Source organism: Rattus norvegicus, chromosome 18 (genome assembly GCF_021556685.1).
Source record: "Rattus norvegicus strain SHRSP/BbbUtx chromosome 18, alternate assembly SHRSP_T2T, whole genome shotgun sequence".
In the NCBI taxonomy this organism is placed as follows: domain Eukaryota; kingdom Metazoa; phylum Chordata; class Mammalia; order Rodentia; family Muridae; genus Rattus; species Rattus norvegicus.
In genome coordinates this window covers 35,648,036-35,936,393 of record NC_141551.1, presented here as the reverse complement: position 1 = coordinate 35,936,393, position 288,358 = coordinate 35,648,036, and the positions used below count along the sequence as shown (strand labels likewise).

The window sequence follows — 288,358 nt, the reverse complement described above, 5'->3', positions numbered from 1 at the left end:
GAACATTTTAAATTTATCTATTATAAATGTTTAGAAGTTTCTTTTTGTTCTATTCCTTATTCTCTAGACTCCTTTTCCTTTCTTTACATTTCTAGCTCTGTCTCTACCTCTATATTTTTATCATTTTAAAAATTAGCATGAAATTATAGGTTTTATTATGACACCTGCATATCATATACTTTGCTCATTCACCTTCTAATAATGACTGTTGTTTTTTCTTTTTCTACTGTATCTTTTCTCCTGCCAAATAGCACTCATCTGTGTTCCTTACACACATGCACATGCATACCACGTGTGCATACACACCATATGCTTCAAACCCTTCAGAACTGCAATTCAAATGTCACTTCATTAACTGGACATTATACCAGGATTGATACTTGACAGATCTGTTGACTTCTGAAAAACACGACCAAGCAAAACCTTGCTCTTGCCAAAAGTAAAGGGTCAAGGTCTCATTGAAGATGAAATTCCTGTGGTGATGGGCCTAAGACAGGTAAAAGTCATTAAATCAGAATTCTTTTAAGTAAGCATGAAAGGGGTGAAAATTAAAGAATATGGTGGGTCTGTGAGATAGTACAGAGACTGGAATAAAAGCCTAGGAAAGGAGAAAAACACATATACCTTTCAACCATGCAGAAATTTCCCATGTACACAGTCCTATGGCATATGTGTCATGTATGGCATATGACAGCAAACATGAAAACTTCAATTTTCTGATCTGACCCAGATATTCAGCCCCTCCAGCTTACTCAAGGACAGCTAATGATAACTACAGCCAAGTAAAACAATTCAAGCACCTGTTTGAGGCTGCTGCTCTATCACACATGGTAGAATTCTGAGAAAAACACACCACTTAAAGAAGTAAGTGGGGGTACAGTCATCACAGGAGAAAAGTGTGAGGGAATGGGTACTGATGCCTTTTTGGTACCTTCTCCTTTCAGCATAAGATGGCAATGTAAATAGAGCTTCTTGAGAGTCGGTTTAAAATGCCCAGCATGAAGAAGCCCAGCAAAGCATGAGGGCAAGTTATCTTCAAAGGAAATATTAGCATTGTACTACTGGAATTGGTGAACTACATCTCACATATTCACTCTTCCCTGATCTTGCTTTTACCTCTATCCTTACTACATTTGCCTCGATAGGATTCTATTGCAAAAGAATGAAACATGTCTCTACCGACTATTTCTCTACAAACTAATATGGCTATTCAGAGTCTCTGACTAGGAAAGAGATTTATCAAGTCATGATTTTGGAAAACTGTTTAGACTTTTCCATAGGCTTCAAACATCAGAAATTATTTATCTTTCATAAAATTTTCTCTTTTTCTCTTTTTTTTTGTAACTGATTTAATGGAATGAGTTATTTCGCATAGAAATTGGAGCATAAACAACTGGTTTGTAGCTTTTCTCATTGTCAGTATAAGAACTATAGCTAATATAAAAATACCCTAAAGATTAATCAATAAAAATATTGAGAAAATTATACTTTCTTGATTTCTTCTTACAATTCACATGTAAGTACTGTTATGATATTTCATATTCTGTATGAAACTCTTTAATCTAATAATTTCATTTATCTTGTATATATCATCAAAACACTAATTTTTAAGTTTCAGTAAAGTTAAAATTATCTTTAACAGTTGATCTGATTAAATATTCCCACTGGTACAACAGTGGCACAAATGTTATGGCAGTAACCATTTACTTTTTGGTTGGCTATAAAGAAGACTTCATGAGAATCATGACTGTCACTACTAATAGGACTAAGAAACTATGATTAGAAAAGTCACATGTCGGGGCTGGGGATTTAGCTCAGTGGTAGAGCGCTTACCTAGGAAGCGCAAGGCCCTGGGTTCGGTCCCCAGCTCCGAAAAAAAGAACCAAAAAAAAAAAAAAAAGAAAAGTCACATATCCTAGTGGGATAACCTGATATTATTATACTAAATGGACACAGTATGAAAACAACTCCTGAAGTATTATTATTATACTACAAGTTGCTACAACCTTCAACAGGTGAGCTTATTTTTTCAGTGAATGGCAATTAATAGAGACCCTACCAGGTCACTTTGCTGAGAATAAAGATTGTACAGTGCTTAGCCCTAAATGAAATATACACACCCACCTTTCCTGACAATGATCAGAGTCTTCACAGAATAAGGGAGGGTTGTAAGAGCCAGAAGTGATGAGGGACTTCATGGAAACATTGTTTACCAGACACAACAAGACAGTCAAATATATGAATTCAGTGATTGTGACAGCACGACTGACACATACAAGCTCAAACCAGAAAAAAGAAAAATCCAAGCATGGAGCAGATAGGCAAAAGTGTAATGCATTTTTCAGTGATATTGTTGAGATTTCTACCAAGGATTCTAAATTCTAATAAAGAAACAGGAATAAATTGGTCTAGTTTAAAGAGCTTTTATAAAATACTCCCTTTGAATATCTCTAAGGGAGACATAAGCAGAGACAGGGAATAGAGTGGGGCTTTCTTAATATACAGTTAGTACTTGATTCTTTAAGAGACTAGGAATCTCTATCAGGTGGCAAACAAGGCTAAGGGATAGTTCTCACCATGGCAGTATCCACTCTTCAGTGAGGACAGTTCTGGGAGCGACTTAGTCACTTTTCATCACCATGACAGAATACCTGAGAAAAAGGAGGAAACATTTATTCTGACTCACATTTGGAGAGAATTGAGACCATGATTGGCTGGTTCCACTGCAGAGGAAAAATTAAACAGAAGGGATTTGTAGTAAAAGAGGCTGTTTACCTAATAATGACCAGGAAGCCCACAGACAGAGAAAGGAACAGATTGGAAGATAATTATACTCTTCAGAGTTACCCACCCAGCAAGCTGCCTCCTCCAATCAAGCCCCGCCCTCTATAGTATCTACTAGTCCCAATAGTCCATTCAATTATGAACTCATCAATGGATTTTTCCATTGATTATGCCAGTAACCTCTGATCACTTTCCAAATGCCCAACTTCTGAATCTTGCATTTGGGATCAAACCCTACAACATATGCATTTTATATATGAAGCATGACAGGCAATTTTGAACTGGCCTAAAAGGAATGAACTTAGCAAAACTAACTTAGCAAAGCACATAACTAATATAACCCTGAAAGCCCTTTATTGCCCTTGTGGAGCTTTTCTCAAAACCTAGAATTCCTCAGGAGAAACAGTGGTATTCTTTTTTTTTTTTTTTTGGAGCTGGGGACCGAACCCAGGGCCTTGGGCTTGCTAGGCAAGCACTCTACCACTGAGCTAAATCCCCAACCCCCAACAGTGGTATTCTTAACACCAACAAAGTTTCCATGTTATTTTTCTATTCATCTTCTCAAATGAAAAGAAGTTTATGGATCACTTCTTTTTCCTTCCCACAAATGGAGGACAGATAGTTAGGCAAAGAGGGAGAGAGAGAGAGAGAGAGAGAGAGAGAGAGAGAGAGAGAGAGAGAGAGAGAGAGAGAGAGAGAGAGAAAGGGGGGATATTTGTTTAAATTTACTCTCATTTTGCATTCACAAAAAGAGGCCAATTAGGCTCACTCTAAGATAACCACCGTTAGGTAGGCAAAGTTCACTAGGGTCAACCATGCACCATGAAATGGTAGAGATTACTTTACATGTGAGATTTACAGATTCGAGGGCACCAAGATAAGACAAAATATATAAATATGGAGAACAGCACAGCACACACAAATCAAGTACTATGATTCCTGTGCTTAGATCACAGGCTAAGTTCCAGCTTAACCTAGGTACCCACACAACTAAGTTTCTAAATCCCGTCTTTACCTATTTGGCCATCTGCTTTCTCTTTTTCTCTGGGTGGGCATATCTCTTGCTCAAGCAGAGGAAAAGGCGGTTATAAATACTTACAGCTGTCTTTCCAGATCATCTACATTCTTTTCACATTTTGATTATTTATTCACTTCACATCCTGATCACTCTACCCCTCCCTCCTCTCCTCCACATCCCCCAATTCCATTTTTCCCTGGGAGGCTACCCAGGGGTACCAATTCACTCTGGCACTTCAAGTCACAGCAGAATTAGTGCATCTTTTCGTTCTGAGGCCCCAGAAAGCAGCCCAGCTAGGGGAAAGGGAACCAAAGGCAGTCAGCAGAGTCAGAGACAGCCCCACTCCAATTGCTAGAACCTTCATGAAGACCATACTGATCATCTGCTACATATGTCTAAGGGCCTAAGTCCAGCCCATCCAAGCAGTTAGGCAGATAACTCGGTCTTTGAACCCCCATGGGACCATGTTAGTCTACTCTATATGTCTTCTTGTGGAAGATAACCTAAATTTTAGTAGATATGACCTCCTTGATGCACATAGATAATTTTATTAGTGTTTCAAGAAAATTGAACTGACCCAGTACCTAAATACTTCCATAGAAATTGGTCGAGTAGGCCCCAGATCCCCAAACAATACAAGCTTTAATCAGGTTTCTTCATTGCTTACCAGAACTAGAGGCTCTATTGATGAAAACAGCATGTAGAGTATTATTTAACTAAATTGACAAGGAATCCAATTGCTTTCTAAATATCTGTGTTTATATGCATTGTCAAAACCTACCCCAATAAAGGCATTTTTCTATGTAGTGTTGTAATATAAGATAAATTAGAAAGAATGCTGGAACTAAGCTATAAAATTCTATCCTGTTGTCTAGATTTCAAAGTGGCAAAAGTGTCATTCAGGTTGCTGGGAGACATTCATGTTGTTACTCAGCTATGACTCTTGTGGACCACAGAACTAACCTTCCAGATGATATTGTCTACTTAAATATTTCATGACACTTATGGAGGTAACTATCTATGACCATTGGATTTGAGTCTTGCTCTACAGGAAGAATCTCATTCCTATTAATGTAAGCCCAGTTAACAGCCCATTCCTAAGTAGGTCCTAGGCCCAAGTAGACAACTTAGTGTTTTAACTAAGTTACATGGCATCAAACTGCATTATTAACACTTATGTTTGTTTTCACAGATGAAAGCTATTCATGGTCCTAATAAGAAAAACTTATTTTTGTATTGAATCATGGTAAATGTAGAAACTGGTGGCTCTTCAAGAAGTGAGAATAACAGATGGTTTAGGTCTTAGCACCAAACAACACAATTAAAGTCTTGTTGACATCCTCTAAAGTGTGAAGAACTTTATGGAAAATAGGGCAGGATGTATGAGGCATAAAACAGGGTGAATTATTATGAAATGCCTTCCAATGTATTTAATAAAATTCCTACAAATCTGACAACATTAGTTACCTGCAAGGGGACTGCTGAAGATTGTTGGAGAACAGCACAGCACACACAAATCAAGTACTATGATTCCTTGTGCTTAGATCACCTGCTAAGTTTTGGGTGGGGAAGAGCTTATCGAACCCTATCTCTTACTCCTGAGCTACTGTCGCTTATAGTTGAAACTTGATAGATTCTTGGACATAAGGAATCATTGTCATCAGTAATGTACCACCCACGGGGCTCCACAGGATATATCCACATTGATGGTCATACAGACAGCCCTGAGTAAACTCAGCATATCATCACAGAACGAAACATGAATGTGTGTGTGTGTGTGTGTGTGTGTGTGTGTGTGAGAGAGAGAGAGAGAGAGAGAGAGAGAGAGAGAGAGATTCATAGGCTTGTAGAGTAAATAGGAAAGTGAAAGAAAGTCAAATAGGAGGGTGGTCTGTATCCTTTATGTGCATGTGTGACATTGTCAAAGAAAAAGGTAACTAATAAAAAATTGGAAGTTGAAGAAAATAGAAAACTGGACAGGAGTCGCCCCTAAGACAGAGTCGTGGTGTTGTGTGCTTTTTTATCACAGATGTTAGGAAAGGGCAGTTGATCAACCATATTTCCTTTCTTCAAACATCAGTCCGGTGAGCTTCACCGTCCATGTTATTATGTCTCTGTGTGTAGAAAATGAGGAAGGCAGTTTGTTACAACAGGACCGACTTGTTTAGGTGACCTTGTTGTTTTCCTGCTAATATTAGCTCACAATGAATGTAGTCTCTAGTTTTTGCAAAGTGTGAGATTTATGCAATTATTAACTAAATGCAGTGAGGACAACAAAGATTTACTTCTTATTAGTAATACTAAGTCCCGGGCCTGTGTGATGACTATACATAAGAATTGGAGATTTTTATAACGATTTTTAAAGAAAAGATTGCATAAAATTACATATTTTATTAGTTCTTGCTAATTTCATACAGGAATATAATGTATATAGACCATATCCACTACCACTTTCTACTTTCTTTCTTCAAATTCTCCCAGTACCCTCTTTCTTTCTTTCTTTTTTCAAGTCTTCCTTTCTTGTTGTCTATGTCTGTCCTTTCTTATTTGATAACTTATTGAGTGTAATTAATGATGCCTATGGGCACATAGGAATAGCGTCCCATTTAATGGAGTATAGGGAACTGTCGTGCTTCACATCTATGAAGAAAAGCAGCCCTCCACACCCTAACAGTGCCTTCACCTGACAAAAGCTTCTCAGTTAGAAGTAGGTTCTAGTGAGTACCTTCCTTTTCTATGCTGGTATGTCAACTGACTTGATCTTGTACAGGCCTTGTGTCAACAAGCACAGTTGCTGAGATTTCAGGAGTGCAATGGCTTTATCATATCCAAAAATCTCATTTTAGAACCATCTCTTCAAACATTGGCTCTTACTGGGAGTATATAATGCTCCCTTAGAATTATTGGGGAATGGAATGTGTTAAAGATGCCTCACATAGAACAAAATACTCCAGAGTCCTTCATTCTCAGAACTTTTGCCATTTTAGGTCTCTGTATGAACCACCACCCACTGGATAAAGAAGCTTCTGTGATGAAGAGCATGGCACTATGCTATGGGTACAAGAATAAATATATAGCAGGAACTCTGATACTGTTTCTTTAGAAAAATAGTAGTAGGGTTTTGTTCAACATTTCCCTCCCTGTGCTCTTTAATGATGTCATATAATTAGCATCTTGCAGCAAGCCTGTCCTCAGGTTTCACTTGTTCCTACCATGTCTGCTTACCTTAGATTAGCTTTAGTGTTAGTCACTGAGAATTTTTTCCTGAAATTCTTAATTGCAGGGAACTCTTTTTCCTATTTACAGAAACACATTTCCAATGTTCTCATCTTTAAGGTATTTTCCTTGCAATGTGAACTAACAAAAAAATCACAGCAGTGTCAATGCAGTGAGATTTCTGAGTAAATAAGAAAAGTGAACCTATTTTTAAAATTCTCTTACATAAGCATAAGTCATACAGAATAGTTGAACTTTGCGTGACAATTATTACTACACTATGATTGCTAAAATACATTCTAGCTATTCAAAACTTCAGATGAGTTCACTTGTGTGAGATCCACAACCCAAGAATTGCACAAGAAGGTAGATTTCTCATTTTCTACATTTTCTAGATCTTGCTTTCAGTTTCTTGGAACTGGATACCTTTTCTATTTGTGCCGCTGCAGGAAAATACCACAGGCTGAATAACTTCCTCACAAACAATGGAAATCTGTTTCTCTTGGTTCTGGAGACTTGGAAATCCAAGGTTCCTGTATAAACATGTTTAATATGTATTGTTTTCCCCTTCTCTACTTTCAAGGTGCTGTCCTACTACCTTGCATGGAGATAGAAGGAGAAGAACATAGGCAGCCCTCCCTGTGCTCTTTAAGCCCTATAAAAGTCACCAGGCTCATTCATGAAAGAAGATGCATAACCCTGTACCTGATAGATGCTTCTTATTACTGATTATGTCTATTACTATATGATTAGCGAGAGGTTAGTTTAAAACCTGGAATTCAGGCAAGCACTTGATTACTCACTAACTTTTAGTAAATTTTATTATGTTCAATAACTTGTTTATTTTATTCAGAAATTTGTTTATGGATTTATTGGATAGCTTTGTTGTCTTTGAGAGGTGAAAAAGTAATAGAAGTAACTGCTGGACTATCTGGGCCTGCATATTGCAGAGACTTGAAGAAGGAAGATAAATAATCACACCTAATACTTACAAAACATCAACATATTTACAAGTAGTTCAACCTCTATGCTGAGAAAAGGATAACGGATGTCTGTAAAACAATCACTGTTTTTAATGTTATAAATTGATACAGATTGTTTTCTTTAATACAATCAGAAAGATCGGCACAAATTCTTAGAGAAATAGAAGCCTAACTTAGGCACAGAATAAAATTAGTCCACTGATTAATATGGTTTACAGCATATGAGAAGATTCAAGGAAAGAGAAGACTAGTGTGGTAGAGGTCAGTGTAAAGAAGAAAGAGTATGGAGGGCTTTAAAATTGTAATGAGTTGAATGAGTTATGAATTTCTAGTTTCAAAACATGCATGTCATGTGTCTCAGTTTAAGTTTCTATTACTATGAAGAGACATCATGACCACAGCAACTCTTATAAAGAAAAACATTTAATGACAACTATCTTACAGTTTCATAGGGTTAGTCCATTATCATCATGGCAGGAAATATGGCAGTGTGCAGGCAGATACCGTGCTGTAGAAGGAGCTGAGGGTTCCATGTTCTGATTCTCAGGGGAAGAAGATTGTAACACTGGACATAGCTTGGCCAACCATTTCAGCACATGAGCCTATGGGGAACTTTCTATTCAAACCAGCACACATGAAATGGCATTTTCTAAGAGAGGAAGACCTGAAGTCAGTATATCCCCAATATTTTACTAAACTCAGTTTCAGAAGGGAGGAGGATGGGGAGGGGAACACCCCCAAAAAAGGGGAGGGGGGATGTTTGCCCGGAAACCGGGAAAGGGAATAACACTCGAAATGTATATAAGAAATAAGTTAATTAAAAAAAAATCAGTTTCAGAGATTTACTTTGCCACCAGACAGACCTATAGAAGGACATGTGTGCTTTACCACAGAGGTGACAAAAGCTTCTAGTTTCACATATAACTTGGTTTCTAGTAAAGGCTGCAGGGTAGGAAATGATCAATACAGACAACTGGTTATAGATACTCAGCTGAATCTTAAATGTATATCTATAACTTTTGTGTTGTTTACTCCCTAGAGTATAATATGCTCTCCCTCAAATAATAAGAAAATAAATAAGTATAACAGTTGTTCTTTGGGAAACACTAGGAAAACATTCAGAAAAAGCCACAAACATGAGTGCTTCTCTGACCCCACATCTAGTTCTCCAATGAGTTTTGATTTCTTACATAGGTTTTGAACTCCAAAGGGAATATCGGTACAGTGCTCAGAAATATCAAAGGGGTCAATAAAATAATACTTTGCTTTCTTTGCTTAGCCTTGTCTACATCAAATCTATGCTACAAAACAGAGACAAAAATAGAAAAGAAAGTATCTAAAACAAAATAAAACCTTCTGCTTTACCTGGCAATGACATCGTCTATGTTGAGACTTAAAACCAAAGACCAACAGCAATCATGTGCATTCACCACGTTCTTCTTAACTTGATTTGATGGCCATACTAGACTGTGACTTAGAGGAACTGGCAAGTTGGTGAAACTCTCCGAGGGACAACAGAACAGACATCACTTATGCTTGAGGATGCAAAGAAAGGAGAAGAAGAACTATTTGTAAGTATCATTTCTTTAACTGGCCCACAAAGATCTTTCTGAGAGAGCTCTGTGAGCAAGCAAAGGCTGCATATTACCATTCTTTCTTGGGATCCTTTAGTCCCTGTGTGAGTCTTTTCCTGCAAATTGGAGGACGTGGAAACACTGAAAAGTGAGAATGACTTTTTGCTTTGTTCTCCCCTATTACACAGTGGTTCGATGATTTGAGCTAGGATGACATGATTCAAAGAATGCACTGAAGTTTAGTGCACATAACATTTACATTCAGTTCCTCAGGCTCCAGCTAAACCCTTCCTGTGATTCTGAGAATTAAAGCACTTCATGTGTTCTCTGTCACTGGACAGACTAGGCATTATTTCTACGATGTTAAATATCAACCACCCCAAAGAAAATTACAGAATCAGATAATCTTTCAATTTCTTGTTTCATTTACAAAATTTATTTGCTGTGGCTGCCATACCAGAGAGATAAGTTCCAAAGAAAAATTTATTAAACAGAAATGGTTTTGTTTTGTTTTGATTTATATGTCATAATAGTGTTGTGACCAGATCCTGCTCTGACAGAATAATTTATTGCCCTAAAATTCAACTACAGGGCATGGGAAGATGCTGCTCTTGCAGAAGACACAAAGTCAGCTCCAGGGTAGCAGATACCATTTTCTAGTCTCAGTGGACCAAAGAGGATTGGTACATGTTCAGAATAACACAGATGTAAATAACAATAAATCTAACAATGTTTTTGCTTAAATAAAACAATAGAAATTTTATACATGCCTAAGGTTGCAAAGAATTCTTCACATGAAAATTTCTTATTCTAGGGACTGACTCATGAATGTTCTTCCCAAGGAGCTGTGATAGTCTTAAAGGGGGTTTCAAGAGACAATGCTTTATGTTTTATACTCTGCAATCCACTGTCATTAAACTTGATGCTGAAATGGCAAGTTCAGAAATGGCAAGAAATAAGGGCATCATCTGAAGCAATTTGCTCTGTTCTTTATTTCTAGAATTGAATTATGCTAGGACTTAAGAACATTGGGGGACAGGGAGATGAAATAAAGAGACACATTTGAAGTTGCAATATGCAATTGTAGTTTTTCTTAATTCTGCTCCCTTAAACTGGACCTGTTGAAGCTTACCTCTATTTTGTGAGTTCAACAGGAAACAAACAGTGTAGCTTTTACTGCCTGTACCATGATGTTCTTACAGAAGACAGACACTATAAAAAGTAAAACTCATTCTGTAAGGTCAGTGACAGAGTGATCTGGTTAGGCTGTTAGGAAAGGATGGCATCCCTGTAATAGAGGCATCTGGCCTCAAATAAAGTCTTCAGGTGATAATTAAATGGTATCTAATACCTGTCCTTACAAAAGCCAATATTTGTATGTTATAGTAGATCCCAGAAATGTTGACTTGAAAAACTTTCTGAGTATTTTCTTGAAATTCTTAACTGTAATAATAATACAAGTAATGTATTTTCTATGAAATGGAATGGGATCCTAGAAATTTGGGACACATACAAATCAGAGTCCTGCTTGTCTTGGAAATAACATGAAGCTTGTTCTGTAAAGGTGAGTGTCATGCTGGAATAGACGCTAAGAAAGTTCCTGTAATACTGTCAAGGGCTGAGGGAAAGCAAGGCTACATTCCTCGGCTCCAATTCCAGTTAATGCTCTGGGTGGAGATGCAAGGCTGGAGAGAAGGCATCCCCACTACTGCTCTGCAGATATCAACATCCCATGCTAATAAGGAACATTAAGGGGGACTCATTCCTTGCCATTTGCCTTTGTCTGAATTCATATATATTCTATTGTTTATGGAAGGTCAAAGGAGAACTAATACAAATTTCAAAAGTCACATAAAGTTCTGTCTGTAAGGCTGATCCTTGAAATTAGATATTAGAGTGTTAAGATTCCTGCAGTGGTGACTCAATGAAAAGACATTATCCCCACACCCGCGGATCCCAGCACGCAGCAGCTCTCTGCTCCCAGACCCGGTGAGAGAGAGACCCAACCACCTGGTCAGGTGGACACTCCTGAGGCTGCAGAGCGGAAGAGACCACCAACACTGCTCACCCCTGCCCACATCCCTGGCCCAAGAGGAAACTGTATAAGGCCTCTGGGCTCCCGTGGGGGAGGGCCCAGGAGTGGCAGGACCCCTGCCAGAGACACCGCCGGACCCTGAAGGAAACAGCCCGGATAAACAGTTCTCTGCACCCAAATCCCGTGGGAGGGAGAGCTAAACCTTCAGAGAGGCAGACAAGCCTGGGAAACCAGAAGAGACTGCTCTCTGCACACACATCTCGGACGCCAGAGGAAAAAGCCAAAGACCATCTGGAACCCTGGTGCACTGAAGCTCCCGGAAGGGGCGGCACAGGTCTTCCTGGTTGCTCTCGCTGCAGAGAGCCCCTGGGCAGCACCCCACGAGCGAACCTGAGCCTCGGGACCACAGGTAAGACCAAATTTTCTGCTGCAAGAAAGCTGCCTGGTGAACTCAAGACACAGGCCCACAGGAACAGCTGAAGACCTGTAGAGAGGAAAAACTACACGCCCGAAAGCAGAACACTCTGTCCCCATAACTGACTGAAAGAGAGGAAAACAGGTCTACAGCACTCCTGACACACAGGCTTATAGGTCAGTCTAGCCACTGTCAGAAATAGCAGAACAAAGTAACACTAGAGATAATCTGATGGCGAGGGGCAAGCGCAGGAACCCAAGCAACAGAAACCAAGACTACATGCCATCATCGGAGCCCAATTCTCCCACCAAAACAAACATGGAATATCCAAACACACCAGAAAAGCAAGATCTAGTTTCAAAATCATATTTGATCATGATGCTGGAGGACTTCAAGAAAGACATGAACACACTTAGGGAAACACAGGAAAACATTAATAAACAAGTAGAAGCCTACAGAGAGGAATCGCAAAAATCCCTGAAAGAATTCCAGGAAAACACAATCAAACAGTTGAAGGAATTAAAAATGGAAATAGAAGCAATCAAGAAAGAACACATGGAAACAACCCTGGATATAGAAAACCAAAAGAAGAGACAAGGAGCTGTAGATACAAGCTTCACCAACAGAATACAAGAGATGGAAGAGAGAATCTCAGGAGCAGAAGATTCCATAGAAATCATTGACTCAACTGTCAAAGATAATGTAAAGCGGAAAAAGCTACTGGTCCAAAACATACAGGAAATCCAGGACTCAATGAGAAGATCAAACCTAAGGATAATAGGTATAGAAGAGAGTGAAGACTACCAGCTCAAAGAACCAGTAAATATCTTCAACAAAATCATAGAAGAAAACTTCCCTAACCTAAAAAAAGAGATACCCATAGACATACAAGAAGCCTACAGAACTCCAAACAGATTGGACCAGAAAAGAAACACCACCCGTCACATAATAGTCAAAACACCAAACACACAAAATAAAGAAAGAATATTAAAAGCAGTAAGGGAAAAAGGTCAAGTAACATATAAAGGGAGACCTATCAGAATCACACCAGACTTCTCGCCAGAAACTATGAAGGTCAGAAGATCCTGGACTGATGTTATACAGACCCTAAGAGAACACAAATGCCAGCCCAGGTTACTGTATCCAGCAAAACTCTCAATTAACATTGATGGAGAAACCAAGATATTCCATGACAAAACCAAATTTACACAATATCTTTCTACAAATCCAGCACTACAAAGGATAATAAATGGTAAAGCCCAACATAAGGAGGCAAGCTATACCCTAGAAGAAGCAAGAAACTAATCGTCTTGGCAACAAAACAAAGAGAATGAAAGCACACAAACATAACCTCACATCCAAATATGAATATAACGGGAAGCAATAATCACTATTCCTTAATATCTCTCAATATCAATGGCCTCAACTCCCCAATAAATAGACATAGATTAACAAACTGGATACGCAATGAGGACCCTGCATTCTGCTGCCTACAGGAAACACACCTCAGAGACAAAGACAGACACTACCTCAGAGTGAAAGGCTGGAAAACAACTTTCCAAGCAAATGGTCAGAAGAAGCAAGCTGGAGTAGCCATTCTAATATCAAATAAAATCAATTTTCAATTAAAAGTCATCAAAAAAGATAAGGAAGGACACTTCATATTCATCAAAGGAAAAATCCACCAAGATGAACTCTCAATCCTAAATATCTATGCCCCAAATACAAGGGCACCTACATACGTAAAAGAAACCTTACTAAAGCTCAAAACACACATTGCACCTCACACAATAATAGTAGGAGATTTCAACACCCCACTCTCATCAATGGACAGATCATGGAAACAGAAATTAAACAGTGATGTCGACAGACTAAGAGAAGTCATGAGCCAAATGGACTTAACGGATATTTATAGAACATTCTATCCTAAAGCAAAAGGATATACCTTCTTCTCAGCTCCTCATGGTACTTTCTCCAAAATTGACCATATAATTGGTCAAAAAACGGGCCTCAACAGGTACAGAAAGATAGAAATAATCCCATGCGTGCTATCGGACCACCACGGCCTAAAACTGGTCTTCAATAACAATAAGGGAAGAATGCCCACATATACGTGGAAATTGAACAATGCTCTACTCAATGATAACCTGGTCAAGGAAGAAATAAAGAAAGAAATTAAAAACTTTTTAGAATTTAATGAAAATGAAGATACAACATACTCAAACTTATGGGACACAATGAAAGCTGTGCTAAGAGGAAAACTCATAGCGCTGAGTGCCTGCAGAAAGAAACAGGAAAGAGCATATGTCAGCAGCTTGACAGCACACCTAAAAGCTCTAGAACAAAAAGAAGCAAATACACCGAGGAGGAGTAGAAGGCAGGAAATAATCAAACTCAGAGCTGAAATCAACCAAGTAGAAACAAAAAGGACCATAGAAAGAATCAACAGAACCAAAAGTTGGTTCTTTGAGAAAATCAACAAGATAGATAAACCCTTAGCCAGACTAACGAGAGGACACAGAGAGTGTGTCCAAATTAACAAAATCAGAAATGAAAAGGGAGACATAACTACAGATTCGGAGGAAATTCAAAAAATCATCAGATCTTACTATAAAAACCTATATTCAATAAAATTTGAAAATCTTCAGGAAATGGACAATTTCCTAGACAGATACCACGTATCGAAGTTAAATCAGGAACAGATAAACCAGTTAAACAACCCCATAACTCCTAAGGAAATAGAAGCAGTCATTAAAGGTCTCCCAACCAAAAAGAGCCCAGGTCCAGACGGATTTAGTGCAGAATTCTATCAAACCTTCATAGAAGACCTCATACCAATATTATCCAAACTATTCCACAAAATTGAAACAAATGGAGCCCTACCGAATTCCTTCTACGAAGCCACAATTACTCTTATACCTAAACCACACAAAGACACAACAAAGAAAGAGAACTTCAGACCAATTTCCCTTATGAATATCGACGCAAAAATACTCAATAAAATTCTGGCAAACTGAATCCAAGAGCACATCAAAACAATCATCCACCATGATCAAGTAGGCTTCATCCCAGGCATGCAGGGATGGTTTAATATACGGAAAACCATCTACGTGATCCATTATATAAACAAACTGAAAGAACAAAACCACATGATCATTTCATTAGATGCTGAGAAAGCATTTGACAAAATTCAACACCCCTTCATGATAAAAGTCCTGGAAAGAATAGGAATTCAAGGCCCAGACCTAAACATAGTAAAAGCCATATACAGCAAACCAGTTGCTAACATTAAACTAAATGGAGAGAAACTTGAAGCAATCCCACTAAAATCAGGGACTAGACAAGGCTGCCCACTCTCTCCCTACTTATTCAATATAGTTCTTGATGTTCTAGCCAGAGCAATCAGACAACAAAAGGAGATCAAAGGGATACAGATCGGAAAACAAGAGGTCAAAATATCACTATTTGCAGATGACATGATAGTATATTTAAGTGATCCCAAAAGTTCCACCAGAGAACTACTAAAGCTGATAAACAACTTCAGCAAAGTGGCTGGGTATAAAATTAACTCAAATAAATCAGTTGCCTTCCTCTATACAAAAGAGAAACAAGCCGAGAAAGAAATTAGGGAAACGACACCCTTCATAATAGACCCAAATAATATAAAGTACCTCGGTGTGACTTTAACCAAGCAAGTAAAAGATCTGTACAATAAGAACTTCAAGACACTGAGGAAAGAAATTGAAGAAGACCTCAGAAGATGGAAAGATGTCCCATGCTCATGGATTGGCAGGATTAATATAGTAAAAATGGCCATTTTACCAAAAGCAATCTACAGATTCAATGCAATCCCCATCAAAATACCAATCCAATTCTTCAAAGAGTTAGACAGAACAATTTGCAAATTCATCTGGAATAACAAAAAACCCAGGATAGCTAAAGCTATCCTCAACAATAAAAGGACTTCAGGGGGAATCACTATCCCTGAACTCAAGCAGTATTACAGAGCAATAGTGATAAAAACTGCATGGTATTGGTACAGAGACAGACAGATAGACCAATGGAATAGAATTGAAGACCCAGAAATGAACCCACACACCTATGGTCACTTGATTTTTGACAAAGGAGCCAAAACCATCCAATGGAAAAAAGATAGCATTTTCAGCAAATGGTGCTGGTTCAACTGGAGGTCAACATGTGGAAGAATGCAGATCGATCCATGCTTATCACCCTGTACAAAGCTTAAGTCCAAGTGGATCAAGGACCTCCACATCAAACCAGACACACTCAAACTAATAGAAGAAAAACTAGGGAAGCATCTGGAACACATGGGCACTGGAAAAAATTTCCTGAACAAAACACCAATGGCTTATGCTCTAAGATCAAGAATCGACAAATGGGATCTCATAAAACTGCAAAGCTTCTGTAAGGCAAAGGACACTGTGGTTAGGACAAAACGGCAACCAACAGATTGGGAAAAGATCTTTACCAATCCTACAACAGATAGAGGCCTTATATCCAAAATATACAAAGAACTCAAGAAGTTAGACCGCAGGGAAACAAATAACCCTATTAAAAAATGGGGTTCACAGCTGAACAAAGAATTCACAGCTGAGGAATGCCGAATGGCTGAGAAACACCTAAAGAAATGTTCAACATCTTTAGTCATAAGGGAAATGCAAATCAAAACAACCCTGAGATTTCACCTCACACCAGTGAGAATGGCTAAGATCAAAAACTCAGGTGACAACAGATGCTGGCGAGGATGTGGAGAAAGAGGAACACTCCTCCATTGTTGGTGGGGTTGCAGACTGGTAAAACCATTCTGGAAATCAGTCTGGAGGTTCCTCAGAAAATTGGACATTGAACTGCCTGAGGATCCAGCTATACCTCTCTTGGGCATATACACGAAAGATGCCTCAACATATAAAAGAGACACGTGCTCCACTATTTTCATCGCAGCCTTATTTATAATAGCCAGAAAATGGAAAGAACCCAGATGCCCTTCAACAGAGGAATGGATACAGAAAATGTGGTACATCTACACAATGGAATATTACTCAGCTATCAAAAACAACGAGTTTATGAAATTCGTAGGCAAATGGTTGGAACTGGAAAATATCATCCTGAGTGAGCTAACCCAATCACAGAAAGACATACATGGTATGCACTCATTGATAAGTGGCTATTAGCCCAAATGCTTGAATTACCCTAGATCCCTAGAACAAACGAAACTCAAGACGGATGATCAAAATGTGAATGCTTCACTCCTTCTTTAAATGAGGAAAAAGAATACCCTTGGCAGGGAAGGGAGAGGCAAAGATTAAAACAGAGACTGAAGGAACACCCATTCAGAGCCTGCCCCACATGTGGCCCATACATATACAGCCACCCAATTAGACAAGATGGATGAAGCAAAGAAGTGCAGACCGACAGGAGCCGGATGTAGATCGCTCCTGAGAGACACAGCCAGAATACAGCAAATATAGAGGCGAATGCCAGCAGCAAACCACTGAACTGAGAATAGGTCCCCTATTGAAGGAATCAGAGAAAGAACTGGAAGAGCTTGAAGGGGCTCGAGACCCCAAAAGTACAACAATGCCAAGCAACCAGAGCTTCCAGGGACTAAGCCACTACCTAAAGACTATACATGGACTGACCCTGGACTCTGACCCCATAGGTAGCAATGAATATCCTAGTAAGAGCACCAGTGGAAGGGGAAGCCCTGGGTCCTGCTAAGACTGAACCCACAGTGAACTAGTCTATGGGGGGAGGGCGGCAATAGGGGGAGGGTTGGGAGGGGAACACCCATAAGGAAGGGGAGGGGGGAGGGGGATGTTTGCCCGGAAACCGGGAAAGGGAATAACACTCGAAATGTATATAAGAAATACTCAAGTTAATAAAAAAAAATCAAAAAAAAAAACAGTACAAACATCACCCAGTAAGACAGAGTGACACAACAAATAGAATAGGCCACAGACATAAGAATGGGGGCAAGATTTGACTGACAATAAGATGCACAGCTGTGTGGATTCCCACAATATGTGGTGGAAGTTATAGAAGCAAGGAGGAGGTAAGAGCTAATACTGAAGAGCTAATACTGGGTAGGGGCATTATGCACAGACAGCCACACCAGACAGCAGAGAGTTATGATGACCTTTGGGCATGGACTGCTATTTCAAACAGTAGCTGACCCTCAGAGGAATATTAGAGGTAGAGCCTGCAGTACTGTGTACCTGTTTCCAGGTAAAATATGACCACTCAACCCTACTACTACTACTTAGCCCTCTCCTTAATATTGTAAAATCCTCTCCTGAGGAAAGAAAGTTAACTTAAATTAAACAAGCACAAAAATAATAGACATGCTACAGGGCATGAGAGAAACGCTACAAGGCCTCAACGCTATGCACGGAACTATAGGCAACCAAAGAATGCTGAGTGGGAGAAAAAGCCTTCCCCAAGGAAGAGCACATCAACTGTCCATTTAACACCAGAAGAAGAGGAAGAGAAGGAGGAAGAGGAGGAAGATGAAGAGGAGGAGGAAGAGAAGGAGGAAGAGGAGGAAGAGGAAGAGGAGGAAGAGAGGGAGGAAGAGAGGAGGAGAAGAGAAACACTGCTAAATGAAGAAAAAATGTAATTAAATCATGCAAGAAATGTATTTGTGTTATAATCACAGTATGACAAACTCTGACCTGATTAGGCAATGGATGATCTCTGACCTGTTCATGGGGGACAGGCCTGGGACTCCTGAACCTGTTTCCTGACTTACTGCTACAACACCATACAGAAAGCAAGAATATAATTTCCTTTCTATGAAACCAAAAGAGAGACAAACAAACACAATTCTACCTCCTACAGAGAAAATAACAGGAAGTGACAATCACTATTCCTTAATATCTCTCAATATCAACGGACTCAATTTCCCAAAAAAAGACATAGACCAACAGAATGGATACATGAAGAGGACCCAGCATTTTGCTGCATGCAGGAAACACACCTCAGAGACAAAGACAGACACTACTACCTCAGAGTAAATAGCTGGAAAACAACTTTCTAAGCAAATGGACCGAAGAAAAAAGTTGGAGTTGCCAGTCTAATATCAAATAAAATTGACTTTCAACAAAAGTCATTAAAAAAGATAAGGAAGGACACTGCATATTCATCAAAGGAAAATCCACCAAGATGAACTCTCAATCCTAAATATCTAGGCTCCAAATGCAAGGACACTTACATTCATAAAATAAACATTACTAAAACTCAAATCACACATTACACCTCATACAGTAATAGTAGAAGATTTCAACACCCCACTCTCAACAATGGACAGATCATGGGAATAGAAATTAAGCAGAGACATAGAGAAACTAATAGAGGTTATGAATCAAAAGGATTTAACAGATATTTATAGAACATTCCATCATAAAACAAAAGGATATACCTTCTTCTCAGCACCTCATAGTAACTCCACAAAAACTGATCATATAATCTGTCACAAAGCAGGCCTCAACAGACACAGAAAGATAGAAATAATCCCATGCATCCAATCAGATAACCACAGAATAAGGCTGGTCTTCAATAACAACAATAATGACAGAAAGCCCACATGTACATGGAAGTTGAACAATTTTTACTCAATGACAACTTGGTCAAGGAAGAAATAAAGAAATTAAAGACTTCTTAAAATTTAATGAAAATGGAGATACAACATGTTCAAACTTATGGGACACAATGAAAGCAGTGATAATAGGAAAACTCATAGTTCTGAGTGCCTGCAAAAAGAAACAAGAGACAGCATTCATCATTAGCTTGACAGCACACCTAAAAGCTCTAGAATAAGAAGAAATAAATACAACCAAGAGTAGAAGAAGGCAGGAAATAAACTCAGAGATGAACTCAACCAAGTAGAATCAAAAAGAACTATACAACGAATCAACAAAACCAGGAGCTGGTTCTTTGAGTAAATCAACAGAATAGATAAAACCTTAGCCAGACTAACCAGAGGTATCTAAATTAACAAAACAAGAAAGGAAACGGGAGACATAACAACAGAATCTCAGGAAATTTAAAAAAATCATCAGATCCTACTACAAAAGCATATATTAAACAAAACTGGAAATCTGGAGGAAATGGAAAAGTTTCTAGCCAGATACGATGTATCAAAGTTAAATCAGGAACAAATAAACTATCTAAACAACCCCATAACTCCTAAAGAAATAGAAGCAGTTATTAAAAGTCTCCTAACCAAAAAGAACCCAGGACCAGATGGGTTTAGTGCAGAATTTTATCAGACCTTCATAGAAGATGTCATACAAATAGCATCCAAATTATTCGACAAAATAGAAACAGATTGAGCACTACCAAATTCCTTTTATGAAGACACAATTACTCTTACACCTAAACTACACAAACACCCAACAAACAAAGAGAATTTCAGACCAATTTCCTTTATGAATATCGACGCAAAAATACTCAATAAAGTTTTTGCAAACACAAACCAAGAACACATCAAAACAATCATCCATCATGATAAGGTAGGCTTCATCCCAGGGATGCAGGTATTGTTTAATATATGGAAATCCATCAACATAATACACTATACAAACAAACTCAATATAAAAACCACATGATCATTTCATTAGATGCTGAGAAAGCATGTGACAAAATTCAACACCTCTTCATGATAAAAAGTCCTGGAAAGATCAGGAATTCAAGGCCCATACATAAACATAGTAAAAGTAATATACAGCAAACTAGTAGCTAACATCAAACTAAATGGAGAGAATCTTGAAGCGATCCCACTAAAATGAGGTACTAGACAAGACTGCCCACTTTCTCCCTACATATTCAATATAGTACTCGAAGTCCTAGTTAGAGCAATCAGACAGTGAAAGTAGGTCAAAGTGATTCAAATTGGAAGGAAAGAAGTCAGACTATGACTATTTGCAGATGATATGATAGTATACTTAAGTATACTTATATTTTGTGGTCACAGAAGTTCCACCAGAGAACTACTCAACCTGATAAACAACTTCAGCCAATTGTCTGGGTATAAAATTAACTCAAACAAATCATTAGCCTTCCTCTACTTAAAGGATAAACAGGCTGAGAAAGAAATTAGGGAAATGACACCCTTCACCATAGTCCCAAATAATATAAAGTATCTTGGTATGACTTTAACCAAGCAAGTGAAAGATCTGTAAGACAAGAACTTTAAGTCTCTGAAGAAAGAAATTGAAGATCTCAGAAAATGGAAAGATCTTCCATGCTCATGGATTGGCAGGATTAATACAGTAAAAATGGCCATTTTGCCAGGAGCACTTTACAGATTCAATACAATCCCCATCAAAATTCCAACTCAATTCTTTATAGAGATAGAAATAGCAATTTGCAAATTCATTTTGAATAACAAAAAACCTAGGATAGCAAAAACTATACTACCTGTATAGTATTGGTACAGAGACAGGCAGGTAGATCAGAGGAACAGGATTGAAGACCCAGAAAGGAACCCACACACCTATGCTCACTTGATCTTTGACAAAGGAGCTAAAACCATCCAATGGAAGAAAGATATTATTTTCAACAAATGGTGCTGGTTCAACTGGGGTCAGCATGTAGAAGAATACAAATCGATCCATTCTTATCATCCTTTACAAAGCTTAAGTCCAAGTGGATCAAGGACCTCCACATCAAACCAGATATACTCAAACTAATAGAAAAAAAGTGGGGAAGATTCTTGAACTCATGGGCACTGGAGAAAATTTCCATAACAGAACACCAATGGCTTATGCTCTAAGATCAAGAATCGACTAACGGGACCTCATAAAACTGCAAAGCTTCTGTAAGGAAAGAGACACTGTCATTAGGACAAAATGACAACCAACAGATTGGGAAAAGATCTTTACCAATCCTACAACTGATAGAGGGCTTATATCCAAAATGTACAAAGAATCCAGATGTTAGATTCCAGAGAGCGAAATAACCCTATTAAAAAATGGAGTACAGAGCTAAACAAAAAATTCTCTGTTGAGGAATATCGAATGGCGAGAAGCGCCTAAAGAAATGTTCAACATCCTTAGTCATCAGGGAAATGCGAATCAAAACAACCCTGAAATTTCACCTCACACCAGTCAGAATAGCTAAGATCAAAAACTAAGGTGACAGCAGATGCTGGTAAGGATGTGGAGAAAGAGGAACACTCCTCCATTGTTGGTGGGACTGCAGACTGGGACAAACTCTCTGAAAATCAGTCTGGAGGTTCTTCAGAAAATTGGACATTCCACTACCTGAGGACACAGCAATACCTCTCCTGGAAATATAGTCAAAAGATGCTCCAACATACAACAAAGAATCATGCTCCACTATGTTCATAGTGGCCTTATATATAATGGCCAGAAGCTGGAAAGAAACCAGATGCCCTTCAACAGAGGAATGGATTCAAAAATATGGTACATCTACACAATCGAGTTCTACTCAGCTATCAAAAACAATGACTTCGTGAAGTTCATAGGCATTTGAATGAACTAGAAAATATCATCCTGAATGAGGTAACCCAAAAACAGAAAAACACACATGGTATGTACTCACTGATAAGTGGATATTAGTCCAAAAGCTTGAATTACCCAAGATGCAATCCACAGACCACAGGAAGCTCAAGAAGAAGGATGACCATAATGCGGATGCTTCCCCTTCTTCTTAAAAGTGGGAACAAAAACATCCATAGGAGGGTATATGTAGGCAAAGTGTAGAGCAGACACTGAAGGAACAGCTATTCAGAGCCCGCCCCACATGTGATGTGGCCTACATATATATCCACCAAAACTTGATAAGATTGATGAAGCTAAGAAGTGCATGCTGAAAGGAACTAGATATAGATCTCTCCTGAGAGACACAACCAGAGCATGTCAAATATAGAGGTAAATGGTAGCAGCAAGCTACTGAACTGTGAATGGGATTCCCTTTGGGGAAATTAGAAGAAGAATTGAAAGAGCTGAAGGGGCTTGCAACCCCATAATAAAAACAATGCCAACCAACGAGAGCTTGCAGGGACTAAACCACTACCCAAAAACTATACATGGACTGACCCTGGGCTCCAATTGCATATGTAGCATTGAATAGCCTTGTTGGGGCACCAGTGGAAGAGGAAGCCCTTGGTCCTGCCAAGGTTGGACCCCCAGTGCAAGGGAATGTTTGGGGGCTGTAAAGGGGGGTTAACTGGGGGAACAGAAGTATGGGGGAGGGGTGGGAATGGGGGATTATGGACAGGAAACCGGGAAAGCAAATAACATTTGAAATGTAAATATAAAATATCCAATATAAAGTGGAAATTTTTTTTAAAAAAGTATTTGTGTTGTAATCACAGTAAGACAAACTCTGACTTGATTAGGCAATGAATGATCTCTGACCTACTCATGGGGACAGGCCACTTGATTTCTGAACCTCTTCCTTGGCTTCCTGCTACAACCTCAGGTCCAGCATTTTTGTAAATGTCCCCAAGATGTTGTTATAAGGATCCAAGAGTCAATATAGCAGCTGCGGCCTGTGCACAAAACATTACTGCCTCTCTATGCAGACCTCATCTTTCTAGATTTGTTTCATAGAGGTCTGCTTGTCTCCTGTCACCCATAGAAAGGCTAATCTGCATGGTATAGCAGTTGACTAGTTTAAGTCAGCCACCAAAGTTTCTTGCTACAGGAAGAGATATTTAGCCATCTCTCTCAAGGTAAAGATAAACTAGTAAGACTTCATTCTGCTCTTTTATAAAAAAAACTTTGCTTTTATGTGTAACTATTTTAGAAAGGTGGGAACAATTCCCTCTGAGAAGGATTATTTGGTCTTCAATGCGTTGAGTATCATCAGCCTTTTAATTTTTCTCACAGAGCACAGCATGCTTGATACCACCATTGTGACTGGTTAAGAACAAACTCCAGGTTTAGCACCTTAGTCAGCCTAGGGGTAAATTTTTCACCTTTTCTTCTCTTGTCCTTAACTTATAGTTATCTCTTTATCTGATACTTATAGTTTTGAAGTATGACATTGCAAGAAATGAAGGCATGGATGAAGCACTAGCCCAATTTGTCTTTGGGCATGCTATGATCCATATGATATCAAATCACTTTTCTTTGGCTTTAGTATCAGATACTCTGTGGGCAATGTTCATTAGTAAGAAGAAAATAGGTTAGTATTTACTCCATCTGCTGATGAAAGTGAAGAAGATCTGTCTTTTGTGAACAACAAAAGGCAACCATTGATTTAATTCAATTAAGGTCACCAAGTTCAAACTTCTATGCAGCCACCAAGTGATATTTCAAAACCAAAGCTACACTTGTCCTCTTCTGTATCGGGCACTGCAAAATAACTTGATTCTCTAATGTTACTTTTGGACAGTTCTGAGACCTAGTTAACTAATATCTTTGATCTATTTGTCCAATAGTGTTCATTTTATCAATTTTGAAAAGGATACATCAACAAGTAATAAGAAGTGATCTGTCATCTATTTCTATCTATCTATCTATCTATCTATATCTATCTATCTATCTATCTATCTATCTATCTATCATCTGTCTATCATCAACCTATATAATTTATTAAATATTGAGAATCTTATTAAAAGGAGAAATAGAGGAAAAGGGAGAATTTTTAACTTGAAGTAAAAGAAGTTGAAAAGAGTTAAGATGCCAGAAGCTGCTTTTTCTGAGGTTTAACTCCCATCACTAGGTTTGGCCCTGTGTTTCATTATTTCTTATTGAAACTCAAATCCACCAGTTCAGAACAATAATTTCTAACATTGCAGTTAAAGCTTTTAGCCTATGAGAAATAACTCTGGCCAAGAGTATATTCATCAATTAAGTCCTAGGACAGTGTTTCTCAACCTATAGATCGTGACCATCTGGAAACACTTATGTCAGATGGTTTTAGGAACCCCCAACCATAAATTGATAATTGTGTTTTCTGTTAGTCATGACCCAGAGCTTGAGAACTGCAGCTCTAGAAGGAGACAATGGGGCAGAGGGCACATAACTTTCTTTCTTCTGAAGGATTTGTTGTCCTTGGTGATAAAAGTTAAAGAGTACTCACTCATACCTCAAACACTTTTGGGATATACCTATCTAACATGTAAGTGCGGCTAAGCTCCAGCGTCCCAATTTCATACTTCAGATCATATAATAATAAAAAATAAATTCTAGATGTAAATATTTAAAGAAAACTGGTTTATAATTAATTATAAGACACAGAGACTGAAATCTGCAAGTGCCATGAGAACATTTTCTGCTCTATTCCTACAACACAACTTGTATTTTTGAGGACTATAAGTAATCAACTCTCAAGGGATACCCCCTAGGGGATAATTTTGGAATTGTTAAATAGACGGTATAAGGGAAAAATTTCACAAACTTGGGGGACTTTATAGAATTGCTGTGCTTCCAAGAGTCTCACAAGGTCGTCAGAATCTGAAGAGAGGCAACAGTTCAGTCTCACTTGCCAGCCATGTGTGCAAATTTTGTTGTTGTTTGTTTGTTTACTGTTACATTCATTTATTTATCTGTGCATATATGCATGAGTACATGTGCCACAGCATGAAAGTGCAAATCAGAGGACAACTTTTGGGTAGGGGGAGATGGTTTTCTCTGCAATGTCAGTTCCAGAGATTGACCATCGGTTGTTAGACTTAGTGGCAATCTCTGGGAGACTGAGAGATTTATTAATTTGTGCCCCATAACTATACCAAATACCTGACTAAAGCAGCTTAGGGAAGAAAGGATTTATTCTGACATACACTTCCAGAGAAGTGGTGTCCATCATAAAGAAGACATGTCAGTGTCAGAGTAGGCATGGCAACAGGAGCAGGATGTTGGCTGATCAAATTTCATCTGCGTACAGGAAGCAAAGAAGGAGATCCGGAAGTGGAGTATAAACCTTCAAAACCTGCCTCCAACAAGATTCTATCTTCTTAATGTCACAGAATCCTCCCAAACAGCAGTACCAGGTGGGACTTAGTATTCAAACACATGACTCTGTAGGAGTAATAACAGACAATATGGCTGGCAGGCCTCATAGCTACAGGATAAAAGTAAGGACAAAGGAGAAAGAAGCCACATTAGTTATGGTGGAGAGTTAGAATTTGGAATATTGAGAAACCCCAAGGAGAGGAAGGCTCTCTCTTCTTTGCAACCAATTTTCATGGACCTTGGAATTTTCAGAATTAAAAGTCTGGTGTTCCAGAGCCTCAAGAAGTCTTCTCAGCCACTTGATTCTAACTGTGGCAGCATAAGCTCAGGGCTTGTGTTTGTTGCTGCTGAATTCTGAAAAGCACAAGGCCCAGAGAAATGAGCACAGGAATCTTGTAAGTCAAATGCTTGTATCCCTCCAACTTCCACACTTTGCTGAAAGTCATCACTTTGAGACTTTATCTTATTATGTGAGGCAGAGAAACTAAAGCTTACCACTGTATCCTTCTAAAGGAACACACTGACCAGCCACAATCTTTGATAACTTCCGTACCCTCAACAGGGAGAACCAACCTACCCACAAACCTTTGTCCCCAAATTTGTCCTGTCTACAAGACATGTAAGGACAATGGATGGAGAGAATATTCACCAATGGATATATGGGAATGGCCAACCAATAACTGGCCCAACTTGGTCCCTCAAGTTTCTTCATTCATAAAGATCAATCCCCTCACATCTCTCAGATCCCCTCATGACTCAGGCCTTTCCGGCTTCCTTCACATCATTACCCACTTTTCTCTTTCTCACTTTTGTCCAGGTGGACTGTCATGTTGGATATATGTCAAACATATCAGCTTCTTCTTCCATTGTATCCTGTCTCTGAACATTCTCTCTGAGTGGAGTGGACATTCATAGCTATCCCCATAGTTCAGTTCCTCATTTCCTTCTGTTTGGATGCCCCCTTACTCACCTATGCCTTTTCTTACTGCTTTGTCATGAGTATCCCCACCTTCTGTTATAATGCCTCTCTACTTCACTCCGTACATTGCCATCTGGATATTTTAGAGCCTTTTAGTATCATCTATTGTCTGTCTCCTCAACTAAAAAGCTCCATGAAACATAGGCTTCCATGTTATCTGAATCTACTGATATATCCCAAGACATGACTAATGTTTAACAGTTCTGAAGACTTGGAGAAGGTCTAAGAATTTACCCAACTGATTAGCTAAAACTTTAGCCAGCCACCATTTAGGGATGTGGACGGAAGCCAGACACCAAGTTCAGACTAGTGATTTAATTATCTTGTAACAATGGCAAACATGTCAATATTTGTATCAAACACAAAAGATGATGTAGGGAAGACTATATTACTTCTAAACAGAAATTCCTTGTAATATTAGAAAAGAATATCAGACGTGTTTTTAAGTCACTAGTAGTTTCAAGAGGACAGTAACCCTACTGAGTGTTGCTGGGAAATATTTGTCTTTATTGTTCTGGACAGAAAAACAAAACAAATGAAAATTAAAAAAAAAAACAACTTAACCCATTGTGACAAAGAGTGACATTACTTCATTTGTCAAGACTGTTATACAAACACCCTGGAAAAGATAGTGTGAAACAAAGTCATGGGATCTTTCTACTGTCAAGACAGGCAGAAACATGAGAGAAAATAGAAAATTGCCACCAGGCTTGGTACATACTCGGTGCACGTTGGTTAGTAAAGGATCAATCCTTGGGAGTAATTATTACCATTATTTTAATATTTCAATGCATAAATTCAGGCAATAGGAAAGTGGGCCATTTTCTAGAGGCATGCAGCTAATCTGTTTAGTACACAGCCCCAGAACACAGGAGACAGAACTGGACTTATCTTTTTCTCCACCCTGGCACCAGCCTATCAGCACTTAAGTAATACACAGCAGATAAAGAGAGAAATGGTGGAGAGGACAAAAACAGGAATGTAAGAATAGAAGAAAGGGAAGAATATAAAGCATGTTCGAGTTCCGCATGTCTCTTCATCCATTCAGAACTACAGAGGAGACAAACAAGACCTTTGACTTCACCAACAGATAAGAAAACCAAAGCTCAGGAAGGGAGGAGGCTTTCCCAAAACCTGAGAGGATGTTGGGAATCAGTTAACTTGCTTTTCCTGGCAGAATTTAGGTCCAATCTTAACTGCCCTTTTTCCTACCTAGGTAACATTTTCCCCAGCCTGGAGGCCAACAAAGTCAATCAATAACCAGAGATACCTATTATAGGGCACAGTGGGTATTACCATCTGCCTATATGACCACTCCTCAGTTTCTGAAGAGAAGCACCCTGCACAGTTCTTCTGAGTTTTGGACCTAGGTCTACAACCATGAAGGTAGCAATTATCTTTCTTCTCAGTGCTTTGGCCCTGCTCAATTTAGCAGGTAGGTGGATTTGCATATTCTTCAAAAATAAGTAAAACAGTTTGACCTGTGCCTTTTTAACTCTTTTGAACTCTTTAACTTGTTGTAAATTTCTATAGTCTAGCTAACTGATGCCAATTGAGTTGCATAACAGAAATGGTTCTAGTGAAAAACACAAGGGTAAGGGGAATAGTTATTGTGAATACAAACAAGAAAATAAGTTCCTCTAAGATGTCCCCAGAGAGAGTTATGGCTTGCTCTAAGACAAGACTGCTGCTACATTACAGATTTAGTGGCAAAGGAAGGTTTTCTATCTAAAATACAACTTTAACTATAGAAATGGCCACTGAACTCTGTAAATACATTGTGGACTTACAAAATTTAAATTCTTATAAACTTGCAAAAATAGATAGCAATGACAGACACTTAGTTTGCAGAAAAGTCATATTTCGAGTGTTTAAATGTTCATATTTGATCTGTAAAATGTTTAGAGAGAAACACCCTGTTTGACCAGAGAAAGGTTCTCTAAACTTGCCATGAGAATATTGGGAGATGGTTCTGAATCAGAGGTCAGTTTGCTTTTTGTAACTGGCATTACTTAACAGTTTCACCTCTGTCACTCACTAGACAGAGACTTTGACAAGTGCTTCACTAAGAAGTGGAAGACCCCTGCTTATTGTATCAGATAAATATGGATGCAAGGGCCCCTTTTTCCTACCTCATACCTAATAGTTAATACAACTAGACCTTTAATGAGCACCTGCTCATCAATTTTTAGCCTCATTTATATCCTAGATCCAAGGGGATCCCAAAAGCTACTTCTTCTTTGATGAGCACCAGAGATCTTTCTCTTCCCTGAGAGATCACTGACTGAAAATTAAGTTTTAAAAACGTGTCTATTTTAGATGCTATCAGATTAGATTTCCTTCCCCTGGAAAACTCATGAACATTCACAGTTACCATCTACTTAAAAATATTTTTTGAGATTATAATGTAATTATATAATTTCTCCTTACCATTCTTTCTACCAACCTCCCCATATACCTTCTCGCTCTCATTCAAATTTAGTATTCTTTAATTGTTGTTCATATGTGTACATGTATCGTGTGAATTGATGTTTGCAAGACTTGTTTTCTGAAGAATGATCTGAATCTTTTCTGAACTATGTAAATGCATGAAATACAAGTTTAAAATATTGTCAGTTGGGGTAATACACCTGTGGGAAAAAGATCCTTGAGAACTTGTGTTAAGTTGTCAGAAAAGTCCTATTTTTAACATTGTTTACAAAAGAGACTTAATTACACCAGAAGACCTGATGGTTATTTCCCAAACTGCCACCAGTATCCTGAGGTACAGATATTTATAATTAACTGATTGTGAGATGAAAATTCTATTGGGTACAGAGAGATCATTGATGGGCATGCAAAAGGTATCTGAATTGTTAGTAATGTCTACACATTTCAAATTCTGAGTAGATTACTTTCTTTTTAATTGGATATTTTTATTTATATTTTAAATGTTATTCCCTTTCCTGGTTTCCTGTCCATAATCTCCGTATCCCATACCCTGTCCACCTTCTTCTATGAAGGCATTCCCCATCCCTAATAATCCCCCCTTCCTGCCTCCCTGCCCTGACCTTCCCCTACACTGGGTGGTCAGCTTTGGCAGGACCAAGGGTTTCTCCTCCCAATCATGTCCAACAAGTCCATCTCTGCTACATATGCAGCTGGAGCCATGGGTCGGTCCATGTGTACTTTAGGTACCCACTTAGGGTAGTGGTTTAGTCCCTCAGAGCTCTGGTTGGTTCATATTGTTGTTCTTATGGGGTTGCAAGCCCCTGCAGCTCCTTCAATCCTTTCTCTTAACTCCTCCAGTGGGGACTCTGTTCTCAGTTCAATGGTTTGCTGCTAGCATTTGCCTCTGCATTTGTCATGCTCTGGTTGAGCCTCTGAGGAGACAGCTATATCTGGCTCCTGTCAGCATGCACTTCTTGGCTTCATCAATATTGTCTAGGTTTGATGGGTATATAAATATGGGCTGGATCTCCAGGTGGGGCAGGCTCTGAATGGTCATTCCTTCAACTCTCTACTCCTAACTTTGTCTTTATATCTCCTACTATGAATGTTTCCCCTCTTTTAGAAAGGAATGAAGCATTTCTATTCACACGGAAATAAATCAAATTTCCAGAAATCCAAATTGAAATATTCAGTAATGGTCAAATTGTTATTTAATTCTTTTCAAGATCTTAGCAGGCAGACAGTGAAGAAAACTCATCTGATGTCCTTGAAAGTCCATATAAATAAAAGAGTTTGGAAGTGGACAGTGCAAGTAGAGGCATCATATGAAAACTATATTCTTTGACATCTAACTACCGGTCTGGTTTCTATATTTGGGATCCAGGTTGATTTTTGATTTATGTTTTCTAGGTAACACTACAGCTAAGGTGATTGGGAAAAAGGTAAAGAGAATTTTATAATTTATTAGAATCTCACTGGGAGAGGTTGGAAGATGATTTCTTTGTGTAGTCCTTCTCCTTGACCTCACTCTGTAGACAAGGCTGACATCAAACTCTCAGAAGTCTGCCTGCCTTTGCCTTTGCCTCTGCCTCTGCCTCTTCCTTTTCTGGGATTAAAGTCACACACCACTGCGACCAAGATACTTTAAAATTTCTTACTTCTTTAATTTCCTATACAAACTGAAATTATCTGATCCAGTAAAAGTACAGCCAGAATCTGAGTATGCATGGCTGTGCACATTTGCAATCTAAAGTACTTGGGAGTCTGGGTGATGAACTAGGGTTGAGGTCAGTTTGAACTGCACAGTAAGAACTTTACAGCAGAAAAGGGGCAGGGGCAGTGGAGTGTGCGGCATACACGTTAGAAGTAGCTCAACTCAGGATTTGGGGTTCAATTGTAGGGAAACTTGCCTGCTAAATACAGGGCTCATAGTACTTCACCAGTCTGCATGGTGCTGTGTTGAAAGACCAGCTCACTGATACCCTCTGTAATTGCCTACTTCCTGGTGTAAAGGAGATTTTTTATACATATTCTAGGATTGGCAGGTGGGACAAACAGTTTAAATGGAAGCTCTTATGTTCATTCCAAGTAGCCCTTAGCTCTGACTTGACCATGTTGGTTTTCATTGCTTCTAATTTTCAAAGTAGACTAGATGAGGAAATGGCCCTCATCTAACTGGTGCTGAACCTCAAGTTTATAGTGAATAAATAATTAAATCTGGCACCATTAGAAGACAAATCAAGTTCTCCAATTACTGATCCATGAAGAATAAAAGTTAGCAAAGCAGGGATGATGTCCTGGTAATGCCCAGGAACTGAGAACCAGGGTCCAAGGATCACTAGATATGTGACTTTAAGTCAATTCATCTCTTAGTGAATCTTCCCTTGAAGAAGAATATAATAACTTTACAAGGCTTTTTAAGGATAAATCAATAAATGGATAACTGAAAGTTTTGATTAAAGCATGTGACTTTTCCAATAGAACGATACCAAAAAATAAGACAGAGACCTATAAGAGGTGTTTAGTGAGAATTAGATTTTACTGGAAAACATAAATCAAGAACTCCAAGTACGGATCTATCGAGGATGACAATCTTGTCAGCAGCTGGCATTTTCTTCCTCCACTTATCCAACCTCCCCAGAGCATCATGCCTTAAGTGGGGAAATGATAATTTTTCCTATCTGGCAGATGAATCAACTGAAATCAAGGAAGGAACTAGTAGACCCATGATGTCATAAGACTAGGAAAGGGCAGTAACTTAACTCTAACTCAGCTTTTCTAATTTCATGGCAGAGTTATTTCTGTTGTGGTTGTTGTTTTTTAATACCCAGTGTCATTATCCTAAATATTTTATTTTAAAACCAAATGTTGAGAAATGATAGAAAATGACTCCTTAATTCTATGTTTAGGCTAATTGCCCTAATACACTTGTTGGATGCCCCAGGGATTATGATCCTGTGTGTGGTACTGACGGAAAAACTTACGCCAATGAATGCATTCTATGCTTTGAAAACAGGTAAAGATAAAGTTTACTTTTAACATTCGAATTTCACGTATGTTATCGTCTTATAGGCTAGGTCACTGAATGTAACTTTCTTTGACAAATTTAGTCTGATAATATAATTTAAAATTACATGATTTATAAGAGCGTGTTTTTTAAGCCATACATTGATATTTTAGATTTTCAAAAAGCCTATACATGTACAAAATGCCTTTAACCTGAAACAAAACAAACAAAACAATAGAGATCAGTTCTTGACAATAGCAGAAATTGCATTTTCTAATGCAACCCAAAATTAGTAAGTATGGTTTACAAAGTTTTAGGCAACAAGATTTTATTACATTTCCATTCATGGTTTATGAGAGCTAGTCTCAATAAAGTTAAATTTTCTGAATTATTTAATGTTGGAGAACAGGAATCAGACTCAGAGTGCTGGATCAAACAGATGCATCACGATTTTTCTCTGACAGCGTGACTGAGTAGTTGCTGTATGCCAGGCATTATGCTAGGCCTTCCCTGTTTCCTGTGTGGCTGTTACAAAATACAAACAAACAAAAACAAACAAATGAACAAACAAAACACTCATGAGCACAAGTAATCCCTTCTTGTGAATTGTGGCAATTGCCAACAAACAGAGTGTTACATTACCAAAGCAAAGGTTTATCTAAGTGAGAGGGCCAAGGAAGGCTTAATGAAAAGAATGTCATTTAAACCAGGCTACGAATTTTAATCAAAAAACAGAGATCCCAAAAGTGAAAGAAAACACTTAGATTTTCTAGAATTGACTCCATGTTAAAGACTTCAGCTTAGGGTCTATACATTTCAGTATTCCTCAGCATAAATATCTCATTTGTAATGCAAACTCTCCTCAAGGATGACTCTAAATGATTTCAGAAGTCTCTGAGTTTGTCCAGGATTGTAGATATTTTAAACTGCGAACAGTAGGTATTCGACTGTATGATGACTGTGTATCCAGTGTCTAAAAGGTATTGGACACGATAGGACAAGCATGTTTCTTTCACACTCCAGGCTCAGGCAAAAGAAACATGAACTCCAAACCAGTTTGTTCAGTCACCTGACCACCTGGCCCAATGGTTCAGGGAGTTGGGAGGAGCAGGTAAACATTTTGGAAACAGCACAGTTGAAACCATTTGTTAATTTTCTCATGACACATGTTGTTGACATTAAGGTCAAGCATCATTATTTCCATTCACAGGGAACAGGAGGGCCCCACAACACCCTGGGGACTTGTGAAATGTTCAAGTGTGAGGTCTAAAGTCCAAAGGCCTCTATTTGAGTGAAGCATTTGGAAAACACAAGCAAAATGCTGAACACGCATTCCTCTGACCGTTGAACCTATTTTTGCAGTTCACACTTTGCATTCTTTCAAATTTCTGTAGATGTAAGAAGCACATTCAACTGTCTGCACATGCAACATTTACACTGTGTTGTAAAGTAACACTTGGGTCTAGAGATGAGTTTGGCTTTCTCAAACATAAGAGGCATTCTAAGGTTTCTATTGTGTTTTTGTTTCTATTGCTCATTAAAAGTCCAACTGGGAGCCCACCCCTGATACTACCTGGAGGCCCAAGATGCAGAGGTTAAATAGTCCAGAGACCTGAGATAGAGTCAAAAACAATTGGGAAAAAAGTCAATAAAATGATTCCTAGTATTACTCTGCTGTAGTTGCAAACAGGAGGCTAGCATACTTGCCATCAGATATGCTGACACAAACCCACAGCCAAACATTAGGTAGAACTTGGGGAAAGGGGTTAAAAAGGATTGTCAGAGCCAAGAGGTCAAGGACACCATAAAAAAAAACCCCACAGAATCAACTAAGCTGGGCAGCAGATAGGGGCTGGCAGAGACTGAACAGCTCCATCCAGGAGCCTGTGTGGGACTGACCTAGGCCGTCTGCATATGTTACAGCTATGTAGTGTGGTCTTCTTGTGCGAGTCCTAACAATAAGAGAGTAGGGGCTGTTGTTGACTCTCTTGTTAGCTTCTGGGATACTTTTCTTCATACTGGGTTGCTTCATCCAGCCTCAATACAAGAAAGGTGCCTACTCCTATGCAATGTGGTATCCGGTGTTTGGTTGGTGATCCATGAAAGGCATGCCTTTCTTTTCCTTTCTTTATCTTTTTAATTAATTTAATTTAATTTAAAAATTTTTTATTCACTTTGCATCCTGCTCATTGTACCTTCCCAGTCACCCCTCCTACTATCCTTCTCCTAGACCCTTCTCCTCTGAGAAGGTATCCCCAGACTCAAGGTGACTAAGCACTCCCATTGAGGCCACACAAGGCAACTCATCTATAAGAGCATATCCGAACTACAGGGAACAAAAAGCTTTTGGGATAGTTCTGCTCCAGTTGTTTGGGACTCACAGGAAGACCATGCTGCATATCTGCTACATCTGTGCTGGGAGGCCTAAATTCAGCGTATGTACGTTCTTTGGTTGGTAGTTCAAACTATGAAAGCCCCAAAGGTCCTGGTTAGTTGACTCTGTTGGTCTTCCTGTAGAATTCCTATCCACTGCTGGCCTGCAATCCTTCATCTTATTCTTCCATAAGAGTCTCCAAGATCTACCCACTCTCTGGGTGTGAGTGTCTGTTTCTGTCTGAGTCATCTGGATGGAATCTCTCAGAGGACAACTTGCTTCTGTCAGAGAGCTAACAGAGTATCATTAATTGTATTAGATATTGTTGCTTGCCCATGAGATGGGTGTCAAGTTGGGCTGTTATTGGTTGTCCATTCTCTCAGTCTTTGCTCTCTCCCTCATGACTGCATTTTTGTAGGATAAATTTTGGTTGAATATTTTGTAGGTGGGTTGGTGTTTCTATCACTTCACTGGGGTTCCTAACTGCCTACCTGAAGAAGGTGGGCTCTTCAGGCTCCATATATAGTGAGTCACAGCTACGGTCATACCCATTGATTCTTTGTCATCTCCCTTATTCCTGGTCGTTATCTCCTCTTGGAGATTCCACCTCCATAGCTCACTACAGATTTCCTTTCATTTTCATGGGCAGCTAGCCATCTCTCCTGTCCTTCTGTACACCTGATCCTGAACCCCCCTATGCCTCCCCATTCCCTCTCCCTCCTACTTCCCCCCCTCCACCAGCCTTTTATTTCTATTTTATTTCCCCTTCTAAGTGAGATGCAGGCTTCTCCATTGTGCCTCCCTTCTTGTTTAACTTCTTTGGGTCTGTGGAGTGTAACATAGTATCTGTATATAATGGCTAATATTCACTTCTGAATTGAAATGAAAAAGGAAGAGGAGTTGACATGACCAGAGAAGAGTGTCTTGGAGGAGAGGAAGGGAAACCACAGTCAGTCAGGATCTATATCTAATAATATTTTTTAAAGTTGTCCATACAAAGAACAAAAATGGTCTTAGTTGTGTTCATACATTTGTGCACACACACTTAACAATTTTTAACAAAGAAAAAGAAGCTATCAATTTGAAAGTGAATAGGCGATGAAGAGTTAAGAAGGAGGGAACTTGGAGCATGTGAAGAAAGAAAAGGGAGAAGTGGTGTGACTACATTTTAATTAAAATGCTAATTTTTATAAATTGTACAAAAATAACCTATGTTATAACTATTAATAGATCCAGGATAAGACTTTAAGTATTAGGGTTTGTGATACTCTGAAAACACCAAACAGGACTTTCTTATGATGGGCCCCATAATTATCAGGAGTTTCCCAGTTTATTAAGTCGGGACATTATATGCCTTCTGTGCTATATAATGAGAAACTTTCAATAACTCTTTTCTACAGAAAAGCAACTACTGACAGAAATTTCTGTGTTGCTGAGAAATGTTGACTGTCAGTATGGGCTGATGCACAACTAGTGGTCATTGACTCTTAAACAAAGATAGTACACAGAGACACTGAAGTTTAAATATTGTTAAATTTTTAAGATTCAACAAATAAATGTGGCTACTGGGAAGAGTGTACCAAAGTGAACAGCACAGCTGTGGATAACAGGCTTAAGTACACGAAGTGGAAATTGGCACTATCATAAGTTAACCTTGATGTTAAAATAAAGGATCAATGGATCCAAAAAGAAGTATCTGTGAACATAGATGAGTACTACATCTTCTTCAGCAATAAGGGAATAGAAATGTGTTGCTTGCCAGTATGGTCAAGGAAACAATTACTAGAGAGAATTCTAGAATAAGTCTCAGAATTAAGGAACAGTTTCAGAATTGAAAGGAATTTCAGGTTTTGTGAGAGAGGTTTTGTCAAGGTAACTTGGGAATGGAAGAGAAAATTTGGTCTAAAGAAGAAGACCTTGGTACTGCATGCTGTTATGGGAATCAAGATTGCCTGAGAGAATCAAGCCCCCTTCTTCTAAGCTGAAATGTTAAACAGCTGGAAAGTCCTGCCATCTGGTCAATAGTGAGCAGCATCAGTAGTAAAGGAAGCAGAGGTGGATTTGAGATTCATTTCAAGGGTTCCCAGTAACACTCCACTAGTTCTGTAAACAATAATGACCTATACCTTTTCTACTCTGTTCTATTCCATGTGGGCATAATAAAAAGCAATAGATAATCAATGAATAAATGAATGAATAAATGGATTAAAAAAAGAGAGAGCAGAGTAAATTATAAGCCACTCTCTTTTTTCTCCATCTTTATTAAATTGGGTATTTCTTATTTACGTTTCAATTGTTATTCCCTTCCATGTTTCCAAGCCAACATCCCCCAACCCCTCCTCCTCCCCTTCTAGATGGGTGTTCCCTTCCCCAGCCTCCCCTCATTACCGCCCTCCCCGCAACAATCACATTCACTGGGGTTCAGTCTTGGAGGGACCAAGGTAAGCCACTCTTTTAAAGAAAGGCAGTAATATTTTTAAGCTGCATTGCTATTCTCACATAGTCATTTATTTGTTATGATGAACTTCAAGCTGACTCTTAATTTATTTTCCTTCAATCTCTTCTGCAGGAAATTTGGAACATCTATCCGCATTCAGAGGAGAGGGCTTTGCTGAATGTCCTGATTTCGAAATCTTTTAGGGCTACCATAATGTTTAGCAAGAAGGTTTGCTGAATAAATGCATCTGAACATATTTTGTTCTTCCCAAAGCTTTTGCTCAAAGGCATATATAAATATATTGAGAACAGGGATCTGAGAAGAAAACCAGAGTAGAGCAAGCTTTACCACTTAGTTCTTCATGCTCATACTATCAAACATTGCAGATGATGACAACACACAGTTGAGCATGAACATGTGTAATGAATAGAGTTTGGGTTAGGATGAAGAAGGTAGCCTATGCTGTGCACAAGAAAGAAGTAGACTGACTAGGATCTTTCTTAGGGGAGTTTACCAAAGGAAATGGGTATGACTGCCTTGTATATCCTACAGTGGTTCACTTGTGAGACACCACAACTCTGCAGAGTTACTCTTGTTCTGTGAGGAAACTTAGAAGAGTCGAATCGTTTGACTAATTGTCCAACATACATGATGCCAGGGTGTTCTTTTAGATCAAGCTGACCTCTTCCTTTATCCACAATGAGCACTCCTTCTTTTAACCACAATCTTCTCTTGTGGATCATGCCTTGACTTTCTTCAATGGGAATCCTAGATAATATCCCCTACTGTAAGATTTTCATGTCTATATTCAGTGATAGAATATAGAAGTGATATAATAGGATATAACCAAGTAAATTAGAAACAAGGAAATATTCTCAAAAGGGAAAGTATCAACTACTTTTAAAAAAATGAATCATTTTAAGATCCTGAGTTTCTAAAGAAAATTTTAGTCTAAGATGGAAAGATAGTAAAGAGCTAACACAGGTGAGTCTGGGCAAGGAACCCTAGTACAGTGGCGTTGGGTCAGCACCTTTGCCAGAAATAACCAAGCTATTCAGAAATACACTAGGAAAGCTGAGTTGCGTAGTAACCCACTTCTGGTCATATTTCAGTATTCATGCCTTGAAACTGAACTCTTGCTCCTAGAGGATGCTATAATCTAACAACCCGAGCAACTTAAACAGCCTGACAGCTCTCACCAAACACCTTGCTATCTCAAGTTATGGATGCAAGATGGCTCCCAGTGTCTGATCTGTGATGCTAGAGGACACTGGAAGGGCACCAACACTTAACGAATTCTGTGAGAGTAAATTTATTTTAATAACTGAATGCTGGAAGACACACACACAGACACAAAACACACACACACACGCACACACACACACAGAGAAAGAGAGAGAGAGAGAGAGAGAGAGAGAGAGAGAGAGAGAGAGAGAGAGAGAGTGTGTGTGTGTTTTGGGGTTTTGTTGTTGTTGTTGTTGTTGATTTGGAATTATATCAAGATATAAGACATAATCTCAAATGTATCTTTAGTGGTTCTGCTCCCTGGACCCATCAGAAGACGGGAATGAGGATTCTGTGCATGTGGTACTTACATTTCAAACGAAGTATCTAATAAACTGGAAACTGCTTAAAAGAATGAGACTATCAGCACTGATAAGAATATAAAGCTTCAAGCTATGAAGAGTGATTCAAAGAAGGAAAAGAATTCCCTCAGAACTGGGAGGACCTTTTAAAAAATTCTGAGTCCCCGTTTCTAAAGTTTCACCTTCCTAACTTCATGTATTTTTTAATAGCTCAAGGAGTCCAATTACTGCTGCTCATATACTCATGAGTGTGACACCATGCACTGTTACTGCCAATATATGAAAGGCCATACCCCTAAAGAAAATTGACTTCCTCCCCAGAAACCATCAGCTGTCAATAACTCCTTGTTTAGGGTTGGGTACTTCTGTGACCCTCCCACATTCATGCTGGAATGTTGAGTGGCTTCATTTTTATAAGGCAAAAGATCTTTCCACTCTCTTCTGAGAGAGAATAAATCAGTTTTGCTCAGTGGAGTGATTCTGAGTATACTAATCACGATCCCAGGACAGGCCCCATTCTCACAAGCAGTTAGCTAACACAAATAGAACTCCATATTTTATAGCAGTTTTCATCTTTTGTTCTTGGTTTTAGTTCTTATTTTCAAGACAGAGAAAAACACATGAAGTTGGAAGGGTAGAAGTGGGGGGGGCGTGGGTCTGGGAGGAGTTGGGGGATAGAGAAAAATATAATAAAAATATATGAAATTGTCGAAAATGAATAAATATTTTAAAAAACTTTCTACCCACCTTTTCATTTTTCTGAACCTGGAAGAGAGAGATGTGATATTTATGCCCCAGTTACAGCAAAGAACTACACAAAAGCTTGTTTCTGTATTTGGTTAGGAGTCTCTATATCAACTTGACAAAAATGCTCCCCTGTTAAGGAGTGAGAAGGGCACGAATTATGAATATAGATATGTGTTTTTAGGAAGCAATATTATACTAGGCTGTTCAGCATAATAATGCAAGTAAGTTTGCTCCTAGGGCCTAAATTCCCTCAAGTATGGCTGTTTGAATAGAAGTACCATACCATGGATAAGTTGTACCATACCATGGATAAGTTTCCTTCTGTGGAACAGGATCAAATTTAGTCATAAAGTGGTTGATTACCTCTGTAGCCTTCATGCTCCCATTGCTCCCTGGTCTATCTTGCCAGAGCAGTCATTGTGAGTTACTTGCAGCACTCTGAGCTGAGCAAGATGTTGCCTTTGCTTCACAGCATTTGCAAGAAACTTTCTGGTCTCTGAATGCTGGAGAGTGTGAAGGAAACTTCTAGGTCAGTTTACTCTTGATTTCTATGTGCTTAAAGTATTTGGTATTTTTCTGTATAGAATCTTACAACCTAGTTATGCTGGGCAACCAAGAAAAACCTCAAGAGCCTGAATTATTTGGATAATTTGTTGTATTTCCCTAACCAACAACTTTTTAGTTTAGTAACTTGTGCCTTCAGGAGAAACATTATTCCCCATGTATGGTAACTAAATGTAAGCAATATATAAAGTTTGTGAAGTAGTGGGTTTCTCTGTGACTTTTCAAATATCCTCAGCTGTCAGAAGCTATGCTGTAACCTATGGGAACAGCTCAGGAGACTTTTGCAAATGGAGCACCTTAGGCAAGACCCTTTGGAGATTCCTGCCTACCTGTAAGGACCTTTGGAGGAGATGTTACAGAGCCCTGCTTTGATCCCAGGGTAGTACCTGATCTTAAAGCCTTCCTAGCTTTTGCTTCTTCGAATGGCAATGTTTAGTTTTCTTTGTCAGTTGTGATTTCAGCTGAGTTTCCTAGGAACAAAAGCCCTTTATATGAGTCTTTGATAATTTTTCTAATGATTCTACAAGGAAATTAAGCCTCTTTGCAGTCTACCACAGAAACAGGTTCCTCTGGTTGCCATGGGTGGACTCTGCAGTGATCCTGGAGTAGCAGGAGGAACTCACTAAGGTTAATGACCCCTGCTATTTAACTGTTTTAAAAAAGAGATAATTGTATTCCAAGATCTTAGGGGATGGTTTCTTAGAAGATGACATTTAGAACCCATAGACCATATAAGGAACAAATAAAGGGCATAAAAGGTCCGGCTTCCCTCCAATGCCAGAAAATCAACAAAGGATTTCAAATCTTCCAGTCCCTTTGGAGATAAAAGTATAAGTAGATACTGCCAGGAAGAATAGCATCTTAGTCCCCAAGAGTTAAGATGTAGACATTAACTATTATCATTCTGAGGATGATGAAGAAGAGGACCACAGTGCTGTTCCCATGAAAGTTACATATAGGCCATAGAAATTAAACCTGTATCTGAAAAATATCATTCTAGATAGGGTAGCATATTCTCTGCTGACTTCGAAAATATAAAAGCAACATACTGTTAAAGACCAACCCCAAAGCTTCAATAACTTTCATGTCCTTAAAAGCATGTCTACTGCTGGCCTGGGCACACTATGTATAGGAGGTACCTGACTAGATATAATCATTTGACTTTCAGTATAGAATTCATGCTTAGATATGAAGTAAAGGTTAATTGATGCTTAGATACAAAATAAAGGTCAATTAATGACAACAAGGGAGTGGGGAGGAGGAAAAGAAACTAAAATGGGTAAATGTTGGTGATTCATATGATGAAAGAGAAACTGTTGGTGTTTGAATGCTTTGGAGCTTATATGAATAAAGAGGGCTCCAGCTCTTAGGGTCATCTGTTTGAGAGACAAGCAATGTTAAGACTCCTCATTTTCGCTAACTCTACTCATCCGTCCTGTGGTCCACACCTTGTTGAGCTGTACTCTGGCTCTCAGCAGTGGTTATTCTTCCCCCTACTTCATTATCTTCTCATTTCTCTATCTGTCTGGCTGTTCTCCATTAATGCTGTTTCCCTCTTCCTAACACCTGTGTTATACTCTGTCTCCTCCCTTAATGTCTCTCTTTTCCATCCCCACTGCCTATGGCACCTTTCTACAAGCCCTCCAATATAAATGCACAAATCTAAAGATTCATTCATTGCTAGGAAGCCAAATGCTGAATATTTTCTCTCATATGTAGATTCAACCACCAGATCCTTGTCTTTTTAATCAGTTTTTTACAACAAACTATGGCTGAGTCCTGGAAATTTTTGAGTTGCTGTCTTAAACTTCACTTAGATTCACTTCATCTTAGATTCCAGGGACAGTAAGTCTTATCAACAGATTACCCTGACACCCACCCTGACAGAAACCCACCTGCACACCCAATGCACGGGTCATTATTTTATGTTAGAAACTGAGACTGCCTTTGAGAAACCATGATCATTCTTGAGAACCAAATTGCTCAGTCAAGACATGACAATAGCAATTCTTTCTGTGAAACGATTTAGGATGTCAGGGTTGAGGCACTGTTATATACTACTGTAAATGGTCAGGAAAATAGCATTTAAAATTTTTCGTAATCCGCAAAGAAAAGATATCTAGTTCATATAATATTAGTTTTATAAAATTTACTATTTAAAAACTTGGAAATGAAAAATGCATTATACATCAAAATTAGTCAGCCCTAAAGATTATACATACAAGTGATTTGCTATATAATTAGAATAGGCGTTCTAAGCTGTAGAGCTTCACAAGGGGTTCATACTTTCACTATTAGGGATATCTTTATGCACTCACTGGTCATCAAATTCAAACACTCCTTGACACAGTTAGAGCTAGGAAAACAAATTAGGTTTAGCATATGTGCGTCTATTATTTGCATGTAGTAGTCCTTTCTCATATTTGGCCTTTCTTGTTCTCTTTTTATGTACCTTACCGTGCCTATGTATGTATTTGTTTACATATATCCATATATTTACTCTCTAGGTTCTATAGATGAAGTAGAAAATGTGTTTTTAATGTTTCTGAAATTGTTTAACATCACTTGATATTATACTACCTAAGCCCATCTGTTTTCCTACTAGTTTTGTAACTTCTTTCTATTTTAGAGATTAATAGTATTAATATATTATTCATATATAATAAATAGTATTTCATTATTATTCATATATTGAAGCAGAACTTAGCTAATTCAATTATGTGCTATAGATAAATAAGCAGCAATAAATACAGAGTAAAAATCCCTCTGTGATAGGGTGTGTAGTTCTCAGTATCTATGCCTAGTGATGAAATCACTGGGACACATGGTCTTAAGGTTTCTATTGCTATGATGAAACACCAAGACTAAAAGTAAGTTGGGGAGGAAAGGGCTTTTGGCTTATACTTTCATGTCACTGGTCATCATCACAGGAAGTCAGGATAGGAACTTAAGCAGGATCCTGGAGGCAGTAGCTGATGCAGAGGTTAAGGAGAGGTACTGGTCACTGGCTTGCTCCGCGTGACTTATTCAGTCTGGTTTCTTATTAAATCAAGAACCACCAGCCCATGGACAGCACTACCCACATGGGCTGGACCCATTGATCACTACTTAAGAAAATGTTCCTCAGGCATGCCTACCACTATTACAGAGGCATTTTTTTTAACTTGGGAGGCATTTTTATTCTACTGAGGTAGAAAATAAAATAAGCAAAATAAGCAAAATGGGTGAATGCTTACAGATATAAAATCCTTAATTTATTTTGGATTGCAACATAGTTCTGCAATCATATGTGTGTTCTCTCTGTGGCTACTATGGAGAAGGGCACCTGAAAGACACCTATATACTTCTAAGAACCGTAAAGAGCCAAGGTCCCAATTCCACAAAGACAACTGAATTCTTAATGATATTGAGTGTCTCTGAGGACAGGTACATAGGAACCAGTACACATTTAATAAGGTTGAGAAGAAAGCCAGAAAAACAGAGGATGAAAAAGGAGTGTTGACAAGTAGTTCAGAGAAATACAACAAATGCCATTAATAAGAGATTCAAAAAAGACATGCACATTATAAAAAACATTGGTAACTTTCAGGGCAACTTGAAGAGAAAAAGACACACATTTTCTTGGTGTTTTCTGTGACCAACATTCTCTGCCCAGAACCCTTGTCTTCTTTTTTTTTTTTTACCTTTTTTTTTAAATTAACTTGAATATTTCTTCTTAACATTTTGAATGTTATTCCCTTTCCCGGTTTCCAGCAAACATCCCCCTAATCCCTCCCCTTCCCCTTCTTTATCGGTGTTCCCCTCCCCATCCTCCCCCCATTGCCGCCCTCCCCCCAACAATCATGTTCACTGGGGGTACAGTCTTAGCAGGACCAAGGGATTCCCCTTCCACTGGTGATCTTACTAGGATGTTCATTGCTACCTATTAGCTCAGAGTGCAGGGTCAGTCCATGTATAGTCTTTAGGTAGTGGCTTAGTCCCTGGAAGCTCTGGTTGCTTGGCATTGTTGTTCATAAGGGCCCCTTCAAGCTCTTCCAGTTCTTTCTCTGATTCCTTCAACGGGGTTCCTATTCTCAGTTCAGTGGTTTGCTGCTGGCATTCACCTCTGTATTTGCTGTATTCTGGCTGTGTCTCTCAGGAGAGATCTACATCCGGCTCCTGTCAGCCTGCACTTCTTTGCTTCATCCATCTTGTCTAATTGGATGGCTGTATATGTATGGGCCACATGTGGGGCAGGCTCTGAATGGGTGTTTCTTCTGTGTCTGTTTTAATCTTTGCCTCTCTATTCCCTGACAAGGGCATTCTTGTTCCCCTTTTAAAGAAGGAGTGAAGCATTCACATTTTGATCATCCGTCTTGAGTTTCATTTGTTCTATGCATCTAGGATAATTCAAGCATTTGGGCTAATAGCCACTTATTAATGAGTGCATACCATGTGTGTTTATCTGAGATTGGGTTAGCTCACTCGGGATGATATTTTCCAGTTCCAAACATTTGTCTATGAATTTCATAAAGGCATTGTTTTTGGTAGCTGAGTAATATTCCATTGTGTAGATGTACCACATTTTCTGTATCCTTTCCTCTGTTGAAGGGCATCTGGGTTCTTTCCAGCTCTGGCTATTATAAATAAGGCTGCTATGAACATAGTGGAGCACGTGTCTTTTTTATATGTTGGGACATCTTTAGGGTATATGCCCAAGAGAGGTATACCTGGATCCTCAGGTAGTTCAATGTCCAATTTTCTGAGGAACCTCCAGACTGATTTCCAGAATGGTTTTACCAGTCTGCAATCCCACCAACAATGGAGGAGTGTTCCAGAGGCATTTTCTTAATTGAGGATACCTCTTCTCATATGATTTTAATGTATGTCAGGTTGGCATAAAGCTATCTGGCACAGATAGTTCTATTTTTAATTTTTGAGAAATCTCCAAAATGATTTTCATAGAGACTATATTAATTTACATCCCAAACAACACTGAACGACGGTTCCATTCTCTCCATATCCTCTCTAAGGTTTGTTGAAAGATTTGTTGATAATAAAGTCCTCTGACTGGGAGGTATGTCAAACTAGTTTGAATTTGCATTTCTAGATGACCAAGAGTATTAGATTTTTAAAAAACAGTTGTTAGCCATTTGTACTTCTTCAATAAAAACTGCCTATTCAAAGTTTAGAACAGAGGTTGAAGGAACGGCCATTCAGAGTCTGCCCCACATGTGACCCATACATATACAGCCACCAAACTAGATAAGATGGATGAAGCAAAGAAGTGCAGGCCGACAGTAACTGGATGTAGATCTCTCCTGAGAGACACAGCCAGAATACAGCAAATACATAGGTGAATGCCAGCAGCAAACCACTGAACTGAGAATAGGACCCCCGTTGAAGGAATCAGAGAAAGGACTGAAAGAGCTTGAAGGGGTTGAGACCCCATATGAACAACAATGCCAAGCAACCAGAGCTTCCAGGGACTAAACCACTACCCAAAGACTATACATGTACTGACCCTGGCCTCCAGCCGCATAGGTAGTAATGAATAACCTAGTAAGGGCATCAGTGGAAGAGGAAGTCCTTGGTCCTGCCAAGACTGAACACCCAGTGAAAGGGATTGTTGAGGGGAGGGCGGTAATAGGGGGAGGATGGGGAGGGGAACACTCATATAGAAGGGAGGGGTAAGGGTTAGGGAAATGTTGCCCACCTCTGCCCACATCCCTGGCCCAAGAGGAAACTGTATACGGCCTCTGGGAACCTGAATATACAGGCACTTAAGCGACAGGTCCCCTGAGTTCCAGAGACCGCCAAAACCTAAAGGGACTGGATCAACAGATCTCTGCACCCAAATCCCGTGGGAGGGAGAGCTAAACCTTCAGAGGTGCAGACACTCCTGGGAAGCCAAAAGAGACTACACTATGCTCACATTTCTGACTCCAGAGGAAAACACCTAACAACATCTGGGATCCGGGTGCACGGGGTCTCCCAGAATAGGCAGTACAGGCCCTCCTGGTTACTGCCCTCACAGAGAGCTCAAAAGCAGCCCCACACAAGCAACTTGGGACCACAGGTAAGACCAACTTTTCTGCTTGAAGAGACCTGCCAGGTGGATTCAGTACACAGGCCCACAGGAACACCTGAAGACCAGTAGAAAGGAAAGACTACAGGACTGAAAGCAGAACACTCTGTTCCTGTAATTGGCTGAAAGAAAACAGGAAAACAGGTCTGCAGCACTCCTGACACACAGGCCTATAGGACGGTCTAGCCACTGTCAGAAATACCAGAACAAGGTAACATCAGAGACAACCTGATGGCGAGAGGCAAGCACAGGGACCCAAGGAACAGAAACCAAGACTACATGGCATCATCAGAGCCCAATTCTCCCACCAAAGAAAACACTGATTATTCACAGAAACCATAAAAGCAAGATCTAGATTTAAAATCATATTTGATCATGATGCTAGAGGACTTCAAGAAAGACATGAAGAACTCCCTTAGAGAAACGCAGGAAAACATAAATAGACAAGTAGAAGCCTTTAGAGAGGAATCACAAAAATCCCTGAAAGAATTCCAGGAAAACACGATCAAACAGTTGAAGGAATTAAAAATGGAAATAGAAGCAATAAAGAAAGGACACAGGGAAACAACTCTGGATATAGAAAACCAAAGGAAGAGACAGGAGCCGTGGATACAAGCATCACCAAAAGAATACAAGAGGTAGAAAAGAGAATCTCTGGAGCAGAAGATTCCATAGAAATCATCGACTCAACTGTCAAAGATAATGTAAAATGGAAAAAGCTACTGGTCCAAAACATACAGGAAATCCAGGACTCAATGAGAAGATCAAACCTAAGGATGATAGGTATAGAAGAGAGTGAAGACTCCCAGCTCAAAGGACCAGTAAGTATCTTCAACAAAATAATAGAAGAAAACTTCACTAACCTAAAGACAGAGATACCCAAAAGCATACAAGAAGCCTACAGAACTCCAAATAGATTGGACCAGAAAAGAAACTCCTCCCGTCACATAATAGTCAAAACACCAAATGCACAAAACAAAGAAAGAATATTAAAAGCAGTAAGGGAAAAAGGTCAAGTATCATATAAAGGCAGACCTATCAGAATCACATCAGACTTCTCACCAGAGACTATGAAAGCCAGAAGATCCTGGACAGATGTCATACAGACCCTAAGAGAACACAAATGCCAGCCCAGGTTACTGTATCCAGCAAAACTCTCAATTAACATAGATGGAGAAACCAAGATATTCCAGGACAAAACCAAGTTTACACAATATCTTTCTACAAATCCACCGCTACAAAGGATAATACATGGTAAAGCCCAACATAAGGAGGCAAGCTACACACTAGAAAAAGCAAGAAACTAATTGTCTTGGCAGCAAAACAAAGAGAAGAAAAGCACACAAACATAATCTCACATCCAAATAAGAATATAACAGGAAGCAACAATCACTGTTCCTTAATATCTCTCAACATTAATACACTCAACTACCCAATTAAAAAAAACGTAGATTAACAAACTGTATACCAAATGAGGACCCTGCATTCTGCTGTCTATAGGAAACACACCACAGAGACAAAGGCAGACACTACCTCAGAGTGAAAGGCTGGAAAACATCTTTCCAAGCATATGGTCTGAAGAAGCAAGCTGGAGTAGCCATTCTAATATTGAATAAAATTGATTTTCAACTAAAACTCATCAAAAAAGATAAGGAAGGACACTTCATATTCATCAAAGGAAAAATCCACCAAGATGAACTCTCAATGCTAAATATCTATGCTCCAAATACAAGGGCACCGAAATACATAAAAGAAACTTTACTAAAGCTCAAAGCACACATTGCACCTCACACAATAATAGTAGGAGATTTCAACACTCCACTCTCATCAATGGACATATCATGGAAACAGAAATTAAACAGAGCCATAGACAGACTAAGAGATGTCATAAACCAAATGGACTTAGCAGATATTTATAGAATATTCTATCCTAAAGCAAAAGGATAGACATTATTCTCACCGCCTCATGGTACTTTCTCCAAAATTAACCATAGAATTGGTCAAAAACAGGCCTCAACAGATACAGATAGATAGAAATAAACACATGCGTCCTATCAGACCACCAGGGGCTAAAGCTGGTCTTCAATAACAATAAAGGAATAATGCCCACATATACATGGAAGTTGAACAAGCTCTACTCAATGAAAACCTGGCCAAGAAAGAAATAAAGAAGAAATTAAAGACTTTTTAGAATTTAATGAAAGTGAAGGTACAACATACCGAAACTTATGAGACATAATGAAAGCTGTGCTAAGAGGAAAACTCATAGCTCTGAGTGCCTGCAGAAAGAAACAGGAGAGAGCATATGTCAGCAGCTTGACAGCACACCTAAAAGCTCTAGAATAAAAAGAAGCAAATACAGCCAGGAGGAGTAGAAGACAGGAAATAATCAAACTCAGAACTGAAATCAGCCAAGGAGAAACAAAAAGGAACATAGAAAGAATCAACAGAACCAAAAGTTGGTTCTTTGAGAAAATCAACAAGATAGATAAACCCTTAGCCAGACTAATGAGAGGACACAGAGAGTGTTTCCAAATTAACAAATCAGAAATGAAAAGGGAGACATAACTACAGAATCAGAGAAAATTCAAAAAACATCAGCTCCTACTACAAAAGTCTATATTCAACAAAACTTGAAAATCTGCAGGAAATGGACAATTTCCAAGACAGATACCAGGTACTGAAGTTAAATAAGAACAGATAAACAATTTAAACAACATCATTACTACTAACAAAATAGAAGCAGTCATTAAATATATCCCAACCAAAAAGAGCCAAGGTTCATTTGGGATTACTGCAGAATTCTATCAGATCTTCATAGAAGACCTCATACCAATACTATCCACACTATTCCACAAATTTGAAACAGATGGAGCACTACAGAATTCATTCTATGAAGCCACAATTACTCTTATACCTAAACCACACAAAGACCCAACAAAGAAAGAGAACTTCAGACCAATTTCCCTTATGAAAATCGACGCAAAAATACTCAATAAAATTCTGGCAAACAGAATCCAAGAGCACTCAAAAGCAAGAGTGATAAAAACTGCATGTTATTGGTACAGAAACAGACAGATAGACCAATGGAACAGAATTGAAGACCCAAAAATGAACCCACACACCTATGGGCACTTGATTTCTGACAAAGGAGCCAAAACCATCAAATGGAAAAAAAATAGCATTTTCAGCAAATGGTGCTGGTTCAACTGGAGGTCAACATGTAGAAGAATGCAGATCGATCAATGCTTATCACCATGTACAAAGCATAAGTCCTAGTGGATCAAGGACCTCCACATCAAACCAGATACACTCAAACTAATAGAAGAAAAAATAGGGAAGCATCTGGAACACATGGGCACTGGAAAATATTTCCTGAACAAAACAACAATGGTTTATGCTCTAAGATCAAGAATCGACAAATGGGATCTCATAAAACTGCAAAGCTTCTGTAAGGCAAAGGACACTGTGGCTAGGACAAAATGGCAACCAACAGATTGGGAAAAGATCTTTACCAATCCTCCAACAGGTAGAGGCCTTATATCCAAAATATACAAAGAACTCAAGATGTTAGACTACAGGGAGACAAATAACCCTATTAAAAATGGGGTTCAGAGCTAAACGAAGAATCCACAGCTGAGGAATGCCGAATGGTTGAGAAACACCTAAAGAAATGTTCAACATCTTTAGTCATACGGGAAATGCAAATCAAAACAACCCTGAGATTTCACCTCACACCAGTGAGAATGGCTAAGATCAAAAACTCAGGCGACAGCAGATGCTGGCGAGGATGTGTAGAAAGAGGAAAACTCCTCCATTGTTGGTGGGATTTCAGACTGGTACAACCATTCTGGAAATCAGTCTGGAAGTTCCTTAGAAAATTGGACCTTGAACTGCCTGAGGATCCAGGTATACCTCTCTTGGGCATATACCCTAAAGATGCCCCAACATATAAAAAAAGACATGTGCTCCACTATGTTCATAGCAGCCTTATTTATAATAGCCAGAGCTGGAAAGAACCCAGATGCCCTTCAACAGAGGAATGGATACAGAAAATGTGGTACATCTACACAATGGAATATTACTCACCTATCAAGAACAATGACTGTATGAAATTCGTAGGCAAATGGTTGGAACTGGAAAATATCACCCTGAGTGAGGTAACCCAATCACAGAAAAACACACATGGTATGCACTCATTAATAAGTGGCTATTAGCCCAAATGCTTGAATTACCCTAGATGCCTAGAACAAATGAAACTCAAGAGAGATGATCAAAATGTGAATGCTTCACTCCTTCTTTAAAAGGGGAACAAGAATACACTTGGCAGGGAATAGAGAGGCAAAGATTAAAACAGACACAGAAGGAACACCCATTCAGAGCCTGCCCCACATGTGGCCCATACATATACAGCCACCCAATTAGACAAGATGAATGAAGCAAAGAAGTGCAGGCTGACAGGAGCCGGATGTAGATCTCTCCTGAGAGACACAGCCAGAATACTGCAAATACAGAGGCGAATGCCAGCAGCAAACCACTGAACTGAGAATAGGAACCCCGTTGAAGGAATCAGAGAAAGAACTGGAAGAGCTTGAAGGGGCTCGAGACCCCATATGTACAACAATGCCAAGCAACCAGAGCTTCCAGGGACTAAGCCACTACCTAAAGACTGTACATGGACTGAACCTGGACTCTGACCTCATAGGTAGCAATGAATATCCTAGTAAGAGCACCAGTGGAAGAGGAAGCCCTGGGTCCTGCTAAGATTGAACCCCCAGTGAACTAGATTGTTGGGGCGAGAGCGGCAATGGGGGGAGGATGGGGAGGGGAACACCCATAAAAAAGGGGAGGGGGAGGGATTAGGGGGATGTTTGCTCAGAAACCTGGAAATAGAATAACACTCGAAATGTAAATAAGAAATACTCAAGTTAATAAAAAAAATCATCCACCATGACCAAGTAGGCTTCATCCCAGGCATGCAGATATGGTTTAATATATGGAAAACGATCAACATAATCCATTATATAAACAAACTGCAAGAACAAAACCACATGATCATTTAATTAGATGCTGAGAAAGCATTTGACAAAATTCAACACCCCTTCATGATAAAAGTCCTGGAAAGAATAGGAATTCAAGGCCCATACCTAAGCATAGTAAAAGCCATATACAGCAAACCAGTCGCTAACATTAAACTAAATGGAGAGAAACTTGAAACAGTCCCACTAAAGTCAGTGACTAGACAAGACTGCCCACTCTCTCCCTACTTATTCAATATAGTTCCTGAAGTTCTAGCCAGAGCAATCAGACAACAAAAGGAGATCAAGAGGATACAGATTGGAAAAGAAGAAGTCAAAACATCACTATTTGCAGATGATATGATAGTATATTTAAGTGATCCCAAAAGTTCCACCAGAGAACTACTAAAGCTGATAAACAACTTCAGCAAAGTGGCTGGGTATAAAATTAACTCAAATAAATCAGTAGCCTTCCTCCACACAAAAGAGAAACAAGCCGAGAAAGAAATTACGGAAATGACACCCTTCATAATAGTCCCAAAGAATATAAAGTACCTCGGTGTGACTTTAACCAAGCAAGTAAATATCTGTACAATAAGAACTTCAAGACTCTGAAGAAAGAAATTGAAGAAGACCTCAGAAGATGGAAAGATCTCCCATGCTCATGGATTGGCAGGATTAATATAGTAAAAATGACCATTTTACCAGAAGCGATCTACAGATTCAATGCAATTCCCATCAAAATACCAATCCATTTCTTCAAAGAGTTAGACAGAACAATTTGCAAATTCATCTGGAATAACAAAAAACCCAGGATAGCTAAAACTATCCTCAAAAATAAAGGGACTTCTGGGGGAATCACTATCCTTGAACTCAAGCAGTATTACAGAGCAATAATGAAAAAACTGCATGGTATTGGTACAGAGACAGACAGATAGAAGAGTGGAATAGAATTGAAGACCCAGTAATGATCCCACACACCTATGGGCACTTGATTTTTGACAAAGGAGCCAAAACCATCCAATGGAAAAAAGCATTTTCAGCAAATGGTGCTGGTTCAACTGGAGGTCAACATGTAGAGAATGCAGATCGATCCATGCTTATCACCCTGTACAAAGCTTAAGTCCAAGTGGATCAAGGACCTCCACATCAAACCAGACACACTCAAACTAATAGAAGAAAAACTAGGGAAGAATCTCGAACACATGTGCACTGGAGAAAATTCCCTGAACAAAACACCAATGGTTTATGCTCTAAGATCAAGAATCGACAAATGGGATCTCATAAAACTGCAAAGCTTCTGTAAGGCAAAGGACACTGTGGCTAGGACAAAATGGCAACCAACAGATTGGGAAAAGATCTTTACCAATCCTACAACAGATAGAGGCCTTATATCCAAAATATACAAAGAACTCAAGAAGTTAGACCGCAGGGAGACAAATAACCCTATTAAAAATGGGGTTCAGAGCTAAACGAAGAATCCACAGCTGAGGAATGCCGAATGGTTGAGAAACACCTAAAGAAATGTTCAACATCTTTAGTCATAAGGGAAATGCAAATCAAAAAAACCCTGAGATTTCACCTCACACTAGTGAGAATGTCTAAGATCAAAAACTCAGGTGACAGCAAATGCTGGCGAGGATGTGGAGAAAGAGGAACACTCCTCCATTGTTGGTGGGATTACAGACTGATACAACCATTCTGGAGATCAGTCTGTAAGTTCCTTAGAAAATTGGACATTGAACTACCTGAGGACCCAGCTATACCTCTCTTGGGCATGCCCTAATATATAACAAAGACATGTGCTTCACTATGTTTATAGCAGCCTTATTTATAATAGCCAGAAGCTGGAAAGAACCCAGATGCCCTGCAACAGAGGAATGGATACAGAAAATGTGGTACATCTACACAATGGAATATTACTCAGCTATCAAAAACAATGCCTTTATGAAATTCACAGGCAAATGGATGGTACTGGAAAATATCATCCTGAGTGAGATAACCCAATCACAGAAAAACAAACTTTGTATGCACTCATTGATAAGTAGCTATTAGCCGAAATGCTTGAATTACCCTAGGTGTACAGAACACATGAAACTCAAGAAGAATGACTGAAATGCAAATGCTTCACTCCTTCTTTAAAAGGGGAACAAGAATACCCCTGGCAGGGAATAGGGAGGCAAAGTGTAGAACAGAGGTAGAAGGAACACCCATTCAGAGCCTGACCCACATGTGACCCATATATATATACAGTCACCAAACTAGATAAGATGGATGAAGCAAAGAAGTGCAGACCGACAGGAACCGGATGTAGATCTCTCCTGAGAGACACAGCCAGAATACAGCAAATACAGAGGCGAATGCCAGCAGCAAACCACTGAACTGAGAATAGGACCCCCGTTGAAGGAATCAGAGAAAGGACTGGAAGAGCTTAAAGGGGCTCGAGACCCCATATGTACAACAATGCCAAGCAACCAGAGCTTCCAGGGACTAAGCCACTACCCAAAGACTGTACATGGACTGACCCTGGGCTCCAACCTCATAGGTAGCAATGAATAGTCTAGTAAGAGCACCAGTGGAAGGGGAAGCCCTTGGTCCTGCCAAGACTGAATACCTAGTGAACGTGATTCTTGGGGGGAGGGTGGTAATGGGGGAAGGATGGGGAGGGGAACACCCATTTAGAAGGGGAGGGGGAAGGCTAGGGGGGTGTTGGCCCGGAAACAGAGTAGGGGAATAATAATCGAAATGTAAATAAGAAATACTCAAATTAATAAAGATAAAAAATCTAAAAAAGAAGAAATGTAAATAAGAAATACCCAATTTAATAAAGATGGAGGGAAAAATGCGATGGAAAAAAAGATTTAAAAATAAATTATTTTGTAAACCCTCCCCCCAAAAATATCCTGCCTATTCATTTCATTTGTCAATTTTTTATGTTTTAAGGACCCACACTCAAGTTAATGACAGGTTCTTCACTTTGTGGCAGAAAAGGATTTCAAGGTGACCCAACACTAGGCAGTCTACTAATGGAGAAGAGAAGCAGTAGGAAGAAGTAAGGCACACCTCATGGCATGAGTGTAGACTTCTCACAGGGGGAGTCATGCTTCATTGTCTGTACAATATTTACCCTGAGAATCTCAGAGATTTTGTTTTAGATATTGTCTTCAATGAGTGGCTTAGGAAGTAAAGTGAGATTACAGAGAAGTGCCCAGAAGCTAGGCTATCTTCACTGGACACAAAGATAAGAGTGTATTCCCAGAACATATTCTACTCAGGATTGAGGCCATACCTAAGGCCAAATATGGTCTTGCCTTAATCTTGGCTTATCACTATTTCAACATAAAAACAATGTTTCCCTGCATGGATATCCTTCACATTAATGGTTATATGTGTGGAAATTTTTTACCTCAGCTCATTAGAGGTTTCTGTCAAATGCAGCAATGAGCAGCCCCCTCTCTTTCTCATGTTCTCATAGTGTTCTCTGTCTTTTCATCCTGCCTATAACCACACAGACCCCCAAGCAGAACATTGATTTTTCTATAGAAAGCTGGATACAGTAGACTTACTACTGTAATATAATTCTCATAGTATATCATGTGACATACTATGAGACATACTAAGAGAATACCTGTGAAGCATTCTTTTGTGATTATTTAGAATTTGAAACAGAAAGCGAAAATTCTCAGTTTTGCTGGAAGGTTTTTGCAGAACAGTATGAGGAACACTAGACCTCTGACATCATCCCCTGTACTTATCACATTCTCTCTTTGCCACATAAACTCAACCACACTAAAAGCACTCAAGAGTAATGATCCCAAATCATGGTGGGGACTGGGCACAAGCTGCTGCTGAGCCAGGTGCTATGAGGTCAACTCTTCACTCACACATTAATCCACTCAACCATCACATGCCCAGCATCTACTGGAAGCCAAATGCTAGTTACTGTTTTAGTCATGGGATTCAGTGTTCTTCGAGTCACAGAGGCATGTCAACCCTTTTGGAACTCATATTCAAACAGAAGAGGGGAATTCATTATTGAAACAAAGTAAATACAAGTATAGTTTCAAGCAATGTTGACTACAGAAGAAAGACATGTGGGGATGCAATACAAGTGATGGTAGAGCACAGAAAAGGGTCACTGGGTAGAGAAACATAGACAAAGGTTATTGTAGCCACTTCCATCAAAGAGGCAGGACTTATTCCTTACTGTTAGCTTTGTGACAGAGTTTTACCAAACAAAAGTCACTGAGGTGACAGATAATTCAGTTTCAAAGACAGCCTCAAGGTATGTGTAGTTTCTATTCTCCCCCACTTCAAAACTGAGCGGGCCTGATTGATGGAGTAGTACCATGGGTAAAACTGAGCTTTTCTAATAGATTCTTTCTGAAAACTCACAGACTTGTGAGTAAGGACCTTTAAAAGCAACCTTATAGTAACTTTCCAACTGATCACAGGCACTGAGAGGATGCAGCATCCAGGCCATCCCTGCAGAGAAAAAAAAGCAAGACATGCTACAGACGTAGGAGTGTTATGCATGAAGCCAAATGAATACAAGGAAAGACAACACTGAGACAGAAAGTGAGGCAAAAGAGTGAAGGAGGCTCACCTTATAGACCTTGGTATACCCTGGTCTCAATTTTGGATTTCATCCTCAACAAAACAAAAAGCTCATTAAAGATTCTAGGAGTACATTATATGAAACTTCTATAAATATGTATGAGCTTGAAGGACAGGTTACATAAAAGGTAAATAAGACCAGTTAAATGGCAGTTAGGTCATTCTAAACTACAGACAGAATATAAGGACTGTTTATGGTATTGACTTTGGGGATGAGGAAAGGTATGGTGAACATTATGACAGAGAAGTTACTAGAGACAATCTATTTTGAATGTAAAAGCTATAGGATTTACTGATGATTTGGATACACTTAGTGCCTGAGGAAGGAATGAGAATTATCAAGAAATCATTTAGATTTGAGCCAAAGCCATAAGGAAGAGTCGCAGAGAAATACATTGAGAGTAGAAAAGAGGCAAAAAGATTACATTTTGATGATGTTTCATTATTAGGTATGGAGATGCAGAGGGAGTAATTCACGATCTGATAGGATGCAGGGTAAACTACAGGGAAAAGTGGGTTTGGAATTGTTTTGCATGTTAGTGGTATAGAAAACCATGCATGACCATAACTGTACTGTGTATGGATAAAGTCTACATCACATAGAGATGATGTGGAAGGAATCACCTGTTAATTGCACAGAAAATAACAACAGTATGAAGTCATAAAAATCATGTGACAGAATATCAGGTTTTAAAAAGCCTGAGTCCACAGTCAGGCTTAATGTTACCAAGAAGTTTAATAATGGGATGGAGGAAGGTATGGTGGATATTGTGACAAAGAAGTTACTAGAGACAAAATAAAGACCAATTTCAGAGAAATAATGATCAAACTAGAAGACCACTGAGCAATGAATGAGAAAAGAAAAATGGAGTGAGGGTACCTATTTGAAGAAATGTTGTTGATAAGAAAGAGAAAATTGGGGATATATATATGGAGTAAAATGAAGTCAACAAGGGATCAGTGGTGGTTTCAAATCATGTCTGAGCCTAATATACCTACTGTAGTACCCTAACAATGATATCTTGTGCAATCAATACAAAAAATGGAGTCTTCCATCCCATGTTGGACATTGCTAACACTTTATTTAGTATCTTTTTATTTGTTGACTCCAAAGATCAATCATCCCTAGACTAGAATTCTGGCTAATAGACATTCAGAGATCTTTCCCTCTTGTCAAAAAGGTTTCATATAATACATATTATACTAATGTTAGACAGTTTCACTGAGTTATAAGAGCAACTGAAAAACATGACTGTGTGCCTGAAGAGTGAGGATGGAGAACTCATCCACACACAGGACAAGGGCAGGCACATCTGGGAAATTTTTGGGTAACTCAGAGAAGACATACAATGAAGTGAATGGGTAAAATCTTCCAACAGCCTTAGCCTGTAAAAGTTTAAACAATAGACAGAGTTTGAATGAAGATACTTTGCATTAATGGAAAGTATGGAGATGATATCATAAAATTATTAAAGGAAAATCATAGTGACAGCCCCACCACACACCAATAATAAAGACAGTTGTCACTACTCTTGATTGCCCATCAGAACTAAATGGTAAGTTGCTACTGTTGAAAATATTACATTGAACATGGAGAAATTAAATTGAGACCTACGTTTTCTCACTACTTTCAGATTACATAGTTTTGCTCTGGGGAATGGGAAATTGCCAACAGTCCTACTTCATTATGAACTGTTTTTGCTACATTGTTATTATGAGGAGCAAAATGTTCCCAGTAGTAAGATGGTGCAACCAATTGCTTTCTGCTTCTAAACACTTTGTTGCTTTGTATGTTGTATTAGAAATAATCTGAAAATGCATTAATTCAGCATTACAGCCATATTTAGAGCATTTTTCTTTAGGTCCATAGTGAAGAAAAAGAGGAACTTGTAACTTTCAGTAACTTCCAGTAGCTTATTTGTTTGAACTGCTGTTCTGAAAAGTTGGCTCAATTTATTCAGGGGCTATTTCCTGGCCAATGACCGTCAATGTTCTTGTCATCTCATAAGGTGCTTGGAAAGAACATCATTGTAGACTTTGTTAGAAGGTAAATCCAGGGAAAATGCAGATTGAAACTTTCTAGGATGTGGATGAACTTTAAGGATATTATGTTCTATGTTATTACTCAGGCAAAAATACATACTGTAGAAAATGTTTTGAGTAACAATATAAATGAAAGATGTTCTTTGAATATCAAAATTGTCTTTGCCATGGAACTTTGAAGATTATCCAATGAGATAAAATTAAAAATACCCATAAAAAATAAAGAAAAAAGTTATGAATTGGTTCAAGTAACATTGTTTGCTAGGTCTGCCATGGCTCTTATCACCAAGGAATATCTCACATACAGTGCCAATAGTGATATATTGTGTCACCATCATACCTGATGGACCTGGTTTGCCTTGACCTCTACCATACCAGAAAGGTGAGAAACAATCGCTCTGGGGAGTGGTGTTAACATTCCTGTATGCAACAGCTTCTTGTGGGGCATTAGGAACACTGAGTTTGGTGAAATAATATTCAAGATCATGCAGTTGGTGGCTTAGTTTCCTGTTGTTGCTATTGAAAGTACTACGTGCTTAAAAGACATAGAAACAGCATAAAATGTATTCCCTTAAAGTTCTAGGGATGAGAAAATACTAAATTGATTTCAATTTATTGAAGTTGAAGTAGTCAAAATATCCTCAAGATTAGATTCTCTGGACAGTCTGGGGAGAGAATTTATTCTCTATTCTCTGTTTCTGTTTTGTGTTTTGTTTTGTTTTTGTCTACCTCCTTTTTTAGTATCTTGATCATCTTTCATCTCTGTCTTTTAAGAACATTCATGATTACATCACTGAAAGGCCCAAAGCATTCAAGATTCCATCCTCATCCTAGGAATTTTCAACTACTTGAACCATATGAAATCTCCTTCTTCACACAGTTTATTTAAATGCTTAGAGATTAGGAGTAGACATGTTGGGTCATTAATACTTTGGTTCTTGCAACTATTGATCAATAATTTACTCAACAGAAACTAAAGCATATCAGTGACCATACATACATAAAATTCACTTGTCATCCCATAACATAGAAGCTCTCATGCCTATGAATGAAATAAGATGAATTAACTGCTGAAAACCAGAACCTCTTTCTAGCTGAAACCTTCCTCCAAAGATATGCTGTTGTGCTCCTGAGTGTGTCTGTCATATGCTTCAAACCAGTCACTAAAATATGTTGCTGTTTCTGTTCTTGCTAGGATCCACCCACTGCATCACCAAAGAATGAGCTTTGTTGATTATCTAACAGCTGCCAGTCCTACTAGATTCTTTTGTTAATAAGTTTATGGTCTTCTGTTTTGGTTAATTTTGGTTCTCTGTGAAGTTTGTATGAATAGAAACCAGCAAGCTTTATTTCACAGGTTCCCTTGACAGTATATATTAAAATTACATAAGATGAAAAGAAGAAGAACATCATTTTAGTATCAGTTGTCTGTAGTAAACTAAGACATGGCAGCAGCACCAGCAGCAGTATGACCTAGGTCCATGCCCAGTTGCAGTATTGCATATCCCATTGAAGAAAAAAATCCTCTTTCTATTCCTCCTCCTCTTCCTCCTCCTCCTTCTCATCATCATCACCACCACCATCAGCAGCAGCAGCAGTAGGAAGAAGAGAAGAAGAAGGAGGAGAAAGAGGAGAAGGAGGAGGAGAAAGAGTAGGAAGAGGAGGAGAAAGAGGAGAAGGAAGAGGAGAAAAGGAGGAGGAGGGGGAGAAAGAGGAGAAAGAGGAGAAGGAGGAGGAGAAGGAAGAAAGGAAGAGGAGGAGAGGAGAAGGAAGAAAGGAAGAGGAGGAGAGGAGAAGGAAGAAAGGAAGAGGAGGAGAGGAGGAGGAGGAGAGGAGGAGGAGGACATCACATTCTCCTGCATCCCTGTACAAATGCAAGGATGCAGTATCAGCACCTTCATCGGACAGCTGCAATAGCACCTAAGATTCAGTCCTGATTCAATAGGAGATTCTCGTTCTAAGACCCAGACTTCTTTTCTTCTCACATTCTGCGTTTATTGTAACTGATTCTCTGCACGAAACCCTTTTGCTCAAAGTAACAAGAGTGAGTTTTGGGATTGACACCAACTAACCTAGATACGAACATCAGTTTTACAAAACACAAAAAAAATTTCTGAAACTGGGAGCTCATTCTGTTATTTCCTATCTGAGATTTGACCTGTTATTTGGGAAAGTAGGCTGACCACTACATCCAGAGGGAGTACAGCATAAAATGCAACAATGATGTGATCTTACACAAGTTAAATTATTTTTCAGAGCAGGACTTCCTAGAAACAAGATAAAAATAAGGTTAATGGAAGAATAAATGCAATTACATGAACAGTAATACAAAAATTATTTGGTTCTGTAAAACAGTGAATGATTTAAGAATATAAAATCAATAGAACATTTGAATTTATCTGACTATTATAAATGTTTAGAAGTTTCTCTTTGTTCTATTCCTCATTCACTAGCCTCCTTTTCCTTTTTGCCATTTCTATCTCTGTCTCCACATCTATATTATTTATCATTTAAAAAAGTAGCATCAAATTATAGGTTTTATTATAATACCTGCCTATCATATACTTTGCTCATTCACCTTCTAATAATGACTGTGGTTCTTTCTTTTTCTATTGTATCTTTTCTCCTCTCAAATATCACTCATCTGGGTTCCTCACATACACACATGCACACCATGTATGCATACACACCATATGTTTCAAATCCTTCAGAACTGGAATTCAAATGTCACTTAATTAACTGGATTTATACTTGACAGATCTGGTGACTTCTGCAGAACATGACCAAGCAAAACCTTGCTCTTGCCAAAAGTAAAGGGTCAAGGTCTCACATGAAGATGAAACTCCTCTGTTGTTGGGCCTAAGACAGGTAAAAGCCATTGAATCAGAATTCTTTTAAGAAAGCATGAAAATTAAAGAATATGGTGGATCTGTAAAGATAGTACAGGGACTGGAATGAAAGCCTAGGAAAGGAGGAAAACACATATTATACCTTTCAACCATGCAGAAATTTCCCATGTCCACAGTCCTATGGCATATGTGACATATATAATAAAGATTCTGCATATGACAACAAACATGAAAACTTCAATTTTCTGAATCTAACACAGATATTCAGCCCCTCCAGTCTCCTCGAGGACAGCTAATGATAAATGTAGCCAAGTAAAATAATCCAAGCGCCTGATTGAGGATGCTACTCTATCACAAAGGATAGAATTCTAAGAAATATCCACCACTTAAGGAAGTAGGCGAGGGCACAGTAATCACAGGAGAAAGGTGTAAGGGAATGGGGACTGATGCCTTTTGGTACCTTCTCCTTCCAGCATAAGATGGCAATGTAAATAGAGCTTCTTGAGAGTCAGTTTAAAATGCCCAGCATGAAGAAGACCAGCAAAGCATGAGGGCAAGTTATATTCAAAGGAAAGATTAGCATTGTACTATTGGAATTGGTGAATTACATTGCATATATTCACTCTTCTCTGATCTTGCTTTTAACTCTCTACCTTTACTACATTTGCCTCAATTGGGTTCTATTGCAAAAGAATGAAACATGTCTCTATGGCCTGTGTCTCTAAAAACTAATGTGGCTATTCTGAGTCTTTTACTAGGAAAGATAGATTTACCAAGTCATGATTTTGGAAAACTATTTAGACTTTTCCTTAGGCTTCAAACATCAGAAATTATTTATCTCTTATAAAATTTTCTTTTGGGGGGGGAACTGATTTAATCGAATGACATTATTTCACATAGAAATCAGAGCATACACAACTCTTTTGTATCTTTTCTCATTGTTAGTATAGGCACTATGGCCAATATGAAAATACACTAAAGATTAATCAATAAAAGCACTGAGACAATTATACTTTCATGATTTCTTCTCACTATCAACATGTAAGTGTTGTTATAATACTCTATAATATCTATCAAATTATCCAATCTAATAATTTCATTTATCTTGTATATATCACCAAAATATTAATTGTTAAGTTGCATTAAAGTTAAAATTCTCTTTAGCAGTTGATCTGATTGGATATTCCCAAAGGTACAACAGTACAACAGTGTCACAAATGTTGTGGCAGTAACTATCCACTTTTTGGTTGGCTACAAGGAAGACTTCATGAGAATCATGACTGTCTTATTCCTAATAAGAATAAGAAACTATGATTAGATAAATCACAAGTCCTAGTGGGATAATCCAATATTATTCTAATAAATGGACACAGTATCAAAACAACTCCTGAAGTATTACTATTATAAAACAAGTAACTACAACCTTCAACAGGTAAGTTTAGTTTTTCAATGAATGGCAATTAACAGAGACCCCACCAGGTCAATTTGCTGAGAATAAAGAATTTACTGTGCTTAACCCTAAACAAGATATACATACCCACCCTTCCTGATAAAGATCAGAGATCTTCACAGAAGAAGGAAGGGTTGTAAGAGCCAATGGTGACTTCAAGGTAGCAGTGTTTACCAGATACAACAAGACAGTCAAATATATGGATTCAATAGTTGTGACAGCAAGACTAACACTTACAAGTTCAACCCAGAAAAAAAGAAAAATCCAAGCATGGAGTAGGTAGGCAAAAATGTAATGTATTATATTTTAAAATTTCAGTGATATTTTTGAGATTTTTACCAAAGATGCTAAATTTTAATAAAGAAATAGGAATAAATTGGTCTAGTTTAAGGAGCTTTTATAGAACACTCCCTTTGAGTATCTCTAAGGGAGACAGAAGCAGAGACTGGGAAAAGAGTGGGGCATTCTTAATATCCAGTTACCACTTGATTCCTTAAGAGTCTAGGAACCTCTCTCGGTTACGAGCAAGGCTAAGGGATAGTTCTCACCATGGCAGAATCCACTTTTCAATGAGGACAGTTCTGAGAGTGACTTAGTCACTTTTGATCACCATGACAGAATACTGGAGAAGAAGGAGGAAAGATTTATTCTGACTCACATTTGGAGAGATTCAAGACCATGATTGGCTGGTTGCATTGCAGCAGAAAATCAAACAGAAGGAATTTGTGGTAAAAGAGGCTGTTTATCTAATAGTGACCAGGAAGGCCACAGACAGAGAAAGGAAGAGATTGGAAGAAAATTATTCTCTTCAAAAGTACCCACCCAGCAACCTGCCTCCTCCAATCAAGCCCTGCCCTCTATAATAAAAACTAGTCCCACAGTCCATTCAATTATGAACTCATCAATGGATTTTTCCATTGATTATGCCAGTAACCCCATGATCCAATCACTTTCCAAATGTCCAAATTCTGAATCTTGCCTTTAGGATCAAATCCTTCAAAATATTCATTTTATATATGAAGCATGACAGGCAATTTTGAACTGACCTAAAAGGAGTGAACTTACCAAAACGCATTACTAATATGACCCTAAGAGCCCTTATTACCCTGGTGGAGCTTTTCTCAGAACCCAGAATTCCTCAGGAGAAACAGTGGTGTTCTTGACACCAACCAAATTTCCAGGTCATTTTCTATTCATCTTTTCAAATGAAAAGAAGTGTGTGGATCACTTGTTTTTCCTTCCCACAAATGGAGGACAGATAGTTAGGCATAGAGAGAAACACCTCTTTTTTATTTCTACCTTTTGGACATCTTCAAATCATCAGATATTTGACTTCTTTAGAAAAAGGTAAGATATATAGAGGGATATGTTCTTAAATTTACTCTCATTTTGCATTCTCAAAAAAAGGCCAATTAGGCACACTCTAAGATAACCACCTTTAGGTAGGCAAGGTTCACTAGGATCAACCATGCACCATGAAGTGGTAGAGAATACTTTACATGTGAGATTTACAGATTCAAGGGCATCAAGACAGACAACGTATATAAATAAGGAGAACAGCACAGTACACACAAATCAAGTACTATGATTCCTGTGCTTAGATCACAGGCTAAGTTCCAGGTTAAACTAGATAACGACACAACTAAGTTTCTAAATCCCATCTTTACCTATTTGGCCATCTGCTTTCTCTTTTTCTCTGGATGGGCATATCTCTTGTTCAAGCAGAGGAAAAGGCAGTTATAAATACAGCTGTCTCTCCATATCACCCACATTCTTTCTACTTCTTTGTCTGTTTATTCACTTCACATCCTGAGTACTCTAACCCTCCCTCCTCTCCTCCATGTCCACCAATTCTTTTCTCCCTGAGAGGCTCCTCATGGGTACCAATTCACCCTGGCATTTCAAGTCACAGTAGGACTAGTGCAGCTTTTCCTTCTTGGCTCCAGAAGGCAGCCCAGCTAGGGGAAAGGGATCCAAAGGTGGTCAGCAGAGTCAGAGACAGCCCCACTCCAATTGCTAGGATCTTCATGAAGACCATACTGATCATCTGCTGCAGGTCTTAAGGCTGCAGCCCCTGCATGCCCTTTGGCAGACAATTCAGTCTCTGAATCCCCACGGGCCCATGTTAATTGACTATGTAGTTTTTCTTGTGGAAGATAACCTAAATTTTAGTAGATATGACCTCCTTGATGCACATAGATAATTTTTATTAGTGTTTCAAGAAAACTGAACAGACCCAGTTGTTAAATACTTCCATAGGAATTGATCAGGTAGGCCCCAGACTCCCAAACAATAAAAGCTTTAATCAGTTTTCTTCATTGCCCACCACAAATATAGGATCCATTTATGAAAACAGCATGTAGAGTAAATTGACAAGGAATTCAATTGCTTTCTAAATATCTGTGTTTATATGCATTGTCAAAACCTACCCCCCATAAAGCCTTTTTCTGTGTAGTGTTGTAATATAAGATAAATAGAAAGAGTGCTGGAACTAAGCTATAAAATTCTATCTTGCTGTCTAGATTTCAAAGTGGCAAAAGGTGTAATTCAGGTTGCTAGGGGACATTCATGTTGTTACCCAGCTATGACTCTTGTGGACCACAGAACTAACCTTCCAGATGTTATTGTCTACTTCTTAAATAATTTCATGACTCTTATGGAGGTAACCATCTATTGCCATTGGATTTGAGTCTTGCTTTACAAGAAGAATCTCATTCCTATTAATGTAAGCCCAGTTAACAGCCCATTCCTAAGGAGGTCCTAGGCCCAAGTAGACAACTTATTGATGTTGTTTTAACTAAGTAACATGGCATCAAACTGCATTATGAACATGTATGTTTGTATTCATAGAAGAAAGCTATTCTTGGTCCCAATCAGAAAAACTTCTTTTTGTAGTGAATTCTGGTAAATGTAGAAACTCGTGGCTCATCAAGAAGTGAGAATAACTGATGGTTGAGGTCTTAGCACCTAGCAACACACTTAAAGCCTTATTTATACCCTCTAATCTTGAGGAAATTTATTGAAGAGAAGGCAGGATGTATGAAGCGTAAAATAGGGTGAATTATTATAAAATGCCTTCCAATGTATTTAATAACATCCCTACAACTATGACAACACTAGTTACCTGCAATGGAACTGCTGAAGATTGACCCTGTGGACAGTTTTGAGTGGAGAAGAGCTTATCAAACCCTACCTCTTACTCCTGAGCTACTGTCTCTTATAGATGAGTCTTGATAGATTCTTGGACATAGGGAATTATTTTTTTTATTAACTTGAGTATTTCTTATATACATTTCAAGTGTTTTTCCCTTTCCTGGTTTCCGGGCAAACATCGCCCTCCCCCCTCCCCTTCCTTATGGGTGTTCCCCTCCCAACCCTCCCCCCATTGCCGCCCTCCCCCCAACAGTCTAGTTCACTGGGGGTTCAGTCTTAGCAGGACCCAGGGCTTCCCCTTCCACTGGTGCTCTTACTAGGATATTCCTTGCTACCTATGGGGTCAGAGTCCAGGGTCAGTCCATGTATAGTCTTTAGGGAGTGGCTTAGTCCCTGGAAGCTCTGGTTGCTTGGCATTGTTGTACATATGGGGACTCGAGCCCCTTCAAGCTCTTCCAGTTCTTTCTCTGATTCCTTCAACGGGGGTCCTATTCTCAGTTCAGTGGTTTGCTGCTGGCATTCGCCTCTGTATTTGCTGTATTCTGGCTGTGTCTCTCAGGAGCAATCTACATCCGGCTCCTGTCAGTCTGCACTTCTTTGCTTCATCCATCTTGTCTAATTGGGTGGCTCTATATGTATGGGCCACATGTGGGGCAGGCTCTGAATGGGTGTTCCTTCAGTCTCTGTTTTAATCTTAGCCTCTCCCTTCCCTGCCAAGGGTATTCTTTTTCCTCATTTAAAGAAGGAGTGAAGCATTCACATTTTGATCATCCGTCTTGAGTTTCGTTTGTTCTAGGGATCTAGGGTAATTCAAGCATTTGGGCTAATAGCCACTTATCAATGAGTGCATACCATGTATGTCTTTCTGTGATTGGGTTAGCTCACTCAGGATGATATTTTCCAGTTCCAACCATTTGCCTACGAATTTCATAAACTCGTTGTTTTTGATAGCTGAGTAATATTCCATTGTGTAGATGTACCACATTTTCTGTATCCATTCCTCTGTTGAAGGGCATCTGGGTTCTTTCCAGTTTCTGGCTATTATAAATAAGGCTGCGATGAACATAGTGGAGCACGTGTCTCTTTTATATGTTGAGGCATCTTTTGGGTATATGCCCAAGAGAGGTATAGCTGGATCCTCAGGCAGTTCAATGTCCAATTTTCTGAGGAACCTCCAGACTGATTTCCAAAATGGTTTTACCAGTCTGCAATCTCACCAACAATGGAGGAGTGTTCCTCTTTCTCCACATCCTCGCCAGCATCTGCTGTCACCTGAGTTTTTGATCTTAGCCATTCTCACTGGTGTGAGGTGAAATCTCAGGGTTGTTTTGATTTGCATTTCCCTTATGACTAAAGATGTTGAACATTTCTCTAGGTGTTTCTCTGCCATTGGGCATTCCTCAGCTGTGAATTCTTTGTTTAGCTCTGAACCCCATTTTTTAATAGGGTTATTTGTTTCCCTGTGGTCTAACTTCTTGAGTTCTTTGTATATTTTGGATATAAGGCCTCTATCTGTTGTAGGATTGGTAAAGATCTTTTCCCAATCTGTTGGTTGCCGTTTTGTCCTAACCACAGTGTCCTTTGCCTTACAGAAGCTTTGCAGTTTTATGAGATCCCATTTGTCTATTCTTGATCTTAGAGCATAAGCCATTGGTGTTCTGTTCAGGAAATTTTTTCCAGTGCCCATGTGTTCCAGATGCTTCCCTAGTTTTTCTTCTATTAGTTTGAGTGTGTCTGGTTTGATGTGAAGGTCCTTGATACACTTGGACTTAAGCTTTGTACACGGTGATAAGGATGGATCGATCTGCATTCTTCTACATGTTGCCCTCCACTTGAACCAGCACCATTTGCTGAAAATGCTCTCTTTTTTCCGTTGGATGGTTTTGGCTCCTTTGTCAGAAATCAAGTGCCCATAGGTGTGTGGGTTCATTTCTGGGTCTTCAATTCTATTCCATTGGTCTATCTTTCTGTCTCTGTACCAATACCATGCAGTTTTTATCACTATTGCTCTGTAATAATGCTTGAGTTCAGGGACAGTGATTCCCCCTGAAGTCCTTTTATTGTTGAGGATAGCTTTAGCTATCCTGGGTTTTTTGTTATTCCAGATGAATTTGCAAATTGTTCTGTCTAACTCTTTGAAGAATTGGATTGGTATTTTGATGGGGATTGCATTGAATCTGTAGATTGCTTTTGGTAAAATGGCCATTTTTACTATATTAATCCTGCCAATCCATGAGCATGGGAGATCTTTCCATCTTCTGAGGTCTTCTTCAATTTCTTTCCTCAGTGTCTTGAAGTTCTTATTGTACAGATCTTTTACTTGCTTGGTTAAAGTCACACCGAGGTACTTTATATTATTTGGGTCTATTATGGAGGGTGTCGTTTCCCTAATTTCTTTCTCGGCTTGTTTCTCTTTTGTATAGAGGAAGGCAACTGATTTATTTGAGTTAATTTTATACCCAGCCACTTTGCTGAAGTTGTTTATCAGCTTTAGTAGTTCTCTGGTGGAACTTTTGGGATCACTTAAATATACTATCATGTCATCAGCAAATAGTGATATTTTGACCTCTTCTTTTCCGATCTGTATCCCCTTGATCTCCTTTTGTTGTCTGATTGCTCTGGCTAGAACTTCAAGAACTATATTGAATAAGTAGGGAGAGAGTGGGCAGCCTTGTCTAGTCCCTGATTTTAGTGGGATTGCTTCAAGTTTCTCTCCATTTAGTTTAATGTTAGCAACTGGTTTGCTGTATATGGCTTTTACTATGTTTAGGTCTGGTCCTTGAATTCCTATTCTTTCCAGGACTTTTATCATGAAGGGGTGTTGAATTTTGTCAAATGCTTTCTCAGCATCTAATGAAGTGATCATGTGGTTCTGTTCTTTCAGTTTGTTTATATAATGGATCACGTAGATGGTTTTCCATATATTAAACCATCCCTGCATGCCTGGGATGAAGCCTACTTGATCATGGTGGATGATTGTTTTGATGTGCTCTTGAATTCGGTTTGCCAGAATTTTATTGAGTATTTTTGCGTTGATATCCATAAGGGAAATTGGTCTGAAGTTCTCTTTCTTTGTTGTGTCTTTGTGTGGTTTAGGTATAAGAGTAATTGTGGCTTCGTAGAAGGAATTCGGAAGTGATCCATCTCTTTCAATTTGTGGAATAGTTTGGATAATATTGGTATGAGGTCTTCTATGAAGGTTTGAAAGAATTCTGCACTAAACCCGTCTGGACCAGGGCTCTTTTTGGTTGGGAGACCTTTAATGACTGCTTCTATTTCCTTAGGAGTTATGGGGTTGTTTAACTGGTTTATCTGTTCCTGATTTAACTTCGATACCTGGTATCTGTCTAGGAAATTGTCCATTTCCTGAAGATTTTCAAGTTTCGTTGAATATAGGTTTTTATAGTAAGATCTGATGATTTTTTGAATTTCCTCTGAATCAGTAGTTATGTCTCCCTTTTCTTTTCTGATTTTGTTAATTTGGACACACTCTCTGTGTCCTCTCGTTAGTCTGGCTAAGGGTTTATCTATCTTGTTGATTTTCTCAAAGAACCAACTTTTGGTTCTGTTGATTCTTTCTATGGTCCTTTTTGTTTCTACTTGCTTGATTTCAGCTCTGAGTTTGATTATTTCCTGCCTTCTACTCCTCCTGGGTGTATTTGCTTCTTTTTGTTCTAGAGCTTTTAGGTGTGCTGTCAAGCTGCTGACATATGCTCTTTCCTGTTTCTTTCTGCAGGCACTCAGCGCTATGAGTTTTCCTCTTAGCACAGCTTTCATTGTGTCCCATAAGGTTGGGTATGTTGTACCTTCATTTTCATTAAATTCTAAAAAGTTTTTAATTTCTTTATTTCTTCCTTGACCAGGTTATCATTGAGGAGAACATTGTTCAATTTCCACGTATATGTGGGCATTCTTCCCTTATTGTTATTGAAGACCAGTTTTAGGCCGTGGTGGTCCGATAGCACGCATGGGAATATTTCTATCTTTCTGTACCTGTTGAGGCCCGTTTTTTGACCAATTATATGGTCAATTTTGAAGAAAGTACCATGAGGAGCTGAGAAGAAGGTATATCCTTTTGCTTTAGGATAGAATGTTCTATAAATATCCGTTAAGTCCATTTGGCTCATGACTTCTCTTAGTCTGTCGACATCACTGTTTAATTTCTGTTTCCATGATCTGTCCATTGATGAGAATGGGGTGTTGAAATCTCCCCCTATCATTGTGTGAGGTGCAATGTGTGTTTTGAGCTTTAGTAAGGTTTCTTTTACGTATGTAGGTGCCCTTGTACTTGGGGCATAGATATTTAGGATTGAGAGTTCATCTTGGTGGATTTTTCCTTTGATGAATATGAAGTGTCCTTCCTTATCTTCTTTGATGACTTTTAGTTGAAAATTGATTTTATTTGATATTAGAATGGCTACTCCAGCTTGCTTCTTCTGACCATTTGCTTGGAAAGTTGTTTTCCAGCCTTTCACTCTGAGGTAGTGTCTGTCTTTGTCTCTGAGGTGTGTTTCCTGTAGGCAGCAGAATGCAGGGTCCTTGTTGCGTATCCAGTTTGTTAATCTATGTCTTTTTATTGGGGAGGTGAGGCCATTGATATTGAGAGATATTAAGGAATAGTGATTATTGCTTCCCGTTATATTCATATTTGGATGTGAGGTTATGTTTGTGTGCTTTTCTTCTCTTTCTTTTGTTGCCAAGACGATTAGTTTCTTGCTTCTTCTAGGGTATAGCTTGCCTCCTTATGTTGGGCTTTACCATTTATTATCCTGTGTAGTGCTACATTTGTAGAAAGATATTGTGTAAATTTGGTTTTGTCATGGAATATCTTGGTTTCTCCATCAATGTTATTTGAGAGTTTTGCTGGATACAGTAACCTGGGCTGGCATTTGTGTTCTCTTAGGGTCTGTATGACATCAGTCCAGGATCTTCTGGCCTTCATAGTTTCTGGCGAGAAGTCTGGTGTGATTCTGATAGGTCTCCCTTTATATGTTACTTGACCTTTTTCCCTTACTGCTTTTAATATTCTTTCTTTATTTTGTGTGTTTAGTGTTTTGACAATTATGTGACGGGAGGTGTTTCTTTTCTGGTCCAATCTATTTGGAGTTCTGTAGGCTTCTTGTATGCCTATGGGTATCTCTTTTTTTAGGTTAGGGAAGTTTTCTTCTATGATTTTGTTGAAGATATTTACTGGTCCTTTGAGCTGGGAGTCTTCACTCTCTTCTATACCTATTATCCTTAGGTTTGGTCTTCTCATTGAGTCCTGGATTTCCTGTATGTTTTGGACCAGTAGCTTTTTCCGCTTTACATTATCTTTGACAGTTGAGTCAATGATTTCCAGGGAATCTTCTGCTCCTGAGATTCTCTCTTCCATCTCTTGTATTCTGTTGGTGAAGCTTGTATCTACAGCTCCTTGTCTCTTCTTTTGGTTTTCTATATCCAGGGTTGTTTCCATGTGTTCTTTCTTGATTGCTTCTATTTCCATTTTTAATTCCTTCAACTGTTTTATTGTGTTTTCCTGGAATTCTTTCAGGGATTTTTTGTGTCTCCTCTCTATGGGCTTCTTCTTGTTTATTTATGTTTTCCTGGAATTCTTTCAGGTATTTTTGTGTCTCCTCTCTATGGGCTTCTACTTGTTTATTTATGTTTTCCTGGAATTCTTTCAGGGATTTTTGTGTCTCCTCTCTATGGGCTTCTACTTGTTTATTTATGTTTTCCTGGAATTCTTTCAGGGATTTTTGTGTCTCCTCTCTATGGGCTTCTACTTGTTTATTTATGTTTTCCTGGAATTCTTTCAGGCATTTTTGCGATTCCTCTCTGTAGGCTTCTACTTGTTCTCTAAGGGAGTTCTTCACGTCTTTCTTGAAGTCCTCCAGCATCATGATCAAAAATGATTTTGGAACTAGATCTTGCTTTTCTGGTGTGTTTGGATATTCCATGTTTGTTTTGATGGGAGAATTGGGCTCCGATGGTGCCATGTAGTCTTGGTTTCTGTTGCTTGGGTTCCTGAGCTTGCCTCTCGCCATCAGATTATCTCTAGTGTTACTTTGTTCTGCTATTTCTGACAGTGGCTAGACTGTCCTATAAGCCTGTGTGTCAGGAGTGCTGTAGACCTGTTTTCCTCTCTTTCAGTCAGTTATGGGGACAGAGTGTTCTGCTTTCGGGCGTGTAGTTTTTCCTCTCTACAGGTCTTCATCTGTTCCTGTGGGCCTGTGACTTGAGTTCACCAGGCATCTTTCTTGCAACAGAAAATTTGGTCTTACCTGTGGTCCCGAGGCTCAAGTTCGCTAGTGGGGTGCTGCCCACGGGCTCTCTGCAGCGGCAGCAACCAGGAAGACCTGTGCCGCCGTTTCCGGGAGCTTCAGTGCACCAGGGTTCCAGATGGTCTTTGGCTTTTTCCTCTGGCGTCCGAGATGTATGTGCAGAGAGCAGTCTCTTCTGGTTTCCCAGGCTTGTCTGCCTCTCTGAAGGTTTAGCTCTCCCTCCCACGGGATTTGGGTGCAGAGAACTGTTTATCCGGTCTGTTTCCTTCAGGTTCCGGTGGTGTCTCAGGCAGGGGGCCTGCCACTCCTGGGCCCTCCCCCACGGGAGCCCAGAGGCCTTATACAGTTTCCTCTTGGGCCAGGGATGTGGGCAGGGGTGAGCAGTGTTGGTGGTCTCTTCCGCTCTGCAGCCTCAGGAGTGCCCACCTGACCAGGCGGTGAGGTTTCTCTCTCTCACGGGGTCTGGGAGCAGAGAGCTGCTGCGGGCCGGGATCCGCAGGTCGACATAGGGAATTATTGTCATAAGTAATGTACCTACTTTTGAGCCCACTGAACTCCACAGGATAGCTCCATATTGATGGTCCTACAGACAGCCCTGAGTAAACTCAGCATATCATTACAGAACAAAATATGAATGTGTGAGAGAGATTCATAGGTTTGGAGAGTTAATATTGAACTGAAAGCTGGTCAGATAGGAGGGTGATCTGTATCCTTTATATGCATGTGTGACATTGTGGAAGAAAAAGGTAACTAATAAAAAATGGGAAGTTGAAAAATAGAAAACTGGACAGGAGTCACCTCTAAGACAGAGTTGTGGTGTTGTGTGCTTCTTTACTCACAGTTGTTAGGAAAGGGCAGTTTATCGACTAGTTTTCATTTCTATAAACATCAGTCCAGTGAACTTTACATTCCATGTTATTATGTCTTTGTGTGTAGAAAATGAGGAAGACAGTCAGTTACAACAGGGCAGACTCATTTAGGTGACCTTGTTTACTGCTAATATTAGCTCACAATGAATGTAATCTCCTAGTTTTTGAAAAGGGTGAGATTTATGCAACTGTTAACTAAATGCAGTGAAGAAAATTTACTTTGGCACACAAAAATTTACTTTTTATTAGTAATACTAATTTCCAGGCCTGTTTGATGACTATACATAAAAATTGGAGGTTTTGATATAGTTTTTTATTGAAAAATTTTGCATAAAATTTACATATTTTCTTAGTTATTGCTAATTTCATACAGGAATATAACGTATATAGACCATATCCACTACCACTCTTTCTTCCTTCAAATTTTCCCAGTACCCCCTTGTTCTCTTTCTTTTTTCAAGTCTTCCTTTCTGGTTCTCTATGTCTGTCCTTTCTTATTTGATAACTTATTGAGTGTAATTAATGATGCCTATGGGCACATAGGAATAGCGTGCCATCTAATGGAGTATAGGGAACTGTCGTGCTTCACATCTATGAAGAAAAGCAGCGCTCCACACCCTAACGGTGCCTTCACCTGACAAAAACTTCTCAGTTAGAAGTAGGTTCTAGGAGCGAACCTGAGCCTCGGGACCACAGGTAAGACCAAATTTTCTGCTGCAAGAAAGCTGCCTGGTGAGCTTGGGACACACGGAAGCAGAATTTCTCTAGGACCAGGCACGTTCTGTGTTTACCGGAAGTCCCACACCCGAGGATCCCAGCCCGCAGCAGCTCTCTGCTCCCAGACCCGGTGAGAGAGAGACCCAACCTCCTGGTCAGGTGGGCACTCCTGAGGCTGCAGAGCGGAAGAGACCACCAACACTGCTCACACCTGCCCACATCCCTGGCCCAAGAGGAAACTGTATAAGGCCTCTGGGCTCCCGTGGGGGAGGGCCAAGGAGCAGCAGGACACCTGCCAGAGACACCGCCGGACCCTGAAGGGAACAGACCGGATAAACAGTTCTCTGCACCCAAATCCCGTGGGAGGGAGAGCTAAACCTTCAGAGAGGCAGACAAGCCTGGGAAACCAGAAGAGACTGCTCTCTGCACACACATCTCGGACGCCAGAGGAAAAAGCCAAAGACCATCTGGAACCCTGGTGCACTGAAGCTCCCGGAAGGGGCGGCACAGGTCTTCCTAGTTGCTGCCGCTGCACAGAGCCCCTGGGCAGCACCCCACGAGCGAACCTGAGCCTCGGGACCACAGGTAAGACCAAATTTTCAGCTGCAAGAAAGCTGCCTGGTGAGCTTGGGACACACGGAAGCAGAATTTCTCTAGGACGAGGCACATTCTGTGTTTACCGGAAGTCCCACACCCGAGGATCCCGGCCCGCAGCAGCTCTCTGCTCCCAGACCCGGTGAGAGAGAGACCCAACCGCCTGGTCAGGTGGGCACTCCTGAGGCTGCAGAGCAGAAGAGACCACCAACACTGCTCACCCCTGCCCACATCTCTGGCCCAAGAGGAAACTGTATAAGGCCTCTGGGCTCCCGTGGGGGAGGGCCCAGGAGCGGAAGGACCCCTGCCAGAGACACCGCCGGACCCTGAAGGAAACAGACCGGATAAAGAGTTCTCTGCACCCAAATCCCGTGGGAGGGAGAGATAACCTTCAGAGAGGCAGACAAGCCTGGGAAACCAGAAGAGACTGCTCCCTGCACACACATCTCGGACGACAGAGGAAAAAGCCAAAGACCATCTGGAACCCTGGTGCACTGAAGCTCCCGGAAGGGGCGGCACAGGTCTTCCTGGTTGCTGCCGCTGCAGAGAGCCCCTGGGCAGCACCCCATGAGCGAACCTGAGCCTCGGGACCACAGGTAAGACCAAATTTTCTGCTGCAAGAAAGCTGCCTGGTGAACTCAAGTCACAGGCCCACAGGAACAGATGAAGACCTGTAGAGAGGAAAAACTACACGCCCGAAAGCAGAACACTCTGTCCCCATAACTGACTGAAAGAGAGGAAAACAGGTCTACAGCACTCCTGACACACAGGCTTATAGGACAGTCTAGCCACTGTCAGAAATAGCAGAACAAAGTAACACTAGAGATAATCTGATGGCGAGAGGCAAGCGCAGGAACCCAAGCAACAGAAACCAAGACTACATGCCATCATCGGAGCCCAATTCTCCCACCAAAACAAACATGGAATATCCAAACACACCAGAAAAGCAAGATCTAGTTTCAAAATCATATTTGATCATGATGCTGGAGGACTTCAAGAAAGACATGAACACACATAGGGAAGCACAGGAAAACATTAATAAACAAGTAAAAGCCTACAGAGAGGAATCGCAAAAATCCCTGAAAGAATTCCAGGAAAACACATTCAAACAGTTGAAGGAATTAAAAATGGAAATAGAAGCAATCAAGAAAGAACACATGGAAACAACCCTGGATATAGAAAACCAAAAGAAGAGACAAGGAGCTGTAGATACAAGCTTCACCAAGAGAATACAAGAGATGGAAGAGAGAATCTCAGGAGCAGAAGATTCCATAGAAATCATTGACTCAACTGTCAAAGATAATGTAAAGTGGAAAAAGGTACTGGTCCAAAACATACAGGAAATCCAGGACTCAATGAGAAGACCAAACCTAAGGATAATAGGTATAGAAGAGAGTGAAGACTCCCAGCTCAAAGGACCAGTAAATATCTTCAACAAAATCATAGAAGAAAACTTCCCTAACCTAAAAAAAGAGATACCCATAGACATACAAGAAGCCTACAGAACTCCAAACAGATTGGACCAGAAAAGAAACACCTCCCGTCACATAATTGTCAAAACACCAAACGCACAAAATAAAGAAAGAATATTAAAAGCAGTAAGGGAAAAAGGTCAAGTAACATATAAAGGGAGACCTATCAGAATCACACCAGACTTCTCGCCAGAAACTATGAAGGCCAGAAGATCCTGGACTGATGTTATACAGACCCTAAGAGAACACAAATGCCAGCCCAGGTTACTGTATCCAGCAAAACTCTCAATTAACATTGATGGAGAAACCAAGATATTCCATGACAAAACCAAATTTACACAATATCTTTCTACAAATCCAGCACTACAAAGGATAATAAATGGTAAAGCCCAACATAAGGAGGCAAGCTATACCCTAGAAGAAGCAAGAAACTAATCGTCTTGGCAACAAAACAAAGAGAATGAAAGCACACAAACATAACCTCACATCCAAATATGAATATAACGGGAAGCAATAATCACTATTCCTTAATATCTCTCAATATCAATGGCCTCAACTCCCCAATAAAAAGACATAGATTAACAAACTAGATACGCAACGAGGAACCTGCATTCTGCTGCCTACAGGAAACACACCTCAGAGACAAAGACAGACACTACCTCAGAGTGAAAGGCTGGAAAACAAATTTCCAAGCAAATGGTCAGAAGAAGCAAGCTGGAGTAGCCATTCTAATATCAAATAAAATCAATTTCCAACTAAAAGTCATCAAAAAAGATAAGGAAGGACACTTCATATTCATCAAAGGAAAAATCAACCAAGATGAACTCTCAATCCTAAATATCTATGCCCCAAATACAAGGGCACCTACATACGTAAAAGAAACCTTACTAACGCTCAAAACACACATTGCACCTCACACAATAATAGTGGGAGATTTCAAAACCCCACTCTCATCAATGGACAGATCATGGAAACAGAAATTAAACAGTGATGTAGACAGACTAAGAGAAGTCATGAGCCAAATGGACTTAACGAATATTTATAGAACATTCTATCCTAAAGCAAAAGGATATACCTTCTTCTCAGCTCCTCATGGTACTTTCCCCAAAATTGACCATATAATTGGTCAAAAAACGGGCCTCAACAGGTACAGAAAGATAGAAATAATCCCATGCGTGCTATCGGACCACCACGGCCTAAAACTGGTCTTCAATAACAATAAGGGAAGAATGCCCACATATACGTGGAAATTGAACAATGCTCTACTCAATGATAACCTGGTCAAGGAAGAAATAAAGAAAGAAATTAAAAACTTTTTAGAATTTAATGAATATGAAGGTACAACATACTCAAACTTATGGGACACAATGAAAGCTGTGCTAAGAGGAAAACTCATAGCGCTGAGTGCCTGCAGAAAGAAACAGGAAAGAGCATATGTCAGCAGCTTGACAGCACACCTAAAAGCTCTAGAACAAAAAGAAGCAAATACACCCAGGAGGAGTAGAAGGCAGGAAATAATCAAACTCAGAGCTGAAATCAAGCAAGTAGAAACAAAAAGGACCATAGAAAGAATCAACAGAACCAAAAGTTGGTTCTTTGAGAAAATCAACAAGATAGATAAACCCTTAGCCAGACTAACGAGAGGACACAGAGAGTGTGTCCAAATTAACAAAATCAGAAATGAAAAGGGAGACATAACTACAGATTCGGAGGAAATTCAAAAAATCATCAGATCTTACTATAAAAACCTATATTCAACAAAATTTGAAAATCTTCAGGAAATGGACAATTTCCTAGACAGATACCAGGTATCGAGGTTAAATCAGGAACAGATAAACCAGTTAAACAACCCCATAACTCCTAAGGAAATAGAAGCAGTCATTAAAGGTCTCCCAACCAAAAAGAGCCCAGGTCCAGATGGGTTTAGTGCAGAATTCTATCAAACCTTCATAGAAGACCTCATACCAATATTATCCAAACTATTCCACAAAATTGAAACAGATGGAGCCCTACCGAATTCCTTCTACGAAGCCACAATTACTCTTATACCTAAACCACACAAAGACACAACAAAGAAAGAGAACTTCAGACCAATTTCCCTTATGAATATCGACACAAAAATACTCAATAAAATTCTGGCAAACCGAATTCAAGAGCACATCAAAACAATCATCCACCATGATCAAGTAGGCTTCATCCCAGGCATGCAGGGATGGTTTAATATACGGAAAACCATCAACGTGATCCATCATATAAACAAACTGAAAGAACAGAACCACATGATCATTTCATTAGATGCTGAGAAAGCATTTGACAAAATTCAACACCCCTTCATGATAAAAGTTCTGGAAAGAATAGGAATTCAAGACCCATACCTAAACATAGTAAAAGCCATATACAGCAAACCAGTTGCTAACATTAAACTAAATGGAGAGAAACTTGAAGCAATCCCACTAAAATCAGGTACTAGACAAGGCTGCCCACTCTCTCCCTACTTATTCAATATAGTTCTTGAAGTTCTAGCCAGAGCAATCAGACAACAAAAGGAGATCAAAGGGATACAGATCGGAAAAGAAGAGGTCAAAATATCACTATTTGCTGATGACATGATAGTATATTTAAGTGATCCCAAAAGTTCCACCAGAGAACTACTAAAGCTGATAAACAACTTCAGCAAAGTGGCTGGGTATAAAATTAACTCAAATAAATCAGTTGCCTTCCTCTATACAAAAGAGAAACAAGCCGAGAAAGAAATTAGGGAAATGACACCCTTCATAATAGACCCAAATAATATAAAGTACCTTGGTGTGACTCTAACAAAGCAAGTAAAAGATCTGTACAATAAGAACTTCAAGACACTGAAGAAGGAAATTGAAGAAGACCTCAGAAAATGGAAAGATCTCCCATTCTCATGGATTGGCAGGATTAATATAGTAAAAATGGCCATTTTACCAAAAGCAATCTACAGATTCAATGCAATCCCCATCAAAATACCAATCCAATTCTTCAAAGAGTTAGACAGAACAATTTGCAAATTCATCTGGAATAACAAAAAACCCAGGATAGCTAAAGCTATCCTCAACAATAAAAGGACTTCAGGGGGAATCACTATCCCTGAACTCAAGCAGTATTACAGAGCAATAGTGATAAAAACTGCATGGTATTGGTACAGAGACAGACAGATAGACGAATGGAATAGAATTGAAGACCCAGAAATGAACCCACACACCTATGGTCACTTGATTTTTGCCAAATGTGCCAAAACCATCAAATGGAAAAAAGATAGCATTTTCAGCAAATGGTGCTGGTTCAACTGGAGGTCAACATGTAGAAGAATGCAGATCGATCCATGCTTATCACCCTGTACAAAGCTTAAGTCCAAGTGGATCAAGGACCTCCACATCAAACCAGACACACTCAATCTAATAGAAGAAAAACTAGGGAAGCATCTGGAACACATGGGCACTGGAAAAAATTGCCTGAACAAAACACCAATGGCTTATGCTCTAAGATCAAGAATCGACAAATGGGATCTCATAAAACTGCAAAGCTTCTGTAAGGCAAAGGACACTGTGGTTAGGACAAAACGGCAACCAACAGATTGGGAAAAGATCTTTACCAATCCTCCAACACATAGAGGCCTTATATCCAAAATATACAAAGAACTCAAGAAGTTAGACCGCAGGGAAACAAATAACCCTATTAAAAAATGGGGTTCAGAGCTAAACAAAGAATTCACAGCTGAGGAATGCCGAATGGATGAGAAACACCTAGAGAAATGTTCAACATCTTTAGTCATAAGGGAAATGCAAATCAAAACAACCCTGAGATTTCACCTCACACCAGTGCGATTGGCTAAGATCAAAAACTCAGGTGACAGCAGATGCTGGCGAGGATGTGGAGAAAGAGGAACACTCCTACATTGTTGGTGAGATTGCAGACTGGTAAAACCATTCTGGAAATCAGTCTGGAGGTTCCTCAGAAAATTGGACATTGAACTGCCTGAGGATCCAGCTATACCTCTCTTGGGCATATACCCAAAAGATGCCTCAACATATAAAAGAGACACGTGCTCCACTATGTTCATCGCAGCCTTATTTATAATAGCCAGAAACTGGAAAGAACCCAGATGCCCTTCAACAGAGGAATGGATACAGAAAATGTGGTACATCTACACAATGGAATATTACTCAGCTATCAAAAACAACGAGTTTATGAAATTCGTAGGCAAATGGTTGGAACTGGAAAATATCATCCTGAGTGAGCTAACCCAATCACAGAAAGACATACATGGTATGCACTCATTGATAAGTGGCTATTAGCCCAAATGCTTGAATTACCCTAGATCCCTAGAACAAAGGAAACTCAAAACGGATGATCAAAATGTGAATGCTTCACTCCTTCTTTAAATGAGGAAAAAGAATACCCTTGGCAGGGAAGGGAGAGGCAAAGATTAAAACAGAGACTGAAGGAACACCCATTCAGAGCCTGCCCCACATGTGGCCCATACATATACAGCCACCCAATTAGACAAGATGGATGAAGCAAAGAAGTGCAGACCGACAGGAGCCGGATGTAGATCGCTCCTGAGAGACACAGCCAGAATACAGCAAATATAGAGGCGAATGCCAGCAGCAAACCACTGAACTGAGAATAGGTCCCCTATTGAAGGAATCAGAGAAAGAACTGGAAGAGCTTGAAGGGGCTCGAGACCCCAAAAGTACAACAATGCCAAGCAGCCAGAGCTTCCAGGGACTAAGCCACTACCTAAAGACTATACATGGACTGACCCTGGACTCTGACCCCATAGGTAGCAATGAATATCCTAGTAAGAGCACCAGTGGAAGGGGAAGCCCTGGGTCCTGCTAAGACTGAACCCCCAGTGAACTAGTCTATGGGGGGAGGGCGGCAATGGGGGGAGGGTTGGGAGGGGAACACCCATAAGGAAGGGGAGGGGGGAGGGGGATGTTTGCCCGGAAACCGGGAAAGGGAATAACACTCGTAATGTATATAAGAAATACTCAAGTTAATAGAAAAAAAAAAAGAATATGTACTTATGGTGGGTGGTTGGGTGTGGGGAAGGGAATAACATTTGAAATATAAATAAAAAATATCCAATAAAAAGTTATAAAATAAAAAAAAAACTGTACATGGAGGTATGGGTATGTTAAATGTCAGCCCTACTGGTAATACACGTGATTACTGTCTTTTATAGCTAAGAGTTTATTGCATAGCTGTGGCAAGGAAGGCTGTGAACTCAGTCTCTTGGCATCTCTGGGACAAAGAAGACAGATCTGATGGTCTGCTAACTAATAAATCACTCTAGCTTCTACCTTAAAAAAAAAAAAAAGAAGTAGGTTCTAGTGAGTACCTTCCTTTTCTATGCTGGGATGTCAACTGACTTGATCTTGTACAGGCCTTGTGTCAACAAGCACAGTTGCTGAGATTTCAGGAGTGCAATGGCTTTATCATATCCAGAAATCTCATTTTAGAACCGTCTCTTCAAACATTGGCTCTTACTGGGAGTATATAATGCTCCCTTAGAATTGTTGGGGAATGGAATGTGTTACAGATGCCTCACATAGAACAAAATACTCCAGAGCCCTTCATTCTCAGAACTTTTGCACTTTAGGTCTCTGTATGAACCACCACCCACTGGATAAAGAAGCTTCTGTGATGAAGAGCATGGTACTATTCTATGGGTATAAGAATAAATATATAGCAGGAACTCTGACACTGTCTTTTTATAAAAATAGTAGTAGGGTGCTTTGTACAATATTTCATGAGTGACGTCATATAATTAGCATCTTGCAGCAAGCCTGTCCTCAGGTTTAACTTGTTCCAACCATGCCTGCTTATCTTAGATTTGCTTCAGTGTTAGTCACTGAGAATTTTCTACTGAAATTCTTAATTTCAGGAAACTCTTTTTTCTACTTAAAGAAACACATTTTCAATGTTCTCATACTTAAGATATTTTCCTTGCAATGTGGACTAAAAAAAAAATCACATCAGTGTCAATGCAGTGAGATTTCTGAGTGGATAAGAAAAGCAAAGTGAACCAATTTTTAAATTTCTCTTACATAAGCATAAGTCATACAGAATATTTGAGTTTTACATGACAATTATTATTACACTAAGATTGCTAAAATACAGCATAGCCATTCAAAACTTCAGCTGAATTCACTTGTGTGAGATCCACAACCCAAGAATTACATAAAAAGGGAGATTTCTCATTTCCTACCTTTTCTAGATCTTGCTTTCAGTTTCTTGGAACTAAGTGTCTTTTCTATTTGTGCTGCTGCAGGAAAATACCACAGGTTGAATAACTTCCTCACAAACAATGGAAATCTGTTTCTCTTGGCTCTGGAGACTTGGAAATCCAAGGTTAATGTATAATCATGCTTAATACGTGATGTGAGCCCCTTCCGTACTTCCAAGATGATGTCTTGCTACCTTGCATAAACAATGGTATTTGGTAGGAGATAGAAGGAGAAAAACATAGGGGTCCTCCCTGTTCTCTTAAGCCTTATAAAGGTCACCAGTTCCATTCATGAAAGAAGATGCATAGCCCTGTATCTGATAGAATGATGCCTCTTACTACTAATTATGCCTATTAATGTATGACTAACGGTGGTTTAATTTAAGCACCTGGATTTTCTGTTTCACTGACCCCACATCTAGTTCTCCAATGAGTTTTGATTTCTTACGTAGGTTTTGAACTCCAAAGGGAATATCGGTACAGTGCTCAGAAATTTCAAAGGGGCCAATAAAATAATACTTTGTTTTCTTTGCTTAGCCTTGTCTATATCAAATCTATGCCACAAAACAGAGACAAAAATAGAAAAGAAAGTATCTAAAACAAAATAATACCTTCTCCTCTACCTGACAATGACATCACCTATGTTGAGACTTAAAACCAAAGACCAACAGCAATCATGTGCATTCACCACGTTCTTCTTAACTTGATTTGATGGCCATACTAGACTGTGACTTAGAGGAACTGGCAAGTTGGTGAAACTCTCCGAGGGACAACAGAGCAGACATCACTTATGCTTGAGGATGCAGAGAAAGGAGAAGAAGAACTATTTGTAAGTATCATTTCTTTAACTGGCCCACAAAGATCTTTCTGAGAGAGCTCTGTGAGCAAGCAAAGGCTGCATATTACCATTCTTTCTTGGGATCCTTTAGTCCCTGTGTGAGTCTTTTCCCACCAATTGGAGGACATGGAAACGCTGAAAAGTGAGAATGACTTTTTGCTTTATTCTCCCCTATTACACAGTGGTTCGATGACTTGAGCTAGGATGACATGATTCAAAGAATGCACTGAAGTTTAGTGCACATAACATTTACATTCACTTCCTCGGGCTCCAGCTAAACCCTTCCTGTGATTCTGAGAATTAAAGCACTTCATGTGTTCCCTCTCACTGGAAAGACTAGGCATTATTTATATGTTAGATATCAACCACCCCCAAAAAAAGTTACAGAATCAGATAATCTTTTAATTTCTTGTTTCATATACAAAACTGATTTGCTATGGCTGCAATACCAAAGAGATGGATACGAAAGAAAAAAATATTAAACAAAAATGGTTTTGTTTTGATTTATATGTCATAATAGTGTTGTGACTGGATGCTGCTCTGACAGAATAATTTATTGCCATAAGATTCAACTACTGTGCCTAGGAAGATGATTCAGCAATTAAGAATAGTTGCTGTTCTTGTGGAAGACCCAACTTCAACTCCAGAGGAGTACATGCCCTCTTCTTCTTTTTTTTTTTTTTTTGAGTTTTCTTTTTTTTCTTTTTCTTTTTTTTAAATTTTTTTTTATTTATTTAATACTTAATAATAATTCTTTGGTTTCCGGGCAAACATCCCCCTCCCCCTCCCCTTCCTTATGGGTGTTCCCCTCCCAACCCTCCCCCCATTGCCGCCCTCCCCCCAACAGTCTAGTTCACTGGGGGTTCAGTCTTAGCAGGACCCAGGGCTTCCCCTTCCACTGGTGCTCTTACTAGGATATTCCTTGCTACCTATGAGGTCAGAGTCCAGGGTCAGTCCATGTATAGTCTTTAGGTAGTGGCTTAGTCCCTGGAAGCTCTGGTTGCTTGGCATTGTTGTACATATGGGGTCTCGAGCCCCTTCAAGCTCTTCCAGTTCTTTCTCTGATTCCTTCAACGGGGGTCCTATTCTCAGTTCAGTGGTTTGCTGCTGGCATTCGCCTCTGTATTTGCTGTATTCTGGCTGTGTCTCTCAGGAGCGATCTACATCCGGCTCCTGTCGGTCTGCACTTCTTTGCTTCATCCATCTTGTCTAATTGGGTGGCTGTATATGTATGGGCCACATGTGGGGCAGGCTCTGAATGGGAGTTCCTTCAGTCCCTGTTTTAATCTTTGCCTCTCTCTTCCCTGACAAGGGTATTCTTGTTCCCATTTCAGAGAATGAGTGAAGCATTCCATTTTGATCATCCGTCTTGAGATTCATTTGTTCTAGGCATTTAGGGTAATTCAAACATTTGGGCTAATAGCCACTTATCAGTGAGTGCATACCATGTATGTCTTTCTGTGATTTGGTTAGCTCACTCAGGGTGATATTTTCCAGTTCCAACCATTTGCCTACGAATTTCATAAACTCGTTGTTTTTGATAGCTGAGTAATATTCCATTGTGTAGATGTACCACGTTTTCTGTATCCATTCCTCTGTTGAAGGGCATCTGGGTTCTTTCCAGCTTCTGGCTATTATAAATAAGGCTGCGATGAACATAGTGGAGCACGTGTCTTTTTTATATGTTGGGGCATCTTTTGGGTATATGCCCAAGAGAGGTATAGCTGGATCCTCAGGTAGTTCAATGTCCAATTTTCTGAGGAACCTCCAGACTGATTTCCAGAATGGTTTTACCAGTCTGCAACCCCACCAACAATGGAGGAGTGTTCCTCTTTCTCAAAATCCTCGCCAGCATCTGCTGTCACTTGAGTTTTTGATCTTAGCCATTCTCACTGGTGTGAGGTGAAATCTCAGGGTTGTTTTGATTTGCATTTCCCTTATGACTAAAGATGTTGAACATTTCTCTAGGTGTTTCTCAGCCATTCGGCATTCCACAGCTGTGAATTCTTTGTTTAGCTCTGAACCCCATTTTTTAATAGGCTTATTTGTTTCCCTGCGGTCTAACTTCTTGAGTTCTTTGTATATTTTGGATACAAGGCCTCTATCTGTTGGAGGATAGGTAAAGATCTTTTCCCAATCTGTTGGTGGCCGATTTGTCCTAACCACAGTGTCCTTTGCCTTACAGAAGCTTTGCAGTTTTATGAGATCCCATTTGTCGATTCTTGATCTTAGAGCATAATCCATTGGTGTTTTGTTCAGGAAATTTTTTCCAGTGCCCATGTGTTCCAGATGCTTCCCTAGTTTTTCTTCTATTAGTTTGAGTGTATCAGGTTTGATGTGGAGGTCCTTGATCCACTTGGACTTAAGCTTTGTACAGGGTGATAAGCATGGATCAATCTGCATTCTTCTACATGTTGACCTCCAGTTGAACCAGCACCATTTGCTGAAAATGCTATCTTTTTTCCATTGGATTTTTTTGGCTCCTTTGTAAAAAATCCAGTGCCCATAGGTGTGTGGGTTCATTTCTGGGTCTTCAATTCTATTCCATTGGTCTATCTGTCTGTCTCTGTACCAATACCATGCAGTTTTTATCACTATTGCTCTGTAATACTGCTTGAGTTCAGGGATAGTGATTCCCCCTGAAGTCCTTTTATTGTTGAGGATAGCTTTAGCTATCCTGGGTTTTTTGTTATTCCAGATGAATTTGCAAATTGTTCTGTCTAACTCTTTGAAGAATTGGATTGGTATTTTGATGGGGATTGCATTGAATCTGTAGATCGCTTTTGGTAAAATGGCCATTTTTACTATATTAATCCTGCCAATCCATGAGCATGGGAGATCTTTCCATCTTCTGAGGTCTTCTTCAATTTCTTTCTTCAGTGTCTTGAAGTTCTTATTGTACAGATCTATTACTTGCTTGGTTAAAGTCACACCGAGATACTTTACATTATTTGGGTCTATTATGAAAGGTGTCGTTTCCCTAATTTCTTTCTGGGCTTCTTTCTCTTTTGTGTAGAGGAAGGCTACTGATTTATTTGAGTTAATTTTATACCCAGCCACTTTGCTGAAGTTGTTTATCAGCTTTAGTAGTTCTCTGGTGGAACTTTTGGGATCACTTAAATAAACTATCATATCATCTGCAAATAGTGATATTTTGACTTCTTCTTTTCCGATCTGTATCCCCTTGACCTCCTTTTGTTGTCTGATTGCTCTGGCTAGAACGTCAAGAACTATATTGAGTAAGTAGGGAGAGAGTGGGCAGCCTTGTCTAGTCCCTGATTTTAGTGGGATTGCTTCAAGTTTCTCTCCATTTAGGTTAATGTTAGCAACTGGTTTGCTGTATATGGCTTTTACTATGTTTAGGTATGGGCCTTGAATTCCTATTCTTTCCAGGACTTTTATCATGAAGGGGTGTTGAATTTTGTCAAATGCTTTCTCAGCATCTAATGAAATGATCATGTGGTTTTGTTCTTTCAGTTTGTTTATATTATGGATCACGTAGATGGGTTTCCGTATATTAAACCATCCCTGCATGCCTGGGATGAAGCCTACTTGATCATGCTGGATGATTGTTTTGATGTGCTCTTGGATTCAGTTTGCCAGAATTTTATTGAGTATTTTTGCGTCGATATTCATAAGGGAAATTGGTCTGAAGTTCTCTTTCTTTGTTGTTTCTTTGTGTGTTTTAGGTATAAGAGTAATTGTGGCTTCATAGAAGGAATTCGGGAGTGATCCATCTGTTTCAATTTTGTGGAATACTTTGGATAATATTGGTATGAGGTCTTCTATGAAGGTTTGATAGAATTCTGCACTAAACCCATCTGGACCTGGGCTCTTTTTGGCTGGGAGACCTTTAATGACTGCTTCTATTTCCTTAGGAGTTATGGCATTGTATAACTGGTTTATCTGTTCCTGATTTAACTTCGGTACCTGATATTTGTCTAGGAAATTGTCCATTTCCTGTAGATTTTCAAGTTTTGTTGAATATAGGCTTTTATAGTAAGATCTGATGATTTTTTTAATTTCCTCTGCATCTGTAGTTATGTCTCCCTTTTCATTTCTGAATTTGTTAATTTGGACACACTCTCTGTGTCCTCTCGTTAGTCTGGCTAAGGGTTTATCTATCTTGTTGATTTTCTCAAAGAACCAACTTTTGGTTCTGTTGATTCTTTCTATGGTCCTTTTTGTGTCTACTTGTTTGATTTCAGCTCTAAGTTTGATTATTTCCTGCCTTCTACTCCTCCTGGGTGTATTTGCTTCTTTTGCTCTAGAGCTTTTAGGTGTGCTGTCAAGCTGCTGACATATGCTCTTTCCTGTTTCTTTCTGCAGGCACTCAGCGCTATGAGTTTTCCTCTTAGCACAGCTTTCATTGTGTCCCATAAATTTGGGTATGTTGTACCTTCATTTTCATTAAATTCTAAAAAGTTTTTAATTTCCTTCTTTATTTCTTCCTTGACTAGGTTATCATTGAGTAGACCATTGTTCAATTTCCACGTATATGAGGGCATTCTTCCCTTATTGTTATTGAAGACCAGTTTTAGGCCGTGGTGGTCCGATAGCACGCATGGGATTATTTCTATCTTTCTGTACCTGTTGAGGCCCGTTTTTTGACCAACTATATGGTCAATTTTGGAGAAAGTACCATGAGAAGCTGAGAAGAAGGTATATCCTTTTGCTTTAGGATAGAATGTTCTATAAATATCTGTTAAGTCCATTTGGCTCATGACTTCTCTTAGTCTGTCTACGTCTCTGTGTAATTTCTGTTTCCATGATCTGTCCATTGATGAGAGTGGGGTGTTGAAATCTCCCACTATTATTGTGTGAGGTGCAATGTGTGTTTAGAGCTTTAGTAAGGTTTCTTTTACATATGTAGGTGCCCTTGTATTTGGGGCATAGATATTTAGGATTGAGAGTTCATCTTGGTGGATTTTTCCTTTGATGAATATGAAGTGTCCTTCCTTATCTTTTTTGATGACTTTTAGTTGGAAATTGATTTTATTTGATATTAGAATGGCTACTCCAGCTTGCTTCTTCTGACCATTTGCTTGGAAAGTTGTTTTCCAGCCTTTCACTCTGAGGTAGTGTCTGTGTTTGTCTCTGAGGTGTGTTTCCTGTAGGCAGCAGAATGCAGGGTCCTTGATGCTTATCCAGTTTGTTAATCTATGTCTTTTTATTGGGGAGTTGAGGACATTGATGTTGAGAGATATTAAGGAATAGTGATTATTGCTTCCTGTTATATTCATATTTCGGTGTGAGGTTATGTTTTTGTGCTTTCCTTCTCTTTGTTTTGTTGCCAAGATGATTAGTTTCTTGCTTCTTCTAGGGTATAGCTTGTCTCCTTATGTTGGGCTTTACCATTTATTATCCTTTGTAGTGCTGGATTTGTAGAAAGATATTGTGTAAATTTGTTTTTGTCATGGAATATCTTGGTTTCTCCATCTATGTTAATTGAGAGTTTTGCAGGATACAGTAACCTGGGCTGGCACTTGTGTTCTCTTAGGGTCTGTATGACATCTGTCCAGGATCTTCTGGCCTTCATAGTTTCTGGCGAGAAGTCTGGTGTGATTCTGATAGGTCTGCCTTTATATGTTACTTGACCTTTTTCCCTTACTGCTTTTAATATTCTTTCTTTATTTTGTGCGTTTGGTGTTTGACAATTATGTGACGGGAGGTGTTTCTTTTCTGGTCCAATCTATTTGGAGTTCTGTAGGCTTCTTGAATGCCTGTGGGTATCTCTTTTTTTTTAGGTTAGGGAAGTTTTCTTCTATGATTTTGTTGAAGATATTTACTGGTCCTTTGAGCTGGGAGTCTTCACTCTCTTCTATACCTATTATCCTTAGGTTTGATCTTCTCATTGAGTCCTGGATTTCCTGTATGTTTTGGACCAGTAGCTTTTTCCGCTTTACATTATCTTTGACAGTTGAGTCAATGATTTCTAGGGAATCTTCTGCTCCTGAGATTCTCTCTTCCATCTCTTGTATTCTGTTGGTGAAGCTTCTATCTACAGCTCCTTGTCTCTTATTTGATTTTTATATCCAGGGTTGTTTCCATGTGTTCTTTCTTGATTGCTTCTATTTCCATTTTTAATTCCTTCAACTGTTTGATTGTGTTTTCCTGGAATTCTTTCAGGAATTTTTGTGTCTCCTCTCTATGGGTTACTACTTGTTTATTTATGTTTTCCTGGAATTCTTTCAGGCATTTTTGCGATTCCTCTCTGTAGGCTTCTACTTGTTCTCTAAGGGAGTTCTTCACGTCTTTCTTGAAGTCCTCCAGCATCATGATCAAATATGATTTTGAAACTAGATCTTGCTTTTCTGGTGTGTTTGGATATTCCATGTTTATTTTGGTGGGAGAATTGGTCTCCGATGATGCCATGTAGTCTTGGTTTCTGTTGCTTGGGTTCCTGAGCTTGCGTCTCGCCATCAGATTATCTCTAGTGTTACTTTGTTCTGCTATTTCTGACAGTGGCTCGACTGTCCTATAAGCCTGTGTGTCAGGAGTGCTGTAGACCTGTTTTCCTGTTTTCTTTCAGCCAGTTATGGGGACAGAGTGTTCTGCTTTCGGGCGTGTAGTTTTTCCTCTCTACAGGTCTTCAGCTGTTCCTGTGGGCCTGTGTCTTGAGTTCACCAGGCAGGCCACTTGCAGGGTAAAAGTTGGTCCTACCTGAGGTTCCGAAGCTCAAGTGTGCTCGTGGGGTACTGCCTAAGTCCTCTCCGCGGCGGCAGCAACCAAGATCTGCGCCGCTCTTTCCGGGAGCCTCCATGCACCAGGTTTCCAGATGGCGTTTGGTGCTTTCCTCTGGCGTCTGGACGTGTGCAGAGTGCAGTCTCTTCTGGTTTCCCAGGCATGTCTGCCTCTCTGTAGGTTTAGCTCTCCCTCCCATGGGACCTGGGTGCTGAGAACTGTCTCTCTGGTCTGTTTCCTTCAGGTTCTGGCGGTGTCTCAGGCGCAGGGGTCCTGCCCCTCCTGGGCCCTCCCCTACGGGAACCCAGAGGCCTTATACAGTTTCCTCTTGGGCCAGGGATGTGGGCAGGGGTGGGCAGTGTTGGTGGTCTCCTCCACTCTGCAGCCTCAGGAGTGCCCACCTGACCAGGCGGTGAGGTCTCTCTCCCACGGGGTTTGGGAGCAGAGAGCTGCTGCGGGCCAAGATCCGCGGGTGTGGGACTTCTGGTAAACACAGGAAGTGCCCGGTCCTAGAGGAATTTTGCCTCTGTGTGTCCTGAGTTCACCAGGCAGGTTTCTTGCAGGGGAAAAGTTGGTCCTACCTGAGGTTCCGAGGCTCAAGTGTGCTCGTGGGGTACTGCCTAAGTCCTCTCCGCGGCGGCAGCAACCGAGAAGATCTGCGCCGCTCTTTCCGGGAGCCTCCGTGCACCAGGGTTCCAGATGTACATGCCCTCTTCTAGTCTTAGTGGACCACGTAGGATTGGTATGCGTTCAGAAAAAGACAAACAGAAATAAAAATAAACCTACAATATTTTTGTTTAAATTGAGCAATAGAAAATTTATACACACACACACACACACACACACACACACACATATACATATATATATATATATATATATATATATATATATATATATGCGCCTAAGGTTGTAATGAATTCTTCACAGAAGAATCTCTTATTCTAGGGACTTACTCACGAAAGTTCTTCCCAAGGAACTGTGATAGTCTTAAAAGGGGTTTCAAGAGATAATGCTCTCTTATGTTTCATACTCTGCAATCCACTGTCATTAAACATGAGTGCTGAAATGGCAAGTTCACAAATGGCAAGAAATAAGGGCATCATCTGAAGGAAATTACTCTGTCCTTTTTTTCTAGGTATCCAATTTTGCCAGAGCTTGAGAAAATTGGGAGGGGGGGTGTGAAATAAAGAAACACATTGGAAGTTGCAATATGCAATTGCAGTTTTCTTAATTCTGCTTCTTTAAACTGGACTTGTTGAAGCTCACCTCTATTTCATTAGTTTAACAGAAAACACACAGTGCATCTGTTATTTCCTGTTACTGAAGACACACACTATAAAAGGTAAAACTCATTCTGTAAGTGACAGAGTGATCTGGTTATCCTGTTAGGAAAGAATGGCATGTGTAATAGAAACATCTGGCAACTAATAAAGTCTTCAGGTGACAATAAATGGTATCTAATACCTGTCCTCATGGAAGCCCATATTTATATGTTATAGTAGATCCCAGAAATGTTGACTTGAAACACTTTCTGAGTATTCTATAGAAATTTTTAACTGCAATAGTAAGACAGGCAGTCTAATCTTTATGAAATGAAATGGGATCCTTGAAATTTTGGACACATACAAATCAGAGTCCTGCTTGTCTTGGAAATAACATGAAGCTCATTCTGTAAAGTTGTGTATCATACTGGAATAGACACTAAGAAAGTTCCTGTAAGACTAGGAAATCTAAGAAAAAGCAAGGCTACATCCCGTGGCTCCAACTCCAGTTAATGCTCTGACCTAAGAAGCAAGGGTAGAGAGAAAAGCATCCCCACTGCTTCTCTGCAGATAACAACCTCCCATGTGCTACTAAAGAATATTAACAGGGACTCATTCCTTGCCATTTGCCTTTGTCTCAATTCATATATTCTATTGTTTATAGAAGCTCAAAGGGGAACTAATACAAATTTCAAAAGGCACATAAAGCTCTGTCTCTAAGGCTAGTCCTTAAAATTAGATATTAGAGTATTAAGATTCCTTCAGGGGTGACTCAGTGAAAAGACTTCATCTCCTCTTTCCTAGGGATGACACACAAAATATTAAACAATTTAAAGAAAGATAGAATCTTGAAAAGATGGGTGTTTGACATAAAGGATTCTTTTACTGTTCTTTGTTCTTGCCTCAATTTTGCAATCTTTGGCAGAAGGACAAAAATGTTACTAAGCTGAGAAACAGGTAAAAGAGTTAGGATCAAGCTCCATCCTACTAAATATTGCCATGGCAATGTATTCACAAACCCACCCCAGACACAGTACCATTAAAGGACAGGAAGATTATATATGTGTTTAAACTTATTAAATCATCTTGGAATAGTAGCAAAAGTTGTCTCATATCAGAGAGGATGAGAACCCCATAGTTTTTCTGTTATTAAGTACCTACAAGCAAGGAAGTTCCATGGTGGCTGTCTTACCCAGGAGATTGACCACATGACAGTTGCTAAGTTCTTGAGGCTTACAACCTCATCAGTCACAATCTGTCACTGAAAGCACAGAGAGTTCCCAGACAGCTGCTTGTCTGGTCCTCGGTCGGCACTAAAATCCTGGAAACCAGGGTTCCAATAACAATGGCAACAACAGAATGAACTGTCATCCAGAGAGAAAGCCAGGTAAGCCAAAGGTCAATAACCTTCTTTCTGCCATTCCCTTTCTACGTCTGGGCAGCTACCAAGTGATGCCACCCACCTCCAAGTGTGTCTTCCCTCAGCAGTTAAAGCAATTGGAATAATTGGTCAAGTGAAGCTCAGTTGATTTTACTCTGTATAAAGTTGACATTAAAACCAACTGTCACTGATATCAAATGGAAGAATATGTGAGAGACAAAGGCAAAGAAGAAGATAATTTAGCTGAAGTTTAAGAAATAAAAGAAAACGCAGGGCTTGTATGTACAGTTACCTAGATGGGTGATGTGAGAGAGTCACAAGTTGACTAGGTTGGAAGACAGCAAAATCTCAGAGAGTAAGTAGAAGACTGGGGGTTCAGCTAATGTTAGAACTCTTTTTTTAAATCATGTATGAGAGGCCCTAATTTCAATCTCCAGTGTAGGAGAAGAAAGGGAAAGAGGAAGAAGAGGAGGGTAAGAGAAGTAGGAGGATGTCAGGAGAAGAGATAGTCACAAAAGATATTAGTCTTCTAAGAAGGAGGTTCATTTTTTTCCATCTCATAACTGCTCCTAAAATCCTCCATATAGTGTCTTATTTAAATTGATCTGAAGGGCTGAGATTCAAAAATAAAAGTGAAATTTAATCCTCTTTTTGGTTCAAGCCATCAACAAAGACAATCCCTATATAATTTATGTAAAATGTAAAGTTTTTGGCAGAATACAATTTAAGTTAAAGAAGCCATAATTAGGCATAGCATATTATTTTTTCCTAAGCCTGATGTCCTAAGGACAGTACTGGATCATGAAGCTGTCCATCCAGAGAAAAGCCATAAAACAAATCCTTCACTTTCCTTGTACATTACTACATAAAATCAGATGCAGACCACTCGCCTGAAAATCGTATGAAACTGCCACATTGTATGAGGTAAATCACTTGGCTCCCTTGACATCATCATGAAATAATATCTTAGGGAACAAATTCCCACTATTAAGGAAAACTCCATACATTTTAATTTATATCTCTGATTCCTGTTCGTGAAAGTCCCAGGCAAGAGTCTAGTAAATGAGCTCAACACCAGTTTTGGCTACATATCTAGTTCCAGAGCAGCCTGAACTTGATAGTGGGATTCTGTCTTAAATAACAGTACAAACAGCACCCAGTAAGACGGAGTGACACAACAAATAGAATAGGCCACAGACACAAGAATAGGGGCCAGATTTGACTGACAATAAGATGCACAGCTGTGTGGAGTCCCACAATATGTGGTGGAAGTTGTAGAAGCAAGGAGGAGGTAAGAGCTAATACTGGGTAGGGGCATTATGCACAGACAGCCACACCAGACAGCAGCAAATTTATGATGACCATCTGGTATGGACTGCTATTGCAGGCAGTAGCTGACTCCCAGAGGAATATTAGAGGTAGAACCTGCAGTACTGTACACCTGTTTCCAGGGAAAATATGACCACTCAACCCTACTACTACTACTTAGCCCTCTCCTTAATATTGTAAAAGCCTCTCCTGAGGAAAGAAAGCTAACTTAAATTAAACAAGCACAAAGGTAATAGACATGCTAGAGGGCATGAGAGAAAGTCTGCAAGGCCTCAGCTCTATGCAGAGAATTATAGGCAACCAAAGAATGCTGAGTGTAAGAAAAAGGAAGGAAGGAGGAAGGAAGGAAGAACACACCAACTGATTGTTTAACACCAGAAGAAGAGGAAGAGAAGGAGGAAGAGGAGGAGGAGGAAGAGGAGGAAGAGAGGAGGAGAGAAAAGCTGCTAAATGAAGAAAAAATGTAATTAAATCACAGAAGAAAAGTATTTATTTTGCAATCACAGTATGATAAACTTTGACTTGATTAGGCAATGAATGATCTCTGACCTGCTCATGGGGACAGGCCACATGATTCCTGAACATCTTCTCTGACTTCATGTTGCAACTTCTGGTCCAGTATATTTGTAAATGTCATTATAAGAGGCAAATAATCAGTATAGCAGCTGCTGGCCTTGCACAAAATATTACTGCCTCTGCCATGCAGACCCAGTCTTTCTAGATATACTTCATAGAGGTCTGCTTGCCTCCTGCCTCCTGCATGGCATAACAGTTGAATAGTTTATATCAGCCACCAAAGGTTCTTGTTACAGGAAGAAATAGTTAGCCATTTCTCTCAAGGTAAAGTAAACTAGTCTTCTTCCTTTTGCCCCTTTAGAATACATAAGAACTTTGCTTTTATGTGTAACTCTTTTAGAGAAGTGGAAACAATTCCCTCTGAGAAGAATCATTTGGGCTCCAATGTGTTGAGTATCATCAAGCTTTTAATTTTCTCACAGAGCACAGTATGATTAACACCACCATTGTGGTTAAAAACAAACTGCAGGTTTAGCACCCTAGTTGGCTAAGGGGAAATGGTCCATCTTTCTTCTCTTGTCCTTAACTTTTAGTTATCTCTTTTTCTGAAATCTATAGCTTTGAAGTTTGAAGACATTGCAAGAAACGAAGGTATGAATGAAGCACTAAGCCCAAATTTGTCTTTGGGCATGCTGTGATCCACAAGGTATCAGATCACCTTTCTTTGGTTTTAGTATCAGATACACTGTAGGCAGTGTTCATTAGTAAGAAGAAAATAGGTTAGTATTTACTCCATCTGCTGATGAAAGTGAAGAAGATCTGGCTTTTGTGAACAGCAAAAGGCAACAATTGATTTAATTTAATCAAGGCCACCAGTTCAGACTTCTATGAGCCATCAAGTGAGATTTCAAAACCAAAGCTACACTTGTCCTCTTCTGTACAGGGCACTGCAAAATAACTTGATTCTCTAATGTTATTTTTGGACAGTTGTAACACCTAGTTAATTAATATCTTTGATATATTTGTTTTATATTTGTCCAATAGTGTTGATTTTTATCAGTTTTGAAAAGCACTAAGGATTGATCTGTCATCTATATCTATCTGTCTATCTATCTATCTATCTATCTATCTATCTATGTATCTATCTATCATCTATCATCTCTATATCTAATTTATCAAATATTGAGAATCTTAGTAAAAGGAAAAATAGAGGAAAAGGGAGAATTTTTAACTTGGAGTAAAAGAAGTTGAAAAGAGTTAAGATACCAGAAGCTGCTTTTTCTGAGGTTTAACTCCCATCACTAGGTTTGTCCCTGTGTTTCATTATTTCTAATTGAAACCCAAATCTACCAATTCAGAACAACTATTTCTAAAATTGCAGCTAAGCGTTTTATCCTATAAGAAGTAACTCTGGTCAAGGGTATATTCATCAACTAGGTTCAAGGACAGTGGTTCTCAACCTGTAGATCGTGGCCATCTGGAAACACTTCAAGTGGTTTTAAGAACCCGCAAATACAAACTGATATTAGTGTTTTCTGATGGTTATGACCCAGAGCTTGAGAACTGCAGCTCTAGAAGAAGGCAATGGGGCAGAGGACAGATAGGTTTTTCTTCTGAAGGATTTGTTGTCCTTGATGGTAAAAGTTAAAGGAGTATACATTCAAACCTCAAACACTTTGGGGGTATACCTATCTAACATGTAAGTGCCGCTAAGCTCCAGCTTCACAATTTCATACTTCAGATCAAATAATAATAATAAATAAATTCTACATGTGTATATTTAAAGAAAACTGGCTTATAAATATGATACAGAGCCCGAAATCTGCAAGTGTCATGCTCTGAAAACACTTTCTGCTCTATTCCTACAGCACAGCTTGATCTTTGGAGAATATAAGCACTCAACTTTCAAGGGATATCCCCCTAAGGGATAATTTTGGAATTGTTAAGTAGATGGTATAAGGGAAAAAGATTTCAAAAAATTGGGGGACTTAAGAGAATGGCTGTGCCTCCAAGAGTCTCACAAGGTCGTCAGAATCTGAACAGAGACTAATATATTGAGGCTGGAGTTCCAGGTGACAGCAGATGCTGGCGAGGATGTGGAGAAAGAGGAACACTCCTCCATTGTTGGTGGGGTTGCAGACTGGTACAACCATTCTGGAAATCAGTCTGGAGGTTCCTCAGAAAATTGGACATTGAACTGCCTGAGGATCCAGCTATACCTCTCTTGGGCATATACCCAAAAGATGCCCCAACATATAAAAAAGACACGTGCTCCACTATGTTCATAGCAGCCTTATTTATAATAGCCAGAAGCTGGAAAGAACCCAGATGCTCTTCAACAGAGGAATGGATACAGAAAATGTGGCACATCTACACAATGGAATATTACTCAGCTATCAAAAACAATGACTTTATGAAATTCGTAGGCAAATGGTTAGAACTGGAAAATATCATCCTGAGTGAGCTAACCCAATCACAGAAAAACACACATGGTATGCACTCATTGATAAATGGCTATTAGCCCAAATGCTTGAATTACCCTAGATGCCTAGAACAAATGAAACTCAAGACAGATGATCAAAATGTGACTGCTTCACTCCTTCTTTAAAAGGGGAACAAGAATACCCTTGGCAGGGAATAGAGAGGCAAAGATTAAAACAGACACAGAAGGAACACCCATTCAGAGCCTGCCCCACATGTGGCCCATGCATATACAGTCATCCAATTAGACAAGATGGATGAAGCAAAGAAGTGCAGGCTGACAGGAGCCGGATGTAGATCTCTCCCGAGAGACACAGCCAGAATACACCAAACACAGAGGCGTATGCCAGCAGCAAACCACTGAACTGAGAATAGGACCCCCATTGAAGGAATCAGAGAAAGAACAGGAAGAGCTTGAAGGGGCTCGAGACCCCATAGGTACAACAATGGCAAGCAACCAGAGCTTCCAGGGACTAAGCCACTACCTAAAGACTAAACATGGACTGACCCTGGACTCTGACCTCATAGGTAGCAATAAATATCCTAGTAAGAGCACCAGTGGAAGGGGAAGCCCTAGGTCCTGCTAAGAGGCTGGAGTTCATAGTCTCACTTGCAAGCTATGTGCTCAGATCTTGTTGTTGTTCTTTGTTTACTGTTACATTTATTTATTTATCTGTGCATATATGCCATGAGTATATATGCCACAGCATGAAAGTGCAAGTCAGAAGAAAGCTTGTGGGGTTGGTTATCTCTACAATGCCAGTTCCAGAGGTTGACCATGGGTTGTGAGGCTTATTGGCAATCATGGAGCAACTGAGAGATATAATTTATGCCTCATAACTGTGCCACATACCTGACTAAAGCACCTTAAGGGAGAAAGGGTTTATTCTGGATTACACTTCCAGAGAGGCAGTGTCAATCATAAAGAAGACATGGGTCAGAGTAGTCATGGCAAGAGGAGCAGGAAGTTGACTGATCAAATTTCATCTCCATACAGGAAGAGGGGGAATAGGAAGAAGAGTATACAACTTTGATGCCTACCTCCAGCAAGATTTCACCTTCTTAATGTGCGAGAATCCTCCCAAACAGCAGTACCAGGTGGGACTAAGTATTCAAACACATGAGTCTGCAGGAGAAATAACAGACAATATGGATACAAGGCCTCATAGCTACTGAAAAAGAGTAAGGAACACAGAAAAGGAAACCACATTAATTACAGTGGAGAGTTAGAATTTGGAATGTTGAGAGACCCAAGAAGAGGAAGGCATTCTCTACTTTTTTTTTTAATCTTCATTACCTTGGGTAATTCTTACTTACATTTCGATTGTTATTCCCTTTCCCGATTTTTCGGACAACATCCCCCCTCCCCCTCACCTCTATGATTGTTCCCCTCCCCATCTTCCTCCCATTACCGCCCTGCCCCCAACAATCACATTCATTGGGGGTTCAGTCTTGGCAGGACCAAGGGCTTCCCCTTCCACTGGTGCTCTTACTAGGCTATTCATTGCTACCTATGAGGTTGGAGCCCAGGATCAGTCCATGGTCTTTGGGTAGTGGCTTAGGCCCTGGAAGCTCTGGTTGGTTGACATTGTTGTTCATATGGGGTCTCAAGCCCCTTCAGGCTCTTTCAGTCCTATCTCTAATTCCTTCAACGGGGTCCCGTTCTCAGTTCAGTGGTTTAATGATGGCATTCACCTATGTATTTGCTGTATTCTGGCTGTGTCTCTCAGGACAGATCTATGTCCGGTTCCTGTCGGTCTGCACTTCTTTGCTTCATCCATCTTATCTAGTTTGGTGGCTGTACATGTATGGGAAACAGGTGAGGCAGGCAATGAATGGGTGTTCCTTCTGCCTCTGTTCTAAACTTGGCCTCCCTATTCCCTGCCAAGGGTATTCTTGTTGCCCATTTAAAGAAGGAGTGAAGCATTCACATTTTGCTCATCTTTCTTGAGTTTCATGTGCTCTGTGCATCTAGGGCAATTCAAGCATTTGGGCTAATAGCCACGTATCAATGAATGCATACCATGTGTGTTTTTCTGTGATTGGGTTACCTCACTCAGGATGATATTTTCCAGTTCCATCCATTTGCCTATGAATTTCATAAAGTCATTGATTTTGATAGCTGAGTAATATTCCATTGTGTAGATGTACCACATTTTCTGTATCCATTCCTTTGTTGAAGGGCATCTGGGTTCTTTCCAGGTTCTGGCTATTATAAATAAGGCTGGTATGAACATAGTGGAGCACATGTCTTTTTTATATGTTGGGGCATCTTTTGGGTATATGCCCAAGAGAGGTATAGCTGGATCCTCAGGCAGTTCAATGTCCAATTTTCTGAGGAACCTCCAGACTGATTTCCAGAATGGTTGTACCAGTCTGCAATCCCACCAGCAATGGAGGAGTGTTTCTCTTTCTCCACATCCTCGCCAGCATTTGCTGTCACCTGAGTTTTTGATCTTAGCCATTCTCACTGGTGTGAGGTAAAATCTCAGGGTTGTTTTGATTTGCATTTTCCTTATGACTAAAGATGTTGAACATTTCTTTAGGTGTTTCTCAGCCATTCAGCATTCCTCAACTGTGAATTCCTTCTATAGCTCTGAAACTCATTTTTGATAGGGTTATTTGTCTTGCTGCAGTCGAAATTCTTGATTCTTTGAATATTTTGGATATAAGCCCTCTATCTGTTGTGGGATTGGTACAGATCTTTTCCCAATCTGTTGGCTGCCGTTTTGTCCTAACCGGAGTGTCCTTTTCTTTACAGAAGCTTTCCAGTTTTATGAGATCCCATTTCTCGATTCTTGATCTCAGAGCATAAGCCACTGGTGTTTTGTTCAGGAAATTTTCTCCAGTGCCCATGTGTTCGAGATTCTTCCCTACTTTTTCTTCTATTAGTTGAGTGTATCTGGTTTGATGTGTAGGTCCTTGATCCACTTGGACTTAAGCTATGTACAGGGTGATAAGCATGGATCGATCTGCATTCTTCTACATGCTAACCTCCGGTTTAACCAGCACCATTTGCTGAAAATGCTATCTTTTTTTCCATTGGATGGTTTTGGCTCCTTTGTCAAAAATCAAGTGACCATAGGTGTGTGGGTTTATTTCTGGGTCTTCAATTCTATTCCACTGGTCTATCTGTCTGTCTCTGTACCAATACCATGCAGTTTTTTTATCACTATTGCTCTGTAATACTGCTTGAGTTCAGGGATAGTGATCCCCCAGAAGTCCTTTTATTGTAGAGGATAGTTTTAGCTATCCTGGGTTTTTTGTCATTCCAGATGAATTTGCAAATTGTTCTGTCTAACTCTCTGAAGAATTGGATTGGTATTTTGATGGGGATTGCATTGAATCTGTAGATCGCTTATGGTAAAATGGCCATTTTTACTATATTAATCCTGCTAATCCATGAGCGTGGGAGATCTTTCCATCTTCTGAAATCTTCAGTTTCTTTCTTCAGAGGCTTGAAGTTCTTATCATACAGATCTTTCACTTGTTTGTTTAAAGTCACACCGAGGTATTTTATATTGTTTGGGACTATTGTTTGGGACTATTATAATGGGTGTTGTTTCCCTAATTTCTTTCTCAGCTTGTTTCTCTTTGTGTTGAGGAAGTTTACTGATTTATTTGAGTTATTTTTATACCCAGCCAGCCACTTTACTGAAGGTGTTTATCAGGTTTAGTAGTTCTCTGGTGCAACTTTTGGGATCTCTTAAATATGCTATCATATCATCTGCAAAGAGTGATATTTTGACTTCTTCTTTTCTAATCTGTATCCCTTTGATCTCCTTTTGTTGTCTGATTGCTATGGCTAGAACTTAAAGAACTGTACTGAATAAGTAGGGAGAGAGTGGGAAGCTTTGTCTAGTCATATTTTAGTGAGATTGCTTCATGTTTCTCTCTATTAAGTTCATAGCTACTAGTTTGCTGTATATGGCTTTTACTATGTTTAGGTATGGGCCTTGAATTCCTATTATTTCCAGGACTTTTATCATGAAGGGGTGTTGAATTTTGTCAAATGCTTTTTCAATATCTAATGAAATGATCATGTGGTTTTTATCTTTCAGTATGTTTATATAGTGGATTAGGTTGATCGTTTTCCATATATTAAGCCATCCCTGCATGCCTAGGATGAAGCCTACTTGATCATGATGGATAAATGTTTTGATGTGCTCTTGGATTTGGTTTGCAAGAATTTGATTAAGTATTTTTGCATCAATATTCATAAGGAAAATTGGTCTGAAGTTCTCTTTCTTTGTTGGGTCTTTGTGTGGTTTCGGTATAAGAGTAATTGTGGCTTCATAGAAGGAATTTGGTAGTGATACATCTGTTTCAATTTTGTGGAATAATTTGGATAGTATTGGTATGAGGTCTTCTATGAAGGTCTGATAGAATTCTGCACTGAACCTATCTGGACCTTGGCTCTCTTTGGTTGGGAGACCTTTAATTACTGCTTCTATTTCTTTAGGAGGTATGAGATTGTTTAAATGGTTTATCTTTTATTGATTTAACTTTGGTACCTGGTATCTGTCTAGGAAATTGTGCATTTCCTGTAGATTTTGAAGTTTTGTTGACTATAGGCTTTTGTAGTAGGACCTGATGTTTTTTTTTTTTTAAATTCCTCTGATTCTGTAGTTATGTCTCCCTTTTCATTTCTGATGAATTAATTTGGACACACTCTCTGTGTCCTCTCGTTAGTCTGGCTAAGGGTTTATCTATCTTGCTGATTTTCTCAAAGAACCAGCTTTTGGTTCTGTTGATTCTTTGCATAGTCCTTTTTGTTTCTACTTGGTTGATTTCAGCTCTGAATTTGATTATTTCTTGCCTTCTACTCCTCCTGGGTGTATTTGCTTCTTTTTGTTCCAAAGCTTTTAGGTGTGCTGTCAAGCTGTTGATATATGTTTTCTCTGGTTTCTTTCTTCAGGCTCTCAAAGCTATGAGTTTTCCTATTAGCACAGCTTTCATTATTTCCCATAAGTTTGGGTATGTTTACCTTCATTTTCCTTCAAATTCCTAGATGTCTTTAATTTCTTTCTTTATTTCCTCCTTGACCAGGTGATCATTGAGTAGAGCATTGTTCAACTTCCATGTACATGTGGGTGTTCTTCCCTTATTATTATTGAACACCAGCTTTAACCCATGGTGGTCTGATAGGACGCATGGTATTATTTCTATCTTATGTATCTATTGAGGCCTGTTTTATGACCAATTCTATGGGCAATTTTGGAGAAAGTACCATGAGGTGGTGAGAAGAAGGTATATCCTTTTGTTTTAAGATAGAATGTTCTATAAATATCTGTTAAGTCCATTTGCTTCATGACTTCTCTCAATCTGTCTTTGTCCCTGTCTAATTTCAGTTTCCATTATCTGTCCATTGATGAGAGTCGGGTGTTGAAATCTCCTACTATTATTGTGTGAGGTGCAATGTGTGCTTTGAGCTTTAGTAAGGATTCTTTTATGTATGTAGGTGCCCTTGCATTTGGAGCATAAATATTTAGAATTGAGAGTTCATCTTGGTGGATATTTCCTTTGATGTATATGAAGTGTCCTTCCTTATCTTTTCTGATGACTTTTAGTTGAAAATTGATTTTATTTGATATTAGAATGGCGACTCCAGCTTACTTCTTCAGTCCATTTGCTTATAAAGTTGTTTTCCAGCCTTTTGCTCTGAGGTAGTGTCTGTGTTTGCTTATGAGCTGTGTTTCCTGTAGGTAGCAGAATGGAGGGTCCTCATCTGCTTTACATTATCTTTGACAGTTGAGTCGATGATTTCTATGGAATCTTCTGCTCCTGAGATTCTCTCTTCAATCTCTTGTATTCTGTTGGTGATGCGTGTATCTATGGCTCCTTGTCTCTTCCTTTGGTTTTCTATATCCAGGGTTGTCTCCCTTTGTGCTTTCTTGATTGCTTCTATTTCCATTTTTAATTCCTTCCCCTGTTTAATTGTGTTTTCCTGGAATTCTTTCCGGGATTTTTCTGATTCCTCTCTATAGGCTTCTACTTGTTTATTTATGTTTTCCTGTGTTTCTCTAAGGGAGTTCTTTATGTTTCTCTTGACCTCCATCATCATGATCAAATGTGATTTAAAATCAAGATCTTGCTTTTCTGATGTGTTTGGATATTCCATGTTTGTTTTGGTGGGAGAATTGGGCTCTGATGATGCCATGTAGTCTTGGTTTCTGTTCCTTGGGTTCCTGTGCTTGCCACTCGCCATCAGGTTGTAGTCTCTTCTGGCTTCCCAGGCATGTCTGCCTCTCTGAATATTTATCTCTCCCTCCAATGGTATTTGTGTAGGGAGCTGTTGACCGGGTCTCTTCAGATTCGAGCAGTGTCTGGACCTGCAAGGGACCTGCCACTTGAGTGCCACTATCTTCCTGTTCCCAGAGGCCCTATACAGTTTTCTCTTGGGTCAGGGATGTGGGCAAGTTTGGGCAGTATTGTTGGTCTCTCCCACTCTGCAGTCTCAGGAGTGCCCACCTGTCTGGGAGGTGAGCTCTCTCTCCCATGGGGTTTGGGAGATGGCACTCTCTTCTTTTCAACCAATTTTTCATGGACGTTGGAATTTTCACAATAAAACATCTGGTGTTACAGGTATTCTTCTCAGCCACATGGTTCTCAGTGTAGTAGCATAAGCCAGTTCTTGTGTTCCTTACTGCTAAATTCTGAAAAGCAAAAGGCCTGGAGAAGTGAGCAGAGGAACCTTGTAAGTCAAGTGTTTGAAACCCTCCAACTTCCACACATTGCTAAAAGTCATCACTCTGAGACTTTTCTTACTATGTAAGGCAGAGAAACTAAAGCTTTCCACTGTATCCTAAAGGAAGTCCCTGGCCAGCCACCTCCTTATCCTCAACCTGGAGAATTAATCCATGAGTAGTTTCTCACAGTTCCAGGTATAACATATTTGGGAAACGATTCAGTTTTCTTTATCTGCACATATACCCCACTGACCATTACCATGAAGATGCAGCCATGTGACTCAGCACTAATTAATTTTCTATGAGGCCTTCAGCCATATCAAAACTGCATGCAGGACTACATGGTGCTGAATATTTATCCCTGTCCACCTTCCCATCCACCTCTCATTACTAGTTTTGTTGTTGTTGTATTTTCTTTCTTTGTATTTTTATTTTTTTTCTTAGTCAAGCATTGTGCATTTTTTTTATTATTAACTTGAGTATTTCTTATATACATTTAGAGTGTTATTCCCTTTCCCGGTTTCCCGGCAAACATCCCCCTTCCCACCCTCCCCCATTGCCGCCCTCCCCCCCAGCAGTCTAGTTCATTGAGGGTTCAGTCTTAGCAGGACCCAGGGCTTCCCCTTCCACTGGTGCTCTTACTAGGATATTCATTGCTACCTATGAGGTCAGAGTCCAGGGTCAGTCCATGTATAGTCTTTAGGTAGTGGCTTAGTCCCTGGAAGCTCTGGTTGCTTGGCATTGTTGTACCTATGGGGTCTCAAGCCCCTTCAAGCTCTTCCAGTTCTTTCTCTGATTCCTTCAACGAGGGTCCTATTCTCAGTTCAGTGGTTTGCTGCTGGCATTCGCCTCTGTATTTGCAGTATTCTGGCTGTGTCTCCCAGGAGCGATTTACAACTGGCTCCTATCGGTCTGCACTTCTTTGCTTCATCCATCTTGTCTAATTGGGTGGCTGTATATGTATGGGCCACATGTGGGGCAGGCTCTGAATGGGTGTTCCTTTAGTCTCTGTTTTAATCTTTGCCTCTCTATTCCCTGCCAAGGGTATTCTTGTTCCCCTTTTAAAGAAGGAGTGAAGCATTCACATTTTGATCATCCATCTTGAGTTTCATTTGTTCTAGGCGTCTCGGGTAATTCAAGCATTTGGGCTAATACCCACTTATCAATGAGTGCATACCATGTATGTCTTTCTGTGATTGGGTTACCTCACTCAGGATGATATTTGCCAGTTCCAACCATTTGCCTATGAATTTCATAAAGTCATTGTTTTTGATACCTGAGTAATATTCAGTGTAGATGTACCACATTTTCTTTATCCATTCCTCTGTTGAAGGGCATCTGGGTTCTTTCCAGCTTCTGGCTATTATAAATAAGGCTGCTATGAACATAGTGGAGCATGTGTCTTTTACATATGTTGGGGCATCTTTTGGGTATATGCCCGAGAGAGGTATAGCTGGATCCTCAGGCAGTTCAATGTCCAATTTTCTGAGGAACATCCAGACTGATTTCCAGAATGGTTTTACCAGCCTGCAATCCCACCAGCAATGGAGGAGTGTTCCTCTTTCTCCACATCCTTGCCAGCATTTGCTGTCACCTGAGTTTTTGATCTTAGCCATTCTCACTGGTGTGAGGTGAAATCTCAGGGTTGTTTTGATTTGCATTTCCCTTATGACTAAAGATGTTGAACATTTCTTTAGGTGTTTCTCAACTAAACGGCATTCCTCAGCTGTGAATTGTTTGTTTAGCTCTGAACCCCATTTTTTAATAGGGTTATTTGTCTCCCTGCGGTCTAACTTCTTGAGTTCTTTGTATATTTTGGATATAAGGCCTCTATCTGTTGTAGGATTTGTAAAGATCTTTTCCCAATCTGTTGGCTGCCGTTTTGTCCTAACCACAGTGTCCTTTGCCTTACTGAAGCTTTGCAGTTTTATGAGATCCCATTTGTCGATTCTTGATCTTAGAGCATAAGCCATTGGTGTTTTGTTCAGGAAATTTTTTCCAGTGCTCATGTGTTCCAGATGCTTCCCTAGTTTTTCTTCTATTAGTTTGAGTGTGTCTGGTTTGATGTAGAGGTCCTTGATCCACTTGGACTTAAGCTTTGTACAGGGTGATAAGAATGGATTGATCTGCATTCTTCTACATGCTGACCTCCAGTTAAATCAGCACCATTTGCTGAAAATGCTATCTTTTTTCCGTTGGATGGTTTGGGCTCCTTTGTCAAAAATCAAGTGACCATAGGTGTGTTGGTTCATTTCTGGGTCTTCAATTCTATTTCCCTGGTCTATCTGTCTGTCTCTGTACCAATAACATGCAATTTTTATCACTATTGCTCTGTAATACTGCTTGAGTTCAGGGATAGTGATTCCCCCTGAAGTCCTTTTATTGTTGAGGATAGTTTTAGCTATCCTGGGTTTTTTGTTATTCCAGATGAATTTGCAAATTGTTCTGTCTAACACTCTGAAGAATTGGATTGGTATTTTGATGGGCATTGCGTTGAATCTGTAGATCGCTTTTGGTAAAATGGCCATTTTTACTATATTAATCCTGCCAATCCATGAGCATGGGAGATCTTTCCATCTTCTGAGGTCTTCTTCAATTTCTTTCTTCAGGATCTTGAAGTTCTTATCATACAGATATTTCACTTGCTTGGTTAAAGTCACACCGAGGTACTTTATATTATTTGGGTCTATTATGAAGGGTGTCGTTTCCCTAATTTCTTTCTCGGCTTGTTTCTCTTTTGTGTAGAGGAAGGCTACTGATTTATTTGAGTTAATTTTATACCCAGCCACTTTGCTGAAGTTTTTTATCAGCTTTAGTAGTTCTCTGGTGGAACTTTTGGGATCACTTAAATATACTATCATATCATCTGCAAATAGTGATATTTTGACTTCTTCTTTTCCGATCTGTATCCCCTTGACCTCCTTTTGTTGTCTGATTGCTCTGGCTAGAACTTCAAGAACTATATTGAATAAGTAGGGAGAGAGTGGGCAGCCTTGTCTAGTCCCTGATTTTAGTGGGATTGCTTCAAGTTTCTCTCCATTTAGTTTAATGTTAGCAACTGGTTTACTGTATATGGCTTTTACTATGTTTAGGTATGGGCCTTGAATTCCTATTCTTTCCAGGACTTTTATCATAAAGGGGTGTTGAATTTTGTCAAATGCTTTCTCAGCATCTAATGAAATGATCACGTGGTTTTGTTCTTTCAGTTTGTTTATATAATGGATCACGTTGATGGTTTTCCGTATATTAAACCATCCCTGCATGCCTGGGTTGAAGCCTACTTGATCATGGTGGATTGTTTTGATGTGCTCTTGGATTCGGTTTGCCAGAATTTTGTTGAGTATTTTTGCGTCGATATTCATAAGTGAAATTGGTCTGAAGTTCTCTTTCTTTGTTGGGTCTTTGTGTGGTTTAGGTATAAGAGTAATTATGGCTTCATAGAAGGAATTCTGTAGTGCTCTATCTGTTTCAATTTTGTGGAATAGTTTGGATAATATTGGTATGAGGTCTTCTATGAAGGTCTGATAGAATTCTGCACTAAACCAGTCTGGACCTGGGCTCTTTTTGGTTGGGAGACCTTTAATGACTGCTTCTATTTCCTTAGGAGTTATGGCATTGTATAACTGGTTTATGTGTTCCTGATTTAACTTCGATACCTGGTATCTGTCTAGGAAATTGTCCATTTCCTGCAGATTTTCAAGTTTTGTTGAATATAGGCTTTTATAGTAAGATCTGATGATTTTTTTGAATTTCCTCTGAATCTGTAGTTATGTCTCCCTTTTCATTTATGATTTTGTTAATTTGGACACACTCTCTGGGTCCTCTCGTTAATCTGGCTAAGGGTTTATCTATCTTGTTGATTTTCTCAAAGAACCAACTTTTGGTTCTTTTGATTCTTTCTATGGTCCTTTTTGTTTCTACTTGGTTGATTTCAGCTCTGAGTTTGATTATTTCCTGCCTTCTACTCCTCCTGGGTGTATTTGCTTCTTTTTGTTCTAGAGCTTTTAGGTGGGCTGTCAAGCTGCTGACATATGCTCTTTCCTGTTTCTTTCTGCAGGCACTCAGCGCTATGAGTTTTCCTCTTAGCATCCTTTCATTGTGTCCCATAAGTTTGGGTATGTTGTACCTTCACTTTCATTAAATTCTAAAAGGTTTTTAATTTCTTTCTTTATTTCTTCCTTGACCAGGTTATCATTGAGTAGAGCATTGTTCAATTTCCACGTATATGTGGGCATTCTTCCCTTATTTTTATTGAAGACCACTTTTAGGCCGTGGTGGTCCGATAGCACGCATGGGATTATTTCTATCTTTCTGTACCTGTTGAGGCCCGTTTTTGACCAATTATATGGTCAATTTTGGAGAAAGTACCATGAGGAGCTGAGAAGAAGGTATATCCTTTTGCTTTAGGATAGAATGTTCTATAAATATTCGTTAAGTCCATTTGGCTCATGACTTCTCTTAGCCTGTCAACGTCTCTGTTTAATTTCTGTTTCCATGATCTGTCCATTGATGAGAGTGGGGTGTTGAAATCTCCTACTATTATTGTGTGAGGTGCAATGTGTGTTTTGAGCTTTAGTAAGGTTTCTTTTACGTATGTAGGTGCCCTTGTATTTGGGGCATAGATATTTAGGATTGAGTGTTCATCTTGGTGGATTTTTCCTTTGATGAATATGAAGTGTCCTTTCTTATCTTTTTTGATGACTTTTAGTTGGAAATTGATTTTATTTGATATTAGAATGGCTACTCCAGCTTGCTTCTTCAGACCTTTTGCTTGGAAAGTTGTTTTCCAGCCTTTCACTCTGACGTAGTGTCTGTCTTTGTCTCTGAGGTGTGTTTCCTGTAGGCAGCAGAATGCAGGGTCCTCGTTGCGTATGCAGTTTGTTAATGTATGTCTTTTTATTGGGGAGTTGAGTCCATTGATGTTGAGAGATACTAAGGAATAGTGATTATTGCTTCCTGTTATATTCATATTTGGATATGAGGTTATGTTTGTGTGCTTTTCTTCTCTTTGTTTTGTTGCCAAGACAATTAGTTTCTTGCTTCTTCTAGGGTATAGCTTTCCTCCTTATGTTGGGCTTTACCATTTATTATCCTTTGTAGCGCTGGATTTGTAGAAAGATATTGTGTAAATTTGGTTTTGTCATGGAATATCTTGGTTTCTCTATCTATGTTAATTGAGAGTTTTGCAGGATATAATAACCTGGGCTGGCATTTGTGTTCTCTTAGGGTCTGTATGACATCAGTCCAGGATCTTCTGGCCTTCATAGTTACTGGCGAAAAGTCTGGTGTGATTCTGATAGGTCTGCCTTTATATGTTACTTGACCTTTTTCCCTTACTGCTTTTAATATTCTTTCTTTATTTTGTGCGTTTGGTGTTTTGACTATTATGTGACGGTAGGTGTTTCTTTTCTGGTCCAATCTATTTGGAGTTCTGTAGGCTTCTTGTATGCCTATGGGTATCTCTTTTTTTAGGTTAGGGAAGTTTTCTTCTATGATTTTGTTGAAGATATTTACTGGTCCTTTGAGCTGGGAGTCTTCACTCTCTTCTATACCTATTATCCTTAGGTTTGATCTTCTCATTGAGTCCTGGATTTCCTGTATGTTTTGGACCAGTAGCTTTTTCTGCTTTACATTATCTTTGACAGTTGAGTCAATGATTTCTATGGAATCTTCTGCTCCTGAGATTCTCTCTTCCATCTCTTGTATTCTGTTCATTAAGCTTGTATCTATAGCTCCTTGTCTCTTCTTTTGGTTTTCTATATCCAGGGTTGTTTCCATGTGTTCTTTCTTGATTGCTTCTATTTCCATTTTTAATTCCTTCAACTGTTTTATTGTGTTTTCCTGGAATTCTCTCAGGGATTTTTGCGATTCCTCTCTGTAGGCTTCTACTTTTTATTAATGTTTTCCTGTGTTTCTCTAAGGGAGTTCTTTACGTCTTTCTTAAAGTCCTCCAGCATCATGATCAAATATGATTTTGAAACTAGATCTTGCTTTTCTGGTGTGTTTGGATATTCCATGTTTGTTTTGATGGGAGAATTGCGCTCTGATGGTGCCATGTAGTCTTGGTTTCTGTTGCTTGGGTTCATGCGCTTGCCTCTTGCCATCAGATTATCTCTAGTGTTACTTTGTTCTGCTATTTCTGACAGTGGCTAGACTGTCCTATAAGCCTGTGTGTCAGGAGTGCTGTAGACCTGTTCTCCTGTTTTCTTTCAGCCTGTTATGGGGACAGAGTGTTCTGCTTTCGGGCGTGTATTTTTTCCTATCTACAGGTCTTCAGCTGTTCCTGTGGGCCTGTGTCTTGAGTTCACCATGCAGGTCACTTGCAGCAGAAAAGTTGGTCTTACCTGTGGTCCCGAGGCTCAAGTTTGCTCGCAGGGTGCTGCCCACGAGCTCTCTGTGGCGGCAGCAACCAGGAAGATCTGCGTCGCCCTTTCTGGGAGCTTCAGTGCACCAGGGTTCCAGATGGCGTTTGGTGTTTTCCTCTGGAATCAGTATTGTGTGCAGAGTGCAGTCTCCTCTGGTTTCCCAGGCGTGTCTGCCTCTCTGAAGGTTTAGCTCTCCCTCCCACGGGGTTTGGGTGCAGAGAACTGTTTATCCGGTCTGTTCCTTCAGGTTCCGACGGTGTCTCAGGCGCAGGAGTCCTGCCGCTCCGGGGCCCTCCCCCGCGGGACTGTATTTTTATTTTTTAATCACTATTTCTTACATACACTGAACTTTCAATTATTTATCTCATATCTTGGTTTATTTTCGTAGTTCAGAGTTCATCTTTCAATCCAAATCTCTTTTTGTCAATTGTTATATGACAAATATGAGCCAGATTTCATTTTTCAGGTCATCCATATATGCCACAGTGTCATTACCACTTTCTCTGTTCTCAGTCCTTATTCAACCTCTTTCATTCATTGCATCATGGAACATAGAAAAAGTTTCTGCCATGTTATATGCCATTTTCCTCTTATTCCCACCCCTAGACTCCAAACTCCACAAGGGCAGGAAGTATACTTACTTTGCCCCCTATGGGGTGTTTGTCATTACATATTGAGGGTCCTGTTTTTATTCCATGTATTGAAAAATGACCATGTAAATTTTTAGGCAATAAAAATTCTATGGAAAGTTTTATACCTCCTATAGATAATTGTTGACTTTATGGTTGCAAATGTTAGAAAAGGCTATTGAGACATAATGGTTCCTATGCCCTTTACATCTGTGCTGGCTTTATTTCAACTTGGCACAGACTAGAGCCATTTGGAAAAACAGAACCTCGGTTGAGAAGGTCCTCAACCTCAGTTAAAACTGTGGGGACAAAGCTGGCCTGTGGGTAGCCTGTGGGGTTTTCTTGATTAATTATTGATGTAGGTGGCATCATTCTATTAGGCATCATGCCACCCTTAGGCCCATGATTTTGGACTGTATAAGAATGAAGAATGACCAGGCCATGGTTAACAGTCCTATAAGCATGCATTACTCCGTAGTGAATGTATCAGTTCTTGCCTTGAATTCCCACACTGACTTCCCTAAATGATAGACTGCAAGGTATAAGATGATGTACAAGTTGCTTTTGGCCATAGTTTTTTTAACATAGCCATAGAAACCCCAACTAAGAGTCCTTGATTTGCTGGTGCTAGAAACTCATTTCATATATAATTGACTCTTTTTTAGTTGCCCAAAATATGAAAATAAGACCTGCTTCTTGTTTCCACACCAGAGCAAAAATTTTATTGTGAAATGCACTTTAAATCTATAATGTAACAGCTATTACTGTCAGGACCTCAGGTCTCTTTTTCTACTGTAGGAAAACTAATCATGTAAGAAAACTAATCTTTGGATTGCTTTTCTTCTTTTTTATCCTAACAACTTCACAGCTCCTTAGATATTGACAAATCTTTATCTCCCAAATAAATTGACAGAAAAAAACAGAGAAAAGAAATTTTATGTGTGTTGAGAGTATCAGGAAACAATATCTTTAAACAAAATTCAAATGGTGCAATGTGTGTACCAAGCATATGTTGCAAACAAGCATGACTAAAGACTAAATTAAGATTGTGAAGCAAATGATGTTCTATCCTGCAGGATCTACACACACACACACACACACACACACACACACACACACATACTCTGCTCCACCCAACCCACAATCCCTCCAATAATATATTCCCTACTCTCCCAATGGAGATTATATCCTTTTCTTATCAGTTAGTGGAGGTCCCTTCTCTAAACATCATTTTTAACTTACTTATATAATTATCATTAGACTTTAAGCTTCATGGAATATTCATATTATGATTTGTGGGTAGATCTCTGGGAATTAGTGCCAATACACAGTAGCATCTGGCAGTTTCAGCTGTTAAATCAGTGCATCAGTAAGCCAATGAGGATCATTCCTGATCTCAGTGCTAACAGTAAAATGGGAGTGAATAATCAAGAAAGAAAATGTACCACTCACTTTCATGAATATATTCCTTAAGATGTCACAGATGATGGCTTAAACTGATGTCAGAGTTTGTATATATATATATATGTGTCTCCCTCTAGTTTGTACACATGTGTGTACCTCTCTGTGAAGGTAGGGATCTCTTATTGAGCCTGGGAGCTGCAATTACAGCTAAACTGGCAGCCAGTATATTCCCATGATCTGGCTATCTCTGTCCTCAGTTCTGGGCTAACATGTGAGTTCTTCCACAATCAGCTTTTATATAGATACTGAAATCTGAACTCAGTTCTCATGGTTGTTCAGCCCACTGAACTGTCTCTAGCTACACTGTTATTTATATACTTGTTTGTTTATTCTGTGTATTCTGAGGTATGGTTGTGTTGTGGGGTGTGTGTATGAAGGGGACTCTGTGTGTGTGTGTGTGTGTGTGTGTGTGTGTGTGTGTGTCCTTATGATTCACATAAGGAGACCAGAGTACAACTTGCATATGTAGGAGTTGGTTCTCTCCTTTCACCATGGTCCTAGAGATCAAACTCACTTCATGAGACTTGACGGCTGTGGTGAATTGAATGAAAATTGCTCCCATAGGCTCATTGGGAGCAGTACTAATAAAGGTATGGCTTTGTTGGAATAGGTGTGACCTTGTTGGACGAAGTGTGTCACAGGGAGTGGGCTTTGAGATTTCAGATACTCAAGGCAGCCTCCATCAGGGTCCCTCTCTCTCCCTTGCTGCCTTCAGATCTGGATGTAGAGCTCTCAGCCACTTTAGCACCATATTTTCCCATATGCCAACATGCTTTTGGCCCTGACCAAGATGGACTAAACCTCTGAACTTCAACTGAGTCTCAAATAAATGCCTTCCTTTATAAGAGTTGCTGTGGTCATAGTGTCTCTCCACAGTGATAGAAGCCATAAGACAATGGCAAGCACCATCTCATCAATTGGTGCTGTTTTGAAACAGTCTCACTCCATACATCAGGGTGGCATTAAATTTTCAATGATCCTCTTGTCTTTCCCTCTCATGTGCTAGGATTATAAGCAAAGGCCACCATGCCTGACTTGATGTCCATGGAAATGTTAACCTTTGTGTCAAAGACACCTGAAGTTGTTGAAGCTCTTAGAGGTTAAACAGACAGGCAAGGGAAATAGACTTCTTGAGAAAAGGGAGAATGCAAAGTGTGTCCTTCAGCTTCACATTACAATAAAGAAATACCTCAGGCATTTAATGAAGAAAAGGAAGTTTCAGGTCTTCTCTGGGGAGTTCTCCTAGAGTCAAGCCTACTTGCACCAATACTACATTCTCAGGCCTGGCTCTGATATGGAGCTCATCAATAGCTTTGCCTAATCAGCTCCCCAGACTTCACATTCCAGCACTGTCCTCACCCTCCCAAGTCTGGCTCTGTTCATGAAGCTTCAACACTCAATGTCCCAGAGAAGTGTAGTCCTCACACCTCAGTAAAGGTTCTTTTTTTATGTTTCAATTCTCTCTCTCTCTCTCTCTCTCTCTCTCTCTCTCTCTCTCTCTCTGTCAGTTTTCTCTCCCTCTTTACCTTCTAGTACCACACCTCATCCACTGATCCTCCATTTCTCTCCAGGAGACAGGCCTCCCATGGATATTCATTAGCCATAGTATATCTTAGTAAGGCTAAATGAGCCAATCCAGTATGGAGAAATGGTCCCAAAGGCAGGCAACAGAGTCAGGGACAGCCTCTGTTCCTACTGTTAGGAGTCCCATGAGAAGAACACATTACAAAACTGTGACATATGTGCAGAGGAGCCTAGGTCAGCCCCATTAGTCAAATTTATTGCACAGTGACCAATGCCAACTTATTGGTCTATAGTTGTAGAAGCCAGAACACCAGGATGTCTGCTACAAGATGTTGTCTTCTATATAGTTCAGGGAAGCTTTACCTATGAATTCCCAGTGATCTGGTCATCTCAGAAGACCTGAATAGTAACAGCATCAGCTGAAATGCTAATGCAGGTGTGTTAATCTCATGAGGCTCCTCCCCTAGATAAAGAGCTGTGGGCAATTGATGACTACAAGAGAGGAAGATTCAGTCTTCTGGTTCCATGACAGGTTATCCAGTCTAAGGGGTCAGCACTAAATGCATATGCATCCAAGCAACACTAATGAGTTCATCAGACTGCACACATGCACATATTTTATATGTGTATATGTACAAAACATATATGTATACATATATTACATATATGTATGTAACAATACTAATTAAAGAAAAAGTGTTTATAAATTTGAAAGAGAGTGAGAACAAAGGAAGAGCTGCAGTGGGAAAAAGAGAGAGGCAGAAATATGTAAATACAGTAGTCATGAATAACGTGGTCAAAAAATTTTACTTTAAGAAATGGAAACATTTAAAGGCAAAAGTAAACTACATTGCACATAATTAAAAGTACATGGTACCTGATATGTGCTGTTACAGAATATACTATAGTCAGTAAATTAAACTATATTATAATTTGTAATTTATTATAACACACTATGCTATTATTATTGTAACACATTGATATTATATGTTATAGCACGTTAAAATAAAGGTATGAATAACATAAGGAGTGGAATTTAAATTTTTCTTTTTTTGATTAAAAGTGTTATGTGTAGTTCTACAGTGTCATTACTTCATTTCCTTTTGTCTATTGCTGTTTGGTATTTGTTGTTGGTATTTCTTCACAGCTAGGTTGGATAGAACTAGTAATTCTGCAGTCTGATTTTTTGCTGAGTTTGCTGGCTCTGGGGCCATTCTCTTTAACTTTATAAAATTTAATCATGTCCTGTTGAAGTCAGAAACAAATTTTATTAAAAAAACCCTAACAGATATAAGGTGAAGCAAATAATAAATAATTTTCTAAGTGTTTAAAGCAAATACTAACAAGTAGTGATAATGTTGTATAGACATAGCAAACAGGAGGATGGGTCATAGGAGGAGCTGGGGAGAAGGTAGAGTGTCATAAAGTGGTTACATTTGGAAGTTGTTCGAACATCAGAGTCACTCAGGTCAGCTCTCACATATGTAGTGAGGTGCTCTGTCCATGGTAGGGTTCTGCCATTCCTGAAGTCCTGGCTTTATAGCCCACAGCCTCTTTCTCTCCTTCTTTGGGACCACCACTGAGGGGACAGAAGAAAACCAAAGACAGAGAGGACAAAGAGAAACAAAATGTGTACACCCATTCCCTCCTGTGGTAACATACTCATGTGTTGAGGTTGAAAGTGTGAGCAGATCAGGTGTGGCTGCTGAGACTTTGGTGGGACATAAGGGTACAATCTGCCCAAATCAAAAGACAGGCTCTTTTTTGGAGGGGTCTCAGATATCAAATGCTAAGAATGAGCTGTGCCCTTCCCTTGACCACATGGTCATTTTTAACATTCAGTGTTGTCAGAACATGCTTGTGGCACCAAGGTTCTAACCAGAAAAAAAAAATCCTCATATATATAATGCCTGTGAATAAATAGCAATAATTATAGACAATATTTAATGCACAGGTACTATGCATTGGACTTTGTGCTAATGTTTTACATATATCAATGAATGTACTTGGTTCCCACAATGACTCGAGAGTTTATAGTATGTCCATTATGTAAATGAAGAGACATTGATTCAGAAAAGTTAAATTTGCCTTAAATAATCGCTTTAGGAAATGTCAGAAATGGAATCTGAAGTGCTAGCATCAACAAGATCTGTGTTGATTCACTTGAATCTGTAAGTAGCTGTAGGAGTTAAGGATAAAGATTGACTTTGTTCTCCAGAGGAAAGGCAAGAAGGGGGACACAGGGAACAAATTGAAGTATTAGAAAACTCTAGTTTTTAATTATCATGTCATTTATTTTATTTGCGTGTCAATTTTCAAAATTAGCTGTATTCTCTAAGATTTACAATGTTTTCAATTTTCAAATTTAGAAAACATGAAACTTTTTAGAATACTCGCCATTTGGCCACTACGGCCACTACCATCACCAGCCATGACAACTATCATGCATTTAGTATTTTCTCTTCTACCTGGAATTGTTATATCCTTCCCTTAAAGCTTTTAGGTTAAGTGATGTCTACAGTGTACCTCTCTACAACTCTCGCTAATAATAGTAAATACTTACTGTGTGCTTACTACATGCCAAGGGCTTTTAGTGCATTATCTCAATCAATCTTTACAACTACTGCCCGAGACAAATTCTAATGCCATCTATAATTTATGACTAGAAACAGAACTCCACACTGCACATTCTCTAGATTTTCTCCTACCTACATCCCTGAATGACAGCTGGCTCTGGAACTCCAAAAGGGCATCCATGAAAACAGCACGCATGGAATTGCTTGTGAATAATTCTCGTTCCAGGAGTCTGAAGCCGGATAGGTTTGGAACTGTCCACTGTCTAGTGCTGCTAAGAACCGTAGTTGTTCATAGGCATTTCCGGTTTGTTTTGTTCCAACTTCTTTTTCCTCAGAGGTGTGGTCAATATCGCCAGGTGCTTTTCAGGAGACAACTTGCAAAATTGGTGGAATCAAATCATCTTAGAACGTAAAGGAACGTAGCAGGCACCAAGTATATTGCAAAGTCCAGCAGGTTTTGCTTTGTTTGTTTGTTTTAAATTAAATGTGGCACTGAGCAAGAGATGGTATCAAGGATGTACAACTTTGGAGTCAAAACAATCTCACACATAATTATTTTTAGTTTATTTCTTCCAAGTGCAATATATTTTATCTAAAATCTATAAACAGTACAAATAAATGTCAAATATATTTCAACCTATAACTTAGATGCAACTTTAACTGTTCTTTCCTGGTGCCTTTTCACCTTCGGCGCCGCTCAAAGCCACCTAGAGCTTAGATTAGGAGAGACCAAGAGCATCTCAGAGACAGGGACTTAGTTTTACTCCAACCCCTGCAGCTTGCTTAGCTCCTCTCCCCTCCCCCTTAGCTTGCCACTTGCAATTGGCTATTGCCATGACAACCAGCAGCTGCCAGGCCGGCTGCTTCTACCGCAGCAGGGGTGGGGCTGTGGGGGTGGGGAGGGAAGGAGGAGCCTGAGGAGGTGTCTGCTGCAAGTTCCTGGCTGATTCTGAGCTCACACCATCCTCCAAGAGGGAGGAGGCTCAAGTGATGCTGCTGCTGTTGCCGCCTCTACTGCTGGTACTCTAGTGGAGCTGGGAAGGGTGGTTCCTATCGCACCATCGCCAACCGGAGAGGGAGGGGGAAAAAAATCCTGGTAGCCGCTGCTGATGTTGGGTTCAGAGGCTGCATCCGACCCGGTCACAAGAAAAATGGATTCAGTGTGCGGCTCTCCCTCTTTTCAGCATCTTCTCCTGCTCTCAACATGGTGAGTAGGAGGCAGAGGGGCTACCTTCTTGATCTAGCTGGCTGTTAAATGACTTTTGTATATATCTGTGGCCTAGACTTAAACAATGACTCGCGTCTCTCAGACTAGGAGGGGGGATGGGGGTGTGGAAACAGCGATGAGGATGGAGAGAGAGGAAGGTTGTCTGTCGGCAGAGAAGTGAGAAGGAATCCGCTAGTCTTTTGAGGGGAAAAGAAATGATGTTTTGATTTTTATCACAAACTAGCTAGAAATACTAACTGAACCGCCGGATTCCTTTCCTCTCAAGCTTAGCAACAAAATCAGAGGGGTGGAAAGGAGCAAGCAAGAAGAGGATATAGTTGAAAGCAATCGTTTCATTTGCAGGTCTCGCAAACAGGGTTGGGCCTTCCCTGAATAACACATTTGGTGTCTCAACCTTGTTGGCCTAATTATAAGGTGGTTTTACTTATTTGCTCTAGTCTTAACGTGGTCCCAGAATTAGGCATTCTGTTTCACACTTTAACATATTCTTGTTGAAAAGCCATTTCCGAGATCCAGAGTTGATTTTTCAGGATATATATTTAATTATGAACATACATATCTCCATGTATACACATCATATGTGCACATGCTATTTTGCAGGTGTGTTGCATTTACGGAACCTATTTCTATGCCCAGCGTGCTTGATTTACTATCATTTTTATGAGTTATTGATGCCTTTGCATTCTTGGAAGTAATTGCATGTTTTAGGAAACAGACTTCTGGTTTGTATTATTATTCATTGGCTTCATTTGGATTAATGTGAAATTTATTCTTGTTATTGTCCCTTAGGTTCATTGTAGCCAATTAGGACAGATGCCTATCGCTTCTCTATTAAAGAACTAGATGCCAATTCATAGCCTGGCTGTTTTTAATTGGGTTTGTGGGCCTACGTTAAGGGCCCCAAATTTACAATGATGGGAAAGGGAGGTGGCTTGGAGTATTTTCTAGCATATTGCATCGTCTCAAATAAATGTTGAAACAGATAGGTTTTCTTGAAATTCTAGTCTATCTCTTCCATATCTGTATGGTGTGCTCCAACCAGTACAGCTGGAGTGGCAGGTGAGAGGCATTCATTTTACTTAATTGTATAGATATTTGTTCTTCATTCCTTCAGTGTCCATCACCATTTTATAGCCCTCTCAGAATGTTCTGTTCTTGGGTAGCTTCTCTAAGTGATTAAGTAGGAAGCAGGATGGTTTTTTAAAAAAAGAAAAAAAAAGTGTTCTCAAGGACCCCAGACTGAATTAGTCTGCTCATACAATGCAATGAGCGAGAGCAAGCAAAGGAAGGCAAGCAAGCAAGCTTGGCAGGAGGATGTGGCTTGTAGCTGAAACAGGCTTGTAGTTTATAAATGCTTACTGGTATCTGTTTGACCTTTTACTATGCTAAGGCTTTAAGGCAGCTCAAGAGACTAAAGATGCCTGAGATTGGAATGTATAAGGTTCCATTACCACCTAGGATAATGGATTTCATTGAACTAAAGCCAGAAAAATCCTTTCAGGTAAAAATGTATTAGCAATATTACAAGCATCAAATACGTGAACTGTGTCTACCAACCTTCCCACCATCACTGCTATCGAGGATGTATTTTAAGTCTAAAATTATAGATTATTTTCATATTAATCTTTCATTTTATATTACATATTTATAAAATTTACCTCATTGGATCTTAGTTCTGTTTTCTGAGATTTATTTGGTTTACAGATGCTTAAGCGACTTAATTTAATATGCTCATGTATTATGTCTATTCACAAGTCTAAATTCTTGCCACCATGTGCCTAATTATAACAACTCTATAAATTAGGTCAAGGAAGTAGGTACTGGACTTGTATGTCACTGCAAAATGGATGTATACCGTAGTATACAGATTTCAGAGTGTATTACTAAATGGAACTTCATATTTCCTAAAACAAAAGTTCAAATATTTCTACAGTAAACTTACAAAAATGAAATATGCAATACAAAGCTGGACCTGTTCATAAATGGAAAGCAGGTACCCTTGCCCTTTGATTTACTTGCTGTCTGCTGAATTTGGATGTGGTTTTATGGGCAAAGTTGTTACAGATTGAAGTGAGGCTCATCACAATAGGTCATGGTTAGGAAACTCAGTGTTGGTAGTCCCATCCAATTATAGGTCCAGATGCTGTAGAATGACAAATGAACCAGAACTATGTAATCTGGAGGAGAGGAAATTGAGATATAAGTGCCACTTTCTTCACATAAGATTCTGCTTTCAAGTAGGACACTGGCAATTGCTACTTTGTGGAACCTGGAATGTGATCAATGGGCTTCAGCTTCACAGAAAGAATTAAGGTTGAATATACAAAGCATAGAAAGTCTTACAAGTAAGTGGTGTGGGTAGTCATGCACACCATTAAAGGCTACTAGGTTATGATCTGGATATGCTCTTGTCTGGGATGGACTATGTGTCTTCCTAAAGCACGGCTAACTTACTGGGGTCAGCTATCCTTTGAAGGGTTCAGATTAACTGTTAGCATTGGATACTTTGATATTTGTGCATATAGACTCCATTTTGTAATGTGCTTCTAATGATCAAATCTGGGTACTCTTGAAGAAGGTGATTGATGATATATCTGGAAAATTTATTTATGGAGTCTTAACAGGATGCAGGGATTTGCTTGATTTGCTTATCAGCAACTTCACAGAGGGTAATGTCAAATAGTTTGCACTAAAATGACTCTCCATTGTGTGGCTGATTTTGAAAAAAGTAGTATTTTGTAGAATGATTCAAGAGCTACCAAGTTGGTGTCTGAAAGAAACTATATGAAGACTATATACAATTTATCATTTCAAGATGTGTTTAAAGAAAGTAGGGAGGAAAAGTTTATTGACTTTTGCTCAAACTATGTCTTGAAAATACCACTTTTGTAAGGATATTAAATACTTCCTGATACATGGGCTCTATTAAGCCTTCTTATAATTGCATACATATTGAGCTGACTGCTTCATGATGTGATCTTCCCAGTTTCTTCCAATGACCTAAGGATGTTCTCTAATTTTGATTTCACACGGTGAGTCTCCTTCTGAAAGTTTATAGTAAAGTTTAAATAGTAAAATCTTCTTCCTGTGCTTCTCATTGAAGCCTGAAATGTTTAATGCTTCTTTTTAATTCTCTAAGTAAGAGCTTAAAATGAACCAAATTTATATTGGAACTTTCTATATTAATTGGCATTGAAATAAACTAAACTTACACTTGGCTTCAGGCAGAGAGGTCAGTTAACATACCCATTTACATATGCATCTATTATTCCATTAATTAAAATGTATTTTCAAACAGAGCAAATTAACCAAGTTACTAACAACTATTTGTAGAGCTCTTATCTGATTAGCAGAATTTGCATATACTAGCAACATAAAATTTCCTTGGAGGATATAAGACACACACATGTGAAGCTGTTAACAATGGAATGCTACAGTTACTATTCTAATTACCAATACACTTTATGTAAACATAATATGAGTATACTTCCCCAAATCACTTTAATTTTAAATTCCAACGCTCTATCAGGTCAGGAATGCTCTTTTTAAATTGTTGTTGTGATTAGTTTTAATAAGCGAAAACTGATTTGGAGAAGCTGTTTGTCCATGTTTGTGTTTAGTAAACCATCAAAAGAGGGGTGATATCCCAAGTCTTATGAGCACAAGTCTTTTGTGTTTGAAAACACAAATTAACTTGAAGATTTGACTTACAATATAGAATATACTAAACATGTGTTATATAGTTCATTTTTTTGGAATTTAGATTTGAATATTCCAGGCACTCTAATTGGCTTTTGATGACACTGATTTTTGTAATAGTTTTTTTTATAACAAATATATTAAGTGTGTATAAGGGATTTTTTAAAAAGATAACCTTGATATATTTAAGAGGAAAATCTGAAGCAAAGAGACATTTGCCAGGAAAAAGTCAGATTTTCATTAGGCTAACATGCACTTATTTTATGACAAAGTCTTGTTTTGGTTTCTAATGACATAGAAATTGGGAAGTAAATTTTCTTTGCACTCAGGACTAAATAAAGATTCTCAAGGGTCCTGGATCTTAAAGCAGTTGTACCATTTTGCCTGTGCATCTTTGTATCTAATTGTTCTTAAAAATGTTATAAAACAAGTTATTCTAAGTTTGATAATTCAGTTATTTTCTTAGACAAACACTTTTATACATTTCAAAAATATCAAACATCAAAAATTGCTTTAAAACTTTCTAATATGTATATATGATATATAGTATATAACTTTTTATTTAATCACATAAACATACATGCTCATATATATGCCTATATTTGTGAGATGGGGTTATATATATGTAGACATATATTCATATATATATACACACATATACATATTTTTTTGTGAAATAGATCTTGCTGTTTAGTCCATGTTAGCCTAGAACAACCCAGGCTAACTTTGAATTTGCTCTCCTGAAGGCAGGGTTGAGTGCAGGTAATTGGAGGAGTAATGAAAGAAAATGAGACTGATTGTTTCCCAATTTTCTTATGGATATTTTGTTTTTGATGGTGGATGAGTGCATAAAATAGGTTTGATACTGAAAGTGTAAAATTTAATGTAAATTTATGTGGGAAGGTCTATTTTCTTGAAGTTTTTTGAGATTTATAGACTTCAAGGCTGCATATGTGTGTGTGATGGGTTTTTTCCAGGAATTTTTTTGTACGATAAAGTTTATCATTTTTAAAATAAGAAATTGGTATTATCATGGCTCAATACTCTAGGATTTAGTATTACAGAAATCTGTCAAATGACTGACTATCCTGTTACTATTTTGCTGTTACTATTACTAATAATATAGCATATATTTTATGTGAGAGTTGGTAATTCAGCTTAAGCCAAGTAGCAAGTTGTTCCTCTTAAACATCCTCTCTGGGAAAAATACTCTTTGTAATGAATTAGCTGTAATAAAGCCACGATCACCGCAATGAAGATATTCCACTTAAGGCACATTTTATTAACACAATTTACTTTGTCTTTCAATAACTTTGTTCACTTTAAAATTGTATATTCTTATTGTCAAGGGCAAAATTCAGGAACATATAAAAGAAAAATGAAATATAAACTTCCTCTTAAGAAATAACTGCTGTTAGCATATGAAGACATTCACTGTCCATTTCCCATATTCACATAGGCATGCACTCACACATACATTTTCACAAATGGCCCATATTTCATTCATTTTATATAAGTGGTCATATTTTCACATCAATAAGTCTCTGTTAAATTTTCAATTTGTGTATAGGGTTTGAAAATTGAATTTGTTTTGTTTTGTCCTTTCCTACTTAGGAAACATTACACTTTGGTTTTAAATATTTCTTATGGGGGTGGGTCCTGCTTGATTTACAGCAGCTGTAAAGCAAGATTTATTCTAGAAAATACTAGCTCTGTGTCCTACCTGTCACTGGATCTTACAGTGAGTGTTGAATTAACCTTGGCCATTTCTTGTCTGCTGACAATGAATGAATACTAAACCCAAGCCAGTGAAATAAATCCCCATCTGAATCACTAGGAGATTCACAGAGTACAGGCATCAGCAACAATTAAAGAACCAAACCTAGAAGAAATCTCTCTGAGAGACAAGCTAATTTCTTCAGTGTGTTAGCACTGCATTCTGCATTTAACCTCTACGACCAGTTCAAATGTTTTACAGAGGTATATCCAAGCAATGTGCATCAGCTGTTACAGACTTTCCAAAATAAACCAAGACCCATATTCATTATTTGACTTTCACTTTGTTCATTGAACATATATAAGTTTTCCAATGAAACCCTGGTTATCTGACTCCCATCCTTCTTAAAAATGAGTTGTTGAATTCTCCAACAGTTAGAGTCTAAATCTCAATTGGCAATTTCTTTGTACATTTTCAATCTGAACTGTATTTAGAGGTTTCCCGGGTATACCTTGTACAGTTGTATAGAACAACTACTGTAATTTTGGAAATAGTTGTTGTCCATCCACGAGCACATAAGCTTTCAGAGCCCAAAGGACTAAAATGTCATTTTAGGTACTCTTTATCACATATGTGTCCAATAATGACTTGTTGACTGTTGACTGGCACACTGAGAAGCTGACAGACTGATGGACAGACAGTTCTTAGACCTGTGTTTCAGAAGAAATTTCCACTATATTAGAATCTTCAGAGTCTCATCTTGTTAATGTGACCTATAGTGCTGGGGTTGTAACCCAGTGGAAAGCACTTGCTTAGCATGCAACAGGCCTTGAATTCATTCTCTAGCACTCCAAATAAATAATCTTTGAGAACAAAATAGATAGTATACATATGGAATAGTCTCAGGTTACTGTTAAGATTTTGAAAGAGAAAATCAAACTGTTAATGCTACAAAGCACAACATTTAGCTATCCGCCATGAAAGATTGTCCATTCACTGTGTACTGGGACATAACAAAGGCTGTCAACACTTCTGTGGCTCCTTGTACTGCCCTTTGAAAACTGACTTTCCAGTTGAATGTGACAATATTAAGGCTATGCCTTAGAAATTATAGAATTTTCTATAATTGATTCAAATAAGCTAGTAATTTAATTATTATTAGCATGGACTGGTGTGATACATATTCACATCTCTACCACTATTTAGAAAGCCACTCAACTAAATTCACTAATTATAAACAAATTATTCTTTCATATCTATGTTCAAAAAGCAAGTCAAGACGAAAATGTATGTTACAACATAAATAAATAAAGGCAGTATTCTGTTTCCATGAATGTTTTGAAGTGAAATATAACGGGAATGACCTGAATTGATGGTTATATGTGGTAGACATGGAAGCAGACCAGCCAGCTCTTGGAACCCATCTATATTGGAGGAAACTTGTCAGTACAACAAAACGTAAGGAAAAAGAAAGGGTCTTTATTGCGTCTTTAGCATGTAAGTCTCATAGTGTTTACTGTCATTCTTGGAAACCTGGAATTGAATTGTAGTTAAGATATAAACACAGTTAAGATATAAACAAGAACAACAACAACAAAACAAAAAAAAAATCTAAAGAAGTTTAGCTGACACTATCTGGTCAGAAAACAATTCATTGCTGTTATTTTCAAGAACAACATTTTGCTGAGAGAACTGTGTCTAAAAAAAGCCTGTAAACCTGTGCTTTAGGGAAAAAGGTGGTATTTTCATCGTGCCTTCTGCTTCAAACTGGAAATATTCCCCCTGGAAACTACTTCTCAGCATAACCACATTACAAATGTAAATCCAGCAAATATTCCTCACCTACAGTTCCCATGAAACATGCCCATGCAGCATTTCATAGAGAGAAACACCTTCCAAAACAACAACAAACCCATAAACTTGTATTCTGTGGTAATCACGGATCCATACTCATGACCCTAGAGTGAGTGTTAAGGTCAAAGGTAACCATATTATCCAAAGCAAAAAAATATTAGGATTTCTATGATAGCATACTGATTGAAACATTGGAACTTTAAAAATGAGTGTGACTTTGCAAAATCTAGGCTATGTCGTCATTCTAGCAGTGAGTCCTTTCATAACAAACTGATCAAGAAGTGTGTGTGTGTGTGTGTGTGTGTGTGTGTGTGTGTGTGTGTGTGTGTGTGTTGGAGTGTATTTGAGCCCAGTGTCTTATACATGGTAGACTAATACCTAACAACTGGACTACATCAATACTTGGACCTTGACAGTTACTTTTTATATAATGATAACAAACGAGGGATTTATTAAAAGTCTGTGCAGATAGTTCTCATGAGAATTCAGAGTTTTAGGACTTAATTAACATGCACTGACAAGAAAGGGCTAGAATTAGGATATTTTAAAATATATATATATAGAGAGAGGTTAGGGATTTAGCTCAGTGGTAGAGCACTTGCCTAGCAGGCGCAAGGCCCTGGGTTCAGTCCCCAGCTCTGAAAAAAATATATTTAGATATATAGATATAGATATAGATATAGATATAGTATCATAGCCTAGATTTTGAAAAGCCACACTCATTTTTAAAGTTTCAATATTTCAATCAATATATATACATATATATATATATATATATATATATATATATATGAATGATATACTTCAAACTTCAATACTTACAATGTTCCGAGATAATTCAATTTATGAAAAGAGTTACTCTGCAGTCTCTGGGTGAGAGCTGTCTGATCTAGTGACCCTCTAATAAAGGCAAAACCCACACAACTCTATTGGCTTCTGTATCATTTAGCATAATTTAAATGATAATAAATAAACCATGATGTGGATTTTGTATGCTAGAGAATACATGTGTATCAGCTGTATTGGAAGAGACTTGGTTTATTTCTTTTTTTCAGTACGTCGTGTGTTGGATGACATTCCACTATTGAACACTACCTTAAACCCTGGCCTCCTCTTATTTTGAAAGAATTTCTTTTAACATGATCACATCTAAATAACATCTAGAATTTCCAGTGTTTTGATCCACATGCCCAAACTCTAGAAATAATTTAAAAGGGAACCCTAGATTTTATGAATGAGTTAGTAAGGAAACTTTGCCCCTGGTTTAAATTCTGTAGTAGTGATTTGCCACTCACTGACTTTTTAGTTAGATCCTTTCCACTTTATGTCTGTGGGTAAAATGCTACACTCAGAAATGAGGGGGGAAAGAGCATCACCATGCAGCAGAGGGAACTGATCCTTTGTGACTTTCAAGGGTTTATCCTGATTAAGTTTGAAAGAGCCCATTGTCCAAAGTCAGGTTAGAAAATACCTGGTTCCTTATGATGTACCTGTGTTGTTAACTAAGAATACACTGTCTCCCTTCTGTGGATGGTGGCATGTACTTTTTTATTTGGTATTTATAGAGTAGAAAGCCAAGCCTACATGACTTAGCCAGAGACCTGGAAAGGTAGAAAGGCATTGTGTGTCTCCAGCTGCTAGTCACTTCCTTCTTGAAATTTCACCACCATATGTACAGTTTGAAAACATTAGCTAGCTCTATTTTGTATAATTCTTTGCTTTGAAACATCGTTCTTTGACTGTATAGCCACATGTAATCGAAACAGAATCAATCCATTCTCAATTTATGTGGTGCCATTGCAGAGCACATTCTTAATGTGCTTACATGCCGTGTGACTAAAGAAAGGACATTTTCATGTCACTGGTGAGAGCAGAAAGTGCATTGCTGAGGACATGGGCTTCTTACAAAGATTTCCTCTCTCCTGAACTCTCTGAAGATTGTTTTAGACTCAGTATTGACTCAGCTCCTCTCTTAAGAAAAAGAAAAAGATCCATAGTTGAGATTCTTAATAATCCAAGTAAATCACTTCATTCCAATAGAGATGGGGGTAGAGAGGGTCGCCTTACTAACAAATATAGCTGGCATACTCCAAATATAATAAATTTAACAGAAAAATTACTTTTTCTCTTAGCATACTCAAATTGGGAGAACAAAATTGTTGAGTACTTCTTTTTTTGACTTTGTGCAAAATGTGCGTTTTCACACTGTCTTAATGTTTAATGTAAAATAAATAAAAATTTAATAATAAATTTTAATTATTATTTAATAATAATAATAAAATAAATAATAAAATTTTATTAATTTATTTCTACTATTAATCACTATATACTGATCAGGTCTAGAGAACAAATTACCTGTGACCTATAAAAGTGGAAATTCAGTTGAGCTATTTAAATATATGTTGTATCAAAGTAAAAATGCCTATGATATTTAGGAAATCATGTCAAATGATACTTTTAATCTTAAAACTCAGTAGAAAAATCAATATGTAAAATTTAACCCCAATTTTGTAAAGAATAATTTGTAAACCTCCCTGTGACCCTCTAAGGCTTAGTTGAAATCCAATTTTAGGGCATTTTTTTACATGTATTATTCATTATATGCATCTCTCTACCTCTCTCTGTGTGTATGTGTGAACATCCAAATCTTTTGTTTTATGCAATTAATATGTCTTTAATCTGGAAAACTAGAAATGGACTATAGGTACAGAGTGAGGAGAAATGTTTTGGAAAGAGGGACAGGAAAATAATACTGCAATGGAAATAGAGACAGGGTAAATAGAGAGTAAGAGTGATGGCAGTGGAGAAATGAGGCATCAGGGAAGGCTTAGCCAAAGTGCAATGTGCATGCGGAAGTTACTTGGAAGTCTGTGATCTGGAGAGCTGAGAAAAACATGGAAGAGGATTTGATAGAACATAGTGTGACCTCAAAGAGCAAGGGTGAATACTGGCTAGGTGAGGACGGGGAGATGAGGAGGGGTAAAGGAAGGGCACGGGATGGGTAGGCCAAACCAAGGATGCATGAAGAAGTCACACAGGGTTCTGTTAGTTTGTAAACTAATTACATAATACATAGGTGACTGGACAGAAGTATCCCACATTAGTGAACCATATGGCTCCCAGAAGACATTAGTTTTATTTAATGAAAATCTCAGTAACAGGCATGGCTTACCACCCTATGCGTCACTGGGCAGGGAGCCCAGAGGTATCCAAAACAGTGCAGGCTGTTATATGGTAAGACCCTGTAGCCAAAGATACCACAAATCTCTGCTTAAAAACACAGAGAAGTCAACCTTCGATTGTCCACAAAAGCCTTCCTTTTGTTTAGATTATAGTGCTGGAAGGTAATGTGTAGCTGAAGAAGGGTAAAAGGCATCAGTGGTCTTATCCAGGGCTATATCTCTTGTGCTATAATATCCACCTGCGAGGCAAGGTGTGCCCACTGGTGCAATAATGGCATGACCTTATGGGGTTAACCAATCACCTTTGAATTAGATTTAAGGCTTCTTTCACAGCAGGGAATTTATTCCTAGTACTATAAACCTTGTCAAAAGACCATGGCTAGGCAAGCCATATGCCCTCACAGAGAACCTATTGATGTTAGTTTTTTTCCCCAGATGGTGATATTTTTCAAATTGTCTTCTAAATATCTGTGTTTATATCCCTGTATTGGTGCTATTCCCAGTTTTGATCAGAGAATATTACAGGTACTGGTTAATGCAGATGTACTACTGTTTAAAGCACTGTAAATAAGTGATTGTGAGTTTTCAGACATAGATAGGACATTTACACCAACCCACCATTACACAGCTCAGGAAGCATGCAGAATTCAAGAGTCAGGGCAGAGAGAGTGTTGTGAGGTAGGCAATGTTTTTCATTCCGTATTCTCCTCGTAAATGTGTTCAATTATGAACAAGATAAGTAGTTGGATATTTCTAACTAAAATAGAATTTTAAGATATTCTTTCAACCAAATTCAAATGTGTGTTCTCTAGATTTCTGCTCCTGATAAATAAAAAAATTGAATCTAAAAATGATCCTCGCACCTAACAATGCGTTCTAAGTTAGGCATACTTGTGGAGGAGTTCAGGAATGAATGGGGAACCTACAAAGATGACTCAGACTCCAACTCAGAGTACAACACTCAGTAAGCCTTTAGGCACCAAAAGCGACCTGTTGCCTTTATCAGAACACAGGCACATCTGTGCATCAGTTATGGAGAAGGAAGACATATCAAGGAAACATGGTAAGGAGAGATTACCCAGATCTGTGTAATAAGACAAATGAGTTTGTGAAGATTTGGTTTACTAACCTAAATGGAGATCAGGATTGTAAACAACCTGGCCTTAATATTAAAACAGGATGGTACAGCCATGCAGAGTCAAGTCACAAATGCCCATTATTCAGGAAACAATGCAGAATGTGACATTTAAAATTGAGCGGAATGACACCACACAGGGCCCTTGGCAGCATTAGGGGTTTGCCATGTTTTGAATTCCAGCATACGTGAAGCACTGTCACATGGTTGTGCAGAGAAACAGGCTGTAAGATTGAAGTGAGATCAACTGTCACATCCTACAAGAAAAATTATGAATTACTCTCTTCATTTCTTTCCCCCTAGAGCCCTCCCTCACTTGCATATGAATCTAGTGAGAACACATGAACAGTAAATATTAGAAAGCACATTAAATACATCGATTCCAGTCACAGTCAAGGGACTCTTTCATTATTATTTGTTTTCTTCATTTAACACAGAAAGCATAACCCCTGAAAGTAAGGAAAAATGGAATCCCAGAGGGGATAAGGTCACTGAGTATTTAATAAGAGTATTGATCCTGACTCTTGCTTCTACCCTGCTGGTTTTTCTTCTTTGAGTTATGATTGTCAGATTCCCAATCTCAGTTTTAAGTAGTGTGTACCTTTATTCTTTTCTGTTTTTCTCCAAATATCCTTGAAGCAGAAGTGTGTAAAAACCATTTTTAAATTCCTTAAATTCCCTATTTCTGTTTAACTAAAAAGAAAGTGTTGGGTTAGGGTATCTATATGGCTCTTCTAACTATAAGTTTATGTTTGTAGCTTTGTAACTGTCTAGCACAATTTTTGACTCTCCATTGTCTTAAATAGATCATTCTCATGATAATTAAGTAGTGCTGAATTATCTTTCAAAGTGTGTGTGTTGCGGGTAGGGAGAGGGACAGAGACAGAAACCCGGAGACAGCACAGAGTCGGGAGAGAGTGAGAAAAGGAGAGTTAGAGACAGACAGAAGGGGGAGGGCGGAAAAAAGAGGGAGGGAAAGGGAAGTGGATAAAGGAGAAGAGAAGGACAGGGAGGATGGCAGAGAAAGACAAAACGAGACAGAAAGGGCAGAAAGAGACTTAGAGAGTCTCTTGCCATCCAGTTTAGCAAACACAATATTAAACACTCCAAAATTGCAGGTGCCAGGCTGCAATTAATCAATGCAATACTGTTTAACATATGTACCACATCCTCCTCGCACAAGGTAGATGACACATTGACAGAAACACTGATGCTGTAGCAAGTTTACATCAAGAGTTTACAGGAGAGACTATTTAAGGATTCTTTCCACTCAACCTTGTGAACCTGTCTTAAGTGCAGCCTCAAAGGAAAGCTCTTTCTCTGCCCTGCAGACTGCGTGTGCTAGCACAAAGAGTCACTGTCTAACTTTCCCTTTTTAGAGTCCAGGTGGGAAGCCAGCTTAGCCATATGTGAGATATTTTAATCAAAGTGTGAGCGTCTGTCTGCCTGCATGAAGACATCAAAGAATATGTTTATCTCCTTCCTCCTGTCACCTTTCTGGACATGCATTGAGGACATTCAGAAGTAGAGTATGTCTTAAAACCACAGCCCCTGACTAGACAAGGACCCTGTCCTCATGGGTGTAGTTGAGGTACCGGCGTTCTGTTCAGGCTGTGACATTCTCAAGATGGAGCATGTGGAATACTGCAAGGGCACAACTGGGCTTCCTTGGTCCTAGGAAGCTAACTGGGTGACACGAGCAGGCAGCCTGTCCATTCTGGTTTCTTCTGTTCATTTTAATTTTTTCCAATTGTGAAAAGACAGAAATAAAAAAAATCATTTCTTTTTGAAAAATTCATTCTGAAAACAAAGATTTTAAAAAATATATGCACGAAGGATTTCCTAATTCTTTGCTTTCAAACATAGAGGCAGATTTGCCTGTGGATCGAAAACAACCCCATTTTCTATAGTAGTTTACCCCATTGTTTTCCAGTTATTTCCAGTGAGCATGATTATTTAAGAGGCCCACTTTATTCTCCCATTAGCCTACACTCTCCTCAAAGGAACTGAGATGGGAGGAGCAGGAAAAATAAAGAGGCGAAACTCTACTCCTAGGGACCTTATCAGAGCCTGAAGATGGTTCAAATCTACATTAATTTACTCCTTCTATCTGTGGGGCTGGTACATAGTGAGGCAGTGACACTCAGAGGTGTGTGCTGTGAATGTTCTAAAGACTATTGCTCTGCTTAGAATGCCTTGAGTACAGATGTAGATTAGAAAACACTGTGCTCACTTTAAATGCACTTGTCTGTGCAAATGGAGAATACACTCGCAGGAAAAAAAATCATACTCTGTTGATAGAAACACAGTTGAATTTTGGTTTTTGAGGTTATTTTTCATTATGGCCCACGCTTCTTAAATTGTGCGCAGTGTACATATATTACATGGTTAGTAAGGAAAAGAACAGGCCAGGAAGAACGTTAAGGGGTAACTTTAATTGAGTGTGGGGCAAGTGAACCCTGCCACCAGACAGGAGACCGGTAAGTTTGAAGCAGGTTCAAAACCTCTGGGAATTCTCATAATTGAGAATGACAGGCCTTAGATCAAGCTCTTGGTCAGGGAGGGTCTACCTGTCCTGGAACCCATAACCATGACACCCCACTGACAGGACCATGATAACCAGTCATATAGCATAAAACCCTAGAGTTCTCCACACGAATGAGGTACCTAGATAGACTCCTAGTGTTTAGCCAATGAGCTTTCCTTCCTGGGCATCCCTTCCTGCAAAAGGTATTTAATCCCTGCTTAACACTTCCTGAAAAATGTATTTAATCTCTGGTTCACCTTGAGTAGTACATATGCATTCACATCCACCAAGAATAAAACAGTTTGGACAAGCAAGGACTGGCTCCTTCATCAAGGATTCCTGCAGTGGGGGTGGAGGTGGGGCTTTATCATAAAGGTCTGCACCTAAATCTACTGGAGAAGACCTTCCATACTATAAGGACTTACTCAGAACCAAACCAGATCCTGCTCCTACCATCACCCTGGGATCAGCTGTCCCCTTCCAACCTGGTGCATAGGAGAAGCCTGGGGTTTGTGAATACCTCCAGTTCCTCTGTCCCCAGAAGCTTGCAGGTACACAAGAGGCTGGGAATCACTATTCTCAAAACCTCAGGGTCCCTAATGGGTTCACAGGAGATTGAGAACCTCAACATCTGTTTCAGATCCCAGGAGAACACCCCTATCGTGGACAACACTTTTGCCTTCTCTGAGTGACATGTCTTTGGCACTTCAGCATCCTGGTGGCAAGGCACATACTTGGCCCAGCAACTGAGCATTCTAGAAAGGTCCCCATGGATACTGGGAGATCAATGTCATCCCTGTCTCCAACATTAAGTTGAATGTTACTTTTATTATGTTTGTTCCTCAGACTTTAAAATTAGGTGTGAATTAAAATGATGATCATTCATTCACTCATGTACAAGCTAAATGAGGTCCAGATGCAGCAAGACCCTCTTCAAATTAAAAGTGTGAAACTTCTAAAGGAAAAGCTACAATGTGAGGCCAAGGGGACAACAGAGATTATGTCACTGAGATCAATAGAAAAGAGCAGACATTCCTAATGCTACTCCTGTGAGTCATCATGGAGTTTAATATCGGGGTCATTTTTTGAAAAAGGTGACTAATTGGTTTATATTAATGTATCTTCTTCTTAATTTCCAAAATGAATTCTGATAAGCCATGTCAGCCATTGTCATCTCTTGATAAGTATTCAGTGCATGCTCACACTGTACTCTTTCTTAGTCACTCTATTTTCTGATGCTTCTATTATGAGCATAAATTGCTTTCTTCAAGAAAGATCTATTTGAATATCTACTTAAAATGTATCTATGTGCAAAGAAAAGAGGCTCTGGATAGCCTCACTTCATTCTTTGGACCACTCAGCATCAAGAGGGACCATTTTTGTGTATCTACTCTGTCATCCTACCTTCCACCTGCTCAGTTCGACTTGGTCTCACCTTCACTAGCTTCTTCTAAGTCACTCATTCCAGATATCTAGTATCTGTGATCACACAATTAGATGACTGTCTCCTTGGCAGAGTGGTCCAGCTCAATCAGATGTCCTCAAATTTGAATTCCTGTGGTATTCAAAGCCTCGCTGTTTGGTGCTCTATTTGTCTCATCTGTATTGAGAGGCACTTAAGAATTGGCATTTCTCCTCCTGCTTCCCGAAGTGGAGTGAAGCCCTTCTGAGGAGGGAACCTTCTGTGCCACACATTCTGCTGTTCAATTATGTATTTTTCATTCAAGTTGTCTGGAACTCAGAGAGCCGTGATACATTCCTTACAACACACAGCTGCTTACAACTGGACATCTCTGCTCCATGTTTTTTCTTACATGGTATCTGGTGGCTTGATTTTATCTAATTACCCTTTTCATGTTCTTGTTTCATTTCATTTAATTGTGGTGACAACTCAATGGTATTAAGCATTAAACCCATCCAAATCTTCTCTTTTGAGTGCCCTTTCCTGTTTAGGCTAAGAGTTCTTTCTTTTCTTGTTATTTTATTGTTTTTTTTTTGGTTCTTTTTTTCGGAGCTGGGGATCGAACCCAGGGCCTTGCACTTCCTAGGCAAGCGCTCTACCACTGAGCTAAATCCCCAACCCCTATTTTATTGTTTTTTGATTTTTCTAATTTACCAAAATCTATATTAAATATGAAAGGGTCTAATATATTAATCTCAGCCTGTCCCAGGAACCATGTTGATCTTTCTCTATTCCTAAAGGAAGAATCTCCTTTTTCTCTCTTTCAATTTGAGATTTCCATCTGATTTGAAATTAAAATATGCACCCAGTTGTGGATACTGGATTCCAGCAGAAAGGTGCAGTGGAGCAAGTAATGATGCTGTATTTAATTTCCTACAGTGCCTTTAGGCTCTGCAGAAACCTAATATTAGCAGGATACAGCAGAAGGGACTGGTTGCCAGGGAAGGGAGGGATGCTGAGAAGGAAAAGACCCCCACACAACTGTCAGCTTGCAAGACAAAAGCCTCCTGGCCCCCCCAAATTAACCTTGGAACGAATTGGATTTCACTTTCAGCTGGATTTAACTGGATTTTAGATAATGCAGTACTGTAGTGTGAACAGCTGAAAGAGAATGACTCGGTGCAGATAGTGACGATGTGAAGGGAGGAGAGTGTTGTCCATGTTATTCACCTGTACCCTTCCTCTCAGAGTTCCTGTTTGCTCTACAGATTCACCTGGAACTCAGGAGCAAACAAACCAGCTCGTATAGCCCCTCTTGTTTACAGTTAAAAAGTAATACTCACAACTAAGAAGAAAGTTCAGTTTAAAGAACACTTCTCCCTCTCTCTGTCTCTGTCTTGGTTTCTTCTGTCGGTCTGTCTCTCTTAAATGCACACACAAACACACAAATACACACATGCCTTTAAATAGCTATGTCTTCTTTTTCACATGCTACTTACTAGCAGTTTATATCTTCAGACTGGCTGTGGGAATGAACTTGATTGTAGATTTCAAAAGGCTTATAGTGACTCACTTCTTTGGCCTAGGAATTACCTGTTACATAATTGCACCCCGAGAAAACAGCTGCCTGAGAACCATTGATGATTGCCCTCCTTGTGATCTATACTATCAGAAAGCTGTGAAGATATTGAGGCTCTTATGCCCAGTGTGACATTTTATTTAGAGACAGAGTCTTTTGAGTAATACTTAAGCCTCCCTGAGGGTATAAAGTACTCATCAAATATGACAGGTGTCATTTTAGGAAGTGACTCCAGGGATGAGCACACATAGAAGAAGCCCTTAGGGAACTCAGTGAGAAGGACATCTGAAAGTCTAGAATATAGACCCCAGGAGAAATCTCCCATCATTTTCATTTTACATTTAAATTGGTATATTAGCATTAACAAATGAACACATAATTCAGCTGTAGAAAGAAACAGCATGGATTAGAATACAGTTTCACGATGGCATTATAGGATGCAAGGATCTATAATAGTTAAAGTTTGCTAGATTGCTAAAGGAGATGTGTGCTCTATTGTCCTGCACAATAGAGGTGGTATAGTCCATCAAGAAAAGGACCTGGATACTGGGGAAACAGAGAACTTACTCAAAATCCAGAAAGTGAACATGTTTGGCATCCAAGTTCAGTGCTCAAAGAGTGGAGGTGCTGTTGAGTCCCCATTAAAGAGCCAAAGAAACAGCCGGAAGGAGCAGCAATAGAACAGTTAATGCATCTGAGTGGAGATCACTGCCTGTCCCAGTGGTGCTGTCACACTTCCCTCTCATCTGTGCACTATTGGAGAGCCCTCCCTCTCTCTAGCCCCACATGTCAGTTCTCTCTGTAAACACCCCCAAATACAGAGTAGTGTGACACTCATCTCAGGCATTCTTAATGGAGTCAAGTTATACCTGAGTCCAACTATCACAGACTCCCCCTGAACTGCTCATTGATATGGGAATTATTCTTAGTAGGATTCAGATGCAAAAGGACGAAACTCAAAAGCACTATTTCTATAAGACTCTCTGTGCTTGCATGTACAACACCAACAATTGTATTCACTAAACCTTAAACCTTGATCTGATTTTATCATTGCCACCATTTCTTCTTCCCTCCCCCCTCCCTCCCTGTGTGTGTGTGTGTGTGCGTGCGCGCGCGGGTGCGTATATTTAGTATGAATGTGTATGTGCATGTGCATGTATATGCGTGTTTGCCTATGTGGACTGCCGCGGAGGCCAAAAATTGATGTTTTCACATCCTTCACCAATGCCAGTTGCCTCTCTGCCTTTGTTTGTTCATTTTTGTTTCTGAGGCAGGGTTTCTAATTGAACGTGAAATGCCTCATTTCAGCTAAACTGGCTGGCCAGCAACAGCTGCATTCACCTCCCAGCAGAGGTTACAGACAGGCACCACAATTCTCACATGTGGCCTTCGTGTGGGTGCTGGAATCCAGACTCAGGTCTTCATGCTTGCCCAACAAATTTGTGTCTTCCTTCTTTTTTGCAAGTTTGCAAAGTTTTTTCCTCACTCCAATGTACATGAGTTATTTTGGGAGTTATCCATATGATACGCATATTTTAATCTCATGCTTTGGAATAGAATAACATTTATCCAGATTATGACCTTTTAAAAGTCAGTAGCTACTAGAATTTTAAACATCCTTGCCTATAATGCCACTTAAAAACTGTCTTCGTTATCCTTATAACTTAATCTATTTTTATTCTCACAGTAGGAAAGTTCCCTTTTCACATGGAACATATAACCGTTTTACTGTTTCTAAAACTTCTCTTCTTAAACACTTAACATTTTCATTATCTTAATTGTGTGTGTGTGTGTGTGTGTGTGTGTGTGTGTGTGTGTGTGTGTGTGCGCGCGCGCGCGCGCGCGCGCATGTCTGGGGTACGTATGTGAGTTCGTGTGCCTGTAGAAGCCAGAACAGGAGCTGGAGTTTTGGAATGTTGTTAAGTCTTCTGCCATGGCTGTTAGAAAAAGAACTAGGGTGCCCCATAAGCACTGTGAGTCTCTTCAGCACTGCATCATCCCTCCCTGCCCCCACTGCTCAGAATGTTCAATTTCAGAGAAAAATTCCACATTTAAATATTTGAGAGTCATTGAACTACTGTGACTCTGAGAGAAAGCTGTTTAACTTTCCTTAAGTTGTGCTCCACTCAGCTTAAGCACAGAGGCACACTTTTCCTGTTAAGTCTGTACTTAAGGTGAAGCTAAGCAACAGTGCAGAAGTCAAAGGCAAAGACTCCAGCATCAGATTTCTATTTTAGCCTCCACATCTGTTGTCTGTGTGACCAAACATGTGGCCTAACCTCTGTATCCCAGATTCCTTGAGAATCAAATGGCAATAATGATGGTACCCACACAAAGTCATCTTGTGCACTCTTGAGTGTGTTAATATTTATACAACTATCATAAAAGTATTGACATATAGTAAATCGGCATGAGTGTTTATTAAGTATATAAGGAGTTAATACTTGCCACCAGGAGTACCACATCGTCACTACCCTTTGTCCAGAGTTTTTGTACGCCAATAACTGTATATTTGCCAGTTCTTCTCTTGTTACATTAGTGGAAAAGCTGTGATTTATATGATTATCTGAAAATTTATAATTTCAAAAATATTATAAAAAGCAGCCCAGTACTGACTATTAAAAGAAGGAATATTTACTCTTTTGTAGCTTACTCCCTTAAAAGGCTATTATACCTGAAGTATATATATACTTTGTAGATATGCCTCATATTTTCACTGTAGGAACATCCTTAAAGCTCTTCAAGTCAGCAAAGAGCCTGTGGGTTCTGCCTATGTACTCTTATCTCAAGGGCTTCTCCTCTGAAATTGTATTCTCATTTCCCTGAATCACCCACTTTCCCCCCTCTCATCTGGATTATTCATATCACCCAGCAAATATGTACTTGTACCTTATTTGTTTATTAACATTCCCACTATGGCCTAGGACCTGGGTTCAGTATTTGGTACTGGAAAGTAGCCCTTCTCAAACCAACAGCATTATCCAAACCAACATACACACACACACACACACACACACACACACACACACACACACACACACAGAGGGAGGGAGGGAGGGAGGGAGAGAGAGAGAGAGAGAGAGAGAGAGAGAGAGAGAGAGAGAGAGAGAGAGATGAAGGAAGGGAGGGAGGGAGGGAGGAAGGGAGGGAGGGAGGGAGGGAGAGAGAGAAAGGTGGAGAGAAAAAGAGAGAGAGAGATGGAGAGAGAGGGAGAGAAGGAGAGGGGGGAAGGATACTGTAAAACATAAACCAGGTCCCAATTTCTCTCCTAAATCATGTATCAAGTATAAAATTCTTGTCAAAATTTATGAAGCCCTAATAACTTACTTCATACATCTCTCCATTGTTATTAAAACTTTATCTTCAGTTCTTGTTTTTGCAAAGAATTTAGCTAAGGTTAAGTGAAGCAAAGTGATGAGAGAGAAGAAAAGAAAAGGGAGGAGATTGTTTTTGGAGTGAGCAGACCTGACATGAAAGGAGTAGTAGTAGCCTATGGAGTTCTGTCATAGATTTTAAGGACGTGGTTATAAATATTTGTAAGATGAGTAGAATAACCATGAGGGTAACATTACCCTTTTACCCTGTTAAACCGTGGAATGAGTCTCCCTTTTAGGGTATTTTCCCCCATGATCCTATTGGAAGCTAAAATGGAGAGGGGTGAAAGCCACAACACAAATGATAATGTAATGAAATTGGGGCTGTTTGAGGACACAGAACTTCATTGGTTCTGTGTGGGAGAGAGCCTTGGCATCTTATCTTTCTACTCTGATGGAACAAGTCTAGATGAAACTTCAAGGAGGCTTAACCTACCAGGAGCCATGGTGGGGCGTCCTCCTTTCCTCACATCTAACTTCTGGCTGCACAGTTCTTGTGTGCTCACATCAAATTCCTGTCTCTACCATCATTGTGTGCTTCTTTGTCTCTTCTTCAGACACTTTCCCTACGCTTTCTTGGTGTCTTCTCCTCTCACCTTTCACGGTGCTTCTGTCATTTAAAGCATGGCATAGATATCCTCTCGTTTAGAACTCCCCTCAGTGCATACAGTCTGGAGAAGCCACTGCTACCCTTTCTACTTCACACCATCTGATGCTTCTCAAACTCTCTACCACAGTGCCCTCTTCTCCCTGAACCTTAGAACCTTAGAAGGGTAAGCACACAATTGTGTGGTGAATGCACTACCTAGGTTAGAGTCACTGTAAACTACTCCTCATGTGACTGTGTACTCCACAAAATTCACTTCCAACACAACACTGTAATGGATGGGGATCTACTCTATGAGACATTCTGGAAATTTCCTTCTTTCTCTCTTCTTTTCTCTCTTACTTCCATTCTCCCCACCCCCATTGTATCTTCCTTCCTTTGTCCTTTATCACTGTTAAATCATAATGAGGGGCCTGAGAGATGCCTCAGTGGTTAAGACTGACTGCTCTTCCAGAGGTCCTGAGTTCCAATCCAAGCAACCACATGGTGGCTCATAACTATCTGTAATGGGATCTAATACCCTCTTCTGGTATGTCTGAAGACAGCTACAGTGTACTTATACATAATAATTAAATCATTTAAAAATCATTTTGAAAAGAACACCATATCTATTCATTAAAAACAAAGTAATTCTTGTTAATTATCTTCCTGGGTTAATTTACTAGTAATAAATCAGATCTAACAGTTATAAGATTCTCTGTAACCCTTAAAATGTATTACTTCTCTCTTTATCTTTAGAAATCTTTATCACTGAAAATATAAGGAAGATGTAAAGAGACAGAGAGAAATTTCCAAGAACAGTAGAGCAGACCATGTACTTTTCAGAAAGTCAGAAAGGATCAGTGTCTCTTGACATGTGGGTCAGTGGTAGAGTTGTTTATCATAGCAACCTAGTATGCTAAGGCTGGAGATGTAGCTTGGTGATATAGTACTCGCTTTTATAGAGCTCTAAGTTTGACCCTCAGCACCCTAAAAAAGAACACTAAAGATATAAGTGAAATACACATTCCATAGATCACAGACGGGACCTTTGTTCTTTCATGGTTTTAGTTTTGCATGCACATATAGACTTTTGCTATGTTCTAATGAGGTTATTATTATACAAAATTCTAACATTTTTAGACTCACTACATTGAACACTTTGTGATTGTTCTAGTTTGCTTTCTATTGTGGAAAAACACTGGCCCAAACCAATTTGGCTTATATTTCCCCATCATTAAAGGATCAGGGATCAAGGCAGAAGCCAGGAACCAATGCAGAGATCATGGAGGAGCACTGCTTACTGGTTTGTTCCCCAGGGCTTGATCAGCCTGCTGTTTTATACAGCTTAAGACCACCTGCCCAGGAGTGGTACTACCCACAGCAAGCTGTTCTCTTACATTTCTATCTATCAAGAAAACGCCATACCAACATGCCAATCTGATGGGAGCAATTTCTCCATTCATATTCCCTCTTCCCAGATGACTCTAGCTTGTGTCAAGCTGACAGCCCAAACTAACCAGGAGTTAACATGTTTGGAAGCTGTTGTTCATTCAGAGGTCTGGTACTTCATTGCAACCTGGAACCTGTTTTGACATACGGCACATACTAAAGGTTATTTAAGTTACCCAGAATATTTTTCTTTGCTCCATCTCATATTAAATTTGTACTTTCAAAGAAGTTATTTTTACCTCTCTTTAAATTAGATTTCATTTGCATTTTAGCAATTACTCACCGAGAATGCATTGCAGATAGAAATTAGTTAAATTGTTTAATTGCTACACCGCCATGAACTTTTCTAAAATGGTTTAGATAAAGTTGTAAAATTGGCAACCAGTGGGTGACATTCTGATAATTCTAACACTTCTTTGTAGCAGCATTGTAGTCAGAGGGAGTAAGTATCAGAGACCTTTATTCTTTCTGAAACCTATTGGTTAATATACCTATTTTACCTAACTACTATGGTGAATAATTTTAATAAGTAAACCTGTTTTCTTTTAAGTTAGAAAGCACATGATATAGTTTTTGTTTGCATTTTAAAATTTCCAGGTCATATTTTCGACTGCTAAACAAATTGAATTGTATTTTTACTTGATATATTTGAAAAAACAACATAAAAACTTTGGATTAAAGTGAATCCCAAAATTTTCAAAGTCCTAATATATCTTTATTAAACATAATTATAATACATTAATGCATTTGTAGATTAATGCTGAACCTCAGATATAAGTCTGTTGCCACCACAGGATTCTTAGGAACACTCCTCCATTGTTGGTGGGATTGCAGACTGGTAAAACCATTCTGGAAATCAGTCTGGAGGTTCCTCAGAAAATTGGACATTGAACTACCTGAGGATCCAGCTATACCTCTCTTGGGCATATACCCAAAAGATGCCCCAACATATAAAAAAGACACGTGCTCCACTATGTTCATCGCAGCCTTATTTATAATAGCCAGAAGCTGGAAAGAACCCAGATGCCCTTCAACAGAGGAATGGATACAGAAAATGTGGTACATCTACACAATGGAATATTAATCAGCTACCAAAAACAATGCCTTAATGAAATTCATAGGCAAATGGTTGGAACTGGAAAATATCATCCTGAGTGAGCTAACCCAATCACAGAAAAACACACATGGTATGCACTCATTGATAAGTGGCTATTAGCCCAAATGCTTGAATTATCCTAGATGCACAGAATACATGAAACTCAAGAAGGATGACCAAAATGCGAATGCTTCACTCCTTCTTTAAATGGGGAAGAAGAATACCCTTGGCAGGAAATAGGGAGGCAAAGTTTAGAGCAGAGGCAGAAGGAACACCCATTCAGAGCCTGTCCCACATGTGGCCCATACATATACAGCCACCCAATTAGACAAGATGAATGAAGCAAAGAAGTGCAGGCCGACAGGAGCCGGATGTAGATTTCTCCTGAGAGACACAGCCAGAATACAGCAAATACAGAGGCAAATGCCAGCAGCAAAACACTGAACTGAGAATAGGAACCCCGTTGAAGGAATCAGAGAAAGAACTGGAAGAGCTTGAAGCAGCTTGAGACACCATATGAAAAACAATGGCAAGCAACCAGAGCTTCCAGGGACTAAGCCACTACCTAAAGACTATACATGGACTGACCCTGGACTCTGACCTCATAGGTAGCAATGAATATCCTAGTAAGATCACCAGTGGAAGGGGAAGCCCTTGGTCCTGCTAAGACTGAACCCCCAGTGAACGTGATTGTTGGGGGGAGGGCATCAATGGGGGGAGGGTGGGGAGGGGAACACCCATAAAGAAGGGGAGGGGGAGGGATTAGGGGGATGTTAGCCCGGAAACCGGGAAAGGGAATAACACACGAAATGTAAATAAGAAATACTTAAGTTAATAAAAAAAGTAATTAAAAATTGCTATCAACATAAATTAACATGTTTAATTCTTACCGTGGGCCTGGCATATTTACTATCCCAATTATTATCTCTCTTGGATTCTACAGTTTCTCTGAAGGCAGGGATTCTAGATATTATTGTCGTCGGTCACTTCAGAGATGAGCAGCCAGGGTCGGAGGAGCTCACAGTTAGGTTTATGCTAAGGCTCAGAGTCCATGAGATTTAGTCTAGATACTATCCCTGACTGAGCTGATTCAAACAGGCCCCTTCTTTTGAGAAGAGCGAGAGTTTGCCAAGGTTTCCTCTAGACTTGTGTGTAACCATCTGTACAGACTTCAGTCATTTGGGTGGTGAGGTGCTCTCCTAATGCCACACAGTCTTTCTAGCTTCCTGTGGTGATGAGAGGAACTTCCGTTTGTGAGGATCTCCCCCCTCCTCACCCCAGTATACCTCACTGAAGAAAAGGTCCATAGAGAGTTACCACTCTTTGACACAGGTTCCTCTCTGGTTCCTGGATTCTGCATTTATAAGTGATAGATTAGTTTCTTTCAGTCAATAAGCATTCATCTGTAGGAACTCTCTTTGTTCAGAATACCCAGTCTCCTTTAAATAGACAATGTCAATTGTGTGGAAGGGGGGGAAAGGACAAAGAAAGCTTCAAAGCATTTATTGAGCACCTATTGAACAATGTTATGGAATCTAGTGGCTTCTGGGACACTAGAAGTGCAGTGCTCTATCCATTTGTTTCCTGGCCTGCCTTCCCCAACCTCCTCTCTTCATGTCCGTTGTTTTGTTTACTGTTGCTCACCTGTATTAACAGATGGTCAATCCAGAGACAATGGCTGCACTTGGGGAGATGAAGCCCAAGCTATTTATATTCAGTCATATGTGTGGACAAGTATGTTCAGCCCTGTTTGGACACCAGACAATAGGACACCAAATAATAGTTGTTTGCTCTCTACTTCTCCTCCCAGTTGCCTTTGTGTTTACCTGTCTCCACCTCTTCCATTGAGATGAGTTCCCACAGACATCTGTCTCATGGAGATGTATTTAATCTCCTTCATAACACTATTTGAAATCCTGAAACAAAGATTAAATGCAATGTATCATGTTGAATAGATTATTTTCTGTTAAATATTTATGGATAGGGCATTTTATAAATGAAGCCCCCTTTAAAAATGTTCAGAAGATGAGTATGCAGAGAACTTAATCCATTTGGTCAGGATGCCCTGATCTCCATGTGCACCGGGGTAAAGCCAGGGCAGGAGCTTCCCTAGGAGTTTTCTTAGGTTTTACTAATTCGAATGATTTTTTCTTTAATTGGCAACATGAGTGAAATATGTCTTTTATATAATTTTTTCTCCCTGAAAGCTCAGTCATTGCGATATATAAAAATAATCTGGAAAAATGGTGTATTTTGAAAAGTAATCATTTCTAACTAGTAGAGCTGAATTTAATTCACAGCCATCATCAAATGGTAATTTCAGTCAATAGTCTTGATATAAAACTCAGTGAAACTCATATTGGTCTCTTCTCTTCACACTGATAAACTCACTGTTGATCAGACTTCCACATGGATGTCTGTGTAAGCCTTCATGGAAGCCCATATAGAAGGGGAGGGGAGGGGTTAGGGGGATTTTGGCCCGGAAACTGGGAAGGGGAATAACAATTGAAATGTAAATAAGGAATACTCAAATTAATAAAGATTTTTAAAAAAGTATCCCATATGCCTTTTGTTGGCACACAGAATGTGAACACAGTCATTAAGGTAAATGATCTCTGTTTTCATTGTGAGTTCAATTTTCTCATGCTCTCATATTAGTCAATACCTTAATTGGGTAGACGCACAAGTTGTGAACATAATCATTCCTTCGTGCCTAGTTTCAGTCAAAGAAGAACAATGCTGTAGAGGCATTGTGAAGAGGACCCAATGCCAGGTTAAATGTTATTGACAATGTTCATGCCTACTGTAACTGTGACTGAAGTCAATGTTCTATTGTAGGATTTCATCTCCACACTTTTCCTGAGTGTTGACATTTTTCCGTTTATACGTTTTATGAATCTCCATATTCAATCCATGTCTCCACATCTCCAATTATTTTTTCTTTATTTTCCCACCTGAACATAGGTGGGCCTTTCACGTTGTAAATTTGCAAAACTCAATGTCATTAAACTTATAATCCTATAATTCCCAGTGTCACTGATGATACCCTACCTGTTTTATGCATTGTTTTGGCTTGTTCTTGAGAGGTTTTACTTTGTAAGCCTAGTTGGCCCAAAACTTCTTATGCAGACCAGACTGGCCTTGAACTTCAAGTGATCCTTTTGCCTCTACTTTTCAAGAATTGGGATTACTTATCCTTTTGGATTGTTGTGAGAATGTGTTATATGTCTTGTGATCAACTTTGTAGCTATTAGCTTCTTTCAACTAGAATGTACTTCTTCATACACCTAGATGTCAAAAGGAAGGCCAGGAGTCAATTATTAGGTGGAAGAAAAAGGTGGGACTTCTGGGTCCCAGGAGAAAAAGGCAGACACAAGAAGGAGAGTTTTTTGGGTTCTCTCTCTGTGTGTATGTGTTTGTTTTTGTTTTGTTTTGTTTGTTTGTTTGTTTGTTTGTTTGTTTGTTTGTTTGCCATGCTTTGGAATAGAAAGCAGCAGTCATGTAAGACCTCGGGGCAGCTAGGGCCTGCAGCTACAGCTACAGGCAGGGGACAAGAAGGTTGGTGTGGGCGGGGGGGTGGTGGTGGTGGTTGATACAGCTGATAAGTTTAGGTCAGAAAGAGAAATTGAGATAATAATTGATGAGGGCATGCATTTCCAGGCAGGAAATTCTGTGTCCAGCAGTTGTGTCTAGCCAGCAAAATCTAAAATAATGAAGCTGTTTATCCAAAGATTGGACTTGTGGAGCAGTAAGGCCAGTAAAGAGAAAGGCCAGGTTGGGGCTGGGGGCAGCCAATCCTGGAGCTAAGCAGGGAGGTACTGGTAGTGTAGTCATAGCTCCTGGGCTAAGATAGTAGCATGCTTATACAACTACATGCAGCACCTAGAGCTCAGAGCAACTCTAGTCAGCCTTAATGCAGGAACAATCTTCTCAGTGTGTCTTTTTTAGGCCTAGACTTCTTCTAGCTCTGCGTCTGTTAACTCAATATTAATTCCTGACTCATCCTGCAACATTTCTGTTATAGCATGCTTCTCCATTTATTTACTTATGAATTATCTCTCTCAATGGACAGCTAGTGCTGATGGGTGGGGATAATGGTTCATTCATTTTGTATGCTGGAACACAGCATGGAATGTGGAGTATAATTGGCACTGAGTTATTGTTCCCCTAACTGGATTGTGAGAAATTTTACGTGCTCAATTTCTCCCTTCATTACACTATTGGGGTTGTTGTGTTGAAAACTGAGTCAATGATCCAGTGGCAGTGTTTTCTGATCTTCAATTTTTATGAAACCAGATATTTAATTTAACCTGAAGTCATCAATATGATTGCCAGCCTCCAAATAAAATAAATAAATAAATAAATAAATAAATAAATAAATAAATAAATAAATAAATAAACTCAATGGCAAGAATTCAACTGTATAAAGCCAAAATGGGCCAGCAAGAGAGGAGCATCACAAGCCTGGTGACCTGAGCTCAAACCCCAGAGCCCACCACATAAGGGAAGAAAGAGAGAAAAGCAGTCACAATGTTGTCCTCTGACCACTACACATGCTGGAGCAAGTGTGCTTACATGTCCGTTACATGTGCTCGCATACGCACACATGCTCACTCACACACACAGTTTAAATTTTTTAAAATAGAACGATAACAAAGATAGGAGAGACACTTAATGATCTTAGTTCCCAGATGTTTAGCAGCACGATGACTTCAGTGGGTGGTATCCTTGTGTTAGGAGAACCACAGGCAGCTGTAAACCTCTCAGACAACACAATTTGATGCTTCACTGTAGCCATTAGGGAGGATCTTTAGCCTCAAAGAATGGCTACAGTGTTCTTAACACAACAGGCAAGTGCTTGTCATTCTTGGCTGTTGTGAGAAGCATCCTCAGCAAAAGATACATTTGGCTGAGCTTACAGGACAGTGACATATACCAGATGCACCTTTTCTTTTTATTGGATATTTTATGTATTTACATTTCAAATGTTATCTCCTTTCCAAGTTCCCCTTCCCACCCACCCTTCCCCTGCTGCACCATGTTTTTTTTACCAAGGCTGATTCGCTTTTCTCCCACTAGAAAGGTATTTGCTAAGTTAGTACTCATGCATACACAGACATACAAAGATACTCACAGGCATACAGACAAACAGATCTAAACATACAGACACACACACAGTGTGGAAGAAGAATGCTAGGGTCAGATATTTAATACTTGTTCTAGAACACTGCTTTTTTTTAATTAAGAAACTTCACAGTTAACAAACTATATTTAAATGTTCTCTTGGAAAAATCAAGGCTGGCCCTTCTGTGTGGCACCACATTCACAAAGAGCAATGCTCAATGGCCATAAGGGAGCAATTACCCATGCAAGGAAGGCTATACCACTTCCCTTCGTCGGTGGCTCATCCCCTTCACTATTTATACCTCCCGATTTGACCTTGCAGAGTCAGCATTTGCTTCCTTCCTCTAAACCCAAGTTTCTAAATCTGTCCATTATCATATGTGACTGCGATTAGCAAGCAGGACTTTTATAGTATGACTAACATAATTTAATAACTTACTGTCTGATGCAGTAAGTTTTCTGTAAGTGTTTACCATTGTTTTGGCTCAAAATCAACATGTATCTGCTATGTGCCATTGATTAGGCTTTTGATTTAGGCTTTTGAGGACAAGCATGACCGCAACTTCAGACAGGTTTAAGATTATCATATATAAAAATGCTACCTGTAAAGTCCATGGTTGTGTGGATTTTCTGTTGTGAAGTTATAAGGTTAATGAACTCTCTGGGTTGCTTTGGGGATCGCTGTGTGGGAGTGGAGTGACAGAAACAGAGTTTTCAGGTGTCCTGAAATGAGTGTTTTTCCAGAGCTCCTCGTGCTCATCCTTCCTACAGCCCCGCTCCTCCCCCCCAGACCTCCCCACCTCAGCAGATGGCTTTGCTATCTGCTCAGTTGTTCTAGCTCAAAATACTTTGATTCCATTCTCTCTTCGCCTCTATCCCCAACCAATTCATTAGCAGATTCCATCAGCCCTTCTTGCAAAGTGTGCTAGATTTGTCCACCCCTCCCCCAATCTGTGCCACCACCAACTAGAGTGGGTCAAGCCATTGGCACCTTTTCATTGGATAATTAACTGCACAGCCTACTGACTGCTTCCACTCAGCAGACATGCTCTGTGAAGGGCAAGAATGTAAATATTTTAGATTTATGGCTTTCTGTATCGCACCACTGGAATATCCCCTTGGGTGCCCAGAGCAATTATAGGCAGTTCTTAAAGGACCAGGCACGGCTATGTCCCACTATTTATTTATAAAAACAAGTTGCAGGCAGGGTTCACAATTACAAGCTTTTTGAAACTAGAATTCAGTCCTAAGTCCCAGTAGTGGCTTCCCCAGCACTGTGGATGAACCCTGACCCTTCCTGACCTTCTCCTCTTGGGACCCTTTTTGCCCCAACCCTTTTTTCAATCCTTCATCTTGAGGTTTAGACCAAAACAAGCCAATTCCCCATCCAAGGCCTCTATAGAAATTGCTCAGTGTTTCCCTTCACATGTTAGCATAGCCAGTCCCTTTCCTGCATGTGTGTCTCCTGAGAGGAATTCCCCACCACAACCTGGTCTCCCTCCCAGTCACAATTTAAAGTCACATGTCCTCCTTTTTTTATATCTTTTTCTGTGTCTACCTTCATCAGAGATGTCCTCATTGTATACTGGCTGATTTCGTGCCGTGAACTGTGTGGAGATCTGAGGGTAAGCTGAGGGCAAATTCAGAGGCAACTTTTACTGCTTAACTGCCAGGGCCTCCCCCAGCACCAGATACAGATCGTGTCTGCACAAGCCATTTGGGAAAGGAGCTGAGATCAGCTCTGTTAGTGAAACCAGAGCACTGGGTCGAGCTCACAGGCTTCAAAGGGTCCACAGAACCTCAGCTACCACACCAGACAATGCTTTCTCCTGCTCCCTTTAACCAAAAACTGCTAAGGGTGACTTACCTAAGGACACTCAATAGGAAAAGCCACTGAGCCACAAATAATTTGAATTTCAGAAGAAAAAGGGGTAATGTCTACTTAACAAAGACCCTGTTTTACTGCTGAGTACATTGCTGGTTATGTGGCTTTTTTTCCTCCCTCCGATGGCTCTTGTCCAAGTCTGATGCCTAGCGGCAGGTACTTAAGAAAGGTATTGCTAATAAAGAGAAACTCTAACAGGAAGGCCATTGGTTTTCTTTTTGTCTACAGTATTAAATCACAAAGACCCAGTGGCATCTTCTGTACTTTAAAAGAAGTGGAAGATCTTTCTTGGTTTTTCACTAGAAAATAAACATTTATTGTAGGAGGGTAGAGAGTAGTCTGCTCAATGTCAGGGTGCTGGATTGCTCAGCCTGCAGTAATGCACCTGCAGATTGAGTGACCGTAGCAACAGACATGTTTTCTGAACATTGTGAGAGACAGCAAAGGCCATACTGTCATGATAGAGGACTGCCTGCTGCAGATGGCGGCCTTCTCATTGGGCCCTTGTTTGGCCTCATCTTTATGGACTAGGGGAGGGATCTCTGAAGTGATTGCCTCTGGTCGTAAGAATAGCTTTTTATCAGATGTCAGCACCAAACACTGTGTTCACTTCAAGAGCAGTATGGCTGGTTGATTCTGAAGCCAAATCTGAGAGGCATGGCTGAAGAGCACAGTACAAGTTACTTCAAATACTCCACTGTAATGTAGTAGGAGATTCATGAAGCTTTATAGTTAATCAGAACATTTTTAAACGCATCTGTGGAACTGTAAAGCAGGCAGGTTATATAGAAAGCGAGGGATCTTGCAGTAGGCCTTAGGTGCTTTCTGATACACTGTTGACTTTTGCTTGGTGGAAACTAGCTGTCTATTAGTTCATTTAAAAACAATTTGCCGAATAGTCACAAGGATGGATGTTAGCTTAAACAATGAGGTAGGTTAAAGATATCCCAAGATAATTTTTCTCTAGACTTCCAACATTTCAGCTCTCCACAAACAATCACTTATGTTACAGTCAACTGACCTTTAGAATCCTTAATTCAACTGTGGTGTTTTTCAGGGAAAACCAGTTCACAAGATTAGAGTCTCATGATTGTGAACTCTATGCAACCTTAATTTTTTTCTCTTTTAAAATGGATTCTTTTTAAGTTAGCATACAAGATAACTTATGGGTTTTGTTGTAGCCTTGGTTACTTTCTTGAAGGATTTGTCTCTAAGTCCAGTCACATTGCAGGTTGGGTTAGAGCTTCCCATATGAATCTGGTGGGAGCGTAATCCAGTCTGTTAAGTGAGAAACCTCCAAATGCTACAGCTTCATGTATTATGGGTTTCTTTATTGATGGAGTTCTCTCTCTCTCTCTCTCTCTCTCTCTCTCTCTCTCTCTCTCTCTCTCTCTGTGTGTGTGTGTGTGTGTGTGTGTGTGTGTGTGTGTATGAGAGAGACACAGAGAGAGAGAGACAGAGAGGCAGAGAGACAGAAAGAAAGTGACAGAAAGAGAGAGACACACAGAGAAAGACAGATAAACAGTGTGTGTGCATGAGAAAGACAGAGAGACACACAGAGAAAGAGAGAGGCAGAGAAAGAAAGAGAGACAGAGGCAGAGACAGACAGACAGACAGACAGACTTAGCAAGGTGAGTATCATAATAGTGTTAGTCTTTCTCAAGTAATCCTTGTGCTACCTTTGTAGCTTTGTTTTTGTTTCTTTCTTATTGACTCTCCTTTTTCACCAATTCTAAACTCACAACTTTTTCTCAGAGATAAAAAATTCTACAAAAATGATTGCTAAATCTGAAATCCAGTTTCCTACTGAGGTGAGAATAGAGGATTGTCTTCACTGGGAGATCTTTGCCTTTCTCACACTTCTTAACAACACAAAGGCATCCATTGAGGATTGGGTCCCTTGGGGTAAGAATGAAGCTGTTTACCACAAAGTGGCTGCACTCCCACTAACTTCTCAGAAACTTGCCTTTTCAGGGCGTTTGATAATCCCTCATCATTGTTTATGTGTATTTTATAATACTGGTCCTGCACCTTGAGGAAGGTCTTAGATGTAGGTAAAAAGAATTACTGGAAAGATTTAAAAAGTTTTTAATGATGTGACCTAAAGTGAATGCTTTTATTTACAAGCTCAACATTATCTAGTCATTAATATGGATGTATCACAATCTTAAATGGTATTCATTAATATTTACATTGTATTAGCAATCTTTCTGTAGAAAATTTCATCTCCAATCTAGAAAAAGTTCCAATCCCAATAACAATTTTATGAAAGAGGCATTTTTTAAGTTGTGTGTGTGTGTGTGTGTGTGTGTGTGTGTGTGTGTGTGTTTATGTGAATGTATAGCACATATGTTCAGTGCCTTCAGAGGCCTGAAGAAGGACATCAGATTTCCTGGAACTGAGTTACAGATAGCTGTGAACCACCCTATATGAGTACTGGGACTTGAATTAGAGTAGCAAGTGCTAATTTCTGAGCCATCTCTCCCACTCAAGGAGTATCATTATCTTGTATTTATAGGTGGAGAAGCCGAGAAATGTAATGGTAGCAAAATAAACAAAAGATTATCAGTAAGCTTTATTCATGACACAACTTAGGTCCAACTCCCTTTAATTAATGCAAAAGTTTCGTTTATTACTTATCCAGAGAAAAAGTAAGCTTAAAACTATTGTCTTAGTTAAGTGTGACTAGAGATACCAAGCATTGCCTCAGAACCATTTGATTTCTTTTTTAAAATTTATTTATTTATTTATTTATTTATTTATTTATTTATTTATTTATTTATTTTTACACTCCAGATTTTATTCCCCTCTAGTAAATGATGGTGGTGGTCCTTGCTTGCTAAAGCAGCTATGAGTTGTGCAATAACCCATGATTAGTGTTGAATGCAATACACAGCATACAATAAAAACTCAGTAAATGTTAGCGACTATGTTTCTTGCTCCCATTGCTTAACTCTGAAGAAATTTAGTGGTTCTAAAACAAAGATGAGAGGGAGAGAGAAAAAGAGAGAGAGAGAGAGAGAGAGAGAGAGAGAGAGAGAGAGAGAGAGAGAGAGAGAGAGAGGGCGCTTCAGAGTTCACAACTTTATCTACTGATGTTGCATAGCAACACTATAATTGTGAACACATTGCCAATCTTTCTTAGCCTCAGTGGTCCTGTCTCTTGTGTGGGAACACTGATGTCTGCCTCATGGAAATCTGTGAGGTGTGACAGTACCAGTGCTTATGGTACAGTCACACTACACTGGGAATTCTTCCAAGTTTCTTGTGGAATTGTTTCAGGTAACCCTCATAGCAACTTTATCAAGCATTAGTCCTGTTATCATGCTACATAAGTCACATGTAAGCACCAGCTTTTACAGTTTGATTTTAGCCATCTTATCTCCATTTACAGGAGAATAGAAGAGCCCAGAACATAAATATCTTTGTGCATACAGATAATATGTGATGCAGCCAGGATCTGAATGCTGGCATCCTGCAGTCTGTACATTATACTGTGCTTTCTCACTTTCTAACTAAATCTATGAAATCTACAGCAGAGTGCTCTGGAAGTGCCAGCATTCAGTAAATGGTCCCCATTAGTGCTATCAACAAGAAAGTATGAGGAAACAGTTCTTAAGATGAGGTAAATTATAGCTGCATCTTGGGAAAAAATACTTAAGAGCAAGCACATAGTTACAGAAACCTAAATAAAAAGAGTATTTTCGCATGTAAGTGTTAAAGATAGGGCACAAGTATATGCATAAAAGAGACAGGATAGCAGAGGGCATCTATGGAAAACAGTGAGGTTATTAAGTGTGTTTGCCACACATCCAGAAGAGACAGTATGGGCAATAGGCTTGGGAAAGATTGGCTGGCACTTAATTTTGACTCATTTAAATCAAATATGAGAAGTCTGGTGAGAAGTTTGTTTTGACTTGAAGAGGTAGTTCTCACAAAATCAGTGTCATGGCATCTGAATCTGGAATGAGGGACATGAAGTCTGACAAAGGGGAGGCTAGTCAAAATCTACTATTGATTATGGAATAGATGATGAATTCCCAGATTGCCAGATCCAAATTACTGACATCATTTTTACCATATTCTTTTGTCTGTTTATGTGCATGTGTATATGTGTTGTTGTAAAAATATAAAAAATAAAACTGTCTTTTATCCCCTCACTAGATCTGGCACTGCGGTGCCCCAAAATATCTGCTGGATATCTTAATTTTCAGTCAACAAAGCCTCTCACCCGCTTTGCTCCATCCCATATCACACTGCTGAAGGCCTCTCTCTGAGCCTGGCAGAAATCTCTCTACTTATCTAGTTCCCAAGGCAGGTTTCCATGCCAGAAACACACATCGCAATTCTGTGGCAGCCCCTCTGCTGCTACACACTCTCCCAAACTCAATTCTCCACATGAAAAACCACACAACACAATAACTTTTGACCCAATTGATAAGATATAATTGCCCACTTAAACATACAAAGCCCAATACCATCCATCCCTTAACATTTGTAACAACCTGTAAAAGTGCAGCATGGAATCTTAACGTACCCTGCCATATTGTCCTGCCACAGCTTCTTTCCCCCCTGTCTTTTCCTCCTCTCTATTTCAGTCTCCTCCTCTTCCTTCAAACTTTTTTCCCGCCCATCCTTCCTTCTCATCCAATGACAGACCTCCTTCTATCCTGTACCTGCCCCCCACCTGTATTTTACAAATTTAATGGGGAGAAGGTTCTGGTGAAGTCACCTGAGTCCTGAGTACGTGACTAGGTAGCTCTCCTTGGGTCAGTGGAATTAGCACCAAAATACAGGTGACTCCAGGGCAAACAACAATATGTGTTTGTGTATCAGCACACCACACATTTAGGTTTAAATATTTGGAACTATAGTAGTTATGTTATTTAATCTGTTTAATTTGCCCTCAGAAAAGAAACTGCATATGGCTCCTTGCAATGATGTCTTAAATATTTTATCTCGTGGGAATGTTTATATGTGTTCCACTGACAGCTTTCACTGTGGTGAGAATGGAGGGCAGCCTGTGTCCCTTTGCTTTCCACTGGTCAGCTGTTCCCTGATTCTAGTATGGCATATCATAGCACAATAGAACTTTTAGCATCTCTGTGGGGCACAAAGTACATGCATGGTGGCATACATGCAATCAGGAGGTGTTCATATGTATGCAGAATCTTCTTCTTGTCCTCTGAATTCATACTGCTCAGCCTTCAATGGAGCCTCATGGTGGGTCACTTTTTCTTCATGAGATACTGGTTCTGTTGAAGATTGTGAGGAGAGTGATTCCATCTCTTGCTTTGATGTATTCAGTGAGAGTACATGCTTACTTGCTGATATTTTTACCATATTCCTGTATGTGTTTATGTGCATATGCATATCTGTGTTTGTGTGTAAGCACACCACACATTTAGGTTTGAATATTAGGAACTATAGCAATCATTATACAAATTACAATAAAGCAAACAGCTGGAATACCAGGTCATCCATCATAAAAAAATAATATTTAACAGTAATTGTCAATCAATTTCTATGGGTATTTTTAGTGTGCTAACCATTTTCAGAGAAATTAAATTGGGTTCCAGATGTTTTTGAATGCATATGTGAATGTGGGTTTGGCCTGTGTGTAGAGGTACTTATGTATGTACACACAAGAAATATGCTTGGAGGTCATTTTTTGGAAGCTATTAATTGTGATTTTTTTTTAAGGCGAGGTCTCTCACTGACCTGAAATTCACACATTTGATTAAGCTGACTAACTAGTGGGCCTCAGGTCTCATCTGTCTTTACTTTCCCAGCACTGGGATTACCAGCACTCAGCACATGCCAGCTCTTCACATGGATTCGGGTGATTAACTTCAGGTCTTCATGTTTCTGAAGCAATCACTGTACCAACTGATCTCCTTAACCCCAGCCATGTGTTTTTATACCAATGAACAAAAGAAAGCACATGAGTAAATGTAGAGGTATTCATTTTGCAATTGATGTTCTAACAAGTGTAGGGTTTCATTCTATAGTAATAGAACTCATGTTTCCTAAGTGATTTACATGGTTAATTCTACATGTAAAAATAAATTGTATGTTTTATATCTCTTGCTTATAGCCTCATAGTGCTTGTGCATATTCCCATATTTCTACATAAAAACTATTTCATTTGATACATGAAACCCCAAATTCCTAGAAGAGTAATTGATTCCAATAAATTGTCCAGTTGATAAATTGGAGTCTATTGTGTTAACTCCATTCCTGCTCTCCATGGGTACAACTCGTCACCATGAATGTTCCATATTTTGTCAATGCTAGAGATCAATCTCAGGGCACCACAAATCCTGAGCAAATGCTCTGTCAATGAGCCATATAGATCAGGAGATATATATGTATATATGATACAAACACATATATGTATGTATCACCACCACCACCACCACCACCACCACCACAAGGTTGTTCTTGGGAAAGGACTAAATGTGAAAATGTCCTTGAAGCTTGCTCAAGTTCTGCTATACCACAGTAACATAGGGCCTTTTTACTACTCTACTTCTTTTAAACTATATTTTCTTTGATATATTCTCATATTGGATCATCTATATTCAGTACTTTAAAATTTGATATCAGGTCTTTAATATTCAACTCTCCAAAACTTTTTCTATCTTGAATACAGCTAATAATAACAAAATGATACTAATTTTAAAATGTACACTTACGTTAGCTTGTGTTTTAGTCATTTTTCTCTCACTGTAACAAAACACTATGACCAAGGCAACTTATAGAAGAAAGATTTACTTGAGGTTTATGGTTCCAGGAGCTAAGAGTTCATCATCATCATGGTGGGGAGGAATGGTAGCAGTCAGTTTTGGAGACTGTAGCTGAGAGTTGAGATCTCACATCTCAAAACACAAACAGAAAGCAGACCCAGAAGGGAAAATCTAAACAGTACATGTTAAACCTCTTAAAGTACACCACCAGGGATACACTTCCTCCTGCATGGCCATACCCCTAAGCCTTCCTAAACTGAGGACCAAGCATTCAAATGTCCAAAGATATGTAGAATATTCATCATTTAATCCACCACGGCATATAAAATTACACACACACACACACACACACACACACACACACATGAAACTATTTTTTACAAAACCCATTCTATTTGTTATAGTGTGTATAAATATATTAATCCTCACCAAAATTTCATGCAAATTTTTAAGGGTGAAAATGAAGAACATTTTAAGGCTCAATAAGAGAGTTTATGGGAATGTCTGAATGAGTAAAAGTACAAAGGGAAATTCATCAAAAGCAGACATTAAACTTAATGACCACAGTTTAAAGTAATATGACCCTGTAGCTGTTGTGTTTTTCTCTAAAGGATGTAACCAGTGAAATCACTTCCTTAAAACTCCTGGCAAGGAAAAGTGCAAGATCAGAGAATGTCTATTATTATTTTCAGGTTCAAAAGCAGATATCAGAAATACAATCACTAAAAATTAAAAGAGAAATTACTAAAGCCCATAAAAACAAACAAATATCAACAAAACCAAAGTTGACACCACCTTTACTATTGCAGCCTTTCAGGAATGCCACAAAAGAATGGCTGTCCTGTCCTTTGTGGTACATCCCAAATTTATAAGGTGGTCTCAGCAGGTGCAGATCAGGCCATGGGCCATTATCCTGATGACTTAGAGATGAGAAAGACTTTTCTCCTCTTGGCATTCTCTATGAATAAAGCAAGAAAATCCAACAGAACTTGAAAATGTGGAATCATGAGACACGTCTTGAGGGGCTAAGGGTCTGGTTTACTGACTAAGACAATAATCAATTACTCCAGTTTCAGGGCATCTGACACCCTCTTCTGATTTCTATGGACATGAGACACATACATGGTGCTTATATATATATATATGCAATCAATATCAACACGTGTAAAAATTAAAAGAAATGAATATGTCTTAAGTTTTCAAATCTTTTTTTTCTTTTCTTTTTTTTCGGAGCTGGGGACCGAACCCAAGGCCTTGCGCTTGCTAGGCAAGTGCTCTACCACTGAGCTAAATCCCCAAGCCCGTTTTCAAATCTTTTAAAAGTAGTTTTATCTTTCTTTTCTATAGGAGTTGACTTTTGCTTATGGCTTCCTTCTCTGGTCAGTGTTCATAAATTTAACTTTTCTCCATGGCTTCCTTATGTCTGTTCTGTCTAAACATGTTTATATTTAGGAAGTGGCTCACAAAGGGGCTGAGAACCTCTTTCCCATTGAAAACCTCAATTTGAGCTGATGCTATGTCCTCATAAGGATCGAGACACAATCACTTAGGTGCTGTGACATGGTCTAAAGACACCAGCCCTTCTGAATCTTTAAATATTGACACCAGTGTAAAGCCCTACAGCCTCCAGTGAACTATAATTAGTTTCGCATAATAAATGCAATGACTTGTGTGGTAAGGAATGCACCCTGTTGCCGCTCTGCAGATTTTATATAAAATCTCTAAATACATTTAGATATAATTGTTCAGGCTCCTTTTCAATTTTAACACGACTAGAGTTTCCAAAATGAAAATGTTTCAGAATTCCCTTTGAGCACCTATACATTTATTAACATCAAAATCTAGTGAATAAATTTTAGAATATGGGCATATTCTTAATGTGCTCATATGAAGTTAGAAGCTGGGGGTCCTTTATAGATACAGGGTTCCTGCCATCAAGACATCTGACCTGACATGTCAGAGAAGACACTTTTTCTCTTTTCTGGTATGTACAATTTTATATTAAAAAAAATTCACTAGCCATCCTAGGTTCTCTTTAGCCAGCACTTAGAGACAGACCAATTTACTGCATTAGTTCACCTATTGCTTCATACACGACAAAGATCTGCCTCTTCTCCCTTACCAGTAGGTGTACAAGTGCCTATGACCACCCCTCATATTTATTTTTTATAACTTGGGTTTGAGGGAGCCAGCTCAGCTCCTCAGGTTTTCAAGAAAAACTCTTTATTAATTGAAATATCTCCCCACCCCATGCTAAATCTATAAATCAATCACAGTGACTGGGATTGGGATAGAATTCAGTAGTGGAGTCCTTGACCAACACAGCATACTTCAGGCCCTGGGGTTAGGCCCAGCACTGTGAAAGCAAAACAGAAAGTAACATCAACAACTGTAGAGTAATGCCACATGTTCCAATCAGGCAGTGTCTTTAGCCATCATTTTGTAGAATAATTGAGAGATAATAAGAATAATGATAAAAATTAATCTGCCTTTATGTCTCATTCTAGTATTGTACAGAAGATCAAAAAGGTGCCAGGGCCAAAAATTCTTTTTGAGATCAAACTCTTATGCCTGCCTGCATTTGATTGTGAAGAACACATAGATTTGATTCAAATAGATAATTTCTCCCATGATGACCTATTGAAGTCCCAGTATTAATTGCCATCAGTGCATTTCACATTCTTTGTTAAGTTACCCCCTTTCACATGCAAGTCACTGTCTGTAAAATGGATAGCATTAGGTTCCTTTAGTATGCGTGAGAGTGTTGAAGAACATCAGCTTGCCTCAGATTACATTACCCTGCTCTGAGTCTATCACAGCTCCACAGGCCTTCTAGACAACCTGGCTATGCATGTTTCCTTATCTAAGCCAACAGCCTGTAGGCCTGTTTCCTGCAGTGTCAGTACAAGAATTCACACAAATGCCATATGCAGGACTAGCATGGTATCGCTTGTGTTTGGCACACAAGGACTATGATTGATCACTCTCCTTACTTGAAAGGTTTCTCAAAGGAGAAAGCTAAATATCACAAGATAAGCTAGGAAATTGTCTGTGAAATTCTTGAGAATGGATGAAAGTTTAGTCCTATTTCAACTTCACAATGCTGTGGGTCAAGTCTTCAAACACTGACTGTATGCCGAGCACTGTACCAGTCATTTTTCTAAGCCACTGAAGCACACTGTCAATGATAATTTGTTTCTGACACTCAAATGGTATAGGAACAATATGCAACTGGGTGAATTAGCAAGGGAACACATCAGGAGTGATTTAACTCATGACTTTTGTAAAGGAACAATGAACTTGGCAGCATGGGGTGATTTTTGCTGAAGGTCTGGCCCAGTCTCTAACAGAAGTCTCCAATTTGAGGGTCAGCATCCTGGGAGAGTCTCAGCCACAGGGCAGATAAGCCAGCATCTCCCCAGATATTCAGAACACAGCATTGCTCCTAGTCTCTGCTTCTATACTGGCCAGTGGGTGTCACGGGGTTCTAGGACTATGTCTGGTTATCTTGAGTGAGTGCTGTCACTGAGTTCTGGTTATCAGGTACAGTCTTGTGTGTAGTGGGGTTCTTTACTGAGCTATTCTAATATGCCTGACAGGCATTTTATAATGTGCTCATTATACATAGGGTGGGCTTCGAGGATTTAAAAGCCCATTCAAGGCCCAGCCTCTTTTTTCTCTCTTTACTGTAAATAAGACATTGTTTTTTTATCAGCAGCATCAACCCTCTGCATCATCTGACTGGAGAGATGTTTGCTCTGCTTCCAATACAACATCATGTTCTCTTTTATACTGGTCCTCAGAGTCCCCACCACCACCACTCCCTTAACACAGACTATAAATCAGACTCTGTGTTCACACTCATTAGAAACAGAAGGCAGTTTATTAGCAGTTTGTTATGATCTCAATGCAGTTAGTACATCTTACCCTCAAATCAATATCCGTTGTTCTCCTTGGAATGCAGTTGGTTTTGCCAATAAACTCCACACAAAGTTGCTGAGACAGCAGTAGTAGGTAGAGGAGAGGAAAGTTTGTCAAGAATACACACAGCCACACTAGATAGACCCCAGCAAGTACTTACTCCTTATATATTCAGACATTTATATAATATATATCTAAGAACAAGAAACGAGTCCACGATCCGAGTTATAATGAGGGGAAGAACACAGGATGGTTTGAAGGGAAGATAAGGAAGTAGTGTACTTATATTTTAGTTTAAAATTTTTAATACAAGTAGAAAAAAGACCAGTTGGCCCAGGTGGTTCATGCCTGTAATCCTAACACTTTGCAGTAAGAGATGCAAGGATCACAACTTTAAAGTCATCTTCAACTACAGAGTAAATTTGAGGTTATCTTGAGCTACCTGAGTCATTGTCTCCCTCCCCCAAACACAAAAAAGCAAATAAAATGTAGGGAACACAGGGGAAATGGCAGCATCAGAGGATAACCATTAGAAAAGGTGATAAAGACGTAACGTAGTTCCAGTAGACAGGAAGTCTTCTTTAGCCATTTCCTCCCTGACAAGACACAGCCCAGCATGCACTAAAGCTGCCCACTTTAGGTTCCCTATGTCTGAGCTAATTGCTCTCCTATCTAAAGTGAGTGATATTAGCAGGAATTCCAAAACCCTATTGAATGCTCATTTACTCAATAAACATTACTTGGTAACAGTCATCTCCTGGTTATTGTGCTCATTAATGGGAATGAAGTAATTGATACCATCTCTCTACATGAACCTCAGAGTCCAAAAAATTCTTAAACAGCCTCACCTAATCCATGGTTTAATTACAAGCTCCTTTGCACAGCCAACTCTTCCAAATTTAAACTGTTAGCTCTTGATCTTATACAATTCCTTGAGTGAAGCATGAGTGTAGAAGAATGGTAATAGGGTGTAGTAAAATCAAGTGGCAAGTCAGTGGCAGATGTGGCATTCTTCTAAAGGGAAACCTTAGAGAACAAGGGGCCTTTCAAACCTCATCCTATTGAAAAGTGCCTCCTGCTGGCATTGGATAGAGGTAGACCTTGGTCTCTAGACTCAGACTCTGGGGGTAACAGCACTTTTCTCACTGGATTTTTTTGTGAGGATTAATGATAAGTTTGATCCGTAGCATACAACAAACGTTCAATATGCAATGTCACTGCCATTACTAGTGTGTCATCTTCCATTATTGACAGAACACAATAAGCACTGTACTTTCTCCTACCACTGAGGTAAGTAGGAATCAATAGCTATATGGGTTTAACACAGTTTTTTTTACAAGAGATAGAGCCATCTCTATTTTCTGCATTTATAATTAGTACCTGTGAGTAGCCCCAAACCATAGAGAACTAAAGATTAACCCAGTAAGATGCGGAGGGAGGGAAATTGTGCAAAATGAAGGCACATAGCATTTTTATAGTTGTTTTTATATTTATGGGAATTAATAGAGTCACATGATCTGATCTGTTAGCTGTCATTGAGTCAGAGATTTATGCATACCCTTAAATGTGCTAAGAATCATTTGTTAAACATATGCTAGAAATCTAAAGTGGAAAAAATTTGAACGTTCACTAAATTAGCCACACCTCATCGATGGAAACTGAAGAACAGAGGAGAGATTATCCAAATAATGAGAATTTAAATTTGGACTTCTCATCAATACTTAGTTTTTAGAACATGTACAATCCACTTCCCTCAAAGATTTTCATAGCGGTTTTTCTATTTATGTGCATAATGCACAGATCCTAGTTGAAATGCTGAGTTGTTTGTTTCTCAGAAGCTCAGATGCACACATGGCACACCGTTTGAATAGTAAATACCCAGAAAAAGGCTGCATCGCTGGGAATATGCACACCAACGTGTTATTAAGAATGCTTTTCGTGGAACCAAGAACAGCTTATTTCAAAGCCATCTTCCACCCCAGATGGCTTGAAATAAAATAGCATTGATATCTAGGTGACCTATTTCTCAAAACTATTGTTGTGATTATCTCGTGTGCTTGGTGGGTAGTAGTGGTAATCTAGATAAAGGGAAGATGAGGTGTGACCCAGCTCACCAGGCTTCAAACCTTAAAGTCTTCCTGGCTGAACAGAACCATAAACTTAACTGCCTGTTGTTTCAGAAAGTACCACTTCCCCAGCTTCTGGATAATCTCCTCTATTCTAAAGGCTCTAGAAGAGGAGACAGGATGGTTCTGAAATCTCTTGAGTTCAAGAAGAAGTTGTGATTCTAGCCAGTGCAAAGGGAACCAGAATACCATGATTATTGTAAATAAAAGATTTATCTCATAGTTCTAAAGGACTTCTTCAATCTTCAATGGTTTATTTTCCTAAAAAAGCAAAGCTTTTGATGGCAAAAGACATCTTTGTGATCTCATTAGCTTCCCCACAACTAATGGTCCCGGGAAGCAAGTGGTTGGTATGTTTCTATGCCCCATTACTTAGGATCACACAGTACTTGCGACAGTAAAAGAACAGGACACTGCAGAATAAGTAATAGAGGGCGAGGCCAACTATCTTGTATCCTCAAGGCTTAATTCAGTGTCTTACAAATATCAATAAAAGAATAATATAATTAGCTTCATACATTTGTGGCTCTATTATCTTGCTATGTGTTTGACTTAAAGTAATACTTCAGTTAAATATCAGATTGAGGGAAATTCTTTATAGTAAAAGGTATCTTCTGGATATTGAGTTAAATTTGATTGATGTCTCTTTGGCTACTGAAATGCTTTTGACTGGGTACTAAGGAATATCTTGGTCATTCTAACATAGTATCTTCCAGATATCTCAAATATCTTTCCTTTGGGGAATCAGGTTATTCATTATATTTGGGTTTGTGTGGGTTTGTTTTCCTTGGAATAATGAAGAAACAGCTAAAGGTAAGCAGGTGGACAAGACAGTATTTTTAAAGCTATGTAGTGTTCCTTCTTGCATGTCACTTGGTGGTTTCTATAGACTGCATAATGAATGAGACAGAAGGCAGAGCAGTAATTGCTAAAAATAACTGTCAAAGACATAAAAATATAGGAGACAATTATCCTATGAATATTAAGAAGTACCAGCTTTTCACTGCTTAACCAATGATTTACCTGTTTTAAAGTTTCCTGTAGTAAGATGAGTGAAGTGTCTTAAGAGCTGATAGTGTTTGCCGCCATGCCTGATGGTCTGGATTCAGCTGTAGGACCGCCATAGTGGAAAAGGGAAAACAATGACGATTTGTCTTTTGACCTGGCCATATGCACCTTGATACGAGGGAGCACATGCACACACTCATGCATGCATATAAATGGATAAATAGCTATGCAAGTGTATTGTTTTAAATAGCCTATAATTAAACATACAACAATAAGAGAAAGGGTCGTTGAAAGTTAGCCAGCCTTCTACCATAATATTACCCGAAACTGATATTAATAACCCAAAGAGAAAACCATCACAGAATAAGCCGCCTAGAATTTATTGGGCTATTCACCTATTCAATTAGAATAATTTTTTAGCTATACAAATGTTTCTTATTTTACAAAGACTATTTTACATATCTATATATTAATTTGAAAAGCTTCCAGTTAACACTTGTGGGAGGCTATTGATTTGTAGAATTGAATTCTATTTTTTTTAAAGCCTGTTTCACAGACAGATTAAGTGCAGGAATTTCAAACTATTTTTTTCTTAAAAATATGTACAAGCTAGACAATAGAGGTTAAAATCACACTATTATATCAGTTTAGGATTTTCTGGAAGATGCTGGAATGCTAAATGCATAGCATTACATATATATGGAACTTGGTTCTCTATGGATGAATATGCAGCGGGGTGTATTTTTCTTCTCTCTCTCATCTAATAATGATATTCACACTGCAAGTGGCTTAGAAAGACCAGGCTAAGGGGCTATAAAAGTAGTGACTGTTTGCTTAAATTGTCAGCAGCTTTTTAAGTGGAAATAAATATGAACCATGCACAGTTACATCTTTTCTTTCCAAAATTCAAAGATGTCATGAAGAACATAAGTGTCTTTCACCCCTCTCCAAATGCTTCTCTAATACCATGAAACAATCTTGATTTTGGGTGTGGGTCAAGTTCTCTTAAATAACAAAATGAAACAGAGCTGCAGAGGGAATGAAGAAAAAAAGGTACAAATCAGAATAAACCACAGCTTTCTCTCTTTCTGTACATTTGAGGGTGTGTGTGTGTGTGTGTGTGTGTGTGTGTGTGTGTGTGTGTGAGAGTGTGTCTCTCTGTGTGTATGTGTAGTAGAAAAGAAATCGGAAACACATCAGGCTAATAGTCATGGAATTTAAAGGAGAACCTACTATTGCCACATTAGCAAAGTACCATAATTCTTAATAGCATTATATTTGCTTTATACCCACACATAAGTTTAGCTTTTATCCCCCCCATCAAAAATGCTTCTCTTCGTAGTAGATGGAAACCACAGAAAACCATAACTGATGAAAATATCTAGAAGTAATTATCAAGGGATACCTATCCCCAGTGGATACAACTGTAGCTCAACTCATGATTTATTTCCACAGTGGTTCTACCAGCTTGGAATCCCACCAACAATGGAGGAGTGTTTCCTTTTTCTCCACATCCTCACCAGCATCTGTTGTCACCTAAATTTTTGATCTTAGCCATTCTGACTGGTGTGAGGTAAAATCTCAGGGTTGCTTTGATTTATATTTCCCTGATGACTAAGGATGTTGAAATGTTCTTTAAATGCTTCTCAGCCATGCAAGATTACTCAGTTAAGAGTTCTGTGTAGATGTGGAGAAAGAGGAACACTCCTCCATTGTTGGTGGGACTGCAGACTGGTACAACAATTCTGGAAATCAGTCTGGAGGTTCCTCAGAAAATTGGACATTGAACTGCCTGATGATCCAGCTATACCTCTCTTGGGCATATACCCAAAAGATGCCCCAACATATAACAAAGACACATACTCCACTATGTTCATCGCAGCCTTATTTATAATAGCGAGAAGCTGGAAAGAACCCAGATGCCCTTCAACATAGGAATGGATACAGAAAATGTGGTACATCTACACAATGGAATACTACTCAGTTATCAAAAACAATGACTTTATGAAATTCATAGGCAAATGGATGGAACTGGAAACTGTCATCCTGAGTGAGCTAACCCAAACACAGAAAAACATACATCGTATGCACTCATTGATAAGTGGCTATTAGCCCAAATGCTTGAATTGCCCTAGATGCACAGAACACATGAAACTTAAGAGGGATGATCAAAATGTGAATGCTTCACTCCTTCTTTAAAAGGGGAACAAGAATACCCTTGGCAGGGAAGAGAGAGGCAAAGATTAAAACAGAGACTGAAGGAAAACCCATTCAGAGTCTGCCCCACATGTGGCCCATACATATACAGCCACCCAATTAGACAAGATGGATGAAGCAAAGAAGTGCAGACCGACAGGAGCCGGATGTAGATCGCTCCTGAGAGACACAGCCAGAATACAGCAAATACAGAGGCGAATGCCAGCAGCAGACCACTGAACTGAGAATAGGTCCCCCGTTGAAGGAATCAGAGAAAGAACTGGAAGATCTTGAAGGGGCTCGAGACCCCATATGAACAACAATGCCAAGCAACCAGAGCTCCCAGGGACTAAGCCACTACCCAAAGACTATATATGGACTGACCCTGGACTCTAACCTCATAGGTAGCAATGAATAGCCTAGTAAGAGCACCAGTGGAAGGGGAAACCCTTGGTCCTGCTAAGGCTGACCCCCCCCAGTGAATGTGATTGTTTCGGGGAGGGCGGTAATGGGGGGAGGATGGGGAGGGGAACAGCCATATAGAAGGGGAGGGGTAGGGATTAGGGGGATGTTGGCCCAGAAACCGGGAAAGGGAATAACATTCAAAATGTAAATAAGAAATACTCAAGTTAATAAAGAAAAAATTGGAAAAAAAAACCACCAAATGCACACACAAAAAAAAGAACAAACAAACAAACCAACAAACAAACAAACAACCAAAAAAAACAGGCAGGAGGAACACCCATTCAGAGCCTGCCCCACATGTGGCCCATACATATACAGCCACCCAATTAGACAAGATGGATGAAGCAAAGAAGTGCAGGCTGACAGGAACCGGATGTAGATCTCTCCTGAGAGACACAGCCAGAATACAGCAAATACATAGGCAAATGCCAGCAGCAAACCACTGAACTGAGAACGGGACCCCCGTTGAAGGAATCAGAGAAAGAACTGGAAGAGATTGAAGGGGCTCAAGACCCCATATGAACAACAAGGCCAACCAACCAGAGCTTCCAGGGACTAAGTCACTACCCAAAGACTATACATGGACTGACCCTGGGCTCCAACCTCATAGGTAGCAATGAATATCCTAGTAAGAGCACCAGTGGAAAGGGAAGCCCTTGGTCCTCCCAAGACTGAACCCCCAGTGAATGTGATTGTTGGGGGGAGGGTGGTAATGTGGGAGGATGGGGAGGGGAACACCTATATAGAAGGGGAGAAGGAGGGGTTAGGGGGATGTTGGCCCGGAAACCGGGAAAGGGAATAACAATCGAAATGTAAATAAGAAATACTTAAGTTAATAAAGATAAAAAAAATTCTACCAGAAAGCAGGAGATTATATACAGAGACAGGGATTTTAAGAGAATTCTCCTGGTAAACACGTAATAGAAAAGATGCTAACATCGGCCAGTTTTAACTACCACTTTGTTGAAATGTCTATTAAATCAGGATATATAGGGCAAAGAAAATAGAAACTAGAACAAAGATTGGTGACATAGATTGTATCACGATCTCATGGAGACCCTGAACAATCCCCAGAACTCCAGCTACAGAGCAGTTAGGTATTTTAGCATCAGTGGCTTTCTAATGCCAGCCTTAACCCATTAGGAAAAAATGGGAAAATTGTTACACTGCATATAGCAAATACAATTGTTAAGATTATATGTAAAATATCCATGATTTATAAACATAACATAGGTGATTTGTTTATTTTTAAAAGATTATTTTTTTCTCTCAAGTGTATGAGTGTTTGTCTGTATGTATGTATGTACACCACACATGTACAGTGCCCATGGAGGCCAGAAGAGGGCACTGAGTGCCCTAGAACTGGAATTAAGTGGGTTGTGAATTACCATGTGGGTTCTGGAACCAAACTCCCACCACGTGCAAGAGCAGCCAGAACTCTTGACCACTGAGCCATCTCTGCAGACTCCAAGTATATTTAAATTTTAAGGAAATGTATACACTCCTCATAAAGAAACTGTGGCTACATACATATAAGGTGCATACATTTGCACCTTGAAAAACACCTGCTGTGCTAACAGTCTTCTCCAGACACACTCTGCAAATGTACCATGTATTTCAGTAAAAATTCCAGTTGGGGTTTTTAGTTATTAAAACTGTAAAAATTTTAAGAATCATACAAAGAAATAGGTGTACATGCACTGTGGTATGTACACACACAAACACACACACACTCAGAGACACACACACTCACAGACACACACACTCACACATACTCTCATATACACACACACTCATACACACTCATACACACTCACTCACACTCATACACACACTCACACACTCACAGACACACACACACTCACACACACTCCCATATACACACACACTCATACACACACTCACATACACTCATACACATACACACTCACACACACACTCACAGACACACACACATATACACACTCACACACACTCTCATATACACACACACTTGCACACACACACTCATACACACTCATATGCACACACTCGTAGACACACACACTCATACACACACACTCATACACACAAACTCACACACACACACTCACACACACACACAATTAACTACCCCTCTATCTCCTATCCCTTTCTTACCCCCTCCATTTCTCCCTTTAGACCTTTTTCTTCCATCTCACAATCACAACATGAGTATTTAAAGTAGAAAACCCACAATCATTAGGAAGGATAAATGCATGTCGTGTGAATCTAGGCTAGATAAACATACTATGTTCTTTTCCACATATAAAAACAAAACAAGCAAAAAAGTTAACTTGAAAGCAGAATCTTAATTACTAGGCCTGGGCAGAGTGCAGTGTAGCTGAACATGATTGGTGCATCAGGTATCCACACGTGGAAACGTCACACAGAATTCCATTAGTGTGCGTAATTAACATGCGTTGTAAAACATTTCATGTGATTAAAAATACAGATCACCTGAAGATGAGAAAAATTCAAATTAGGTGAAAGTATCTCAGATCAGTATGGAAATAATCATCAAATAACTCTACAGCTTTTTAGAGCAGAGGTAGTCTGTGTCAAACTACTGATGGGTAGAACCTTGAAGACCTTCGGAACCATAAAATAAAATTATTTGTGCACATTTACTTACTCTGGAGCCAAGTAAGGTTTTTCTAAGCATGATGCAAAAGAGAGAAACAACTTTTTTCAAAAAAAGGTTGAATGGTCATAATTATATAACAACTCTATTTACATTGATTGTTAAGGAGGAAATTTAAAATGGAACTGAAAACACCCAAGACTATTAGCATAGTATGAAAGTTACAGGAAGGATCCTTAATCTAGGATGTGTTCCTTTAAAGGAAGATTTTAAAGTCAGCCACGTAACCTAGGAAAATATAAAAAACAATACATTTATAAAAAGATATTTTTAATACAAAGTGCATTTTACATGGTGTTTTGCCTGAATGTGTGCCTGTGAACCACACATGTGCAGTCCCTGTGGAGGGCAGAAGAAGGTATTGGAAGTGCTGGAAATGGAGTTGGCTGACCAGTGGGTGCTGGGAACTGAACCTGGGTCTTCTGCTGGAGCAGCTAGTGCTCTTAATAGCTGAACTATCTCTCCAGTCCCCAAACACCATTTTGAACATTTACAGTTGGGAAAAAAAAGATGTAGACCATGTTAAGAGAGTAGCAACACTCCTGCGTGTTGTATATAACGTCTCCTTCCAGGTGCTGCTAAGTTGTTTAAATAGTCTGAAGACTGATTTAGTTGTACAAAGCGTAGCCTGAAGGTATTCAACATTCCGAACAGACTTTCCTTAGAGGAATTCACCCTGATAGATAGTAACATATGCATGCAAGTTTAGTGAAAATATTGACAAAGTACAGATGTAGCAGAGAACCAAAATCACCATTCAGTGTAAGGATAAGAAATTATTTGAATGGTCATATTTTCCAAATATTCAAGATAATTTTGTAGAAGAATGTTTATCCCACAAAATATTTCTTATGCTATTTTGTATCATGGTTCATCTTCCTTGTCACCTTGTATGGATTTGGAGTCACCTAGGAGGCACACCTCTGGGTATGTCTGTGAGAGTGTTTTCCAGAGAGGTTTAATTGAAGTGGGGCGACCCCGACTCAATGAGGATGGGTTACCCCATACACTGGGATACCAGCCTGATAAAAAAAATTGGAAAAAAGAGAAAATGAGCTGAGTCGAGAGTACCAGAGTTCAATTCTTTCTGTTTTTTGATTATGGACAAAATGTGGCCAGCCCCCTATGCTCCCGGTGTCTGTCATGCTTTCCCTACTGTGACGGAGTGTTCCAAAGAAACCCTTTCTTCCTTAAGGGCTCCTGTCACATCAGTGACACAGTTTTGATCACATTAGTGAGAACAGTAACTAATGTATATTATATTAAATCAAAAAATTAAAAAATACCTACTGGATGAAAAAAAAGAGGTCTGTTTAGCTCTTTTTTTTTTTTTTTTTGAGCTGAGGACCGAACCCAGGGCCCTGTGCATGCTAGGCAAGCGCTCTACCACTGAGCTAAATCCCCAACCCCTAGCTCTGTTTTTAATAGGGTTATTTGGTTCCCAGAAGTCTAATTTCTTAAGTTCTTAATATTTTGGATATTAGCCCTCTATTGGATGTAGGGTTGGTAAAGATCTTTTCCAAAACTGTGGGTTGCCATTTTGTCCTTTGCCTTACAGAAGCTTTTCAATTTTATGAGGTCCCATTTGTCAATCTTAGGGCATGCGTCATTGGTGTTCTGTTCAGGAAAATTTCCCCTGTGCCCATATGTTTGAGGCTCTTCCCTACTTTCTTTTCTATTAGGGTCTGTGTATCCAAAAGATGCTTGCTCCACCATGTTCATAGCAGCCTTAGTTAGCTATAATAGCCAGAAGTTAGAAACAATCCAGATGTCCCTCAACAGAGGAATGGATACAGAAAATGTGGTACATTTACATAATGGAGTACCACTCAGCCATCAAAAATAATGACTTCATGAAATCCGCAGGCAAATGGATAGAACTAGAAAATATCCTGAGTAAAGTGACACAGTCACAAAAGAAAACACATGATATGTACTCATTGGTAAGTGGATATTAGAAAAAAAGCTCAGAATACCCATGACACAACTTACAGACCATATGAAGGTCAAGAAGAAGGAAGACCAAAGTGTGGATGCCTCAGTCCTACTTAGAAGGGGGATCAAGATAAATACTGGAGGAAGAGGGCGGGATGGACTTATGAAGAAGAGAAAAGTGGGAGAGGAAAAGAGGGGAGGCAGGATAAGGTGTGGGAGGAGATGGGAGAAATGTACAGAGGGTCAGGAAATTGAACAGAGGTGTGTAGCAATGGATGATGGTAAACTGGGGGTAGCCAACAGAAAGTCCCAGATTCCAGGAAAGCAAGAGGCTCCCAGGACCCAACCGGGATGACACTAGCTGAAATGTCCAATAAAGGGGAGAGAGAACCTGTAGAGATCATATTCAGAGGTTGGGCAAGGCCCTCAGTTGAGGGATGGGGCCACCCACCCTTCTCAAAATTTTAACTCAGAATTGCTCCTGTCTAAAGGAAATACAGGCACAAAGAGTGGAGCAGAGACTGAAAGAAAGGCCATCCAGAGACTTCCTCACCTGGGGATCTATCCCATATGCAGCCACCAAACCAGAAGTGCTTGCTGACAGGAGCCTCATATAGATGTCTCCTGAGAGTCTCAACAAGAGTCCTACTGATACAGATGGGGATGCTTGCAGCTAACCATCAGACTGAGCAGGGGGACCACAAGGGAGGAGTTAGAGAAGGGACTGAAGGAGCTGAAAGGGTTTGCAACCCCATAGGAAGAACAAAGTCAACCAACCAGACCCCCAGAGTTCCCAGGGACCAAACAACCAACCAAAGAATACACATGAAGGGACCCATGGCTCCAGCTGCATATGTAGCAGAGGATGGCCTTGTCTGTCATCAAGGGGGGGAGGGTGTTGGTCCTGTGAATGCTTGATGTCCTATTGTAAGGGAATGCTAGGGTGGAGGGGTGGGAGTGGACAGATGGTTAGGACAGCACTCTCATGGAGGAGGTAGGGGAGGAGGGGTGCGATGGGAGGGGAATTCAGGGAGGAAACCAGGAAGGGGGAAATATTTGAAATGTAAATAAACAAAATAATCAATAAAAAATAGAAAAGAAATACATTTTCAAATAATTAATCTGTATTTGCAATATGCTGAGGTGCTTGCCATATTTTCCTGTTTCTTATTCTTTCTTACTACAACTTTCTTGTGTCTGAAACACATAAACCCTACCTCCTTTGTGCCTGAAGTACCCAATCCCTGCCTCCCTTGTGCATGAAGCACCCAATCCCTGTCTCCTCTTGTCTTTGGTTCACACTCATTTCTTTTCTCCCTCCTGTGCAAGGGCTAAGTCTCGAAGTCTCATTGAATCACACTCTTAGCTATTCCTCTCACCCTAGAAGGCGGTCCTCAGTTAAGTACAGGTTTCTAATTTGGCAGTTACTTCTTTTTAGCTCACTGGAAAGACTCAGCCCATGCCTCCACTCTGACTCTGCATTTGATTAATTGCTGACTAACCCCTTTAGTGTCTCCTGGCAGCAAGTAAGATTCCATTGCCTCCTTGTCTTTGAGTCTTGCTGGTGCATAGCAGACTTCTTCACTTTGTGAATTGATCTCTTTCATCAACAAATAATTTACAACAAATTTAGCCATAATCCTCACATGCATTGTCCTGACCCCATTTTCTTTTAGGCCCTTCTTGTCTGTCCCCAGAAAGAATGTGCTGACCTTCATCCTGTGTCCTTTTGTTTTCTCTCGCATCCTTTCCCATTCTTGGTCTCTCCATGTTTCAGACATATCTTTTTCTTTACTTATCTTTCTCCTATAAATGTCTAGTAGACTCATTCCTTGACATTTTTACATTTGGTGACTACTTGTATAAATTTCATAATTTTAATGTTTTTGCCCTTTTCTTCTATATCCTCAGTTTTTTTTTTCCAAATGGCTTTTTAAATGTTGTTTTCTGCCTCGTCAGATTGGAAATCTGAGGGAGAACCATGTGACTGGCTAATTTCTAAACTCTTCATGGGCCTTGTATGTTCTTGATTCTGCTGAGTTTTACTTTTGCTGTCTCTTCCCTGTGCTGGTTTCATTTTACTATATGCTGAAAGTGATATTTAGACAACAGCTGGAATATTTTGAGCTATGTCATCCATACTCACTCACTTTTTGCTTCTTCTTGGCCAGTGAATTAGAACAATCTGGAAAGTTTGTCTAAATTTAGGATCTGAGGTTTTCCCCAAGTTTACCAAAGGTTTATTTTCAGGCTACTGACTCACTTTCTGTGGTGAGTTGAATGAGAGTGGTCCTCATAGGCTCATATATTTGAGTGCTTAGTCACTTGGAGTGGAGAAGGATTACAAGGACTAGGAGATATGACTATGTTGGAGTAAGTGTGACCTGGTTGGATGAGGTGTGTCACTAGTATAGGAGTGAATTAGATAAACCACTTTGACTCCTGAGACATCAAGTGTGGGCTCTACCCACCCAAGAGCCCTCTGGATTCGATAATGAAACACATATATTTACTAGCTAATTTTGATATGCCTTGACTAGCTCAATGGTTGGACATGTCTAAACCTCTCCACATCTGGTACACACTCCCCTCTGGGATTTCTTAGTTAACATCTTTTAAAATCTCTTTTATCTCTGCTACCCTAGACACAATCATGGAAGTGGCCCTTATGGCCTCTCTCCCATGTTGGTCAGCCTTTAAGTTTCATCTTTCTGTTTCCTCAGCATGGTTATTCTCTTCTCCCTCCCCACTCTCTCAGCTCCCCCACCCAGTCAATCTAAAAGTCCCAAGTCCCTCTCCTTGCACAGCCATTGTCTACATGGCAATTCTTTATTACCAATCTAAGCCAGCTGAAGTCAGGAACCTGAGGTTTGGAAGGGTGACTTTGGGAGTTGAATTAAGACAAGGCATTAGGATCAATTCCCAGTGTTGGGGGTGGGCTTTCAGATTTCAAAAACCCATACTAGGCCCAATGTCTCTCTGTCTGCCTGGAGATCAGCATGTCAGATTCTCATCTACATTTTTTTAACCCTGTGTCTGCCTGCCTGCCACTATGCTCCCCATTGTGCTAACAATGAAGTAACCCTCTAACACTGCAAGCAAGCCAACCACTAATTAAATGCTATTTTTCTAAGAATTGCTTTGATCTTGATGTCTCTTCATAGATATACAACAGTAACTAAGACAATTTCCTTTGCCCTTGCTTTGGGATGTGGCATCCCAATCCTAAACCAAGATGGCTCATCTGGAGACCAGCTCTTCCTCTGTCATCCCCATTCATCTATCAAAAATTCAGGTCAGCATTTTATTTGCCTCTCCTGAATCAACAAATACCACCAATGTACCTTCTGAAGGTGTTGTGTTCTTGGATAAGGGATTTTATCACTCCTAAATCTTAACCTGGGCAATTTTTCATAGTTTTGCTTGTTCTGTAATGCTTTTGAAAATTAGACTGGTTTTTCTAGCCTTTTAAACTGTCTTTGTCAGATAGGATTGACTGGGATCATCCCTTCCACAGTTAAGTGGCATCCTCAGTGCAGTTAGGATGCTGTTTTTCCTGCTGTGCATTTCTTATGTACAAAAGGTGATTTCCTGTTTGTTTGAACCATTTCAAGTAAATTGACGTATACAAAGCATCAAGAGGAATAACAAGCACATTCTGAATGTTCATAGAAATGCAATGTATGCTAGTTTTCTTCATATTGTTGTTTACTAAGATGACCTCATGTGAAAAAAATCCTGTGTGGCTATATCATATACCTCCTTGCTAGAGATAGTAAATGTAAGACATAGATAGCAACTTGGTTTTATATAGTGTATTATTAATATGCAGGGTTACTGTGCAGAGAAGGCCTTTACTGTCGCCCTTCCCTTACCATACACATTTCCAAATCATCAGCTATATTCTTTAAAGGCACCCCGGCCCAAGTACAATCTATTGGATTTATGAACTCCACGTAACCCAAGGGATTTATTTCAATCCTTAGCATTCTTGACAGGGTGAGTGCTTAGATTTCTATTTGAGAAAGAGAATGGGATGTGTCTGTCTTTGAAGGGATATGCTGTGCATTTGTCCACATTTTCTTTTTACATTCGTAGGCATAATCATTATTTCCATCAGGGTAGGAGGAGTGGGAACTAGATGCTGTGTGGTTAGGCTGTCTAAATGAAGATGGATGAAGAAGCAGCCAAGTGAAACGTCCAATTCCTGGCTCTAAATGTAGCCTCCTCCTCCCTCCACTTACTGATATTGGCAAGACATTGTCTAATTTGAGAAGCCATGCAGAAAAGGGAATAGAGTGCACTGAATGAAAAGCCCCTCATGTTTGCTCCTATTGTCTCAATAGGTTTTGTAGAATTTTAGAAGTGTCTCTCAAAGCTATAATGATTTGCACACTAAAATACTTTTAAAATTCAGAAGCAGAAATTTATGACAACACATTCAGAATGTGATATGTGATCAGATCTAGTAATTTAATGGATACAGACACCAAGACAGAAATAAGCATAAGCTGCTTTGTCACCGACAGATTTGACTGAATTGGTTCTTTGATTCTAGGGCAACCTTAGGAGAAACCTTGATTCCCTTGCTTGGGCAGCTATTGCTAGGCACAGGTAGGAAATGTGACTTCAGTGTGTAGAGATGATTTCTCTGAAGATCAGCTGAGAGGACAAATTTAAGCCTGAGCAGAGAGGTCAGAGCATGTGTCTGGTATGTGTATAACACTGAAGACAAGACAGAAAGCCAAGGTCAGAATGTCAAAGGTTCAAATTAGGAAGCAGTTCAATTTGCTAGATGGAATGAAATGTTTCGGTTCTAAGTCATAAAGTTCCTGGTGGGATGTTCTAACATGACATAAACTCTATAAAGTATGTTTAATGTGTGTGTGTGTGTGTGTGTATGTGTCTCTGTGTGTGTGTGTGTGTATGTGTCTCTGTGTGTGTGTGTGTATGTGTCTCTGTGTGTTTGCGTGTGTGTGACTGTGTGTGTCTCTGTTTGTATGTCTGTGTTATGCCTTATATGTAGTGTACACATACATGGTACACTTGTGGGAACCAGAACAAGATGTTGGATGTGTAGTCTCCCTCTGTCTCCCTCTACTTTATTGCCTTGAGACAGCCTGCCAAGCTGGAAGGAAGCCAGGGCTGGAAGCTTCTTGTCCTAGCTGGGCTGGCTGGTCAGCAGGCCCCATGCTTCCTCCCTTCTCTATTCCCTAGTGCTGGAGTGACATGTATTCACAGACATGAGCACACATTGGCATTTTACTTTGGTTCTGGGGATCAAACTCAGGATCTTATGCTTACAGAGCAAATGTTCTTATGCACTGAGCCACCTACCCACTCCCTGATAACTAACTACATAACACCTACCACTTACTAAGGCTTTCAGTGACATACACTACAAGTTATAACTTTTGCTCTATTTAATCTTCTCAGGTACCTAAGAGTTCAGTGAGAACACTATCCTCTTTTGTCAACAAGGAAATTGCAGATTAAGAAAATTGGATTTCTCCCAAGTCACGTAGACATCTGTTTCTTTAACCTGACTATACTTTACCAACATTCAATCCTTTCTCTGTGTTCTTTAAAATCCATTTTACCTACCGAGAGAGATGTCTGAGAAGGAAAGAAACGCATCTTTCATATTTATTACTGAGTCTTTGCTTCCAAGCAAAATGCCCAATTGCAAAAGTGAATACTTATTGGAGAAATTATCAAACAAGTAAGGTAAAAAAATATTTCTTATTAGAATCACCACCATTTATAGGTATCTGCTTCATTATGACTTTAAAAGCTGTAGGCTGATTCCAAAGCTACCAACACAACCCTCCACCTTTCTTGGCCTTAATCATTAACTATTTCTGTTTGTCACTAAGCTCATGGCCTTCAAGTTATGAAAAATTTAAAGTTATTTTTCAATGTAGAGCCATCCGTGTGTTGCTACTCCTAGTTGTATTTAACAATTATCTTTTCAAAATCAGTCAGTAATATTCAGAAAGATTTAAGAACCTGTGACTTTGGCGTAAGAAAGAGCATGGCCGAGTTCTTCCATTCAGAAGCATTCATTCGTTACTGAGACAGCTAAAACTGCCTCAGAAATCAACATCAAGATGTAAAATAATACTACAGTCCATTTGCATAATGTAATTATCTTCTCAGAGCTTCTTACCATCACATCTGTCATTTTATTTCTTATTTCTTTCTGGCAGAGCCTTGGTGAGCTCTAAATTCATGCTGCCATTATAATATCTAACTGAATGCCATTGAAACACTGGTATGGAGATAAAAGAGCTGCCTTCCTTTGTGTGGCTGCATATAAGCTGCTTTTTCACATATTATCTTAATGCAGCTCACAGCAGCACAAGATAGAGGGAGCACAGTTACCATCGCCGTCATTTTACACATCAGCAAATGGAACCTCAGGAATTATTAATAACTGACTTTTCTCAAGGTCATCCACCTTCCATGAGAAGAAGCCAAGTCTAGATTTGGGAACTCTGGATTTTAACACTTAAATTTGCAAGTTTTTCTTTGCTGTGACACTTTGCCTAATATAAAATTTATACCTCATGATCTTAGTGTTTTTATTTGACGTTGCTTTTTTGGGAGTTCATGCATTTAATCTGTAACAAATCTCATAAAAATGTATGTATCCGCAGAGTGTCTCTGTAACATTGTAAAGTATCCATGATATTTTCAGGATTTATTGTTATTGTTTTTGTTCATGTGTAATGTCTGTGTGCAAAAGAGTATGTCCTCATGAATGTGGATGCCCACAGAGGCCACAACCCTCTAGAAGTTGTGGAGATACTTGTGAATGTGACCCATCTAATCTCATGTGACTTCTGGGAAGTGAGAACTCTGATCCTTTGACAGAGCAGTATGTGTGTTCTTAACTGCTAAGCTATCTCTCTAGCCCCAGTAATATAGTTCAAGATTTATGCATGTGTTTGCGAAAATGTGAAACATGCTAGCTTAACATACATGTCTGTATGCATGTAGAGACTAATTGAGGACTGAATCCCTCCTGGGGTGTTGTCTGAATATGCAGAACACCTATGTATTGTTCACTTTTTTGTTGCTGATAAGACACCATGACCAAGGCAATAGAAGAAAGCATTTCATTTGGAATGTATTTCAGAGTCCATGACTGTTATTTCGGAGGCATGGCAACAGGCAGGAAAACATGGTTCTGGAGCAATAATTTAGAGTCACATCTTGATTCATGAGCAGAGTGCCAGCAGAAATAGCGTGAGCTTCTGAAAACATCCAAGACTGCCCCTAGTGACGCACCTTCTCCAACAAGGCTGCAATTCCTAATTCCCAAGCAATTTCACAAACTGGGATGCATGCATTCAAATGTATGCGCCATGGCACATGCGGGGGCGGGGGCACTCTTTAAAAGCACTACACTTAGCTTGTTCCATGGATTCTGAGTCTGAACTCCAAACCTCTTGATTGCAAAGCAAGTGTTCTTTACCACTAAGCTCTCTCTTCAGCCCTCTACTGCCTTTAGTTAAATAAAAATTATTGGTAGCATCCATATTTGGACTAGAAGAAGACTGCCATTTCTCTGAACCTCACCCAGCGAAAGCATTGCCATTCTCATGGATGGCAGGCATTGGACTTCTTCACATGGTCAGGCTCACAATACACATTCACGTCAACTGTTTTCAATACATAGCCTCAAGAAAAAGCCACCATCATTTCTGAATCTGTCTTTACTATAAATTAACCTTGTAATTTATTTCTAACCCATGGTTTCAGCTGCATATGTAGCAGAGGTCTTTTGGGGCACCAATGGGAGGAGAAGCCCTTGGTCCTGCCAAGGCCTGAGTCCCCAGTGTAAGGGAATGTCAGGGTGGGGAGGCAGGAAGGGGTGGGTACATGGGTAGGGGTACACCCTCATAGAAGAAGGGGGAGGGAGGATGGACTAGGGGATCTATGGATGGGAAACCAGGAAAGGGGATAACATTTGAAATGTACGTAAAAAATATCCAATAAAAAAGAAAATATTCTCAATTAAAAGTTTTTCCAATATATAAGGAACCATGGGTCTTTCTTGTCTTGATGATCATCTGTTTCATTGTCATTTTCAGTGGGTTTTGAACTCTTTTCCATTCTGAAAATTTTTGTTTTATAAACTTTGCATCTCTGTGTTTAGGTACATATATGTATGTATATGTGTATGTGTATATATGTGTATGTATATGTGTATGATGTATATGTATAGTGTAATTATGTTTTCTGATTGAATCATTAAAAAATTACTTCTATAAGAGGTATTAAAAAAATTTGGAGTTTTTCCTCTATAACCTAAATTTTAGTTTTTTCCATAACCACAGATACTCAATTGGAAACACTGCCATAGATATTGGTAGTTAGTGTACCTCCAGTGTTTGGCTGTTAGAAGTTACTACAATGAGGAGGCTGTCCTTTTTAGAAAGTCATTCTCCAAATGGGCAGTTACATCTATGGCATAAATTCCTAAAACCACCATGTCTATGATAGTCATGAAACATGTTGCCAGATTTCTCTACATAAAATTATATTTTATACTGCCACCAGAAAGCAGATATGTTTTTTCACATCTGCATAAAACATAAGACCTTTTAATTCTGTGTAAAAATTCACAATTACATATGTATCTATACATATATATTCTTTTATGTTTGATTGTACATTTAAGGATGTGCATACACATGTGCATATATGTTGTATAGAGGCCAGAGGGTATCCTTGGGTGTCATTCTCAGAATCACTGTTTACATTTTTTGGAGACATTGCCACTGAAACTCATCACTGAGGTCACCAATGAGTGACTTGTGAGATCTTCCATTTTAACCTCTTCAGCTCTGGTATTACAAGGACTAACTGCCACACCTGGCATGTTAAATTAATTCTTTGAGAATTTCATACATTGTATTTTGATCATATCCATATCTCCCTCTTTTCAGATCCACTCCCACCCAACTTTATGCTCTTTAAAAACAAATTATTTATCTTTATTTTTGAGATTATAATATATAATTACATTTCTTGCTTCCCTTTAAACCTTCCCATATATCCTTCCTTGTTTTCCCTCAAAATCATGACCTCATTTTTTTCACTAATTATTAGTCCATTAATGTGTATATATGTGTATTTCTAAATATAACCTGTTCAGTCTGTATCTTGTCATTTATATGTATGTTTTCAAGGCTGATCATTTGGCACTGAAATGAAAAATTGTAGATCTTCCCTGAGGAATGCCACCTCTCCTGCTCCCGGCTTTCCTCAGTTGCTAACAGTTCTTAGTGTGAGGTTGAGGACTCATGGGCTTTTCTTTGTTTGGTCTGGGATGCTCTTTGCTTGCTATCCTTGCTCAGCTCATGTTTAGGCAGTCATGTTGATGAGACTTTGTGTGTAACTTCTGATACTTTAAATACTGCCCCGTCTGATTTGTGTGCTCCCACTACTCTTGGGTTTGGGGCCCATCATTCAGTATTGTTGACCAACATGAGTCCTACCATTACAGAAAACGCATCCATTCTTTTTTTGCCCAGAAGGTATCACATAACAATAGCTCCTTAGGCAGGAGTGAGACTTGATGTGAATCTTCACCTGCTGATCTTTTGTCTACCCTGAGCTTGTTTAAGCCTTTTGTATGTTGTCAGAACCCCTGTGAGTTTCTATGCACAGCTTCCATTTTGTATCTAGAAATAATGGATTTCTTGAAGTCATATACTACTTGGTTAGTGCAGTAGTTCTACCCTCACTTTGATGAAGACCCATGAGCCCTGGGAAGAGGGAGCGTGATATAAATGTCCATGTAGGCTGAACATTTCTGTCTCTTGTTCTCTACACATGGGCTAGTCATGGTTTTCTGTGTTGATTGGCATTTATTGCAAGAAGTTTTTCTGATGATGGTTGAGAGATTCACTGATCTGTGTGTATCTGTAAGTCATTAGGCATCCTTTTAATATTATGTCCAATTATCAAAATAATAGTACAAGATTTTCTTAGGGCCTATGTTCTACAGTCAGCCATTTTTGACATATGACAGAGCAGGGGAGAAATTATGGGCAGGGGTAATTAATACTATAGGTCCAACTAAGGTCTCTGTATTTCCAAGGCAAGCACGGTACAGACTGGGATATCTCCTTGTCCTGTCTTTGTTTTTAAACAGTGGATTTTTAAAATGCAAACTGGAAATTCTTCAGTGCTGGCTTGAACGTCTCCTCTTCCTATGCTCTGTGCCAAAATGAACGAGAAGGTCCTAATGCTACACTTTATCTTTAGGCGGCTGGACACGACACTTCTATTACGGAACTGAGCATAGTCCTTACTTGGTCAAATTTCTCCCCTCGAATATCTCAAAGGTTGTCAGAGCTCTGCCAAGGGCCACTGAGCCACTGAGGGTCTTTAACATGTTCTTTACTTAGTGGGTTACCATCCAGTCTCAGAGTGTAGAGTTTCCTGAATTCTCAGACAGCCCTAGGAAACTACTACTTAGGTGCAGAAAACAAGAGTCTTATGAAAACTTTGCAATTCAAATTCTGCTGGAGCAATAGAAGGCGTTTATGCATCTTAATAGGTTTATTGAGCAACCAAGAAATCAGAGGACAATTATCATTAAGAGTAGAGAAATAGTCTGTCTATCAGCACCAATTGAGCATGTTCCAAAGAGATTTTCCACACGTATCCTGGGCATAGCACATAATGAGATGAAATTGCCCTGCCTGATTTGTGTGCAGATGTTTGCCTACATCTTACTATTCTCACTCTAGTATGCTGTTGCTGTTATTTTCTCTGCCTAGTTCCATCGAATGAATGCAGTGGCTTTCTGAAACTTGAAGAAACCCAGCTTATGTAGGCTCTTGACTGGCTTTTCATAGTCGCATGAGGTTTTACTTTATTGGAGGAGATTCCTAATTCCACCCTATAGTTTTTCCTCAAAGTCACAATAAGCAATAATGTCAACTATACCTGATTGTTGACAGTCATATTTAGAGGTCATGGAGATGAATCCTGATTTCACCGTTGAATAACGACTGTGCAGATTGATTAGCAGAGGACTCCATGAAGAGGTCAATTGATTACCAATATTTAATGAAGTCCTTGAGAAAGGTGAATCACCCCACTCACTGATTGACACCTCATACATTACCTTCTGCTAATAGTGGAGGGCCCCACCGTTGACCCACACCACACACACACACACACACCACACACACACACATCATATGTGTTCTTAATAACATAACCCAGTAGTAAAATGATGTGAAAGAAACATGTGTGTAGTCCTATTGGATCTTGGTGAAGGAACATATTTGAGACCTGAATGTTAGCATTATGCTTATCATTAGCCCACTGGGAGGCTAGGAACAAATCAAATATTCCCAAGGGTATTTTTGCTCTACCTTTGTTATCATATTGAAGTTCTATCATAGGATAGTTTGGCTTTTCTTGTTGGGTTTTTTGTTTGTTTGTTTGTTTGTTTTTGTTTTTATGTCTGTGATTACAATCCTGTTATAAGACAATTCCATGCATGTCAAATTTTCTAAAGGATGCTTGTCAGAAAAAACATATCTCTAACAAACAGGAGAGGTATTTTATGATCTTGTGTAAATAGAAATCCAGTGTCTCTTGAGAACAGAGATGGAGCTGCATTTGGGCATGTGCAGTTTATCAGTCTGTGTCTTACTTTCTGTCAGTCTCCTCTCTTCTTGGTTTCTGTGATCCACCATAGGTTACTTCTCTGAAAAGGAGGAGGATGAGGAAAAGGAAGAAGAAAGAAGTAAAAAGAAAGGAAGGAGGAGAAAGAGAAAGAGGGAGAGATGGAGAAATAAAAGAATAGGATGAAGTAAAAAAGAAATACTTTGTCTTCCTAAAAGCATCATATTTAGATAATTTATTTGTGAGTCATGGGTCTAGACAGGCAGGAGATGGGTGGAAGGGGAAGGGTTTGTGTTTCTATAAAAACATACAAATTAGAGTGGAGGAGTAATAGTAATTTAAGGTGGTTCTATTATCAGAAGAGTGAAGAGATGACAGGAAAGCAAATTGAATGGATAAACATCTTTGTCTATTCATACTGCTCATCTAAAATATACTAGACTGGATCATTCATGAGCAGAATTAACTGTTCTACACCCTGAGGACTAGAAATCCCACGATCAGTGCACTAGAACGTTTCTATGATGAGAGCACGCTCCCATTACATGACACCTTCCTGCATCTTCACTCTTAAGGCTCTTGTATTGCTAGCAGGATTTGTGAGAGTGTCACATACTCATGATTTAACCTTTGCCTCTCAAGACCTGAAATCTTAAAACCATTACAGTGAAGCTAGGTTTCAGCATGTGTTTGTGCAGAAGCAGAAGGAGAGACTAGCTATCACACCAGGATTATAGGAATCTTTTTTTGTGTTTTTTTGTTTTTTTTTTTTTTGTTTGTTTGCTAACCAGGAGGTTTTATTTTCAAGCCAAGTCTGCCTACCCTGTTACACTAACCTTGCAGGTGAGTGATGGAATCAGCATTCTCTTCCTTTTTAAAGTGCACTATCCCACAGCCCAGCCAGGAACCACTTTCTCTGGTTGTGAAGTAGATGAACGTTGGCCTTCATAGATGGTGCAACCTGCTATACAGCCCCCAGGGTCAAAGACATGTCTCCATCCAAAATTTTTACTTTCTCCTGAAATGAAGTAGTTACCAAATATTTCATGCTTTCACTCAAAGCAACTGAAGAAGCCACATTGCTGGAAAACATCATTTTACAAGATTACAGAGTTACAGCAGTAAGGAGACAAGGGGACTGAAAGCTCAGAGAGTGAGGAAGCTGTCTGAAGAGAGTCGGGAGGCAGTCTGAAGATCTGCTGTGTGTGTTGTTCTGAATTCTTAGGCTTCTTAGGCTTCTATTTGGTTTTAATGTTCTTTACGTCCTGGCTTATATTTTCAATCCTTATTGAAATCTTACATTTTACGGTCCTAATATAAAAGTCTGTGCCCAGTAATTTCTAAATATAAATGTTCACGAGTCTAATTTTGCTACCAGCGACTTTTGTTCCAATAAATTTTCTACTTTTGAAATGTATATGGAAGAAGTTCATGAGGTCCCTATGAAACAGGATTTTGAACTCCCCCCCACCTCTGTTGCTGAAAGCACTGGTCCCCTTAAACAAATATTTTTAACTATTATTGTCAGGATGCATTCAGATCTTCCACTGTCATGAAGGATGGCTTGTGGCTCATGTCAGGAGATGGTTTCCCTTAATTCACACATCAGAAAGCTTAAAATAGGCAATTAACCTGAGTACTTTTTTTTTAAGTTGGATATTTTTTTATTTACATTTCAAATGTTATTCCCTCTCCCGGTTTCCGGGACATAAGCCCCTATCCCTTCCCTCTCCCCTTCTTCTATAGGGTGCTCCCCTTCCCATCCACCCTCCCCTTCCCGCCCCCTGACATTCCTCTACCCTGGGAGTACAACCTTGGCAGGACCAAAGCCTTCTCCTTCCATTGGTACCCAACAAGGCCTTCCTCTGCCTCATATGCAGCTGGAGCCATGGAACTGTTGCTGTTCATTTCTCCTTGGAAACATTTCTATTCAGGTTGCCCGTAAGAAATAAGCTCTACTTTTAAAATGTTAGGGTTTGTTTCCTGCCTCCAGCGCTCACTAGTTGGCATGCATTGGTTCCTATCTAACATAAACCATGAGTGATGGTTAATCTTGATTGTTAGCTTGATGGGATTTAGAACCACTGTGGAAACATCTGAGTTTCCAGAAAGTTTGATGAATGGCCCAAGATGCTTCTTGTTTATTCACTATAGTCCAGAGGAACCAAAAGGTAGGACACATCTGGTTTAACCCAAGAGTAAACACTCACTCTAAATGTGAATGGCACTATACCCATAGGCTGAGGTCCTAGAGTGATTAAAACCTATCTCTCTCTCTCTCTCTCTCCCTCCCTCCCTCCTTTCCCCTGCCCCCACCTCCTGACTGTGGATGCAGTGTGATTGTCTTCCTCTCCTATATCCATGCTTTCCCAGCGTACTGCGCCCCTGCAGTCTCTCTCCCTGTCTGTCTCTCTGTCTGTCTCTCTGTCTCTGTCTCTCCGCCGCCTCCCTCCCTCCTCTGCCCTTGCCCCCACCTCCTGACTGTGGATGCAATGTGAATGTCTTCCTCTTCTGTATCCATGTTTTCTCGCCATAATATACTGCACTCCTGCAGCATGAGCCGAATGGACGCTGCCTTCATTAAACTACTTGTTTCACATATTTTTGTACAGAAATAAGCACAGCAACCAATACCCCATGTGTAAGATCTTTCTGTCTTTCTGGAATCCTATTCTGGCTCTGCTATTGGATTTTGTTATTTGTTATTGGATGAGTAAGGTGACATTTTCAAAAAAGGATAAAATGTTCAGGAAACACTTTCTCTCAATTCTTTGTATTTCACAAGCCACCCATCCCTATACCAACCCAATTACCTCTTTCTAACCTCTTTTCCTGTATCCCTCTCTAACATGGACTTCTCTCATTTACCCACACAAATTCAACAACTACCAAGAATATAGCTTCTAATTATCTTCTCATCCCCGGGCAATTTCTTTACATTAATCTTCTTTATTTTTACCACAGGCTGGAGTCTGATTCCACCTTGTTTAACAGTTGTAGTACTGCTCTGACTGCAGCCAGCTTGACTTGCTAGCATGCCATCTCTACAGGTCACACATGTTGGCAACCCTACAGCTCATTAAGCTTAAACTTTCTAGTTAGAATAGCTTTGCTGTCCTCAAATCTCCTTCATCCTATAGTAAAGCACACTGTTCAATAGTCATCCCCCTACATTCCATGAGTGGGTATATATTGTATGTGCCTGATTGTATTAGAATCACAGCATGAACTAAGGCCACTGGCAGTAAGAGGGTATGGGTCAATTATAGGAAAAGGTTTGCAGTAAATAGATTATATAGCATGAAATCTCATCGATAGAGATTGTGATAAATGTGGTTCAATCTACATTGTGAAGAGTGTGGTAAAGGGAATATTGTTTTGTGGGCCTCAGGGAACCAATGACAGCAATGCTGTATTAATGGTTTGATTACATTTGTCTATAACTTTAGAAAGCAGGAATGAAAGACAGTCCTGTCTCTGAAGAAGGACAGTGTCAGTCTCCAACCATTTCATACTTCAACTTCGCTGGGACTTCTTTGTGCCTCCTGAGTTTTCCAATGGCCATAAGGGACCCGTCTCCACATTTTGCTGTAGTTGTTTAACCTTTATTGAGCCAGGAATGTAAAGGATCTCCATGGAGTGTTGTGATGCTCTTGCCTCCTTGAAAATGGAAGCAAATGTCATAATATTACACTTCTATATTTGTCACTGGATCTGCTGAGGCCTTAAAATGTGTACTGTAATACGCAGAACTAAGGATTATTCTGTATAATCGTGTAAGAAAAAAATGTTTCAATTGATATATAACTCATGTCTCCATATAAATCAAGGAGGCAGGCCAGCATTTAGACTTCAGCTTCTATAAATCAGTATATAATAAAATCTCTCAGCTTGTGCACACTCCTTTCTCCCTCCCTACTTCCCTCTCTCCCTTCCACTTTTTCTCCCACCCTTTCTAACACACACACACACACACACACACACACACACACACACGGTCCATTCAACATTCAATTGTGAGACAATAGAGGAAGAAAGGAGAAAAACAAGACTATCTTTGCGGCTCAGAAGCTAGGAAGGAGCATAAATGTTGGGCCCAAGGCCCAGGCAAGGGACGCTGCAGTTGGAGCAGTGCCATTCCTGTTACATAGATCCCTCACACAGAAGCTGATTCATCTGGCGCTCTAGACAGGAAATGCGGGAAGTGGTAAAAACGGACCTGCAGACTAAGAAAACCATTAACACAATGTCCATCATGCATTGCAGCTCTCGTTAGTCCAAGGAAATAAAGCTTCCATCCTTGACAGAGTTCCGTCTCTCACAGTGCTCATGGAAGCAAGCCAGGCAATTTCAACTCATTTTTCTCTTTCTTTCTTTCTTTCTTTTTTTTTTTTTTTGTACTATCTACTGCCAAATATTTTTTCTTTTCTTTTAGCCATTGTTAGAGAGCACTTAATTGCATTGGATCATTGGCAGCTTTCTAAAACTGCCAAATTCAGTCCAAAAATCATTCTATAGGTGTCCTGGGCATTAATACTAATCACGTCTAGACTGGATCACTAATAGACATCCCTTATTCGGAAATGAGGACAGAGAGTACTCTGAATATGACATCTAAAAATGGCCACAAATAAAACAAAATGGCCCGGTTGCTTGTACCTGTGTTATTCTGTGCTGTGAGTCAATCAGCCTGTGATGTACCACCTTAAACACAAATATCACAGTTCCACATGTACTAAATCCATACATGCAGATTTTGATCAAAATGACAGGAAACAAATCTAATTTCCGTTCCTTAGAAGATGGTTTGGTTTCCCAGGCCTTACTCTCATCAGTTTTCTGTTCGTTCCTTTGTTTGTTTTCCTGAGTATTTCATCAGATTAACTCTGACTATTCAAGAGCTCTTAGGAGTGACTTGGCCATACTAACAGAGAAACATCTGAGGAAAGAAAGTAGCATGAAGGTCCTATTGGGGAAGCCCAATCATAAGGCCAAATTAGATTTTAAACCATAAAGGCTACAGATGGAAACAGCCAGCCACATGGAGGGACAGAGGGAGGTAGGCAGGAAGAATGGCAAACAGTGGCTTTGACAATCACAGCCCATCAATTTCACTAGAAAATTATGGGACCAGGAAGAATCTTGCTGGCGGTTCATTTTTCTAAAGAGCCTCTTCAGCTCTTGCAGGGCTGGCCCGGCATAATGATGGCTTGTGATACACAGAATCCATTGAGGAGTCAGACTTGCTTGATTTTAGATGTACAGGATATGAATGTCAGCCCATGATTAACCACACAAATTAAACGAGAGGTATCCAAACCGGGATCAAGCTGCTGGCGTCCCCCTTGCTGTCTCTAACCAAAACAGAACATCGAAGGAATGCTTTAAATTCTGGTATTTCTCCAGCATGGGTATCAATGATTACCAGCAGAATATTCCACATTAAACTTTAGACTGGACACAATTATTATAATTCGACATCAAAGCAGTCATATTCAAGCCTGGATGTTGTGAAGTTCAATATACTCTAAATTTGGCTCTAAAATAGTTTTATCAGCAAGGGTTTGCAGTGATTTTAGGAGCTGGCAATTATTTGAGAAGGGCAAACAAGCACTAAGGATATGCTTAATGGGATTTTGATTTTTTTCTAAACTTGTCTGATCAGAAATTCTACTCATGAGTTGACTTCAGTTCCGACTGTTAAAACCTTTCAGTTAACTGGAAACATTTGCATTCCCTTGAAATGTTGACTTCACCATTCCAGAACTAGTTCTTTTTTCCATTCCATTCCATTTTAGTTACTTGTTTGTTTTGTTTATTCTCTCTCTCTCTCTCTCTCTCTCTCTCTCTCTCTCTCTATCTCTCTCTCTCTCTGTGTGCGTGCACACATGTCTGTGTGTGTGTGTGTGTGTGTGCTTGTGTGTTCATGGGTCAGAAGATACCTTACAGGAGTTAATGCTCCCATTCCAGCACACCATCCCTGAGATCACATCCAAGTTGCCAGTCTTGGCAAAGCAACCAGTACTTTTACCAACACTGCCACCTCACAGACCTTAAGAATTGAATTTAACTAATTAGCACAAAATAAACTAAGGCTTCTAAAAAGAATGGAAGCAGATCAAAAGAAGGTCCTGGGTGTTATTTGGGTGTTATTTTTTCCTTTTCTCTGTTGCTGAAACAGAACGCTCAGTTAAGATCACTATCTCTGTTATGAAGCAATGTATGCTAAGTGCCCTTACCATCCATGGTCCGACATGCCACCCACCCATTTTATTCACTGCTTGCAGATGCTTAGAGATGAAAAGGAAAATGATGTGTAGCTCTGACATGGACAGGTGAGCTGCCTCAGTGACTGCACACCATGGTGTTATCATGTCAGACATCCAGCTGTGATGGTGATAGCTAAAATGGATCAAGGCAGTCACTTCCACATGGGTTTGCATGTATTAGTCTAGTCCATGAAACAGCTCCCCAGCATGCAGAAATTGAAAGCCAAGCCAAAAGGAGTTAAGATGCTCAAAGTCACACAGACAGTAAATGTTTAGAGTTGGTCTCTTGATCTGGCTTCTGAGTCCAGTAATTTTTAAGATACTAAATTATACAATCATGCTTGTTATTACCTAACCCTAAATGTAGAAAAAAGGATACAACTTTTACTAGTTCTAGCAATAAAATTTGCATGTAATTTTACATGCTGTATGCAAATCAATGCACACGTGTGTGTTCATACCCTATCTTTTTTAAATCTCCCTTCCCCCTTTATCCCTCTTCTTTCCCAGGGAGAATACATTTGCTCTCACATCTCTTTTATTCTATCACCTTAGTTTTTTCACTTCTTTGTTTAATTAAAATCTAATCCTATTTTTTGTGTCATTCCTTTCTCTTCTCCTAGCCACTCCCATGCCAAGTCCACATTTGCTCTACCCTGCTGCCTCCAAAATTCACAATCTCTTCTTTTTTAACTGTTGTTGTGAATTTGGAAGGCAGCTGGGAAGAGCAAGGGTGGACTTAGGAGAGCTAGGAGAAGAGAAACATGTATACAAGGGTTGTCACTTCATTTAAATATATATGTATATTGTAAAACATATGTTTTATATATGCTGTAAAATTTATATATATATATTATAAACATTTTTATACACACATATATGTGTATATATATACATATATATGCTTATTTGTGTTATATGCAACTTTTAGGTAAATATAAAATTAGATTCACTTATTCCATTTTTAAAGAATCCTAATACCATTTTTTTCTCCCTCCTTCTGCTATACTGTCTTCTTATCTTTTTCCAGCTTCTCCCTTCATATAACCTGTTTCCTGCCATTCATCTCTTTAGACCTCCCCTCTATGTTCCATCCTTACTTTCTTGATTTCTATGACTACCTCAGGTTATGTACTCACATCTGAGGGTTTGGTTCTAGGACTGTCCCATGAGAGACCATGGGGCATTATGTATTTCTTGGTCCTGGTTAATGACTCAACATAATTTTTTCCAGTTCTATGCATTTATTTACAAGTTTCATGATTTTCTACACTTGATCTTAGCCAAAAGGTTGAGAAGTGATTCATGATTTTCTTTATAGACGAATGCTGTTCCTTTGTGCACATGTACCACATTCTCATCACCCATTCCTCAGGTGAAGGACAGGGGATGTTTTCATTCTGTGGCTGTTGTGTGACTGGAGTGGTTACGATTATTGTGAGCAAATGGCCATTTTCTGCTTTCTTTTTCTGTCTTTCTTTAAAGATTTAAAGTGGTTCTTGTAAGGTCTTTCCTCTTCTTAAGTTTCTTCCAAGATGTTGCCTTTCTTTGAGACTACTGTTCCTTTGCTAATTTTTACTTTAGAAGTACTAATCCTACTATAACTATGCTACTGCCTATGCCTTTGATGCTTGCTTTATGAAATTGGAACCCTCTGGGTTCAGTACACAAGTATTTATGCTTCTATATCTCCTTGGTTAATTTTTCTTTTTATTTAATATGTACTAATGCTAGTTAAATGCCCTTAGCTATTAAAAAGGTTTTGTCCCAATGCCTATTTGAGCCCTCTATATGGTTATTGATAATTTCCAGAAGAAGATTTCTGAATTCTTTTTCTGACATGTAACTAGTCTGGGGTCTTGGCGTCTGATATGAACTGCCCTAAATACTCTCTCATTTCATACGTGTAGACTTCTTGGGTTTACTTTGTACATTTGTTGAGATGAATGTTTCTTCCCATTTTAATTTTTCTCCTTTATTCTATTCTTTTTGTTTTGCTCGTTCATGTGAATCTCCATGGTGGGGTTGTCTTTCTATCTCCTGATGCTGCTGTGTGAGGTGACATCTGTAGTTACTTTAACATTTGCCACTGGTTCTGCTATTGTCCTGTGACTGGGAACACTTGTGTGTCTCACATGACCCAAATAAGGTGCAAACCTTGTGACATTAGGCAGCTGGCTAGAGATGTAGAAATGTTGAAAAGAAGATTTTTGAAGGTATAGAAAAAAAGAAGTCCTAAAGTTTTTCTGGTGAAATAGAAGTTCAAATAGAGCAGCTTAACAATTAAAGTGCAGAACTGAAATAATTTAAAGAAGAGAAACAAAAGAAAGTAAATAAATAAAAAAATATGCTACTAAAAACAATCAATAGCATGAAGTGGTATCATGTCCTTGGTTGGTATTTCTTTCTCTCTCATCTTGTGTTGCTACCTTCTTTGGCTAACAGAAGGCTGATGATAACTAATAGTCTGAATACCTATGATAAACATAGTGTTTCCTGCCAGATGAGGGGGATCTCTGTGAGAGTAGATTATTCTTTCAGAATTCTCTTTACTAAGTGCTGGTGCCACCATCCTGGCCCCAAACATGTTATAATCTCCGGTGAAAAGAAGATCAGATTTTCCAGTGGCAGGGCTTTCTCCAACTCATGTCCCTGTCTATTGTTTGGTTTTCCACAGTCCAGACTTTTCTCTCTGAACCGCCTGGTGTCCCTCATAGTGACAGCTCATGGTTACAGCAATTGAAGTTGGTGGGACTGAGGCAAGAACAGATTCAGTATTCTGAGTGGGCTCCAGTGCTGGGCAGCCTAGGTCCATTCATGAGAGAAGTTCACTGTTCTGTATAATTAACACTGGTCAGCAAGTCAGGGAGTCTACACAAGCAGTTTGGTACAGCAGCTCAGAAGCTCTTTCTTCCTGCTTCTAACCACCTTCATCAACTAGCTTATGTAATGCTTCTGAACTAAATTTGCAATGAAGTAAGTTATTGATCACAAAATTGGAAAAGTAGGACTAGAAAATATATTGTCATTTTGAGTCTAATCTCATCATTGCTTTATAGCTTATGATCCCAACATGCTGCCAGTAAATAATTCTTCAAATTGTTTCCATAGTTGTGTTCAGTCATAAATTTATATCATTTTTAAGAGATAGTTTTTGATAGGAATAGATATCTTGTCTGGACATGATTTATATTCTGAGCTTGAAATTAATCATTCCATGCCTTCACTGTTAGTGATGAGAAATCTGTTATTATTTGGTTTGGGTGATATACTGGTTTTCAATTTGATATAAGCCTAGATATATTTGGAGTAAGGAATCTCAACTGAGAGGATAACTTTACCAGGTTGCCTATAGGCAAGTCTATGATTGATGTGGGTGAACCCAGGCCATGGGGTATGGTATCATCCCTAGACAAGAGGTCTTAAGGCAGCTGAGCAAAACATAAGGAAAAAGCCAATAAGCAGCCCTCCTCATGACCTCTTCTTCAATTCTCACCTCCTGGTTCCTGTTTTGTGTTTCTGCCCTGAAGTCCCTTCAGGATAGATTATGAACAGGATATATGAGCAGAAATAAACACTTTCCTCCTCAAGTTGTTGATTATGGTGTTTTATCACAGACATAGAATTCTAACTAAGATAGCTGGTGATTGGTGTTTCTCATTGAAGCATCTTAGTTCTTTGTTTTGTATTTTTGGCCTCTTGACTATATGTTGTAGAGAGATTCTTCTCTGGCAATGTCTATTTGCAGTACTACATGCCTCTTGTGTTTAGTTACCCACCCCTTACTCATAGTTCGGGCAATATGTTAGAGTTTATTTCAGATCCTTCTTCCCCGCCAATTCTGAGGCTTCATACCTTCATCTCCTGATAATAACTTGTTCTTTGAAGTTGAGATCATTCTCACTGTTTTCCTCTATGTAAGTCTGAAATACGGTCTTAACCTTGTCTTCCATCCTTAAGATGTATCCTTGTGCTTGGTTTTCTTTATTGATGGTGTTTTCTCCTATAACATTTATTTCATCAACTCTTTCATTTCTAGACTTTCTGTTTATATCTCAATTATGTTGCTGAACTTTTCTTCCATGTTTTCCAGTGTCAACAAATTAATGAACGTTTCATCAACTTTGCCATCTCCCTTTTCAAAGCCTTGACTGATTTTCTTAAATTCTTCACCTGCTTATCTTAGACAGCTTTGTGGAGTATTTTTAGAACTCTGTTTCTTTTTCCATTATTTCAGTTATCCCTTTATCTTCATTTTTCCATACCGAGGCATGTGATTCATGGAAGGATTACCGTGGCTTGTTGTCTCGCTCTTTCTCTTCTGTTGCATGTGCTTCTTTATCATGTTTGCACAGCTGGCCAGCTTTACGGTTCCACTTTTTCTTACTCGTTTTGGTTGTTTTACTGTTTAATGGGGACACTAACTATAGTGTCAAATGTGATGATTTGACAGAAGTCCTGCTGTTAACATGCAGTAGAAGATATTTGTGTTTCCCAGTAATATTCTAAGACAATAGTACCAATAGTATACTGTCTGGTGAGTACATTGTCTATAGTTAGTTAAAGCTAAAAGTGTCTGTGACTAGTAAATTTAAAAGGGAATGGTCAAGGACAAGAAGAAGTATCACATTATGAATGGGATGAAAAGTATATGGGGTCAGGAGTATGAGATACAGAAGAAAACTTTCTGAAAAATATGGTTAAAGGAAGAAAAGGGAGGAATAAAATCCTATTTAGGCTGTACTAAAACAGCAGAGTAATCAGAGTAGAAAGATATAAATAAAAAATAATAGAATTTGGAGATTTAGAGTCAGTGCTCATATGCAAGGCAGTAGGTTTGGTCCCCAACATTAAAAATAAACATAAAACTAGAAATTAAAATAAAATAATAAATAGAAATAAAAAAACCAATAAACCATTGAGTATACTATAGCCCCAGTATGTTTTTTGCTGGATGACTTGATTCCTGTTTCCCTTGAATTGTCTTCTTTATAAGTCTCCACAGATGGGAGGGAAGGATGCTGGTTTCAGAAAGTCTAACAAGTTAGCCTATGTAGCCTACGTAATGAGAGGGATTTTTGTGGGGGAAGTTTATTTTTCCCAGAATCCTGTAGTCTAAGGCTCCCTACCATCCAATTACAATTTGGTCTCTGCTATTTTGTGGATCATTCTTTTCATGCACAGGGTTTATATGACTAGGACTCAAAGGGATAATAAGTGGTCTGCCTACCTTCTCACCTCTATCATTTTCAAGTATCTTCTCAGCCAGACACTCTGGCAAGTTCAACAGCTTTCTACACTCCACTGTAGCTCTCTCAAACAACAGTGAGTATCATCCCTCTCAGGAAAGGTCAGGATAAACTCGAAGGATCTCAGCTTCAAGCTTCTGTATCAGGAGCCTTCATCTATCTCTGCTGCTTACTCTGCCACCCCAACTCACAGTGCTTGCTGTAACTGGCTTCCAGTTATATCTCCACAGTCTTGATAGTCTGTTGGTATCTAGGATTAGAAAGAGCATCCCATAGGCACCTACTGCAGGTGCTAGATAGGAACTTCTTCTTTGTGAAGAAAATCCTGTCTTTGTTTGTTTCAGGTTTTTTTTTCTTTTTTCTTTCTAGGAGTAGACTCTCTTATTTTTCATTTAAATTAATTTCTTTCACAGAATTACATAGAGGTAGCTTCTAGTCCTACATTTTGCCTAGAAATCCCTGTGATGTTTTATAAAATCCAGTGATGAGGGGCACCCAATTTCTCTGCTGATAGAAGGAACAGATTTTTTCCATATTGCACTGCTTTTTAGCATCTGTCATCAGTGTTTATACTGTGGTTATTTTGACCACTGTTATCACTTCTTGTCCTTTACAAATGTCAGATACTCTGAATCAGACTAAATGAAAACAGCCAACTGAGACAGGTATCTTTATTTTGCTTTGTAATGAGTCTCTCTCTGTGACTCCAGGCCCCAAATGACAAGTACTGTCCTTATCAGTTTGTTCTCTTGACTTACTAATGCACTCATTCATTCAACTCTTTCATTTGTTTCAGAAGATTTTACTGACTACTAGATGTCATTAACCCAGTGCAGCTCTAGCTTTCACAGGGTTCTATCCCTTTGGTAAAAAACAGAACACCAAACATCTGCTTACAATCTGTGACAGTTTTGCTCTGCAAACATGCCTTGATCAGGCCTTGATCTCAGAAACCAGGTAGACATTAGGGAGATTCTTATAGCTATAGTAAGAAATTTCTACAAGCTAAGTGACTTAAGGTGACAGGCATGTATTCTCTCACAGCTCCTGAAGACAGTACTGTGACATCAGGTGTCCAGAGCAGTGGTTCTTTCTTGACAGACAGGAGTATGTTCCTTGGATTATAGACAAGCCTTTACTATCTCAACTTCTTGTTTCTTATATATCTGTGCATTTCTTTCAAAAATTCTCTCCTCTCGAATGGATACCAGTTAGCAGATGGGACCCACTCCTAATCTAAAATGATGTAAGGTTAACTTGACTGCATCTGCAAGGTCACTATTTTCAAATAAGGTGACACTCTTGGGAAACTGGAAATAAAACATGTTTTTGGGAGGTCACAATTTCTCCTCCTACATAAGATTCCTTGAGACCATTACACTTGAGCTGAGGTACTAAAATTGGAGAAAAAATAGTTCTCTATGAAGGTAGTGGGCCTGCACCATTCCTAAGGGAGGATGGCATGTCTTACTTGAATGTGTAAAGTTAAACACATGACCCAGAGAACACGGAAGCACAGGTTCTCATGCACGGGATAACCCACTCGGAGGTATGCATATCACTGATTATCTTCATGCAACTCTACTCCAGACAAATGGAAAAGAAAAACCTTTTCTAGCAGGACTTCAGGAGAGCAAGCCCCTGTACAGCCTCCTTCAAAGCCAAAGCTTGAGTTGTTATGCATGAACACAGGCTTTAGACATAGTAGATCTCAACTTTCCCAATGCTTTAATACAGTCACTTATGGTGACTCCCAACTATAAATTTATTTCATTGCTACTGTATAGTTGTATTTTTATTTCTGTTATGAATTAGAATGTAAATATCTGATATACAGGATATCCAGAATGCAACCCCTGTGGAGGTTAAAATCCACATGTTGAGAACCACTGGTTTAGAGGCCGATGGATGAGATCAAACCTAGTCTTGTGGTAATTTGGGAAAATAACCACAGTTTCTAAGCCCTAGTTTTCTTTTCTAAAGAGTGTAGAGAGTCATATCTTACTCATGGGGTCATTGTGAATATTAGGTTTGAAAAAGCACATTATAGTATTTTTAGGTATTTAATGAAAAGGAACATGTGAACAAAGATAGATGGATGGATAGATAGATAGATAGATAGATAGATAGATAGATAGATGATAGATACATAGATGCATAGAGAAATAGATCATAGAGAGTATAGACAGGTAGATCATAGAGAGTATAGATAGATGATAAACAGATGATAGATAGTAGATAGATGATAGACAGATCGATAGATCGATAGATGATAGATAGATAGATAGATAGATAGATAGATAGATAGATAGATAGATAGATAGATAGATACACACACAGACATAGATAGATACATAGATAGGTAGAGGTATACATACATTTATACATAGATGATAAATAAAAAGATAGACAGATGACAGATATATAGATGATAGATAGATGATAGATAGTTGATAGATGATAAATACATACATATTTAGATAGGTAGATACCATGACCTCTTAAATTTGGAACAGTTCAACCCAAAATATTTCCACAGTGAAAATAGAATCTGGATTGGGAAGATGGATTACAAATATCTTTCTCAAAGTGTACACTACTGGAGAAAGTAGGAAGGTTGTGAATGGCATTAGCATTTAACCTGGTCACAATGGAGGATGTGAGGGAACTCTTGGGACTCATTTTAATGGCTGACTACATTCATGCTGCTTTACAGACAATAGTCCTTTCTCACAGACTCTGGCAATGCTTAAGTGTTCAAACTTCCTTTAAAAATAAAACTCATATAGCCAGGGGTGGTTTTAGATAGAAACCTTATTTTAGGCAGGCACATTGGCACAAGTGGCTTCTCACTCTAACTGCTCTTGGGAAGGCTGGAGGGAGGAGGTGACAAGACAACAATAAGCAGGGAAAGGGAGAAAGCAGGCCACACTAGAGCTCAACCAACAAGCCCTGCGGTGGTTTGAACTGGAGAGAAGCTCGACAGATCTTATTCTCACTCAGAACCAATCCTGTGTATGTATGCTTAGGAGATTCACAAATGTGTCACATATGTAGCTGTCAGAGCTGTAGTCACATAGAGCACAGCACAGGCTTATCATGTGCTGCAGGAGAAAATGATCTGTGGACTCACTGGGGTTGGAGTCACATTCCTTACAGAGCTTTAGACATGGAGCATGATAGGCTCAGGACCTATCATTTTGGTGCAAAGCAGCCTAACTAGGCTTTCCCTTGGCTTCTCTTTGTCCCTCTGTGGTCTAAGACACTGTACGACCATATGCAGGCTTTTGCAGAAGATACCAAACCTAGCACCTGGCTTCCACCCTCATGTTAATTCTTTTCTGTTCTAACAAGCACAGTCAGAACAAAATGCTAAAGACACTAACGGTCCAGTCAGACTAGGACATTGCTCTCAACACCCAGAGGGACTCACTGCTACCCGAGGAGTAGAAACCAGAATTGATGAAAAGAAGTTGAACAAGCACAGCATAGTGTATACATGCTGCTCTTCCATTAACTCCGGTCCTCATCTTAGCTGTTGTCCTGGATTCCCCTCCCCCCCAACCCCTGCAGCCTCCTGATTTCCTGCAGTTTCAAGACTTGGACACCTCAAACTATTCTGGAGTCTTGTACTAGCTCTTTAATCACTGGAATTCTTCCACCCTGGGCGCCCACATGGCCTACCCACTCCCTCCCAACCTTCAAATATATCCCAGTAGCATAATTCACTCTCTGACCTACATAGACAAATAGGGAAAAACCCTTAATTTCCTGTTTTGAATATTAGGATGTACCTTCTAATAAATGTGTTTTGGTAAAATGTTTGTGCAACAGTTAAAGCTGTGTGAGAGTACCTAGAGCATCACAGGGATGAATTGTGCACAAAATGTGTAAATGTCCCCAATACTCTTAATAAGAAATATGCATTTTAGCTGGGCACAGTGGCTCATACTTCTAATCCCAACACTTAAAAGGCTGAAGCAGGAGGATTACCACAGGTTTGAGGTCAGTTTGGTTTTCACAGTAATGTCCAGGCCAACTTGTGCCATAAAGTGAGAACCTGTCTCCAAACCTGAAACAAAGTAGGACAAAAAGAACGAGACACATGTAGATCCTAGTAAAGTTGTGAAGTGCTTTGCCGTGACGGGTCAGTTGGAAGGCCTCCTGAACACTACACTCACAACCACTCAGCAGAGTCATTATTAAGCACTGTGCTTCTCTTCACAAATCAGAAAATGAATCCCTTTTTTCTCATATCACAGATCTCACTTGAGGTATAAAGAATACTGATAAATTTATTATCATGCATAATAAAATAGAGCCCTTTTGAAATGTTCCTTTCTCTTCTATTCTCCTTCCATGTCCATGACAAGCAATAGCCTTGATTGATACTTAGTTCTTACTGACTCTTCTCATGTTAATTTCCCTTCAACCCTTCTCTAGTCTTCAGACCACATGGCAGATCCTGTGTCATCTTTCAAGACTCCCTTTGGCCATCCTTTCTGTCAGACATGTGAGATCCTCCCCAGGGAGCAGATCCCATCCTCTGTGCACCAATGCTGGGTGAACAGTTCCTTTGGTTCTCATTACATCCGCAGACTAGAGTTCGTTATTTACACGTTGGCCTCCCCTGTGGGGAGAGTTGTAGAGAGGATTCATAAATCACATATTCAGAGGTGACTACAAGACTTTTCCATTCCCCAGCAGAGCACTGAGCAGATAATGCATGTCAATACTTAGCACAGTGACCAGCAGTAATGCATGGTCAATGATCATTATGGGGATGATGAAAGCATCATGGGAGCTTTCATCCTTCACAGCATGAAGGGATCCAGCAGATGAGGTATAGGATTATCTTTACCAAAGCCACTGTGGACAAGAATATTATAGGCCAGGACTCCAGCACTTTGTAACATAGAAAATTGCTTGCTACACACACAGGAAATTCTTAAATCTTCTGATATTCTGAACCATGGAGGAAAACAGTTCTGATGCTTCATATTTTCTAACAAAGCTGTCTAGAAAGATGGATTAAAACCTAAAATGAGAAGGGCCCTTCCTGGTGTCTGTTCCAGAAGGTAATAAATCAAAGGAAATACTGAGGGGAAAATGTATTTCTCAGATATGGATTGCTAACTTTTGAGAATATTGTGCTTACTTTTATTGGATCTCTCATGCTATTAGTCCATTACAATGTTTAATGAGAAGATATAAAGCCTCTGCCAAGAAAAACGTGCCCTGTGCCCTCTCCTGGAACAGCCATGAAACTGAAGAAGGACCCTGCGACTGCTTCCATAATTACTGTTCTTCCAACAGCACTGCCATGTTCAACAAACCTTTTGCGTTTGAATATCTGTTACGAGCCTCTGTGCCCTGAAATCAAAGTCTAGTCGTGGACAGGCTCAAGGAATTCTTACCTCTTCCGGCCTGAAGAAACTGAGATGCTTTCATCAAGGTGAAAGGTGTGGGGAATGAAGTTTAGTTTCATGAGAGGAAACAGAACAGCCTCTTTAAGAACAGCAGGCTTGCTTAATACAAATCAACTCATGGAATTCATTTTGTGTTGGCTAACTATTTCTGGGCATGGGACCTGTCATGGAATATGTCTATTGTGCCTAGAGGGAAGAAAGGTGGGAAGGATCTGGGAGAGTCAAGGGGAGGGAGAAAAGAATGTGATCAAAATCAAAAGTATGAAAAAAAAGTTTTAATTAAAAAATATGAACTGGTGAAAAAAAGAAAGAAAGACAAAAATGAAGAAACAAAGAATGAAAGAAAGACAGACACACAGAGAGACAGAAAGAAAGACAGACAGACAGACAGAAACAAAGAAAGAAAGGAAGAAAGAGAAAAAACAAACAAAGAAAGACAGAGAGAAAGAAAGAAAGACAGACAGACAGAAAGAAAGAAGGAAAGAAAGAAAGAGAAAAAAGAAGAAAGAAAGGAAGGAAGGAAGGAAGAAAGAAAGAAAGAAAGAAAGAAAGAAAGAAAGAAAGAAAGAAAGAAGGAAAGAAAGGAACAAAGGAAGGAAGGAAGGAAGGAAGAAAAGCTGATAGAAAACAGTGTCTTCTAAGGATTCCAAAACCATCTTTATTTAAGTTCTGGTCTGGTTGAACCCTAACTATAGTTTCCAAGACAGAGCCAGCATGGGCTTGGTTCTTAGTTTTCCTCAGTTGATTCAAACAAGTCATGTTTCAAGAGGATGTAGCTCTCTGACTTTTTGAGAAGAAATGGCCTCTAGTATCCACTTCAGGTTCTAGTAAGATGTCTCTGCTTGTCTTCATCTCTGCCTATACTGCTATGTCAATTTCTTGTACTCCTGCCTTATTCCTGGCTTCAGGTGATTGTCTGCCTGTAGTTTTTCCTCCTTGCATTTCCTCCACTGAATTTCTGTGCTTTGCCTTTTTCTCCAAAGCAATATCCAATTACTGTCATAGAAGCAACAGAGTAATCATTATAGCTATCTTTGTAATAGGGAAGAAAAGCCTCAGTAAATTTGTGGTATCTCATCATCTGACATTTAAAGAGCTCATGTCTGATTTCTCTTTGAACATTTGTCTTTTTATGAGTAAACATGAACTATCTGTTTTTTACTCAGTGTCATAGATCTCATTATACTGAAATTTACTTCCATAAAGTGCTTTGATATTGATTTCAAATAAGGTATTGAACCAACTTTGAATAACTAAATAAATAAATCAGAAATAAAAATAAAGTACAGTTGTTCCTCAAATGTGAGTTTTCGATAGATAGATAGATAGATAGATAGATAGATAGATAACAATATTTTAGATACAGTATTCTTGATAGTTGTGTTCATAAACTCCAGGAACAAATCTGTCCAATTATAGTGACTTTGCTTCTATATTACATGATCTAGTGCAAAGTTTTCGTTTCTTTCTTGATCTTTTCTCTTTAGTCTTGTGTGTATAATGTGGACTAGTGGGGATGTGAGCATTCTCTGTTTAACATGGTGCCTGACTTTGGTTTTAAAGTCCATGAAACTGTTAATTAATGTTATTGCTAAACCACAGGGATTTTTTTTTTTTGGTGGGGAGCAGTTTTTGCACTCTTTGATGTCCTATGTTCTAGAGTTTTGTGTCATCCATAACCTTCACTAACTCAATGCTTCCACCACCAGCACATTATACAGGCTTTCACTGTGTCACAAACCAGGCAGAGCGAAGCACTCAGAGGACTCTGCCAAGCATGTCTCAATGATGCTATTAATGTTGCTCTTTGATTTTAAATGAGGGAATTACCTCCCATAAACTGAATCCTTCTCTTCATATAGTGTTATAATGACAAATGTCTACAGATGCATAGTTGTGTTTAAAGTCCAAGAAAGGAAATTTATATGATGAATGTAATGTGCTCATCAGCTAAATTCATGAACAGAAGCTGTCTGTTTATAATATAGCTTAAAATTTTAGCTTAAGCAGGGTAGCTCTCTCCATTCCATTCTAAGCTTTTCTTTTCTGACTGAATATTGCAACTAGTTCCTGTTGGAACCTTTTACTGTAGTTTCTCTCTGTTCAGTTTCGCACTACACTGAACGTCAATAATAGTCTTCCTTAAAGGTAAGTTTAGGGAGATAAAAAGATGACTTATTCAGTGGCTAAAAGCTCTTACTGATGAAGCATGAGGAATGATTCCCAGCACACAAATGAAAAGCCATGCATGGCTGAATGTGTATCTGTTACCCCAGTGCAGTGCGGGTAAGAGATAGAAGAATGAGAGAGTCAGGCCACCAGCCTTGGCAACAAGGCACATGTCCTTGCTGAGCCATCTCCCTAGGCCTTATAATTAAAAGAATTGACATGACTTCATGACGACTAGCCTAGTTCCAGGTTCAGAGGTTCAGTGAGAAAGCCTGTGTCAAAGGAATGTATCAAAATGTGGTAAGTAGGACACATGAAGTCTTGCTCTGGCCTCTATGGAGGTACACACAGGTTTTTATACCTGTACACGTACACACACACACACACACACACACACACACACACACACACACACGTGCACACACATACACAAACTCAGCAATTTTCATATTAATTTCTCCTTAATCTTGAGACTTTCGTACATGTATACAATAGAAAATTATAACCACTTCTCATTTCCTCTCTCCAGCTCCTTCTAAATACCCCCAACACTAACGTTCCTTTCTTAACTTTATGCCCCCTTTGCTAACCCATCAAATCTACTTAGTACTGCCCATATGTATGTGGGGCTGGGGGCATCCACCAGAGCTGGGAAATCTACTGATGTCTACACACTGAATATGAATGATTCTCCCTCCCCAATGGCTATAGACTGTGAATAGCTATTCAGGAAGGGATGGGACACAAGAGTGTGGCCCCTCTGATAGCTCTACTCAATTTGTGCTTAATGAACCTTGTGCAGGTCATATGCAGGTAACCACAACCGGTAAGGAAAGCAGCAGTGCAGCAGCTCCATCCGGAGGTGCGCATTTCCCAATGCTCTTCCTCAACATCCTGCTCTTTACATTCTTTATGTTCTGTCTGCTGCCCCTTTCTTGATGCCTTTCTTGTAAGAAGTGACTGAGATAAGATGTCGCATTTAGGGATGAACACTGAGTCTCTTATTCTTAGCTCTTAGCACCTCTCCACTGACTATTGCCCGCTGTAAGAAGGAAGCTTCCGTTGAGAGCAGTCTGGATTTGTGGGTATAAATAGAAAGGGTTAGAATAACCTGACAAGCAGGGTCATTCAGCAAAATAACAATAGCAAGTTCTGCTTTAGGACCAAGGAGGCTGGTGCAAAACACACTTAAGAGGTATGTTCGAGCATCTTTTCTTTAAAACATCAGCATCCCAGTAAGGATTAAACAATATGCAAATTCAGTACCTAGGCCACTAGGACTTGCTCTTCTAACTTCACCTCTGTGTTATGGGTTGTTTGGGTTTTTTTGGGGAGGGGTTTGGGGTGTTGGTTCTTGGGTTTTGTTTTTGTTTTGTTTTATTGTTTGTTTACTTGGTTTTTTAGTATCTCTCTATGCAGTATATTTTACCTCAAACATATAGAAACAGTCCTTCCATGGCCTCATGAGTATTACCATTCTATCACATCAGTTTTCATTGCATGTCTTGACTGCCTAGAATGATCTATTCATGTCAAACACAATATTCCACAAATTATTCCTGCCCACATGTGCTGCCTTCTAGGTTTTCTTGTCCCTTCCACGTTAGCCTTCAGTTTCCAGATTTACTTTCAAATATTTATTCACAATTACTTGTGCCCACTGTTCTAAGTAGTAGGGGTCAACAAAGAGAAAGGTATCAAGTGAACAGAATCATAGAGTCAGAGTACAATCCTTCTGTGTGCACTAGAACATGCATATGAGTCCATGAGTCTCAGTCTCTCTCTCTCTCTCTCTCTCTCTCTCTCTCTCTCTCTCTCTCTCTCTCTCTGTGTGTGTGTGTGTGTTTGTGACTGTCTGCAATCTTTAGCATCTAGAATATGAAGCTTCATTAAGCATATATGTCTTGTACTAAGCCCAACTGTAACATTATATATATATATATATAATTATATTTCAGAGATTATGTCTAAATTGATTTTTGTATATAATTCATTATGTAAAACAGTCTGTAGAGTTAGCATAACCACTTTAATAAACACCAAAACTTTTCTTTCAAGATACCAATAATTGAAAATTGAAACATACTTGCGTGTAGACACACATTAATGTAAGGAAAAAACTTTTAACACAGAATTTTATTTTGCAGATTTGCAACTTTCTAAATTTAATTTTGTGTATGTGTGTGTGTGTGTGTGTGTGTGTGTGTGTGTGTGTGTGTGTGTGTGTAAATGGAAGTCAGAGGACAATCTTCAAGGGTTAGTTCTATCCTTCTACCACATGGGTGAGTCCTGAAAATCAAATTTAGTCTGTTAGGTTTTCGCCAGCTAAGCTGTTTCTCTGGCTTTCCTATTTTTGTTAATGTGTTATACATTTTGTAGTTTATTACTATACCACAACACAAGAAAAATGTTACCATTATATGGAGTACAGAAAATTAAATGAAGATTTTCATAATAGGACTATTTACATCCATATAAAGCTATTTTATTCGAGTTTATGTGTTTTTCCTAAGTAGTATTACATTAGACATTATAAGTTTTTGTACTGAAATTATTCTGCCTTTTTGAAAAACAGCTGACTTACTTGGGTCATCTTCTATTTATAGAAATCTCTGTTTATGTTTGGTACTTCACAAAGGTATATTCCTGATAGATATTCTCTTTCTGAATTCAAGGTCTTTGGAAACTGTTTCCAAGGAAACAGCTGGATAGGTTATGTATATTTCACTTATACCTAAAATAGAAAAGCTTGCTCTGGGTTATAAATAAAATTCTATAAAACTCCCTCCAATGATATGTGTGCTGTTCCGTTTACACCATCTTTTCTTTAGAGCAGTGCACATGAACAGTAGTGCCTGCTTCAGGCAGAGGCTCTGTGCTTCTGTGTTCCTTGCTCTGTCTAACCTTGAACACTTCCTGCTGAGTCTGAGGGTTCTCCCTCGTGTCCAGGAGTTGGTATATGTAACTCAATAATAGCTGTTAAGCACTTGAATCTAGAAAGGGAATGAAGATAATTGTCACATAGAGACTTACCTTTGCCTATGAGACAACCCATCCTTACGAAGTAAATCCAGACAACAATATGATGCAAGGCAAAGTCTATGCCAAGGAGAGAAAGTAAGCTTGACTGTGGTAGACAGGAACAACAATTAAGAGCCCTTAGTGAATGAATGCCCTTGATAGCATGCCCAAGTGTGTCCAGCACTCAGAAGGCAGAGCTGGGAAGGTAGAGTCTGAGGCCAGCCTGAGCTGCATGACAAAAGCATGTCTCAGAAAACCAAAACAGGACAGGAAACTAACTTAGTCTGAAAGTCTAAATAAAGTACCTTTACTTTTATTCTTTCATTAATTCTTGCATCAAACTTTAACTTCTGTCTAAACTCTAAACAGCTATTTAAGTTTTTCCCCCACAAAATAGTTGCAATTTCTCATAATAAATCTTAATATAAGAATCTATTAGAAATGCTGTCTTATGCTCCTCACTGGCATTTTCTATGGGTAGAGAACAAGGTTATGTAAATTGTGTTTTGTGGTCTTTTTTTTTTTGTGAACAGGTACTTTGTGTACAAAGACAAACAAGACTGTTTTACTCTTCAGTGAGAGCAACTACTTGCTGAAGAGTAACTGTAATCCATATGGGGCTGAGGATGTAGCTCAGGGGTAGAGAGCCTGACTAATGCAGGCAAGGCCTTCCAGTAGATTCCTAACACTGTAAAACACAGAACAGAGATAAAATGAGTAGATACATTACAACAGCCATGACCACATTCTCTCAAGTCCTTGACTTGCCCCAGTAGGTTATTCTTCAGTGATGGGATCCTAAGTGGGATGAAGAACAGAATGGATGATCAATTAAAGAAGATAGGAAACTTTGGGCGTGAAAAAGTCTTATATAAGCTGATGAGTTACAAAGCAAATTTATTAAAAATGCACTATCTTACATACATTTTGCAAGGGGAAAATGGGATTGTTAGGAGAAAGCTATCACACAGTGGGATGAAGTGTGTAGGAAGCTAAGCTAGCAATGTTGCACAAAGGGGGAATGGAATTTCAAGTGCATCACAGACTGAGTGATAGCCAGGGCCGCTTAGGTTCACAGCATCCAATGTCACATCTTCCCGAAGGTCCTGGTCCTGGATTAATGTACACTTCAGCAATGCCTGAAGCCATTCTGTTCCTAATTTTCATAGGGCTTTTGTTAATTCAGTTTCATCAGACTCTTTTTATACTTGAAACACTATGTTAACCATAGGTAGCTTTTTGCCCTCTAGTCCCTGTCATTTTCTCCAAGCTCATCTTTTTCTGTTTGTCTGTTTACTCATGATACTCCCACTGTATTTTTCTCTGAAAATATCTTTATATTCTTTATTCCCTGGAGAAGATAATATTTAATACATCTGTCTAGAGCAGTGGTTCTCAACGTTCCTAACACTGTGACCCTTTGACATAGTTTCTCATGTTGTTATGACCCCACCCATAAATTATTTCATTGCTACTTCATAAATGTAATGTTGCTACTGTTACAAATCATTATGCAAGTATCTGATATGTGGTCCCAGAGAGGTTGAGACCCACAATTGAGAACGACTTGTCTAGAATGTTCTTTTCCATAATAACAGTTAGATAATGGATTCTCTTCTTGGTTTTCTATCACGTCTTCCCTAGTAATCTGTCCTGCCTCACCTGAATATATGCTATGATTCTCATCTTCTATTGTCAGTTATTAAAATGCTAAACCCCCCAACTCCAGGAAGGACAGAGATCTTTTCTTTCATAGTGCATGTATGGCATATACCAGGTATCGTATTAGCTCTTTATAAAGTAATGATCACAGAATGAATGAGTGGCAAGAGCTGCAAGACAGTCCTTCAAAGTGAAGACAGGAGTTGATGCTTGGGAATGAGTTCACCCCAGGATAGACTGAAAAGGTGTGATGGGAAGTGAGAAGAAGTGACGTCAGACCTGGTTTTAGAGAGATGAAACAGAAGGGATTTTACCAAGGAGTTGAGGCAAGGAAAAGGAAATCGAAGAGCTACATGACCAAATTCAAAAGTATGCAGTAGATGAACGTAACCTGCCAAGCTTTCGTCTCTCCCAGCAGACACTGCTTCCACCGAGCATCCCTGGAAATCCCCCTTCGAGAGAATAAGTGTTTCTTACATGTGTAGCCCTTTACATCCCTACACATTATCAATGTATTTCTAAAATAAAATTTTAACAGGACATCTAAAAAGAAATACCACCAAGAATGCCATATCTGAGTTGTATTAATATAATAGTATCCTTTTTGTATTGACAGTGTAAAATTTAAACTAATTCTTAATATATGCTATTTTTATTATGTGAAAAAGAGGGCAATTGGTGAGAGAATAGAGCTTTAAAAAAACATAAACATATGAGGCCAACAACTTACCATCCTGAAGGTATATAATCACTACTGTACTGAATATCACCACCTAACACAAGTGTAATGGATTGGAGAGCTGCCCTTCCCCTCCAGGCACACAATAACAATAAGCAGCCATATAGGAAAACTAGATCTCCAGGTTAAAAAGGTTTAAGTGGTAGCCCATTATCTTGCATTTTTGTGCCAAACTCATGAGCACACAATGAAACACATCTGCCTTTGTGGAGGGCTTGGGGAACCAGAGCATGCCACTGCTGACTGGCAGGGGTAATGCACTCAAGTGTAATTCACACGTGCTAAACACTGACAGCATCTCACTCAAAAGCAGCATCTTCAGAAAGAAGAGGCGCTAAGATAAGCTCTCAAAGCTTCCTTGGGATGGACATTTTCCAGTATCAATTATACAGAACTGCTGGAGCATTTGACTTCACACATGTGAACTCTAGCTATTTCCTATCACATCACTTTCAAATCATAACTCAGCAGCAACGGCCTTTTTGGAAAGCTTGAGGTTAATTATGATTTTATTCAGCTTCTAGCTTGAGGCAGAAGCAGCCACAAAGCCAAAGACCTTTGGGAATACTTATCCTGTCAATGAAAGCCTCACTTCACTGCAAGCATAAGCATGAATTTTTGCTCTTTTCCAGGATCCCTATGTCTTCCCTCTCCCTTCTTTTTAATATAAAAGGAATGATAAATGTGTTGGTTTTACTCTTTATGTTATTGCTGGTGTTTATCAAGAGTGTTATGTCCATGAAGAACTGTAAATATGACACTACCAGCAACATTTGCAAGTCTTTTCGTCACACACTTCCCAATGCATTTATTCTTTGAAACAGTCCACTACAGTAAGCACATTTCATTCCCAATTTTGATGCAAGAGAATAGAAGCTTAGAATATTTAATTGCTCAAGAATATACAATAAGGAAACTTAATTAACATCCAGTTTTTATGATTTCAAATTGCAAATTCTTGAATACCTCCTATCATTCCTTTTCATTAACCCCAGCTATAACTTCTCTCCTATGAGCTCCCTGGGTACTAGAAGCTATATCTGGATCCTGCTATCTCCTTAACAAAGTACTTCTGTAGCTAAGGTTCAGAGACTGGCAGATGTGCAATTCAATGTCGGCTCTGCCATTTCATAACTGAACATTGCCCAGGTTAACTAACTGACTCCATGCCAGAAGGGTCTGGCTGAGGTAGCTCAGTGAAATTGTGTGTAGCACAGTGCCAGGCACTGAGGCAAAACAGTATGATGTGGAGTTGGCTCCCACACTTGCTGTTCTATGAAGTTTTTATGCCTTCCAAATCTGCTCATAGTTTTTCTGGTAGCTTTGTCCATTCGTCCATCCACTGCTTCCTAGAATGTGTTTTCTCTTTGTAGGGATAAATCTCCTCTTATAAGGTAGAAGATACTACTAGGGAGGAGTGCCATGGATGCTTCTTTATCTTTTAAATTTTAATTAGTACATGCAGACTATAGATTCTTCAAATAATATTTTTATTAGTGCTTGAGAATTTCATAAAATGTATTCAGTCACACCTCCCTACCTCTTTCAGATCTATCCTTACATCCATCCACCTAATTTTGTGTCCTCATTAAAAAAGAGATTAAAATGAATTTATATTGTCTATATACTCTTATACAATACTTTATATTGTCTATATATCTAGGGCCATCTATTGAAGCATTGTTCATCTACTAGGGGCCATACCCTTAAAGGAAACTAAAATTCTCCTTCCTAGTAGTAGTCAAATGCCAATAGCTCCTCAGCTGGCAGTGGGAATTTGTGCTCAGCCTCTCCTGCAATAATATTGTATGGATCTTTGCATGATGTCACAACATCTGTGTCTTAATTAGAGTTATCATTCCTGTGATGAAACACATGGCCCAAGAAACTTGAGGAGGAAAGTTATTTGGGTTATGCTTCCAAATCACAGTTGATCACTGAAGGAAGTCAGGACAGGAACTCAAACAGGGCAGGATCTTAGAGGCAGGAGCCAATGCAGAGGCCATTGAGGAGCCTGCTTTCTTATAGAACCTAGGACCACTAGCCAAGAGGTAGCCTCAACCACAATGGGCTGGACTCTCCCCCATACATCACTAATTAGGAAAATATTCTACATGCATGTTCTACAGTCCAATCTTCATAGAGTCATTTTCTCAATTGAGGTCTCCTCCTCTCAGGTGACTTTAGCTTGTATCAAGTTGACATAAAGCTATCCAGCACAGTGTTATTATAGTGTTGTGTCTTGAAAACTCTATTTTGTTGGTATGGTACTGATATCTCATTTAGGGCTAAGCCCTCCACCATCGCTTCTTCTGTACTCTTGGACTAGCCATGAGTCTCTACATCAATCATCATCCCCTACAAAACCAGATCCGAGAGATGCTTTAACCTCTGTGTTTAACACTATGTCACTAGGACTCAGTTTAATACTGTATCTGTTTAGCAGAGCAATAGTCATTGATTGTCTCCTGAGACTTACAACCTGTGTAGCTTTAGGTGCTGGGCCCTAATAACAATGCCAGAGTGGGAGGAGCTGTATCAATCTATAATTGTGTAGACCACTTCTATCTCTCTTGTGTGGAGCTCATCTTAGCCTCATGCCCATGTCCTGGAGACACGTCAAAGGGCACAGCTACAGTGTTTGTAAAGGGTGGCACTTAGCCAAGAATCCCAATTCTTGAAGCCAAATACAGTGTCTGTAGAGAGCAGCAGCTGCTGGAACATATGGATGCTCAGTGGGAGTTTCTTAGTTCTCACTGACAGCATCCCAGTTCATCCCCACCAAACCCTGGAAGCATATATGAGAAGCTCTGGTTCCATGTTCCCCTTTTCAATGTTAACAGTTGGATGTTGAGAAATGCTTTCATTTTTGTTGCAGTGCAGTGTTTGGGACTTGAAGATGTTCCTCCCTTCTCTCCTCTACTCAGGATTCTGGTTAGGCCTCCATTACCTGGACCAATTCAGCAACTTGCTCCTGAATCTCCATGACTCCATTCTCTTCCCACTCTGCCACCAGAATAACCTCAATAATCACCTGCTAGATACTTACCAGTCAGGAATTTCAACACCCCTTGTACTGCTTACTGGACGATGAGCCCTACGCCCTGAGGTGGGAATTATTCTGTTTCCTACCAACAAATATTTCCAGCATTCATGCTTATCAGGCAGATCTGATAAGATTTGATTTTATTCCTATCCAAAATAATCTGTCTTTTCTTTGCCATGTCACTGCACCTGCAATTTTCTTAGCCCAGGAAACTTCACTTGTGTCTACATTGTTGACATCCTACCCACTTCTCATGTACTAGACCAAGGGTGCTCTCTTCTGGGACTCTTCCTTATATGTAGGGAAGGTACAAAGAGAGGTCCGTGTCTCAATGTGCAAGAACAATGTGTGTGTGTGTGTGTGTGTGTGTGTGTGTGTGTGTGTGTATACACTTACCACAGTCTGGTGTGGTGGTACACACCTTTAATGTTAGCAGTAACTTTTGAGTGAAAGGCAGATCTCCAGATTATAAAGCAAGTTTCAGCTCGCCAGAGATACACAGTGGGACCTTGTGTCAAAGAAAAAAGAGCAATCAAAACACTTATCAGAGAGATCAGATAGATAACAGTGCTGTTGATGAAGGTAGGTAGGTCTATTTTAGATAGATAGATAGATAGATGGAAGTTAGTTAAATAGATGACAGATAGTAGAAAGACAGGAAGTATGGTTGGCTGATTTTTCCTGTCATGGAACTATGACTTAAAAAAATATTGTACTACTAAAAGTCATCAAAAAAGATAAGGAAGGACACTTCATATTCATCAAAGGAAAAATCCACCAAGATGAACTCTCAATCCTAAATATCTATGCGCCAAATACAAGGGCACCTACATATGTAAAAGAAACCTTACTAAAGCTCAAAACACACATTGCACCTCACACAATAATAGTGGGAGATTTCAACACCCCACTCTCATCACTGGACAGATCATGGAAACAGAAATTAAACAGAGATGTAGACAGACTAAAAGAAGTCATGAGCCAAATGGACTTAACGGATATTTATAGAACATTCTATCCTAAAGCAAAAGGATATACCTTCTTCTCAGCTCCTCATGGTACTTTCTCCAAAATTGACCATATAATTGGTCAAAAAACGGGCCTCAACAGGTACAGAAAGATAGAAATAATCCCATGCGTGCTATCAGACCACCACAGCCTAAAACTGGTCTTCAATAACAATCAAGGAAGAATGCCCACATATACTTGGAAATTGAACAATGCTCTACTCAATGATAACCTGGTCAAGGAAGAAATAAAGAAAGAAATTAAAAACTTTTTAGAATTTAATGAAAATGAAGGTACAACATACCCAAACTTATGGGACACAATGAAAGCTGTGCTAAGAGGAAAACTCATAGCGCTGAGTGCCTGCAGAAAGAAACAGGAAAGAGCATATGTCAGCAGCTTGACAGCACACCTAAAAGCTCTAGAACAAAAAGAAGCAAATGCACCCAGGAGGAGTAGAAGGCAGGAAATAATCAAACTCAGAGCTGAAATCAACCAAGTAGAAACAAAAAGGACCATAGAAAGAATCAACAGAACCAAAAGTTGGTTCTTTGAGAAAATCAACAAGATAGATAAACCCTTAGCCAGATTAACGAGAGGACACAAAGAGTGTGTCCAAATTAACAAAATCAGAAAGGAAAAGGGAGACATAACAGCAGATTCAGAGGAAATTAAAAAAATCATCAGATCTTACTATAAAAACCTATATTCAACAAATCTTGAAAATCTTCAGGAAATGGACAATTTCCTAGACAGATACCAGGTACCGAAGTTAAATCAGGAACAGATAAGCCAGTTAAACAACCCCATAACTCCTAAGAAAATAGAAGCAGTCATTAAAGGTCTCCCAACCAAAAAGAGCCCAGGTCCAGACGGGTTTAGTGCAGAATTCTATCAAACCTTCATAGAAGACCTCATACCAATATTATCCAAACTATTCCACAAAATTGAAACAGATGGATCACTACCGAATACCTTCTACGAAGCCACAATTACTCTTATACCTAAACCACACAAAGACACAACAAAGAAAGAGAACTTCAGACCAATTTCCCTTATGAATATCGACGCAAAAATACTCAACAAAATTCTGGCAAACCGAATCCAAGAGCACATCAAAACAATCATCCACCATGACCAGGTAGGCTTCATCCCAGGCATGCAGGGATGGTTTAATATACGGAAAACCATCAACGTGATCCATTATATAAACAAACTGAAAGAACAAAACCACATGATCATTTCATTAGACGCTGAGAAAGCATTTGACAAAATTCAACACCCCTTCATGATAAAAGTCCTGGAAAGAATAGGAATTCAAGGCCCATACCTGAACATAGTAAAAGCCATATACAGCAAACCAGTTGCTAACATTAAACTAAATGGAGAGAAACTTGAAGCAATCCCACTAAAATCAGGGACTAGACAAGGCTGCCCACTCTCTCCCTACTTATTCAATATAGTTCTTGAAGTTCTAGCCAGAGCAATCAGACAACAAAAGGAGGTCAAGAGGATACAGATCGGAAAAGAAGAAGTCAAAATATCACTATTTGCAGATGATATGATAGTATATTTAAGTGATCCCAAAAGTTCCACCAGAGAACTACTAAAGCTGATAAAAAACTTCAGCAAAGTGGCTGGGTATAAAATTAACTCAAATAAATCAGTTGCCTTCCTCTATACAAAAGAGAAACAAGCCGAGAAAGAAATTAGGGAAACGACATCCTTCATAATAGACCCAAATAATATAAAGTACCTCGGTGTGACTTTAACCAAGCAAGTAAAAGATCTGTACAATAAGAACTTCAAGACACTGAAGAAGGAAATTGAAGAAGACCTCAGAAGATGGAAAGATCTCCCATGCTCATGGATTGGCAGGATTAATATAGTAAAAATGGCCATTTTACCAAAAGCAATCTACAGATTCAATGCAATCCCCATCAAAATACCAATTCAGTTCTTCAAAGAGTTAGACAGAACAATTTGCAAATTCATCTGGAATAACAAAAAACCCAGGATAGCTAAAGCTATCCTCAACAATAAAAGGACTTCAGGGGGAATCACTATCCCTGAACTCAAGCAGTATTACAGAGCAATAGTGATAAAAACTGCATGGTATTGGTACAGAGACAGACAGATAGACCAATGGAACAGAATTGAAGACCCAGAAATGAACCCACATACCTATGGTCACTTGATTTTTGACAAAGGAGCCAAAACCATCCAATGGAAAAAAGATAGCATTTTCAGCAAATGGTGCTGGTTCAACTGGAGGTCAACCTGTAGAAGAATGCAGATCGATCCATGCTTATCACCCTGTACAAAGCTTAAGTCCAAGTGGATCAAGGACCTCCACATCAAAGCAGACACACTCAAACTAATAGAAGAAAAACTAGGGAAGCATCTGGAACACATGGGCACTGGAAAAAATTTCCTGAACAAAACACCAATGGCTTATGCTCTAAGATCAAGAATCGACAAATGGGATCTCATAAAACTGCAAAGCTTCTGTAAGGCAAAGGACACTGTGGTTAGGACAAAACGGCAACCAACAGATTGGGAAAAGATCTTTACCAATCCTACAACAGATAGAGGCCTTATATCCAAAATATACAAAGAACTCAAGAAGTTAGACCGCAGGGAAACAAATAACCCTATTAAAAATGGGGCTCAGAGGGGTTGGGGATATAGCTCAGTGGTAGAGCGCTTGCCTAAGAAGCACAAGGCCCTGGGTTCGGTCCCCAGCTCCGAAAAAAAAGAACCAAAAAAAAATGGGGCTCAGAGCTAAACAAAGAATTCACAGCTGAGGAATGCCGAATGGCTGAGAAACACCTAAAGAAATGTTCAACATCTTTAGTCATAAGGGAAATGCAAATCAAAACAACCCTGAGATTTCACCTCACACCAGTGAGAATGGCTAAGATCAAAAACTCAGGGGACAGCAGATGCTGGTGAGGATGCGGAGAAAGAGGAACACTCCTCCATTGTTGGTGGGGTTGCAAACTGGTACAACCATTCTGGAAATCCGTCTGGAGGATCCTCAGAAAATTGGACATTGAACTGCCTGAGGATCCAGCTATACCTCTCTTGGGCATATACCCAAAAGATGCCCCAACATATAAAAAAGACACGTGCTCCACTATGTTCATTGCAGCCTTATTTATAATAGCCAGAAGCTGGAAAGAACCCAGATGCCCTTCAACAGAGGAATGGATACAGAAAATGTTGTACATCTACACAATGGAATATTACTCAGCTATCAAAAACAACGGCTTTATGAAATTCGTAGGCAAATGGTTGGAACTGGAAAACATCATCCTGAGTGAGCTAACCCAATCACAGAAAGACATACATGGTATGCACTCATTGATAAGTGGCTATTAGCCCAAATGCTTGAATTACCCTAGATGCCTAGAACAAATGAAACTCAAGACGGATGATCAAAACGTGAATGCTTCACTCCTTCTTTAAAAGGGGAACAAGAATACCCTTGGCAGGGAAGAGAGAGGCAAAGATTAAAACAGAGACTGAAGGAACACCCATTCAGAGCCTGCCCCACATGTGGCCCATACATATACAGCCACCCAATTAGACAAGATGGATGAAGCAAAGAAGTGCAGACCGACAGGAGCCGGATGTAGATCGCTCCTGAGAGACACAGCCAGAATACAGCCAATACAGAGGCGAATGCCAGCAGCAAACCACTGAACTGAGAATAGGTCCCCCGTTGAAGGAATCAGAGAAAGAACTGGAAGATCTTGAAGGGGCTCGAGACCCCATGTGTACAACAATGCTAAGCAACCAGAGCTTCCAGGGACTAAGCCACTAACTAAAGACTATACATGGACTGACCCTGGACTCTGACCCCATAGGTAGCAATGAATATCCTAGTAAGAGCACCAGTGGAAGGGGAAGCCCTGGGTCCTGCTAAGACTGAACCCCCAGTGAACTAGTCTATGGGGGGAGGGCGGCAATGGGGGGAGGGTCGGGATGGGAACACCCATAAGGAAGGGGAGGGGGGAGGGGGATGTTTGCCCGGAAACCGGGAAAGGGAATATCACTGGAAATGTATATAAGAAATACTCAAGTTAATAAAAAAAAATATTGTACTAACAAAAGTGTTTAAAAGTAACTATAACAAGATTCAGTGACTTAATTAATCTAGTAATCTACTTAGTTATTACCCACTGTTAACATTTTAACCACCGAATAACATCCAGCTACATATACAGTATTTCTTATTTTTGAGCTATGAATAGCAGGATGTCTCCATTGACCAGAGTCTCGATGAGTGACATGGAGAAAAGACAGAAAAATGGGTTGGCACTCCCAAAAAGGGAACTCAGAAATGTGAAAGACATATGCTTCAGGAAAAGAATTCTAAGCAGATGTCAATGGGATTGAAATGTCACTGTGAGTTAGATACAAAATATAGAACAGGGGAGATCTTAGAGACAGGAAAGCCTCAGGAGAAGGTGTTTACAGGCCACTCTGGCTAGGAGTGGATGGATTGACACAAACTCATGTCTTTACTAGTTACCACCATCTCTGTCTCTTTCTAGGGCTTCCGAGGCAGCGTTTGAGAAGACCTTAGCAAGGAACACCAAGCAGTAGTGGCTGAAACACCTCACTCCAGGAAATGAAACAGTAACATGGCAGTACCTGTTTGAGAGGATTAAAACCCCAAAAGACTCCATTTAGAAAGGGACAATGTCCAAAAAAGGACGAAATAAGGGCGAGAAGCCCGAGGCACTCATTGTTGCCCTTCAAGCTGCCAATGAAGACCTCAGGACCAAACTCACAGACATTCAGATAGAACTTCATCAAGAGAAATCCAAGGTGAGTAGGAGCTACCTGGGGCCATGACTCCAGCTAGCGCTGGCTATCTCCATGTGTAGCAAACTCAGCAATTCCTTTAAATCCTGGACTTCGATCCATGCAGCCCAGAGACACCCATGCTAATATAAAATTACATCATTTAGATAACTGTTAATACAAAAATACTCTGGATCACAAACTAACAAATATTTCACTGTTTGGCATTCTCTTTGATCACTGTAAGAAATTTAATTTTATACCAAATCTATTTCGCCCTGTTGAATGAAAATAATTTAAAAAGTTTGGAATCCATTTGAGGCTATTTCTACCTGTTTCAGCCATTGATTAACTCTAATCTGAAGTTCATGAGGAAAATATCTGTATCCCCATGAAGCAAATAGAACACATTCTCACAGGCATTTATTTGTGAATTTAAAAGGTGTTATTATTTGTGAATCAGAGGTTCTTGGCATTATATATTTTTCTCTCTCCTCAGAAGCCAACTTGGGTGTCTCAGGGTCTAAATCTGTGATTGGTCTCACACACATCACACTGTAAGAGAGTAACCTGGGAGAACCCGGTAGAAATTAAGGTTCCTGAACTTATAAGCCAACATTTTTGGTTAAGTAGGTGAGATAAGGAGCCCAGTATAGCTTCAGATGAAGGGGACTCAGTCTCAGGGGTTAGTTGGTCTGTTCCCAGAGCATCTTTCCAGGTCTTGACTCCTACCAGCATCCAGTTTGTTAGTTTCACTTTGCCTTGGGCAAAATACCATTTGAAGGGAGGCAGGCTCCATTTAGTAAAGACGGAATGATAAATGACAGCCATAGGACTGCTTAGTAGGGAAAAATATCCACAATATTCCAAAGGAGACCCCACCATTTAGTCCTTTTGAAACAGACAGCTCTTGAATGATCCCTAAGCTGTCACTGAAGGCCTGGCACAGCTTCTATGTTGGCAGGCATGTAGGTATCATCTCCTTCCTTTGACACAACTCTGGTAGTAGGCTTCTCATCCCCTCTCCCAGGTACCCCTGCCCTTCTCTCTTCCCCTCACAGTTTGTTACAACCTTAATACGGGAGTTAGAGCAAAGCCTCTCTGCGTGTCAGCAGCAAAAGGAGGCAGAGGGCAAATGAATCATAAAGCAATTTCATTATAGATAAATGCGATTGTGTTTTCAAAGGAGCAGACTCTAGGGGGGAAACATGATCAAAGACAAGGTATGAATTTACACTCTCTGTTTAACCCCGAGGCTCTAATGATAAAATGACAATGCACCTACTGGGAGGGAATGGATCAAGCCTGGAGACCTTTGGGATGATGGGCCATTACTCATTTTCTCAGCAAAACACATAATGCTGTTGGCATTTACAGAAAATGCCCAGTGTGCAGTGAACAGAGGCCATCATAAATGCTTTGGCTGATAAAATAAAAAGCTAGCTACAACAGACCCAATGTACATCATCCATCACACACTTCAACATGCGCATTTCATTTTATCACAGAACCTGTTCTTACATTTAGCACCTGATTGGCCCTGAGTAGGTCTTCAAGTCCCACTTTGCTCATCTGTCATGTGGAACTGCAGAGGCTTCTGTTCTATACGAGTGTGCTAGGGAGTGAAGATGTTAGGAGTGAGTTGATGTTAAGCATGGAAAGTGCATTGCACAGTTATCTCTTTTGACCCTCAGATTCCCCTTTTCACTCATGCATTATTATTTGTTTCTGCTTGAATGAAGAAAGCCACTACCTGGTTTGCAGGCAGTACTCAAAACTACTTACTGAATGAACCCATGTAACTGTTTATAAATGCTTTCCTGAGATCTCTGTTATAACATTATTGTTGTAATATTTTGAGAGGAAGGCTCAAGCTTCAGTGAAGAAAAGGCCTGTTCTTCTCTTTGAACCAGTACTCCGAGCCACTAAATAGGGGGTATTTTCCTGCACATGGATACCATGAGGCTGCAACCCCTTGCTCAGTGTAGACTGCTATGGGATGAAAAACTCCCATACTTTTTCTAGAGTGTACTTTCTCTAGGAGCTAGGGTACAGTTTCATGAGGAGTGGTGTGGACAGGGTGACAAAGGGAATCACTTGTCATCTGACCTTTTGGTCTTCTCAGCATGTTTGGGACAAAAGAAGCCTGTGGTTACTATTCTGATTTTACTAAGGGTTGAAAATGAGCTGCAATTTGCTTAGTTCACTTGCTTTCTGAAGACAGCAGGTGGAAGCCCCAAAATGTGGATTCTTTTCAGGGATATTAGAGATCAAGGTGATGCTTGAACACCTGGCCTCTGCCACCACCACCGCCACCACCCTTAGAAAAGCAATCAACCTTCTCTGTCCTCAGTTCTCAGAGCCTCTGGTTCAAGGTTCAAATTTAAAGTGTGATATTTTTCTTCCTTTCTACACCTTTGCTTCTGTTTCAAGTGGCCTACCTAACTGAGAGAAGAATCTAGAGAAGGAATAGAAGAGGGTATGGGAGAAGGGAGAAGGGGATGCAGAGTGTTACTCCAGATCTTAGAAGGTTTTTCCGTAAAACCTTCTTTTCAGTCTCTCAGCCCTTTTGTCTAAAAGTGCTTAGGCTCAGGAGGCAATCCCTGCTGGTTTATGTGAAGTTATTCTCCAGGAGCATGCAAAGCAAATAATCCAAGTGTCAGCTTTTGATAGCTTGACCCATCTTGATAACCTCAACCTTTTCCTTGCCTTTACCTCCACTGCTGTGATTTTTAGTCCCTGGCTTCTAAGAGTGCATTAAAACTCCAGTCACCATCATGATTATCTTGGCAGGATTTCCATGGACATTTCCAAGAGCCAGAGTAGAATTATTGACAGAAAACACAGGTGAGGCCTGCATAAAGTAGTTATGGCATCTCCTCCTTGTGTCCCATTAGAGCGCTTACAACAGGAAATATTTTTCATAGTGATCTTTTCCTCCCATAGAATCTCTAGGGCAGAAAGGATTAGAAATTTCATTTTCACAGCCCTGTTCAGTGTTCCTTGTCCTTGCCTTTCTACTGGCTTCCCTACTTCTTATGGCCATCTATATTCTCAATGTCTTGCAAGTCAAGACCCATAGTCACCAACACCAGGGAACTCAACACATCCCCAAGGAAATCCAGATTTTGCTTTGGACATTTCTTTCTGTTTGGAAATAATTACTGCACTCTTAATGTAGTCTAGCCACATTAGTCATACATTATGTGTCTTTGAATTTTTGTTGGTGGTGGCTTGATCTAACACTGTATAATATATTACCATATGCAACAATATTTTCAAAATGAACATGATAGTATCTACTGTTGCTTAGTCACTGGCTTTTGATACATTGAGTCATCTTCTCCACAACCAGATGAGAGTGAGATCATCAACCCAATATGCCAATTAGCAAAAGGCTGACAGAGGTAAAGGAATTTACTGAAAGTTTGATTGTAATCAGGCCTGTGATCTAGGCCAGACTTGGTTCTTGGCCACACTGGTGGAATTTGTGTTGTGCTTATAGACAGATTGTTTCTTCTTTTCTCCCATGAAATAGTGGGTACAAATACTATAAATATTACAGGGCTGACAGGCAGGCCAAATGTACTAATATGTGTAATGCCTATTTGCAAAGACATCAGCTTAGAATAAAACACAGGGAAACACCAGCAAGCCTATGGCTGAGTTTAAGTTATCTCTGCAAAACACCCACACTGTTCAAAATGATTTTCATTTGCTGAATTGCTTTTCTCCATTTCAACATATTATCACGTCAGTATTTACATTTCTATTCAGCAATAACTCTTTTGCGTACTCATCCCAAGATTTATATTAGGATATTTAGGTCTTCTTCCTTAATGCATAAATTATATCAAAGTTTGGGGAAAGACTTCACCACACAACTGCAGTGGTTCTCAACCTGTACATTGTGACCTTTTCAAGGTGGTAAGGACTCTTTCATAAGGGTTGCTTACAACCATCAGAAATGTCAGATATTTACATTATGATTTGAATACTGTAGAAAGATTACAGTTATGAAGCAGCAACAAAATAATTTTATGGTTGTGGGTCACCATGACACAAGTGGTCACAGCATAGGATATTTGAGAATCACTTTGTCATGGTCTCTCCATTCTCCCAATTTGCATCCTTTAGCTCTTCCTCAACTGAAGCACTTTCCCAATAAAGTTTAAAGGGAAAGCAAGTCATATCAAGAGATCCTGCAAATAATTGCCTTTTCCATGGCAACTAAACAAATGTGAACATTTCTTCCTTTTGGGAATTCTCCTGAGTAATTGATTGACACCATGTGTTGATCAACACCTGTTTTTATTAGCTTTCTCTTTGGGCTGGAATATATTCTCCACACTGCTGTATTTTTATAGTCTAACTTTTTGTTCTGTTAATCTCTCTCTCTCTCTCTCTCTCTCTCTCTCTCTCTCTCTCTCTCTCTGCTGACACTCATGAAAAATTACTATTTATAATCTGAGAGAAACAACAAAATCACAGAAAGATGCTGTTAGGTACTTCGAGACTGTTTGATGTGAGTTGTTTAGGGTGGAATGTCTCCTGTCATATCGAATACAATATTGCCTTATATACCATAGTGTATAGCAGTTCAAGTTCTTTTCCATATGTTATTCACATAGTTCTAGAAATAACTATTACAGGTAATTTTCAAACATGTTTTCTTAGATCAGTGGTTCTCATCCTATGGGTTGTGACCGTTTTGGGGTGGAACTACTATTTCAGAGGGGTCACCTGAAACACAGATATTTACTTTATGATTTGTAACAGCAGAATTACAGTTATGAAGTAGCAATAAAATGATTTTATTGTTGGGGTCATCACAACATGGAGAACTGAATTACAGGGTTGCAGCATCAGGAAAGTTAAGAACCTCTGTCTTAGATGGTGCACAGAAATGCAAACCCAAAATCCCCTTACCTGGTATCCACCCTCATTATAGCTCATCATTGTCCTATGGAGTGTTGTTTCTCTTAGGACCTTGTGACCCAGTAGCCATGTTGTCATGATTCTTATCCCACTGATTCTACTTTAAACACTTACTGCTGAGACAGAGAAGGACCAAGTTCCCATCACTTGAGCTAAGGGTTCATTCTTAATATCTTATATGGAAAATAAACTGAGTTTCTAAATTAGGGGGGAAGCCCTTCCTCTAAAAATAGATACATTATCTAGAACAGTAATTAAGAAACCTTCCTACAAGGTGGAAGACACTAAATATCTTAGGGTTTGTTGGCCAGACAGTCTTGGAAAGTACTCAATCACTGTAATGTGAAAACAGCCCCAAGCAATGGACAGGCATGGTTGTATCCCAAGAGATCTTTATTTGAAAATGCAGAGACAGATAAACAAGCTGTAGTTTCCTCATCCCACACCTCGAAGTTACCATTTTCTGTTTACTCTGGAAGGATGAGAATGTAATCTACATTGCCACGAACAGAGAGGCATCATCACCTGCTAGAGATCTGTTTTGCTGTAGCGTCCTGTAAGGGTGTCTGAGTGAATGCATAGTTCACTGGTAACTCCCTGAGCCTATGTTCTCTAAGCTGTATGACAGAACATATTATCCATGTCTCTGATTATGGGGCTGTCCAGAAAACAAGAGCATATGGCCTTTAATTGCATAGGTGCCTTCTTGCTCCTTATTGGGCGGTGTCTGCAATAAGTGGATATACAATGGTAGTCTCTTAGGAGTTTCGAATCAGGACAGGATAAGAGGAGAAGGAGAGGAGAAGGAAGCATGCACAAAATCTGTTACATAAAGAAAAAATGCACTAAGGACCAACAAAGTGCATGGAGAAGACAAAACAAAACAAAACAAAACAACAACAACAAAAAAAAAACAAAAAAAAAACAGCAGACAAGAGTTTAATCCTAGGCAATCGGGGTCACATGTCAGGAAAGGATGTTAAGGAGCTGGGCCAGTTGGAATATGAGAATCCCAAAGAGTCGAGGGGAGAGTCATCAGGGAAAAGAGGCTGTAGGCAGACAGGTACAAATATAAACCACATGCAGAAAATAGTATATTCTCCTGTGTCTGGAACAGGGGTGGGGGAGGGGAAGGAGGAACAAAGTCCTGCTCAACCCACATAGGAGCCTGACTGGCAAGGCTGAAGTACAGGGATTCCTTTCTTATTGTGGAGGAGCCTCTGTGGCTTTGAAACAGCTATAACAGTAGTGCCAGGGCTGGAATTTATCAAGAGCATCGCCAGCAGTGTGAAGAAAGTAATTTTCTCCAAATAAATACCAAAGAACTCTAGAGCAACAATGGCCGAAAGAAATGGAGTATAAACTGCAAATCAATGTCAGATAGGTGACCTTAATTAATTGCCTTGTGACCAAATTTTTAGAAATTGAAAGGGATCAATTACTTTCCCTGATATAGTTTGTTTAACTTAACTCACACCAAACATTATCATATTAACACATGTCAAGGGACTAACAAGAAACTCAGCCTTGTGATAAATTGTCAAGACCCCAAGAGTATTTTACCCACAAAGCTAATCTCATGTTCACAATACTGCAAGTATTCAGTGTAGCAAGTATCAACCATGTTGAACGGCAGGCTGAGGACAGATCAGAAGACAGTCATTGGAACACATATGGCTGCTGCTTCACCAAATCCTCTTGGGTTCTACACCCTTATAGGATAACCACTGTAAGATTCACTCCTGTGCCTTTAAAAATATATATTTACCAAGCACTACTTCCCTTAGAAAATACTGTTAGAGCTGAGGACAGGTAAGTTACTGAGGTAAGTAAAATTCCACATACTCTATTCTACCTACGATGATTTTAAAAGGGACTTTAACACTTTTAGGTTGAAAAGCTCTCAAATTAGGGGAAAGGGAAAAACCACAATCAGAATATATCTCATAGAGGAGGTTATTTTCAATAAATATTAAAAATATGTTAATATTAAAACTTTACAATTAGAGAAATGGCAGAGAATCTCTGTCACACAATCCTGGGGCTCTCAAATTGTCTTCAGTTTTTCAGTCAGTCAGTCTGTCTGTCTGTCTGTCTGTCTCTGTGTGTGTGTGTGTGTGTGTGTGTGTGTGTGTTTCCCTGTCTACCGAGACAAAGAAGCAGGGAGACACGACACAGGCAGGTTATAGGATGAACTGAGTAGAGAAGAAAATAGCACAAAAGGTCACAGAGGGACCTTTTCATCCTACTGAGGTGGCTGGCTACAAGTTCATAGCATTCTGTTAAATCGAGGATTTACTAGGTCACATTTAAGTAGCACAGACTGGAAAGAATGAACATTGTCATTAGAAAGGTAACAAAACTAGGGAGATGATTTTCAGAGAATTCCTGGAAGGTGGAAAGATTAGAAGAAATCCTTCTGAATTACTTGGTGTGTTTGGCTTGGGGGGCATCAAGGTCAAGTGATAAGAGGAAGACTAAAAAGAGACCTGTGGCAGCTGAAGCAACATGCCTAACTTCCTATGATTAGAGGAGAACCCAACAGACTATTTTAGGGATGTTATCTGTTTGGCTAGCCAGTGTGCTGTCATATGAAGAAAAATAAACTCATGGCTATTACAACTATCTTCATTTTTGTTTTACCTTCTCCATTATTCACAGTCTGTGACACCTGTACTCCTCCCTCCCAAGTGAGAAAGAGGAGCATTATAAAATAGTATTGTAGGCACCTTAATGATATATCAAAGGTGGAACCATGCATAGATGCCCACATTTATGGGCTTGGCTGAAGCCAGAATTGTGCAGTTGGTAACTGTATACTCCTCTATTAGTGGGAGAACCAACCCAGCAAAGCTTCACAGATTTATTGGGTATACCGGCTGCCTGGGGAGTTGTTAAAAGCACATTTTGATTTATAGGTTTGGTGGGAATCAGGATTCTGAAATCCTAACAAGCTTCCAGGTGTCTCTGGAGCTGCCAATCTGTGGACCACATACTGATTAAGAGGACCTCAGAATATCAAACATTTGTCTGAGCACACTGATAAACATCTTAGATGTTTCCTTCTATTCCGCATCATAGTCTGCTTTAAGGCCTGTGTTTTCTTTTCCTTTCAGCACACTAAGTAGCTTGTACTCCCCACTCCCCTTTTTAATAAATAAGGTATTAAGAGATCATAGGAGCCTAAGCTGCAAGATCCCGCCTCAGAGCACACGTTTTCTTTGAGGCTCATGCTTTTTCATCCTTTCACCTCTATGCCTCTAGGTATCAAAGCTTGAAAGAGAGAAGACTCAAGAAGCAAAGAGGATTCGTGAGCTGGAGCAGCGCAAACACACAGTCCTGGTGACAGAGCTTAAAGCCAAGCTCCATGAGGAGAAGATGAAGGAGCTGCAGGCTGTGAGGGAGAATCTCATCAAGCAACATGAGCAGGAAATGTCAAGGACAGTGAAGGTGCGGGATGGAGAGATTCAGAGACTCAAGTCCGCTCTGTGTGCTCTCCGCGATGGCAGCAGTGACAAAGTAAGGACAGCACTCACCATTGAGGCCCGGGAGGAGGCCAGGAAACAGTTCGATGCAGAGCGCCTGAAGCTCCTGCAGGAAATTACAGACTTAAAAACCGCCAAGAAGCAGGTGGATGAGGCTCTGAGCAATATGATCCAAGCGGATAAAATCAAGGCTGGGGACCTTAGGAGTGAGCATCAGTCCCACCAGGAAGCCATCTCGAAGATCAAGTGGGAATCGGAACGGGATATACGAAGGCTGGTTAGTACTAATGAGAGCAGGGCAGACAGGGGTCTCTGCCAGAGCTCTGCTGAGTGTTCTCTTGTCAGTTACCATAAACAAAACGCCCATGCTTTGGCTAGCTGTGCTGTCTGAAGTGCAAGGTGCATTGGTAGGTAGTTTGGTAGAAATTGGAACTGTAAAATGTAAGACATTTTAGAGTTTTCATTTTTATAGTATATTTCCTGGTAATTGCATTCACAAGGCACACAGGTATTCATGTAGCAACCTGTGTTCTTGGGTGGTCCATGAAAAGGCTATAAATTACAAGCCCTCCTAACCTTAGCTTGTTGCTGTAGGCTTCCCCATTGTAAAATTTCATTGGTATTTTACAGGACAAAGGGATGTTTCTACAATTTGTTTGAAAATAGCCACTGTTGAAAACATCTTCAGTGCAAACATGAAGCAATGAAATCCCTGGTCATTTTAAAAATGGGTTCCTTCCTCCCCCAAAAGCAAGGAATATTTATTATGAGGCATTCTGTTATTTTATTTTATTTTATTTTATTTTATTTTATTTACTTTTTCCTTATGCACTTGGACGTCATTCAGAAGTAGCTTCTTGCTGTTTACGATTCTCTTTAGTTCAATCCACACAGAATTTTCTTTTTTCAGCACGCAAAGCCAAAAGATATATATCACAATGCTAAAAATAAGTAAATTAAGTTAATGCCTGGCCTAAAAACTGTAGGAACCTAAGTTAACTTTGTTTATGACCTCAGAACAAAAATTTACATTCATATATATGTAAAAGATGATTAGCTTAAATCTTTATAACAGCGATTCTCAACCTGGGTCGAAACCCCTTTGGCAAACCTGTACCTCTAAAAATATTTACATCACAGTTCATGAGAGTAGCAAAATTACAGTAATGAAGTAGCAACAAAAATAAGTTTATGGTTGAGGGTCACCACAACACAAGGAACTGTATTCAAGTGTCACAGCGTTTAGAACATTGAGAACCATTGTTTTAAAGTGTATTTAATACTATACATTTCTCTAAGCAGAGTATCATTCAGAAAAAAAAAAAAACATCCTTTCCCCATTGTCTGCCAATCCTCAGTGATTTCCTAGAAATTCGGTTTGCGCTTTGGATAATGTCTCTAGGATTTCCACTTGAAGCTAAAAGTGGTTCCCGTAGAACATTTGTGTCATTTTCTTAGTAATGTGGTACAGTGTGACTGGGAAATTCTGCCCCTGCTACCCTTTCTATGTGATTTACCTGCAAGTCATTCTGCTGCACTGTTTGACAATCAAGGCCAAATGCAGCGCAGAAATCATGGTCTCTGCCTGGCTCTTGGTTTCTGAAATGACCATAGTTGATGAAGAAGGATTCAGGACTGTGAACTATGGAACAGTCAGGTAGGTGAGTTCTAAGAAACCCTTGAACTAAATATTTTTGCTTGCCTTTCAGTGTGAAATCAACAACTTAGTCATAATTCCCCCCATTATCTCTTTCCAAGAGCATTGCTGAAGTAGACAGGAGATTCTCCTAAGAAGCCACATGAAATCTAAACCACCTGAAGAGTGGCTCAAAAACTGGGTGCAAACAGAATAATATGGGGGATATGTTTCATTAATGTATGTGTCCCTGTCCTTCCTTTCTTATTGTCATTTCCTATCCCTTTCCTCCTCCTCATATGTACTTTTTGACCCAGAGGATGGGAAAGAAATAAAATCTGATCTTTGTAGAAAATGTTACCAAAAAATTCTACATTCTCATCTATGAATTGGAGCACTGGTTAATTTTGTGGTATCCTGAGACCCAAACTATGTGTTGATAACCACTGTATAATACAGCCCCTCTACATGGCTGGCTATTCCACAGGGAGCACATTGGGAGTATGTGGATAATCATAGAGCCAGTATATCACAGAGCCTGACAGACAGGCTCTGAGCTCTGAAGAAGAAGGTAAAGTATCAAGATTTCATCACATAAGGCAGGTGACAATGACGTAATGCTGAACCTTTCAGGTTATGAGTCTCATCTGATACAGAGTGGTCATGGAACCTACTGAATAGGACATGAATTGAAAGTGAAATAACTTGTATAACTGTGGGGCTGCAAATCCCTCCAAGGATCAGCTCTATACCGTAAAGGATCATTTATAATATTAGAGGTCGTAAGGATGACTCCTGGGGTGTTAATGAGCTGATCTGGCATCTGCCATAACATAGAATACAGCACAAGTAGTCAGGAACATGCAGGTTATGTGCTGTATTAATCTGCAAATAGCTCTATATATCAACTCCCATGTGTGCTCAGCTGAACCATGGACTCAGACTTCTTTAAGGAGTTAAAAAGTACTGCTGATATTCTCTTCAGGACACTATTTAGCAGCTACCAGGTGATGTTACAGGATGGTGCAAACTTCAGGCCAGTGGTGTGCCAGTGTAGTCATGTAGCCTAGAGTCAGCAGCCAGTACTGGTGTGCAGGGAAAGAGTGACTCTGCAAGCAGATGCTGTACTGCTCTCCTCATCTAAAGAGCACAGCAAAGACATACTAAGTGGGTAAGTCACTAAATATGAGAAAGGGAAGAAAAGAATGACATTTATGACAAATGTCTTTTCTTGTTTCTACTTTAAGTATTCACATAGAATATAATGAAACAGGACAAAAAGGTTTCACCTGGTGTCTATAATCTCTTCAAAAACTGTCACATTCATTTCAGGTACTGGGTGTCCTTCATCTAGGCACAGCAAACTGGCTCCAGTCAGTTGGAACTCTGATCCACTGATTCATGATACCTGTGTCTTAAATACAAAATTAATATATTTGATGCCACACCCAGCATTAGAATACATAAGTGTTGAAATCAATCATTATTTTCCACAGGTATATGAGGAAACATTTTGACTAAAATTACCACGCATTTCTCTTTCCTATTCTAGTCCCAATGATGGTTTTCTGGCAGTAATGGTAGAATGATTGCTAAGGCTGGTTGCCTTGAGGTATGGGTTGGAAAGGAAAGGTCAAACAACAGGAACACATCCAGATACCATCAGAATTGACACTTCTAGAAAATAAGTAAACCACTCCTGGGAAGCCTGTTATTTCCTTCAGTTGCAAATGACTTCCTGATAACATCAATCAGTATTAGGATTAAGAGACAGTAATAATTTATTTGTCCTGAGAATCATCATAGCAGGATATTATGGCTCTATCATTATTAATGCTAACAATCTATTTTAAATTTATCCTTTGCTAATCAACCCAGATCATTTTGAACACTCTATGTAAGGATAACACCCATTCAGGGTATACCTTTCATTAGCCAATGCTACTCCATATTATTTGTGAGTTCAGTACACTTGTCAGATTGCTGAGGAATTTTTTTCTGCATCATCACAAGAAAGAGGTGGACTTCCCATGGTGAGAATGGGATTCATTTATAACGGTGTCAGATTAAATGTCTTGGCTCTCATTTAATTCAGATGGATGAAATCAAAGCCAAGGACAGGATCATCTTCTCCCTGGAAAAAGAACTGGAGACTCAGACAGGCTATGTACAGAAACTCCAGCTACAGAAAGAGGCTTTGGATGAGCAGCTCTTCCTTGTCAAGGAGGCAGAGTGTAACATGAGCAGTCCGAAGAGAGAGATTCCAGGAAGGGCAGGGGATGGCTCTGAACACTGCAGCAGCCCGGTAAGTCCCTACCAGTTGAGGTTAACAACTCCACAGTCATCTTTTATTTAGCTCCCGATTTCTGCTTTTCATGTAAGCTATTTTCCTATCTGTAAGTACAAAGGAATCAATTCTGCCTCCTACTCTAAAACCAGCATGTATCTTGGGAACAATCTTTTCTAGACTCACAGACAGCAAAGTGGGCTGTGCTTCATTAGCATACCAAGTAAGAGCTGCAGGTGTCTGAATCTTTCACAGACTTTTTCTCGCCTAGTGATTATCTACCCAAACTTTAATATATTATAAGAATAATGAGTTAAATGGAGATAGTGGCCTGTTGGCAAGATTGGTAATTTTCCCAGGTGTGAACAAATGGATTAGCAGTTGACAAAGACAGTGATCATCTTCAGAGATTGGGATGCATGCCTATGAAAGAGACTGAATCATCTATATCCATAGGATGAAAGCTTCTAGTTTAATGAACTTGCCACTTACTCCACCAGATTGTCCTAATTTTACATGAGGAATTATTTTCCAGATGTACACTGAGAGATAGAAGCTTATATGTAGTGAGTGTATAACTTATCTGCAAAAAAAAAAGAGAGAGAGAGAGATGAAAATATATGATTTAGGAACAAGAGTGAGTTCCAAAGTATTACATAGAACAAAGTAATGACTAATTTATGAATGGGTTTTTAGAGGACACAAACACTCTCACACTCAAGCACATACACAGGAGGACAGAGGACACATGCACACACACACACACACACACACACACACACACACACACACCCTAGTAGGTAGCACTAACTATATACCGATCTAGAGTGGAAACTTTAGTTCTTTTGTTAATACTTGCATGTGATATATTATGATTACCTCACCCCCAAAATTGGCTTTTTGATTTCAACCCCTTGGATCAAATTCATAAATTCATTAGCTTAGTTTCCTTGTACAAACCACTTCCCTGCTCAGTATCCTTACATAGAAGATGGAAGCCGTGGTGGTTTCTTCAAGGCGAGTCTACCTGCTATAAGACACCATGTAGAGAATGTAGAACATTGTATTTGGTCCATAGAGAATAGTCATGGCTCTGATTACAGCTATCCCCTATAAGACCTGGGCTGATGTAGAACCACCATCAGTTTGACTGGTTCTGTGGAACCCTCTAGGCTATGATGACTCCAGGGATGTGAAAGTGTTCCACCACCAACAAGCCACTATCAAAAATGGAAAACAGTAACAGAATCCCAAGCCTGTGATCAGAGTAGGCCTATAGCACAGAAGTAAGTTGTAACTGCTATGTGTAAGGTGATTCACAACAATTGATTATTACCATGTAAAGTTTTTTTTCTAGTTTATTTTGTATACCCTGCCTTTGCACATGGAGGGAATACGCTTTCTCTCACAGTGACCTCTTTTTTTCCCATAAGTATACAGAAATTCACAAAGCCCTGTGTCTAGTTCCTAATCTGTCCCCTCTGTGGCTAACTACAGTAGCAGACAGATGTTTGTGTCACAGGAAGAAATGGACATTTGCGACATGAGGATATTCCTTGAACATCACACCTCACCTAGATCACATGACAAACAACTCTGATAACCCAATTCAACCTTCTGTCACCTGCTCTGTGCCAAAAGACTGGGCTCCAGGGTCTGTCTGCCACATCTAACTCATTTGTGGTTTTAACCAGGCATGGTCTTCATTTAGGAGTAAATGTTGAGCATTAGCAAGAGCTATCTAGTCTTCTCTTAGTAAAAGATCATTCATCTTCATGGGTCAAATTGGAAGAAAGTTGCCTATTACTTTTACTAATATTCCAGAGATCCAGAGATGCTCATTTTAGTTCTCATGTGTAGGATTTGCGAAGAAATCAAAAGAGAATAGCCGAATTGAATGCCACTATACGAAAGTTAGAAGACAGGAACACCTTGCTCGGAGATGAACGAAACGAGTTGGTAAGTTATGCTCAAACTGTTTTCATTGTGTGTCTTGTTAGATGTTACTCTCGAAAAGTGTGCCTTGTGTTGTGTAGTTTATCATGACTGAAAAACAAGCCGGTAGGTAATAAAAGCACAGCATGATAAATCCTTGCAAAGTGACTGCCACACATAACTCCCTCCACGTGAGTGAAGTGGAAAATGACCAAGACCTCTCCCTCCCAACCAACACCCCAAGTAAAGATAGTACCACTCTGACTTCTGTCAAAAACATAATTGCATAGCAGGCCTGCATTGCTGGCTGCTTTGGTTCAGTCAGTGCTGGCCTTTGACAGTCTTCCTTTGAGTTGCAAATGAAACTCTTTGCTTCCTTGAGACTTTGTGGCATCCAGTTTCCAAATTGCAATGTATGGAGCCATTTTAAAGGGGTTATTTATGGAGGTTCTAAGCACATTTAGGCTAAGAGGGGCTGTTCTGTATCTGTGAGGGAGAAAATTGTCTGCTTCCTCTGGGCCTAAGGACTTTGATCTTGTAATGGGGTCAGCTTGTTCCTGAAACCCCTCTGATGCTTTACATTCTCACGTCAGTGCAGTGAGTGAGGAGGACCTAAGCGTCTCCATGTCTTTGCCAACACACACAGACAATTATTCACTTCAGCCATTTCAGTGGTCATGACGTGTATTCTTATTCTGACTTTTGTTTTAATTTTTATCTTTTCTAATGAGGTTGGGTGAGCTGTCAAATATCAGCTGGCTGGCCTGGATTCCCTTAGCATCTGCCCTCAGCGGTTTGTTCTTTCTCTATTCCGCTTTTCTTTCTTTCTTTCTTTCTTTCTTTCTTTCTTTCTTTCTTTCTTTCTTTCTCTCTCTCTCTCTCTCTCTCTCTCTCTCTCTCTCTTTCTTTCTTTCTTTCTTTGTTTCTTTCCATAAGATTTATTTATTTATTTTTTATGTATGTGAATGCACTTTCACTCTCTTCAGACACACCAGGAAAGGGCATTGAACCGCATTACAGATGGTTATATGTGGCCAAGGGGTTGCTGGGAATTGAACTCAGGACCTCTCGAAGAGCAGTCAGTGCTCTTAACCACTGAACCATCTCTCCAGCACTGTGCTTGACTTTCTTATTAGCAACATTTCATCCCTTTGTGCTTATTAAGATTTTCTTTATAACCATAACATAGGCTCACCATTTTCATTTGCTTTCTACTGCTATGGTAAAACAACATGATTGAAAGAAATTTGAGGACAAAAGGGATTTATTTGGCTTACATGTTCTGATCACAGTCTATCATGAAGAGACATCAGGGCAGGAATTGAAGCAGGGACCCCAGAAAAATGGTGCCAACTGGCCTCTGACCTAGTTTGCTCAGTTTGCTTTATTATACATCGCAGGACCATTCACTAGGAGGTAGTAGCACCCACAACGGACTGTATCCTTTCACATAAATCATTAATCAAGAAGATACCTCACAGCTGAAGGGGTTTGCACCCCCATAGAAAGAACAACAATGTCAACCAACCAGACTCCCCAGAGCTCCCAGGGGCTAAACCACCATCCAAAGAATGCACATGTAGGGACCTTTAGCTCCAGCCACTTATGTAGCAGAGGATGGACCTTGTCAGGCATCAATGGGAGGAGAGGCCCTTGGTCCTGTGAAGGCTCTTTGCCCCAGTGTAGGGGAATGCCATAGTGTTGAGGTGGAGGTGGGTGGGTGAGAGGGGTAGCATCCTCATAGAAGCAGGGGGAGGAGGAATGGGAGAAGGGGAAACTGGGAAAGGGAATAGCATTTGAAATGTAAATGCTTAAAATATCCAAGAAAAAAAGAAAAAGAAAGAAAGAAGTCTCACAGGCTTGCCTACAGGCCAATATCCAGGACACATTTTCTCAACTGAAGTTCTCTCTCTCAGGTGACCCTAGCTTGAGTCATGTTGACATAAAACTAACCAGGACAGGGGCTTTTCAAAATATGCTCTATCTTCAGGAAAGAAAGATGTGCCCCACTATCTTTAGTTAGAGCTTCATTCAAATTCACTTTCTTGCTTTAAATTTTCTATCTACCTCTAATATTTCAACTACTTATTCTCTCAGCAATTTTTTTACATCTCTTCTTAGCTCTTCCCATTTTTCTTTATGCTTATTTGAATTATGTTACTTGATGGGTATAAATTAATATTTGCTAATCGTTTTGGCATATCAACACTTTCATATTATGAAATGTATTCTCTCCTTGACCTCAGGTCTACCTGTTATTAGGTAAACTATAGCAGGAGGTTGTAGTGTTCACATGAATCTCTGTTTATTATATGCATCATCATATATTCATGGTTGATCATATATGTATAGTTTCCATCTGTGTTACATACCAAGGCCTGTCTTTCTGAAGAAGCATTTTGTTGAATGCTTCAGAACTGTCATGATTGTATGCTGTGCTAAAATTGGACAGTTCTCTCTTCTCATGCTCATTTGAATTTTCTATGAATAGTATGCACTGGGTAGACTTGAATATTCAAAACATGGAGGATTAATCTCCTTAAGACGCAAAGGGTAGAATAATAAGCCCACAGAATAATCTGTCTTTATGTGTACTCAAAATTCAGATGCTAAAGATCAAAAATTATGAGTTGCCCCAGATTATTTATGAAAAAATAAAGCAAGTGTTTTACCTTCATTATATAACTGGAGTTTTCAAATTCAGATTAGGGTGGAACTGGGAAATGCCAAGAGCCACAGGTGGACTTTGATTGATTGATTGATTGATTGATTGATTGATTGATTTTTTGAGCATAGGTAACTTTCTCCTTCCTCAGTATCTCCCCAAATCATAGATTTCCATAAAAGGATTCACTATTTTTGAGATCCTCTGATACTCTTTTTCCTTGTTGTAAGAAAAGAATAAGCTAATCATTAGAGATTCAACATGGAAATTCAAGTTATCTGTATAGATTGCCCTATAGTACATCAACAAAACAGAATAGTTTTGAAAATGAAACGATTACAAGGCAACATTCATACATTTAGCCTAGTGCTTCTAAACTGAAGCTACTTTGAGCAACATGTAGTCATCTCAGCTGGCAGGGTATTAGTGTTATTAGCAGGCAGAGGATATGGATACTGCTAAACATCCTATGAAATGTAAAACAGTCTCCATGACATCAACAACAGAAAAACATAAACTGTCTTACTTACTGAGAGTGAGAGTTCAGCAAGACTTTTTAATGGAGTTAATGCAGTTGGCGAGGAGAAGGCTCCAACAGGTTCTGGTGACCATGTGGTTTAAATGGGCTTCTGTATATTTCTGAGCCAATAAGAGGTCTTTCCTGGACCAGGCAGTCAGTTTGGTCATGCATGGGCAGAAAGTAAAAGGGAGTAACAGAACTTTGCTTCTGGCCACTTCAACCATCAGCATATGTGGCACCTCTGGTAAGGTAACATAAAACAGCATGTGAGGACTGTGATGAGGGCCAAGCATTCTGGCTCATGACCTCTAATCACAGCACTAGGAAGGCAGAAACAAGAGGAATCCTCTTTGTTCCACTCTAATTAGGTTTTCATAGTAAATTCAGAGTCTACTAGCTCTACATAGCACAATCCCATTCAGAAGAACGGAGGTAAGCATGCAGGCCAAAATAGCATCCATGAAAAAAAGCTAGAAAAGAATGACCCCTTCATGCCCTATTTCCCTCAAGATAAGAGAAACTAATTTTAATTTATTTACGCCCAGTTAAAACGTGTGCGGGAAACTGAAAAACAATGCAAACCTCTCCTGGAAAGGAACAAGTGCCTAGCCAAGAGAAACGATGAACTGATGGTATCTCTACAACGCATGGAAGAGAAATTAAAAGCCGTAACCAAGGAAAATTCAGAGATGGTGAGTAGCGCAGACTTTGCAAAACCTGCTGCTTCCTTTTCTGTGTCACTTCTGACCTAGTGTTTATTTTCCTAAGGAGGATATATATATATGTATATATATATATGTATATATATGTTTTTTTCTCTTGAGTAAGCAAGGAGACGTTAAAGAAGAAAGCAAGAGAAGGTCCTGCCTCCAAACTGTATAGGGTTTCTAACCTCGCAGAACTAATGGAGCTCTTCCAGGAATACACTTACTCTTCAGATACTTGGAAACCAAGAAGCAAAGCCTAGGTGTGGCTCCTGAGCCACAGAAATATGGAGCAAGGTCTTGCCTGCCTTCTAATTTGTTTAACAGCTGGGAAATCAATATCAAAGTTTGTATTGTGTGTGAATGACTGATAAGATAGTACATTCCTGAAAAGCCTTCCAATATAGCTTTAGCAATCTCCAGACATTGCCAAGGACTTCACTGTATGATAGCAGATAAAAATGTACCTGACAGTTTTAGTTCATGTAGATAAAAGTGTGTCATCTACTGGGAAAATATTCAAGTTAACTGGACCCCAATTTCTACAAATATATCATGACTAAAATTTGGGATTTTTTTTTAAGTTTCTACTTGTAATTTCTTCTTCTCCAATTTAGAGAGAGAAAATAACGTCTCACCCACCATTGAAGAAACTGAAGTCTCTGAATGACCTTGATCAAGCTAATGAAGAACAAGAGACGGAGTTTCTAAAACTGCAGGTCATTGAGCAGCAGAACATCATTGATGAGCTCACCAGGGTAGGTGACCCATCTGTAAGCTGCTAGCTATTCTCAAGGATGGGTGGCCAACAACCAACACATAAGGAAGCGTTTCATAATTTCGGATTAATTTCAAATGCCCGTATTCATATGATCAGTATGTAATTATGCACAAGAAACTCTATCCCAAAACGTTTTACATTAAGGTGATTGATATTCCAATGCTAAACATCTGCCAAATAGTTTGAAAGTCTAAGTTGTACTAAAAGAATTTTCAGATGCACATTTATGGAAATATACAGGGTAGGTGTATCTTGTAATTGTCTATTAGGATCAGGTTTCTGAAGCTCAGCAATTCAATTTATTTTTTTTCCTACAAAACCAGGACCATATATGCCATGTTTCTGACACCTAATTAGTGCACTGCACATAGATACAATCTGTTCACAGCTTTGGGAGTAATGAAGCAGATATTCCCATCTATACTTTGTGATTGATAGACACTTCAGTACCTACTGACCACGTGATTCCTGCTATACTATTTGAATGTGGATGAGGTTCCCTTTAGCAATGTGAGGGAGAGAGACCTCCTGAACCTTCAGGCTGTCTTCTTCCCCTTACTGTCTTTATTCTGAGAGTAGCATCTTTGTTGCCTCTTCTTTCAAGAATAAGCTTAAGTCTGTAGATGTGAACTGCTCATAGGAGCAGGCAGGCTCTTAGACTACAGTCCCCAGAGTAGGTAGACAAGATAGATGACCCGCAGCCACTGGGAGCAAGAAATTGCACTTCTGTTTTCAATTAATAACAACTCGTCCTTTAAAACATGTCCATTGTTCATGTATGCTATAATTAAGATTAAGAAAGTAATTTAAGTATACAATGTGTACATTTAAAAAGTTTCCATTATATTGAAGATGCAAGATCAAAATATTTTATACATAAAGGCAAAAGATAAAGTCTAAATACCAATGTTCTGAGTCATATCCAGCTTGGGTCACTTGCTCCCACCTTGATAACTCCTTAATCTCATGTACTCTGTGGGCTAGGAATATACCTAACTTGGAACAGCCTTGAATTAAGCTGTAAATTTCCCGTGGATTGGAGAGTCCCATATAGTTGAAATTTGCAGTAAATACGAGGAGCACATAATGATTAAGTCCCAAGTTTTCTCAGTGTACCTGTGCACACAGCGTCTGAGTCACGAAGTTCATTCTGTTGGTAGGTATTTGCCAAGTTTCTCAGAAAACCACAGCCATTTCTGCCAAAAGAAAACAGAAACAAAACTAGGTGACTCCCAGCAAGTAGACGCTCTGCCTCCTGTCTCATCCTTACAAGCAGCAGCTGAGAAACAAGGTTCCAAAGACAGTCAAGAGACACCTGCCTGTGCTAAAAAAGACAAGATGTAAAAAAAAAGAAAGAGAGAGAGAGAGAGAGAGAGAGAGAGAGAGAGTTGAATTTCAGTGAGGAGTAATATTTTCTCACCACAAGTACAAATTAATTTTGAGAATTGGGAAGCATAACAACTACTCGGGGACCCTATATTCAATGTTATTTGTTTTCAAGTATAAAATGAAGAAACAAAGTGTAGCTCCTAATTAGATGTCAGGAAAACTATAATATACATACTCTGAAAATCTTGGCACATCCTATTGAAAAGTTACCAAATTTTTTAAATAAAATTACTCTTCTGATAAAAATAAATAATCCTTCAAGGGAGAACACCTCTCTCTAAACAACAAAACAAAACGAGGGGCTTCAGAGGTGGCTCAGCCCTTGAGCTCAATCCCTGCACCTGCCACCAGAGGCTCTCTTGGATCCAATGCTCTCTCTGGCCTCTGTGTCCAGAAGAAAGTGACAACAGAACTTTTGGGGGATATTCGACAACTTCCACTCTGAAAAGACCTTATCTGTTTTCTAGGATCGAGAAAAACTCATCCGTAGGAGAAAGCACAGGAGAAGCTCGAAACCAATCAAGGTAACAAGGAAACTGTTATCAGAATGCTACAAAGAGCCAGGAAAGGGAGACTTGCCAAGAAACCTGTCTGCACAGATGTGATAAATCAGATACTCTTGAACTGCAGTATGCCATGAGCGCTATTTGTTTGAAGAAAGTCTCTGGTCATTTCTCCATCTAGAAATGGCTGTGTTGTTGTGTCCTAACCTGAAAGGCTATGACTTCCTCTAATCAGAAGCCACTGGGCTTAATGTTAAAAGGTTTTTCTGACAAATGGGTGTGTTACACGCTGAGAACAACTAAGCCATATACATGATCAATATCTAACATGGGATCATATTAGCTTCTGATATCTGTCTTTGGGAAATATTGATATTGACATTCTTGGTCCATCATTATGTTTATAGGCTCTAATATGCAAAAGTCTCATTGTTTTGATTTTTTACTGTTTTGTTTTTTTACTTGGTTTGGATGTGAGATTAGATGAACAGATTTAAGACACTATGACCTCCTTCACATGGATGCCCTTTTAAATACTGAAATTTAATACTGAAATTTAAATACTGATTTTAAATACTGAAAAGAATAAGAGTGTCAAGTCATCATGGCATACAATATAAGGTGAACACTTTATGGTGGCTTTAGCAAGACAGCCAAATATCCATGCATTTCCCTTGAATAAGTCAGAAGTGAAGCAACATGGGGAAGGGTTGAATTGGTATTACGTTCCTGCCTACAGTTTGTATTTCACCAAAGAAGCCTTAAAGGCCCCATGACCTCATTGATCATCTACATCTACCTTAGTGAATGGATTCTGAATACAGCATCTTTCATAAATTTTAGTAATATTAATAAGTGTAAACTTTCTCTCCACTTAGAGGCCTGTTTTAGATCCGTTCATTGGCTATGATGAGGATTCGATGGATTCAGAAACATCATCCATGACCTCCTTTAGAACAGACCGGACACCTGCTACCCCGGATGATGACTTGGATGAAGTAAGTTTTTCCTTTTCCCTGGTTCTGCGTGATACTGTCACCAAATCTTCCCTTTAAGGGGAAGGAAAAAAATCACAAAATGATCCTCTAACACCAGCCAACCTTGAGATCATACTCCACTTTAATAATCTTGAAAGTGGACATCATCTGTGTCATACAATCTCTCTGGGAACTTCTCAAACCTTCAGTTCGGCTCTATAATTGGATCACACATTTCAACACAAAAGTGACTTTCCAAAAATTTTCATCTGGGCAGAGCATGAAAGGGAGAGCACACCTAGGAGGTTGCTAGATTCAGTCTGAGTAAAGTAGAGTCCATGTTCTGTGGTCCACTTTCATCAGAATGCACCTGTGGGTTCAGTTACACTGAACACAATTACCAAGTCAGCGTTAGTGGTATGAATCTTCTCAGTCCACACTTACTGGTTTTTATAGGCAGGGTTCCATGTAGTATTAGTAGACCCTGGCAAGGTGACCATAATTTCTGATCCTCCTGCCTCTACCTCCCAAGTTCTGATATGACCTCTACTCCTATATCTATATATCTATATAATATATGTTTGTGTGTGTATGTGTGTCTGTGTGTGTGTGTGTGTGTGTGTGTGTGTGTGTGTGTGTGTGTGTGTGTATGATGCTGGAAAATGGGCATTATATATGCTAGGGAAGCATTTTACCAACTGAACTTCCTCCTCTGCCCTTCATGCCACATTTTTGACCAAATTCTCTGGTGATGATTAAACTATGCCCCAAATCCAAGTTCTAAAGCTAAAAGGGAGCTTTATAATTTACAATAATAAACTAATGATTTTTTTATTTATCTCGATGCATGGAAAGAAACAAGAATAAAGCTTTAAGTATCCTCAAATTCACATCCAAACTTTGAATGTGTCTTCTTATTTGGATCTAAAATTGGGTATTATTCAAGGCCAAATGGAAAAGAATCACTAGTGTAAAAATAAAAAAGTGTTTCTTTCATTAAAATAATATCCTACATATATATATATATGCACATATATAACATATTATGAATTTACAGACTTACTAATAATTCAGATTGACCAACAGAATCAAACAGATCACAACTTCATTACAAATATGGGCAAATGTCACTTTTTGCCCATAGGATGCAGACATAACATAATTTCTGAATCTTTGTATTTCAAACCCCAAGAGTCTAGCTGCTGAAGAATCTGAGCTACGATTTCGACAATTAACAAAAGAATACCAAGCCCTCCAAAGAGCATATGCCCTCTTGCAGGAACAGACTGGAGGCATCATAGATGCTGAAAGAGAAGCCAAGGTGAGTGTGGACCTGAAGAGGTCTAGAATTAACATGCACAGTTTACATCACAAAAGCACTGTGGCCATTAAAATGTCAGTGGCATAACTTTCTTTGTGCCACTTTGTCCTCTGTGGCTTTTGAATTGGTTTTTTGTTTTGTTTTGTTTTTGTTTAATTTAACAAACATCAGGTCTAAACATATAAGAACCAGCACAGATCAATGCTTTTTTTTCCTGTTAAAGATAGTTGAATATGTTGTTCTTATTTTTACTGTTTGTAAACTTGCATTTTCCAAGTTAACCCATATTGGATTTTGATGATCCATTTTTTTTAACTTCCTTGCTTTAAAAAAAAGTAATTATTTTATTTTTCCAAAGTAATGATTAGCCACTTTCTACTCTGAATTAACAAGTGCAAAGCATTGCATATACAACTAATTAAGCATTTCACAGACAATATTTCAATGAATCATTGTGTCAGCTCCCTAAAGCAGATGTTTTATAAAAGGATTGAAGAGTCAGAGAGATTAGTGAACTTTCCCTATGTTACACATCCATGTTCTTTGTAGAATGTCATAACTGTCACTCATAAGCCTTTGTTGAAGAAAGGACAGAGGGTGGATGAGTAGAAGGAAGACAGGAAGGCAGGAAGGCAGGAAGGCAGGAAGGCAGGAAGGCAGGAAGGCAGGAAGGAAGGAAGGAAGGAAGGCAGGAAGGAAGGAAGGAGAAAAGGAAGGAAGGAAATATATTTGTTTATGCATTCAATCAGTCAGTCACTCCTTGCTGTATTCCACGTTTGGCACTGAGAGTGCTAAAATGTTCTATGGCTATGATTTTTCTACTAGTTACAGAAGAAGAAATGACAGCATATAAGTTAAACACATATAATGAAGTTTAATTATTCCCCCTGGATTCTCATGTTGGGAGTTGAACCCAGCCCGTGAACTGCAGAGTTAGAACCACCAAAAGAACCTGCCTTGTAACCTTTGGCCAGAGCTCAGAAAGAGCATGTGTCTGCACCGGTGTGGCTCCATTTTCCTCTTATGGAATTACACTGTGCTAAGAGGTGCCACAGCAACTACTCTTAATAGTTTAGAAGGTACATAGGTATTACAAGTCTTTGTTTTTAAGCGGTAGCATGCCTGCACACACTCATACACGCGCACGCGCGCGCGCGCACACACACACACACACACACACACAGAGACATAGGTTTAAAACTATACTTTGATTTGGGACAGGCCATGCACCATCAGAAGAAAATGTTCTCCTATGCTCATACGTTTGCCTGAATACCAAATAATATGTCAGATTTTCATTGATGGCTTTTGCTAACCTTTCATACTATCTTAGGAATGGTCAACAAAATAAAAAGGTTTCAATGTAAGTGTAGATACCAGAACACAAAGTTGGCTCTGAGAGAATGAATAGAACTTGAAGAAGAAATGAAGACTGATTTTCCCTCAGATAACAAGTTCATTTACATGAGCAGCAGTGAGTTTTCAGCAAGGATGTAGGGAACAGGGATGCCACTTCAGGTCAAGGTGAAGTCTAGGTGATGAGTCTGGAGTGTGATGTGAGTCTTTTAATGGTCAACTAAAGAATGTGAATATTAGCATGATGACAAATGGGATCCCAGGGAAGTTTATTGAAGACTCTAGATCTTATTAGATCATGAAGGCAACTTAGCAGAATACGTTTATTCTTGAAAACCCCTCCCTTACACAAACAAACTTGTCAAACACTAGTAAAGGACAACACACTGAATGGCCATTTGACTCACTGAACTCTGGAATTTTGATCTCACTAGGCACAAGAGCAGCTCCAGGCAGAGGTGCTGAGGTACAGGGCCAAAATCGAAGATTTGGAAGCAACGCTGGCTCAGAAAGGGCAGGTAGGTGCTCAGTGCTAGCTTTTCCGCAGTGGCAGCTGGTTCACTCCAACTCTCCTCTGGCTCACCCCATGCATGGGTCACACCCAGGACATGGCTTGGCTCACCACAGTGACCTTTCTCAGACTGTGTCAGAATGTAAACTATTCCTGTCCCTGGTGTTATACTCCCAGAGCGCAAACCCAGCCACAGCGGTGAATGAAGTTGGGCAAGAGAGAGACCAGTGGAAGAGGAGCTCAGTCAACTAGGCCTAGAGCTGTCACGAACCGCTAAGGCAGTGTGCTGCCCTCCCCTAGCTGCATTCTTTGCCTCTGTGCTACATATATGGTTCTACATTTTAATGTTTTCCATTCATATGTATTGAGCCCGTGTGCATTCTGACCTGTTTCACTTTTTGCCTGTGTGGTCACTTCTGAGTCCCCAGAAGGCTGGTCCTGGATTATTCAGACTGGAAAAGGTAGAGGGTAGGAAACAAAAGTGGATAGAGGACTATACTTTTCCTGGCAATGTTCGCCCCAGAGTCTTTGAAAAAGCTGCTGGAACTGGGTGGGCATCATTTACTAGAGTCAGTTACCCTCTGCAGGCAAACTGGGTGGAAAGATCCTGGCTCCGGCCGACTGGTTAGAGGACACAGACTACTCCTTTCGTGGCACTCTGAAATGCTGACTGCGCGATATTCTTTGTCAAACAGGATTCACACTGGGTAGAAGATAAACAACTTTTCATTAAGAGAAACCAGGAGCTTTTAGAAAAGGTATGTTGGGCGCACCACCCTAGTGGGGCAGAGGAGAAAATGATGATCCAGGAGCAGCAGGGGGTGCTCTCAGGAGTGGCACAGGGGCCAGGGAAGGGGAGGCTCTCCCACGGCTGCTCTGTCCTCTGCTGCGTGCTCAACCGCATCCCACCATCACCATCAGTTAAGTGGCCCTCATGCATGGCTGCAGACTCGTGAGGACGTGATTCCTGTGCCCCACCAATCTGTTATCCATACATATGTACTGTATATATGCTGTGTGTCTACATATGTGTGTGCCAACACATGCCCATGAGCATCTCCTGTGTACTTATTTACCTGCCCTACCCCCACCCCCAAATCCTCACTGCACATGCTGTTTGTGTAAAAAAGTGGCAGAATATATCTGTGATCCAACTTACACAGATTATATTCTCACTTTTAGACATAGTTGCTATGCTTGGCTACTTCTTTTTTTTTCTTTTCTTTTATACCTTAAAGGAAGGGATCGATTTTTTTAGAAGCATCTCAAACAAAAATCATTATGTCCAGAAAACTGGTCAGCACACTAAGATATGTTTCTACCCAGTAGATATAATTAACCTCAGCCTTTTGATCTGAGGCAATTTAACACCATAGAACATCTCAAGGTTAAGGGTAACTTATCCTTTGGTACATTCTCTCTGTAGTCTAATAAGAGATTAAAAACAAATCTTATACTTGACACAAACAGACTTTAAAGCTTTCGAATGTAGGAAATTATTCTGTAGTTTAATTTAAAATAATGTAGAAGTTATTTTAGCCTTATTTCCATTAATCTTTTCTATAGTTGATAACCAGCAAAAATTGACCACTCTGCCCTGGTCAGAGAAAGAAGAATGAAGATGTCCTCACGTAGTCTGGAAAGGCTAGTGCAGCCTGTCTTTCTCCAGATGAGTCATGATTGATGTATGGAGGTGTCAGATGCCCCAAATCCAAACCTTAAGGCTTCTATACAAATGTGGTTAGGAGGGTCTGTTAGCACAAATGTCTAGCTACTCAAGAATCTGGGGCAGCAAGATCAGAACTGAAAGGCCTACTAATGCTACACAGTGAGTTCAAGGTTGGATTAGGCAACTTAGTGAGACTGTTTCAGAAGAAACATGAAAACAAAGATTCAGTGGTTGAGCACTTGCCTACCACACCTAAAGCTCTAACTTCAGTCTCTATTACAAAAGAAATGAAAATGATAAATAGAAAGAAGGGAGAGAAGAAAAATGTCAGTCTCATTAATGAGTTGAAATTTGTGAATGACTGTTCTAATTCTATCAGTAGCCACCAGATCCATTGATCTCCCCTAATATCCTATCACAGATCCAGTATATTGATCCAAGCTTCTAAGAATGATAATCACCTTTGTAATCTGAGCCTATTAAAAACGTTCATTTGACTACAGATGTTTATGACGAGAGGGTCAGAGAAACTGCTCAGCATTTAAGAGCACTTGCTGTTTTTCCAGAGGACCTGAGTTCAATTACAGCACCTACAGCAGATGGCTAACAGCACTCATAACTCCAGTTCCAAGGGCTATCACCCTCTTATGAATTCCTTGGGTACCCACATCTTTGTAGTTGTACCACCCACACAGACACAGACACACACACACACACACACACACACACACATACACACACACACATACATGCACACACACACACACATCCTACATATTTTAAAGTTATATGTTTTGGAAAATGAGATTTGTTCTACTGTGAAAGCCATTGTTTTTGCATATTTACAGTTAAGTTTTAAACTGTCACTGTGCATAATGATCCTTCTATAGTTAATGACAAAGTACACAAAAATTATCAGATCCCTTAAGATCTATATGAGTCTCAGTCACGAACCCTTCCTGAGGGGAGGTACGTGGATCCACACCTGACTTAATCTCATGCCTCATGCTTCATCAGGTTGTACAGGATGCCCTTGAGAAATGCATACAGGATCATAGTGTACCTAAAGTCCTAGTTGCTTAGAAAACTAAGGCAGAATGAACCCTAGTGGCCAGGAATTTAAAGCCAGCCTGATCCACATAGGGAAATCCTGTGTTAGAAAACCAACCAATCAGTAGTAAATAAGAAGCAACAATTCTACAGAACAATGAAGAAAGAGATGCCATTTCTGAGTGTTTGGGCTAGCCAAGGCTCGTCTGGAGCTTAGAGCTTAGCATTCAGGGAAGATAATGATTTTCTCTGTAGTAAAGAAAATAGAAGAGTGTTTTCCATATAGATAAGAACAGAGAAAGCTCCTGGAATCACAGGGTGGATTAGGACTGCTTGCTCATACACGCCTCAGTGTGTGTGTGTGTGTGTGTGTGTGTGTGTGTGTGTGTGAGTGTGCGTGCGCGCGCACATGTGTGCATGCATGTCTACTTGTTCACATGGCTGACATAGAGACGCTGGTAACATTGAATGCTGAATAATCAGGTAGTAAATGGTTTTTCTAAGTTTTGGAATTCTGTTTTATGGAGTCTCAGGTCACTCTTTCCACCAATTCTCAGTCTTATAGGTAAGAGTTCTTTGAAGCAATTTCAGAATGATTATAAAAATTCCCATCAGATATTATCGCCATACAAAATATTGTGTGATGGGCATGGATTGATTAGGTGGTAGCCAGATATAACTGTAAGGTCTGAATTAACAGTAAAATTATTCCTGTACCAACCGGTAATTTAGAGATGAGTATCCACCTCCCTCATCAACACCCTAAAATCCATTCTGAGCACACTGAACCTGATCCACATGGGACATGTGTCTCAAATTCACTGTCTAGAGGAGCTCTAGCCTTCATGCCAAAGAAAGGTTTTTCTTGACATTTGTCTCTGTGCCTCCCCAAATCAACTAGAAAATGGCTACAAGGAAAGCCAAAGAAATCTGCCTTAACCATATCTCCTTTAGGATTATTACCCTGGTTTACAGAAAATTTGCTCACTGGGTGGATGAAAGCTATCTATGGTTGCTCTGCCAAGGGATTCCTTGCTGTTCTCACCTAACTCCAGGGTTTACTTTATCAGATAGAGAAGCAGGAAGCAGAGAATCACCGGCTACAGCAAGAACTTCAGGATGCCAGAGACCAGAATGAGCTGCTGGAGTTTCGCAACCTAGAACTAGAAGTAAGGAATAGCTGTGTTAGTGATGGCATGGTCATGACTTTTGCAGAGCATGAATTAAGCATTTCAGAGTCACACTCTCATTTAGATGCCAGAGGTAGACCAAGATAATGTGACTGTGACAATCAAGACTAAATACCTTAGAAACATTGCCATGTATCTGTCTGGTAATGATAAGTTTTGAAGAAGCTTGGGACTGTTCTCACAGGGACTGTGCTTTCCCAACAATGGGGCGATGGACAATGGTGTAGGAAATATCTACATCATGTGGGCCAAACTTGAGGTGCTTGTTTTAGGGGACTTGTTGTTTTTAAACAAAACATATTATACCACATCTTCATTGTAGTCTACCAAATCTGACTGAAGGTCTGAGTGATGACAAATTACTGTTCGATTTTATATGGTTTTGCCCTGATATTCTTCTTGAGATTATTCCAGATGGTAAAGTTAGCCATCAGTGAGCTCCAGTGGAGAGGAGTGACTGCCCTGCAGCCTGTATATCTTCTCTATAAAGAATGAGAGGATCAAACATGCAGAGTCTATTTGGCACCATAAACCTTCATAGTAAGCTCACCCTGTGATATCTGAAGGGTATAAATATTCATACTGTTTAAATTGCACTCTCTACTTTCCACATTTCCCCCTAACAAAAATCTTCAAGGATGGATGACACAGTCTATAAATTTTCTCCCATATTTTAGTTGACTGCTTAATTCTCTCCCATTCAATTTAGTCATGTACATCTTGAGAGTTTTCCTTTTTCCAAATGACACATTGATAAATGGCTGAAATAGATTAAAGAGACAACTGGCTTAGTGTTTAATCAGATGCTGCTTCTTTTTCTTCTTATATGTTTCAAGGAGAGAGAGAGGCGATCCCCTCCATTCAATCTACAAATTCACCCCTTCTCAGATGGTGTGAGTGCACTGCAGATCTACTGCATGAAAGAAGGTGTCAAGGTAGGCAGACATCACATTAGATCCTTTGTGTATGCAGATATCAGGAAAGCAGGGGACTGGGAAAGGAAAGGCAGTTCACAGTCGCTCTGCATGTCAATCTCCAGATTGCAGGACGAAAATAGGAAAATCAATAGGACATAAAATGAATGTTTAACAAATTTATAAAAGGTAATAGCAAAGAACAGAGATGGGTCATTTAGATCATAGGAACATAAAGAATGGTGTAGGATCAAAGCATACATTAAAATAAATGGTATTAATTACCTGGGGAGAAATACAAATAAACTATGTGCTTCAAGAAACATAATTCAAGTTGGCCTGATAGAACATGTCCTTTTATGGAAGCTTCCTGGGTGTTGTGGAGTTTCTGAGTGAGAAGAGACTTCTGAAGTCCTCCAGTCATGGCTGCTTTTGATGGCTATAATATAGAAGGATTTTGCCCTTTGGGGGAGGATCTTAGGCTTCAGAACATCTAGTTTACTAGATCAAATGTGGCTCTTTGTTTAGCCCTCAGTAGAACACATTTTAAATATTAAGGTTGAGATGACATGGCTTTGTTCCCCAAAACATAGACTGCCATGCAGCCCCCATAAAAGGCATGAGGTAGACCTGGGGTTGCCCCTGTTATTTCTAATTGGTTCCTTTACCTTCTGCATGGCGCTTTCTGCTTCCACTGAGCTGCCCAGTGTACCTGCTCTTGGTGTTCTTCTCTCTGCCATCTCTGTCCCTGCTCTGAATGCATCTCCTTGATTTTGTAGGATGTCAACATCCCTGATCTCATAAAGCAGCTTGATATCCTTGGTGACAACGGGGTAAGTCTTGCATCGATTGAATATGGTGGGGGTATGAATTGGCCTGAACAAACTTAAGAAATACTTGCCAGTGTGTCAGGCCTAAGATAATAGCAGGAAAGACAGCATATCTACCTAAGCATGTACCTTCTCAGTGAGAATCCCACAAGCCAAAGCAGCCATAGCAATAACTGGAAGGTAACTGAAAAAGGAGATATGGTAAAGGGCTTTTCATAGAAAGGATTCAGATTGAAATGCAGACCACATCTGCAGTGATTAAAACTAATTACTGCCTGACTGCTTGCTGCTCACAGGCATTCGGTGTAAAATTAATCAGTCAGGCGGTCGGAAAGACCGCTAAACACTAGGGTTGTTTGGCAGCCCCGTAAAAGGAAGCAGGAGGTTATAATCCTTTTTCTTCTTAATAGTTCCCTCCAAGCAGAGCCAGGACCTCTTAATTCAGGGGGCAGCATCACTCATAATAGCATAAGGTGAATGGCTCACCTGGTACATTGAGCAATGTGTACCATTTTCCCCTTGAAAATTGGAACCAATGAAACGTCAGAGTGGTGCGGTGACAGCTCCTTCATTATGGGTTTTCTTCACGTGACTTCCAATGAAGTGTGCATACACTTACACAAAGCACTACTAGACTTTGCACTAACTCTTTGTGAGGAATGGTTAGGGGCAGGCAGGGATGTGCAGAGGCTATTTGCCTGCACTCTCTGTTCACAGCACACATGTTTTCCATGGTGTAGATGTCATGAGCATTTTCACCTTATCCTCTTTCTCTTACTTTTCACAGAATCTAAGGAATGAAGAACAGGTGGCCATAATTCAGGCCAGCACTGTGCTGTCCCTGGCAGAGAAGGTAATGAGCGAAGTTGGCATTTCTAATCATCCAGTGTTGTCGAACTGGGTGCCTGAGGGTGCAGAATGCAGCACCTACCCCTGTGCACCCAGCCTTACATTATTCTATATGCAATCAACGTGATTCAGCTCAGGAGCGTGAGAACAGACATAGGTCTATAAGTCACTTTGTGATGGATAGGCATTTTTCTTTAAAGTCATCTGTAAAATATGACACTCATCAACATGGAAAATGTCAGTTACATTATTCAAGCAATTCTAGCACACTGGGAAACAAGCAAGCAAGCAAGAAGGGTTTTGCTGAGAGCTGCTGAATCTAGAGTTGCTCCAGTTACAAAGTTCCTTTAATATGTGCGTACTCCATAGAATGTGTAGCTTGGTCCTGGGTGGGTGTGGGGGGTGCATGGCAGCTTCATTCTGAAAGCCAACAATGTTGGTGTACTGCTGACCCCTTGTGTCTATACCTGGTAAATGACAGGTGGAGAGAACCCACACTGGGAAGCCAGATTCCTGGCTGTGCTCAAATGTCTGGAGAATGGAAGGCAGAGCCAGATGTGATGGTACAAATTTCTATTCACACAACATAGGAAGCAGAGAGGAAAGTTCAAGGCCAGCCTGGTCTACTCATCAAGAATCTTTCTCAAGAAAAATTAATTAAAAAGAAAATCTGCACATAGCAGAGAGTCACATGCACATACTTGAATAAGATGAAAGATTGTTCACACATATCCATCAAGATGCTGCCTTAATTTTAAAAGGCCTAACAATCATGTTAAAAGTAACACAAAACCCTGAGAAATATTCAGTTCTTTTGAATCTGAAATCAAATTCTGCAGGTCAATTCTCATTCTCAAAATAATAACACAAAGGAAAAGCAGGGGGAAGTGCTATGGAATTAAAAATAAGAAATATTGACATGATCTATTTATTGATACCAATTTAAGTGAACCACATTTATGTGTTCTAACCACAGTCGTTTTGCTGATCACTTGGAATTTGTAATATTGACTAGGTATCAAATGATAAAAGAAAACAATGCCAGTTCTGCAAACTGTGAAAATGGTTGTTTTGTTTTCAGGTTTAGAAAGGCCTTACTTTTCTGTCTGAAATACATGTTGAAGTGTTGGCATTCAGACTGACAGAAAAGTGAGAAGTTGCTATTTTAGGACCTGTTTCCCTCAGAATTCAATTAGAAATATGATCATGTTCTCTTTCCTCTCCCTAGCAGTTTAATAATATCATATTTTCCCTATAGAAGGTCCAGATTTCAAAATTTATCAAGAGTCCTTCGGATTAGAGTCTTACCTACTGATTCCTTCAGCATCCCTCCCCTCCAACCTCTCTTGTTCTCTATTGTATCTCTTCCCTTCTTTTCCCTATCTCTATCTTTCTCATTCCTTCTCCCTCTCTCTTTTCCTTCCCTGTATCATTCCCCATTTTCTTCCTTCTTTGTCTCCCTCCCTGCCTCTCTTCTCCTTCCCTCCTTTCCTGTCCACTTTGTCTCTTTGTCTCTCTTTCCCTACCCTCTCTGTATGTACACTTTCATGCCTGTACATGCAAGCATGAGTATGGGCGCATTCCTGCATTCTTCTGTGTGTGCAAGTATGAATGGCATGCATGTGTGCACACACATGTGTACATTCCTGTGCATGTGTGAATGCATGTGTGTGCATGTATGCATTCCTCTGTTTGTGTGTGTGCATGTGAGTGTGTGCAGGTGTGTGTGTGTGCATGTCCCTGTGTGTGCATGCGTGTGTGTTTGTGTGTGTGTGTGTGTGTGCTCTGCTCTTCCTCACTTTTCACTTAGTCCTTTGCCCTGAAGTTTTTACCTAGATGTTCACATCTTCCTCTTCCACCTCTTCATGATTTTCGTAACCTAACCATCTATCTTAGTTAATTACTGTTTTTTTTATTGTGATAAAATATCATGACCAAGACAACTTACAAAAGAAAACATACCATACCATACCTCATTTACTCAGGATTTGGTCTTTGTCCCTCTTCCCTATATTTCCCCTATTTCAACCTAGGCAGCTAGAGAAGAAATAATCAGTAAATGCTGACTGAAAAAGTAAATGAACCCATTCACACCTAAGAAACAGCACAGTTTGTATCAGCCATTCTGGTCTTTATTTAACAACAGTGTTTACAGCCTCTTGCTCAGTTGAAGGCACAAAGAGTTATAGCCCTTTAACGTGATGTAGAATTGCCCTGCTTTGAGACTGCAAAGAAAGCTTGAGCTGATACTGTGAAAGGTGTGAGATATAAAGGAAGGAGAACTAGCCTTGTGTGCCTCATTAGGTCCATGAGTATCATGGTCCCTGAGTGAGTGTGGGGCAATGTCTGCTAAAGCAGAGTGAACACTTGCATAGTGCTTCTTTTTAACTGGAGTCCTCTACCTACTGAATCTAGGTATCGTCATACTTTCCACAAGGAATCAGAAGCATGGAAAATGTGGGTGCTCTGCCCAAGAAGATAACTGACCTAGTTAGAACCCAGAGTCCATCTCCATCATTCACCATGTCTTTCTTTCAGCTGGACAGTATCCAGCTAAGCAAGTAGTGAATAATAGCTAGCTCAATGTTAACCTTGTGCTAGAAAGCAAGGGAATGGATGAATAAGGCCCATGCTTGCCCTAGGAGCTCAGGATTGTGTAGACCTTTACAAATCCAATTAGAGTCACCTCCCCCATAGTTCATTTAGTTCTACTCCCAAGTTATTCTAAATGTCATCTTTGATCTTAAGACTACAAATTTAGGCAACACTTGGGAGTATGATTTTAGCCAAACTGTATGCCTAGACAAAATTCCAACAGGGAAGTTTTACTTGACTTTATGTAAAAAGCAGTGGCTTTAAGTGAGAAAAGATAGAGGATCCAGATCTGCATCGCAAACTGCATATACCATTATTGTTTCTTGCATCCAGTTAACAAGTGACTTATTTTCTGTTTACAAATGGTAACTTGCCTTAGCCACACAAATAGGAGCAGAGACAACATATAGACCTGCAGCTTACAATGGCATAGTTGAGGTTTTCAGAGTCTGAAACAGAATGCATGATTTGAAACAGAAGCTATTTGTCAAAGATAAAGGGGCAGCAAATAGAGTGGTCAAGAAAAGCAATACTGTGTACAAAACCATACTGCTGATTGAAATGTCCCTAAAGAAGTGTATAGCCATGTGTATAGTCAGGAAGGTGAGAGATTCACAGCTCTGCTGCAAACTGTGACTTTTGTCTTTCTCCATGATCTCAGCAGCTGAGGATGGCTGGTCATGGTATCTCTCTCTCCAAAGGCTCTAGATCATAGAGTTACTTGAGCTTGATGTGCCATGCCATGTGCCCATACTGAAAAGAAGGAATATATGACATTTTAGTTCATACAATATACAGTCACCTTGCATTTTTTAAAAAAACATTACATTATTATTAACACAACTTGATATATACAAATTTGTAATTCAAGGGACTTTTAAAGTCACATAAGCAAAGAAAAGACAAATTTGAACAGGAGTCAAGAAGGCTCCCTCTGGTACTCTCACGTAGCTCGGCCCAATCACAAATCTATAAGGTCTAAGCTGACAGTTACCATGCTGGACATCCTTTCAAATCACTGGTTCTGTTAAGCCATGTGTATGGTATTCTCATGCAATAGGCGCCAAATACTATGTGCTTATTAACACCACATCAAAAGGGTACATTCTGAGTAGTAGGAAATACATTCTCTTTGTGTGGTTTGTTTAAAAGGCCTTCCCTTACCACATTATGGTAATCATTTTCATAGATCCAAATTTTACTGTCACTAGGAACACTCCCTAGGATCCTCTAATCTTGTGCTATTGAACATTGTATTCCTTGGAATTCCCTTCCAATTTTCCCCAAACATCTCTCACTCTTCAGTTAGACTTCAGTTCCCAAGAAATCTCCCCATGGGTACCAAAGCTCTGCTAATTGTCTTCATTACTGAAGTCCTAGGAGCTGATATGTAGTAGACATCAGAGGACATTTGCTGAATTAATGATGCACAGAATATTATAGCATTTTGTCTAAACTCCAGGAGATAAAAATGCATTAAGTTTTTACCTAAGGTTTTCATTGGCATCCAGAGACATAAAGTGAAAGATCAAACATTCCAGGGAACAGCCCACAGAATCCATACCACATTGAACAATCACACCAAACACTTCTGTCTTCTTAACTCTTTAGTGGATCCAACAAATTGAAGGAGCAGAGGCTGCCCTGCACCAGAAAATGATGGAACTGGAAAGTGATATGGTAAGTCCAAAAAGAAAACATTGTACAATAATGGGAAATGAACACTGTTTTATATGGAACTCAGGGGAGTTTGTAACTGCCCTATTCATTTGTGCACAGACTGTGGGGCATGTTTCTCATAAGTAGCTGATAACCTCCAGCTCTAGTCTCCCTCAAAGCATACTGTACATTGGCAATATTTATAAAAACTAATGCTAAAAGAAATTAAATTAGATATTTTCTCTCGAGCTGGATAATTTTTTTGTGTTGGGAATATTTAACAAGTATACAGACTTGATGGATTTAACTCTGCTTTTTTAAGAATCCACAAGCTATGTTACATCCATTAGGATAGCTACTGTATAAAAAGAAGTAGAAACTGACAGTTTTTAGTAAAGATGTGTCAAGAACCATTGCTGTGGTATGAAATAGTACAGGTATGGAAAATAGCATGGAGGTTGCTTTAAAATTCAATAGAATTATGTGATTCAGCATTAAAAAAGCCAAAACTGGAGTGCAGTGGGTCACTGTATACTCACTTACATTGTGCATTTTTCACAATGTTAAAGGGTGAATGTAGCCAATGTATCTACTTTGAATGGATGAACAATGTATGGAATGCACGTGTTAGTTTAGTCTAAGGTAGCTGTTGTACACAGCATCCCCCTGTCTGGGACTTCCTCCTTACCTTTTCCCTAACACCTCTCACTCTAATGTAGCCATTATTGGCAAATAGGCATCCACAATTGTGGGGAAAGGATGATGCAGATGAACAGTGGTGGCGTTAGGTAAAAAGAGCTGTCATGAACTGGCAAGCACCATTATTTCATGGTTGTGATGGATAAAGTCATAAAATTCTTAGGAAATGAAAGCACACTATGGTTGTTATGGGTTGAAAGAAAGAAAACTCTTGGAGTTGTTAAAAGGGAAAAGTTTCTCTTATGCAACCTAAAAACTTCTGGACATTGATTTCATAACAGCGTGGATGTATTTCAAACTATAAATATGGACTTTAAGGATTAAAGTTTAACTTCATTTCATGTGCATTTTAACACAGTTTAAAATAGCGTATCACCAAATGTGGGAAATCATAGGTTGTTAACTTGCCCCATCATGTATAATGATGCTTATACCAAGACATTATTTAAATGACCTTTGCCAAAACAAATGTAGTAGGTTTGTATCAAGTCATGGAATTCTATAACAATAATTTGTATTTTACACAATTTAAGTTTTAGAGATCATAATGTCATATAAAGAATTTATGTTTAACCAAGAAGCTAAGATCTATGAAAAGATTTGTGTCAAAATGGCTATCAGAATCTCCTTTGATTCACAACTACTAATGCACCAATCAGCCTTTATGGGGCTCTTATAGCACTGGAAACCAAGGGCTGGTCAGGAAAGCCAATAGCAAGATACTGCATACTCTCAGAAGTGAGCACAGCTGGGCTTTCAAACTTCCAGTCACCTGGAAAGAGCTCACCTAACAATAAGATGTTTGTCCAGTGAGAGATGTACAAGAATCGATGACATGTGAAGAAACTTCAGATTCATGTCCCCTAGCTTTGCAACAACAGCCAATAAATACTCATCACGTGGCAGTGTGAGCAGAGTCACCCTTCATCTTTGTATCATTTAATTTGAAACACTTAAGTTGGTTTATCATATGATATCACGTTGTTAAATTTCCTAAAATTCTTAGAAAAATAAACTGTATCATTACACACCTGTCTTTTGTGTCCTCAGAGAACTGCTTCCACTTGCTTCTGGAAACACGAAAGTCTACAGATGCCCAATTTCTTTTCAGAAAATGTCACAACTTTGCATATAATCTACAAACATCATTCTTATGTATTTTTTTTCTTTATTAACTTGAGTATTTCTTATTTACATTTCGATTGTTATTCCCTTTCCCGGTTTCCAGGCAAACATCCCCCTAACCCCTCCCACTCCCATTCTATATGGGTGTTCCCCTCCCCATCCTCCCCCCATTGCCGCCCTCCCCCCAACAATCTAGTTCACTGGGGGTTCAGTCTTAGCAGGACCCAGGGCTTCCCCTTCCATTGGTGCTCTTACTAGGCTATTCATTGCTACCTAGGAGGTTGGAGTCCATGGGTAGTGGCTTAGTCCCTGGAAGCTCTGGTTGCTTGGCATTGTTGTTCATATGGGGTCTCGAGCCCCTTCAAGCTCTTCCAGTCCTTTCTGTGATTCCTTCAACGGGGGTCCCGTTCTCAGTTCACTGGTTTGCTGCTGGCATTCGCCTCTGTATTTGCTATATTCTAGCTGTGTCTCTCAGGAGAGATCTACATCCAGTTCCTGTCAGCCTGCACTTCTTTGCATCATCCATCTTGTCTAATTGGGTGGCTGTATATGTATGGGCCACATGTGGGGCAGGCTCTGAATGGGTGTTCCTTCTGCCTCTGTTTTAATCTTTCCCTCTCTGTTCCCTGCCATGGGTATTCTTGTTCCCCTTTTAAAGAAGGAGTGAAGCATTCGCATTTTGATCATCTGTCTTGAGTTTCATGTGTTCTGTGCATCTAGGGCAATTCAAGCATTTGGGCTACTAGCCACTTATCAATGAGTGCATACCATGTGTGTTTTTCTGTGATTGGGTTACCTCATTCAGGATGATATTTTCAGTCCCATCCATTTGCCTATGAATTTCATAAAGTCATTGTTTTTGATAGCTGAGTAATATTCCATTGTGTAGATGTACCACATTTTCTGTATCCATTCCTCTGTTGAAGGGCATCAGGGTTCTTTCCAGCTTCTGGCTATTATAAATAAGGCTGCTATGAACATAGTAGAGCATGTGTCTTTGTTATATGTTGGGGCATCTTTTGGGTATATGCCCAAGAGAGGTATACCTGGGTTTTCAGGTAGTTCAATGTCCAATTTTCTGAGGAACCTCCAGACAGATTTCCAGAATGGTTGTACCAGTCTGCAATCCCACCAACAATGGAGGAGTGTCCCTCTTTCTCCACATCCTCCCCAGCATTTGCTGTCACCTGAGTTTTTGATCTTAGCCATTCTCACTGGTGTGAAGTGAAATCTCAGGGTTGTTTTGATTTGCATTTCCCTTATGAGTAAAGATGTTACACATTTCTTAAGGTGTTTCTCAGCCATTAGGCATTCCTCAGTTGTGAATTCTTTGTTTAGCTCTGAACCCCAATTTTTAATAGGGTTATTTGTCTCCCTGCGGTCTAACTTCTTGAGTTCTTTGTATATTTTGGATATAAGCCCAATTTTGGGATTGTATGATTGGTAAAGATCTTTTTCCAATCTGTTGGTTGCCATTTCGTCCTAACCACAGTGTCCTTTGCCTTACAGAAGCTTTGCAGTTTTATGAGATCCCATTTCTCGATTCTTGATCTTAGAGCATAAGCCATTGGTGCTTTGTTCAGGAAGTTTTCTCCAGTGCCCATGTGTTTGAGATGCTTCCCCATTTTTTCTTCTATTAGTTTGAGTATATCTGGTTTGATGTGGAGGTCCTTGATCTACTTGGACTTAAGCTTTGTACAGGGTGATAAGCATGGATCAATCTGCATTCTTCTACATGTTGACCTCCAGTTGAACCGGCACCATTTGCTGAAAATGCTATCTTTTTTCCATTGGATGGTTTTGGCTCCTTTGTCAAAAATCAAGTGACCATAGGTGTGTGGGTTAATTTCTGGGTCTTCAATCTATTCCATTGGTCTATCTGTCTGTCTCTGTACCAATACCATGCAGATTTTAATCATCACTATTGCTCTGTAATACTGCTTGAGTTCAGGGATAGTGATTTCCCCAGAAGTCCTTTTATTGTTGAGGATAGTTTTAGCTATCCTTGGTTTTTTGTTATTCCAGATGAATTTGCAAGTTGTTCTGTCTAAGTCTCTGAAGAATTGGATTAGTATTTTGATGGGTATTGCATTGAATCTGTAGATTGCTTTTGGTAAAATGGCCATTTTTACTGTATTAATCTTGCCAATCCATGAGCATGGGAGATCTTTCCATCTTCGGAGGTCTTCTTCAATTTCTTTCTTCAGAGGCTTGAAGTTCTTATTGTACAGATCTTTTACTTGCTTGGTTAAAGTCACACCAAGGTATTTTATATTATTCGGGACTATTATGAAGGGTGTCATTTCCCCTATTTCTTTCTCGGCTTTTTTCTCTTTTGTGTAGAGGAAGGTTACTGATTTATTTGAGTTAATTGTATACCCAGCCACATTGCTTAAGTTGTTTATCAGCTTTAGAAGTTTTCTGGTGGAACTTTTGGGATCACTTAAATATACTATCATATCATTTGCAAATAGTGATATTTTGACTTCTTCTTTTCCGATCTGTATCCGCTTGATCTCCTTTTGTTGTCTGATTGCTCTGCCTAGAACTTCAAGGACTATATTGAATAAGTAGGGAGAGAGTGGGCAGCCTTGTCTAGTCCCTGATTTTAGTGGGATTGCTTCAAGTTTCTCTCCATTTAGTTTAATGTTAGCAACTGGTTTGCTGTATATGGCTTTTACTATGTTTAGGTATGGGCCTTGAATTCCTATTCTTTCCAGGACTTTTATCATGAAGGGGTGTTGAATTTTGTCAAATGCTTTCTCAGCATCTAATGAAATGATCATGTGGTTTTGTTCTTTCAGTTTGTTCATATAATGGATCAGGTTGATGGTTTTCTGTATATTAAACCATACCTGCATGCCTGGGATGAAGCCTACTTGATCATGCTGGATGATTGTTTTGATGTGCTCTTGGATTCGGTTTGCCAGAATTTTATTGAGTATTTTTGCATCGATATTCATAAGGGAAATTGGTCTGAAGTTCTCTTTCTTTGTTGGGTCTTTGTGTGGTTTAGGTATAAGAGTAATTGTGGCTTCATAAAAGGAATTTGGTAGTGCTCCATCTGTTTCAATTTTGTGGAATAGTTTGGATAGTATTGGTATGAGGTCTTCTATGAAGGTCTGATAGAATTCTGCCCTAAACCCGTCTGTACCTGGCTCTTTTTGTTGTGAAACCTTTAGTGACTACTTCTATTTTGTTAGGAGTTATGGGGTTGTTTAAATGGTTTATCTGTTCCTGATTTAACTTTGGTACCTGGTATCTGTCTAGGAAATTGTCCATTCCTGCAGATTTTCAAGTTTTGTTGAATATAGGCTCTTGTAGTAGGATCTGATGATTTTTTGAATTTCCTCTGATTCTGTAGTTATGTCTCCCTTTTCATTTCTGATTTTGTTAATTTGTACACACTCTCTGTGTCCTCTTGTTAGTCTGGCTAAGGGTTTATCTATCTTGTTGATTTTTTCACAGAACCAACTTTTGGTTCTGTTGATTATTTCTATGGTCCTTTGGTTGATTTGCTTCTACTTGGTTGATTTCAGTTTGATTATTTCCTGACTTCTACTCCTCCTGGGTGTATTTGCTTCCTTTTGTTCTAGATCTTTTAGGTGTGCTGTCAAGGTGGTGACATATGCTCTCTCCTGTTTCTTTCTGCAGGCACTCAGAGGTATGAGTTTTCCTCTTAGCACAGCTTTCATTGTGTCCCATAAGTTTGGGTATGTTGTACTTTCATTTTCATTAAATTCTAAGAAGTCTTTAATTTCTTACTTTATTTCTTCCTTGACCAGGTTATCATTGAGTAGAGCAATGTTCAACTTCCATGTATATGTTTTGCGTTCTTCCCTTATTGTTATTGAAGACCAGCTTTAGCCCGTGATGGTCTGATAGGACGCATGGGATTACTTCTATCTTTTTGTATCTGTTGAGGCCTGTTTTATGACCAATTATATGGTCAATTTTGGAGAAAGTACCATGAGGTGGTGAGAAGAATCTCTATCCTTTTGCTTTAGGATAAAATGTTCTATAAATAAGTCCATTTGGTTCATGACTTCTCTTAGTCTGTCTAAGTCTCTGTTTAATTTCTGTTTCCATGACCTGTCCATTGATGAAAGTGGGGTGTTGAACTCTCCTACTATTATTGTGTGAGGTGAAATGTGTGTTTTGAGCTTTAGTAAAGTTTCTTTTATGTATTTAGGTGCCCTTGTATTTGGAGCATAGATATTTAGGATTGAGAGTTCATCTTGGTGGATTTTTCCTTTGATAAATATGAAGTGTCCTTCCTTATCTTTTTTGGTGACTTTTAGTTGAAAATTGATTTTATTGTATATTAGAATGGCTACTCCAGCTTGCTTCTTCAGACCATTTGCTTAGAAAGTTGTTTTCCAGCCTTTCACTCTGAGGTAGTGTCTGTCTTTGTCTCTGAGGTGTGTTTCCTGTAGGCAGCAGAATGCAGGGTTCTCATTTTGTATCCAGTTTGGTAATCTATGTCTTTTTATTGGGGCGTTGAGACCACTGATATTCAGAGATATTAAGTTATTATTGCTTCCTGTTTTATTCATATTTGGATGTGACATTATGTTTGTGTGCTTTTCTTCTCTTTGTTTTGTTGCCAAGACGATTAGTTTCTTGCTTTTTCTAGGGAGTAGCTTCCCTCCTTTTGTTGGGCTTTACCATTTATTATCCTTTGTAGCGGTGGATTTGTAGAAAGATATTATGTAAATTTGGTTTTGTCATGGAATATCTTGGTTTCTCCATCAATGTTAATTGAGAGTTTTGCAGGATACAGTAACCTGGGCTGGCATTTGTATTCTCTTAGGGTCTGTATGACATCTGTCCAGGATCTTCTGGCTTTCATAATCTCTGGCGAGAAGTCTAGTATGGTTCTGATAGGTCTGCCTTTATATGTTACTTGACCTTTTTCCCTTACTGCTTTTAATATTCTTTCTTTATTTTGTGCATTTGGTGTTTTGGCTATTATGTTATGGGAGGAGTTTCTTTTCTGGTCCAATCTATTTGGAGTTCTGTAGGCTTCTTATATGTTTATGGGCATCTCTTTCGTTAGGTTAGGGAACTTTTCTTCTATGATTTTGTTGAAGGTTTTTACTGGTCCTTTGAGCTGGGAGTCTTCACTCTCTTCTATACCTATTATCCTTTGGTTTGAACTTCTCATTGAGTCCTGGATTTCCTGTATGTTTTGGACCAGTAGCTTTTTCCGTTTTACATTATCTTTGACAGTGGTGTAGATGATTTCTATGGAATCTTCTGCTCCTGAGATTCTCTCTTCTATCTCTTGTATTCTGTTGGTGATGCTTATATCCACAGCTCCTTGTCTCTTCCTTTTGTTTTCTATATCCAGGGTTATTTCCCTGTGTTCTTTCTTCATTGCTTCTATTTCCATTTTTAAATCCTTCAACTGTTTGATTGTGTTTTCCTGGAATTCTTTCAGGGATTTTTGTGATTCCTCTCTATAGGCTTCTACTTGTTTATTTATGTTTTCCTGCGTTTCTCTAAGGGCATTCTTCATGTCTTTCTTGAAGTCCTCCAGCATCATGATCAAATATGATTTTAAATCTAGATCTTATTTTCTGGTGTGTTTGGATATTCAGTGTTTGCTTTGGTGGGAGAATTGGGCTCCGATGATACCATGTAGTCTTGGTTTCTGTTGTTTGGTTCCTGTGCTTGCCTCTCGCCTTCAGATTATCTCTGGCGTTACTTTGTTCTGCTATTTCTGACAGTAGCTAGACTGTCCCATAGGCCTGTGTCTGAGGAGTGCTGTAGACCTGTTTTCCTGTTTTCTTTCAGCCAGTTGTGGGAACAGAGTGTTCTGCTTTCAGGCATGTAGTCTTTCCTGTCTACTTGTCTTCAGCTGTTCCTGTGGGCCTGTGTCCTGAGTTCACCAGGCAGGTTGCTTGGAGCAGAAAAGTTGGTCTTACCTGTCGTCCTGCAGCTCAAGTTTGCTCGTGGGGTGTTGCTTTTGAGCTCTCTGTGAGGGCAGCAACCAGGAGGGCCTGCGCTGCCTTTTCCAGGAGCCCCCATGCACTGGGGTCCCAGATGGGGTTAGATGTTTTCCTCTGGAGTCAGAAATATGGGCAGAGTGTAGTCTTTTCTGGATTCCCAGGCGTGTCTGCCTCTCTGAAAGTTTAGATCTCCTTCCCATGGGATTTGTGTGCAGAGAACTGTTGATCTGGTCCCTTCAGGTCCCGGTGGTGTCTGGAGCGCAGGGGACCTGAGGCTCCAGTGCCCCTATCTTCCAGTTCCCAGAAGCCATATACAGTTTCTCTTGGGCCAGGGATATGGTCAGGGGTAGGCAGTATTGGTGGTCTCTTCTGCTCTGCAGTCTCAGGAGTGCTCACCTTTCCGGGCGGTGAGCTCTCTCTCCCACGGGATTTGGGAGCAGTGAGCTGTGGGCGGGGATCAGAGAGGTTGGGAATCCAGCTAAAAACTGGAAGTGTCCGGTCCCAGAGGAATTTTGCTTCTGTGTGTCCTGAGACCACCAGTCAGGTCGCTTGGAGCAGAAAAGCTGGTCTTACCTGTGGTCCCGTGGCTCAAGTTTGCTCATGAGGTGTTTCTTTTGAGCTCTCCGTGAGGTCGGCAACCAGGAGGGTCTGTGCTGCCTTTTCTGGGAGCCCCCTGTGCACTGGGGTCCCAGATGGTATTAGGTGTTTTCCTCTGGAGTCAGAAATGTGGGCAGAGTGTAGTCTCTTCTGGCTTCCCAGGCACGCCTGCCTCTCTGAAGGTTTAGCTCTCCCTCTCATGGGATTTGGGTGCAGGGAACTGTTCATCTGGTCCCTTCAGGTCCCGGTGGTGTCTCCTTCTTATGTATTTTTAAACTTCCTATATTATTATGTACTATTCCCATTCATAATGGAAATTATTTATAAATACCTATTAGACTTCATGTTTATTAGGGATGGTGAAAGCACATTTCATAGTCAACAGATGTTTCTTCCAAATATTTTTATTCCAAAGATGACTGAGTCTCTAGGTGTAAAACCAAGAGAAGTGGAAAGCCACGTGTGCTCACACAGAGTTATTACTTAACAGCCACTGTGTCAAAATTTGTTCTTAATTATCCACTCTCAGACTGACTTAGCTGTCAGCAAGAGCTTTCTGTATTATTTTGCCTTTTATCTTTCTTGCTATTGATTTTCACAGTCACTGTCTGAGACTGAAAGCTAAACTAATTTCTTCACAGAAGAAAAATAGTTTTACAAGTCTAGTAATTTGTCCTGTGTACTAGAGAAAACATTCATCTGTGTACCTTTCATGTATTACTTCCTAGTTAACATAGCTTCCTTTCTCAGTTTGTCAATGGGACCCTTTATTACAGGAACAATTCTGTAAAATCAAAGGCTACCTGGAGGAAGAACTAGACTACAGAAAACAGGCTCTTGACCAGGCATATATGGTAAGTAACAGGAGACAACACACCCCTTGTTCATTCCTCTGTACAACAGAGCTAAGATATCCTGTCTAATTTGTTATTTCATGTAGTTGAATACGCACAACATGAATACACACAGCAGTTATTAATTGCTACTTCACTTTTGGAACAGAAACACCAAGACTGTTGCTACTATAAGAGTCTTATGTTTTATACATAATTCTAATTCATTCTAGAATTAAGTGTATACCATTAGGTAATTAATATTTAAATGTAGGATATACTGAATGCCAATGTAGATCCAAAAGGGACTTTATTAAATCAAGTATTATCATTTGGGACTCAAATGTAGTAATAGAATAATAATAGATTTATTGTGTGTTATGTGTATTCTAATGCATTTATTTCTTAAAATAACCACAGAAGTCAAAGGTAATCTGATTATTCTTTTTACCTATAAGGAAAGCAAGGTTATAAAGCAAACCTTTGCTGGAGTTAGTAGAAGAGTAAGCTGCAATGTAGCTCTTACTCCAGGAGCTGTGGCCAGGTTTGGACCCATTATTGCAGCCACAAGAAGTGAGTCCATGATGCTGAGTGGACTGTGTCTCCTTTATTCTGTAGATAATTGTACTTACAGAAGCTCACCGCTTGTTCCTCCCCATCTACAAAATGCATACTGCAAAATTCCTGACATTTGGACTACAGCTCTTCTTCTCTACTTATGCCCCACCCCATCACTGGGTCATAAGAATGAACCAGAAGACAAAGGACAAACTACTGGAATAGTTCCAAAATTGCTATCCAAGGGCTTCATAATGTTCTTGTAACTCTGGAGAAAAGAGTGAGCCCCTGACTCCCTGTTTGTATCAAAGATAGTTTAGTTTGTACTCTCCAAATGAATAAGAGATTCTTGTATTCAATGGGGAAACAAGAAAATGAGAGTTGGTCACAGGCTGAAAAATAAAACACAATCTTCTTTTAACCACTTTTTATTCTTTTAAAAACCCTTCCCTCTTGCCTATAGAAAACAAAATTAAGCTAGGTCCAGAAAGAAACTGTTAAGACCTCATTCAGAAAGCCATATTTTATTAAAGATGGAATATAGTTGGTCCAGGAACAATAGAAAAGTGTCTCATCAGGACTTTGCAACTCACTTCTGCCAGACTTATGGAGAATATGACTATAGATTTAGGCGACTGTATTTGAGATGAGTAATGCACACATTCACACACACACACACACACACACTTAAACTCACACACACTTAAACTCACACACACATTCAAATTCACACACACACACACACACACACTTACACTCACTTACAGAGTGGCAGAAGGAGGGCAAGGGATGAGAGAGGGAGATTATTTATAGTAGATAATCTATCCATCAAAAAGAGGACTAAGAAAGACAATTGAACGAGCATAAACTTCAGTGTAGTTAGTGAAAAGAAGGGGACCAGGTGCTGGGAAGATGATTCAGTTGCTCAAGTACTTCTCATTTAAGCATGAAGACCTGAATCCCAGCTCTGATGTAAAAACCAGATGTGGGGATGTGCACTACAATTCCATTGCTACAGAAGCCAACAAAGGAATATACCTGTGGCTTGCTGGCCAGGTAGGTTAGCCAACTTAATGAGCTGCAATGTTGTTAAGAGAACCCTCACCTCACAGACTATGGTGAAAATTACTGAAGAAGACATTGATTCCAAGCCCTGGTCTACACACACACACACACACACACACACAAACACACAAATACACACACACATAAATACATACACACACACACACACACACACACACACACACACACACACCATGGTAACTCCAAAATTCTAGGCTATTTTTGAATCATAAGTTCCATTTTTTTTCAAGGAAATACCTAGAAACCATAAAACATTTTCAAGTACAGAGAATTGTGATTAAGATGGAGTTTTATGTTTGAAATGTATCTCCAACTTCAAGTGTTTTTTTCCTATTTACACATATTTCTAATTCATTGGCCACTGTAGCATATGCTTTTAACCAGAAGCAGGGATGTCAAGATGGAAGGAAAATAACCAGCTACATTTGAAAAGCCAAGAAGGTGTGGAAGTGTAGTTGTTATAACAGAGGACCTCCTAAAAATGAATGAGAACAGGACCCCAAGAAATAAAATGAATTTACTTACAAAGCAGCCTGTGCATTGTGTGAATGGCATTTGAGCCATCTCAAAAAGAGTAAGTCAAGCAGGAGACACTCAGAAACTCTGAGATCCCCTGAGACAGAGGCACTAAGTCCCTGTCTCACCCATCCACACATACTCTCTCCACACCACACCTAAATACTCAGCCCCAAAGTTAGACTTTTCTGATTCTATTTGCCAGAGAATCCAGGAACTAGAAGCTACTTTGTACAATGCTCTGCAGCAAGAAACTGTGATCAAGTTCGGTGAACTGTTAAGTGACAAGCAGCAAGAGGAGTTGAGGACGGCTGTAGAAAAGTTACGGCGGCAAATGCTGAGGAAGAGCCGGGAATATGACTGTCAGATCCTCCAGGAGAGGATGGAGCTCCTACAGCAAGCTCACCAGGTGAGGACCAAGCCCCACATCTGTGTAGGTCAGTCCTGAGCATGTGGAGTAGGACAACATGTGCTCGATATGCAAATGGAACAGTAGACAAGTAAAACAATAACTATTTCCTACCATCTCTCAATATAGGACTGCAGGTTGGTAAATAAACTTGGTCTTGAGGAAAATGGCATTTCAGAGGTGTTGCACAGGGCTATCATGTCTAGAATAACTTTGTCACAGGCTCCAAATCTATTAGAGCCTGTTTACTCACCTGTGTAAGGAAAATGGGCACCAATCAGCTCTGCTTCACTTGCCCCTGCCAATAACTGAGCCCAGGCAATCATCTGGAAAGGGCAAAAGGGAGCAGAGCCTGTCTTTGCATTCTCAGAACAAACAGCAAGAACAAGGAAACCTGGAGGCTGTTGTGTGATGCCTGGCATTTGCTCAGTCAGCATCTGAAGGCTGTACTTATGGCTGGAGAGATGCTCATTGGTTAAGAACTCTGACTGTTTTTACAAAGGACTCAGGTCCTATTTCCAGCACTTACGTGATGGCTCATAACTGTCTATAATTCCAGTTCCGAGGGATCTCATGCCCTCTCTGGCTTCTCTGGACACTAGGCATGCATATGACATAGACATACATTCTGGAAAAGCACCCATACATATAGATTGTTAGTAATATAAAGGCTGTATATCATGTCACCTCATCTTCATGGGAGCTCTAAGACATAAGTGTTCCTATTCCAGATCTGGAGTCAAAGTATTCGAATGATTTATTCAAAATAGTAAACAACAGAGCAAACTTACAGTCCAGGTATGGGTGCTAGCCAAAACACAGCACTTTCAGATGAAGCTTAAGGCATTTGTCAGTTGCGTGATCCTAAGCCAAAAATTAGGCACCTAGGAGCAACTTGCCACCAAAAATTTTTGTAATTCCCCATTTGTATTGGAACTTGACCAATGATCCATGGTAGGGTCCTGTCCACAGAGCAAATTCAAAAGAATTCCAGAACCTATATTGCCAGGTTGAAATATTTCGTAGTCAGAGCTCTGACGATCTGGTGGAATATACAAGCTGTGTGAAGCATGCTCCGAAGTTCATGGAGTCGAACAGGAATTGTGGTTCTTTTATGATCCAAGAGCAAAGCACCAAAGTCAGATAGTGCAGAGCCAGAAGCTCTGTTGGTTTTCTAGCCAGCAGAGCAGTCGAGTTATTTGTGCTAATGATATGTATTTGCATACTCTCTCAGAGGGCCTCCAGGATGACAAAGATTCAGTTTGACCAGTGGAAAATTGCTGAAGCTTTTGATGATAGGTTATGTTGTGAGTTTGTTTGTTTGTTTGTTTGTTTGTTTTTCACTTCTGTTGGGGGATAAAAATGTCCTCTGCACAAATCTCTTACATTGCAAAAGCATCTTATTGATTTTAACAAGTTGGAAGATTTGTCTTGTAAGTACAGATGCAGTTGTTTTAATGTGAACTTTTAGTTATCCAAATTTGCTTATGATAAAAACTCTAGCATTCCAGTTTGAGTCTCTTTTTACCCCTTTAGCTATGGCACCTCTCTCTAGAAAGAATTCCTTTTTTAAGAGACTCAGACTGAGCTGAGAAAATTCCCTGATATTTCTCTCTCTCTAACAAGTATTTATTAAGTGTATGTTTTCCAAATATTTCTTACTCTCCTCTTCCCTTGTTATTAGTAGCTATAAATTGGTTATTCTAGAAGGCATTGACTGGGCTGTACCAAAGATAGCTATGATGTAACTCTGATAAGTACATTTGGAGGCCATTGCTAGACAGTCATTAGACATTTGTGTTTATGTGTCCCAAAATGAAAACAGTGAGCGTTCTTTTCCTTAGCTCATCTCACTCCATTTGCTTGGGTAAATAGAATGATCATATCAAAAATCATTCAGGCTCCAACACTTATGCCTTCTCGGTTCTCTCTCTCTCTCTCTCTCTCTCTCTCTCTCTCTCTCTCTCTCTCTCTCTCGTTCTCTCCATAACTCAAGTAGCACCCCATCCAACTGACATTCAACTGGTCTGTTTTTCTGACACCATTACAGGGATTTGCAGGATCTTTCATTATGACAATGGCTTCACAGTATCCCCTGTGCTAACCTAACTCAATCATCTATATTAAATATTTCAATGTATTTCCTAGGGGTACATTCCATTTGCTAGACATCTACCTAATTCACCATAGATACTGCCTTTGTGTAGATGTAGACAATGTCAATTAGCATAAAGAAAAATATGCTGAAACACATTAGATAGCACAAATAAAGGCACTTGCGTCCCCACGGGCCACGGAAATCACATCCTAGGTACTTCCCACTCTCCTTCGTAAGCCAGTCCTTGTTTTTTGTTTTTTGTTTTGTTTTGTTTTGTTTTTTAAAAACCTTTCCTCAAAGTAATTTCTTGCTAATAGTCTCCCTTTCCAAATAGACCTGGTGTAGGTTTTTTAAGGTCTTTCATTAGCTGGTGGTCTAATGTGACTTGATACTACCTCATGAATTCTTTCATGTTCAAAGCCTAATGGCACTTGCCCTGGGTGTCCAATTTCCAAGCTTTTGTTTGCTTAATTTCTCACCAAAAGTGGCATTTGAACATTCTCATTTTTCCAGTTCCTTTAAAGGTCCACCTTTTGTAGAAGCTTTTGCCAGATAAGCAAATTGGACAGAATACTCTTTAAAAAAATACATTTAAAACCTTGTTTTATAACCATTAAAAGCCATTGGGTATCAAGGGCCAGCTGTGTAGCAGATGCAGTAGATGCAGCAGTTTCTGAAGACATCTTATCTGTCATACATCTGGAAAAGGACAAAGCCATAACACAAATGAATCATGGCATTAACCACCTCTAACTGGGCCACTAAGTGCTGTGAAGAAGCTTAGATATCATGTATTGATATTCGTGTGAATCAGAAAGAAGGATTAAGGATATTAGACTAGCTAGTCAGATGATACCTCTGAGGATACATGATAACCAAGGTACCAGCCACAGAAAGGTCTCAGAACAACGAGTAAGCACTAAGCCCCCAGTGTGCATTCAGTAGCTGCAGAAGATGTCAGCATGGCTGACAGGCACAGATTCAAGCAAAGAGGCGAGACTGGAGAACAAGAAGGGTCAAGATCAGCATGGAACCTTGTAAGAATCCAGGTCTTAGTTTTAATAAATTCAGTTAACTGTTCTTTCTTCATCTCTTAGACTCAAGACTGCTGTGGTCTTTCTAACCCTTTTTACTGCATGCCACTGAGAATGCAACTGAGGATCTTGTGTATGCTAGGCTGGTGCTGTGCAACAGCTAGCCTGATTGTGTCACAGTTCACATTCCTATTAACTATATTGGTTGGTGTAGAAAGAACATGATCCTACATGGTGTAGGATGGACCAAAGAAGAGGCAGGAAGAAATAATATTCTCTCATCAGTCCCCAATAAGGGACAGTGTTGAGCTTATGCACCATTTTCATGATAGTGAGAGACGAAGAGAGGGGGTGGAGGAGCGAGGGGGAGAAGAGACAAGCTGAGACTCTGGGGTCTCACATTCCTCTTTGTTGGATGACAAGTGTCTGGGAAAGGGAAAAAACTTATATGTGATGAAAAATAATGTATTTTTCTACCATGTGATGAATTGGTCTTATGTATAGACTCACAGCCCTAGGAATTGGAGATGGGTGAAACCATTTTACATCTTTGACATTTTCAAATGGTACTTAAGTTTATTATACTCAGTTTTACATTTCATCTGGTCAAAGAACATTAGTTTTTTGTCTGTTTGTTTCTTTGTTTGTTTCTTTGTTTGTTTGCTTCTTTCTCTCTTTCTTTCTTTCTTTCCTTCTTTCTTTCTTTCTTTCTTTCTTTGAGACCAGACATTAGTTGATGCCTTAGCTGTCTTCTCCAGTACACATGGCACAGTTGTAGAAATGTCAGAAAGTAGTCAGCAAGCACAGAATAATAACTCAACAAGCACTTCAGGAATCTCATGGATGCACAGTTTTCTGAAACAATTATTTTTGTCCATATAGAGATATAGGCCAAGGAATTGTGTCACATTTATTGTTTTCTTGTATAGCATTAGAGCCTATGCAGTACCACTGAAGTACATACAAGTGTACATATCACATATATAGGTGCCACTGTTACTCCAGGCTCACCTGAATCTCCATCATTCATCTACATTGACATCAATGATGATATCAAGCGTACATATCTCACCTCCTTTCTTTAACAGTAGTGTTTGTTAATCTGGCACTACTAAAACAGATCATCAGATCATTTTTAATTCTTTGGGGGTGAAAGGATGACTCCTACAGTGTAGAACATTGAGCAACTCTTTTGACTTAGACACAGCCAATGCTATTGGCATACACCCTCAATTATGACAATAAGAAATATTTGCACAACTAAATTCTGGTGATAGGTACATAAATTTACTACTATATTAAAATATGAAACAATTATGTATTAGAAGAAAAAAAATCTAAGACATTACCAAATGGCCTCCTCCAGCAGAGGGCGAAAAACTCCTCCAGTAGAGAATTTTTTGGAGAGGAGACTTCTAGGAGAAGGGCCAGTTCACTGTTCCCTGCAAACAGTGATCATTAAATAACAAGATTATTATGCATCCCAATGCACATGGGTACCAAAAGCCTGAAGGTTGCCAAGAGGAATTGTGAAGACTTATCTTACCCCTAAACAGTTGCCTATGTAATGTTCTTATCCAAGCTGCTTTGTTCCAGTGCATGGGATGTGGATGCATGGGCTTTTGTGCATTCCTGATTGCTGTACTATTCTGTTACTAATGCTTCATCCCCAGCCTACTTCTGAGACGCTGGGTTAAAGCGTACTCTCTCCTGGTGCTTGTAAATTGACAACTCATGTGCTATGAGGAAATTCCAACTCAAAGAAGGGCTAAGGAAGGGAGGCAAGAAAGATGAACAAAGATCATGTGGTTGTCTATTGCACAGTTAGCTTTAGCCATTTTTACTGTACAAATAAGTAACCAGAATATCAATCCAAAGGATTGGCAAGGGTAGTCACCTCATACCCACTAGTTATGGAACAATAACTGCTCTCTTTACTAAGATGCGGCGTTCCACTTCTCTCATAAATTCACAGTCCCCTGGGCCAAAAGCAATCTGGCCAAGTCCAGTGGCAGTATGGTGGGATACATACCTGTCACCCGGGCTAAGCCTCTGCATAATGTCAGAAAGGGGTGGACTATTAGTAGCCTGTTACTGTGACAAGATTCCCAAGAAAACCAATTAAATCAAAAATAAGCTCATTCATGCTCATGCTTGCAGAAGTCCCTGTCCATGGTTACAGTTGGCTCCTTGTTTTGGGACAGCAGAGAGCAAGGTGGCTCATCATGCACTGTTGCTTCATCATGGAAGTAGCATGTAGGGACAAAGTGGCTCACTCTGTGGCAGCTAGAAAGTAAAGACGAGAAAACGGTCAAGGGCCCAATACCCTGTTTAAGGGAATGTCCTCATGACCTGACTACCGTCCACAAAACCCTGTCTTGGAAAGGGTCTCCAGCTCCCATCAGCCACACAGGCTGAAAAGAAGCCTGTAGCATGTGTTCATTGGGAAGTCATGTAAGATCTAAACCAAAACAGTCAGAAAATACTCTGCTCGAAAGTATTATCCATGAAAATAACTTCCCACCACAAGCCTGTATCAGCTTTGGAACCTGCAGAAACCCTGTAGATAAGGAAAAGTAAGTTTGTGCTATTTCCATTCACTGGGAAATGTTTTCTTAGAAAGTGGTATGTTTGGTTTGGTGAACAATTTTCTCTACCACCTAACATTTAGTTTTTTCTCTATTTTGTTCAGAGGATCCGTGACCTAGAAGATAAAACAGACATCCAAAAACGGCAGATAAAGGACCTAGAAGAAAAGGTATTCATTAAACTCAATATCTCCTTTATTTAATCTCAACGTAGTGTTGACCTTGCCTCTGTACCTTCCCTTTCTTCTTGGTTACTGTGTCTGGAACAGGCAGCTGTAGGTACACAGAGAGTGGTACCCACCCTTAGTCAAACACCAGGATTTTGGGCAAGTTTGTCCCTATCACCACTCTTGGCATTTTTGCTATGTGTGATTTTGATTCTCTTCTCTCTAACTTCCTCATCTTAATCACCAATACTTTTAAAGCTTACTCTAATTTGCTTTTTCTTTCAAAGATATTTTACCTTAAAATACCTTTTAAAAATTCCCATTATTTATTAAAGTCCCTTTCATCCCTGGGCTTCAACAATTAGTTCAGAAACCTAGACTGACACCAGTAAGTGTGCCTGCCATTTTCCTCAGTAGTTAAAAAGAGAAATTTCTTCCAAGAGAGTTTTTACTTGGGCAAGATAGATAATGGTTTCCTAAGGAGGGCATTTAGAAAGATTGTGTGTTGTTGGGAGAGAAATGGCTCAGTCTTTCACAAAGACCTGTCCTGCCTGAGAGACCAGGAGCATTCTGCTGCGAATGCAAAAAGAGCGGAGACAGTCTCTCCCATGTAGTCTCCCTGACGGGAGGTACCCAAACCCCCGGAATTGAAATAGGTTGTTTGGCAGCAACTTCCATGGCATTCAAGAAGACAGCAACACACAGACGGCCGTTCTTAAGACTATGGTGAGAACTGAGTTCCTCCCCAAATTTATGAGTAGCGAGCAGTCCACATATGTCAGATCAGAGTGGTCAGTGGAGTCTGGAAGCTGTATCACTTCCAAGGGGAGAATTACTCCAGAAGTGGAGTAATTTTATTAGGGTTGCTACTTCCTCTCCTATCTAAATAGATCCTGTGGAAATTTGGGAAGAAGAGGAATTGAGACTATATCAGCTGTCAGAATTTAATAAAAATGCTGCACAGTCATTTTGTTCTATAATATTTCTAGAGTCGAACTGCCTAAACATTTATGATAATGAAGTAATGCAGCAATTGGTGCTGAATATTGTCTTAAGGTATTGAGCTGAGCTACTTAAATGACAAGCAGGTAGGTGACTCTTGAGAGGGGGTAGAATAGGAGATGAGGTTCACATTGGGTGTTCCATTCCCTTGGCCTTACTCCCTCTTGCCCTGCAGCCTAAAACAGCTAAGAATCCTTTGTGTCCGTATATTCTTCCTTTCCCTCTTGGAATAATTGAAAGCATATGCAGGTTGCATACAGTGTCCCTACTGGGCTGGGGTAGCTCATTCCCATGTATACAGTTGGTGAGAATCGGAAGTTATCCAAGCGATACATCCTCAGCTGTGTACAGTAGTTCCCATATCCAGTGCACTCCGCTGTTGTTATTTCCATTGCTTCATATAATTATTCTGTGAAGAAGACGCAGCAGATGTTATGGCTCCTTTTATTTATGCATAAGTAATGCATCAAAAGAGTAAGCCCAAGATTATATAATTAGATTAGATTAGATTATATAATTAGTCTATGGAAAACTGAGATCAGAGGCTGGTGTGGCCAACTCTAGGTCCCATGGCACTGCAGGAACTAAGGATTTTGAAACAGACTGAGTCATTGCTTCATGCTCAGCTCAACCTTCTCCTTGAAGGAACAGTGAAAAGCCTCCCATTCTTCCTCGTTCTCCAGTCTTCTTGTTATGTGTGTATTTTCAAGGAATATTTTTGAAAGGCCAGGCTTGGGCCTTTAATCTCAGCACTCATGACGTAAAGGCAAAAAGATCTCTGTGAGTTCAATGCCAGCCTAGCCTATAAAGTGAGTTCTAGGACAGCCAGGGTAGTTAGACAAATAATCCCTGTCTCAAAGAATCAAAACAAAAACCATAAAGGAAATACCTTTTAAAAAGACAAAGTTTCACTTACTAGAACAAGTCATCAACTGATAAATATAAAATATTGACATCTATTCATTAATAGAAAATAAATAGAAAAATAAATAAAAGCCATCAACTCATAGCTTTTAGCATATTATTTTATAACTTAGTTCCAATAATGTTGCAAAAACATTATAAAAAGTTGCAATGACAGAATTATGAAAATCATTTGGACCCCTATTCCAGCATGCTGTATTCATGGGACATTCTCTGAGTAGCTTAATGGACATGAGAACTACCAAGGAAACCCACATTTGGAAACATACCTGCCCTGTGACAGTTGATAATTACTACATAGTCTATTTATTCTAGACTTCACAAGCATGAGTCTATTCGTCTGCTTTTCCATTATCTAATGAAAATTTTGGTAAAGAGATCAAATTAGACTCTTTATAAGTCACATACGAAAAGATCTGTTTCAAAATGAGGACAACTGGAATATTTCTCTTTCATCTAAAATGCCCACTGATATAGAAGTACCTTCCATACCAGTAGGAGGAACATGCATTCAAATTTACACAGGATATCCCAATTTATACATTTTATTCCTGTTTAATGGCTAATTAACAGAAGATGTGTTCCACTCATGGTGACCCACTACACAGCTCCTTAATATTCTTCCTGCTGGGTCTTCGTCTTAAAATCTGTCACATTAATAAGCTTAATAAGCATAAATCTCTTGTGACATTTTTGAAGTATCTACCCATCCCTGAAAAAATATAATGTATACAATAAAGTACAACTAACAATATCTGGGCTCTGGCTCTCAGTGTACCCCAAGAATGTATGAAGTCAGGCTACTGGCTTACCACTCTATGCTTACTTTTTGATCATCTATAAATTTTGGAGCCAAATGTCAAGATCAGTTGCCTGTGAGACTACCTTGGCATTAACTCTAAAATGTATGTATCTGGCTTAGAGGCACGGCTCTGGCAACAGGTGAATGGTTGCATGTTTTGAAATGAGGTAATGTGGAAAAACTGAGTTTTTGTACAATATGAATGGCTGAGGAAGTTCAGATTTACATAATCTCCTTCTTTTTCTTCTGCAGTTTCTGTTTCTATTCTTGTTCTTCTCTCTTGCCTTCATTCTATGGCCTTGATGTCAAGGTGCCTCTTAAAGGTAAGATTCCATGTATCCCAAAGAGGGCTCTAGGAGGTGGTTGATAAAGACAACGTTACATGTTGTTATTGCAACATGGTTTTTCCTTCTCCAAAACTAAATGGTTTAGTCAATCATAAAATGGAAAATGGGCCCAATCCAGTTTGGCTATTTTAAACTTTAAAGTCATATGGTGTAAAATGGATATGTTCGCTTTAATCATATCACCCCGAGAAATTGCAGTGTCTATGAATCATAGAATCTATGAAACTCATGGTGGCTGTCCATCACATAGAAGGTGTTGTGTCTCTATCCTCCAACTTAGAAAATATCACTGTCTCTTTAGTATTTCTCCAGCTTTAAAATGCTGATTCCAAGACTCAGATAAGCTAGCCATTACCCCATTACAACTCTGTCCCAACCTTTCCACATCGGAAGTCAGGAAAGTGGGATATTAAGTGAACTTGGATCTTGCTTTGAAACAAGATACTTTTCAACACATGAATCTTGAATTCATGTGGGGGGAATGAAGTCTTATGATGGCCATTACCAGGCTCCAAAAGAGCACAGGCATCAGCAATTCTAGCTCATGGGTTTCACTGCTGAAAATAGCAGATACAGAAACCTTATCATGTGCTTCCTGAGTGAGACCACTTGAGCTGATAGAGTTGATGGAAGGTGGGAATGAAAGACAGCAGAGATTGGTCTGCACTTCATAGCAAACCAGATGGTTCTGGTGCCCAGTCAGCAATGGAAACCATAAAGCTCAATTTTTTGTTTACAAAGGGGGTTCCCCTGCCATTCTAAATATAGTCTCCATGGGCCACTTTTGACTGTGATTATCTCGTGAAGTTACATTATCCAGAGTTTCTTTCTAGGCTTCATATTAGCCTAACAAGCAGAAAATGATACACGAGACACACATTCCCTTCCCATGAATGTTAACTTCATTGCCTCCCTGTGAAACAAACAAGTAAGAAGGCTATAGCATGACCTGAGCTTAGGAGAGTGAAAGAAAAAGGCTCAGAAAGTTTACGCCCTTTGATTATCAACCCTCCGGCTTTACTTCTTCCAAAAGATTTTCTTTTTAGTGTGAAAACTATTCATTTTCTGGCAACAATTTTGCTATACACTAAGAAAACTGAGCCTCATACAGGGTGGGAGAACGTGGGGTGTAAAGGAAGAAGACTGTGGTAAGGACCTAGTGGGGCCACAGTGTCTGCAAACAGTTCCTCTTCAAAATTATCAGAGTAGACAAAAGAAACAAAGAGCCAATGCTACATAGAAACTTAGGAAAGACAAACTGACAAACACCAGGTAGAAAGGAATGGACCTCTGGTATCACTAGCACTCACACTGTCACGTCTTGGGAGTTAGTCTGAGCAACAAGTACTTTCAATCCTCATCAACCACTCTTGAAGTAACACTTTTATTCCTGTTTTAGGATCAGAAAAGTGGCCTCAGGTGCCCATCTGCTAACACACACCTGTGCTTGGTGGAACATTGTCTGCACTCACACGCCTCTCTCCACAGGCAGCTTAACCAGCAAAAGCAGGGCCTCTCTAGTTCATCCTGAAGGATGTACACACTCATTCACGCAGGCACAGCATCTTCTGCTGTCTTGAGTGTCCCGCAGCCATTGGCTTGTGAAATCACAGTGTCATCTCCACAGCTTTTGCTAAGTTTTTAGAAGTTTCTCGGGAATGGTCAAGGTGTGCTTCCAAAAGGCACACAACTGATTCTTAGTCATTCTCTCTAAAATGAAAGACTAGTGTGAAAGTACGATAGCAAATGAATAGGATAATAAATCTGGTCAGTATAAAATGTATACAGGAAAACTGAGAGTGGTTTGTAATCACAGCTGAGAATTATAGAAGTGAGTTACAGTGTGAATTCTGCCACCACCATAAGTATAGCTGCAGACAAGGTATTTAATCTATACAACCCTAACTATTTACTTAAGTATTTTAAGTATGGTGATGTGTTGAGAGAATTAAGGAATGTCACGCATGAAAAATACTTATCAAATTGCCTGCAAAATAATAAAATAATTTCCAATTCCTAGCTATTACTACTTTTAAAGTTAGTTATTACATTTATTGACTTTCTGATACAGATAATATAAGTGTAACTTTCAATATTCTAAGCAGATTATAGCCTAAATCCAAACAAAATTTAACTTATTTTCAATAAATAATCCTATCTTAATTTATGGAAATACAACACTACTAAAAACTGAATGATGTTATCTGTGTCTGCAGAGCATCTATATAAAGATAGACAGGCGAAAAGCAATCAGATTGTTCATAGGTAATAAAATCACACTAGAGATGAGTTTGTATATACTAAGTCAAAATTTATTCTGTTCATAAACATTAGCTTACATATGAAGATACGTACTGTTTAAAGCAATGTGATTCATAGTCATGCATGTTTTCTTTGAGTAATACTGTAAGTGACCCCTGATAGTCTTAAAAATGTATCATCATTGCCAATCATTGCCCTGATTTCAGTCTCTAGCTCCAGCCAAATAGGAGTGAGAGGGGAGTTCAAAGCCATGCTTTAATACCAATGACAACCTGTGAAGTAAATGCTATTATCTCATTACACCATATTATGTTTTGGATCCGCATCCCATTTAAAACAAACAAAAAACTTCTTGAAACTGAATGATTTATAAATATTAATGAGTTCTTTTCAACAGTATGGAGGTTTAAAAGTCTTTATCCAGGCATTCACGTGGTCTATATCTGGTGAAGTCTTGGTTTCTGCTTCAAAGATGACATACTGTGCTATGTTCTGTAAGAGACAGTATGTCCCTATACAAGAGAGGGAATAGAAGGGCAAAGGGGACCTATTTCATGCCCTCAGGCATTTTATGGGAAAATAATCCAACCCGTGAAGATATCACCTCCTTTGTCAGTAGAAAAGTTGAGACCTCTACCCTCTGGCTTTAATTAGGTTGCATTCAGTATTATGTATTTCCACACTCAAACTCCCATGGATCGATTACTTAACAACTCTCAGTGCCATTTTATTTTTCAGTAAAATAGAGATAAGGGTGGCCATCCTTTGTTAAATATCACATGACTTATTGACTTATTATATGATAAATTTCTTTTGAGTTCTGAAAAAAATGAAAAGTGTGAGAGGTTTCCAAATGGTGTGACTGGTTAAATGGCGGTGCCTTTAGGATACTACAGTCTTTGGCAGATTCGAGCTGCTAGAAGAGAGGCAGTGTTCTTTGAGGGTGTGGTCCAGGGTAGGTCAATCATGCTCCACTTGAAAGCCACTATCCAAAAGCAGAACAAACTGGACGAAAAGGGTTTAAAAAAAAAAAAAAACACTTGACAACAAAAGTTGTTGAGGTAGGAATAGTAGTTTAAAGATGAAAGTAAATATTGTCAAAATATGTAAAATTCTCAAAGAATCAATAAAAATATTGCTTAAAGATAATAAAGGCACAAATCAGATATGGCATGCTCTCAGTTCAGAGCCGAGTGGAATGTAGGGTTTTTAAATTGTAGCTGCAACTAGTGTTTTTCATGAAGGAAGGAACTCTCAGCACGTGTAAGCACTTGCTCAGAAGAGTCCCTGCGATCCACATTATGATTCTGGATAACCGAATCATCCAGTTTTAATGCAACTGGCCTCACAATAGCGCTAACAATTTCCTTTAAAGATACCCCTTAATTTGTAGAACTGTAAAGGCCTAGGAAATTGCTTATAAACTAACTGGTTTTAAAATTAACATGTGTTAACTACAACTATTTAATTACAACTACACATGTTATCTGGCTAACTGTGATAAGCTGAAATGATAGGCTACTGTATGGCAGTTCCAGTCCCAGCCTATCCGAGAACCAACCTTCTCCAGTGCTGTTCTTGTTCTGACTCCCATCAGTGGTGCTACAGCCCACAGCCTCTTCCTGAGACCATCGCTTGTTGAAAAATAAGCAGAAATAATGACCCTTCTGCCCTCATTTCTGTCATCTCACTACATTTTACTACTCTAAAAAATACAGGAAGAGAAAGAATTATATATACAGAAGGCAGGTCTCCTCCTGCGTACATATTACCAATCTCTTTATGCCTCTTGGTAACACCCCCTCCTCCCAGTGTATTCTCTTTTATTTAGTTATTCATTCATGTGTGTGCATTCCTTCCATTTTGATGATGCAAAGTCTGGGTCTCTCTTTCCCTCCCTCCCTTCCTTCTTCTCTCCCTCCCTTCCTTTCTCCTTCCCCTCCTTCCCACCCTCTCCCTCTCCCTCTTCCTCTCCCTCCCCCCTTTCCCCTTTGCCTTTCTCCTCTCCCTCCCTCTGCCCCTCCCTCCCCTCTGTGTCTTTCCTCCTCCTCCTGCTGATACTGCTGTCCTATACACTCCAAACTAGATGGTATGTAAGATTCCAGATAATTCTGTCCCCATCTCCCATATCATAATAGGAGTGCTGGGGTTACATAGAGGAGCCACAACATTCAGCGTTTTGTTTCATTTATTTATTTGTTTGTTTGTTTGTTTGTTTGTTTTGATGGGTTTTCTGGGATCCTAGCTCACCTTGTCAGGTTTATGCAGCAAGTACTTTTACCCACCCACTTGTCTTCTGTGTCCTTCCTCTCCCGTCATAACCTCACCCTTTTCAGTCATTGTACATCTAGTCTACTCTGTGACTATCCATCTCCGTCCTCATCTAACCAAGACATTATAACAAACTGTTCCCACAGAAGCACATTACAAATAACTCTAACTTGTACTTCCAGCAGGAACTTTTTCTGCTTAATATGCCTCTATGTGGTGATTTGAAAACATGATTGATATGTATGAAATACCTCTTTTTCTATCAATTTAGATCTTGGTTGACATTACTAGGGCAATAGCATAGTCTTTCTACAGAAACAATATCTTCATTTTTTTTCAATTTTTATTTAGATGAAAAACATTTGCTGTTTACAGAAGCTGAATAACTATATTACAACAAACAAATGAAGGTTTTTCTCCATCGATGTCATTAAGTAAAGCATGGCGCCTGTCCTCTTGTGACTTCTTTGGCTTTCATGGGATGACAGAACATTTTAAAGGAGAGCTATATTCAAGTGGAAACACAGACAGCAGTGCTTAATTAGGAATAGGGGGAAAGCTCAACACCCACAGCTCAGTTTCAGGGATATTTCAGAGTGAACAAAGAAGTCTTCTGCAGAATCCTCAGGCACTTCTCCTAGGATGAGGAAACAGGTCATCAGTTTTCACTATAGAATAGAAAGTGGGACTTAAAAGTAATCCATAAAAAGTTGTAGGTAAAGTAGCTTTTGAAATAATATCTGGTGATAATGATAATAGCTAATAAATTAGGGCACTTTCTACAAAGGCTTTTGATTTCTTTCTATGTATCTTATTTCAATAAACCTTGCAGTAAATAATTATTCTTTCTCTCTTAAAGTAACAAAGCCTCAAGACATTATATTACTTTCAAAAGCATTCAGCTCAAAGAACATTGACAAGAATAAAAACATTTTTATCTTTTTTTTTCATTTATTTGGGGTTTTGGTTTGATTCTGATGCTAGAGACTAAACAAAACCTGTCTTGTTATAAAAGTTTGCTTTTTTTTTCTGATTAGCTGGTAATACAAATGATGGCTGATAAATTCTTTTCCTCTATCTTATAGAAAAATCAAGAACTTGGATCATACCCCAAGAAGGCAAATGCTTTTAAACCTTCAAAGATGGCAAAATTGTTTACACCGATGTAAGGGAAATCAAAAGCTAAGAATTACCCTGTAGCCAAGACTATGAGCTTTAAAGCCATTATTCAAGGTTTCTTACTTGACAGTTTATAATGACCCTGTTGAAAAATCTACATTATATGCTGCAATTAATGAAACGTGTGTATGTCAAACCGGAAGAGAACTATAAACATATATTGTGGGAAGGAAAATTTCAGCAGTGGAACCAGTTTCAGCAGATCAAAAGAAGATGTGTCTTGGGCATGGAACCAAAGTTACAATGAACCATTCAACTCCTGCTGTGCAGGGGGGGTCATTTTAATGTAACACCACACCCCATGGAAACACTATTCCTGAAAATAAACATCATTTTAAAAAAAAACAAAACAAACAAAAGTGAAAAAAAAACCAACTTAAGGGTGGGCGGGTAATGAAGCACGAGGAATAATACCTATGAGGAACTATTTACAATAAAATGTTTCATTTGAAAAGTCTGGTTTCTTACTACAGGGATTTGCTTTTCTGTCTTTATGATTGTTTTAAACTCAGGAACAGAGACATCTATGATGAGGAGGGAAGAAAAATACTCTCCATTTTGTTTCTCCAAAAGGTGGAGTTGGGGATGAGAAGTGGATTCTAGTTACTCTACAAGCGCAGAGCCAAGGGACTCTGAGGAGTTTAACATGGAGTGGAATTGGAAATCTATGCTTCCTCATATCACACACCTGCATCTCTCCACCATGGATGGACTGGTCTCCTCCGTACTGAACAAGGTGAAAATTATACTCAGAAGTCACAAACCGCCTAACTTAGCTCTGTCGAAAACATCAAGATCTATAGGGAACTAGGGCCAGGAAGCAACTCTGCAGCTTCCAGATTCAAGTTAAAATTGCCTGCAGATGAATATGCTGTCTGACTTGTGTGAAGACCCCACAGAAATGATGAGAAGCTGACAACTGAACGTGGGGTTCCCAGAGAGCTGCGCATGTTGAGTATCCCAGAGCAATCTGAACTCTTGTCACTTAGAACAATAGCATTATTTTCTGAGATCGCTGTCCGCAACAAGACGTCTCTACTTTTTTATAGACAACACTGACAAGCTGGTTCTCTATCACAGGCAGATAGACAACTAACACTTTTCCTAAGTCACATATTACAGAGTATTGGTTTCAGCAATGGCAGTAAATATATCCTCCTGAAAAGCTGATTTTACACGTCCTTGACTGTAGATAACAAGGCAACCTCAATTTCTCAAATACTCAATGTTTTCTTTCCAGGTTTAGAAATCCCATGCATCGAGAATGTGTGTAGGGAGCCAGGAACTCTTTCTATGAAATGCTACACAAACAGGTCCATATGTGAATTGAGTATATTCTCCTTCAGTTTTAACACTGGCAATTTCAAAGCCAGAGCAACTGAAGAATCTTCAAGACAAAACAGATTCCTGGGGTCCCACATTTTTGTCCTTGTATTTAATGCTGACCCAACTGTTTGGCCCAGTCACTGAACCTCTCTGTGCCTCAGTTTCCTCATCTAAAAAAATGGGGATTAAATGTTTTGATTTTTTTCCTAAGGTTTTGTTTGCAATTCTGGAACAAGAGGTGCTTAAGGTAGCACAAAGTGCTTTGTAACCGTTATAAATGCTGTATTATTTGACTTCCCTGTATAATGAAATAGTTCCTGAGTTTGATTCAAACAGCAGAGCATCACTGAAGCGTCCCCATCAAGCTGCCTAGGACATTATTAGCAATAAATTGTGAGATTCAAAAACCACAATATTGAATCTATAGGAAATAGATTGACTCGTTCTATTGAGAAAGACAGAAAGTGTGTCATTTCAATGCTAAGCACCTCCCATGCTCTCCTGATTGCATAACATGCCATCAATCGAAACCCCCAACATCATCACAGGAGAGCCAACCATGCAACTACGGATTGCCAAGAACAGAAAGCAACAAAGAAAGCCGATATTATTTTTCAAAGAATGTCAGATGATGTGTCCTAATGCAAAAACTTTAAAAGTCAGAACTGTACTAATGGATTCTTTGTACAACTAAGGTAAGTCCCAGATCCCCGCAATTAGCAGGTTCATTGTGCAGGTGATGTGAAACAGGGTACTTCTCCTACACCGGCCACCCAGCTAACTCAGTCCTGTATGGGAGTACACAAACGGCTTGTTTACTGCTTCAATTATACTTCACCTACTATTATAGGACCCACTTGAGAAAATGCATACTTAATCTGCTCCGTACATGCCTTCCTCCTCTCCTTTTGCTTTTCCTATCGAAAACCTGGTGGGTAAATTTTCATATCAGAGAACTATGTCTAAATTATTATGAATGCCAATAATATGCTATATGTTACCCTGTTGTTAGTCAAATTGCATAAAACCCATGCTGAACTTTCTGAGAGCGAAAGCCACTTGAGTAATCATCTCTGAAACTTTGATTGGTGGGAGGGGGAGGCTTTCTTTCTGTTTAATATCCAGAATATCACTCTAGATCGTAAGCTAAATGATGACATCTTTATCAGGTGTTCGTCATAGTCCTCAAAATGAGTGCTCTAATATTTAGACTAGGAAAGTTTAAATATTTTGATAGAGTCCATATCTACGATGACAGCATCAAGAAAAACTGGAGGTGTGCGTTTTGCTTATTCACAGATGCCTGAGAATGGTTTCTATCTTAGTGAATGCTTCCTTGCATATGATGCTCAGAATAGCCAAAAGAATGTACTATTAGTAACAAAGAGTTGTGCTGTGACATCGTTTCTCATTTTCAAAAGAAAAAAAAGGTAATTCCTACTCCAGGTTTTAAATTTTGGTATCTGTACTTAGCTAGAGATTTGGGGGGATGGGCACAATAAGAGTACACCTAACTACTTTTTCTTAGCCATGTACTCATCTCTCTGAATCCCACTGAAGTAGTTTGAGAGGTGAAAGCTTAACACTGTCAGGACTTCTCAGATTTCCATAAAAGAAATGCACAGACTCTATATGATATCCATTCTACAAAACAAGGTCAGCAACTTCAGCATCTTGTCTTAAATGCCATCTAACTTATTTCAGTTGAAAAATTAAATTAGCACTGTCAGATCCTGTTTGACTTATGTCATATTCGCTAAATTGCTGCTAAAAGTGAGGTTTTAACAATAAAAGCATACTTTGTTTTGCTTTTTTTTCCCCTACAATTCAGAATAAGTTTATATCAAAGTATAAAATTCTTCCCAACGTTCGAGATGTGCATCATCACTGGGGTCAGAAAGGGCCTTCAATTGCCATAGAAGAAATAAAATTTGCCAAATCATTTGTGCTGTGGTATTTTATTTCAAACCGTTGGGGTGTTTTTTTCTACTTGAAATAAATCTCACCAATTTTTCTTCTGCTGATTTATTGCTAACTTTTTCTAAAAACACACAATAAAATCTGTATGTTTATAACTTAAATGGAATTGATAAGCACCTTCTTTTAAAACAATGCTTATCATTTTAACTTGCCTGGGTTTTCATTGAAAGCTGTAAAAAGAGCATCTGTTGGTTATGTTGATATTTAAATAACTAGACCATCTCTGCGATGTCACATCAGAATAGATGACCAGTGTACTCAGTATTAAAGCATATAGATGTGTTCTTTTTATTTGTCAAAGAACGGAATGGAATACTCCCTCTCCCTCCCCCTCTCCCTCCCCCTCTCCCTCCCCCTCTCCCTCCCCCTCTCCCTCCCCCTCTCCCTCCCCCTCTCCCTCCCCCTCTCCCTCCCCCTCTCCCTCCCCCTCCCCCTCTCCCTCCCCCTCCCCCCCCTCTCTCTCTCTCACACACACACACACACATACAATATGTGTACCAAGACAAGATTTGTAAGACTCAGCTATGTTGATTGGCAGTTGCATTGCTTTTGTGACGCTTCCACTGCCCTCTCTCCCTCCCCCCTCCACTCTTCCCTCCTGCTTTTTGTTTTCTTTTTTATACTGGTGCTATAGGTTGAATCCAGGTGCCTGGGCATTCTAGACAGCACACAGCTGTATCTCCCCAGACCCCAGCCCTGGTAATTTAATATATTTTAGGGATTAAATTTGATCTACTATATGGAAAGTACATAAATGTAACTTTTGAAGTATAACTTATGCAAGTAGCTCTTAGATGGCTGTGCCATGGTGTTCAGGATGGATGCAAAGCCCCCTTTCTGCTTAGATGGGGAAAAGACATAAGATAAAGATTTCCTTATTCCCAACTGCTTTATACTTTTCATATAGAATATGCCTAGAGACTAGATTCCATACTTATATACAAGAGGACTTTCAATGCTGGAAGAATGGGGTTGTTCCTCGGGATGTCACTTCAGAACTGAGCAAGGCAGGTTTTCTTCCCATCCCTGATTTTATCAGTTGAGTTCCTCCTCAATAAATCTTTATTGCTGAGAGAGCCTGAGTTGAGTTCTTAATTTGACTTTTAAAAGATACATGTAAAGGGGCAGTACAGGAAAGTGGACTGAAATTCACCACATTCACTCTAGTGTGACAAACCTGTAATTGATTCACTGAAGCTTTCTGGTTTTATTTTGCTATTTGATTTTGTACTGAAATCTTTGTTGTATAAAGTCCTACAGGGCGGCAATGGTGCAGACAAACAATGTTGAGTCCCCTTTGCCCACATGAAGACTCTACAAACTTACTAAAGAATGAATGATCCAATCTCTCAATCAGAAACAGATCTGGAACCTGCTATAAACTGCAGTCACTTAAGTTTGACAGACACCTCACAAAACGTGCCTATTTCCCCTCTTAACTAAACCATCTCTCCTGAATAAGGCAAATCAAAATCTAAACACTTAATAAATACAAGATGTACATAGTCATGCATATGTATCCTGTACAGAGTATGGTGGTGCAGGCATTAACAGATATGTACTTCAGACCTCGACAGAAGACTTAGAGATGATGCTTTTCTGATGTCACTAGGCAACTCGATTTTGTTTGGCGTATAGTGTCTATACCCACCCCTCCTTGGCTATATCTCTACCTTCCACCATTACTGCTATTTCCTGTTGCCTGTGAATTTTCCACGACCCTGTCCTCTAAGCAGAACGTTTTGTTCCCTAGCATCTCAATAAAACGCCCAGCACAATTTACAGTATTAATATCAATCAAAGGTCCTATGCTTTTCTCAACTAAAATTGCATTTCCAGAAGCTTCTGTGCATGATCTAACCTATAGTATTTAATTCTGTGAGGATTTGAGTTTACAGGGAACATATTTGAATCCACAATTCCTTGTGTATCTATTGAGTTAGTGTAGCCAGGGGGCTGGTTTCCAAAGCATTCCTACGATTGCCTGCATTAGTTCAGGTCCTTCCTATCACAGCATGACTAGTAGGCCACTTCAGTGCTTACTGATGAGAGGCAGAACTTGATTGAATGCAGCAGAGGGATTGTCTGAGGTTCACGGGACAGGTACATGTGCTGTATGTATCACCATAGAGATCGGAATCCATTTATTGTATGTAAAGTTTTATGAACGGTTATTTTATAATTTATGTATTTAATATAGCAATCAATGAACTCTGGTGTTTTAGTTTCTATGAAAAATAAAACAAACTGCATTTTTTAAAAAAAATAAAAGCTTTTACCTTGTGTTATTCATAAGATCTTTTTTTTTCTTAAAAAATATAATTTGAACCGAGAACGGGGTCCCATTGGAAGAATTAGAGAAATGATTAAAGGAGCTGAGGGTGTTTGCAACCCCATAAGAACAATAATACCAACCAACCAAAGCTTCTAGGAACTAAACCACTACCCATGGACAGACCCATGTCTGCATATGGAACAGAGGATGGCCTTGTTGGGCACCGATGGGAGGAGAAGCCCTTGATCCTACTAAGACTGGACCCCCCAGGGTAAAGGGATGTCAGGGCGGAGAGGTGGGAAGGGGTGGGTGGATGGGTAGGGGAACACCCTCATAGAAGAAGGAGGAGGGGGATGGGATAGGTTTATGGACAGGAAACTGGAAAAGAGGATAAAATTTGAAATGTAAATAAATGAAAAATATCCAATTAAAAATATAATTCAACTCATAAACTTTTTATAAAAGCTGCGCAAGGCAAATTAAGATTGACAGTATAATTTTGTGAAAGAAATTCAACATCAAGAATAAGAAGCACACATCTTCTATGGTCATGCCTATGAAAGCTCCAATGTATGCTGTCTACCACAGGCATACTTACAAGGAGACTGAGGCAGGGTTTACAATCATTGACAAAGAGCTGGATCCCTCTTCTGCGGCAAGTTTGAAGGGTAATTGTGCCAGGTGCTTAACACCTTTATTCTAGAGCTTACCTCCCTGCTCCTCACTACTTATGGCTGCCCTATGCATTGTAGAGCCACCAGATATAGGGACTGAGCAAGACTGCTCTACATGGTCACCACTGTATATCCTAGAACCTCTGGGTAAAATTATGGTCTACTGTATGGAAAAATGCATAAATGCAACTTTTGAAGTATCAGCAAAGCAAGTATATCTTGCAATCTGATGTGGAAAACCATGGCAGGTTTGAAGGGTTGGTACCTGCTCAGGCTTTAAGTCAAATGCCTGCTCTAGATTTTACTTATGCTCCTCCTGGGCAGGAATTCTCTCATTTCCCCCTCACCTGCATAAGCCTTATAGCTGATGATGTACCTTAGCCACCACCTTTTTTAACTCATGGATACATAAAACTGTGTGTGTGTGTGTGTGTGTGTGTGTGTGTGTTATACATAATACATAATATATGTGTATGTGTACATTTCAATATATACACATTACATGCATATATAATATGTAACAGTAGAAGGGAAGGAAAGGAGTGACAGGACAGATTGGAATGGATAGAAAGAAGATGGTAAAAGACAGGAATATAGTCAGAATTTTATGAAGCAGCATTATGTACAATGAATATGCATCAGTAAGAACATTTTAAGAACACGTAATTAGATAAAATAGTGTGTACTTGTTCCCTATACACCTAGTATACTTTCCTGCTACTGGTTTTGTGCTTTTCCACTCGATTCCCTAATTAAATCGGAGAGTTGTTTTATGCTGCCCCACCTTTGCATCTAGCACAGGTCCTTGTCACGAACAGAGTCTTCCTAAATTACTTTCGTTTTGCCTTTCTGTATTGGACTATTCATGGAGGGCTCTCATGTCATTTGAGTGATCAGAGATGGCTCCATAGAAAAAGAGAGATATAAACCAGGATGCTTTAGTGGAAGTAAATGGGCTTTTTGCTTGCTTTGCTACTCTCTTTGTTAAACTTTCCCTTCCTTCCTTCCTTCCTTCCTTCCTTCCTTCCTTCCTTCCTTCCTTCCTTCCTTCCTTCCTTCCTTCCTTTCTCCCTCCCTCCCTTCCTTCCTTCCTTGCTTCCCTCCTTTCTCTTTCCCTTTCTTTCTTCTACCTTTCTGGCTTTATCGTCTTGTGCTGAAGAAGGTTTTATTTTTCCTTAAACAAGAAGGTATTCCCAAATAAACTACCACACTGCAATGCCCTATACTGTACTGTGTACCTGTTTCTTCTGGGTACAACACTGTACTTTATGCCCATTATTTCCTGGGTGTCCTCCCTGTTAATTCTATTTCTTTGTATTCTACTATCTGGCCACAGGAGGGAGCATTTGCCCAGGAAAAACATGTATGCCAAGTGCTTCGAAGGCTGACTTGTGGGGATTTTTTGTTTTCTTTTTCTTTTTCTTTCAAACATCCATCTGGAATGACAGCCTAAAGTCAAGTGTTGCAATGACCACTGTTCTGCAAACAGCCTCCACCATCTGAATTTGCAGCCTCCCATTTCCAGGGGTTCAGTTTCACTTGGCGAGCAAATTCTTCTGTAAACACAAAGACCTGGGAATGTCCATGACCTATCACACAAACTTACTCCAGACCCAGACAAAAAGGGTCAAGGAAGTTCAGCAGAGTTATTCCCTAAATTCCCACTTCTGAAGCAAGCTCCCCAGGGACCAGACAGGGATGGCATGCTATTGTGTCTAGGATCCTCTTACAGTGTAGGAACCTTTGATTGTTTTTTCTTTTGTAAAATTACAGTGTTATGTTTTAAATGTCATTACCAAAACATACTCTGTTTCCCTAGAGGAACTTTCAAAGGAAAGAATTAGGGATGAGTTCTTAAAACATAGTTACCTCCCAAGCAGCACAAGAATAGAAAGCAGCCGTAATTGACTTGTCTTACAAATGTTGGCTTCAGACACTTTAGTCCCATCAGCCCAACATTCCCAACTATCAATGGCACTGTAACAAAATATCCTGGCTTCTCAGTGTGCCCCTGCTCTCAGTCATACAAACACTGCTATGAGGAAGTATGCTGGGAGCTTCCATTTCACTTTCAGTTCAAATAGAAGGAAACTAATGATCCACCAGTGTCAACCTCCTCTGCACTTTTCTCTCTACTCTATTTGAAGGCGATGTAATTGTTTCCATAGCAGTTAGTCTAACGTGGTCCCATTCCTCTCAACGTCATTAGGGATATCTAATTCAGGGGGGTAGGGAACTTAGCCATTCGAAACTGTCATTTTCTTACACGTAAGATGAGGGGATAAAATCCACTTACTTTGCTGTGATGAGAATTAAATAAGCTACTAATCAAATAATAACTACTGAGTGGTTAGGACACAGTAAGGATGCAGTAAGTCACACTTTTGTTAGTATGACTTTTAGTTGGTTAGTGTAGAATGGTGCAACGCTGAAGGGCATTGTGGGAGCTCGTCACATTAAAGGGCAGGAGTATAGAAGAGAAAGATGATTTCTTCTGACACCTGTGTCTTCAGGATCCCTGCCCACTGATGGTTTGATTCTCAATTAACCACGAGAAATGTCTTAGCTGCCTCATAACTACAGAAACAAACAAACAAACGACAACAAACACAAAATAAAACAAAAACAAAGAAACCTCAGCAGTTTATTCTGCTCTTGAGCAGAGACTGAAGATGTAGCCCCCTGGCAGAGGGCATGTGTGACATGTACAAGGCCCTTGATTACATCTCAATCACCTCTCAAAATAACAATGGACAAAACTGAAGTTCTCCTTTGCAGACTTGGGTTACAGGTGATGGAAGCAGATCAAACAAAAGCCAAGACAACCTGGGCAAAAAGCCAAGAGCTGGGTACTACTGCTTCAAAACCAGTGTAGCGTCTTTAAAATGCCTGGAGTCATAAAGGGAGACTCTGGAAAGGAAAAAACTTCTCTAAGGTGTGTCTGACTCAGGGAGATCTGACTTAAGGAAATATGTACTTTAGACCTAGAAAAGACCTTAATAACTATTCATTTATTTTCTTATTTGTTCTTGTTTTAGGGGAAATTTCTTGAACACCTACAATGTGGTAGATGTGTCAGTGTATAACTTAGGTGATTTGCCTGTTGGGAAGACTTGTAAGCACAGAGCCAAAACCTGGGTCAGACCACCCGCCTCTCAACTCGCTGCCTTGTCTGGCCTCGGTGGGAGAGGATGTGCCTAACCCTGCACTTGAGGTACCCGGTGGGTTGGTACCCACAGAGTGCCTCCCTTCTCAGAGGTGATGAAGAGGGGTGGGAGGGAGTTGTTATGTGAGGGGGGCCTTGGAGAAGAGGGGCCTGGTAGTGGGATGTAAAATTATTAATTAATTAATTAATGGAAAAAGTTGCAACACTTCCATTCAAGCCTACATATTGTGTACGTGTACACACAGACACACACACAGACACACAGACACATACACAGACACACACACACAGACACACATACACACACACAGACACACACACTGAAATGTTCTCTCTCTCAATATATATATATATATATATATATATATATATATATATATATATATATATATATATATATATCTCCAAAAAGTCCCTGGGGTAAATGGAAATGAATTACTTCTAGGAAGGTCATTTAAGAAGATATTAACATCCATTAACAGAAAGCCTTGTCTTTTCAAAATTAGATTATTTAGCTGTCCTGTTTCCCAAACACAGAGGAAATGAAGTATGATACTGGTAAAATGAATGTTCCAGTAGAGAATGAGGGTTTACTGACAGACCCAGAGGAAAAGCAGTGTATGGGAGCCAGCGTTAATCAAGATAAACTGCAAATGCTCTTCCGTCTGCAGTGGGCAGCTGAGCAGGCTCTAGGAAGGAAGGCAAACATGGATTTATGGTTTTTGCAGACCACTTCACCCTGGCTGATTCAAACTACCAATAGTGGGGTCTGTGAATACTCACAACTGGTAGGCAGAGCCAGTACAAACCAGCTCCAGCGCATCTCACAGTGATGGCGTGGGGGCTGGGCGGGGAAGGATGCACTTACTTCCTGCTCATTTCATACCACTTCAGTAAGCCATGGTGGGTGTTTACGCCTGAAAACCAGGTCCATATGCTTCCACCACACCTCGCTGCAGTACTGGTGAAGCACTGAGGTAGGATGGAGTGTTGTGGTTTGTCCTGAAGTTATCTGTATTTTGATGTTAATTTTACTGTCCCAAGGACAGCTGTCTAGTCATGTACTCAGAACTCAGGTGACTTCACCAGAACCACCTCTCCATTGAATCTGTAAAGTACTGGTGAGGGGCAGGTACAGGATAGAAGGAGGCCTGTCATTGGAGGAGAAGGAAGGATTGGCGGGAGAGAAGTTCGAAGGAAGAGGAAACTAGAGGAGAAAAGGAGGAGATGAGAGAGAAGAGAGGGTGAGAAGCCATGGCAGGACAATATGACACGTGTTGTTAAGATTCTGCTCTGCGTATTTACAGGTTGTTATTAATGTTCCTAAGGGATGGATAGTACCGGGCTTTGTATGTTTAAGTTGGCAATTATATCTTACCTTTTGGGTCAAAGGTTATTGTGTTGTGTGTTCTTTTATGTGATGGTTTGAGTGTAGGAAAGTGTGTGGTGGCAAGAGACATTGGGATGTGTTTCCGCCAAGTGATCTAGCAGATATCTTGAGGCACCACAGTGCAGACCTAGCGAGCTAAAAGACCACAATACTTTATTATTTTTATATTTTTACAACAACAATGGAGCACTGCCACAGGCGGGCATGACAGCTGGAAATGAAGAATACAGTTTTATGTTGCACCTGTGTTTACTTCCTGGTTTCCCTTGCACCACAGTTGGTAGCTACAGAAAGACATAAGTGAATGGTGAATAAGGCACTGGATACTACTCTACCTCACAACTGAGGTGATAGACTTCTTAAAATAGAGTAAATTAAATAATAATTAATTTAAAATAAAAGTTGTGGCACTGGAGAGATGGCTCTGCTAAGCATTGGTTGCTCTTCCAGAGAACCCTGATTTGATTCTCAGCATGCACAAGGCCACTCACAACCACCTGTAACTCCAGTTCCATAGTATCTGATGTCCTCTTCTGGGACCCCTGCAAGCACTATGCATGCTTGTGGTACACAGACACACATGTAGGCGAACTACATATGCGCATAGAATTAAAACATAAATAAACCATTTTTAAAATAAAAAATTGTGAATAGTAAAGAGGAAGGTGAAGGAGGGTCTCAAGGCAACAAATTCTCAAAACAATATGGAAGGAAATATAAGAATTTCCTCAAAATCATATAGGGAACAAAATCTTGATTGCATCATTGTGGATATCACAATGGTGGATGAAAGGAATCAGGATTACTTTCATAGAAATAGTTCTATAATTGTCTTATTTAGGGTTTTATTGCTGTGTAGAGATACCATGACCACAGCATCTCTTATAAAAAATATCTAATTGGGGCTGGCTTACAGGTTCAGAGGTTTAGTACATCATCTTCATAGCATGAAACATGGCAGCCTGCAGGCAGACATGGTGCTAGAGAAGGAACTGGGTGTTCTGCACCTTAATGCACACAAAACAGAAAAAGACTTTGTGTCACACTAGGCCTACTTTGAGCATATGAAACTTCAAAGCCCACCCCAACAGTGACACATTTCTTCTAGCAAGACCATACTCCAACAAGGCCACAGCTCCTAATAGTACAACTCCCTATGGGCCAAGAACTCAAACTTATCAGCCTATGGGGGCCATTCCTATTCAAATCAGAATAATAGATTAAAATTCAAAATATGTACCAACAAAGTTACACATAAATAAGTTAAATGTAAAATACCATGAACTAGAGTAAACACTTCTTAGCATAGCCAAACCCACCCTGTGAGATCACTTCTTTGCCCGTAAAATTAAAGCGTTTCAAATTATAAGTTGAGTTTATGTGTTTTTGTTCTCAGAGTTCATTCCAAAAGGAATCCAGAGTATCAGACAAGAGTGCCAAACTCACTGAACATTGACCATTTATACTGCCTCAGAACCCTCATCCAAGCCTTAGACTTTTATATGTAGCTCCCTGCTCAATTTGATAGTGGGATTTTAAACCAAATTCTACTGTTTTTGCATTGACTTTGAGGCCATTAATAGAGTGTTAATGAAATATAAGACAAAATTAACACTGACTTTTCCTCCCACAGCTTCTACTTATAATTAGTTCAAGGGAATGATAAAAACTGTTTTCAGATATTACGAGTTTAAGGCTATTATGAGCTCAACAGTTGATGTTCAAGGCTTTTTGTATGAATTGAGAAAATATTTAATTAAAGATATTATTTTTTCATTTTCTTTTTCTTCCTCCATACCTCAGCATGTCTGTCCCTTCTCAGATTGATGGTATCCTTTTATTGATTCCTGATTATTGTTACATAGAGAGAAAGGTGCACACATACATAAATACAGCATACTAAGTCCATTTTTATTGTTCATAACTGGGCTCACTACTTTTATTGATTAACCAATTAAAGACCAGTTGCAGGGTCCATCCCAGAGAAAGACAAGTCTCCCTATTTAGTTGCTTGTAGTTCTTAGTCAAAGGGAGGGAGAGGACCATGATAGATTTATTTCTCCTCTTTTGATATGAGTTAGGTCTTGCATAGACAGACATTTCTAGAAGACAGCTACACACTGACTTTCTGGTCCTCTGGCTCTCACAATCTTTTTGA

At 39.5% G+C, this 288,358-nt stretch overlaps 2 protein-coding genes across 7 annotated transcripts; both read left to right on the top strand.

The window, feature by feature from the left end:
• The first annotated feature begins 28,268 nt into the window (after positions 1-28,268).
• On the top strand, positions 28,269-37,453 carry Spink1l (serine peptidase inhibitor, Kazal type 1-like). The gene is given in 4 exon segments (NM_152936.1): positions 28,269-28,385; positions 30,791-30,822; positions 32,290-32,396; positions 37,331-37,453. Coding segments are annotated over 4 exon segments (240 nt in total). The 5' UTR covers positions 28,269-28,330; the 3' UTR covers positions 37,377-37,453.
• Positions 37,454-116,069: 78,616 nt separating this feature from the next.
• Positions 116,070-280,990, top strand: Jakmip2 (janus kinase and microtubule interacting protein 2). Of its 6 annotated transcripts, none has more exon segments than NM_001437324.1 (22): positions 116,070-116,414; positions 212,922-213,198; positions 221,377-221,874; positions 225,329-225,538; positions 227,381-227,479; positions 231,186-231,332; positions 231,962-232,102; positions 233,982-234,038; positions 234,896-235,015; positions 236,187-236,315; positions 238,106-238,189; positions 238,878-238,940; positions 241,972-242,070; positions 242,928-243,026; positions 243,785-243,838; positions 244,623-244,688; positions 248,891-248,959; positions 258,090-258,167; positions 260,512-260,715; positions 266,540-266,605; positions 269,583-269,653; positions 275,296-280,990. In NM_001437324.1, coding segments are annotated over 20 exon segments (2,463 nt in total). In that variant the 5' UTR covers positions 116,070-116,414; positions 212,922-213,069; the 3' UTR covers positions 269,634-269,653; positions 275,296-280,990.
• Positions 280,991-288,358: the final 7,368 nt, after the last annotated feature.

What these genes read in the sequence shown, in the direction of transcription:
- Jakmip2 (XM_087592860.1), top strand. Translation starts at nt 213,070, where the DNA reads ATGTCCAAAAAAGGACGAAATAAGGGCGAGAAGCCCGAGGCACTCATT. An exon ending in ACCAGGAGCTTTTAGAAAAG is followed by an intron (nt 238,941 to 241,971) that starts GTATGTTGGGCG and finishes TTACTTTATCAG; the next exon opens with ATAGAGAAGCAGGAAGCAGA. An exon ending in CTCTTGACCAGGCATATATG is followed by an intron (nt 258,168 to 260,511) that starts GTAAGTAACAGG and finishes TCTATTTGCCAG; the next exon opens with AGAATCCAGGAACTAGAAGC.